This window comes from Lepisosteus oculatus, chromosome 8 (genome assembly GCF_040954835.1).
Source record: "Lepisosteus oculatus isolate fLepOcu1 chromosome 8, fLepOcu1.hap2, whole genome shotgun sequence".
NCBI lineage: Eukaryota > Metazoa > Chordata > Actinopteri > Semionotiformes > Lepisosteidae > Lepisosteus > Lepisosteus oculatus.
Window position 1 is genome coordinate 4,307,861 of NC_090703.1, and position 233,448 is coordinate 4,541,308.

The 233,448-nt window shown below is 40.1% G+C and overlaps 5 protein-coding genes and 2 non-coding genes across 16 annotated transcripts; 1 reads left to right on the plus strand and 6 right to left on the minus strand.

Moving 5' to 3' along the window:
- Positions 1–6,594: 6,594 nt before the first annotated feature.
- On the minus strand, positions 6,595–181,987 carry kiaa0586 (KIAA0586 ortholog). 6 transcript variants are annotated; one of them, XM_069193031.1, is made up of 34 exons: positions 181,919–181,987; positions 181,133–181,463; positions 180,077–180,162; positions 179,012–179,078; positions 177,571–177,640; positions 175,087–175,243; positions 174,400–174,582; positions 172,563–172,737; positions 171,737–171,895; positions 156,921–157,026; positions 98,528–98,633; positions 96,201–96,242; positions 94,984–95,088; positions 92,912–93,138; positions 75,923–75,995; positions 73,826–74,098; positions 71,886–72,045; positions 69,841–70,029; positions 56,456–56,643; positions 56,168–56,248; positions 46,050–46,133; positions 41,998–42,182; positions 41,417–41,535; positions 39,124–39,305; positions 38,491–38,662; positions 37,980–38,196; positions 36,869–37,125; positions 36,410–36,486; positions 35,187–35,321; positions 33,922–34,108; positions 31,069–31,208; positions 29,969–30,056; positions 12,493–12,558; positions 6,595–7,089 (listed from the first exon to the last, which is right to left on the minus strand). In XM_069193031.1, exons 2-34 carry the CDS (start codon positions 181,311–181,313, stop codon positions 6,974–6,976), a joined length of 4,653 nt encoding a protein of 1,550 aa, XP_069049132.1. In that variant the 5' UTR covers positions 181,314–181,463; positions 181,919–181,987; the 3' UTR covers positions 6,595–6,973. The 6 variants fall into 6 exon arrangements, with proteins under 6 accessions (XP_069049132.1, XP_015205600.2, XP_069049129.1 ...); XM_015350114.2 differs by having other exon boundaries at positions 181,556–181,941; XM_069193028.1 differs by having other exon boundaries at positions 181,133–181,941.
- Positions 148,379–151,990, minus strand: irf2bpl (interferon regulatory factor 2 binding protein-like). The gene has a single exon (XM_015350453.2). The coding sequence runs from the start codon at positions 151,079–151,081 to the stop codon at positions 149,072–149,074; it is 2,010 nt and encodes a 669-aa protein (XP_015205939.1). The 5' UTR covers positions 151,082–151,990; the 3' UTR covers positions 148,379–149,071.
- A 576-nt stretch (positions 181,988–182,563) lies between the features above and the next one.
- On the plus strand, positions 182,564–185,138 carry timm9 (translocase of inner mitochondrial membrane 9 homolog). Of its 2 annotated transcripts, none has more exons than XM_006632148.3 (4): positions 182,564–182,767; positions 183,242–183,302; positions 183,938–184,033; positions 184,343–185,138. In XM_006632148.3, the coding sequence occupies exons 2-4, from the start codon at positions 183,264–183,266 to the stop codon at positions 184,475–184,477; spliced, it is 270 nt and encodes an 89-aa protein (XP_006632211.1). In that variant the 5' UTR covers positions 182,564–182,767; positions 183,242–183,263; the 3' UTR covers positions 184,478–185,138. The 2 variants fall into 2 exon arrangements, with proteins under 2 accessions (XP_006632211.1, XP_015205933.1); XM_015350447.2 differs by having other exon boundaries at positions 182,565–182,767; positions 183,239–183,302.
- A 3,481-nt stretch (positions 185,139–188,619) lies between these two features.
- arid4a (AT-rich interactive domain 4A) lies at positions 188,620–214,064 on the minus strand. Of its 4 annotated transcripts, none has more exons than XM_015350445.2 (25): positions 213,965–214,064; positions 212,756–212,819; positions 211,687–211,797; positions 206,482–206,547; positions 205,858–205,948; positions 205,224–205,303; positions 205,025–205,119; positions 204,405–204,537; positions 204,054–204,133; positions 203,234–203,310; positions 202,994–203,151; positions 199,512–199,584; positions 198,848–198,942; positions 197,944–198,041; positions 197,287–197,563; positions 196,453–196,757; positions 195,652–195,840; positions 195,253–195,337; positions 194,957–195,152; positions 194,501–194,566; positions 192,040–193,182; positions 191,418–191,522; positions 191,124–191,333; positions 190,716–190,862; positions 188,620–190,431 (listed from the first exon to the last, which is right to left on the minus strand). In XM_015350445.2, the coding sequence occupies exons 2-25, from the start codon at positions 212,759–212,761 to the stop codon at positions 190,328–190,330; spliced, it is 3,990 nt and encodes a 1,329-aa protein (XP_015205931.2). In that variant the 5' UTR covers positions 212,762–212,819; positions 213,965–214,064; the 3' UTR covers positions 188,620–190,327. The 4 variants fall into 4 exon arrangements, with proteins under 4 accessions (XP_015205931.2, XP_015205928.2, XP_015205930.2 ...); XM_015350442.2 differs by having other exon boundaries at positions 190,716–190,871; XM_015350444.2 differs by having other exon boundaries at positions 190,716–190,871; positions 213,969–213,987.
- Positions 201,384–201,467, minus strand: LOC138241118 (small nucleolar RNA SNORD53/SNORD92). The gene has a single exon (XR_011190311.1). It is a non-coding gene; the product is annotated as a small nucleolar RNA SNORD53/SNORD92 (small nucleolar RNA).
- Positions 203,769–203,853, minus strand: LOC138241119 (small nucleolar RNA SNORD53/SNORD92). Its single transcript, XR_011190312.1, has one exon. It is a non-coding gene; the product is annotated as a small nucleolar RNA SNORD53/SNORD92 (small nucleolar RNA).
- A 12,388-nt stretch (positions 214,065–226,452) lies between the features above and the next one.
- Positions 226,453–232,307, minus strand: psma3 (proteasome 20S subunit alpha 3). Its single transcript, XM_006632149.3, has 11 exons — positions 232,169–232,307; positions 231,082–231,164; positions 230,505–230,628; positions 230,270–230,371; positions 229,744–229,817; positions 228,919–228,991; positions 228,106–228,171; positions 227,649–227,695; positions 227,287–227,354; positions 226,654–226,718; positions 226,453–226,568 (listed from the first exon to the last, which is right to left on the minus strand). Exons 1-11 carry the CDS (start codon positions 232,187–232,189, stop codon positions 226,524–226,526), a joined length of 768 nt encoding a protein of 255 aa, XP_006632212.1. The 5' UTR covers positions 232,190–232,307; the 3' UTR covers positions 226,453–226,523.
- Between the last annotated feature and the right edge of the window lie 1,141 nt (positions 232,308–233,448).

Consider the following 233,448-nt stretch of genomic DNA (forward strand, 5'->3'; position numbering starts at 1 on the left):
TTTCCAGACATTTCAATCTTGAGACTGAAATTTGTGCCTTTTTCAGCCATCTTGCTGAGACTGTCTGTTTCCAGTGAAATCCTGTAAGTATTTTGTGAGCCTGAAAGAACGGCTCTGAGTGCTCTGGATTCATCAGGAGTGGCCTTAGCTGTCTTCCGTGTAGAGAGACAGGTAAATACAGGCCACTGGCTTCTCCCTGGGCACCTGGGAACTGGGAGCAGGCCTGTGGCTGCCTCTCTAACCAGAGCTGCAGTGGGTCTAAAAACGCCTGTGGCTTTCTGGGATACCAGCGCCTGAAACAGCACAGCAGGAGCCTGCGAGGCTGCCCAGGGGGGGACAGGTTTGGGATTTCTTCAATCACCAGTGCCTCTGTTAGAACCGGATAGATTAAGATTTTTTTCCAAGGTATGACAGGGCTTTTATTTCCTGACATCTTTATAAGTCGTCACGAGACCCAGGAATGCTACATTATTGATCATAAGTGCCTCCAGCTCTCTCCTTTTAGAGGTACACTTCACAGATGTCCCTGGAAATCGAATATCATCAACAGTCAAGAAGGAGCGGCTACAATAGGCATGACCTTCATGTACAATGTCTTTTTTCTCGATGCGCGCATGTCATTATCGTCTTTGGGAATTTGTCGGTTTTTGATAGTGCTATTACAATAGAGAATTTTTTTTTATGTACGGTATGTCCATGCCTCGGATAAAATGTGTGCAATTCCCAAGAAAGACCAATCAAGGGAATCGCTCCTGTCTGGTTGTCAGTGCTCTTTGAAAACTTGCCGTCAGCTGATGGCCAGTGGCATGCAGCACACGTCCACAAGTGCCAACTCCAGTGCACACTGGAGGAGCATGACACCTAGCTGTCGGACGGGTTGTTCTGAGTGCCAGTACGCGCACTGTTTGCCAACAACAACTACGCTTCAAAACCACATTATGATACATGAATTGAACTTTTCAGATTTTTCTTTTTACTGTGGTTGTAAACCAATGAATGATTAAAAATTGCATGCAATGAGGGAGAAGATATATTATTAAAATATTTAATATTTGAATATTCCAAATGTTAATACAGAAACAGCCGAACTTTGTCTATATACCGCACAAGAGCCTGTAAAACCCTGCCTATTCCCTGACTCCCCTCCCCCATTCTGTTTCTCTAATGTCTTCATTACCTAGCAGATGGTAACTGGAGAGAAAGATTGTGCAAATAACTCGAGCATTAAAACTAAACAGAGCCAAAAATAACCCCAGAGCAACATATAACACCCGGTGAAGTACAGAGAACGTGTCCAGGTTTCACTTAGCATTATTTTTTGGAAAGCTTAAATAAAATATACATAAACCGTAAAGAAATATATATTACACCTTTCAAGACAGCGAGGACAAAGTTACCATGACTGTATTTTTCTAGTTATTTTATACTGTGTCTAATTCACAGCAGCCCCAAGACACATCAGCCTCTCAGGCTCTTGGAAAAGGCCCTGGAAAATAAAAGGAGCTTTGTGAATCGATAGTCAATGCAATGCATTGTACACAGCTGCTGACAACAGCTGCCTCAGTGGGAGCTGGGCTTATAATGGCTGTTTTTCTTTTTCTTTTGGGCTGAATATTTCCTATTTAATGTCACTTAACTCTGCTCCTCCAGCTGACTTGCTCTCATAGTCTTTCCTCTACTCCAGAATCTTCCAGCTCAGGTGATATACAGTAATTAGGCAGACAATAGTGGAGGAATCTTTTCCAGGAACATCTGGAAACAGCTGTTGTGCCAGACACTAAGCTCAGTTCACTACAGCCAAGGACGGGGAATGAATACACACTGCTGTCCAGGTTTACTCAAATCTTCACAGGGAAAAAAAAGAATAAGATTTTATATCCACAAAGTAAAATGAAATATTAAAATTAAATTATTTAATAATTATAATTCCTTGCATTTACCCAATGCTTTTCATCCTGAAGGATGTCATAGCACTTTATAGATAGGAGAGGCCTGGCTTCATCCACCACTGAAGCCCCCAGTACTGTGTTTCAGCAACCCCTCAACACAGCAAATCAGGCAGAGGAGAGAGAACAAGTCAGGAGGGGAATTTAGTGAGCACACCTCCTCCTGTGAATAGTGCCACGTGATCTTTAATAACCCCAGGTCTCGTATGAAGGACAGCACAGTGTACCCAGTTATCATACTGGGGCACTGGCTTGCTAATTCTAGTCCAGAGGGAAGAAAGCCACTGACTGACTGCAACCTGTTTTTCCTCTAGAGCTATCCCATTCCATGTCCGACCGGGACTGGCATCATTTAGCTTCTGAGATCTGGTGCATTCCGCCTAGAAAGCAGTAGGACTGCTGTCAAGACAATATAAAGGCATACTGTATACTGACAACGTTGTGAATCATTGTAAATCAGTAACACAAAGGGTTGTTGAAGCAAAACTTGTGGAAAGAAAATAACCAATAAGGTCATTGGTCTAATACTCGCAATTATCAGGGAACATAATATAAATATCTGTCCCTGAGTATACATTTTCTGATAAAGTATAATAAATGCACAAGCCTTCACAAAGGCTAAACTGGGGGATTGACACTAGAGGTGCTTTCCTTCAGATAAGACATTACACCAAGGTTACATTTCAACATAATCTGGCCTACTTAAAATTCCACCTTGTTTCAATTGGTGCACCAGTTTCTCACTTTTTGTGTCAGCTCCAATATGTAGTAGGGCTGCATGGGATACGATGAATTCCTGTGAAATCCACTCAGGTGAAGTCTGCAATAATCACTGGCTGCCTCCCCCTCAGAGGCTGATCCGCAGAGCACGCCTGAGCTGTCAAGCCAGTAGGAAACCTCTGCCCCATATCCCTGCGCTGTGACAATCGCTCTTTACCTTTGTATCAATACCTGCCTCTGTCACGGGCCTCCACACAGTCACCACACTGCCGCTCCAGTCTCAGCACCGGCGTCCTGGCAGACGTGTGAAGGCCTCTGCTGATTTGCATGAACTCAGACAGACAAACTCCATCTGTCTGGGAGGTGTGGGTGAGAACTGCATCCTTTCTAATTAATCGCAGCGTGGGGAAGCGTCGCCTTGTATGTACAAGGTGACACAATTCATTTTCTTATTTCCTGGAATAAGAAAAAGACACAGTAACACTTTTTTGTTGCATTAAGTGTAGCGCTTTGGATAACACTCAAGTGCCCTTACTGGTTGTTTTTTTTTTGCATTTTCCCTGGCAAGATCCATTATAATTGCAGGACTCTGTGAGGAAATTATGCCTCCGGATTCCAATTAGCAGGTTTACTGCTCAGAGCAGGCATACCGAATCTGCGAAGATGTAGTCCAAGAACAAAGGAAATAAGAAATGTTCTGTGCACAGCTTAAAGCACCTTCTGAATGAATACTATACTTACGGGACACAGTTTTTATTCCTCAAAATCACCTACAGTTGTCTCGGTTTTAGATATTTACAGCACATTCTTACTTTTATAAAAAAAACCCACACTGATTCTAAAACTTCCCTTATTTGAAGATGTCTAAAAAAGATCATGCACATGCAGTTCAATCTTGAGAAGACACTATGCACATATACTGTAGTATGCAGTAATATCAAAATATTTCTAATTGGCTCAGTTCTCTGGTCTCACAGGGTTAAATGGACAGCAGGTATAAAGATTCAGAAATGTATTTATGAATCTTACATATGAATTATGTAATGGAGCTGCATGTTTGAATGACTAACAAGGCCGCATGCAATTGTTCTGGATTTAATTCCTTTATTAAATCAGCCACACAACATGACAATGAATCCTCTATTTTCTTTCTTCATTTTAGGTTATCTGGATTATAGCACTGTCATCTCTGGAGACTGGCCACTTGTATAATGTGATAATTAAAGGGATTTCAGCTGTAAGAATCACATTTCAACACCAAATGGGGGTTTCTGCAAATGTACAAAAGAATTAAAAGGAAATGTTTTTTATTCAGGGTACAATTTACCTTTCCACTCACAGGCATGCATACTGTACATGCAACTTAAAACTTTCATGATGTGATTGAATATCTTGTTAAGGAAAGCGATAATTTAGTTAAGGAAAGATTACAATTCAGAATCACACTTAATTGAATCTTGTGTTTAACATTGCACGTCTGCTTGTTGCAACTATACATTTAAAAAGGCTTTTAATGAGGAGCAATGCAAGTTAAATCCTTAATACCCTAGTATGTGACATTTGAGCCTTTACATACATTCACTCAAGATACCTGTAGAGTATTGTACAGGTACAAAGATTCATAGCTACAAGGTAATTAAAGTATGGGTTCAATTACTCATTTACAGGGTGGAAATGTGACAACTATTGTTGCACTCATTTTTGCCTGAATTGTTTGAACAGTTTGTGAAAAACAGGACTGTATTCTTTAATACAAAATTAAAACATTAATCTATGATTAGGGCTAAACCATAAGGACATAAATTATATAAACAATATATGTCTGTACAGAATTGTACAGGAAGCTGTCATTTTCCTTAGCGTTTTGCAAAAAGTAATGATTTTATTCAACACTAGCAATGCTTTTTATTGAAATGTTAAGAGTAAATTATTTTGGAAAACACACACAATGCATCTCACCATTAATGAGAAATAAAATCAGCACAGAGCACCGCTGTTGAGATCTAGGGCAGTCCTTTACCTGCGGCAGTATGAGCTGGTCGAACTTCCCCATGTAGCCCTCAAGAGTGTTTCACTGCCTTTTATTGACCTCGTGCTACCTCTTAGAGAAAAACATTCAGAACCTCAGTGTTGTCAAGAGAAGGGCTACTGAGACAGACATGTAGGTATTCCGGGGCACATTATTGGCGTTTTCATTGTGCAGAGTATCTGAAGTCTTCAGGACCACTGCACCGAGTTCTTGCTATTGTTCTAGTACTTGCAGGGGAGAGTGCTCAATGTCATGCTTGACTTCTTTATACTTCCTGCGTTTCACATCTGGAAGCTGTTAACAGCTGGACTGACTCAAGCCCAAAGGGCTCAGAAACACTGACAGATACTACACATGAGCTTACAGCACTCCTCGCGGCGTATGTTTTGAGAAAACAACACATATGCTGATAGACAGCGATTTAAGGCAAGCCTTTGTGTTATATGTCTTAAAAGGCTGTTTAAAACATATTTCTTTAATTAAAGAAAGTACTTTTGCTTTACCATACTATTTCCTGCTAAAGGATACAAAACCCAAAAGCAATAAGAGAATTCCAGAAAATTATCTAATTGGGTTTGGACAACACAGTCAATGGGAAATACCTGAATGCTGAGTGTGAAGGTGCTTGGTATTAACAATGAAAATGGAGACGCAGTGAATCTTGAGACCTGCTGCATGAATTTCCCTTTAAAAGCAGAGCTGCACCAAACCACAGATTGTCATTAGAAATAATTTCCCACATGATGACACTCAGTCACAATCGCAGATTGATCAAGGGGTTGCAAGCAATGAATCCATGGATGCCACCTGGTGATTTCAAAAGCCTTCGATGAGGAAGAAGGAGTTAAAATAAATGCTAAGTTACGTAACACCCTCAGTGCACGATCGTCTGTCAGTGACTAAAGTCCCTCTTTTGAAGGTCCGATTTCCTGACTGACTTGCTAGAATTGGTTTGCTGACAAGCATGTCCGAATGAGTAGCAGACAGCTTTCAGGACAGCCATTTCTCTGCGGGACCATTTCTGGTCATCGGGACAGTGTTGAGGCCTGTGCATCCTGAAGCCTTGCCCCAGTGTATCCCGGTAAGCTTTATCTTTCCATGACCTGCCCACCACCGCCACACACCTCCTTTTCCCAGCGCCTTATCTTCAAGGCCGATCACTCTTTCTCCTGCATTATGCCTCCTGCTGTAGCCATTAAAAACAAAGCCGGGCTCCATGGCATGTTCTAACTGAAGTCAGGCGTCTTTATTTAAAGTGGTAACCCCCTTAGTTTGTTATGCACCATTCGCTGTAATTACAGATTGAATTACAGGGTTGGTTATTGGGAGGCCAGTCTCAGCACACTCTGTTATTTCTGCACATCTTAACAACTTGTCCAGAAATGACTTGTTGGCATTCTTGCAAGTGAAATAACATGTTCACTAGCCAAGCTGCTGGCATCAGATGCTCTCTAACTTGCATCCTATACTGACGTCCAGGAATATTTTAGTAAAAGCTTATGTTAGGGAAGATACATACAGCTCCCAAGACAAATGCAAAGGCATTCTTCTCACCTCTAAACCCTAAAATCCCTAGATCTACGGTAGGTCACACACACCTCTACATAATTAAAGAGCCTATCATGTTAAGTACAGTTTGGTAGTACATGATATTGCCACCTTTAATTCTTGTTTCAACATCTGCCTATAGACAGAGATTAACAGGAATTAAGTCCAAGGTCAGACATACTAATCATCTAATTTTTAACTGGCTTAAACAGTTGATAAACGGATTGACTGAAATGCATCACATGTAATATAAAAATGTAGTAAAATGTTGTTAGTGCACAGTTAAAGTGGAATACTTTTTAAACAAATTTTATTTGTAAAATATTAAAAAATCAATAAAAAGCACATACATGCAATGTATAAACTTTTAAGACACTTTTCATACAAACTTGCAGAATTCTCAACATGAATAAATATGAACTTCAACAATCAATTTGAAGCTCCAGCTATTCTTTATAAAAATATCGTCAATAAAATGGTAACTCATATGTCCATATTTATCTGTAATGATTGGTTCAGGACAAATTCTTTAAACAGAATGAAATCACATTCATTGATTTGCTTCAAACACACCACTGCAATTGTAAAACAAAAGGCAACACAAAACAAATAAGAAAGACAGTACATGAGTGGAATACAGGAGGTGTAAAACCCTGTATAATTTCATCAGTAATGTCAGAAAACAAAGTGCAACAGACAGTCCCGAGGGGAGAAACTGCAGCTCGGGGTGTTAAAACACATCTGTCCCTGATGAGTCTGCGTCCCCCTCCTCGGCGCTCAGGCTGGCAGATGGCTCCTCCTCCACAGGCGCGAGCTGAGGCAGGGAGCAAGGCCCAGCGTCCATTCCTGTGGCGAGATCACAAGCGCAAGGCAGCAGACATCAGGCAGGCTGAGGGCTGTCCAGTGGACTTGTCTGACCTCAAAAACTGGGGCAGATTCTCTCCAATGAGCTGGATCTCAGTAACCCCCACAGCCGATCCACTCACCTCCCGACTCCTTTTAAATGCTTTTCTTTTAAGATTCATAAGTCCTCTTTTGGCCTACCGCTCATCCTGTTTGTTTTTTATAAAATGAGATTCAATGTCGAATGTCAAATCATTTCAAAGAAAACAAATATCACAGAGAAGGTGAGGAAACAAATACTGTGAAGTGCTTCACTTACCCTCTGTAAATTTGGAAATAACAGCATTTTGTAAAACATTTTGAACCCTAAATGAACATATCTGTAGTATGCTATAATCCCAGGACAGTTCTCAATACATAGTGGTCTGAAGGAGACTCCCTCACAGCTCTAGTTAAAAAAGAAGCCTGTGATATTCAGCCTGGGCGTTACTGGTGCAAACCTGCAAGCATGTTCTCACTGTTAAAGATGTCTGAAGCTCCCATGGTTAGGAATGACAGCGGAGAGCCACTCTGCCCATTGCAGGAGAGGCTGATGAAAACGAAGCTCTATTTCGAAAGCCCTATGGCTACCAAACACGGCCGACAGACGTGCGAAAACAGGAGCCGGCCTCTGAAACAGCCTGAAATATGAGAGATGCTCCGGCTAGCACAAGGCTTTGAAGCTGAAACTAAAAGTAAACAACTCTTGGCTGCACATGAAACAGACGAGCTGAATCTCTCCTGCTTGGGCGAAGAACGGAAAAACGGCTTCTCATAAAAATCCCCAAACAAGACCGCTCCTTTATCAGAATAAATAAGAAAAAAAACATGTGATAATACTTTCCAGTGCGGCTGCCTCAGAATGGCAGCGTCCCAACAGCTGCTTTAATTTTAAGCTTGCACAGCCCTTTCTGCTGGCTCCCCTGGGCCCGCCGTGACTGCAAGTGCACTGCCAAGTGTTTGAAGTGCAACTGCAAAGGCAATGAATCCACTCTCAATCTGAGCCTTACACATTTTCACAGCTGTGCTGGATTCCAATATCATTGCCAAAGCAATTGGGGAGATACACATGCATAAACACACTCACACCTTCACATCAAAAGGACACTGTTTCTATACAACACGGTTAATGGCAGTTCAGACAATGTGGACAGAAATATAGCCGTTTCCCTAAAAATATAATCTACACGGAAATCATCCGTTGTCCTTCTTAGTTAGGAATTCCCAAGCGGAACTGTGCCTTATTTTGCACTAATCTGCACACTGGCGGGACTGAAAATAATGAAAAATTCTACGATGTCATGGTCTGACACCGCACACCTCTCTTGTCATCAATGCAATTCCACCATTTTGTTAAACTGGGGAACACAGGACAGTGCTCATGCCTTTCCTGGCCTAAGATAGGTTTCCTGAGGCATACAGTGATTCAGCCCCAGATGATTTCCTCTTACTCACTCGCCATGCGAGCAACCATGTGCTTCTCTGAACCACAAGCCAAGAGAATTAGCTACGCATGAGGTAGAGCAGAGACACACCAGCGTGAACACTGACACATTTACCTGTATAACCATTTGGAGTTTTTCTTCACCCTGCCCCCAGCTGGCAAATTCTCATGCTTGAATTCTGTGTTTTTGGTAGTCCTGAGGCTTATGTGCAGCTGACAAAGCAAAGACTCACAAATCTGTTGCGTTTTTCCCTGTTCACTGGATTTACTGCACAGCCCTCTGTAATCAGCTGAACTCTCTCTCATCCAGAAATGCTTCTCTCTTATCCAAGAGGAGTATTCCTGGATGAGAGTTCACATGTGAATGTGGATAAAAGGCATGCATCAAGACATGCCCTGTACACCAGCACACTCCGTGCCAGGTTCACTGAAGACATGCCCTGGCTTCTTTCAAGAAAAGACTGGATAGGACCCTTGGATCGATTAGCTACAGGAAACCTAACAAGCTAGATGGCGTCTTCTCCTTATATACAAGTATCAAAGAAAATACGTCTCTCCAAAGGCATGCTGTAGTAGGAATTGGAAGAAAAATGAAAATTGAAGCACATAACAGAGATAAAAAAGGAATTGCTCATTTCCTTTAAGCCACCCTCAGCTCCCTACTGACAGAACACCGGAGCCATCTCTTCCCGGGGACCGGAATGGGCAACACTTACTACACTGGAGTGGCCCTCAGACACAGAAGGAAGCTGAGAGTTGTAGTGCTCTCTGACATACGAGAATGTTCTTCAGGTACAAGAAGTTAAGATAAAAACAAATCTCTAAGGCATTATACTACTAATTGTAATAGGAAATATATCATAAGAGATTAGTATTAAAACTGCATGTGTTCTTCATTCAAAGTAACGCATGTATTTGGATTGAACGGTGATGAATGGATGGAAACAGAAGGGGGGAATGCTCAAACTGGGGTGATATCATCATGGGAATACCACATGGATCTGTATAAGGACCCCGAATCTTCCTAATTTAGATCAATTAATAGTGCTATTGTTGATTAATTGTAAACTAACCAAATTCACAGATGATGCCACAGTAAGATTAACAAACACTGTAGAAGCTACAAAGGAAATTAACTTTTTCTTAGACAAAATTCCAAGACTAGACAAACACCTGACCAATCGTTTTTAATGTGGACAAATACAGAATGTTACACAGTATTAAAATCAAGTGAGGATGAGTTAAAATTGTAAGACACACAGATAAGACGTCATTTAAAATATTTTGTACACACTTTTGACAAAAGACTTATAAAGATATTGCTACTCTGTGTTTCATTTCTTGTCCTTTCAGCATGGAATTAACTTTTACCTGTTTCTTTGCAGCCTACACATGCCCATGGAGATATCTAATTAAAGTACAGTTATTGAACTAGATGAAAACTGTAATTAAGCCAAACTGTGCAAGGCCACAGGACACGGGAGCTAACAACCCTCCCCCTCCTACCAGCAGTGCCAGGGGATCACCGAGGGCCAAGCAGTAGGGACCCTGGTTGTCCATCTCACCTGGAGAATGTCTCTTCCAACAGCACAGTGTCTACTGTCACCAGAATGGGGCATTTCTTTGGAAATTCTAGTCCAGTGGGATTAGGATGAGCCACACAACTCATCCACCTACTGTACACCCCTTGCAGGAGAAACCTGGATTTCTTAGAGGTCTCCAAACCCAGCACTAAGCAGGACCAGCCTAGCTCAGCTTCGGACATCGGGTGAGATCAGGCTACAAGTGGCTACACCGCTATCAGATAAACATATGCTTCCTATAAGTAACAGGGAGGACAACAAAGAAGAACTTATCTGTTGCTGACTTTGTTGTGGGCAGAGCTTTATAACCGCCAGAAGCTGCCTGTTTCCTAAGCAGTTAAAATTATCAGCTGTTCCTTGGTGTCTGCTGATATGAAAGGTCCTGACTGAATGTTTTCAAAGGGCAGGTGGGGTGATCCTTGTCCTTGCCTGAGCAGCCCCACCTAACCTCTAAGCCAGATGTTATCTTATTAAGTGTGCATCTGAACTTTTGTTTTCAAAACAATAAAGTACTGAAAGGGAAACACTGAATCATTCTGACTATAAATAGCTAATTTGGGCTGATGTAACACTGATTTTTATTTATTTTTTTTATGTGTGGGTCCTATCTTTAAAACACATGTGTTTTTGAATTCCTTTTCATACCAATGAAGGTTAACTTATTTGTTTATCAATATATTTAATATTGCAATCATATCCCACATATGCACCAGATAAATACAGGATTTGGACTGGAAAATGTAATTCAACATGTTATTCAAGATCTACTGTACAACAAGGGCTCAGATTTTGCTTAACACTACAGTATGTTGTGTAACTGGCGTAGCTCCCCCAGCCTTTACAGGGAGAGAAGACATCCTGATGATTTATTAGTGTGGTCATAACATCTCAGTTTAGTGTGTGAGTAAACAAAGGCTGCAGCCTCCCCTTGTATCAGACACACTAAATGTTATTTACTTTTGATCTCTCATCCAAAAGAATGTGTAAACCAAAGTGTTTCCTTGTCTGTGTGCTCCCTGATGATTATTAACGTAGGTAAACACGTTGTTCCATTTTCTTTCATTTACAGAGTTGAGTTAAAGGAAATAGAGCTATTACCTTTGTAAACAGGACTTAGATTACTGTCTCAAAGCAGTTATCTGGGGAATCATACAGCTATTGTCTTCCTTTCACTTCGCTATCAAGATGATGGAATGACAGCCTACATATCAGCTGTTGTTCTTCAGGAACAAAGGAAGGAGACGCTTCTTTTGCAGAACAGCACATACGAGACAGCCAGGTGCTCCATTGAAACCTGGTCCACTGTGGCACCTCTGCACATTCATTTCAAGATCTTCATCAAAATAAAAAAAACTCCAATCCAAAAAGCTGCCAGACTGCACAACACCTGCGAAAACAAGCTCCCCCATTCCTTTTAGAAAGCGATGACACCATTTTTCCCCAGCACCTGAACTCTAGCTGCTTGGCTTTCCTCACTGACAGCTGTATTGTTTCAGTGCTCTCCAAGACACAGACCACCTCACAAATGGAAATACCCCAATATCATTTCTTCAGACACACCTACACACTCTCCAAGGCTGAATTTTTTTGTGGAGTTTTAAAAACGAGAGCAGGAGGACGGATTCTTCCATACTCCACATGCACTTGTGTGAACGGGGAGATGTGGGGTTGGGACAGTGGCAAACCTGACTTCACTTCCTTTCACAGGAAGCACAAAAGGATTCATTACTGTTTTTTTTTTGCTCTGCCTTTTTTTTAATAAGTAAGAATCTGTTCTAAAAGAAATTTGGGATAACAAAAAAGCAGGAAATTGCCTTTATTAAAATGGCATTGGATCAGCACCATTATGTTGATGATTTCCTAAATGCAAAAAGGCTGTCTGTGATCATGTAGATAGGACTGTTCTGGGCTAATTCTATGTAAAGACAGAGCACACACCTGTGAACATGTTCATATAGGTTAGAAAAAGCAATGCATATCAGATCATGCCGCAAGCGATCTGCTTACTTCCTCTTTGTCATGGCTCTGTAAATTGTTACTCGTGCTTCTTCTATGATTTTCCAGGCACAGATTCCTAAAGAGCTTTTATAAGGGAGCACACAGTAGGAGCAAAGCAGTGTGTCTCAGCACCCCATAGCTCACTCTTGGAAGAGTATTTTAAAACATTAAAAAGGCAAATAAGAAAGGCAGAAAAAGAGTCTTGCACCAATGCAATGACAAGTTTCTTAATGATGACAACTATTCAACGAATACACAGTGATAGAACTATTTAAAATATTGTTAAAATAGTATCATAAGCATCTTTCATAGGAAGGAATATATATATATACTATATATTACCTTGAAATCCAGTCTTGAAATAATCACTGGGATCTACAGTGAGGTGGTCATCATCGTAGTGATCCCCTGCAAAATGTGTACAAAATAGATATATTAAGGTTTGTGACCTTGGAAAATCAGAAAGTGTAACAGTGTTATTATGAGCGGAGCTCCGAGAGACTGAAGCGTCTTAATGGTAGCTAAGCACTGCAAAGGAAAACACAAAAACAGCCCCAGTTGCCAAACTGAGAATATTCACAGCAAGTATGCCTGAAAGATGATAATCCCATTGTCAACCGAACCATCTCAACAACTGGTGGTCAGGCCCGTTTAATTAATAAGTGAGAAAGCATGAAAATTACATCTACAAAAGACATGCAGCAAAGGCTTCAAAAATTCTGGTAAATTAAAATAGAATACATTAAGCAAAAATAAATGGGCAGAGATTTAAATGGAAAATAACATCCTTCCAAGGCTGGAAAAGCAAATCCTTTTTGTCACTGTTGTGCTGCTGTTTTTCTTCAGTGAACCAGAGAAGGATTTTTAATTAACCTCTCTCTAGTTAATGTCACGTCATCAGTTATCCTCCTGCAGTATGGGAGCTGCCAACAAGAAGACAATGGTGTGTACGCTGAATATATGCTGTCAAGATGCTTGTTGTTCTAGAAAGACTTCCTCTGGTCAAGGCTGGTACAGTAACAATATAAAGACAATACATGGCAGGTCAATTTAGATCTCTATAGATGTGCACCGTTAAAATGTCCCCATTTGACTCTCAATTTTAAATTCATTTTAGAATTCATTGCCTCGTTTGTGCTGATCAGATTCAAACTGCTGAGTCAGAGTTAAAAAAGGCTTAGTGGCACCTCATGTACTGCCACTGCAGTGTGTACAAGCTGACTGGTTATCTGACAACAACACCTTCATTTTTCTGAGATTCCTTGACATAAAAATGGTCACAGATTAAGCGTTTTAGGATGCTGTTCAACAGCGGCACGTTAATACAGATAGGAAGCTCTTATGACAGAATTAAAAAAAAGAAGCTTCCTTGAAGATGTCCGTAACAACAACAGCCCTCACATGATGCAGAGCCTTAAGATGTGAAGTAAACCTGTCAAAAAGAATTAATGTGATGTGCTAAAACTGAAAAATGTCTCTAAGATGGCTTCTTACAGAGAGCAGTTAAAGTCTGCGTTTGTTGTTCAGTGTTTTTTTAAACATTTGCCACCTCACTCCATCACATCAGAAAACGGGATTGCAATATTTTATAAAAGCAATTATGTACACTGTTAATCATTTCATTCAACGTCATTCTTTTGCATTGAAGGTGAAACACATTCATTTCTGAGCAACAGTAACACATCCTTTTGTATCTCCCTGTTTTTCAATAGAAAATATAAAGGCAATTTAAGTCACCTCTTTTCTTATTTACTGCCCTATCCAAGTCTTTCTGACCAGATGAGCAGCATGGTACTTTTGGCATGAAGCCAAAGTATTCGTAATGTCAGCATTGAAAGAAAGGAGGCTCATCTATGTATAAAGCTTCCCTAACTTAAGACAGACTTACTAACTCCAAAACATCAATGGCTCTTTTAAATACAATTCCTTTTTTGTTACTTGTTTACAACTCAGACTAGAAACCCTGTATATGTTGTTTATTGAGCCATTGTATTGCAAGACAGAGCCTTCAACTTTTTCAGGAGAAAAACAATGAGGGAAGTACTAATTGAAAAGGGGACACTGGCATTGTCTTTGGTCCCCACACATGGCTTGTTTCAGTGAATGGGGAGCAAGGCAGTGTCATACAGTGCTCTGAGGGAGAGCCCACCGCACTGAGTCTCTCTCTCTGCTGAAAGGAGGACAGCTGTGTCAGTTAAACAGTCAAGCAGCAGGGGTCGGTTGGCTCGCTGGATTTGCAATTGGCCATGAAACCTTTCATCTCTTCCTTGCCAGCTTCATTTCCATTGAGCTTAGGAGAAATTCAATGGCCTTTTCATCCACTGCTTGTTCAGGGGCTGAATGAGATAAAAGAAATTCTGGAATTCTCAGCCCAGTCCGTAGGAGAAAGATGTCCACCTCATCAAACTCCCATCACAACTGTCAGCAACTCAGCACCTTTCCTGGGCAAGTTCTCAAGGAGGTCAAGGACTGGATAAGCATTCCCAGTTAGCCTCTTGAGTAAGCGTGAGCCTGGTCCCTCGGGGACTGGTATAGGTGCTACAGGCCTCTCAGAGGCCCTGACAACGACAGCCTTTTCTGCCTCTGTCAGAGCATTGCAGGTGCTATCACCTTTAAAGTGCCACCTTTTCAATGCACAAAACGAAAGACAAAAACGTTAAAACTTTATTATTCCTTTAAATGTCACAGACAATTAGGCCTGGACTCTGGTGGAGTTTATCATGCGAAACATGATCTCTGTACAAGATCTGTATAAGCAATCTCAAGATGCTGTTGTTTAAGAAAAGGTGGGAAAAAAAGAAACATAAGTATATTTTGTGGGCATGGTATAACAATTTAAAACAGATTTTTTAAAACTTTTTTTACATTTATGCATGTAACAGCCATTAAAATCATAATCTAAGACATTCTGGAGGCATAAGAATATAAAAAGTTTTAAGTTTTGAACATGAAGAAGCTGAAGACTATAACTTGCAAAACAGATTTAAAAAGGCAAGACATTAACGAGAAAAATGACAAGTGAAGGCACGTTAATCAGGATGAAACCATCTCATACTGGTAACACTGCAGAAAGCTGGTTTTGCTTAATGGATCCCACAAGCATTGCAGTGCCATTAAGCTTCAGTATTCAATGTCAGTTAACTTCATAAGGCTGTACAAACGATGTGAAAATAAAAGGGAAGCAGGAATGAAAAATGAGAGCCATAACTTAGAAGGAAACTACAAAGGCATAGAGAAAGAAAATTCCAGACTGGTGGGTATAATTGATGCAGTGACTCAAAAGGGTGTCTTGTGTTTCATGTGAGAGCTGCCAAGCTCTTCAGAGGGCAGGGAAGCACAAAATAGAAAAATTACCAGAAAAATAACTTTGAAAATATGAAAGGACAAAAATAAATAAAATGTGGGCTAATCTTCACAGTGAATGGAAAATGGCTTTCTCAGAAATCTGAAATGCACCATTTTAAAATGCTATAGTGTGACTTTTGGTAGTCCTTCACAGCTAGCTTAATTATCTCACAGCCCACAGATAACAGCGAAAAGTAATTGCATGAGGTTGACAGGTTTACCTTACTTATCCACCTATTCTGTAGGCGCAGGATAAGTCTCATAATGCAGCTTTTGGAACAATACTGTGCCTGATAAAAACATTTTTGAACACAATTGATGCAGTTTTCTATCCACATTTATAACATACTCGATAAGCAATTGAAATGTGTACAGTGAAGAAATGCTTGTGGAAGGGATGCACTGGGGTTGATTCACTACACAGTATGGATTCACCTGTGACACCCATTGCACATTGGTGTGGGTCGCAAGCAGCAGCATGCAGTTCCTGGTGCATCCAGGAGCTTTAACACAGGCCTAGATCAGCCTCTCAGACTGGCAAAGGCACTGCACTTTGTCCATAGTCATGATCCTCCATTCAGTTTCCAAGCATTTTGTGGCACTATCTGATGTTAAAGTACCTCACAAAGATCTGGCACTAAAGGGGAAATTTCATGCTCACGAGCCGACAAGGAGTGCGAAAGAAGTATCAGTTCACAATCTCCTGCAATACAATAAACAAGTCAACATGTTGGCAATGCTTTATTATTGATCTGAAAATGGGCATTTTCTAAAATTCTATGTTCTATAAGATTCTTTGTTCAACATTTACCATGTATTTAGAAGGCCTAGATATTTTCAGTCTCAATAAGAGATTTGCCAGGCTCTTCTTCCTTTTTTCATACCACTGTTCTGCAATATGTGTTTATGGTTTCCCCTGGGGCAAAGTTGACTACACACACTGTGCATAACCTGCCAGAGCTCTGAAACAATGCAAAAGAATAGACTTCCACTATTTACAGTATGTACTTCTGTTAGAGTTCTCACACAAACCTTTAGCAGGTGTTACTACTTGAGTTAGGGATTGGTGTACTAGATGAAGGCATTCCTTGAGAAAATAAACCTCTAAAAACCATAATATGATAACATATAACATCAAATGATTTACATTCTTTCTACAGCATGTGATCCTTTGCCCATGTTATATGAAACTCATCCCCAGTCTCTATACAGAAACTATAGGCCCCTTTATGTTTTGAGCCCCTGAATGTGGATAATTTTGGGAGAGAGGCTTCCCCTCCTGCTGTATGTCCATTATTTATAACAAGAACACGCCTTGCACAGAGACAGGCACAGATCTGGATGGCAGCCCTTCAGTGGGAATCCCAGCATGTCCTTCCTTGCAGTTGGGGGACATGGTTTTTATTGTACTGCACTTCTACTATGGCTGGAGGTACTTTCGTGGGAAATTTAGAAGGCTGGAAAAATTTCGTCTTGTACTTATGTTTGTTCTGAGAACTTAAAATACAGACACATTTGTTCACAAAAAAGAAAGCCCAGATGACACACATTTTCAATTACCTGCCTGACACAATGCAAAAAACAGCTGTGAATGCCAACCATTCAGCCTTCGAACACTTGTATCTGCAAAATGCTGCAGACTCAGTGAGGATCATTAATCTTTCATGATCTTCAGGTTGGTGTTTTGTTAAATACAAATCTTTACCCAGTTCAAAGAATGTCTTTGCTGGTCTTTAGAAGGAAGAATGTCTCCCTGTGGGCCACAATTCCACAAACGTTAAATTCTGTCAGGGGAAAAAGAAACTTCCTTCTTTCATTTCACCGGGTAAGGAGCTCCTCACATCTCCTGTTTGATGTCATGCAGATGAAGGGGAGAGTGCATGGCAGCCCTGGCTTATGAGATGTTGTACCCAGACCTGCATGTGTTTGTGTTGGAGATGGGGGAGCCCCTCAAACTCCTGGTCACAAAGAAGGTGCCAATTATTTCTTTGGGCTGTGAGGACCACTCTTTAATGAAAATGTAAATTAGGGATGAGATGCAAATGACGTGAAGGTTGATAAAAGACAGGATTTGACCTGGAAACGGTGGGCTTCAGGTACTGTTAGAAGTGCCCCCACAGGATGTATAAACTCAAAATTGCAGCAGAGTCTTCGGGAAGGGGTCAGGAGGAGGGCTGTGGGCAAAGTGCCCAATATTCTGGTCATGTGTGCAATGAAAAGATAGCTGAATAATTCTCTAAAATGTCCTTCAGCTGCTCACCCTTTTACTCTATGAGAAATGTGCAGATACATGTTTTATCCTCAAACTTGAAAAATTGCGTTACATGCCCTAATTAGTCACTGCAATAAAGAGAAAGACAGTTTTCAAGGATATAGGAAGTTTAAAATTATTTTGATAAACAGCTTACAATAGATTTCTTTTGCAAGTAATGTTTATACAGGAGCCACAGCTGATAGGACCTGGGTTTATCCTGATTTATCTAGAATTAAGTGAACTAAAGAGCAGACTGTGTGATTCCTTTCCCTGGCTGGGACACTAGTCCATCAAAGAGATTATCCCTAGCAGTGCTGATCCCCACTTACTGTGTACAGCTGGGTAGACTGGAGCAACTGGGGTCAAGCACCATGATCAATGTGTCTGCTGCGACAACTTGAAGCCACAACATGTTAGTCACGAGTCCAGAGGTTTACCCACTATGCTATGTCACCTTTTAGTTTTTCAGGCAGGTGTATTTAAATTGTTGTGACTAAAGCCTGGTATAAATAAAAACTTTGACACACCTGGCACCTGCAAATTACATACTCAGAGCTTTGTGGCAGCCAAATAAAGTACTGCTAAGCACAGTTCTTGTTCTTTGAGTCTAGTGGCCTGGACACAGTTTAATCTCTACTGTTACAATTTCATTGTCTATTAAAGTTTTAAAGCATGCCATAATTCCTTCCCTTAAAACGGCTCCGTATGGGGTGCAACTTGTTTTAGTATTACATGGAAGAACACTGTCAATAACAGTAATAACAGTATTCGATCTTGTGCACTTTTCTGACCTGGTTAGCCCTGCTGCCTCATAGACCTTACTGTATGTCCCGGGTTTGGGTCCATACTGTGGAGACTTCATGCTCCCCTCATGTTTGAGTGGGGTTTAGCTGGGAGTTCCAGCTTCCTCCCACCTTACAAAGACATGTTGGATAGATTGATTATTGCCTCTAAATTGTGAGTTGTGGGGTTTGCTGGTTTGTCAAAGTCAAGAAATGACTGAATGAGATCCCTGGATCAGGTAGCTAACAGCAACCAAGGAGCTAGATGGATTGAACTCTCATTTACAGTGTTGTAGAGTTTCTTATATTTTTATGATGATCTCAAGAGAAATTAATACTTTGGGGGGGTTGTTTTTAGGACAATGTACTAAATGTACTGGCTTTGGGACAGCCGAAGGAAATGAGCTCAATGGATGAAATAGCCTCCTGGCTCTGATGTTGAGACAACCAGCAGCAGTTTATGGGTAGTGCTCAGCAATGGAAATGGCTCACAGGGGAGACAAGTTTTAGACTTAATTTGATTATTTGATAACTGCTCTCAATGACAGGGCTGGAGGCCTTGGCGGCTGTCTTTCAATGCTACTGGTCTGGGCGTATCCTGACTGCATGCTGTAAGATGGCTGTGGTAGTCCAGTCACGGTTCAAGCTGGAAGCTGCTGTGAGCACTCTAATAGATTCAAGGTGCTCCCCTCGGCTCCAGGCAAACAGCACTGCCTCCGCCTGGCTTTCATAGAGAGAGGGAGCCTTTTACTGTCAGCCTGCATGAAAAGCAGCATTGGCTGGCTGTGAAAACAGTCTGATACAAACCAGATGAGTGTCTAACAGGGCCAGCAAGACAAAAGAAAACAATCAGCCCTTTCAAATCAAGTACGTTCGGCGCCCCCATGTTTCCCCCAACACAATAACAGCAACACACCAAGCTGCAGTTCTGTCAAATAAAAAGCAGGCATAAGACTCTGAAGAGTACGAATTTTAGACTAAACCACAGCACTGTACCAAAACAAACACACAGTAATCCACAGTTTCAGGCACTTTAGCAAAATAAGCTTTCCTCAGTCTTTTAACAGGATGTGACCTCTGACCTTTGGTAACTGCTGTGCAGAATTTCTTCAGGTGATCTGGCAAAACGGAGCAAAAAATGTTCCCTGTTTTCACCAGACACTAGAATAGAGCAACAACACCAAAGAACACTAGATTGCATGCTGCTCTCCCATGCTGCCCTAAGATAACAGCGAGAGCAATCTGCCTGTCAGAAACTTCCTGACAAGTACTCATGCCCCCTGCAACCACAGCTGGAGCAATTGAAGAAATCAAAATTACTTGCACTGGATTAAAAGGTGCTGGAAATAATGTCATTAACACAGAAGTTGAAAGCTTTTGGTGTGTTTCTCTTTGTGGCAAAGCCCATGTCACATATTCAGTGACATCTGTCGTGGCACAAGCTGTGAGTCACCAACAGGGGAACGATTGTGTTATTCGCCGATACTACACAGCGAAGCCTTTGGGCATGCACAAGTCTTTCAAAGAAGACCCTTTGTCTTCACCGGCAAAGGCAAAGCCTTCAAAATAAGTATTCGTAAAAGTGGTACAAAAGAATGCTGATATGCTCTATACAGTACATTTAGGCACCATGAGGTACTTGCTTTTTCAAAATCCAAAATCCAATACTACCCACCACTGAAAGTATCATCTTATGACAGGTATATCTACAGAGCCTTTATAAATCCAAACAAAGTCCATTTCTAAAAACAAGCAAGAAGAGAGTTCACTTAGGATTCTGAAAAGGCACAGAAAGCCACAGTTGTCACATAGGGAAGCAGAAAAAAACATTTAAAAAAGGTCTGCATAACAGTTCTATACAAATGTCTTATCCATGCAAATGCTGACATATCATGCAATCTTTTGAATGTGATTTTAAAACATTACAGATGTTTAATAAATATCAATTGAAGGAAAAGGGATTTAGGTAATTGGGAAGAGATCTCCTCAAACTTAACAAACTTAAATCAAAAGCTACTCACTGCTATTAAGATCATTCTCTGGACATCTGATAAATTCATACTTAGTTCACACAACATCAGTTAAGTCAGGCTGATAGTGTAACATAGTCTGTAGTTCATTTTCAGGCAACATGAAAAAAAACCCTGACCCCTTGCAGTGAAGAGAGTGTCTGCTCAAAACATTCCAGATAAAAACAAGAGCTCTGCAGCTGCAGAGAAGGCTGTGCTGTGAACTGATTTTAAACCCTGTTGCCTTACAAGGTAATGTGCAGCTGAGTGTGGTTCTGAGGATTCAGCATCTTGCTATGGGACAGGAGGAAGAACAAAAGCTTAAGATTCTGGCAGGACATCAGACACTGCTGCAGCTCTGGTCTGGCTCAGTGGGCTTGACTCAGGTTCGCCAAGGAAACTCTGAGCACATCCTGTTGGGCTGGAGGAACATTGCCTTTCAGCACCATCAGGGGGAAAAAAATCCATCAGTCCTATCTTCTCGGCTTTCAGTCCTGTCAGCCAAAGACTCAAATCTGTATGGCTGTCAAAGGCACTCCGATAGGTTATAAAAGTCAAATATGGAAGGCTCATATAGCCCGCAGCACTGCTCTGCACACTGCTAGCTGCAGCTCATTTACAAATCCAGTTACTAAAGGCTCTGGAGCACTTCGTACGGCTGTCGAAGGAAGCTTGAGCTGTTTCAACCGCTCTTGGTTTATCAGACTCAGCTGCTCATTCAGCCAATGGGCCCTTTTTTTTAGAAAATAAATGAATGGAGCACGAAAAAAACCCCGGCAGAAGAGACTAAATCTTGGTCTGAGCTCCTTAAATCGGGTTTGCCTGATTTCGTCACGACATGAAGCACGACAAGATGGCCGAGCGGCCGACTCCAGTGTGAAAAGAAGGCCAACTGCTGTTTGGACCCACAGGCCCGAGCACCACGCAGCACAGCTTGCAGCAAGCACCACTCCGCTGTAACAGGAGATCTTTTAATAACAAGCAGTTTCAAAGACATCTCTGGGAAGAGAAGCCGGTGAAATCCGAGAGCCTGCCTTCAAATGCATAGACACCGAGCAAAATCTGAGCTCTGCTGATCAAAGGGAGAAGGCTAGGAAAGATCTACTTATCTAAAGTTGGGTTAAAGGGAACCAGGTGAAAAGGTTATGACTATTGAAGTGAAAACCTACTCAAAACAAAGATTTTAGTTTCATTAATGCTCCAGGATCATCTGCACACAGAATAGAATTTTAGCCCCAACAAAATGTGTTTTTAATGGACCATTCAGACACGTGTGCCATTGTAGAGGTACTGTATGAAAAAAACAAAGACTGTGGTGAATTTTTATCATTGAATATGGATGTTTTTGAAACTGCTCTTGACCTCCATCTGTTTTAGGGAAAGACTCGTGCCTCTATGATTAATTGATTGACTAATGATAAAATAACATACATGTGTGTGAACGTGTTTAATTCCATGTTCAGTGATCTGCTGAAAAAAGACACAGAAAGGGAATAAGTTTCTATTATACAGCCTCATCATACAAATGTGAAACGAACCTTAGAAAAGCAGGGAAAATATGGAACCGAATAAATGTCGTCAGATTAGATCATTTATGCAGAAAACAATATGCCGTAGATAACAGCCCACAGTAAAGTGAAGCATTGTCTTGATATGGCAGTTTGAAGTCATTCTATTCACTCTCTCAGAGCATCCAGCATTGCCTGCTGCTGTCTCATTGCAGAAGTTACAAGACAGCGGTGATATAATGGGAGAGACAGCGCTCTTCACCGAGTCATCTGAAATGTTTGGTGAAAGTACAGTATAACACATGGTGACAAGCTCAGAGCTTGTTTTTATGTCATCCCTGCAGCTTGCACAACCACTGTAAGTCAGGCCTCACAGCTGAAAAAAGTGTAGTGCAAGAGGGAAGGCACCTCCTTTAGATTTTTTAAAGAAAGTTTGATTTTGATTTCAAACTTTAAACTTTATTTTCCTTAGCTTTAAGAGAAGAACTCGCCGGGAATGGAAACTTGTTAGTGGAGGTTATACATGAAAATGCAGACTTTTATTTGAATCTCAGGGATTGTTAGCTACTGTACTGTATGTAATCTACATATTCTACATGGGCGCTGCATTGTACATGTGTGAAATCAGAACTGGACGGCTCTTTCAACAAGAAGTTGTCAAAGGAGAAATGGACGAAGTGACTACACCCAGTGAAGTGTCTGGATATGATGGTGCTGACTTCTTAGTAATAGAGAAGACCAGTCTCTTTCATCAATGCAAGAGTTTTGTAATGTCCCTCAAAGCTAAAAAGAAAAAAGTATTAAAAAGCTATTCTCAAACGTGCTGAAGATCGTATATGCAATAACATCCCTCTAAATGAAGAAATCTTTCAATCTTTCAGTTCTTAAGTGTTTCAGTAGTAATGATCCCTAAAAAGCAACAATAAGAATGAACTGAGGTTAATGTCCAAGTCCTATTTTGCTAGTTTAAGATCTTTTGAAGCAAATGTTAGCGTTCCAAGCTATAACACAGCAGCGTCCCCTGGTCTTGTAATTGGCTGCAATAAATCTGTTAGATTGGCTTTAAGGAAGTCTGCCACTAATGTTTAGTAAATTGCCTTCTTGGCTGAAAAAATAAAATTACATGGTTTGCCCATATTCCAGCAATCCTATCTGAAAAGCACTGATCAGTTCCACCAGAAATAGTAAAAGTACATTCAGACTTTTAGAGTTTGTTTTATTAATGAACACATTTTTTTTACATTTAAAACATCTTTGATTTCCAGCTGAATGAAAGTGATGTAGCTGAGGGTGCTGCAACTGTGCCTGCTTCTTCACCGTTAACCAGACAGGCTGGTACAGTATTTCCTAGGAAGCTTTGAATTGTTGGGACCCCTTGGGCTAATGATGTCTGTGGAGCAGTTTAAAGAATCTTAAAGTAAAGGAACCATGCATGTTTTTTTAGAATCCTTCCTCTCTGGTATAAAAGACTATGTAGGTTTACAAAAGAAAAACAATATCTGGATTTTTTAAATAACTACGTATAAGCTAGAAAAGGGAGCAATTCATAGAATCATACAATCCAAGAATGCTCTTAATTTCAAAATTGTTTACCCTTTGAAGATCCTCAAAGTTGCTATGTGGAAAAGATCTATCAACTCCATGGGGACCCAAAAGACAGTACTGCAGCTATACTGTATATAACCTGCATACATGATAACTAATAAGTGTTATCATCAAATATTGAAAAAAGAATACCAAATCCCCTTCTAGAATTGCAGAGATCTTGATGGATTTAAAAATCTTTTCCACTGCGTTTACTTAGTAAGACTTACTCTGACAATAGAAAAAAATACATATCAGAGGCAATTTTTGAAGTACACGCTTCTGACCTGCGCAGCTGTATGAAAGCTAGGCGCCGGAAGAAGGAAAAATGGCTTAACGGTGACCATAAAAGCGTGCTTGGCCATCATCGCTCCGCTCGCCTGTGTGGGAACTGTGAGAGCAGTGATGGCAGGATGATGTGCAGGCACAGGGCACTTGCGCGTGAAAAGATGCCAAAGCAGCAGGGACTGATTACAGAGGATTACAACCTCTGGGGACCAGGGTGGGAATTCTGAACCGCGCCACACAAAACAAGGGAAACACAACTGGAAAAGAAACCAGAAGCGAGGGCTTGGTAGTGTCAGCAAGAGGATCCTCAAGTGGTGTTCAGAATGCGGAGCATTTTAATCTTCCATCTCATCATTTTTCAATTAAAATGCCAATGAGTTCTGTCTGCATCATATTTTGCCCTCGGTGCTATAATAAAGAGGCTGAAGGATTAGTCCGTGACAAGGAGAGATTTACCTTAGCATTTTCAAAGAAGTCCTGGCAAATCATACACATACAAAACCATACATATATACACACACAAGAACATCCACATACACACACAGACACAGACACTACAGCAGATAAAACAATCACACAGAAGCACATATCCTGGATGAAGTTGTACATGCATATCCTCATGCATAGCCTGAAGTTTACAAGACATTGTTGCTTCTGTACTGAATCATGGCCTGGAGGCAGTTAGTTACCAGTAGACATCCGAGATGGTCACTGGTGTTACCTGTAGCTGAAGTACTGTATTAGAAGTGCAGAAGAAGATCTCAATTTAAGTTTACAAATAGGATACTTGTAGCTGATGTGCTGTAATAGAAATGCAGAAAATGATCTCCACTTAATTTCACATGCAACTCAGAACATAAAAACAGGAAATGGTAGTTCTCAAAGTCCTCAGATTTACATTTATAGTAACAAATGCATTTTTTATTATCTTTCATCTTTATTATCATTTCAGAGCAGTTCACTGGAGTGCTTCCCTTCTTCTTGCGGATACGATTGACTACAGGGCTTATTTTTAATGAAATTCTGTCAACCTTTCTGCCGGGAAGCATTCATTGTGTGAACAGATAGCCAAAGGTTGCAAAGGAAATAATGAATATTCTGCAGAAGATTTTTTTTTTTACTGCTGAAAACAGAGATTTAGTCATGCGCAGTTGTGATAAATAAGACTTTAATATCACATGTGCTGAGAAATTAAATTGAAAACCTATTCCAATACATATTGCCAAGCAAATAACGCTATCATAAACATGCCAAAAACTATGATAGCATTTTTGGAAGCCTTGCAGAACCCTGTTTCATATCACTACCTAACGGTGAAGCTGTAGCTTTGTGGTAAGTACACTTCTTACAGATGCATGGAAGACTCCCACATGCTTGTACAAAAATCACATGAGGCTGCTCTCACTCCTAAAAGGCGCATTTTAAAATACAATGAATTGCAAGGATTACGAATGACCTCATTTTCAAAAAGCAGAATTCTTTGGGTATCAGCCTTCACCCAGTGAGCGTATAGTCTGAAACACTACAAGGACACAGAGTGATTAATAATTTGGAAAGCCTTATTTTGTGTTTCTTGTTTCCAGGGAAACAACAATCCTGCTGGAGGACATTTATTCCTGCCCCAGGTTAACCCTTAAAAACAGAAGAATATTTTGCAAATGACATCCTTAACACAACCGAACAGCTGTGTAATAGCTTGGCAGATTAAACAAAGGCACATAAAATCCCGAGACACGTTCTACCACTGTCTCCATAATGTCTGCTGCAGTGAAAATGCACTATAATTATTAGCAGGAGTTAAAAAAGCGGAAAAAAACAAGTCTGAGAGCTTCAAAACCAGAGAAAAAGGGCCTAAGAAACAGAACTCCTCTCAGGCGTATAATGACCTCCTAGATTAAATAAACAGTGGCAAATTATTGATAACATTTGGAAAAGTATTTGAATATCATCTGGTAGACTACACTAGCTTTTATATTTCTTCAATTGCTATTATACACAGATGTTCCATCCATACGTGACTTTTAGCCATTCACCTGCTAGGCTATTGTTCACTTCTCAGAGGCCACACAGCGCCTCCTGCTGGATGTGGCAGAGATACACCGGGGTAAACAACAAGGAATTTATTTTGGATATCAATGTTACCTGTTACCAGGCTACCCATTTTCTTTCAATAAGTGCGTTTGATCTCTTTGGTAAACTTCTTCTCTCTTCAATATATTTTATTAAGACATGAATACCTTAATAAACTAATCATATTTTATAAATAACTTTTATACCTATAAAAAATAGCAAATATTTTAGGGATTGTTTTCGGAGGGCTTTTGAATTAATATACGTGTAGTGTAGTCAAAGGTTTGTGTAATCTGAATTTTAAGTCGGCACCACAGCTGAGGTCTTCATTGCTAAAATGTGCTGGGTTAAACATTTTCCATACTGAGTGTGGAAAGCTGTGGTGTTTCTTAATTGGTAGTATGGTCAAAAGAGGGTCTTTTGGTAATTTACATCAGCATGTATATGAGCTTGTCACTCAGTTTTGTATGATATGACATACAGATAAAAAAGGTTATGGTCTACTTTGAATCCGCAGATATAAACATTTCTGGCATGCACATTTTTGTGCCATTTTTAGGGAACATGGTAAAAGACAATATTCTCAGGAATGTCAAGTATATTTATTTATGCAGTAGGAAGTTACTGAATTTGGGATATCAGCCAACAAACTGCAGAAATTTGTTTAAAAGAATGCACTTAACTGAAAATAGGGTATAACTGCAGTCCAGCTAAACAAATAATCGATCTGTGCTGATGGTTTAACAGCTCCTCAGTTCAGGCTTTTATTTGTCTTACATTACATACCCTATGTGCTGTTTGTTTGTTTTTTCAGGAAGGAACAGAATCTGACCTTGTAAGCCTTGTGCAGGCCCCAGTAAAAACAGTGGTGCTGCATAAACGTGTGCGTGTAGATCTGTTTGAATGGGTGTATGTGAAGTTTCTAAAGCAACACTACAGACAGGAGCTCATTTATACCACTACACTCACAGTGATGGAGTATCATTTTCCATCACTGGATGATATTAAAAACACACAGAATGTTAGGCTTACTGTGGTTCCAAAGGAAATGATATTTGAACGTGAAATGATTATCAAATGCTGAGAATTTATTTGATGCATCGAGAACAAAAAACAAAAAAAACTCAAAGTTCTGTTCAAAGCCGAATGCTATCTTCCATGAACAGGTGATTATTGAGAGCCGCCACAGAGAGCTGTGTCCTGGTGCTGGAGCACTTTGCGTTGTCACAAGAGTACTGTATCTAGTGAGCAGCTACAAAGCTGCATTACCCTGTAGATAAGCACCTTGAATTCTTTCCTAGTTTCCTCCACTCTGCCCTATGGCAGGCAACACTTGCACTGTTTGGAGTCACAGCTCACCTCTGAGTTGTGACTGTGCCTGTTCACAGGCAGAAGGCTGGGACCCCGTGGCTAAATATACCCATCTAGGTACTGTATGGTGCCAACGCATAAAAGGACACCTTTAACAGAAAGCCCTGTGTGTTCTGTGGACAGTGTTGGGACAGTTTATCTTTCACTGCAGCGCGTACATGTAAGTGGTAATTGAAATGTTATGGAAAAGGGCCAGTGAGTTAATGGGAAGTGTGCCAGAGTGCTCTGCTGCCTTTCTCCTTATAACATGGGCTGTCAGGAGTGGAAATTAAGCACTGCATTTCATGCAGAACAGTGGTGCTCTCAGTGAAGTCCTGTATTTGTTTAAGCTTGAAGGGGGCTGCTTACTGGGGTGGTGTTCCCGGGCAATTTTTCTTTATGTTGTTCATCTTTAAAAAATACCAGTTCCATAGCTGAACACTGGAGCTACTGTTCTGATTCCCACATGCCTGGTGGACAACAGCTGTGTATCCTTAACTTGTCTTTTCATATAAATTGGTTGTCTCTTGCTGAAGAACACCTAATTTGTCAAGCCTTTCTCTAAACATACAAGCACGCTGCAATTAAGTGCACACCCAAATGCATTCACAAAGGCTGCAATTACATGCACACTTTCTTGATTAGCATGCTCACTCTGAACCTAATTAGTATGTCAGAGAGTCTTTGTATTTACGTTGGCATAACGAGTCTGATTTTAAAACACTGTGTTTGGTAGACTTGTGAAATGTAAACCATACGTTTCGGCAGACAAGGATAATTGGCATGTGTATATGCGGAACTCCCTGTGTGTACAACGGCGTTTAAAAAGAACAAAGTCGAAAATAGAAATTAGACACCGTGACAAATAGGAAAGTGCACCTTTAAAAGAAATGCAAGAACAAGACTGGAAAGCTGTTGTGCAGGCTGGCACAGTGTTGAGCTCCTCTGGAGAGAGGATTCTCTCGGTACTGTGGAAGAATTTGCTCCCTGTCTCCAGCAGAGCGACCACTTTGCTGCAGGCAAACAGGGAAGGCTCCTTTCCTTGTATTTAGGGTGTGGCTCCTTCATACACAATATCCAGACTAGCAGGGTTCTATAGTCTGTTGCAAGAGTATGTTTTGAAAAATGATCTACTCAGCACTGTAAGTATTTTGCTACATTTTATACCTTCCAATTGACAAACAGAAATAGGCAAAGTGCAATTCTCTCAGGAACGGTCAAGCAAAAGCCACTGACAAATTCCATTATTATGTTAAAAGGCAATGGAATACCTGGAATACCTTCATTGATCCTTCTACTCATGTTCAGAAAAGGCTCACATGGAATTACTTGTAAAGTTTGTAGGTTCTACAGAAACCGACCTTTATAGTTTATTAATCGATAACAGAGGAGTTTAATGGTTCAGGCAAAGAAGAGATGATGTAGCACATAAAATGTAGCTAACATTAGCTTCCTATGATGTCTTAAGATTTACAGCAAACAGTATTTTTATCTTCATCTTGGAAAGTTTAGTTAAGCATGTGTTTTGCTGGACAGATTGAATAATTGAGAAATCAAAATGTAGTTTGCTGTACAGGGCTGCTTACATATTGTAAGTACTTTAATATTAAAGAATACCAATGAGATCTTAAAACACTTTTTATCGAAAGAAGAGCATGCTGTACAAGTGAGAAATTGTCTAAATATGTGGATAGAAGTGAGTCACAGAAAAAGAGCTGAACATTGCATATTATCATTCTGAATGGTATTCTAGCCTTTTAGAATCACTGTGAGAGCAGCCTGTCACACTGTTGTGCATTACAAAGACAATTCAAGAAGCAATCTTGGATCATTCAGTGACACTTTGTTTCGGTTTCATTGTGGAAGCTGTGTGTATTTCAGGAGAAAGGACAGGGAACAACAAACAAGCTCGCTAGCACTGCAGCTACTGTCAGCCTCTGCCCACCCTGAGCTTAAACTCCCAGCACCTGTGCTTGCTATCCCTTGGCTATACGTTAGACAGTGTATGTGTTCTTTGTATACCCACCCACATTCCCTTGTCTGGGTTAATCTGTCAACTGCAGCTTTGGTTCATCAATGCAAGCCCTTAGGCCACCAGCAGACACATCAAAAGGGCACATTTATAGTCACATGCTTTCCCTCCTTCTGCTTATTTTGAGGTATTCACTGACCTCACTGAAAAAGTGCTTGACACCACACTTAATCACTTATTGACACCTGGCAGTGAAAAGAGCTGAGCCCAACATTTCTAGCATGATGAGTGATGCAACCCAAGGTGCCCTCAGAATGTGGAGAGTGTGCTCACTGCCGGTAGATAAGGCAGAGCTGCTGAACACATGAACTGACCATCTGAAAACCAATATGACTTTGTTGTAAACCATTTACTGTTGAGTGGGCTTGTCCTGCACACAGAAGGACTGCCATCTGGTGGAGGAAATGTATTAATACAGATTAATAAGTTCCTCGTTAGTGTTCAGGGGTTTGTGAAAGTTTCCTGACCACAGCCAGTCAGAGGCACCCTCGCTACTTTTTAAAACCTTTGGGAAAAAACACCCCCCCCCCAACATCCTCCACTCTTTTCAGAGCACTGAATGTGTAAGAACCGCACACAAGTTTATGTAAAAATACCTCTTTCTGCTTCGTCCTCAGTGCTGTGACTGTACTGTCTCACTAGAATTGGAGGTGGTCCTTGCTCAGCTCTTGGTATTTCAGTAGCCTGAAGTAAAAACAATGTAGAGGTGCACATCAGTATTGCATGCACATAGTTGTTTTTAATAAAATGAAAATAAAATTAAAAACTACAGAGTTAATGTCAAAATTTTTGTATTCGTCTCTGTGTGTTTCTACAACATATCCTCTGTATATTATAGAGTCTTACATGCAAGTCTGGCTATTCAAACTAATGATCTCTTGTCAACACATTATTAAGGTGGTGGACCACTGAGCCCCTTAGTTTAAACAACCCGTAAATCACAGAACCAGGCTACCAGTCAAGCTAGAAGAAGCCTAATCTGTATATTGTTATGAATGAGAGAGCACCCAGCAGTGTGATGCTATCACATACAGACAGAGGAGATGAATGGCTCTAATTTTTCAATGTCACCACATACAGATTGGATACAAGTATTCTGGGATTCCTCACAGGAATCCTGGGATTTACATCCTCCTTAAATCCAGTGACTGGGATTCTAGAGGATAGTAACATGGAATGGTAAAGAACAGGGTCAATCACAGTGAAGGCCACAGTCTCTACTTGATCTGCATCTTTTCTGATTGAACTCAAATGCAACATTCTAGTTGGAACTAGTTAGTTAGAGTCTGGCTTTGAGTCTCCTAAAGCACATACAGGAAAATCACATGGTTACCACTGCTTTTTGTAAGGTAGTGTACATAAAGAGAAATCACACTGTTGTAGAAATACAATAGTTCTTACACTTAGAGAGGCACATAATTGTAGATAATAGAGGATTATCCATCTGCATTGCTGATATTGTATTGTGCACCATTGGGGTTAAATAGGCTTTTTTTCATTGCCTTATCTAGGAAACAAATATTTTTGTTAATAGTTATATAATCTTCCATTAGCAATACAAATCCATTCACAATACTTTGTTGGATTTTTTATTTCCATTTATCTATTCCACTTTCTATTGCATTAGCAATTCTTTGCAGGATCCAAAGACCTTAGCAGACTGGGAGAAAATGAGTGAAAGCTGACTGCACCCCACCTGTGGTGCACCGCGGATGTCCACGGGCTGTGATGGTCTGACGGCGACTGGCCGCGTACGAGGAAGAGGCACTGGCTGCTCATCCAGATCCCTGAGGCTCATGGGGCCATAAGTGTCCTGGGAATCTCTCAGAGCGACACCTGGGAGCAGACAACACAGCGCTATACTGTATCCCCACGTTCCTGATAGGAAGCACTCTTGTGTTCTGCAAGAGGTACATCTCACAGAATATTTACAGTATGCAAATTCCAAGGAGTGAATGAATATTACACAATTTGAAAACAAAAAATCTATTTTAAACAAATCATTTCTCTACAAATCCTTATTCCAGTGGCAGAGCAGATGAATAATAATGGTAATTGAGTGACTTACAAGCAGTGTTACTGCAGTGGAACACACATGAAACAAGTGATCTTAATCTTAGAGACACATCAATCAAGTTGGGAAGAGGTTTTACTTTAACTTGAGTACCTGTGGATTAATGAATTGGTGTGTTTGCAGGTTATCATTAAGTATTAATGAAGACTGATTCTGTCTAGCATTCTGGAAAAAAAGCCTCAGGAAATTAACATGGTCCCTAGAGAGTGAGATTATATCTAACCCAGGACACATTGATCTGAGGTACAATAGAAGTAAACTAACAACTTTTAAATTGAATTAAAACCACAGCCATGTAATTCTGCTAGTGTTCATAACAAGCTTTGAGACAAACACAATCCACGTTCCCAAAACATGCAATGCTCTAGCAATGTTTTCTTATGTTTGTGACTGAACGCTCTTCTATATCTTTTAAACATGCTTCAATTCAGCAGGATATTTTTGCAATCCAGTCAGAAAGTCAGAAAACATACTCAAGAAGTATTTTCAATCAACTCTATGGGTCTTATGTGCAGTCTGTCTTCTTACACTTGCTAAAAAAGGCCAATACCCAAGGATGTACCAGACACTTTCACACTCCAGTTTCATTTAATTAAAATTAAACGGAGACATCTAAGCATGAGTCAATGAGTGAATCAGGAAAATTGACTATGCACTAATACGTTGCAGGTAGTTTCTGGATTCTCAAAAAGAATATCTCAAGCCTTTTCCTTGAGTTTCATCATTGATAAGAAAAACAATACAATACAAAGTACAATACATCTTACGAAAACTGGCACATTCAGGATTACTGTTCTCGTCTAGCACTGCCTGCTCACTCTCACTGTCCATGTTCACACATGCCAAATACACTCAAAAATATACTGCATTTTTATACTGTACATACTGGGATTTTATATAATCGAAAGAAAATTATCACTCTATTTATGCATGTACATATTTTGGATACTGCTTAAATGCTTTTGGTGTCATTTTTAATTTTAATTGACGCTGGTGACAAGGCAATTTAACATGTTGAATGTTGAGCCTGAAGAAAATCAAGGAGAAATACAGAATGACAGAATGGGAGAAATATGTCCGACTTATCTAGACAACAATGCCATCATGCCATCGGTCTGCATCATGCGAGCTCACGATGGCCAGCTGTCTGGAGAGGCCACAGCCACCAGGTTCTATCCTAGCAACAGGATTGGCAGTGACAGCCAGGCCACCACTCACAACACCTTGCTAAGATCAATACGACTGCAGGCTCTCTCTCTGGGACCGCCTTGGTCCTGCCAGTTCCACAGCACCCGAAACGCAATCAGTATCAGCAGTTCATCTGTGAGCAGAGGGGTACGGGCATGTCTTACACCAACAGGAGAAAGGAACTGGAACCTTTCAGCTTTGGAGAGATGAACACTACGAGTGGACCTGATACACAAATTCAGAATTCTCAAGGGCATTGACACAAGCAACCCAACGTACTTCTTCAGACTGAACAGTGGTACAGGAACCAGAGGGCACAAGAGGAAACTATGTGGAAGGGCTTTTAAAGCTAAAAACACTTGGCACTTTTTTACCCAAAGGCTTATGGGTATATGGAACGGGCTACCGAGCCATGTTGTTGAAGCCAACATGAAGAAAAGCCTGGATTAATTAGCTACTAACTTCCAGACAGGCTAGACGGGTCAAATGGTGTCCCCTAGGTTGTAAGATTTCTTATCTTTTTATATTCTAAATGGTCATTGTTTGCAGGCCAGACGACCAGAGGGGTTCAGGTCTCCCTAGTGTTCATCTATGCAGCAGAGTAATATGGTGGTCTGTATAATACCTCGTCAATTTACCAGCAGTACTCTTAGCTAAGCCATCATGCACAAACAGAACCGAACAATCTTTTTTTGTTTAGCAGTCAAGCCGAGCTCCCTATCAACACAAGACTGAGTCTTGCACTGGGGAAGTAAAAAAACAATATAAATATATAAAGGAACCCTGTTGGGAAGACTTTCCACTGAGCTCCAGTTTCCAGCCTTACGTGATGAAAACCCAACAGGAAACATTCCCAAGTGATTCCAGAGTTCATTCACAGTGTCACCAGGCTCTGCAGAGTAAACACGTCTATCCCCCTGTGCACAGCAGCAGGGCAGTGGGAAAGAAGGAAACCGGCTTCAGAAAACACCACAAAGGGGGAAATAAGATCTGTGACGCAGAGCAAACAGCAAGCGTTCACAGGGAAATCACTACATTTAGTAAAACTCTTCTCCTCAAGTGGCAAAAGTGCAGTAAAGCATAGTGAAATCATTGTAAGAGCACAGTAACACTTAGACAGGCAAATCAGAACATATTACTAACTCTGGAAAACCGTGACAAAGCACATTCCTCCATCTGTGTCAGATTTACCACAATACACTTGCATAATGGAAGACAGAATTGGTCACTGGGGATGTTAGTCAAAATGACTAACACTTAAAGCCTGGTGCAACATCAGGGTGTTACCTGGCTCGTGATTCTGCTGGCCAGGTGAGAGGGACCTGTCCTCTTGCTCAGGCACTGTCTCAGCATTCAGGCTGCTCTGATCCAGCAGGAGTGAGTGTCCAGTCAGGAGAGTCTCCCCGGCAGCTGGCAGCCTGGGCCTCTGGCCCTCACTCACCTCCCCCATGCTGCTGTCGTCATCAGAGTGGATCTGCACAGAGGAAACACTCAGGGGCTCAGTGCTGCTGCTCAATTTCGTTAACAACACAAGAAATACCAAGCTGGGTGGGTTTCTTTGTCAACGCCCTGTGGACAGGGACCAGAGTTAGACAGCATTCATTACCTCTACTACCATGAGGAGAGATTAGACGAGAAATGCTGTAAATTAGCTACAAGATTTCAGAAAGGTAACCATTCTATTTTGGCATTGACTTTGCTAGGAAATCATATCGAAATACTTCATTGTAAATGTGATAAAACACCAAACGTGGGTACCATGCATTCAGTCCAAATACAAGATTTTTTGCTAAATATTTACAATGTGAGACCTGGGAAGCCTAAATTATCTGCAGGATTACAGAGATGTTTAATATTTATACATTTAATTGTGTATCTTTACAGCATTTTGTATAGTGTACTATTTAACATTAATATTAACATTTTATTCAACCATTAGTGGCGTCAGCTTTTGATGCCAGGATCACTGTGGAAGGACGTCAGAACTGATTTTCCATGTTCTTTGGTGACACCTACTGCTTGAAAGAGGTACTGCCTTAACACTACCTACAGCAGTGTCAGTAACTACATTGAAATCTTTCCTGTTTCTATTTTGTAATTCCACAAATGTATTTACCACAGAGCTCCTATGTTAGTTCTATTAATATAAAAAATACTTCAAATACTTCAAAGTCATTTGTTTCCTCATTATAGTAAAAGGTCCAGAATGCCATTCAAGATAACCCCTTTAATAACCCAATGTTAAAAATGGGTCGTTTTTCTTTATTTCTTCATTCACAGATTAATTCATTCTCATCACAGAGGTGACACATTACAGGCAATTCCTTTTAATGATGCTGCCCTGCTTAATAACATGAGGTACTGTACCTACTGGAGCCCTGCACTAGTTTACATCTGTCATCACATGTAGAACTGAGGGAGTGAAGCTCCGTGTGTTTGTGTGCTGGCAGACGTAGACGTGTGGGATGTAGTCAGCTGGCAGCCCAGCCCGAATCCAGAGGGAGATCCCCTGCCGGCAGGCCGGTTTCTGAAGCGCCAGCGGTGCGATGTACCTGTGGGTGGACATGTCCTTCCTGCAGAGCGGTGAGGCCCTGGTTCATCCTCGCCAGCAAGGACAGGACTGGGTCCCGGTGATGCTGGATATCTGGCCTCCTTATGACCTGCCCCTCGCTAGGGGGATCGTAGTCCTGACAGAAGAAGAATATTAACAGGCTCACTCCTCCAGAAGGCTCCGCATCCCAAACGCTGTGCTTCTTCTCTCTACTTGTCAGCGAGGAACCAACCCTCACCTGTCCCCTTGGAGCTCCTCACTTGAGTCTCAAATTAATATGCCAGAAGTGCAGAACACGTTCTTAAGGATACCGTGACAGCAAAAGAATCATGCTGCATTTAACAGCCTGAAGTCAATAACAATGTGACTTATACAAATTGAGTATGACGTACGCAAGTAAAAAGCATGCTGCCATCACTCTCTGTGATGTCCAGCTCAATTCCATGCAGAAGGTTCCCAGCCAAGCCTGTGTTTAAAAGGTTAGAGGTTCGCTGTCCCACCAAAGTCAGCTGTCAGTAAATTGGTCGCTATTATGGGCCGAGAGAAAGTCAAGCCTGAGATTTGTGTTTTGGAATTTCGTATTCCTTAAAAGTTCAACAGATAGGGCATCATTGTTTAGTCTAGCAAATGCTATAATCAGTACTCTGAATCACAAGACAAGATTGGCACGGAGTGTCTGGAATATTTAGGTTTCATTTCGTAATAGCTTTCAAAGCACGAATTCCAAGGAAGTCAAACAAAAGAGCACATTTCAAAATCAAAAGATTACATTTCCAAATCATTTTACATAAGAGACTAAATAAAGTAGTTCTGGTAGTACTCAAGGTTGTTTATTTCAATATTTATATATTTATATACACTTAGCAAGAAAGAAGGCCGCAAATAAAAGTCGAATTACTTTTTTTCTGCTACTCTCAAGAAAGCAAAGTGGAAAACTGTCTGTAAGTGGTTTTTAGGTTTGAGCTTACATATTCTCCCACCATATAATGTATTAATTTCCCCATGTGTAATTAAACAGTCCCTGTGGATTGTATGGTTTTCATAAAATAAAAGATGAAGAAGGCAAAAACAATATCAGCAGACGAACATTCAGGATTCGGGGACACTCAGTTTGATATTCTGGGCCTTATCATAGCCTGGGCACCAACCAAGCCTTCCAATATTTTATCCTGGTGCCAACCGGGAGCCAGCATTCAGGAGGGACTGCCCGTGAAAGTGCCTCACCATGTCCTGAAATCCATGCAGTGAACTGGACAAGCTGGCGCTGAGGTTTGGGAGAGTCAAACCTCCTTCTGCCAGAGCTGCAAAGGAAAGGCAAAGCAGAAATGAGCTAGATACTAGAGGGGCAACAAAAAATATCTAGAAATCAAATAAAATTCTTCCTGCGCTTTCAGAAACTGAAGGATTAAATCTGTGGTGTTCTGACTGATATTTATATCAGAATGCTAAATAGCAAGGAAAGGAAAGTAGAGACAATTGCCCCAATACATTAATTATTATTAATTTGATAATTGGTCTTAATATTGACTGTATATGTCCACTGTTCTCATGAAGTGAAAATCATGTAGTTTGCATGAAAATGATCCAACTGCGTTTTACTCATTTAGCTGTAACTCGGATGAGGTACAGAGCAGAACCCTCCCAGACACTTCTATTACAGGTGCACTGTGCTGAATGGCGCACCTCTGGCTGCAGCCAACTGCCCGTAGCTGAAGAGCAGCTCCCCTTCGGAGATGTTCCTGCCGGCCGTGTCCGTCTCAGTGACTGACGCGGTAGAGCTGCTGTCCTCGGTGGACGGGGTGGGCGGAGGTGGGGTCTCAGTAGCAGTGGGTGGGGCTTGCAAGGGAGGGGGCGGGGTTGGGGTCGGGGCTTGAGGAGCCACAGGTGGGGAAGGAGTGACCAGCGACACCGTTTCCTCCTCCTGGGCCACCGACATCACCCTGCAGGAAGACCCACATGGCAAAACTGGGGAACTACAACACATTCTATTGACTCTGTGGTCCTATATTTCTTTAGGGTTGGCATTTATCCAGTTTTTCAGGTCTGAATCTGTGTGCACTTATCATTTCTTAGGCACATTTTTAATTGCCATTACGCACCAGACGCTTAATGTAGCCTTAATTTATGCAACATTTCTCTAGGGCTTTGTAAATGTAGTGACAAAAGCAATTACATTTTTAAAACAGCTGTCCGAGGTAATTAATCACTCTTCATGAGATCAACTAATGCATTCGAGTGAACTTTGTTAAGCTCTTTGAAATTCACAATTAGTACACCAGGTGGAGCTGTTGTATTAGAATCTTTTAAACCACTGAAGTATACTGCTGGAAAGGTTTTCCAAACATTTATCGCTTCTATAATAATAATGTTTCTTTTTTATTAGCCCTATACAATTTCTTGCATTAGGAATTCATCTTTTCGCATACCCCAGCTTTTCTCCATGGAGACACAGACACACAGACAGGGAGAGAAGCTTGGGGTCAGAGTGCAGGGTCGGCCATTGTACAGCACCCCTGGAGCAGCTGGGGTTAAGGGCCTTGCTCAGGGGCCCAACAGAGTAGGATTCCTCTGCCGGCCGCAGGATTTGAACCGGCAACCTTCCAGTCACAGGCACAGATCCTGAGCCACAGAGCCACCGCTCCGCCTTTCATTGCTAAACATGATTCTTCGACCATGTTTAGCAATGATTTAACGTTTTCATTTTATTCACCCTGTGTTCAGTTTTATGCTGACGTGTGTGGAGTGTGAATGGCCTAGTAAGGGATTGTCTTGACCAGTGAACTTTGTGACTCACACTGCTCTTTGGGACTGCTGCTCCTCCCTGTCAGGCCTGGGGTCCTCCTCCTCTAGGGGGAGCTGTGCGTCTTCCCAGGAGCTGGGGAGTGGCCTCGCTGGCTCTGGGCTGGGGTTCCTCTCGGGTTCCGGAGGAGAGGGTGTGGCCACAGGGTGGGGAGAGGGGATTGGCGTGGCGGCTGGTGTTATCACCGGGCTTTTGTGCTCCTCCTCGGGTTCTTGAAAGCCAGATAAACAACCAAAAGATACAAGCTCAGTCTGGGGCCTTCTGTGATTTGGAAAGGGTGTTCTAGCAGTTATGCTAAGCCTACAATACATGAAAGACCCTTTTAAAATTGCCGGTGTCCAGTCTTTTCAAATTACAAAGGCAGCTGACTTTTTTACACCTACAGGAGCTTTTCAATCCACTTTTTGTCATTCTGAAGGGACTCTTGGGTAAAAAGTTAAAGACCCCCGACGGCGAAAATCCCAGTTTTTGCTCAGCTGCGCAGCTGTGCCATTTGGAGTTGTACCGGTGTGTACTGGGGCTGAAGGTTCGAGCTCGGCCTCTGAGAACTCCGCTGCCGACTCCCGCTCGGACACGTCGGGGGTGCGCACGGGGGACGGCGCTCGGCCCGAGGGGGGCGGGCTGGGGTGGGGGCTGAGCTGAGGTGTGGGCACTGGTGTTGGCACGACAGGCTCCTTCTGGAAAACAGTGACATACAGAGCGCGAGTCAGATTTCTAACTAGGTACTGGGCAGGCAGATCTGTGGTCTTGGAAGCACCCTTCTGTGAATGCCCCTGCCCCCGACTGCTGCAGTCTGCTCAGCTCTATGAGCCGGGACCCCTCTGATGGACTGGCATCCCGTCCAATAAGGGACTCCTGTTCCCGCTGTCTAAAGAACCACATGGCTCGTCACATGGACTTGCCTTGCCTTACTGGAGAACTTGAGGCTCATTTTCATACTTTAATGACAAAATAACAAGTTAGTTGTTTTCTAAAAGAAGAATCGGTACAAATAAGTGGAAGCATTCTGCGCTGCTCGGTGAGACCAGGCTAGTCAGTCTCTGCCCTGGTGTTCCTCCAGTCAATCGTCTGACTGACTGGGGCCCGAAGCTAACAGTACTGTAGGAACGGTGAGCGAGCAAGCTGAAACGCATCTTACTGGAGGAGCTGGCACTTCCAGAGCCGCGGGGGGAGAGGCTGGCCTCTGCCCTTCTCTCTGGCCCAGCATGATGGCTATGGTTTCTGCCAGCGCATCGTTCACGTACTGGCGAATCAGCTCCGAGTCCACGGGCACCCCAGCCTCCACGAACAGCTGCACACCTCCGCCGCCCGCTGCCTCAACTGCACAGAGCAGAGACAAGGTTCGTGGGCAACAGCCCTGGGTGAAGTTCCCATGGTTCAGGAGTGGAACTAGGGGAATTCTCCAGCTTAAGGTTGGAGATTGTAAAGAAAACAACACACACGCGAGTGGACTGTGTAAAAACAACAGAAAACATATATTAATCACTGTGTGCAACTGTTTACTAGTTAACTTCTCATCCATACATCCATTTCCAGCCTCTTTATCCTCAATGGTTCACAGTAAGCCAGAGCTTAACCCACCAGAACAGCAGCCCGTCACAGGGCTCACACACACCTTTATCACACACACACAGAGGCCAGCTTAACCATGCTAATTCACCTTGAGAGCATACCTTTACACCGATTCATTCATTATTGTTAAAACTGTTTATCACTACATTTCTATGTACTATTGTAAAAAAGCTATTCATTCTTGTTTGGATCGGGTTTTCAAGGTCTTCTCTACAATAGAAAATCCCCAAACAAACTGGAAATCATCTGCCCAAGGTTTTCACCTCTTTGCAGGGCTACCTCGTGAGGAAGCTCTTTTGTAAAAGCTAACTAATTGTGCGTGCCTAGATAACAAAGCCCTGCCAATGCAATTAAATGTTTAAAATATTATGGCACACTTTTCATCTGACTGAGAAGAAGCTCTGAAAGTCACAGGAATGGACCTGTTTCCTATTGAACAGTTTTTTTAAAGCTACATGCAGAAATCTGGTGCTCATCAGCAAAGGAATAAGTGCTGTTAAGATGACCAAGCCAACAGATGACTAGAATCAAATATGCACACTCAAATACAGGCATTCGGACTTTACACACAATGCTTTGTTTATTGGAAACTCTGTCAGAAATTCAAAAGGAATACAGTCCATCATAGCTGTAGTTTACCCCAGTCTCTATCACACATGTTCTCCAAGTGCTTTAAGCTTTCAGGTGAATGACGTGGTACTCCAGACTATTATTTCCTTCTAGAAAAGGGATGTGCTCCAACAGATCATCAAGATCACATCAACAATGAAACAAGAATCTTGCATAACTAGCAACTATGTTTTCTTGTGCTGGTGTTACCATTTGTCTTACAAGCTCATACTTGTATTTTACGGAAACCAAAACCCAAAGCTTTCATTTTAAAGCCACTCGATGTATGACATGCCAAGTAAGCAATGCCAGGGCTATTTCTGTTCTTTTACAACTGGTCACCAGAACCGACCTTTAACAGACTCCACTATGCCAAGCCAACTAACAACTAACTGTGGTGACATGTGTTTCAGGCCACTCCCTTCTGCTTAGCTCATTTCGAAAACATTGTTTAGCTTCTGCATAGTTACTGTTCATTTAACTGTTCTCGTAGTATTCATACACATGGGAACAATATTTGATCTTTAAGTGTTCATAAATGAATTGTTTTCACTAGAAAATAATGTGCAATTCAGTTCAATTTTGGTTTGAACAAGGATTTTCTTTCACACACTCAATGGAAAGATAAAACAGCTGATTAAAGAGAGAAAAACAATATTAAAAAAATTAATTCCTCCATCATATGCAAGTCATAAGGGCAAATTACTGTATGAGCTTTTCAAATTTACTGTCATCTTCTCAATGTTTTTGAAAAAAGTTACCCAATGTCATTTTGGTATTTCAGTACACAATGTTTTGAATCCACTCACTCCCCTTAAACTCAATCAAATGCAGCACCCCAACAAATAAACATAAGATGACAAGTATGTTAAAAGCTTAATAATCGAAATGTATACATTTGTTTTAATTTTATATTCCTTTAGGTTCTTCATATAAATAGCCATCATCATGTATGTATTACATAAATACATGAAAATGATAACAATCCCTGCTCATGGTGTTCCTGAATCCTAGAGAGGAGCAATGAAGGGATACGCTCAGAGCAGAAGAAAGTGTGAAACCTCTGGAATCACACTGAAGAGTTGAGGGGAGATTAAAAAAACGATACGCAGGCAGAAACAAAAAAAGGGCAAACGGTTAAACTTAACTGGGATAGAGGGCACAGAAACATTTTTCAAAATATAAACTGGGCGGTGTGGAAAGCGCTGTACGAGACACAGACAAGCCAGCGGGGTCCGCTCAGCCCTCACCAATGTCAGAGGTGGAGGGTCCGCTGTCCTCCAGCTCCGATGCGCCGCTGTCCTCTGCAGCCTGGACCCGAGGGGGGTACAGCTCGGCTATCACGCGCGCCATCAGCTGCTGCTCCACCCTGCAACACACAGGCCCTCTCCCTTCGTTAGCTGAGCCGCCCCCACACACAGACACTGCACGGGGAAGACAGGCCTTCCTGAGCGTCTACAGAGACCCCTGACATGCAACGGCTTTTCTTAATGGATGTGGATTATGAGCAGCTTATCGCTCAGGCTTGAATAAAAGCCAGTCATATAGAAAATAAATCAACAGCACTGGAGGCCACCAAACAGCAAGAGATAAAGGACCCTGATAAAGCTGAGCCTTTCTCAAGCAAACAATTCAATAAACGTGAAAGGGTGTGCAGAGAAACTGCCCGCTCGTTGCCCCTGGTTGTAATTAATACACGCCCCTGATCACGAGCGCACCACGCTGGTGTCGGGCTCGTGGTGATGGCGGGCGCGCCGTCACTCAGCCGACTGAAATGGCGAAGGCTGAAGGAGAGCAGCAAGCAGGGCGAGGCAGGGAAGGCAGGACTCACCAGTCGACCAGCCTGTTCTCCAGGGTCTCTCTCTGCTGGATTCGGACTTCCACGGCATCGATGGTGGGCCGCGGCTCCGGAGCAGAGGGTGGGAAGGAAGGGCCGTGGTAGGGGGCGAGGGCAGGCCCCACCTGGCCGTTTATTTCGATCGCCGCCTCAGAGAGTCCATCTTCCTCCTCTGAGTCCTTACAGGAAAAAAGGAACGAAAGATAAGAACCCAGTGCAACTCGAGTGAAACAAACAAGTTACTAAAAAAACAGTGAGAAACGTAGTGGAACAGTGGCAGAGAAAAAAGAGCCCACTAAGTTAACCCATTCAACCCTTCACCAGAAACTGGCAGACTGGCACAGCCTCATCTGAGCTGCACCTTGTTGCTAACAGGCCTTTGCTTCCAATACGCTGGAACACGGAGGCCATTGCTGTGCTGCTAAAACCAAAGCACTTGCACATCTCTGTGAGGCTGGACAAATGAACGATTTCATATGTCAGGATACGCTTTGTCCTTCCTGTCCCCGGTGAAGACATGTGTTCAACATGCTTCTGTTCTGATTAGAAGGAGAATTCCTGGTGTCGGCAAACGGAAGTGCACATGAGCGCCTACAAAGTCCCATTGCTTTGATCACCATTCTTTGTGTTCACAGCCTGCCGATTTGCTGCGCGTTTCTCTTCCCCGAGTGAAAACAATTTGTCATTTGAACAGCAACTGGATCTCTGCAGTGAATAATTAAGAGGCTGGCAAAGGCTACAAAATCAAATTACAATGAGGCAGATTAGATCACCTCATAACTTATCAGTCTGACAATTTATTAAATTAAAATCTGGCTGTGTAAAGTTGAAAACCACCATTTCAGAAAAGTACTGTTAGGTGAAAAGTAAACAGCATCTGATATTCTCCCCTCCTACTCCAGTCTATCCACGATCCAGTTGTGCAGCCCTGCTGGCATCCCCTGAGCAGTCGGCAACAGGTTAAAAATGGGCACGGTCATGCACTGGAAATGTAAATCTCTTTGATGTCCGGATACAATACTGTACGCCTCTTAGGATGGAAATAATTAAAGTTCCATACATTATAATTTAAGCACAGGCCTGAGAAAGAGTGTGCTTTATAAATGATACTACACTATTTTCATGCAATATCTACAAAAACTGACCTATGACCTATGGACATGGGCAGCTGATATAAAATTAAAACATACCCATTCCGTACCATTTAATAGTTGATGTTTGCCCCCAGAAAAATAACATTAAAACAAAAATCATGATGTTTGTGATACATCATCGTATTATCTAACCAAACTCCTACCTGTGAAACACTCTCAGGCCGGGACTGCTAAAGCAACTCTTTTATATTTGATTCACAATAAAAAAACAGCGGACATTTACAGCAAAACAATACCCATGCAAAACTAAGAAAGCAGTCTACACACTCAGCTGAAAACATTCGTGACAGTACTCACAGTCCCAGACCCTATCAGGAACAACATCAATCATTGCACATCTTTGGCAAAAGCTGGACTTAAAAATTACTGCTTCAAAAGTACAGTAAATCAGCTACACTATTACATGGTAGACAGGAACGCAGCACGGTGTTACGTTTCTACGCCTAAAAACTGTGAAAAGTGTCAAAGTGAGTATGATTTTAGGTCAATAGTTTGGATTACTAGCAGATTCCTTGGCAAACAGGCTGGAGGAACTCCGTTAAACAGGCTACATTATCCCACTGGTATGGGCAAGCTTCCAGAAACAAAACCAAACACTGTGCAGCCAAATGTGGGGTGTGTTTGAAGTTTTTTTTTTGCTCTCCTTTTCAATAAACATATCACTTTTAGAGCCAAGACTTGGGATTTCTGGACAGGGAGCTCTGAAGTATTTTCATCTGGATTTAAAATGTTTTAAGTACTGTCTTCAATAGGTTTTGCTGATACAGTGTATATACTGTGTATACAGTATATTGTTTCCTGGCTAGAAATATAGTTTGCTGGTGGAAAAACAGAACACGTGCCAAAAGGAAGAATGTAAACCATCCTTTATAGCATAATTAAAGTAAATTGCTCCCCTATTATATTTTATGAAAGAGGCTTCTGGCCTTGACTGTGTTCAGGGATTTCTAACATAATTAAGGCATGTATGCTGCTCTTAATCACCAGTTAAACAATCACAAGAGGCTACTCTGAGGCACACAACAGGTTAAACTGTTACCCAACTTTCATCATGTACCTAGAACAATTAAAAGTAGTATCATCTGACCGTGCCAGTCTCGACACGTACATTTCTTCTACTTTCCTTGGACGAGGAATGCAAGGTGCCATCCTCCAAGAGTGCCATTCAACATGCTTTTTTACTGCCTAACATAGCGGTACCTATTCCTAATCCTGGAGTACTCCTCCATCAGCCCAGTTCTTAATCACAGGCTAATAATGAGGGCTCCCCTCCACCACCACCAATGTGCAGCCCCACCTGGATGATTTATTTGAATGTGTTCGAGTTTTCTGTGTGGGCTTTTTTAATGTGTATCCATCAGGCAACCGTGTTCCTTAGTATGGCAGTTAGCAATCATAGAGCATCACTAAGAACTGATGTAAGAGAGGGCTGTATAGGTTGAGGTTAAGAGCAAAGATGATATTTCAGAAGGTTTATAGCACTGCAAACAACCTATCTCCAATTGGTTGCTATCAAAGCTCATGTTTATACTCCTACAGGAATGATTTATAATTTGAATATGTTCTGAAACATTAGCGTAGATGTTTCAGCAAGAAAAATGTTCCAAAATTTGCAGTTTGAGAACTAATTTTGTACTCGCCAGAAGAGGGCAGTGTGAAATAACACTTTTTTCACCTTCCAGGAGAAAAAGGAGTGATAAAAGAATCGGTATGCAGCAAAGAACACTGTTCTTATATTTTACCTACATAGAACGATATTGACCGCTGTCATATTTACAAATTATCTGATCGTGCTCTTGCATGGACATTTTATTTGCACAAATTGATTCTCAAATCGAATTCTCAAGTTGTTTAAGGACTGCTGCATTAACATGGACTTTTTCAGGCAAACAAAAGAGCTACAAAATCTAACACGACAGAATAGGAATTATAGGGTGTTTTTCTGTAGCTCTGCTGAAAAAGAGTAAAAGTACTTCCCCAAAATTTAGAAGCTCAATACTATTCCTTTACCAATGTCCTGTTGGGCATTCAAAAGGTTTCATCCAACTAAATTTTATATGTAACTACCATCAGCAACAACAAAATAGAAAAAAGTTTTAGTTATAACATGTTAATATTGTAATACACATTGTTAATGATTGATATGCATCTGAAAAATGGTAAATTAAACGTAATTAATTGAAAACAATATTTAATATTGAACTTAATTTTATTTTTTATCTATTTGACACAACTAATAGTATGTAGTAAGTTTGCATATATAGTATGTGATTTTTACCATTTTGTAGAAGTAAATGTATTATTATTTGTCCATTTGACTGCAAATCCCTCTAGAAAGAGATTTGATTTCACAGAAATATCTGGAAATTGTAACCTGATTATAACTGGATTCGCAGCTTTGCATGCCTCAGTACCAGGGGAGAGGAGAGTACAAACAATCTGTTTTTACACTGTGTTTACTAAATATATCATTCTTCATCACTGTTGTAAAAGGTTTCTGCTTGGAAAGTGCAAAATAAAAAGGATCGTGCTTACACGATTACAGAAAAACCCAGGAATGATTCTCACAAAGCCCCACACCAGCAATTTAACTTACTGTACAACACACAGAAGGGTTTTCTCTGTAACCTAACTTTACTTTTTCATTGATCTATATTCACTGATAATCGATTAGTATCTGCAGAAAGTGCATTTCCGTGTATCAACCAGACTTTCAGCAATTATTTAACTGTAACAAGGGAAGATAAGATCTTGTGCACACAGATGAACAATTAAATTAAAAAAGGTCAAAATACAAATGAGTCCTGTTTTTATATCACACTGTACTCCCAGCAGCTGGTGTTGGGAGTTATAATGTAAATAGTGGAGAAGAAAGAAACTTAAAAGAATTACCTGGGCTATGTCAGTGACAGCAACATAATCTGTTCCAGGGAACTCATTACTGTCTTCTTCCTGTGTTTGGGCTTGTTCCACAGTCTAAAACACAACCAAATCATTATGTATTAAATACTAGGTTTTTAAAGACAGGAAACATTTTGACTGAGAACAAGACAATAAATATCTCCTGTGTCCCTAAGAGGGTGGTTGGTTTTGGTGTCCTAGTCTCTTATCACCTGCTTAACAAGCTGCAGCATGTTCAAAACTCAACTGCTCTGATTTTAACCAAAACTAGAACACATTTCAGCACATTTTGCCTGTTTTAGCTTCCTGTGGATTTCAGAACAAAATGTAAAATCTTGCTGCTCACTTTCAAGGGCTAAACACTTTGCTTCCTGATTATACCAGTGAACTGCTAACCAACTGTCCAGTTAAAGACATATGTACTTACTGTACAGTGCCTTTAGTTTGAATATACAATACTCCAGCGTTCTTCCCAACTACACCAAACCTGCCTTTCCACTATCGAACAGTGATTCAAATCCTGATCAAAAAGAAAAGATCTCCTGTAAAATTATTAATGAACTAACAACAATCACATTTATTGTGTTCATATCCAAACAATCATCTTCATAACAAAATTGATAAAAATTAATGCATTTCTTTAACAAATTTAATCAACCAAATTTGGTGGTTTGGTTTAATAAAGGGTTTGAACTATCTTTGTTACATAGTATATTTATAAATACTTTACAGATTATTTCAAAACATAATGACCTTGATGTCTGTATGATGTCTGGACAGCCTTAAACTAACATAACAATGATATACTGTACACTATTTCTTAAGTGAAAAAAACAAATGTTTGTCTTTGGAATTTTCTTTCAGGAACTACAAGCATTGTTACCAGATGGTCTAACAGATAGAAGCCCTGACCTAAAATGACCTTGAACTGCTGTTTCAATCTATTCCAGATTCTGTTCTGGCTTGTACAGTAATAGTGTGTAGGCTGCGACTATGTACTATGGGGCTGATCGTACAATCAGATGTTACTGTTTGAGAATGGGTCTTCATTCCAATGAATCAATCCTGCAAAATCAAATTCAATTGATCAATAGCTCTCTACACCATACAAGACCGGTATCACACAGTATCAAATTCGCCATCACTCTTTCGAACACATATCTAATTTCTCATCTAATCTAGCCAGTAATTTGCTTGGACTTTGTGAGAACTGCAGGAGGTGTTCTGTATTGGCTGAACACTTAAAACAGCACAGGTACTGTAAGATACTGGGAGAAAAGGCATTGGAAGGAGAAATTGAAAAAAAAAACATTCCTTGGTTTGTGTATGCACTGTGGATTTCAGTCAAGTTTGCAATGGTGGCAATTATAGAAATGAAGGACTAGAGTAACCTGATTTGTAATGAATTGTAACTCCAAAATTTATTTGTGCTTTGACAAGAGCATAACTTTGACAGGAACAATTTTATCAAACCTTGTAACAGCAAATAAAACTAGTTCTGACAGAGACCACAGTTCTGCTGGATAGCCAATACCTTCTTTCACCTTTACGCAACACAAACTACTCCATACTATCACTTGTAAATTTGAGAGGCAGCTGATCCTTAATCCACACCTTGTGGATGTTTTCACCTTTATGTCTTAACCGTCGTATTATGCAGTTAATAAGCCTTGTGTTTGTTTCTGCACAGTACAAAACTAATACTGTACATTTACCCCATGAAATTGTTATTGTAACCTCTGAATTATACTGTATATACTGTATTAATACAAGTAATAAAAATCTCCTCTCTCAGTAGTGAATGCAATGGATAGCAGTATTATTACTGAATTTGGTATGTTTGTTCATTTGACCTTTTTTAGAAAGTTGAAGCACAGTGATCTGAATTCGCAACAGCATCATATTTAAAGCATCTTTCCAAAACCCGAGCAGTCTGTAGCAGTAAGCCCCAGCTTGCTGCTTCTCTCTGAAGAAGAAATGAAGCCGGTGCTTGCAACACAAGGAGAACATTAACATTCATCATACAAACCGATGTCAAATGCTTTCCTGACCACTGATGGAGGGCAGAGATATCTGGTGATCACACAGACACTGGTGTCCTTGCGACATTCTGATAACAGGTTTAGAATGCAATCTAAACTCCAGCATGTCTGACTGACAGACACTTTCCTCAAACAAACTCAAACTTGATGCGAAAGGCTTTTTCTGGCACAGACATATAGTTACTCTATGGAGAGTTAAAACACCCAGAAACACAGAGGTAAAAATTATGGGGCATGTTATGCTGATATTATGTTGTGTAATATTAGGGAAACTAATGGGAAAAGGCACCTCCAAGAACAGTAGGATATTCGACGAAGCTTGCCTGATCCTGACAGAAAAATATTAACTGCTGCCGAGTGTTTGGAAATGTTAGAAACACAATCTCATGAGTCAGCAGATTGGCAGCCCAGTATTCAGAGGTTAGTGCAGTAATCCTATGCCTGCCTCACTACCCCTTCCAGATGAGGCCCTCTGTCTGCCAACGAGACCTGCTCCCAGCTCAGGAAACCTGTCTGGAGAACTTCTTGTTTTTTCCCTTTGCTCACAGGACTCAGATTAATGTCTGAAGCAGGCAGAAAGACCACCTCAGGGATTTCTTGAGTTCAGCCAAGACAGAGGAAAAAATACTTTTATTTTGCAGTGTAACAGAAATACCACAACAAATAATAACTTTATACATTTTTAAAAAGTAAAATGCTTTTCCTACTGTAGGCTTTGTTATTAATTGAGTTTCTATGGGCTTCATAGCAGGAGCCTGTGTTTGCTTTGTATCTCTCAAAAAAGCTCAATGTGAAGTGTGGCAAATTGGAGTTACTGTATTTCAGAAATCCAGAGTGAGATGAAACCAGTCATGAAAACAATGTGACATTGATGGTGTGATGATGTCATTACTGAAAAGCTGAAAGCAATTGACCTTTGTTTCTGCTATGAAGTAGCAAAAGGCACATTTGTGCTCTGCTTTTTTATTACCTTTAAATTTGGCCATAGACTTATTAATTAAAAAACACATGGAAATAAAAAAATAAATGTGAATGTTTGTAAAGAGATGCAGTTCTAGTGACTGGTGCATTATGGCTTCAAGATCAATCAGTCTTGTTAGATCATCATTGCTTTCTGTACTAATAATTTCCTAATCAGTAATTTGCAGATACTGTATTTGAATTTAATTTAAAAAGGTGACCTGCACTTGATTTAATTCTAATGATCCAAGGCAACTGAGACAAAAAACAAATACATAAAACACAAAATGAGTATCCATTAATTAAAGCTGGGTAAAAAAAAAACTGCAATTCTTTCTCTTTGCCAACTACAAAGTCAATAACAGTTGCAAATTCCATTAGAGATGCTTATTCGTGTGAAACGCTGTGCAAGAATAATGCTTTAGAGATTTCTTTCAATTAAAAAAGTAAGTACACGGCCTCTCAAGCTTCTGAGTAGATTAGCAATGATGACAACTACAGTATCTTTACCTCTGTAAAAGATATGATACTCTACGTTATGTGCAATTGGTAGCCTCAGCAAAAAGAAGAAGCACTTAATGTGCTATTTTTGTGGAACATACTTTCAAGTGTTGAGTCCTGTCAAACTCCGTATCTGCCTGTAGGAAAATGTACCCTGAGGACACAGAACTATGCTTGCACTAAAAACAGTAAGACGTGCTTTCCCAGTATAATTATGCTTTCCAGCCTTGCTTCAAAAACACCAGAACAGCATAGTGATAGTTTAATCGGACCATTATCAATATGCTGCAGTGCACTGGGAATCATTGCTTTTGAAAGGCTGGCTTGCTCTAAGACATCTATTGTTTGTCTGCCTAAACCTTTCCTTTCGAAGAAATGAAAGGGAGGGGCTGTTTCGGGTGGGTGGGCACTAATCCAAGACTCCCTCAAATTTCAAAGGCTCTGCCCGCTTGAGCTGGCTGGGTAAAATTAGCAAGTAAAAAGCTAGAAAAGAAGACGCTGAACTAAACCGAAACGGTCCACCCCCAAGAAAAGACAGTCTTCCAAAGTGTTCAAAGAGGAAAACATTCGTGTGAGAAAGCAGTGCAGGCACATCAAATAGATCATTTCTATTACCTGCTACAAAGTTATTTCTCAACAGCTTGTGAAGATTATTAATATGTTTGGAGAGGGCAAACTGATCTCAGACACATTTGAAAGGCCTTTGAAGCTGGAAGCGCAGCACAGTTTAGCTTGAATTTTTAAAAGCATTACCCTGCAGTGAGATGACAAACTTACACAGGGTCACTACACAGTACAGCTGATTCCTTTAGAATGTTGTGAAGGAAGTTGAATTATTTCAATTTGAAGTGCCTGAATGTAAACTTAATATGAAGTTATTGCATGCCACTAACAACACATAACATACAGTACAGATGTGGTGAGCAGTAACATAGTCAAACCTTACATATTCTGCAAAAACATCTCCCAGTTGGAATAAAGCTGGAAAGCTGAAATCTTCCTGCTGCTTTTTCCTTGCAAGAAATAAAATGGTGAAATCAAAGTGACTGTTTATTTACGGGCTGAGTGTTGCCAGGGGATAACCTGCACTGAAGAACCAGCCACACACATTAATGACCACAAGGTTAGTCTGAATCTAAGCAACCGCAGAACAAGAGATGTCTGGATTGCCTGGCTGCCTCCCAGAGCCTGAAGTTTGGGGACGATTTGTTCACTCAGCCCCAGTCAGCCGTGTTCCAGGCGTTACCCACAACTCACCGGGAATGCAGTAGCTTTGTCAGGCGGGCTACACTATTAAGATGAATACAAGGGGGAGAAAAACCTCCCTATTTATAACTTGCCCCGCAGCCTGCAGGAAAATGTTAATGGTGTCACCGTTTAAGGTTTGCTGCTCACTTCCTCTGCTAGTTCTTGGTTCTGGTCTATTAGTGTCTCACAAATTGCAGAAATGCGGACAGGCTGTGGCTCATTTACCAGTGACACTGAAAGGCAAATGTTACTGAGATCGTATTAGATAGTCTGTGTTGAGCCGCACTTACCAGAGAACAAAAAGATCATATTTTTATTATACGTTTGTAGATGATTCACTCTAGCCATTACATTCAGTCAAGAGCAATTTTCCTCTTCACATTCACATATTACAGAGTTATTCATGTAGCAAACTACAGTCACATTTCAAAAGTTTTGAAAAATAAAAATGGTGCATGCTTCTTATGAGCAAAACAATTTTTGTTCAATATAAATATATTACATTTTTTATAATTAATAAAGTAAGACTGGGAATCTATGGTACTTTTAGGATACATTCATATCAAATAGTGTCTAGTTAAAAAAGCTTAAAATTGTATTGTGTATTGTTAATAGTGCCATTTTCATGAATAATTTAAGTACACAAAAGTGACACTTTTAGTCACATCTTTAAGAAGCCCTTTAAATAATGTAGAAAGTGTATTGCTTAGAATAAAATGTATGTTACTTAAGTGGCTTAGATCCACCAAGCCTCAACTTATTTTTGTTGTTCTAGGCAGAATACATGATATGGAAATGTACAGTAGTTCTGAAGCAGTTGAAAATTTCTGGCTCGAATGGAAAGACCTTTGGAATAAAAACCAGTCAGAATTACGGCCAGGGGGTCTACTCATATCCTAGTGCAGCCAGGAGCTCCAGCAGCAGCTCCAGGACTTATATTACAGGCCCATCTAACATGGACTACAGGGGAATTAGTCATCTGGCATCAGCATTCCAGACTGCCCGGGGCTGCTCTCCTGACATTCACGAGAGGTATGATCATTTCCACTTGGTGAAATAGTGGCACAATGACTAAGTTGAAATCAAGATTCACATAATATGAAGTCATTTCAATTTCACCACCTGGGCAGATGGGCTAGGCTACAGTCCCTTTTTTTTAAAAGACTGTGAAACCCAAGGCATACAGTATAGTATAGAACACATCAATTAAAATCTGCAAAATATGCTGGTAATTATAAAAAATGAAAATGCCAGTTCTGAAAATGATTTGTCATCTTTCCCATTCACTTTTGGTTTCTAATGAAAAGTGAAAATGTTTTCTAAAATTTTAATTAGTACAAGACAAGACTCTATAATTACCTTCAATTATTCTTTGTGGGACAGCTGTCAATGTCCTAAGCTAGCTGTTGAAGAGGAAGAGGAAGTCTCAAACATGTTCCCACATCCTGGGAAAGAATAGTATTTCATTAATGGCACCTTAATGATCAATTCGGGCAAACATAAAAAATCTAAACCTGTTTGCAAAAACCTGGGCTTAATTTGTTCCACCTATGAGGAAGATTTTGGTTTCCTAAAAACCCTACTCAATCGAATGAAAGAAAAAAAATCATGAAGCAAAACAACAGAAGATTTGCGGGATTTAAAAAGTGGGGGAAAACCTACTCTGCCATATGTTTTTCCACAAACATGCTACGTTTTGCCAGACAGGCAGAAGTGTTGAGATGCAATGTACAGTAACAGACTGCTAAAAACAGCTAGATCAGACTTCAAATGGAAAAGAACTGGCTTAGCATGTACATCTGTCAAACAAGCAAAACACTGTCAGCTATTTATTTCATTTGGTTACTCAAGGCAAGACCTCCTGGAGCTTGCTTTTCTGCAGACAGACATCTGCATTCATCAAAAACTGTATTAATGCTACATGGTATTAAGTGTAGACTTTCTTAGAGGTATACACAAAACTGCAATGCAATGTCAAGTAAACCGATTCCTGGGCTCTCAAAGAATTTCACTGCACAGACTCTGAGGTGACAGTGCCTCAGCAGAACGCAGAAATCTGCTAATACTAATAAGAACAAAATACAGTATTAATTAGCACTATGCACATTTAGAAACATTTGTAGGCTTAACTACATAATAATCCAAAGACCATGGTAAAAAACAATCAACCAAACAAATACTGTATATTTAAACTGATACTTGATCTAGAAAAGTGTATTCAAATTTAAATTCAATTAAAATTTAATTTAGTTTAAAGCTCAGCTTCACTGCTCCACCACAGTAATACAGACTATGTTTGAGCTTTGCTGCAAGTGTTCCACAGCGCTGTAAGCAATAGAAACATCCAGTTGTTTTCTTCTGCAAATTGTCATAAACCTAAACGAGCTGGAACACACGATAACATTAATACCCATGTTTAAAACCGGGGCAAAACACGGTTATTCAAGGCGACGGAAATATGCTTGCCTTAGCGTCTGCAAAATTAATCTGCAAATTCAGGCCAATGCTGTGCTGTCAGAATAATAAATTCCAAGTCCAGGAGCCCTGGCAAAGCTCCAGGTATATTTGTTTCTGTGCCCAGGACTCTGAGAGCCGTGCACTAAGTCAGCTGGCTTGACTACACTGTGTAACCATATGGATCAATACCATACGTGAAATCCCACACCAAGCCTGGCACAGTGCAGGCCACATAGTTTTAACCCTTTAGAATGACGCATATTTTCCAGTCACAAACGCTGTGTTACCCTTACAAACCTAAACAGCAGAAAAAACTAAGTTACGTACAGGAGATGCACACAAGAATATAAACAAGACAAGGTATTACCTGACTGGGTTCTATCTTTCTTAAAATAGACACTAAAATCTAATATTCACATTGACAGGTCAACTGAACATAAATCATCATTTATGATAGTGACCTAGGAAACTCCCACCGAGAAAACAGAAGCATTAGTGAAGCACAACAGTATGTTTAAGACCTGGGATACCTGGGAAGGCAGGTGGGGGCTGAAAAGCTTGACCAGCTAGCCAGACCGAATGGTCCCTCTCATTTGTTAGGTTTATGTTCTTAAGCAAGGAATAATATCCATTTGTTCAATAACGTGTTCAAATAGTTTTAAATGTCACATATTCGGCCTGACCTGCTGAAGGCCAAGGCCGGTGCAGGCTTCAGTCCTGACTGTACACCCCCTGCATTCATCACAAGCAGAACACGGCCCTTCCTCAGAGCACAGCACCGGGCTCTCCTGAAACCTTTTAAAAACACTAACCTGGCCTAGTATGGGGGACAGAAGAGGAGCACAGAACACATTTTAAAGTGCAGAAAAACACATAACAGTAAGTCTAAAACAGTCCAATTGGATACCACGTTTCTAGTAATGTACAGTATATACTGTATACTGTATTTAATCCAGCAGACAATTTTTTTTACATTATTTTATATACCCGTCAAGTTCATATTGTCGACTCCAGTTTGTACAGACCATCTGAATAAATGGACGCAGCAGTTTCTGTTCAAATCATAATTACATTGCTTGTGACCTCTTTTGGATAGCACCAACGAACAGAGCAACAGTACTGAGGCTTCTCCTGTGTTTGTGACTGAATTCCTCCTCAAAGCCCAGGAACTGTGCTCCAACAACAAACATTTATTTCCATCTGCCAACTGATGAGCTCCCGCTTACGAGTCAAAGGGCTGGCACATGAGCCAGGACCCAGCTGGGGCACCATGGACAATTGTTTGACTGACCTTTCCTGGTCTGACGCAAATTCCTTCAACTGGAAATGCATTGTCTGGTATAGTTAAGTTTTGCTTTCAGTTACATTTTGAAGACACATCAAAAAGAAACCTTTTTATGTCAGCCAGCCAACCACAGTGAAAGATATGCCAATCCTCCCGTTTGCTCCGAAAGTGTTAATGCAAAAATTGTCAAACCTTGCCTCATGTTGCTTAGCAACCAGATGTGCCTGGGTATACATGAAAGAAGCAGAGCTGAAGCACTTCAACCAAAGCTCAAATTTCTTGGCCGGCTAGTACTGTGACTGCCTCTGATCTGATTAGAGATCTATGCTCACTTTCTGTTTTTCTGAAGGGAATATGTCCCATTTTCTTCAAAGATGTACTGATATAATGAAAACAAATGGCCCTGAATGCATGGTTTCTTGAAATAACTTTCACATTGCCATTCCTGATGATGATTATAATGTGGATCCTAAAAAGACATCACATCTGAATTCTTAAAAGACCTGTGGTAGGAAGCATATCTGCAACATCCAAAGAGAAGCTCTGAATAAAAATTGATAAATGCTTGATGCTTTTCTCAGAGAACACTGGAATTTGTAGAAATGAACAAAAAAAATCAAAAGAGAAAGACTGACTTTACAGACAGTATATAAAGTAGCTACTACATCATACCTGTCATGATGTTGACAACCAGGTTATCTAAGCTTTTTTTAAACTGTATTGATTAAATGAACACAGATTCTTAATGAAGTGATATTTTTTAAATACTGTAAATTGAAGACTCAATTTGTACTTAATGACTTTGGGGTTCATATGAGTGAAATTCACCATTAATCTGTGCATATGCATTAACAACAACATTTTGTAAAAGGCCTTTAACCGTTTCGATAATTGATCGAATACAGAGACAAGAAAAAGGTTTAGAGAATTACTGAAGCCTTGAGATTTCAGAAGATACATCCCATGCAAGAACAGCTCGATATCCACAATTTACAATACGAAGATTTGTTAGAAACAGTTCAGCTGTGCCCTTCTGATAGTGCAGTCTGAGGTGTTTTATGTGTAAGAAAGCTGATCGAAACTGCGGCTCTACAGCTTTTGTTTGTCCGACATGCGACAGTGTAAAGAGCATCAAGAACACCTGCACTGTGCAGCAGATGAAAGAGCCCCTAAGCATTGCAGCTTTAAAAAGATTCTGTGAAAAAGCATGTCCAAAAAAAGTAATTAATATCCTCTAGAGGGAGCTGTGACCAGCTGGTACAGAAAAATAATTAAGAAAACATCAGCAGTATCACAAATCAAAGCTTTTCTTGCACGTTTAGTCTTCTGCACTGATACAATTATACACAAAAAATCAATAGTACCTCTTTGTGAGCTAATGTGGTCTCAGTAAGGAAAAGCACACCTTCTAGAGTGACACAGAGCACATTTTTCTCTGCACTGTTGGGGTATTAAGGCAGGGGAGAGAGCTACAGGCAGCCTGAAAGGGCTGAACAAGGGCAAGAGCACTCCACTAGATGCATGGTTCCAAACACACTGTTCTTTTAACTTGAATAAAAAAAATACTGCTCTGATCAGGTTTGGTGTATTTAACTTTCTTCTTCCAATGAATTTACCTGAATATTAGGTTGTGCTAGAGGAGTAGATGGAGCAGGGCTTTCACTGGAAACACTGTTGATGTCCACACTTGGCAAAACCTGTATTCAGACACAAACACAAAGGTGATCACACAGGAGTCAGTCTAAAGGTCTAAATCCTACCAAGCACAGTGGACTGCAAACTGCCTGATTAAAAGATCTATTTTAACATGCAGATACGTATTAAGGGTCCCTTTTATACTGAGATCAGATGACATTCGTGGCTGAAGGGTATAGATTAGTATGAAGCGGTGCGTCTCTGAATACCTGCACGGTCAGGGTGGGTGGGTCTTTCTTTTCAGACCTCATCTCCAGCAAGGCGACGTTGGGTTTGCGGGCCCCTGCGGGGGGCTTGGGGGGGCAGGGGGGGACGGAGGTGGTCACGGTGACGGGCTGCCTTTGGACTGTGGTCACACTTGAGGGTTGAGGAGCTGCTCCATCCAGCCGAGGAACACCTGAGCAACAGAGAAGAGAGTGGGCTGCGTGTGAGCAGATGCAACCACCAGGTTACAGCACACCACATCACGCCTATGGGCTCGTGTCTGCAGTCTCCACAAATGTAAGGTACCATGATTTTACAGTACTGAGTAACGAACAATAAAGCTGCAGCAGGCGAATCCCCAACAACTTCAAGCAGGGACAACATCTGACCAATCTAATTATTTTATTCAATGACAGCGATATCTGCAAAGCATTATTTTCTTTATTCCACCCACTCATGAAAAGGGCACAGTTCCATATGGGCTGCCATGACCTCCTCTTCCGCTGGAGGTCTGGAAGCTGTCCAGGGAAGTTTGCAAAAGGCCTGTGACCAGAATGGTTCTGTCTGAGAAATTTCAAGGCAATTACAATTCAAACCTCTACGATTCAAAATGTAACGTCTTAATGGAGTCATATAGTATTAATTGCTTTTTGGATGTCTGTTACTTCAGATGCTTAATACTTACTGAAGTATTTCTTTTTTATACACCACAAAAAGACAAAGACAAAGTGAGAATAATTCATTGAAGCACTAGCCTAAATGCTTTAAGCAACAGAGGCTAAAAAATGTTTAAAACATTTAAATCATCTGATTAGCTGATCAGGTAAATAACACAGCTAGAAGAACATCACAGAAGCTCAAAAAGCATCCTATGATTTCAATAAATGGAGTAGAACTGCAGCCCAATTGAGATAATATGGCAAGAAATAATGTATTTTTAAAAATGTGAATTTAAGACCTTTTCTAAAAAATGTATTACTTACACAGATGCCTGCCACATCGAAAGCAAAAGGCTCCCAACTCTAACTCTGTTCTATAGAGCTGACATGCAAAAAAATGGTAGAGCTCCACGATGTGAACAGTGCATTTCAGAGAGAGGCACAACCACTTACAGAGGGCGAACTGGTGAAAGAGTATTCTCGCTGCTGAAAACAGTTCCGACTCTTAAACGAAACTGGCCTGGAAAGAAGCACTGGAGTCGCGGGAATGAAAACCACATGTATCCTAGTGCAATGCCAGAAGCACCCAAATGCGGGTCAGGCTTGTGGACTGTCAGACAAGCCATGAACACACTGTACACCTACAGTAGCATCCCTTACACACTTGTTCACCACAGACACTGACGTGCAAACATTTACAACATTTTTGTGAAAGAAGAAATGGCCAACTTCTTTTTCAACATGCAGAATGATGCCACAATGTTACCTTATATACAGTATCTATATTAATAGGCTCACATGCACACACAAGTATAGCCACTGTGTCGATGAATTTTATCTGACATGCAGAAGATCCTGATTTAGAATAGCAGCCCTTAGATTTCATTCCTCCATTCCAGACGACAAAGATCACGGCTCTGTTTACCAAAGGGAGCTGTCATGAATTCCAAAGATCAGAGGCGTGCGCCTGGGACTCTGTGATGAAGCAAGCCTCCTTCTCTTCTGTGATTACAGTTGCATGTTATTCACGGATGTAAATCTCATCAAAGACACCTTTGCCAGGACTGCAGATAAGGGTAAAAGTGATATCAGGCTGATTCTACGGTTGTTTTTCCATTCAGACTATTCTGCTAAGTTGCATGATTTTGATGTTGTCGTCAGTACATCACTAGCTGTAGCTAAAACTTTCCAAGAAACATCTCCATTCTGTTTCTTCAAAGGGAAAATACAATTATATTTGATGAATACTCAAAAGGTCAGACAGTTACACGAGCAAGGAAACTGAACAAAATTAGCATGAATGCACCCCAAAAACCGAATGCCAGTTAATCATACTATTTTTTTTTACTATTTTTGTCATCTGAATGTAACCATCTGAAAAACATCACAAAAGTAACTACAACAGTAAACACACAAGAAAATAAGCAACACCTGATGGACACAATCTGAATCAAGTCTTGAATAAACTCATTTTGAGGAACATTGTTTAGCCTCAAATCTGTCACTGATAGCCCATCACATGTTATAAAATACTTTTAGCCTAGTCAGGATTTTTTTGTAGGACAAGCTTTCAAAGTTCAATGTCAATATTCATTTTGATCCTGCTCTAGAATTTTTTCGTTTAAGGTTGCCTGGCAACTAGATATACCACTGAAAACCTTTCAGAAATGAAGCTCATTTCAGAAATGGTTAGAAAATATAGACCTCAGCTAAGGTTTCTGAATGATAAATCCACTGACCTTTTGCCACAACTGATTTTAAAAGACTGGTTTTCAATTAAAAAACCATGTGACAACGTAAGAGAAATTCAAAATGAAGATCAGATGTTTACAGATCTGTTCTGAAACCAGTGAAGCACAAATGCAATCTGTTTTTTTTTTCCCCATTTCCAATAGTATAGCTGAGGAAATGGTAGGCGAATGATGTAAATTAATTTCCATAGTTTAGCTGGGGGCAATCCACACAGCCTCTTTGGTACAAGTTGAACTGAACAATTCAGCACTGACAAAATCTTTTAAACATCAAAATATGGACTCAGTTCAAATAACACTGGTTAAAAAAACTAAATCTAACAGAGCAAAATTAAATCTCTTTAAATAAATGTGGATCTTGCCATTGGATAGCTCATTTAGCAATTAACAAAAGTAATAGGAAAAGAAATTGAATTCAGAAACAAAAAAATAGTCATTTAATCATTAAGTAATCAAATGCATATACCCCCCTCCCCACAACAGGAAAAAAGAAAACATATGCAGGCTTTTGGAGCAGCAGATGAAAACAGATCGAAGAACAAAATTGAATTCATCATTTCCTAAGTCATGAAAAGCCACATCTGACTATTAAGTATGCTCCTTTCTATCACAAACTCTGGCTGTGATAAATCATGTGCTACATAAGCTGAAAGTCAATTCCAATTTTTGTGACTGGAGGGCTTTTGTGAAAGAAGAGTATGGAAACTATTTTCTACTGAGAAAACACAAAAGAAACCAGAGGTACAGTTTTAAATGTAGAGGTGTGGCACATTAACCTGTTTTCAGGTTTTTCAGTAAAACAAATTTTAAAAACTTCCAAAATAATACATTTGAAAAATAAACTAAAGTTCCATGTAGGACCCACTAATTCAAACGATGACCTACTGTATATCAGCAATCGCTTCTCTAACTCTTCTTCTTCATAACATGCCAAAACATCAATGTTCATAGAGCACAACAGTGTTGCAGAAGATGTATATATATTTGGAACAAATGTTGTCACATAACTTTCACTAAATGATCACTTAATGTGAAACGTTCTCTTTCATAAATGATGGCTGGATCTACCTGGCTTGCTAATAACACCTTTGGTTTGCATCTGTATTATTGTATTGTTAATTAACAGGGCCTTAATAAGATGTACTAAGCTCTTTGATGAGATTTCAAGAATTGTAAAGAAGTCTTCCCAAGAAAGGCTTTATTCCAACAGAGAGCATTTTATTAAATTTGTAGTATTGCTTCAAGTAACCCTTGATAACAAATTCAGCCATTCATTTATGCAGCCTCACACTAGAAGATTTATTTACATGACATTTACTGTGCTGTTGGTGAAGGACATTTATAATGTCACGATAATGGTCTGAGCTGGACAATAAACTATACTCTTTCCTTCACTTCACACAGGTGTAAACTTCTGTTGAATTTCTTTACTGTATTCAAGATGCACAAAGGCTAAAGTGTTAAGTGTCAGAATACAAAGCAGAGCAATGTATTGTTTAAATGAAAACACAAACATCAATTCGCGCTACAGTTACTTGGAAGAGATTCTGTTCCATTTCTGCATAAATCATTCTGTGAGGCGCCTTAAAACGATTTTGAGGTAATGCTATAAAAGGGCTGTTACAGCTGTATTCCATCGCTGAAACTCAATTCAGCATCACTAACTGATATCTTTGGTTTGGTGATGGTTTAATACTTGACCAGAAATTGCTTTTATTTCAGGTTATTTGCTTAGAAGGCTGTCGTGGTCACTGTAATCATTTTCTGATGATGTTGCTCCAATTGGACTTCATCTTCCTCCTTTCCTGGGTGTTGGGTGATTCGCATGTTGTTGGTTTTTTTTTGTCAAAGACATGACTTCTGTTAAATTAGCTCTTTCCCCTCTATGACAGGCTTGTAGAAATGAAGCCATAGACTGACAGCAATAGACTGATTCTTCCACGGTGCGACAGGGAGCGCTACAGGAGGTCATTCTTGACTTCTGCCATAAGACTGTACAACGCATCCACCTTGCATCTGGGCAGAGGCAACATCGACAGTGACCTGTTTCTGGACTGAACACATCTACACATCTACTGCTACATCTGTTCTCTTTCTTTTCTTTTCCCGTTTACAACCGTTTTTTGTGCAATATATGCCAGGGACCCGTGAAATACATTTATATTTATATCTACAGTATATCTTTATTTATATTCATATGCGTGATACAATTTTTCTGCGTACAGTTCTGTTCTAGTTTGTTCTTTGTGTGTCCGGACTGTGAGTAACTCTTTTAGTGCTCGCCTCACTGTACTGATTGTATTGTATGTGTTGTACTATTATTATTATTGTATCATTCGTCACACTGTGGCTGTGTTGTCTGTGTAAAGCTGCTGTTGCACTGCAATTTCCCTCACGGGACCAATAAAGTATCTATCTTTCATGCACAATTCTTTATATTTTTAAACTTGTAGCATTTTACGGATAAACATAGTTAATGATCTCATATAATTCATTAATGTAATGACTGTGTCTGTGGAGATTAAATTGAAATGTGCTGCAAACATAGAACAAACAGAAAAAGGAGAATTATGTATTAATTAATTAGTATTATGCTATTGAGTAGAAGAAACCGCCCCAGAGCATTTCATATAATGATTTCTGCTAGATCCAGGGTGCTCAACTACACCTTCAATGTTTTCTAATTCAATGAGTTCAATTAGGTAATTAAGGACTCATGTGCTAAGAAAACCACAAATAAATATCCTGGCCCTCCAGGACTGGAGTTGTGCTCTCCTGTGTTAGAAACTTTTTGCTTGCTGTGTATTGTTTATATCACTGAGCCCAGAGAGCCACAGGAAAGGGAGCTCAAACTCCCCCAGTGACTAAATACTTGGAAATAGTTGCAATTTAGACCGATTCAGACAATAATTGGTTCAATTAATCCATTACGTGCTGAGGTGAATTTAAAAACAGAAAGTTCAAGTGTTTCCAGCCATTAACACATAAAAACATGGGTTTGTACCATGTGTTTTTAGAGTTCAAAAGCCTGCTATCGATGATAGTGTAATCCAAGCTACAGAAACCTACTGTATTAATTTCCACAAAGTACACAACAGCTGTTTTCTGGGTTATGGAATTGTGTACTAAATCTAGAAAAGAAAAAATAAAGCTTAATGCATAATGCATAATGCCACAAAATAACAATTTAATAATCTGCATCTTGAAATATTTCCATTATTTACAGTATATAAAGATTTTATTCCACTCATGAAAGAAGAAAGCAACAGATGCTCAAAGTCTGCTTTACGGTTGATCTTCAAATGTTGCCTAACCTAGATCATTAAAATATGACCTGCTGAGTCATGTTTTCCATTACACATGAGGTATTGCACATTTAAAAAATCTGCCTGCATAGCTAGAAGACCTGAAAAAGAATATCCATTGATTTTCTAACCGTTTTTTTCCAATAAAAGTTGCTGGGGAGCTGGAACCTATCCTGACAAGCACAAGGCAGAGTACAGCCCGGATGGCACACCAGAGCACACAGACACACAGGATACACACAGACAAACATGCACACACTCACACCAGGGTCCGTTAACCTAATATGTTTTTGGAATGAGGGAGGAAACCGGAGTTCCCGAAGGAAACCTACACAAAGACGGGGAGAACAAACAAGTATAGCACCCCAGGAATCGAACCCAGGGCCCCAGTGCTGTGGGGCTACAAACAGGGATTCCACTATATTTGACAATGCCTCCAAATCATGAGAGGTTTCTGAATGATAATGATCTGAGTGAAAGGAATCGACACTTCTGCAAACAACTGAGTTTTTTTAAAGCACATTAGAAAGACAACGACAGGATATCCACTCATCTACATGCTAGCGAACATTTACACAATGCATTTTTAATGAAAAGGAATGTGGTAATCCCATGAATGTAATTGAGCATCGAACATTTTAAGCACCACTGATTACTGGTTAGGCCACCAAGTCAAAGCAAATTCCACAAAGCATACAAGAGCAGAACTAAGCCATCAGCAGATCATCTCAACAGCTTAACTGCAGTGCAGTTCTGTTACTCATGGCAACTGAAGCCAGAAACATTTATATTCCTCCTCTTCATTCAACCATCATGCAATGTGAGTGTTACACTGTGGTCGTGGATACTGTATTGTGCTAGACAGAAATTCCATTTGAGAAAAAAAAAATTGAAATACAAAATAGTCACACAAGATGGTTTGCATCCTAATGCGAACTGATTTTCAATTGGTCTGTTCTTTTCATTTTGACTTTAAATAAAGATGGAGATTTCAGAATGTTATGCGTGATGAATGGACAATTTATAAAATTACGAAATAAAGAAAAAAAGTGCCCCAGTTCCCCTTAAAATATATACTGTATATATAGCAATACATTTACATGTATACAGAAAACATTTACTAATCCATCTGTTATCTGAAGGTCATTTATTTAGAAGAATAGAGTAGAGAGAGATCATATTTTTGGACACACCACAGGGAGTAACACAGGGAAAATGTAGAGACTTCAATTAATACAGCCTTAATGTTTTTTAAGTGTGGGAGGAAATCAAGAGCCCCAAAAGCCCACATTAATAGGGAAACTACACAAAATACACACATGTTATATCATACTCTAAAATCAAACCCGGGACCTAAGAGCAGAGAGCCAACAGCTCTAACCAGCATGCCTTTGTGGCAGCCATAATTGGAACCTGTAGTCCCTTTATTTTCTTCATTGTTCAAAGAGGGAAATTTCTCTAAGGATACAAAAACGGAAAACCACTTGTTTTATTTTCTTCTAATGAAGTGAAAAAGGATTTGTTTTCAAATACAAGTAATCACTTACAGAACAGTATGTCTTTAGGTCCTTCAGATCAAGCGTCAATAGCTAGTGGCTAACAAAGAACGAAAAATAAATCAATATATGCCTTTTAATCTTCTTTTCATCCTTGGAGATGCAGCTGTGAAAAGCCTTTTCAAAAGCAAAACAAAACATTTTACTTCAGCTCTACTTTAACAATGTAGCAACTTAACAGATTCCTGAGGGAGAAACTGCAATATTCTATCGTGCGCGTCAAGGACGGGATAATGTGGAAAACATTCTGCGATTGAGTAATCACTTTTAAAGTCCCTAACAAGGGTAGTGAACATGTCCTGGTCCTGGAGGATCACAAAGCATCAGGTTTTATAAGTCAAATCTATATCATCAATATGGAAAGTCAAGGAACACATGCACTTTTATTATTATTATTTTATTACTCAATTCAATAGGTTAATTGGTTCAGTTTAGTTAGAAATGGACAGCTGTGGTCCTTAAGGCACTGGCATTTTCATTTCAAATGATCTTCTAAAATCTCTGCTTAACTCAACACCTCACCTGCTTCAGTGGGCAGATAAAGACTGCACCAGCTGTTTAAACTTTGATTATTTCTTGGTGACTGTGGTTCTCCATGGGCTAGGCTGGCCTTTGGTTAGAAACTCAACTTGTTTTTTTTCCCCAAGGGTGCTTTTTCCTTATATGTCTTTATATGGCTTCATTTTGGCTTCATTACTCTGCTCTCCTCCCCACTGATAGCTGGTGTGTGATGAGCGTTCTGGCACACTATGGCTGCTGTCGCATCATCCAGGTGGGGCTGCACTATGGTGATTATGGAGGGGATCCCCATTACCTGTAAAGCGCTTTGAGTAGAGTGTCTAGAAAAGTGCTATATAAGTGTAAACAATTATTATTATTATTATTATTATTATTATTATTATTATTATCGATGATACAAGTCCACCAGGTTACAATTATGTCACATTTCTTTCAATAACATCAAGGAGACAATGTGATATACCATTCAGCAATATTTAGATGTGATGGGATCGCAAAATAAGTCAATTAATGTAACATACTGTCTTCTTCAGTGTTGCTTTTTGCAGGCATCAATACACCTCAGGTTCTCTCCAAAAAGCACAGCTTAGAATGAAACCAGAAAATGGAAATTAGATTTTAAAATTTCAGCCAGATATGTGCTGTTGTTTTATTTTTAAGGTCAGCCTGCAAAGTCGAGATGCTGGAACTGCTACAACATAATGACAATATTGAAAGGTTTTGGCCACAACTGCAATAGGAAATAGTTATTCAGTAATAATATGCGTCACTTGTAGGTGAAATGGGTATTATTACAAAGTTCAGATCAAAACAGCAACCACTATAACTATTATGTGATAAAAGGCTTTTTTTCTCAATGTTTATCTTCCAACAAAGCTTTATAATTTTGTGGGTATGGATCTTCTTGCAGTTGCTTAAATAATCTCAGAATTTTGATTACGGCATCTGTCCCTCTAAACATTCCCAACCTTTAGAAGTATTTCACTTTCCAGAACTCAGAATCTACTGATACCTGTGCCAACCGCATATCAGAATATGTGCATCTCTCTTCTATTGACATATTGAAATGGATTGTGCTAGTTCTAAGGAAACTTCATTGCATTTTGAAATTTAAAATTCAAGTGCAGTTTTGAGCCAAGGGACCATTTCCTCCCACTTGTCGTACAAGGATGTTAGAAGAGTGTTTGAAATTTTTATGCTTAAAGAGCTCCTTTGAAATGAAATGCACTTTCCAATCAGATTGTGTCCTATGAAAGAAATGCTCAGCATAACCCTTCATGAGCACCAATATACCATGATACCATGTTGAACCCGCATTTGGAGTAATTATTCCTTACAAAAGTGATTCTGGTTAAAGACTGCTATTAATGATTCAAGTGCAATTTCTATTTTCAGACTAATTTTTGCAATATTTACAGTACATGCTGTATTCTACTAGCATACGGTTAATAAACAACAGGAAAACATTGAACAAGCTAGACTGCTCTTTCAAATTATATTCAGTTAATAGCCGTGTTGCACGGAAAACAAGAACTGAATATGCACAGAGCACACATACACTTTCTCCTGACATGTTTTAGTTTGTGGTGGCCCAAAATTATCAAGATTTCCCAAGAATTACATAAACTGATTTATTCCGACTGCCAAGCTTGAGGAGATACAAATGTTCAGAGAGGATCTGTTTCCCATCTTTGGTTACTATTCTGCATTCGAATCCGCTGCAGATGAAAGAGATTTGCTAGCCACTTGGGTCTCTACCATATCCAAAGTTTACCCAGGGGATCCTTGAGGAGGAAAATTAGGGCACCTTTAATCTATGCATTCTGATGCGACACATGAAGATCGTTTGCTCAAAAGGCCTGCTTAAATGGGTTTATACTAACTTATTAATGAGTCCATAAAACCCTCATATAACTTTAAAGTTTAGAATGTTGACCAAAACTCTTACAAAACTACCAAGATTGTCAGACTTGTGCTAATGTCAGTTCTTTGATGTTTCTTTTTTAAATTCAGTGCTGACTATTGTAATTCCTTGCCAGCTTTATAATGAAAAACTTACAAATAGTTACACCCCACAATATAAAATGCTGATGGTACCTGAGAAATATTATGACACAATGTTCACTGCTTGATCTTTGTTTGTTTTATACATATATAGAGAGAGTTACTGTATATAGCTGATCCTTTTATCCCAAGTAACTTATATGTGTCCACTATTTATAAAGCCGGGTATTTTACTGGAGCAATTTGGATGAAGCGCCTTGCTCAGGGGTACAACAGCAGCACCTTACCTGGGACTTTTACCCATAACCTTCCAATTATGGGTCCAGAATCCTGACCACTGCTTCACACTGCATTTCAAAAGCTCTCCTGTGTTACAGTAGAGTAACATCCTTAGTCAGAAATTAAGCAACTGCCCTATAGGGAATGATGAGGCAGACAAAGCTTCAGAGTCATTAACTTGGTACAACATAAAGAAACCTCTGCTCTCGATTTGAAGGCTACAGGGATTGAAGAGGGCAGGCCGCCTTTTTAAAACATGCCAGCTGTCTCACCTGCAGGGTCCATTCTTTGGCTCTCTCTTCTTTCAGATCCCTGCACCCTTTTCCTCACTCCCTCACACCTGAGGAAAGCTCAAGAGCTGAACTGAAAGCTTTTCTGAGCTTTTCTTCTCCCTACTTTCCAGTGTAGAATTAACCTCCGAGCTTCCCTCTGCACCCCACGCTGCATGTTCATGGCATACCTGACACAGCTAAACTCGTCACAATTTCTCTTTTAGTAAACATCCTGTACAAGCGTACAAGATATAAGCCAAAGAGGAAAAAAGGGGGGAAACAATTGTGAATTACTTTGCAAAATGAAAAAGTAAAGAAATAAACCTCTAACATCTTGAAATTGTTCCTAGTACAGTAAGCAAGAGACCGTAAATGGACTGTTTTATTATGCCAGGAGATGCCTGCCTGAGGCCGTCAAATACCATTAACCACACAACTATCAACAGTGACACTGTGGCAACTGCAGACTAGTGATCTGCCAGCTGCATTGCAGATATAATTACAGCCTGGCTGCAGCAGCTCTGCACGGAATTGAAGATGGCAAGAACTCTCCTTTTCTTGCTCAGAACTTGTCTGCATCAATTTCATGTAACTCTACATCTTGTACAGGCCCACAAGCTGTAATGTTGATGCTATTTTTCCTCTTTTGTACTAACATTTAACCTCACGTCTGTTGACAGCTTCTGCTAAAAATGCATATTATTCTTGGGCTTGCTAGCCTCCACCAACATCTTTTTCCCTGTTCTAATATGTCTCTGTCACCTGCTTAAGTCCTGTTTCTGTAAAAAAATGAACAATGGTACATTCAAAATAAATTGCATTTATTTAGCACACGTCATCCCAAAGGCGTGTGCGAACAGGAAAGGACCCGCTCCATCCAGCACTGAAGCGCAGCCCCCACCTGGACGACATACTGTAGCAGCCTTTCTGCACCAGCTGCCCCACTGTACAGCAGACCAGATCAGAACGAGCCAGGAACTACTATAGCCATACACTGCGTGGTTGAAACTAAGCTTCATTAGAACGCAAGCCACTTTTTGGCTCTTAAAAAAGTGTCCTTGTGCCAATTAAAGTCCGACAAGCAAACTCAATATGAATTTCCAAGGGAAGTTTAATTAGACTGTGGTAGATTTTTGTGCGACGTCCTCCATGAAGTTCTCCTTAAAACGCACCCGGCTAAGACATGTTCTGTCAGCACTGGCGTCCAGCCATTGCTTGCTGCATTCAGGAGGAAAAGGGGAAAATAGCACAAGCCTCCATTTCCTGGGTGGATTAAAAGCTGACCAATTTTAGTTGCACAGCTCTCTGAGAGCTGTCATATCACACAGCGGCAGGAGTTCTCTCCCATCTTTCAGTTCTTCGATATAGGTGCCAGACCGCTCCCATTTATCAATAACTAATTAAATGATACAAGAAACTTATTTCACATAAAATGTCATTATGAGGATAAGGGGAAAAACGCATTTAGAGCAGGGCACAGAAGTCTTTTTTTTTCCTTCCAAAATGTGATTAAAATAGAAGCAGTACTTAGTGGTTTTAAATTAGAAATGTAACACTGTTATAATTAAGGTTCAAACTTACAGAGCTAAAATATTACCCTAATATGTTTTTTTTAATCACTGCACTTTCAATGCCATTTTAATAGAAAGTGAGGAGTCTTGAAGCAGAATTCAACATGACTTCAATCACACTCAGCAGCAGGGGAGCTCAGTGACCTTCAGTGGCACAGCATTAGCCGGAACCTGCAGTCGTTCACAGACACTTCTAATGAGGTCAACATCCCAACAGGGTATCCTTTATATACAGTATGGGATACGGCTCAACTCCAAGCATTAGTTGCAGATTGTTGCATATAACATAAGCAGTACACAAAGATGGCAGGAGTATCTACTGCAGAAATGTATTGTGGAAAAACAGGTTATATTTTATACTGATCATAAAAAAACAGTTACAACTGCAACAAAATTCACATGTTCTCATTTTTAGGAAATGATAAGATTGTTTGTAGGAGGCACACTGACTTTTTTGTTGAACCAACATGACACAGGTATATTCCCCATGTTGACTGGCTTCTCTCCTCAGCAGGGCTGGGTGCCAGGGAGTCCACTGTGAAAGTCACAAGACAACAGCTTGTGTGGCCCCTGCCGGATGCCACTAAAGATCCATGCCACATGCTTGGCACAGGCCTGCAGAGGCTGTCTTGGGGGATTCGGTTTCAATCCTCATGATTCTGTTCATGAGGATGCCTGCTCCATGGCATCACTGTCACCAAAAACCTCACAAGAAAGCCAGTGGTGCACTGGCAGCCTGAGGACGTGTGCTGTCCTGCTGGAATGCTGTCACGTCAGGAAGAGTCCGCAGGAAGGACATTTGAGTGAGGTTCCAGGACACGTCAATGCAGTGACTAAACACTCTGAACACCTCTCCTGGCCCTCCCCAGCAATCTCAGTGTCCTTTTCTGAAGTCACACAGATCAAGGCCTAACATTGACTATTTCTATACAGGTGCTGTTCTCTTGATAAGTGGGACATATTGATTTCTTTCAGCATTTTGCTTTCTTAATTTTCAACAAGCTTGACATTCAAAAGGCTAAAAGACCTTGTCAGCTGTGCCTGATCAGCTCTCTCACTACTGATGTGATTTAGTGCTTATGCAACTGTCAAATTCATTTAGGTATATAATAGGTTAGAATGATCGGTTAATGAAAATGGTGCCAAGAATTGTATATTTCTATTAATTACGTCTATTTGTATAGAAAGCAGTACATTTCATTTTCTAAATGATCAGCATGAATAATCACTTTAGGTTCACTTTAGGCATGAATCAGATGGATTGATATTTTGAAAGAGTATACAAGGCCACGTCGTCAGAATGGAATCAGGTTAAAAAAGAAACATAAAAGCTGCACATCACATTTTGACTTTTGTTAACAACGTCTTTATAATATCAAGATAGTTTTCAATGTTTTTCCATTGAGGAATAAAAAGATCTATATGGGAATTGGTGTTATTCCCCAGGAACACAAACAGGGTTAAACAGCCTTACCCAGAGGGATGGCCACCGGGATGAGGAGCCCTTCCAGTGGGGCTGACCTGATTCCTGTGCTGGGCACATCTCTGGAAGGGCTGAACACATAGTCAAGCTCATGAGAGAAGGGCTGTCCTGCGGGTCTGCTGTCTGTCTTCTTCGGAGGGAAAAGCCCAGTTTGTGTTCTTGCAGATTTCACCTTGATCCCTAGAGAACACAGTAAAGTCATTCTGATTTTCACATGACTACCACTGGTTTGCACCACCACAGATTCTGCTTATCAGGAATTGGACTCCAAAGCACATTGCTGGTGTGCTTTGGAGTTACTGCCGTGCCTGCACCAGAACAGCAGCCTGACTCCAAAACAGCTAGGCTCAACAGACTTAACAGAATGAGTCTAGCACTGAAACACTGTTTACAGTGCAAACTAAAGCACAAGAAATAAAATTCCCTTCTACTGCAAAATCTAATTGGAGTAAACACCTTCTGATTTAAAATTATTTACATAACACTCAATAAGAGAGAAATACTGTTTTTTGCAGTCTAAACACAAAACAATCTCCACACAAAACAAAATTTGGACTAGATCATACTGCATGTCTGAAAGATTTAGTTTTTTGACTTGGTAGAAAAAAAGGCACAATAGTCCCACAGGGCTTTTTAGAAGAACATACATTGACAGACCATTATTACTGTGAGTTTAGAGCATTTCTGTATTGGGCAAATACTTTGTACTATAATACCTTCAAAATAAAACTGCAGCAAAGCTATCAAAGAAGCTTCGTCTCATGAGTTCTGCATAGCGCTAATGCTTGGGTTGCTTTTGATCAGAAAAAAGACCAATGAAAAATCAAACAAAAAAAAAAGAATGCAAATGGAGGGACATTGAGACAAAGCAATTTGTGCATCACTGGGAAACTGAGGCAGCCCATAAAATATCTGTTTATGACCCCTTTGTGTGAGAAGACAGCCTCAGTTACTGGGTTGCTTTAATTGAAGAGATGAAGAACATAGTGCTTGTGCTCAGGAGTTTATGACGAATCCCATCTTTGCACATCAACCTTTTTTAATTGAAATTCACAGCCAAGAACTGGGGCAGAGAGATTTTCATGTTTAATAAAAGCAAATTGCTGGCACTGACACAAAGAATAAATACAGTATTTGATAAAAATGATCTTTCTACCAAATCCACTCAATTGTTAGCAAGAAAATGAGAGTTTGACATTAAACAAAACAAACCGAACCAAACCTAATTTTCAAGGCTGCACGGTATTTCTTGATTTCTTGTTCACTTATGAAACATTCAGACCATAAAGAGTTAATCAGTGTTATTTGAAGTTTAAAATCAGGTGGGACTAGTTATGACCAACTTATGAACAGTTAATTAATATTAAAGATTTCATGATACAGAAGCTAATCACACAGAGAAGATCAGAACAAGGCAGCAGTTAAACAGGTAAGTATTTACTAAATGGGAGTAACCTATAACTGTAAATACTTCGAGATAGCTATGGTTGAGGATCCCACATCATATTCACACTGTTTCTATTTTGACACATACTGTTTAGCCCAAAATATACCAGCGCCAGTTGTGACAAACAGCTGTTTATCATCAAAGATGCACTTTAGGCTGCTAGGCAACTAGTCTTCTCATCAAAGAAAATAAAGAATGCATTAAAGAAATAAAACCCAGAGGCCCAGCTAATCAGCATATATTATTACTCATCATTTTCCTTCTCTTCTGCATTCATATTCCAGAGGATTTTAATAAATATATAAGCATACAGAATATTTGTTTAACCATTCGTCTAAGAATTTCTCAAACATTTTGCAGCCATAATCTAAAGACCACATGGAGTTCCTTAACCTAAATTATTTATTTTTCAGCATGGCACCAGGTGGTCATTTTAAGTATATGCAATGCTTGGGTTAATTCTCCTTTGTCTGAGACATACTGATAACTTATTGAGGACAATGTAGCACTGCCATGTTTTCATGTGTTATAAAAGGATTCAAAGCATAAGACCCCTGTGAGAAGACCCCGAGTACTGATGGTCACTCACCTTTGACACTCTCCACCACCCTTGGCCGCTGGGGCTTGGACTTTGGAGAAGGAGAGTTGATCCTGAGATAAGGAGCTCTTTTCAGAGTGCTGCGGTGGCCCTGGTACACAGCCCTCCCATAAACCCTCTGTAGATACTCTTCATCTTCTAGCTCTTGACCCTGAGGTCCATGACACACAAAATCACAAGTCAGCGAGGACTATGTGCCGCAAGAAAGAACAGCAAACAGGCACACGAACAAGGGACTCCCGGAAAAGTAGTTTCCGACCTCTCCCACAGTGGGCCCCAGCTGGACACTTCCCACGAGCTCCAGTATATTTCACAACAGCATTTGGGAATCATTTTTAAATGCACAAACTGTAAAGCATATAAATATATCTAGAAAACAAAGCATTTCTATAACAAAATAACTCATTTTTTTTATATTTAGCCATTAGAGATAAGTGAATTGAATGCAGTGTGTCAGTCCTTTAAGAGTAAATGTTCCTTAAATGAAGGTCAGACATGCTCCACTACTTTCCATCTTTTGACTGAAAACGTAAGCATTTCTAATTGTATTACTCCTATTTTGTTGTTTTTTTAATTCACTTCATGCCATGTCACCTATCAAGGTATGTCTTCCCAACTGAGAGGACATTAACAGAATTAGAGCTGGAAATGTGCACAGGAAAGCACCTGTACAAAAACCCATACTTATGACAACTAGGAGTGTGTTACAACACGTATAACAAAAGTGAAACTAAACTTCATACAATGACATCAAGACTTTATAAGAAATACAAGTTTGTTGTGTTGATAATAAGAAATATCAGTGAGTTAGTAGTTTGCCGGAAAAGAGTCTCAAAGAGTATATTGTTAGGCCAAATAAAAGATGTCCTGAGATAAACTATTACTGTTTAAAGGCAGCAGGATCTTAATTGGTTTGTCCTTATTTCAGACACTAACTCATAAGTAAGGTTATTTTGAATTCCATTTCCAGAAATAGTAGTATATTAAACATTTTTAGCCATGGAAAACAGTTTGTCAGATTGCCATCTGAAGTTAAGTTAGAAAGCTTTTTCACTTTGCTTTCTCTCTAAGAAGAGGTCTATCAACAACCATATATGACTATACACTGTGCTTGAAATCCTCTGGAGACCGCTGAATCGGTACAGACATCACATCAGTCGAGAGAATTACCTCTGCAAAGTTAAGTAGCAGAATATCGTAAAACAATCTAGATGGTTTCAGAGCAACACGGGCGCCACAGCCGACTGCATGCACAGAAACTCATTAGAGCTGAGAGCCTTACATGGCAGAGCCTACACTGGTTGCTAGGTTGTGTGTGTTTCCTCCCAATCCACAGTGACAGCTCCTGCCATTAAGTAACACAGGCATGTTATAATGAGAGAAAAGCTGGTCTGCCTTTTGTCCTAGAGACCAACCTCTCTTATTTATAGCAAATCTGTCCATCAGCCAGCCTACAGTTCATTTTACACCTCATTTGGTTACAGAGAACACAAAAACATCTCCTGAGAAATGATGTTTACATTCAGATAGCCAGATAAACAGGAGGAGATGTTCATGGTATAACACTAGTTATGACAACTGTTTCAGTGTCACCAAACTGATAAGCTGGCAGAAATCATACAATACATAAATACACAAAGAAAGATTTAAAGATTTCTTAAAGAGGCACACATCTATTATTGCCTTGCCGAGAAGCATCATTTAATTAACAATCTTTTTTGCAAATCAAACATGACAATTCAGTCACCGAATTTATCATGTTTATAGTGGGAAGCTTTGCCTACCCTGGTGAACAGCATTCTACCTTAAAACAACACTCATTATTGGGGAACATTTTAAAGTATTTGTTACAGGCGTTGATAGCCGTAATGTTGTCTGTGTTTTTCAGTAAATGGTAATTTACAGCACACACGCCTCAATAACTGACTGACCTTTAATATAGGTTCTTTCTTCTGCAGAAAGTGTGAGAAGGACTTGCTTTGCACATTGGGCTTTTCAACATGTCCTTCAGCTGCCTTTCGGAATGGCTTCGAAGTGTTCAGAGGTTTTCTTGCTGCTGTTATTAGCTTGCTTTGAGCAGCATTTTTCACATCTCTCTGCTGTCGTATGCCCTTGGCACCTTGACCTTTCTGCGATGAGACAGTAGCAGCTTCTTTGTCTTTTCCTTTCATTTGAGAAACAAAGTCCTTTCTTGCAATTTCAGCCTGTCATAGAAAGGAACAATGTGTTTTAGACATGAAACCAATACCATAGGACCAAGTTGGGTATTGAGCTGTCCACTCAAAACTTTTCAACTTTTTTATCTGCAGATTGGTCTGTTAAAATTGACACTAAGCACACTTGTATAAGGCAATCTAGTCCATAGCTATTGCCTGACAGCTGTCAGTAACACGTTAACAGCAGTCTAAAGGTGCTTTTAATAAAATGTCATTGCCATGCAGCACAAAAAACAATAAAATTAAAAGTTAATTTGAGACCCCCAAGATTAATTAATTCAAGGACCTGAATTCTATCTGGAATACAATCACTGGATGTTATACAGTTTTAAGTCTGTTTATCCTGTCATTCAAAATTTTGTCAGAAGCACCAAGTCAAACACTGAGTGAAGCACATTATCAGGGGTTGTTCTCACAAAGAAATTATTATACAGTAATACTATTATAGTGGTTAATGCTGCCATATACCAAAGGTTTCTGTGAAAACAGAATTTAAAGCACCAATTCATTATGATACAAAAAAAAACATTTCTACTGTTTTAGAAAAACTACTGTTTTCTACTGTTTAAGGTGAAACACTCTTCCAATTTCCATGTCTGGCTTTCCTAATATTGTAGAACTGTTTTAAACCTCTGAAGCACTCGAGATTGCTAGGAAAGTGCTCTGTCCATCTGCTGAAAATGCTCACAGATTTAAGTGAAACATCACTTCAGCTGATCAGAGGAAATAACACAACAATCCTCTAACGACCGCAAAGTCTTCAAAAGCTTTCATTTTCCCTTCCAGGCACAATGAATTGAAAACAAGAAAGACACCATTTCCTATATTCAGAAGCATTTGAAGATGGAACTATTGGATACTGAGACCCATTTTGTTAGGTTAAAACTCACCAGTTATAAGTTGCTGGATACAAACTTGTCGTCTGTGTGATACAAGCTAATCAGCGATTTCAGAATGGCAAAGTGAACCCTTTAAAATGTATTAAAATTATGAAAATAACCTTGGATGAAAAAGTCAGCATAGTAATACAAAAAAAAGCAATCAGTACAGACCATGAGATTCTGAATCGTGACTTGTTTAAGACCACCTTTTCACTCCATCACTCAAAAAGATGTATGAAGGGTTTTTTTTATACGTGGGTTTTAAGTGGCTTTCAGTATCTCTGCCACATACGAAATCCCACGATACTGTACAGAACGAAGGACTCTGCAGCTCCTGTAGCTCCGCAGCGAGCCAGACGCACTGTTGGCCAGAGTGACCAGGCTGGCAGGAGCCAGCTGTCCCAGGCTGGCGGGCTGGCAGGCCAAGTGTGTCTCGTGCAGAGCAGAAGGCACTTTGGAACGCACTGCCCTACTGGAGAAGGGTGTTTTGGCTGCCTGACAGAGGCTTGTACACCACTAGGATGAACAAAGCTGCTCTTTCAAACTGATAAAGTTTACCTGTCCAGCTACAGCTTTTTTGTTTCAGTCACACATCTGTTCGGCTTTAGTATAACTAACACATCACTGAGAGAGGGTTCATGTACCGTCTTGGATCATTTCTCATTTTGAACCCATTTCTCTTTTTTTTCAGTTGTTCGACTCCAGGCTATGATTTCAACTGCTTTTAATGGTTGCTATGAAAACCTCAGTAACGGCACTCATCCATTAAAAAAAACATCTCTTTTATTTTGAAAGTTTCAGTCTCACACCACAGTTCTATTTATTAAGGAAACATTGCCCCCCCCCCGGCATTTCGTTCACAGCAACAGCTGCACAGAGGATAAACTGCTTAGTGTGTTGTTTATACCGATCTGCTTCCACATATGCTCACCTGAATGTCCTTGCTGATGGTGCCAATCCATTCATCCACTGTCTTTTTGATTCTTATCTCTCCGGAGGCATCCCTAAAAATACGGGGAAAACAAAGCAGAAAAAGGTCAAGTGGACACAGTTCATTTCACAGCTCTACAGCTGTTATCTCAACGTGGAATGATGAACTGCAAATCACATCTCACGATCTTCAATATGATCTGTGTCTTTTTGGATTTTCTCCTGTGTCTGACAACATGAGCAGCGATTCTAGATTTTACGCCAACTCTATATTCAAACAGGCTAAAGGTGAAATTACAAGCTTGGCATGATTTTAGAAAAAAAACCAATATGCTTTAAAAAATATTGTAGGTTTCTATCCCAAAAATAAGATATTTTATACAATCCAGAAAATAGAACGTTTTCTTTATGTGACTATAAGAAGACATTAACTTTGACAAATAGTGTAATGTGTTCATCACTGCTAATTAATTAGTATTAAAGTAATAAAATATTGGTCTGTAGTTGTGTGATACCCCCAAGGCTTTATTTGATGAAAGAAGCAAACAGAAAGACCATTTCTGCTTTGCTGCTTTCATTAACTGTGCATTAAGGATCTTCGCATTTAGAAATGTATGACTCTACATTAGCTAGTGTAAATAGCAAATATATTGAGTACTTTTACATTTTCAAACAAAATATATGATAAACAAGTTGTTCAGCATCACAATTATAGCTTCCTGGAATCAGTTACTATCAAGGACAAACTGGAGTGGTTGTGTGGTGATCAAAACAATGGACTGACAAGGAGGGCTTCTGATTAAACTGAAACTGCGGCACTCATGCTTTGGCAATGATTAGGGAAGATAACTGAGAAAGAAAAACGGCCATGAAAATTAAGCAATTTATCTCGAATACAGAGGACTTCAAAACCAGAACTATTGGTGTATCAGCTAAAAGCTGATATTGTCCTACAGCACTCCAATGCAAATCAGAAACAGCTTTCTGCATTCTGCAGCAAATCTCAAAAAGACAGATTTCTGAAAATTCAGACCAAGTTTAGCCAGCTGCCCTCACTACACAGCACTGGAGTAAATGCCCTTTTTCAAAGCAGTCTGCACCACACTGTTCTGGACCTGTATTTGTCTCATTCATGCTGGTGGAACTTGTGCTCCCAGAGTTGCCATGAAGCTCATTCCAACACTTTAAAAGGTAAATTAAAAATTTATGACTGAAGGGGATATTAAGAGTCAGCTGTGTATTCACTCCACTTTAACCTTGCTAATAGAATAAGTATCATACAGCTATGTATTTATCATGGAGTAGGAAAAGACAAGTAATAAAATCCATGGTGGAACAGGAAAACACATGTGCAGATGTGCCCTACACCATTACACAGTTAAGGGATGTACAGTATGCTTGTAGTCCATGGCAGTGATTCTTTCATATACCCTCAGGAAACACATAGCACACAGCACTGGATCCTGATGCTGCCAGCACAGCCTGCTTTGTTTTTCACAGTAGTCCCTGTTGTGAGGATAGCAGCTGGTTCTAACGCAAGATGGAGACTTTAATTCGGCCATCACTACTCATTTCCCTGCAGGACCTGTGATTCTCCGATGAAAGCTCGGATTGGAAGCCCACTTCGCTTGTACAATCAGCATCCTTTGTGACTCCTTGTGTCTAAGAGGAGTTACTATTCACTTCAACTGTCTGCAAAATGAAACGCTAGCAGTTCTAGATATGCCAAGTGTAGGTTTACAGTACAAAGTATGCAGACATCTTTCCTCAGTATTTATTTAGCTGTAATCTTATTTTCTTTAGAGTTGTCCACTGATTCCACCAAAGAAAAAAGCACTCTACATTGCTGTACTCTTTGATTGATATTGAGAGACGAAAACAAGTATGTGTTTCATTTAAAGATTGGATTCTGAAAGTTTTCAAAGCCATGTTAAAATGATTTGGTTTTACAATATATCTTATATTCAAACACAATTGTGACTAAAAATTGCTACAAGCATTACTTTGTCTGGATTTTTTTAAGGTTTGTTCTTTAGTAAGGATATTTTAATACATCCAACTACATAAATTGACTGTGCTTATTTATGGTGTTTATTAAATGAATAAGCAGGATTACTGCATGATTTCATTACTCATGAGTTTATTCCTCATTCATTAGAGACTGTTTATCTTTGCTTTGTACTGTACTACCTTTTTAAATCCCAGTGTAGTTGAATTACACTTTGATAACTGCATTCTGTGTGCACTTGTGACAATATGCCAGCAGTCGTAATGAGATCATAAAATCAAGATTAAGTCTGGCTGAATTTGACTTTCACACTGCAGAACACACTGCAAAAGCTGTTATTCTTACTTTATTTCTTCTGTTTAGTGTTTTATCATTTAGCTTGTGTTGCATCTATATATTGCATTTACCTCTATTAATCATTTTTTAAGGAATCAAATTACAACTGGATCTCCAAAGACAGAAAAACGATCACAAAGGATCAACCGGCACTCTAATCTGAAAGCAATCTTTGGAGAGCTCATTTGCACAGGAGGAACACAAGGACTACGATGTGCCAAGCACATTTAATCAATATGTCGCCTTCCTCCAGTTGCTATGAATGGGAAGAGTGGGAAACTGACTCTTTTTCTAACAGTGTCATGCTGTGTGTAAAAATCAGCAATGTTCCAGCATGCTGGCCAAAAGTAATTGCACAAGGGGAAAAGACACAAACTGTTTTCTGCAGAAACAATGTGGTAGAACAATCAAGTCCAATACGCATCTGGACACCATCCAAATCAGACACTAATAACACTGCCCGGACTCCCTGATTGATAATTTTATCAGGCCAAATCACTTCCAGATGTAGTCACATAAACAGAAAAGGCCTGGCTGGACAAAGTGACTTTGACAATGCTTGGTGAACAAGCAGAGTCATGCTGTGAAGTTCATGCACACAGCACAATGCAGTGCAACGTTTAAAGGAGACTGTGGCTTCTAATTAAACCACCATCAATCATATCTGCTTATAATTCACAGAATTTCAGCCGTAAGATCATTTAGCATTTAGTATACTTAAGGATATTTACTGTGGAAATAAACACATTTGTTATCTTTTGGGTGACAGTGTCGTACACATAAAGCTTATATACTAAAACAATAAATATTAACAATTTTCTCCAAAAAACATTAAATCCATATCTAAACACACAAATCATAAAAGTATTTCACATACATGTTTCATTTAATATCCAAATGTAACAAAATGATCACAACAATGAATAAAATACAACTTTATACAAAGTATAAAACTATCCAAAATTTTTTAGAGTAAAAGTTTCCAGATTTGCCTGATTAAGAGAAACCAAAAACACTGTCTGCTGGGCTTTATCTGTTTTTAATTTAAAAACAAATTCTTCATTTTGTAAGTAAAGACAAATTTTGTCCTACAGCATGTTGCTACAATTGCCAATAAAACAACGAGAGGAATGCATAACAGGAAAATCCAAGCTCCCCTATTATTTAGTTTTCACCAAAGGAGGCAAAGAAAAGGATGTGGATCATTTTCTATATACTGTGTGCAATCCTCCAGACTGTTTTCCAACTGTGAAAAATAAAGGTATTGTACAGAGAAGGAAACACCATCTGAAACCATGTTCATAAGACATCATCTGTCACTTTAGATAGCAATGCACAGTAACGTAATTTGAACAGTTCTTAATTTCTCAATGTATCTACTATAACCTCCTTAAAGACACTGGAGTAATGCAAAGAAGAGGACCGTCCTTTTAGTTTTGAGACACCTAGTTAAAATCAACCTTAAAGTCTTAATGCGAGCCACTTATCCATCAGTTATAACTATATAACATCAAGCAATACAAAATAACCACACATCATAAACATAAGAGCAAGACTTCATTAGTGGGAGTATATTACAAATGTGCACAAATTATATACATTTTTTATTTGAAATGTGCAGGGCTGATCATTCATGATTTCCATTCAAAGCACATTCTGCTTTATTTATATAAAGAGAAATACAGGTTCTTTTCTATAATGGAAAAGAATATCGCTTAGGAAGACAGAAAATGAATATCTTTTTTATTTTTTAAACAGAAAATAGGACATGGAATATTTTTTGCATTTGCTAAAGTAAACATGAATTTATTAGTGTGATAATACGCACTTGAAGCTCATGTACAAATGTTGTTTAGTTTCATGTGATGTTGTTGTAATGCACAGATAAAAATTCACATTCAGAAAATCCTCAAACTGTTCATAAACTGAACATCAATCATTACAGTACGTTCATACAGTATATGTGTACTGTTAGCGTAACATACTAAATGCAGACAAATAATTTCAAACTTAAAAACTGCTGTTAAGGAATATGCATAAAATGACAATAGACCCAAGACACCAGGTTTTACAGTAACAGATTTAAAAATAAATGTAAATTGTATCACGAAAGACAGCTTTCCAGCCACTGCTCTTAACCAGCTTCTCCTGAACCATAAACCTGCATAAGTCTAATTGTACCTAGGGAATTAAAGCACAGCTCTCAGAAAGAGAAGATAAGACCCTCTCAAGCTATAGACTTGCTAAAAACATGTGATGTGCATTTCAATGAGATGAAGGGACTTAGCAAAGTGTAGGGCTGAGTCTTCACTCACTTTGGAAAGCAGCTTCAGGGGTTTTCAAAAGATCTGTCGCAAATCCTTAGCAAAGTACACAGTGGGACAAATGTAAAATTAGGAAAGTAAATTTAAAAAGACAAAATTGCATGTATGAATGCAGGTAGTGACTCCCTTCAGACAGAAGAGGTATATACGGCAGGTTATTTCCAAATTAAAAACATTAAATAGGCGAAGAACCTGTCTGAGAACATTTCCTTCGACCTTTCCAAATTCTTATTAGTCATGTTATAGAAACCTTAAGCTACATAACTGTTTTACATAACATTTTAGATATTCTTGTAATTTACCTAACATAGCTGGGAAAAACCAACCAAATTGATTCCAAAAGCAACGTGCAAACATTTTGAATCTCCTCTCGTTCAAATCTGAGAATCTCACAAACAAGTGACATCTGCCACATTTGAAGCCTGTAACCTTTACACGGAGGAGGGATCAAAGCTATCAAAGGATGAAAGGGCAGCAGTGTCAATCACTAAGTTCATGTTTACGTGTTATGGAATTAGGAAACTGCTAATCTCTTGTGCCATTTTGAAACTGATTAGCATCCGGACCAGCATTTGGCTCAGAGGTGTGGTTAAACATGACTCCCCCCCATCACAACCTGTAGCTAACAAGACCCTGTGTCCTAATTAACTGGCTTAAGCTTCAGGAGCAGATTCAGCTGTTTCACACCCTATGCTAGAGAAGGGAGAATTTACTGTTGTGAGCAATTCCACATATACCTGTGGTTTCTCCATTGCCAAGGGCTCTTGTGGAAAGGTTGCACTGAACTATAAAAATGAAGGTGAAGTTCTCATTTCTGGCATTTGCTAGAGACATGCCAGACATTTGGCTAACAAGAAAGAGATGTACAGAAGGCACTGTATTGCTTTTACCTTCTGCAGACATTAAGGAGCTATTAGCACTTGATTCTCATATGTTTACACTGGATTTTTGTGGTACCAAACATAAAATTAACTGCTTAATTCCCCCAATCTCTTACAGCTATTGCATGTCCATGGATGACAGCCGTGGGGTTGTTGCACTTTTCTAAACGTGAACACGTTCTGACACAGACAACTACAGTTCAGCTACAGTAGATGTTTATGCATCTGTTTATATCATTCCTTTTTTTCCAAATAATTCTTTTACAGCATTTCATTTCACGTAAATTCTTAAACACGCCAGTTCTAAGAGAACCCTACTGTCATCTCCAGAGTGAAAGGTTGAGGGAGAAAGGGATATCTGCCTGAACTATCATGACTGCCTATCTGTTCAAAGAAACTCTTCAATCAGTCTCCTCCTTGGAATCCAGACCCTCAGAATTCTGATGGAGCAGTACTTCTGTATACCACCACATGCTCGGGCCCCACCACATGTCACAACAAAAGAGGAAACCTGATCTGAATTACTGACAGGCATGCTTTTTTTCTCATGCTAAGCCTTTTTGCCAACTGTAACAGTTACATGAAAGATTTTTTTCACCAGAAAAAGGCCAGCATTCCAATGGCAAATCAAAGAAACAAAAACTGCTGCACACAAATACTTTGGTCTTACTCTTCAGCAAATTATAATTATTTATAATTCAGGCAAATAAGCATGAATTACATGTAAGTCAGACTGATAAGCCTGAGCATTAGGTTTTCAGTTCAAATTTTTATGGCACTAGTCATACAGTACAGTACACATGTACTTTAATCATTTTTCAACGATTAAAGAGCTACCCAAACACTAAAAAAGTATTTCAATTTAATTTAGAGAATTGATTAATGAATAAGTCATGGATGTCCATGTATCAGGTCCAGCTTGGCTTCCGCAGGTAGCTCAATGTCTGTATAAACAGATGAAAGACTGCAACAAAGCTCGTCCCTGAAATACAATTCGCCCCTGGCTTAAGGATGCCTGATCATGGAATGGTTCAAATGTTTGGCACATTTTACAGAAAAACTCCTTCTCCTGCGCGGCCATATGTTGCGCAGGTTTGGAAGATTCGGATGTTTAGAGGGAGCAGATGAAAAGACTGCGAGCTCCGCTTGCCTCTCCAGCCTGGTTCGGCAGCACAGCTGTTCCTGGGCAGCCATGCCTGCTTAATGCCGCAAAGCCCCTGACCCAGCCATCCTCCCCAGCCCAGACAACCCAGTCTTCTCGATTTCACTCTGTAAAAAACATTGTTCCCGCTACTACACTGCCACTTGGACTCGTTTCCAATCGCGGTTTATAGCCCAGGGTACAGCACAGGCTGCAATACTTTTCATCGTGAAGGGTTCCTCTTTTTTTTCCCCTCATTTAATGGCACAGTGAAATGAGAAAACATGGTGAGACTAACCGGGGCCTGCTTGGTTTTTCTTCCATCCTGCTGCCTTCCCTCCTCAAATGCGGTGTGAAATTAACTTACCCTCTGGACGTTTTAGCCAATTTCAAAAAGATTATCCTTATTCTGAAATATTGGCCAGGCTAGATAAACGGCACAGTTCTCTCTTTCCCCTTTGCCTTCTGAATTAGGGGACCTTCTCATTTAAATTTCCAGACCTCCATCCTGTTAAAATTTCCACCTCGTCACCTATGTATGTTTAATTAAGTTTCAAGCTGTGCATCATAAATGACATGGGATTGCTATTAGTGCTAGCAGGAATAACATCATTTGTATTCCATGAGATGAAAAAATTCTAAATATCTAAAAAAAAGTCCTGAGGAATATGAGGAGTGTCAGTATTACAGAACAATCAGAATCCTCTTCCTTTCAACATTTTAAGTTATGGACACTAGCCATGACAAAACTTTCAACATATTTTACTTGTTGAAAACTAATTGTATCATTTACCCTGTGGATGGATTTGAAATCAACAAGAAAGTATTTTATACTATTTTTGTTTAGCTATACAGTCTATGATTATTAACGTGAATTAAAAAAAGGAAACTTTCAACAGTCTACAAAAAATGCTAAAAAAACTGTCATAAGAACTATATGAACAATAGTGTTTTATTTGTTGTGTTTTTTTTTAAAAGATTAGTAAACTTGTATTTAGCAGAAAATAATTATTTGGAGCCTCTGGGAAACTACATTCACAATAAAAATGTAACAGCACAAAAGCTCTAGTATTCACAGGTGTTATTAAGACAGAATTTCCCATTAAAAACATCAGTTTTCGCTTCCACGAGATATCAAAGAGATATCACAGTTTCAAGCTGCTGGCTGTTTTACAGACCTGTTGTAAGTCATTAATTGCTCTCTGACATATGCGCTGTCAGAAAGTCAACGCTGTGCCCTGCAATCTGGTGGCTTAGGAAGAATAAGATGTGGTTACAAGGATGTCTTAATTAGGCACTGCTGGTTGCCCTGTGCTAGTACCACTCTGCAGAACAACTGCAGCCTCTCCTAAGAATAAAACAATATCTAATAAAATAATCGATTGGTCCTTTTCAGCTTCTCTTTGACTTCCAGTGCATTCTGTTCAAGAGCAATCTTTGCAGAACACAATGTAAGCTGCATCCTACAGTAAATACGTATGAAAACCGCCAATACTCCCATCAAAATGGGGTTACAACAAATCTAAGGTAATGTATTGCATATTAATAAAACTGACTTCATTTTTGCTGATTTCCAGTATGGTGGTTTAAATCATAAGAGGGCTACAGAGAATGCAAGTAGTACAGAATTTAAAAAATCCATACTGCACTGAAGGAACACATACATCTTTTGCTGTAACTTAATTCACAGCCTTAATTATATATTTTCTCCTCAACCCCTTTATCACATTAAATAACAGAATTGCTTGAACATTTCAGATGAAGCGGTTATATAATCAAACCCAATTGAGAGGTCTATTAGGTTGCTAAGGAGAGACCAGAATTAAGAAAAGAAACTTGAAATTAAACTGCAGTACTTCAACATCAGAAAGAAAGCTAATTAACTGTGTTAAATTAAACTGTAAAATTACATAAAGGACAAAGTGGAAAGTAGAAATGCATATTCAATCAATACAAAGTAAACCTAAAGCAAAAGAGTGCAGATGGTTTTGAGCTCTTTTTTTGGTCCCATTGCGCTTGGTGATTTGGTCAATTTCTTTGTATTTTAATTGTTCACTGACAATCTTGTGTGGCAGTCAGACAATAAGCTGAATGATTTGTGACCCCAGACACTTTTTCATGTGCCACCACCCACTGGAGCTCCCCTACCTTTACCAAGCTCGGGGGGTATCTGAACTGCAAACTGGGCCAGAGAGAGCAGCCCTGAACAATCAACACACACCCTTTTCCAACGCAAAACACTCCCATAGGAAGAAAAAGCCTCACAGGCCCGCAGTCGGTGAGCAATGGCTCTTGTCCCAGTCGAAGTGCCGGCCTCCATTTCTGTCAACTGCAAGGGGGCAGTGTGATCTGATCGGCCCCGCGAAGGAGAATCCACATCGAGACGCACCTTGGACGAATGTAACCTTGGAGGAGGAGCTAAGCACAAGGCAGGAAGTGTAAGGCCGAAGTGAGTCTGGCCAGTCTGAAAGAGCGAGGCCCGGTGCGGGACTTGATGGAGCATATTCTCATCACTGGGGTGCTTCCCACCAGGCCTGAGCCACGCTGGGCCTGCTCTCTGCGCACACTCTCGCTCTCGCACTCAGACAGTTTTTGCCGCGGAACTGGAGAGAATATTATGCACTGATTTGTTTAGCCGGCTCCTTTCGCTGAAGTAACGTTAAATCCAGTCACCCCCCAGGAGGACTTGAGCAAACAATTCGGATAAATCCTTTTTCTGGTTCAGTCGCAGAGTGTAATTGGCCTTAAAGGCTGTGTGTTTGTGAAGTTCCTGATCAACATATCCCTGAGTCTTATAATTCTCTTCACATAGAAATGCAATATATTTAAATGGAAAGTTGGGTTAGGATCGTCCAAACCAACCCTATGCTACCCTTTTTATCTCAAAACCTGCTTTTGAGAGAGTGCAATGTGAGTTCTATGAGAGCTCAGGGTTGCATTAGAGAAATGTACCAGTTTTAAAGAGTCGATTATTTTCATTACTGTATTACTACTACAGCTCCTGTCTTTCTCCATCGCCTGCTTCAGTCTGGGGAAGAGGAAGTGCCTGATCATCCAGCTCTGGTGGAAACTGTCTGCTGATTGGCTTGGTGCTGCTGTTGCCAGAAGAGGACTAATCTAATCCCTCACAGCTTGGAGGGCAGGCAAGAGCTGCCTTCTGATAAGTGCAACCTCATACATCACACTTCTATGAATTAGTACAAATGTTCAAAGAAGTGATTTAAGACCCTTATGTCTCATGCTAGATTGTTTTCATTCCTAGAAATTCAAGAAACTAACTCTAGTAAAAAATAAAACAAGTTGACTGCTAGCTCTTTGCTAGCTCTACTTTTCTTATGAAACTACAGAGAGGAGGCATCAATGTAGGTGCAGTCTTTGGGCACTTTTACAGTATCCCACAGTTTATCATAATGCTCCAGTTATCACTGAATGCCAGGAAGCCTCAGCGTGTTTGAAAGGGTCCGGCATCCAGCCCGAGCAAAGCAAACTTACCGCAGAGCAGCTGTGCACTGAAATGAATCAACATGCACAAGGAAACCCTTGGAGAACATGAAGTCAGCCATAATTCACAATTCTTTCCACACTGCTCTGCCTACCACTGTCTCGGGGAGTGTTTTTATCTGGCAGCTCTCGCCTTTCATTTCCCGAAAGGACGACTGCAAATCAATGTTGCCTTGATAAGACTGCAATGGAAGAGTGAATTTTATCACAAACGGCTTTCCATCTCAGACTGATAAATACATATGAAAGCAATCTTAAAACCAAAGATAGAACCCATAATCTGTTTTAATGAAATTATTTTCACTCTTGTTTAGGATATCTTTTTTGCTGTTAACTCAGTAATGCACAAGGTAGTGTTTAAGACCAATCTTGAACCTATTTGCAATATTTCTGATATTTTCCTACAAGAGCTGCCAGCCCTGACACATTTCACCTATCAGCAATTAGCTGTTAACAATACTGAATTCAAGTACTAGATTTTCACCCATTTGGACTAACCCAGTTATGGTAAAATAATAATGTTGTTATGAATATGAAATACTTTTCTACTGTTTGAATATAGACTATGTTTTCTTATAATAATTATTAATTTTGACTCTATGAAATTTCTGTGTGTACAGATACAGCAAAAAGCGCCTCACACTGCAGTCACCCAGATTTGATATGCTACAGCCCTGTACGTTCTGGAGCACAGTGGGTGGCAGTACATTGCCTGAACCCAGACTGATCATGCCCCTGAAGACTGGGCATTATTTGTATGTGGTTTTGTCAGTTCTGCACTGCTGTTTGTATTCTGTACATGAAACATGGATTGAAAATGCAGAATCGCTGAGACTGCTGTCCCTGTACCTGTTGCAAGGGCTGAAGCACTGATTCAGGTTGAAAGGTTCTTGGCTGCTCTAAACTGAGAAGTCTACAATAAAGGTGGGTGGTGGAAATTTCTAAATATAAGTCAAAAGGAATTGAATACAGTCTTGAAGAGTGCCACAGGTTATTTTATGAATTATGTTAACTAGCAACCAAGCAAGCAGGATGGGTCAAATTACCTTATCTGGTTTCTAAAGTTTCCTAGATGTTAAATATACAACATTCCAGTCGAGGGACTGATCACGAGTTTGTGACAGAACCTGAGACACATTTTGCTGAAATCCAACAGGACCTGACCCGGCTCCACTCTGGAGCTGAACACCTGCTACGTGAAGCTTCTGTTCTCCAGCAATCCATCAGAGAGATTTTTTTCAGTGGTGCAGACTTAAAAAGTATTTCCTGTGAAATGCCAGGAATAGTTTTTTATGTTTTTCCAGCTATTAGATGTGGGGAAATATGCTGGTGTCTGCCCTGAGGCTTTACAAGGAACTGTTAGCCAGTTTTTGAATTAGTGGAAGTTCTAAATTTAAAAAATACCAAGGGGCTTACTTGCGCTGAATTATCACAATGAAAACTCCACGTTTGTCTGAAAAAACTTGTGACATGTACCATGCAGAAAATTAAAACAAAGGTAAAGACCCGTTATTGACCCAGATATCAATACAGACCTCTGTAAGAACAAATGATGTCTTTTGTAATGCAGTATTACAAAAGTAATAACGATTAAAGGCTGAATGCTTTGGGTAACAGAAACATTTGCAACTGTTTAACATCTCACACTTTTCAGCGCAAACAAAACCTCTGTCAAGAACATTATTGTTCATTTTGTATTAACCTGTAGATTGTAGGAATTGTGCTCCTTCTAAGGGTTTATCTTCTATTTGGTCTTTTTCAGACAAAAAAGCAATACTAGCAGAATGACCAAGAATAGGGAGAATTAGAGTAGCCCTTGTAAGAGCCAAGAACAGAATCCTGAAGAGCCTCAAGAGAGAAAATTGCTTTCTAGAGACCACATAATATGGAGTAAGTGATATCACTGTAGGTTTGGACTGTCATCTGAAAGCACATTCCTACAGAATTAGGTTGCCATCAACAGCTGACTCATGCACAAAGGGCAAGCAGCCCACTTGAACCTCCTTCTAATAAAAGACTGAAGCACTGATGAACAGGCGGTCTGTTTAACCCTAGTGTTGGAACTAATTTAACCCCCATGTGGTCTGTGTTAGTCAAGAGTGACATCTGTAAGATGAAAGCAAAGTAAAGGCTATGCAGCTGGCAAAATCAAATACAGAGAAGTGATTGTTGCAAGGCACTAGAAAAAAATGTCATACTGTGATATTACCTGGATATTGGCTATGAATCGATTTGACGCTGATAAAATATAGCAGCACTGAGAATTTCAAGGGGAATCGATATTTGTGTTTTAACAGTTTATGTTAATTTTCTTTGGAGACTATAAAAATAAATTAATTTCAAATGCACTGATGAGAAGTAGTTTGCAAGAAATCCTCCCAGAATGTTAAATAATATATAGAAAGGACAATGATTGCTGTATCAAATAATACAAATAAAATGACACTTTACACATCTGACCACTTAGTGACCACTTCTTCACTAAGTTGCAGTAACACCAATCTAGTCAGATATAAAGATATCTGAACAGCATAATGAGCGAGGCCTCCTGTCAAACCCAGGAAAGGGTCAGAAATGAGTGATCTATTCTTTCAGAGCAGAGCACAAAACACAATTTAGGATAATAAACATGCTAAAGTGCTGGGGACACTGGACAGCAAGCATTTCTATAAAAGCACAATCTGAATTTCCTTATTATGTTCTTAATCATTATTATTATTAACACTTTATTAATGTCCTATTAATCTGTTACTGGTTATGAGGCATTTATTCAGAAACGTGCAACTTGCAAGATACCCAACATATCCATCCTTGCAATGGAAATGGAAAGAAGAAGAAAGCTACCACTGTGTTTGATAGATAGGTGCTGCTATGCAGTGGAGAGACTGATAAATTTGAAGGGCTGATAAAGAGACACCAAGATTAACAGGCTGACAAAGCCCAACCGGCAGAGACAGATGAACAGGTGGATTAGATAGATTAAGTTGATTAGATATATAATACAGTAGTTGGAAAGTCACTTGACCTAGTCACAGATAAAAAAAGCCAAGGTAAGGCCGCAGAGCTGTTGTTCTGGCAAGGACTGCTGTGCTGCAAATGTCAGCTCCAGATACAGATTTGGCGCAATGACCCAATCTTGCGCAATAGCTTGACACAATAATTGCACAACTGTTGTTGTTAAATGTCTCTGTATACTCGTTTGAGAAATTAATTTGAGCCAAATAAACAGTACCACCTTGACATATACTGTAGCACTATGCTTTTTGGAAAAATGACACATAATTCTTTATTGCAAGGGAAAAAAAATGGCCACATGCATGCAACATAGAATGGCAGCAAAATCCAGAACAAGATCCTTATGAGTTTAAAATAATAGGAAGTCACTTCTCATAAAAAAAATGACTGGTACTAGATTCATCACCAAGGCTCATTTATTCTTCCAGCAATGCAAGGCTCAAAATGGTTCATCCATTTTCAAAATGTACCTGGCACAGATCATTCAATCCTACACACTCTGTCCAACTTGACATCATGAATTAAATTTGATTCAGCTATAACCTGGCTGCAATCAGGTGAACTCTCCCTTGACACCTGCCAATCAACATGACTGTTTTGTTTGTCTTTGCCAGCTGCAGCTTGGAGGGTGCTCTAAGGGCAGCTGTCAGTCAAACCCTCCAATAGGTCTTGACATTAACCACTCTGCCAGATAATTTTATGTAGCTGCAATACACTTCAGCATTCAGAAAAGAGACATTCCTATTTTCCTCCTCTTACATCTAGTAATATTACCTGGAACCGATGCTGAAAGCAGCCAATAATATCACTCAGTATGACAATGTTTAGTGAAGACCTTGTAATTTCAGAATTGGATTCCAATTAAGATGAAAAAAGGGATGCTCTGCTTCACATTCTATCAAACATGACAAGTAGCACCTTCATTCCTATTCTGGCAAACAACAAAAAAGTCCACAAAGAAAGTCTTAAAAGTAAGAATTGAAAAGAATTAAACATGGCACTTAATGAAAAATGACTGTCAAGAAATTGTCATCCCCGTGCTGCATAATAACAGCTTACAAATGTAGTAATTATTTTCTGACAAAGGACTCTGTTGTATGTTGAACAGCGAGTAGCTTCATTTTCCTAAGCTATTCTCATCAAAACGCACCGTGGATGCACTCATTCTGTACGCAAAGCTGTCAGCATTGGAGCCTTGTACTGTCTTGCTAGATCTGGGAAGATAAACAAGACCAGACCTTGAACTGATGTTATCCAAGGCAAGTCAGGTGAAGTGTTTTTCCCCAATGGCACCAAGGTCCATCAATGCCATAACTCTTTGAATGCAATGTCCTGTAGGATGTGCCAACCTGCCAAAAGCTCTCAGCACCCTGAATGCAAACTTAGTGGGACCTTTTAAAAATAAAAAGCCTTGACAAACTTCAGAAGGTCCAAATTCACACCCGGTCTCATCCTTGAATATCGATCGCATTTCCTTTTGCTTTTAAAGACACACATTAAAACACCTGACAGACTAATGTAAGAGAAATATGTACTGTAGGTATAAATGGCAGCAGTCCATCTCCCTTGTTTTTCAACATATTCAGACAAAAAACCAAGGGGAACACAATGTAGATGAAATAAAGGATCATAATCATAGAAGATTAAATCATTTATATGTACAAATTCTGATACAAAAAAATATTCAAAATGCTTGTAAAGGAATAAGATCTCAATTTATTTAAGAATTTATCATGCCTTGACTACTGGATTTTCAAACATCGATGATAAATTGTTTTTTGTCCTTAGTGCCACCTTATTGAAAGAATCGGCTCAGAGAAGCAGTAGCACTGTAATCAAAGCTGTTTCCATGTGCTAAACATTTTTCAGCATTTGCTTTTGCAAATTACATGCTATAGCAGCACATGAGAGAAAGAAACATCTCCCTTCCTCTGTTCTGTAATCCCACCATTTTAGGTCCCCTTAAATTCTCAATCCTGCAGCCTCCCTGCTCACAAAAATAATTTAAATAGGCTTAAGAGGAGATTATTGTCACTCATGCAGTGGAAAGGGGTTGAAACGGCCTTATCGATTTCCCAGACAAATGCCCTGTCATTTACAAGTTATAAACAGAGTTCTTTGTTTCATGTTGTTTCCAGTAATGGTGCTGTCCACAATGGCTTTAACATTTGTGAACAGATATACTTTCACTTTGTGTTCAATGTGTGCATTCATACAGGATGCTTTTACTTAAATGCTCTACAGCTGGTCAAATCAGTGAGGGACAGTTTCTTTAAACTGTAAAGTAACAATACCCATTTGTTACGGATTTAAGGCACAGTATAGATGTCCTCTTTAAAGAGGCAAATGTTCACTGTAAGAGGAAAAACTGCAAAGGGATCCACTACAAGAGAATAAACAAGAAAGCAACATTTTTAGAATTGATTCGCAGTGATAGTTTACGCTTTAAAGAGTCATTTCTGTGTATGTGTGAATTTTCTCTGCTTTAGAAGAATTTCTTATGCATGTTCTATGTGCTGCATTTTTTAATTCTAGCACTATTTTGAAACAAAGTAACTGGTTCATTAATGCAACTAATAAACTAAAAAATGTCATTTATTTAGAAAAATCTCACATTCTATCTGAATCCATTTAATTGGCTAAAACAAATATATTTGTGCAGAATTAGGACATTTTCCTAAATCTATGAAAGTGAAAGTAAATCAATGTAACACCTACTGTAGCTCTGGGTGTAAAACCATGCTTCTCAGCTCATGCAAAGACAGTGATAGGCCTATATCATTCCAGTATTCCAAGGGCAAAGCACTTTCTGGTCATATAAACAGAGAAGAACAAAGGCTAAAGACTAGAATTACTGGTGTATCTTCCTTGTAACATTTACACCAAGCTGGTGTTAAAACGATGCACGAATCAGTGAACAGCTAACCTTTAAAAACATACGCTGGAAAACTGACTATCGAGGGAGCTTTTACAGATAATTAATTGATTTGTCACAATAGCATGGAAGACGCCTCAAAAGAGTTCCTAAACAGTTCAAAGCCAGGGGAAAACTAAAGAAAACTGACACACTCATGTTATAACGGTCCCTGGGGCTGGGAAGCAAGCAACTGAATAAACCACAAAGACAAGTGCGAAGACAAGGACATAAGATCTTCCCAGTTCCACTGACATTTCATAGAGTACAAAAATAATTACAGAACACTGAAGAAACACCATCCACAACAACAGAGTTCTAGTTACACTTCTATTCAAACAAAGCAGATTCACAATCTTCCCAGAGTGCTCCTCTTCTGACCCATGTAAAGATATACCGTAAATGTAAAAAAAATCCACTCCAACATACTGTACACGTTTCTGAAATGAGAGCAACAAATCTAGAATAATAAAATGTCTTGCTTCTCTGGGACACTAACATCAGACAGAACTTAAAATGTTCCGTTTGCATATATATACAGTATAATAATATGGAATATTTCAATGAAGCTTATACAGTGGAGTGGAACCGGTCGAATATAAAACCCACTTCTCTAAGCAGCCATGAGCATGGCCCAGAGGAGTGTCAAATCCAGCCTTCCAAAAGCAAGGCTTGGAAGAGGGCATTTATGAACACTTTTCAGAGGTTTAAGAAGTTTAAACACCACAAAACGCATCACAAATAGTATAAATCGGATGGCCGTCATAAAAGAGGATATCAGATGTCAGCAGTAAAAGAGAACAGTCAAGCCATAGGCACGTTTCCACCTGCAGTCTTCGGAATCAAGTGTGCTATCTAGTTATGTCTTACCTGTTGGAGGACAAAGCCTCAATCTGAGAGTGCAGCACAGCTCCATCATTTGCTCGTAAAATGGCCTCCAGGTTCTCTTCCAGGACTTTCTTGTGCTGCTTAACTTGTCGCAATACCTTTTCAGCATCTTCAAACATGGATTTTGGAGCCTTGGTTTTTTGAAGGACCATGGGGTCAGATGACTGGGGTAGGGATGCTGACTTTAAGGGATGAAGCGAACCTTCCAGCTGAAATAAAGAAACTCAGTTGTCAAAAAGAAACATTTATAATGTCGGTGGCTTCTAAACTGTCAGCTGTAAAGTCTCTTCTTCCGAACATCAGTTTTCTAAAATGGTTAATCTCTACAAAAATGAATATTTTAAAATAGTTCTAAACTATGACCCTTAAGACATAAAAGGGTTTGGACTGGGCTGCAGTGTGTTAGGGTTCTCGATTTGCAACTAGAAGGTCATAGGTTCAAAGCTCAGGTGAGACACTGCTGTTGCATTCTTGAGCAATGTCCTTCACTCTGAATGCTCTAGTATATAACCAGCTGCAACTGCGGATGCATATGTAACCAGTATGTCTTTGGGCTTTGCGAGGATTCCCACAAGAATCCAGGGAGAACACACGAGCTGCGCGCACACAACACCCCAGGAACTGAGCCCAGGGCCCCAGCGCTGCAAGGCAGCAATGCTCACCACTGCGTCACTGCGCTGCCCATGCATTACAAGACTCCTGCTTTAAATAAGAGCTGACATCAGTAATAAATAGCTCATACAAATACAACTTAAACTTCCAGATATACACCTGCATTTATTAAATTCGTTTGTCTATTTCTGCAGAAGACCAGTTCACTTCAAACAGGAAAAAGAAAAGGTACTGACAGTTCCTTCTCCGTACAACTTTGATCTGCGTTACTAAATAATATGAATAACAAATTGGAATCCCACTCAGACTGTCACTATGGGCCAGTGCTATGCCTGAGCAGCATTCAGGCAATCCATCTTGTATCTATCGTCTCCAATTTGCTATTTTTAGAGTGATTAAAATGACATTACGACATCCTTAAAGAGTCTGCTAGGCTTGGTGCAATTTATCTCAATACAGCCCTTCCTCGCATTCTGTCGACCGTCTCATTATGAATCGCGAAGCAGGTTGAAGCCCGCCAGCCTTGCACCCTTGCGGGTCCTTGGATGGGTTTTTCTTTTTGCGCGGTAATCTTTCAGAGCGCAGAAGAAAACACATTAGCAGCAGACACTGCCTCAAAGAGCCACACCCCCATTTACATCTGCCATACAAAAACGTTCTATGCAGTGACTTGGCTATTGTGGAGCTATTTACAGCACCTTATTTTAAATAACCTTGTAAACAAATCAAAGAAAGAGGCCTTAATACTTGAGCATTATAAAAAGATAATTGATGTCACCCTTTCAATCATCTCTTGTGTTTTGCTTTATGAAGACTTTCCCATTAACTGTGCTCCGTGAAGACCTCTTGCTACCGAAGGTGATCGATGTGAGCAAGCTATTTCTGCAGAGAAAGGGAGTGCAGTTTCCTATCCGACACGAGAGTGCACATTAAAGCTTGTTGATTTCTAACTGATTTTTAAACAATTTGTGCTGGGACTCAATTATTAAGCAAATCTAGACTTTAGACAACACAGCAGAAAGCCAAATATACACATAGTACACGCAAATTGTATGTGTCCTAACACAGACAATATTCATTCAAGACAATATTTTGTCTAGAAAAACAAAACATCAAGAAAGAAATGCCTGTGTGCATGAGGTCCTCTATGCACTTGTTTCAAAACAAATGTATGCTTTACTTTTAAATGTATTCTTCTTGCTTTGCAAACATTATTCACATTAATTAAAGTGCATTTATCCTAAAAAAGAAATGATATTGAAATCAGGCACTCTTCCCCTGAAGGGTACTGTGCCTTTCAGTCTTTCGGCCAGCGTGCACCCTGGAACATGAGCTCTCGATGCACGAGGAAGCACCAAGAGCTCCTCAGCGCCTGTCGGCACACGCAGCAGACACCGAGGAGAGGGCGGGCTGGCAGGATGCTGGTTGCCATGGGAACTCACCGGGGCGGGCGGGGGAGGCGGCGGCGGCGGTGGCGGATCGCTGGCGGCTGGGCCGCGGTTCGGCCTGGCCTGTCGGCTCCGCTCCAGGGGAAACACTTCAGGAACCTGGACCAGTAAATTCAAGAGAAACCCTCAATGTGCATCTGCAAACTGTAAAATAAATGATCTTACTGAAAAAATATTTTATTTACTGATAATATACAATATTGACCACTTCCACGTATATTCTGTATCTGCATTTTTGTAGAAATATGCTCCTGCAGGGACAGCTCGACACAGATGAATCATTAAAGGACACACAAGCAAGATGTTTGAAAGCAAGATGCATGACAGCAAAAAGTACTTAAGTTCCTCACAACTTATATTCCTTAAAAATGAAATCATAACTCTGCATTATTGGTATTTGAGCTCCAATGGAAAACCTGTCTTCTGTCCCAGTTATTAAACAGCAAGGACTGAAAACAAATGGGTCAGAATAAGAGATTTTCCTCATATGGGGAGGTTTGCTTACAGCAGCATCCTTTCGTGTTACAAGGGATAACTGGGGGGAAAAATGTCCTTACAGTAGGAAAAGTTCAATCACATAAAAATGTACGGTATGAGAAATATATGTCCTTAACACAGAGAAAAAGAAATATGTTTCTAATCTGCTAATTTCCTACAAAAATTACTTGAATATATTGAACACTAGCTAATGTACGTTCGATAAAACAGTGTTCCATGTATCTGAATGAATGTTACTGTTTTCTTTTAATTCATTCTTCTATACACATATACATGCATTTTTCTGATGCTTTAAAAAAAATCTTTTAGCAGAATCTTTCATCTAGAAGAGTCATTATGCATCATTATGAATCCATCAAATTGCCAACATACAGCTACATTTACTTAAAAACAATAGTGAACACCGATTTCTCAACTTTTCTTTTAAGGAATAATTCCCATTTTCCACAAAAGAAGAATACCACAAACAAAAACGATGTCAGCCTCACAGCAAAATCCATATAAGCCTGCTGCTTTAGACCACCTATAATAAGCTAATACAATCCATTAAGCCTCACTCGCACTGCAGGAACCCAATTTCAGAGTGTGAATTTTATTATTAGTGTTGGAGGCGGTCAAAACATTGCTGCTTTCAAAATAATTTTTACATCTGGGGTAGGCTACAAGCGAAATGTATCATTAGACATATAAATGACTGAGCTTAAGAGACCAACCTTGGACTGCTGTTCCAGGTTAGATCGCCACTCTTTCCCTTCCTGAAATAAATAACATTGGTTCAATATTTATAGAATATATAAGGCTGATAACATTATTAATGTTCTCAGATTATTTTAATAGCTCTCTTAATAACTGTGATATCTGCAAATATGAGACTATCAGAATAGTTTCCTTAGCTCTTAACCTGAGCTGTGTCTAGACCTACAATGCTCCTGTAGTTAGGTTACAGTCATGAATCTGGTAGAAATTATTTTTCGAAACTGTGTATGAAATAAAAAATAAAGGCTCGGTAATATGACATGCCAATGGGAGCTAATTACGTGTTAAAAATATTATTTTTACGCTGCTAACAAAGTATATGTTTATAGTACAGTATATTGTATATACTGTATACATTGTAGGTTCACAGTGCATTTCTTTCCCATACTGTACAGTATATGAGTAGACGTCTGCATATATTGGTGACATTTGGAAGACATATTAATGGTGCTGAACATCTACAGTATGATTTTGCAGATTTTATGTTTTCAGTTTTATTTATCTGCCGACAACGGCTTTTAGAAAATAGGAATCTTTCACAGGTGTGTACCCTACTTTATTTCAGGGTGTTTAATATCGACACAATTTATTTTCATTAAACACATACCCAAATTAGCTCTCTTAATCTGAATTTTAAGTGAAAAAATCAGGGGTGCAACACACCAATAGCTGATAACTTATGAAAACCTAATTATTTTAACAGTGTTTCATGCTGGTCTATCCAGTCCAACAGATACCACAGTCTTCCAGGACCTGGAGTGGACAGCCCTGACTGAATAATACTAAGCACAGCAACATTTCTTTTGTTAAGAGAGAAAGATTCTTTTTGAACACACTTGCTATTGTCTGATCAATTTATATGCATATCGATTCTATGTGTAACAAATAGAAGTTTTATTTATATACACATACATAGACTAAACTCCATTATCGTGTTTTTTTTTATTTTCTTTGTTCTCTGTTTTCTGTAAAATTACTCATACCGGGGGCATTAGCAGAAAAAAAGCGCAGCTAACCTACGTTTTCTCTGAAAGGTACATGTTCATTATGAAAATCCTAGATAGAAATGAAAGAAAAAGAAAAAATAAATAGAGCATTATACTGAAGCACAGGCTACATTTAATAAACCTCATTGTCAGTACTAGCTAGGATAAGCTCAGATCTGCATCCAGAGTGCACACAGACAGGAACCATAACTATTCAAATTTCTGTATTAACAATTATATGCTAATGTGTCATTTGGCTTGTGTTTTATTATTCCAGAATGATGGAATTTTAAGCAGCGATGCCGTGCTCTGAAAACGAATGTGCCTTAGTGTTTCTCTGATTAAAATAGATGAAAACAAGCTGCATAACATTCAGCAAGCAAAAAAAGAGGCATTTTAATGTATGAGAAAAAAAACTGGGAACTGCTGTATGGTCATTGAAATACAATCCAGGATTGTGTTTTGGCTTGATTTCATCAGGGGTATGGTCCAATTAGATTCCCTTTTCCTTGAGCTGAATACTGATATTGACATTGGCCCACTAAGGAAAACAAGAGTCAAACTCATCAGCATCTGTGTGGGGTGTAATTTACAATGCCTGCAGTAATGGTGGAAAGGATCTCATTTTTGGAAGAGCCCCAATCAACTCAGCATCTCTGAGTCTACATTGCATGAACTAATCCCAGAAACACAATAGATGTTATTAGAGCAGGTAAATGCACGAGAAAGCCGTGGAGGCAGCTAATGAAGCAAAAGACATACAGTATGTATGATGGAGAATGAGCTTGAGATTCGTTTTTTTGCACAAATGGACCAAGGGTGCCGCACAAAAAACAGCAACATTTTCTCTGGGAAAAGTCAGTTGGGAATTTAAAACTTCATGGAAGTGTATCAGGCAACCGTTTCAATTGTACACATTGTGGTTCTCAGAATCATGCCAAAGGCATCCACAACCATTGTGCAGAGACATGTTTCTCATGGTCACTTTTTTGTTTCAGCAGGTGCTTGATCGACAATCTGGTCCTTCAATATCACGCTTACAGTGATTTTAAACACATTTTACTCTAGATTCAAATTACCATGAGACTGCGGCTCATGAGAAATAAATTAAGGTAACAGACAGCAGAAGGCAGAAGGTGATTGATCTTAACTGATTGTGAACTTGCACAGGTACATACTGTACAGGGATCGAGGTTATTGTTATTGATACCATGACTGCAATAACATGGCCACTAAAAATTGGAAGAAGAGGGTTGCAGAACTCCAGCACCGGCTTCTCCGTTCCGTCCAGCACTCACCTGCAGCAGGCTCTGCATCTCCGTCTTGAGCTGGCCAAGGTCACGCAGCACATCGCTGGCTTTCTTTACAGCAGCGCTGGCTGCCTCTTCGGCCTTTCTCGAACAGCTGGAGGGGGAGGTGAGAGCGGGAAAGGGTTCAGTCAGCAGGCTGCCAGGGCTGGAATGACATTCAGCATCTAAAAGATGACAGCACCTGAATACTGATGCCGTGCTGCAGTCATTCATTCAGCAGTGCGCCCCAGCCGTGCCTTTTAAAGCTCTTTGTTACATGCCACCTCATGCAACACACCTAGCTAACTATCAGCAGCAAACTGTTGATGTCACCTTCGCTTTAATCCTTCTTGGAACAAAGCACTTCAACAGTTCCATTAGCTAAATAGCTCTATTTAATATCTAAACATGAATACAGTATTCACTTTTCATTTCATTCTCTGTCCTGGCATTTTTCATTGAAATACTGCAAAGATTAATTCTGAACCTGAAAATCAACAAATACGAAACATTTATATACATATTTTACATGTACCACAAGCATTAATATACAAATCACTTATCAAGAAAATATTTCAATCTTAATTGAACAATGAAAAGAGATAAACTGTCCACTCTTTCCTATTGTACCATTCTTTTTGCTTGTTTTTTTAACCCTTTTATATAATTTCAGACTGTATTTTGTCAATTATTAATTTGAGAGCATTGCTATGCACTCATGAAATGATAAACTTGCACAATTGCCCACTGATTTGGTGAAATGCAGACCAGCATGAGATGCATCCCTCAAAGATAACACAGACTCAAAATCACCCTGTATTAATTTATATTTCCTTGAATTCTTACATTAATGTCCCCTTGAACACCTGATCATCAGACAGTACAGCTGTGTGCGCGTGCTATATCTGAATTTCTTAATTTCCCTCTTCTCAGCTCCGAGCTACTTTGACAGGCAAAAATGTTGTTTTTTTTCTAAATTGTTGGTGGGAAATCTCATTTGAAATGTGCATTGAAAATGTAGCCAAGAGAAAAGTATGTTAGTGTGGGAGGATTTCTAGTTATTGAGATGGTTCTCTTCAGGCGCTGAGAGTCACACGCTGTGACACTTTCCACAGTTCCATCCTGCTAAGGAGATGAATACCTGGCTGGTATTGTAGTATTGCAGCAGGCAGCCTAAGGGTCATATAAAGGGCACGGCACACTGTGCCATGGATTGGCCCCAACATTGGCACTTATTTGACAATTTGTTTATCCATCATTTTCATTTTATTCGATTATGCAAAAACTCGAATTATAAGTAAAAGAAATACAACAAATGATTGACAGCTATGTGGCAGGCGACACGAAAGCATAAAAAACGTAGTCAACCTCAGATTTGATACAAATTATACAAATAATTCAGGTGACAGAACAGTGGAAGCCACAGATATGCCCAGTTTCACACGTATACCTGAACACAACAGTTCATGCTTTCGTTTGTCTCTAATGCCTAAAGCCATTGAGAGAGAAAGACTGCTACCCCTCAGGCTGGGGAGGCCACAGCAGAGGTAGAACTTAGTGTCAGAGTCTAAGGGAACTGCAACATTCACCCCAGCAGAAACACCCAACCACACTGTTCGCACAATATGAATAACTTCATTCATTGGTTTTCTTCAATACAGTAGTTCTTCAGCTATAACACCGATATCAGAATCATGCAAAATGAGAACAAAAACACAACCAGAAGAATCAAGATTTTCGACAACAACAATAATAAATAATAATAAAATAATAATGGGCACCCCCCTCCATCCTCCATCTCCACAAGTGTGCAGTCTCACCTAGATGATGCAACGACATCCATAGTGCACAAGTACACTCACCACACACCAGCTCTCAGTGGCGAGGAGAACAGAGTGATGAAGGTAATCCATAGATGAGGATTATTAGGAGGCCATGACGTGAAAGGCCAATGGGAAATTTGGCCAGGACACTGGGGTAACACCCCCACTCTTTTCAAGACATGCATTTTTAATGACCACAGAGAGTCAGGACCTCGGTTTTATGTCTCATCCAAAGGACGGCGCCTGTTTACAGTATAGTGTCCCCGTCACTATACTGGGGCATTAGGACCCACACAGACCGCAGGGTGAGCGCCCCCTGCTGGCCCCACTAACACCTCTTCCAGCAGCAACCTTAGTTTTTCCCAGGAGGTCTCCCATCCAGGTACTGACCAGGCTCACACCTGCTGGGCTTCACTGGGTTGCCAGTTGTGAGTTGCTGGGTGATCAAGCTGCTGGCTATAAAAATGAAAACTTGACAATTTTTACATTGGGCACAACCTCCCTGAGTATTAAGATGGTTCTGGCAGTGCTGATGTGTAGACCTGACCAGCCTCTGGACAGAATGCTGTGGGATGTTCTGCCAGTGCCTGGTAGCTGCGGCCAGCTGGTGAAGGTCAGCCATTGGCATTGGCACGTTGGTCCCACAGATGGTCTACTGGCTTCAGATCAAGAGAAAAAGCAGGCCTTGGTAAGTGCTCAACACTTGTTTCCTGAAGTTGAGCCAGTGCGACCTTTTCACAGGACGTCACTGATTTTCCTGCTGGAAAATCTGGCCCAGTTGGCTTGCAGCAACAGAAAAGCTGTTGGCTCAAATGCTTTGGAAGTGTACTGCTGAGCAGTATGTTTGCACCAAAGACATTCTTAGATTAGAGGAGTCTCCTCCCCACATCACCACACTTCCGTTATTCAACACACATCCACCATCAGGTCAGGATTCTGGATGCATCACTAGAGGCTGTGGATCCTAATTTTACACAAGATGCTGCTGTTGTACCCTTGAGCGAGGTACTTCACCCAAAATGTTCCAGTAAAACACCCGGCAGCAGAAATGGGCACAAATGGAAGATGCTTTAGATAGAAGCATCAGCCAAATTAGTTAACAATAAGGTCTGCCAAAGGCAAGGGGGCATTCAGCAGTGAGTAAAACACTGTACCAATCGCTCTGCCACAACTTTAGGCACTCACTGGCCCACAGAAATGGACAATTTTGTTTCTCAGCTACCAACATTTCCCCACTATCAATTTCACGTCTATGGTGAGCTTGGTCATACAGCTAACATGCAGACTGGAATTACTCATAGTGTTGCCAGCACGCTGCCCGTCAGTCTTCAGGAAGGACCTGTCCTCTACACAGTTCCCTGGTTTCTCTGAACTATTTCATTCTCCAGACAGCTTCTCTCACAGGCAGACTGACTTCAATCATGCCAATAGCAATCAGGCCATCTTCACTACTCAAGCATGGGCTTTGAGATAATTAAAATCATTTCTATTTGAACTGATACTTATTCAGATTCTTAATCAAGTCATTTCAGCAGCTTTAACTCGACTAAAATATCAAACATTGCACATCTAGAGTTTTTATGAAATCACATGAAGTGAGCTCAGCATTTTATTCTAAAGAAAATGACTACTCAAACAATTAACAAACCTATCTTTTTGCTCTTTAACATGTAAATAATGTGAGTGCACCCTCAGAGCAATTAATATTAAATGCAAGACTGCTGTGTTTTCTTTGCATTAAGATATTTTACAGACTGAACAAATCAGGAAATAGAAGCCTTTTCTTATAATTGTTTGAGAGAATGGCACAAATATATGAAGAACAACGGGTAAATCAGCCCTCACAGCAAACACCCAGAACACACAATGATGGAAGAGCCCTGGGGAAATACACTCAAACAGTTTATTACAAAAGGTCTTATGTTAACGTTTGATAGGGAGAATTTCCTTAAAATAATCTGTACTTAAACTAATGAGTTAGAGAATATCTGTAAAATATGAAAAAGGTGCCTAAAAGTCTTACAAAAACAGATATCAGAGGAATAATTCCATACTTTGGACGCTTTAGACCTTTATCGGTGTGGGATTACTGAAGCTGTGTTGCTCTTATTTACTAGCTCCAGATCTGGCCTTTTTGAAATGTAATATTGTGCTATTGATCACATGGAGACTTTCCGTTTTGATAGATAAAAGTAATTTTAGAAATTAATTAACAGCTCTACTTTGGAGAAGCTAGAAGCTGTTTTTTTTATTCCCGACAGAAAATTCATGACAGGAATCTATCTGAATTAAATTGCTAAAACTGTCATTCAAAGATTAAAGTGCTAATTGCGTCAGAAACATGACATGTTTTTACAAAAGTAGCTTTCTTTTAAGCCAATTTCTGGGCAATTGTGTGCTTTAACACTTCTGTATTATACATACTGCTTACATAACATCTGTTTCTATCTAGCTCCTAAGTGCTGCTCACATATTGGGAAGCAAAACTAGACTGGTATGTGAGGGGGGGGTGAAAGAAACATTTTTGACAGTTTAGTTGAAAAAAGTTTTTTTCTCCACAGCCTCTGTCAGCCTGGCTTCAGAGAAGGAGAGGGGGAGAGTGACCTGGATTTTTCACACTGAGCTGTGCCCAGAATGCAAAGGTCAGGCTTCAAAAGCACAATGAATCCTCTGGTGCTGAATTGAAATGGAGCCGTAGCAGACAAAGTCTGGTGAGCATGCCAGTCACCTCCCAGAGCTGCTACAGCACAAGCCACGCTGATTGGAATATTTTAAACGCAAGTATGCCAAGAACTTAACCCCTCAGCCACCAGCCTGCCTTCTGTGTTCATTCCTGCTCGGCCCAAAGTTAATATCCACTGCAGCAAGAGTTATGGTTAAGCCAGTAATGGAATGGAATCACATAAATTGCACAGGCGTCAGAAGCTGGCAATGGTACAAAATTGCAAATCACTGTCTAAGAGGTACCAGCCTTTTAGAGTGCTTGAAATATTTATAGCATATTCTATGTACTGAGAGGAAAGAAAGCTGAAATCAGCACTTTGGCAGACTTATTATATTACTAGGAAACGTAATTATTTTCTTCCTGTCCAATGTCTTAAACGCACAATATGATACGATAGGTGAAAGGTGATATGAATGAGTTCCTAGAAGAAACAGTCCATTGGTCCAATCTCTGGGAAACAAAAAGGTGCTTCTGGAGCATGGAGTACGTTCTGTGCAAAGGAAAGCACTCTTATCAGGAAAGACTAATTTTAAATGTGCTTTAAGGTTTTTCTTTTATTGTTTTTAAGTCCTACAAAACAGTTGGTACTATATGATATTTGTTTCTTAGAAATACAGATGCATTATTCATTTTCTGTGGAATAAAATATTTCTCATTATTTGCTCAGAATGAAGAAAGTATTTTGTCTAAGTCTGGTGTGTGTGTTTACTTCTTAGAACCTGTTGTGCAGATGAGATTCTAAACCCCCGAAACATAAGCAAATGAGAAATTAGACTGAAACTGAGAAGTTCTTAAATTAGTTCTGCAAGCCTGTAAGTATACAGTATGAACATACCTTCACTCTCAACTGATTCCAGAGCAGCAATAACTTGTGTATCATGGTGACCAAAACTGCACACATTATTCCATATGTGGCCTTACTATTGTATGGTACAACTTTTAATACAATATGTCTTGATTTAAATGTTATTATACATAAATTATATATACCAACATTCTGTATGCATTTTTATTTTTTCCCCACAGAACACAAACAATTATATATATATAATATTATAAAATATAATATTATTATAATATTATAGTCTTTTTCCAAGCAGCTTTTTGAAGTTGATTATTAAATGCTTTATACAGTATATAAGAGTTCTTTTTTTTTGTTATTTGTGAGCAACACTCTGCACTTAACAAAAAAAAACCTGTATCCCAGTGGACAGTTATTGATTGAAGTTTACACCGATAGTCATGAAAACAGAGACTGTAGCAAAAGCACATCTGTTATGTGCCCTCTGTTCATAACCAAATTTCAGAGAAACAGAAGGTCTGTCTGTCTTGTAATCAGAAGAAAGGCTTATGTGATCTGATTAAATTTATTCCTTTGTTGAGTGGAAAAGGCCATCAAGCTTACACGGACAATTTATTTCTGTAGCCCACGCCAAACGCCACAATGTGTAATAATTCTAAATGTGCAATCGATAGCAACAGGAGAAGCTGCATCTGGTCTGGCTGGGGGTGGTAATGACCATTTAATGCGGGGTTTGTGGAAGCCATCTTATCCAGCAATTTTAAGATGGGGAGAACATAAATCTAATGACACAAATGAAATAAAACAATGTGAAATAATAAATATAGAAGAACACACAACAAGGGATGTTATGTTAATACTGTATAAGGCTTCAGTAAGACCTCATTTAGTATAGCACCTTACAATTTTGGTCACCACAATACAAAAAAGTCACAAAACAGTCACGCAATCATGTTGTTTAAGTTGGTCCCAAGCTTCTTATAGGAAATGACAATATTCCTCGGATGGATTCTGTACTCCAATTCGATTGAGCTAGATGAGCCAAATGTTTTAATGTAAATAAAGCATTTTAAAAAGTTTAAGCCCACATACACAACAATAAAACTTGAATCAGCTAAAATTCTAGACAACTAGAGTTCTACACTCTAGTGTGAAAATCAGGAAGCACATAAGACTTTACTTCACCTTTGGGTATACTTGAGGTATCTCTTAAAAAAGACAGGGAAGTGTTCAAAATAATATCCTGGCTTAAATGTAGATTTCATTTACAGTCCATATGGTGCTGCTTACCTGTCTCTGTCTGAGTTAATTTATTTTCACAGCCCTCCGCTCTGGAAACCTGACAAAACTGGTAATGATATGCAGGTCTTTGACTTGACAGAATCACAACAGTGTCACAAAGATCACTGCCAATGAGTCTGCTCATGAAAAAAAACAGACAGGGACAATATCCTGTTCTAAGGCATTGCTCCGATGTTGGATCTATGGAGTTTATGTGAAAACTTTCAAAATTAAAAAAATGGGTGTCAAAGACTGGCAGACACAGAACAATACATTTGTTTTCTATTAGTATCTGCATTAGTCTTGGTGTCTGGAGTGTGTGTGTATGAATATAGAAATACATATACTGTATATAATTAATTGGTAGTCATCAACACCTGTAGAACTGCACATTTAGTTTTAGTAATTTTTAATTGATGAAACAGTCAAAACACATCATGAAGGTGAACTAGTCAAATTTTGGATTATTCTTAAAAACATAGATATCCCTAATTTCATTATTTGTAACAACTTTGAATTACAACAGCTGGAGCTGGAAATAGCTGGAAAACTGAGTGAGGACTATAGGACCTGTTCATGACGACAGAGGAGACTAAAGTAATAGGAACTCTTCCCTCAATGCCACTGGTGTGTCAACAAAAATCATTTTAAACAACTGAACCTCTGCATCTAAAAGAAAGCTGAGTACCTCAAAAGGATCAGAGAAGGGGAACCTTCTGTTCATACAATATAAAAGAACTGCATTCTCAACAATCCAATAGTTGAAAATATAAGACCAGACCTGGAGAATCAAAATCACCTCTAAATTCCAAGGTAAACAGATTTTTCTTTGTTGGCTTTCTAAAAAGTAAACATAAAATAAAATGTCACACTGTGGCTCCTACTGTGATGATCCATTCAACCCAGTAAGACATGGTATCTTCAATCGGTTTTAAGATATTACAAATCTCAAAGTTTCAATCTATTTCAAGAGGGACTGTGAAGTTCTTTATATGTGCCTTGATTGATTCTAGTTCTTCTGAACTGCGTCAAATTGATTTCCATGTAGATACAGGATGTAGAGGAGAATGACTTTATAGAGGTCACAGTATGCTAATAGTGTATTCTAAGTAAGTGTAGAATTGTTTAAATCTTTTAGATATTTTAATTCAAATGTCCACAAAGACATCAGTTTTTGATGTATAGGTCATAATTAATTATCAGATCCTTAAGAATTATTTTGGTTTCACATTCTTTTTTTGTTTTTTTTTAAGACCCTCTTATTATCACCATTTCAGAGCAAAAGCAATCAGTTCTACAATCCCAAGAGAGGGTTGGCATTTGAAACAAAGGTGAGAATCAAATCATAGTGGTCAATTCAGCAGAAGTTACCAAAACCTCTTCTGCAGGATCTGCAGCCTGTGCCTCTGCTTCTGTCTCTCAAAAGAGTAAAAAACCCAAAGCTTAACTGTTATATCTTATTACACATAATCTGTTTTAATGTACAGAATAAGTTTAAACCAGCCAATGTTTTGCTGTGATTATAATGCTTCTACTCATATATTTACAAAACACTATTGTCAAAGTCACACATAGTTGTAAACAACCTATTATTTTGCCAATCAACTGGCAGGTGTATTCACAAACATTTTCAACATGTCTCTGGCCCAAGCTGTAGTCCCCATCTGCTTCAAGACAACCACCATCATCCCAACACCGAAGAAAACCACAGTAACATGACATAATGACTACTGCCCGGTAGCACTAAGCCCTGTTATCATGAAGTGCTTTGCGTGGCTGGTCATGGGGCACACTAAGGACACCATTCCAGATACACTGGACCCGTACCAGTTCGCCTACTAGACCAACAGATCCACAGATGATGCAATCTCCATTCCTATACACACTGCACTATCCCATCTGGATAAAAAGAACACATACACAAGACTACTATACATCGACTTCAGCTCAGCTTTTAACACCATCATTCCAGAGAAACTAGTCAAGAAACTCTGTACTGGGTCTCGAAACCGCCCTCTGCAACTGGATTCTGGACTTCCTGACAGGCAGAGCCCAGGATGTCAGGCTTGGAAACAACACCTCCAGGATAATACTAACTCTGAACATTGGGGTCCCCCAGGGTTGAGTGCTTAGTCCAAAGCTTTACTCCCTCTACACCCACGACCACAAAGCCCTACAGCGGGTGGTGAAAACTGCCCAGTCCATCACTGGGGTTGCCCTCCCATCCATCCAGGACATTTATGACAGACGGTGCTTGAGGAAACTCTAAGCATCATCAAAGACTCTACACACCCCAGCTACAGACTGTTTGACCCCCTACCATCTGGAAAACGGTACCGGAGCATTCGGGCCCGGATTACCAGACTCAGAGACAGTTTTTACCCCCGCACTGTCAAACTATTAAACTCCCAGCCTCTCTCACCTACAATCCAAACCCTTACAGTGCCTTCTCACTTTATCAAAACTTAAACACACATTGGAATCTACATCTACCTCATGTCAAGAAGTTCACTCCCCATAATTATGTAAGCTTTACTTCATTCTGTTGATATGATTTTGCACAACTGATGTTCTTTTGCACATTACCTATTACCTGTTGCTGTTTTGCACATTATTTGTTGTTGTTTTGCACATTGCCTGTTGTTGTTGTGCACATTGCCTGTGCAACATTGCCTGTTGTCTCTTTCTTTCTTTTCTTTTACAATTGTATTGATGTATTTTTTACTACTTACTGTACCATCTGAGTGCTAGCTAAATAGCATTTCGTTACAACATATACAGTACCTGTGTATGAGTATAATGACAATAAACTTGAACTTGAACTTATTTGAAAGGTCAAACATCAAATAAATTAAAGGTGTGGTGAGGTCAGGGGGAACCTTTGACTTTCTTCCTACTGCTCAAAGAAAATCACCGTGTTATGAATTGCAATAGAGATCAGAGATGCACTCTGGGCAACACAAGGTCAGGTCACCACTGTATAACCTTGATTTACTTTCAACAGAGCAGGTCTGCTTTGCTTTCAGAGGAGTTGCGGCCGGAAACATCCTACCTGTAAAGTCAATTCTACTGAGTCTCCGGGCGGTAGGGATCTGAATTGCCATAAGCAGTACTTGATTAGCACTCCAGTATAACAAGAATATAAGGCAGGTTATAAATAAGAGGAGGTCTTTCACCCTCATTTGGTGACCAGTAAGCAAGTGATCTGAGAATCGTATCAAGCCTTTTTTTAAAGAAGTAAGGGTATCAGCTTTAACAACGTGGCTGCATCGATTTCTCCAGATCCCCACAACCCTTTGTGTAAAAAACTATCTTCTGTTCTCAGTTTTAAGTGCACTTCCACATTAACTAGCTCCCATTTGTGTCCTCTGTTTTGTGTTTCAACGTGATCCTCAAAGTCCATGGGGTAGTCAATAGTCTAGAGAGCAATGAGTACTTTATATCAGGTCCCTTCAAATACTTTTCAGTTTAAGAGTATAAAGATTCAGTTCTTTTACTGTAGTTTATCAATGTAGAATATTTCTTTGAGCCCAGAGATGTATTTAATTACTCTTCTCAGGATCCTGAAGTGGTAACAAAAATTGTACACAATGCAAAATGATCAATATGAAGTTTCACTGGGGCATTGTAGAATTTTAACATATCATCCCTCGGTTTAAATTTTGCACTAATCCAATAATCAATATATATTCTAATATGTTGTTTGCATCGTTTCTCTGCATTGTCAAAAAAGTTTCTATATACAGTCTTCACATTCTGTTTCCTTCTATACTATCATTATACACTTTACGTTTCTGCTATCAATTATAGTTTTGTTCCTGTCAATAATAAATGTCATCTGTTTTCGTTAGTAATACCATATTTCGAATTGCCCATTGTGTATTTTTCACATGTCAACCTGACCTCAAACCCAGGATCATAGAGCTCAACCTGTGCTCAGCTGAGGGTCCCTGGGATTTGAACCCGGTACCTTCCAGTCAGGAGCTAGACGCCCCTGCTTTCTGAGCTACCTCAGTTCCCCTCCGAATGTCAACCACTTTTAAATTAAGAATTAATCATTTATGAGAAGGTTTTATCAAACGACTCCTGAAAATTAAATGTATCATGTTTTCTACCTTGTTTGTATCAATTACTGCGAATAGTTGTTCAAAAAACTCAAACAATTGAGTTAAGCAAGATTGACCTTTTCTAAATCCATGTTGACTGCAGATCCACTAGAATCCTATTACCACACAGATAGTCGTCTAGTTTAGTTCTCATTATCTTTTCCATAACCTCACAAGTAAGATATTTCTACAATTACTCGGTTAAATGTCTTCACCATTACAGATAGGTGTCACATTTGCAATTTTCCAGTCAATGGATTCTACCCCTGTCTTCAGTAACTGTTGAGTTTAGGTAACAGTCTATTAATAATCTGTCGTTTCCTTATAATGGGCAGAATACCGTAAGGCCCTGTAGATTTTCTTAAGTGCTTCAAATAATTGTAACATTTTTGCTTCTTCTATGCAAATACAATGTGATATAGACATTTGTCGTTGCTCAGCCTGAGCCATGTGATGTATTATTTTCTCGGCAACACCTGAATAAAATATTAAATTAATTAGCTCTTTCTCTTTCATCATCTACAAGTTACCCATTACCTCTGAGACACTTCACTTGTTTTACTCTAGAAAAAAACGTTTTCTTTAGAAAAAAACTTTTACTTTATTTAAAAAACGTTATTATTTATTTTAATCTTCACTGCAGTGTTCTTCATGGCACTTTCAAATACACAACACAGAGAAAAACTTTGTGAAAGCCGAGGTTGGTGTGAAGCCTTGTATATTTTAGACCTAAAATATAATTCGATCTTTGTGATAGTGTTAAAGAAAGATAAGAAGATAGCATGATTAAATTATATTATTTTGCATTGTTTATCTTGCTATGATATAATGTCTTTATATAATTACTTATATTATGTAGATATATTTGGATTATTTAAATAACAAAATTAATCCAACAGTAAACACCCTCATGTGAATACGTATGTGAAGCCTCACTCAGAAACTATTGGCACCACTGTGAGCAGCAATGACTTAAACCAGATGTTTCCTGTAACTGTTTAACAGTCGCTCACATCGGCTTTTATTAATTTTGGCCCACTCTTCCTTACAGAATCTCTTTGAGTCAATAATACTTGAGAGTTGTCTTACATGAACAGCTCGTTTCACCATAACACTAGAAATGCATGCCAATCCAAGACGTGCAATTGCTTCTTCTTCTACAAGATCTATCTTGTAGATCTGCTTGTAGGGTTAGGATCATTGTCTTGCTGCATGACCCTTTTCTGCCCATCACATCTGATGAATGGACAGCCTGGCTTCTCCAGACTTTTCCTGATACAACACCGAATTCTTGGTTCCATCAATGATGGTGAACCATCCAGATCCTGAGGCAGCAAAGTAGCCCCAAACCTTGATGCATCCACCATCACGTTTGATGGTCAGGTTGTTTTGTTGTAGTGCAGGGTTTGATTTTCGCCACACAAAAACATTCTCATGCTCTTTTGAAATTTAATTGAGAATAGCACACCACGTGCACAAAGTTTTTGACCATGATGCAGTCCTTGTTTAGTTGTTACCCACCTTGAAATCACCTGATTCTAATTACTTTTTCAGTTGTTCTAGGTAAACAAGACATTCAATTATTATTCCACATACAATAATTTTGTTATCTATCATGTAACTTGAAATTGTAATTGAGTGTATTGGAGTTTGACAAACTTTTTCTCTGCACTATACACTAGATTTTTTTACTTGTTCTAGCAATTAATTCTGGATAAGTTTGGATGCTGTTTTTTTAATTATTTTTTGCTCCTTATTTTTCTATGTTAGTTGAATAAACCATTCGATCTCTTGTATCTGTCTTAGTCTTGGAATAAATCTGTTCTTTAAACTGTTGTCTGATTCCATACCTATCCTGTCCCATTCTACTGCTTTTACCTGTACAATTTAAAAACCTGTACTTTGTACTCTCCCTGTACAATTTTAAAATATATTTCAAAGAACAGCAAATTCTGATCACAGTTGCCAAACAGTTCTTTCACTTCTTTTTCTTAATCTGTCTTGATTTTTGAACAGACTGGATGAAAGCAGTCACTGGCCATGTCTCCTATTGAAGAAAGGGTCTCAACTCCTTGAGATTCATATCCCCTTCTATTCTTGTCGAAAGGTGCAGAAATAATGACCCCTCTGAGGTTTGGAATAAAACCATGTCCAGTTCCCTGAAGTATTCATGTTTTGTTTGTCTTCATTTCATGTTATTTGCATTTTCAATGTTGAAGTGCAAACGTTTTCCAATCAGTGGAAAACAACAAAACAACACCTGCTGCTACTAGCAACAAAAAGAACGTCTGTGCTTTGCTTTGTTTATTGATTTGTGTTTAATTATTGGATTAAATGATTTGTTTTACTTTATGTGAGTGTAAATTCCATAGTCTTTTTGTACTGTTAGATATTTACAGTTATTTAATGTCCTCATTGTACTTTTTTCCTATAAATGTGTCATATGAATAAAGAAACATTATTATTAATATTGTTTTACAACTACTGTGTGTGCAAACGATAAAAAGAACATGAGATATGGACAGGTGTGGCACCTGTTTGCCTTAACATAAAAGGAAAAACATTCCAATTTTTCTGAAGGCAGATGATCAATGCAATTCTAAATACATTATTTTAGTATAGGAAGTGACATAAAAAAGAAAAGTTTAACCCACCCAGACATTAACATAACAATTGTGTATCCATTGATCTTTTTGCATCTACTATCTCCTTTAATTCATATTCAAGGGAACAAGAGAACTGTTAAGGAATATCTTTGGAGGATATGAAGGGCGGTTTTGCATAACGAATATCATAAAGTGGCAATCGGTCTTACTCTGACAGGGCATAGACTTCAAGATGATTTCTTAGCTCTATTTATATGTTTCCCCAAAAGACTTCACTGAAATACAATTGCAGAGGCACAGAAAGGCTTCAAATAAACATGCTCCAGTTTTCAGATACACAACCAGCTGAAATCTGAATCACCAACTAGGGAACAAAATGTCAGGGCTATGTATTTATAGTTGTACTGTACAGCACTGTGCACAGATAACGCTAACCAAACAAACAAATATGAACCCCCCTCTTTAAAAGTTTGCAGTGGCATCAAAAAATAAGAATGAATGAAAAATTATTGGCTGGATCTCTAGATTTGATAACAAACTTCCCCAAAAAAACAACAGCTTTACCAAAAGACACAGGCAGAAATAATGTGTTTTAGCTCATCTTGGTCTAGTTTTCATATTTTCCTCAGAATTGTATGTGAAAAGGCATATTTGTCTAAGACTGCTGGGTTTGTCCTTAACATTTTTATGTAAAGAACACACACATTAAACAAAGAGTTGCGGATTCCTTTGTGCAAACATTCCTGCTGGCACATTCATTAATCTGAGTAAATTCTTAACACTTGAACAACCTCCCTGCGGCTGTGGACTAACAGCCTTTACCAGTGACTCACTAGACACAGTACCCCATATACATTTACAGATTCTGTGCTTTCTACACCATTCGTGTAGCAGCACACCCTGTTTCAGTGACACAAATAAAATGAAAGAAAAACTGATAATCCACCAGCCGCTCCCTTCCTGCCAAAGCCCTGATGATGTATGCCGTTCAGTTCCACACTTGAAGCTCCGATGATCAGAATGAAAATTTCCTGTTGGTGTGGTTTACCTTCTTAAGCCTCGAGCTTAACGTTGACCTCAGAAGTCCCTTCTTAAATTTATCACATTGCTGTAAAAAGTCCATTTGCATCAGTGGCTGTTCTGGCAGGGTATCTGGTTACAGTTTACATAACAGTGATAAAAACGCACTCTTGGGTTGGACCTAACCTTTGAACCCCAGCCTTACAGACACTCAGCTGCTGGTTTTAAGTCGAACCCCACTACTAGAGAGCTCATTTTACAACTGCAATGATGAGAAGCTCACTCACTGCCAGGAGCCAGGCTGCCTTTTCTTTCCACAGCTTGAAAGCCAAGTGGTCTTCACTGACATAGTCATTTACTATGGGAGTCTGTTGCGTGTTTCATATTTCTGCAATACAATAGATAGGAAAGAAAGTAGTCTTTCTTTGCAGAGCATGCTTGTCAGTGTGATAGGTATATAAACGGAGACCACAGCAGTTGCTGGTTACATTTTGTATTTTTTGACTTTCCGTCTATGAGCCATTGGACACAAAATATATAAAATTCATTTGTTAAGCTATTTCTTGCACAGTTGACTTAAACATTCTACAATTCAGCTAAAGAAGAACATTGCAAAAGAATGGACACAGTATATTAAAACATATGTATTAACCAACAGTTATCCTACTTTAACCCTATAGCTCCAGGCTGATTTAAATTGGATATTCCAAATGGATATTCATTTATGCGCCTATACTGATAAAGAGAGGGTTTATAGGAGCTTCCCTATAAATCTAATTTAACAGCATTTCTGCTCACTCTGGCTGAAAATGGCAGAGTGCTGGCCCTAGGGGGGCTTTTCAACAGGCTACAACTGCTTCCAATAGCTCTCCTCCCTGCTGCTTGCCAGTATACAATTTACTCATGTTGTGTGGAAGACGCCTTTCCAAGCTATGGCATACTGTATATATTATATAATACATATCAAGACTAAAGATTAGTTTATACTTCAGGGTTATGCGAATGGTTACATTTATAAGATGTCACAGAGCTGATCTTAATGATCAACCTGATGGAACTGGAGCCTAATGACCAGGTTCCGAGAAATGATTGTGGAAGTTTTTTTGGCCTTAATCTCAAATGCTGTAAAAGAGGTCCTGTGAAAATCTAAACATGACACTTTAATGCCGGCGTCACGCTACACAACTTTTCCTCGTCGTAGGGGTGGGCAGTGAGCCGGATGTGTACTTGTGAGATAATGTGCCCATTATATTACACGTTATAGCGCAATACTAATTTGTTTACAATATTGTATACAATATAGGTGTTTTATATTCTTAACTGTGCTTTATTTTTGCAAATTTGTTCTATATTTACAAAGAAGAATTATATTTTTGAAGTGAAGATGTTTATTAGTGGAAATCAATGCCTGTGTTACATTTTTCAAGATGTTTATGTGGTTGTTCTCCATGTTGTTTGTTTACTTTCGTGCGGAGCTCCACGGTGATTATCTGCCAAAACGTGGCGACCTCGCGGTACCTTTGCGGCGCAATACGAGATTTGGAACCGTGATGAAAAGTGAGGGAATCGTGTACTCACCCCCTGCGATTCCCAGTCACATAATTTGTCACCCTCTAGGACAGAAAAGGCAGCGAAAATCATCAAATGCAGTCATTAAATTTGACATGCTCTCCGGTTAGAGTCGAGTCCTGTAGTGTGACGCCGGCTTAAATCAACACCAACAGCCTTTTTGCATAGATCAGTGCTTTTTTCCCTTCCCTCACCTAGGGGCTGAACTGTCATTTGATTACAGTAATATCTGTAACAGTTGCTTTTAAGAGTATGGGATGGTGGTAGAAATCAGAATGTTCTTCAGAAGCACAAGACAAAGGAGAATTTCAAGGGATCAAGAAGGTGATGTGTAAAAATCTCTTTTCGGGCAACTACTGCTCATATCTGCAATTTGTAAGAATACTTAATCAAAATGAAGACAATGTGAAAATTCAATGCATAAAGTTTAATTGTCCATTCAACATAATAAGGTCAGCAACAGAAAAAACAGTATTGAAATAAAACCGTTGGTAAACTGCAAATCCAATTATCACGTAAGCAAGAGTCTAATTTCAGAATGGCATTCTAAAAAAACAATACACGTTGTTTAGATTGGGCCACTGCAAGGCTGGTATACTAAAAGGACAACTGAAATTGAATTGGGGGTGGGGGAATTAAAAAGCATTATACTAATAGCAAGCAAATTGAAATTGAAATAGGATGTTTTGATCCAAAGGAATAAATCTGTAAGGTTCCACCCACTGCTCTACTGCGGATTTCTCCGTCTTTGCCATTAAGGCACCAAGTGTGGTAACGTCCCCCCACCGGGGATGTGCCATTCTGACGCTGGCTCTCCCAGGCTTCCACAGCCCAGCAGAACAATGAGTATCGGAGCTGCTCAGCCGTGTGCTCCTGAACAAAGAACGTGACTGTGTGATTTCTAAAATAGAACAGGCAAAACCACTGTTCCTGTGTTACTGTGTGAGAACAGACTGTGAATATTTCCTAGAATTAAAAGGATGACTAGGGGTACCAAAAAGATGGAGCAATCTTAAATACTAAACACTTTAAGATGATCAGCAGGCTCTGTTGTGCTTGTTGTTCCCCTAGCAAGGGGAAAAGGTGAAAGCAGTGTGCTGCAGCAGGTCACACACTGACGGCACGGTGCAGGGCTGTTTTTCAGCAAGCAGCATGATTGGTATTCTCCTCAGCACACTGGACACAATCCACTCATCCAGCCCGAACACCGGCTGAGCTGCACACGTCAATTATTAAAGTGTATCAGTACTCTGTGCAGGGAGAGGGCGCAATACAATTACTTATTAATATTTATTAGCATTAATACAAAGCTCATACATTTTTAGATTAATATAAATGCCTTTTCTAATAATGCTGGCATGCAGATGGCTATAAATATTTATGTTTACTGCATTTCAGGGTAGAGTTTATACAAATGCCAGCACTTTTACATGATCCCTGTCATTCCTCCGGAGTCCCATCCTGCTTCCACAGTGGGATAAATGCATTATTTTCTCTTGTTGAGACTGAAATGATACACATAACGTAGCATTCAGCACAGAATAAAAGAAGCCAGATTTATTTAAGCTAAGAAAAAGGCCCTCCCCAGAGAGTGCATTTAAATAGTGCCTAGCCATGAGCAAAAACTAAATTATATCTATAGAGAATCCATAAACAGTTTCTGTAATGTCCACTAAAAATCGGATTTTTGAACACTATGATTTTTATGAACCTCTTCCATTCAATATACTACTATTTCTACTTTGAATTACAAGTTATTTTCTGCAAAAAGATTAACCAAACGTATTTTCTCATAATCCTTCAGGTGCCAATATCAGGTCAGCTAACTCCAGGTCATTTTATAACACGTTATTTGATGTACTACAGATCAGTAGGTAATATGTCAAGAATACTACTTTAATTATATATAAAATCCAAATATTCCATAATATACGGAATGACACATCTCAAGAAAAAATATTCTCATCATATATTTTACATTTATGATGACAGCTGTGTAACAACTGAGAGAACCTAGCAGAACCTCGGAGGTGATGATGGACAGCCATGCTCAGTCTTATGGAGGCACGTATTTGCAAACAATGTCTCTAATTTTCAAATCACGATAAAAATGAGCATTGGCATTTGTGTTGCATTTCAATGCCTCTTAGAAAGTTTATTGAGCTGAAACGGCTGCTGAGCAATTCCGCAATATCTGGGAGTGAAAGCACCTCATCACACTACTACCACACCCTGGCTTCCTCGTCCTCCATGAACAAAACGAGCCGAGCTGCAGTGCTGCTACCTCTCTGGCTTGAGACACATGCGGCACTCAGAATACAAGGCGTGACAAATTCTTAAGAAAACAGCTTCTCCCACTAAATCAGCGTGCAAGTGATAATTCTTCCAGCTGTAAGAAATATTTTCCACTTAAATCAGAAAATATCTGCAGCAGCCTCCTCACCTCGAAGACACGCACTGCTGTGTACATGACAAAGCCAGCCATCAGAAGCATTCCATGCACAAGTAGGCAGCTTCACACCACTCCAGTTATTCAACAGATGGCCAGAGTGTAAGGAAAGTAATAAGGAAGGACAGTCCAACAGGGGACATGTACTGACTTAAAAGCAAGAGCATTTCATTTGGAGAAATACCAGAGACAAATATAACTAATGAAATACCTCAGCAGGAGGTAGACTTAAGAAAAACATATTTTTTTTCAGAAAGAACTGCTTGTCTTTGACTTTCTTTCAACGGGTACAGCTTATTCTTCCTTGAGAGGTGGACTGGAGAAATTCTGGACCGGTGGGTCTGATGTAGTCCCTCCAGACTACAACTACAACACAGCTGAAGCCCAGCTGCACGAGGCAGTTCTCACGTTTACAGCACTCCACATTCCTCCAGTCTGCAGGACCCCAGCTCTCTGATGCCTTCCGGTCAGGTATAATTGACTTTGGCGTACGTTAGAAATCCACACGTGCCATCCAACTGAAATAACAATCAAATTTGCAATGATCCTACTTTTTGGCAACTCTGTGGAGTTGCAGAGCAGAGCAGGACGAGTTTATTCTCTCTGGAGGGCTTTATTAGAATATATTGTTTTAATGAAGACATGGTAGGTATTGCAGAATCATTTAATCATAAAAACATCCGGTAATGATCAGGGGAAAACTGATACTAAAACAGGCTAGGGGCTGCCACTAGCACTAGCAGCTCCAAAACCAAATCACTCCTGGAGACCTACTTAATACCACACATCTGGAACTGGGCCCCCTCTGCAGTCTGAAAGGCATTTAAATTCTCCTGACTCCTTTGCACCCAGGCCAGTCTTAATGGCTGCTTATGTGCAGTCTGCTCACAAATTTGAGATTAATGAAAGCACTGACATGCATCCTTAATGCCCTGCTTACTCAAAGTCAATGGGGAGCATGAAAGGAAGATAAAAAATGTTCCAGCATAACCCACAATATGCTTAAAATATTCCTTTTGTAATTCTGACCTTCTTTTACATAAAGTCAACATGTTTTTCAGCAGTCATGTTTGAGTAAAGAACACAGCAGATCAAAGGCAGCGTGTCGGAAATACAAATCCACATAATTGATGGCTGGCCTCATTAATGCAAACTAGCCTTTGCCTCTTTTGTTGCATTGCATCAATAAAAAGGCAGGGGCTTGCTCCCATCCAGCTAGCATTTTACTGCAAGATCGTAGAGCACACTGCAATCAATATAAATGCCCGAGCATGTTGCATTCAAGGGAAGGTTGACTCATAAAAAAATGAGTCAAGTCTTTAAGATGATCAATTTCCATAAGAAAACGTCTGCTGACTTCCGTGATCACATTAATATTCAGTTAACGGGCTGAAATTTCTAAACACTCACAAAACAATTATTTGCAATCCCTAAGCTGCGGAAAAGAAAATAAAAAAATAAAATCTCGCAGCGAATCCAAGAACATTCAAATTAATTGACCTTCATATAATCTTGCCAAATATTACATAAGAGGAAAAAATTTAGATATTGCTGATGTAGACAATCGCATTTGTTCTCAAGTGTGAGTATAGCAGAAATGCTGCTGCTGTATGTAATCTTTTTTTCCTGCCCTATAAATGTTTCCTTACAGTACAGGTCTAAGCATTATAAATTATGTCAGCCCCCAGAGATTCTGCAACACAACATTGCTCATCTGCAACATAACATTGCTCATTTTCTCGCTTACTTTCAAGGACTGCGTTTGCGCTAATCATTGGTTTCTTTTGCAAATGCTACTTGCTCTGTTTAGATGTCATGTTTATTGAAAAAGATTGCATTTTACTGTATGTGCAACCTATGGAGGAGCGTTAGTTGAACAGAAGGGTAGACTCCAAAGGGAGCCAAGAGCTTCCCTAAAACCCATTCTCCACATCGCATCATCGAGAGCAAATAAACGGAAATTCTTCCTGGGCCACCAAAGCAGAAGTGAATGAAATGAAAGTGCATTCACTGGAAATTAAAATTCTGCACTGCTCAACAGTGCCAAATGCTGGAGGGAATGGGAACGGCAGAAGATTTTAAAATCAACACCCCTTGTTTTTCTCATATCCCAATACTCCCACACTCTACTGTGTGTTTTTAAAGACACTCAGTTGCACAGTTCTGTTAAATCTCTGTGAATAAAAAGGTCGTTCAGTCATGCGATCAAAGAAGCAGTGACACAAGAGTAGAGAAGGGATGTGGATGGCTGATAGTTCCCAGTCTGAAAGAAACCTGCTGGCTCTAAATCTCGACATTTCAGAGATGAAAGTGAACCACCAAAGAGCACAATGCATTATTTACAGTGATGTCAATGCAAAACAGAATAAAGGTGTTAAAAATACAATTCACAAGTTATTTATAACGGTGTATTCTTCTCAAAAACAGACTTTATTCCTGTAGGCTATATTAAAAGTTCAATTTCAAGGACAAAGCATGTGAATGCATGTGTGTTAGTGGGTGTGTTTTACAATATATGCAGCTAAGGAGAATTTAATAGAAAAACCTGGAACCTGCTTCACCACTGATAGTATGTTTGTCTCCAAACCGACGATGAAGCTCAAGCAGCAAATCAAGAGATGCAACTGCCCAGTCTAGAATAATATAAAGACATCTATAGAAATCAACATGTACAACTCTATAATGTAAATGAGAAAGCAATTAAATTAATCTCCATAAAAACCGCACCAGGAGGATACAGCCAGGAGAACTGCATGCATTATAACAGGTATGAGGTGTCTTGTTCAGCATTTAGTGCAACACTACGTCGCAGGTGAACTGTTGAAAAAAGAACCTGTTGAGAAGGCAGTATGGAACAAGGTACCCAGCCAGGTGGTTGAATGGGAATAAAAAACATTATTATTATTAGTACATTATAGATCAATCAGACCTTATAGTTATATTAAGGACGCTGTTAGAAGAATGTGATAGAGACTTAGTTTTAATAGTCTGCTCAATAGATGTCAGTTATTTCTAAAAGTAAAATTATTAACACATCCACTATTCAAAGATTATGTGGCTTCTTTCATGTTCCGGTGGCTGTGGAGAAAAAAAAAACGTCACTACCTAAAAAAAACAAATATGTATCAAATAAAACTATAGACACAAAACATTAAAATGAGTGTTTATAACTACTATAGACAGATTGGAGTACATTCATCCAACCTATCCTGCTAGATAACACAGCCCAAACTAATGAACTGAGAAGGCATGATTGACTGCCTTCATAAAATATATAATCCCTCACAGACAAGCCTGGCCCACTCCACAGGAGGATTTACAAAGGGAATCTTCAGGAGTATCACAAATATCAAAAACACAGCTCCTAGCTATAACTCGAATTGGCTTGGGTTCATCGAGAGGAATCCAGGGGAGAAGGTGAGTTGTAAAGCGGTAACCTGTTTCCTCCTCTTGCCGTTTTCAGCTATAAGCTCTTGTTATATGCTTCAGCTCTCTATTTACTTTGGATCTTTTCTTTTTAACGCGGCATAGAAGCTGCAGGTCACCATCTATAACTCCAGCCTCATACAGCAGGAAGGGAAACAGCAGCCGGATAACTTATGGAGGCATCTGGTCTTCACTTAATTGGGGTCTGCTTAACTAATTAGATAACCCTTCAGCTTTTCAAACCCCCCTTTATCTACAGATTTCACTCTACCTGTGCCTGGGATGGGGGAGGTTCTTTCTAAGATAAGGGGGTGTAGGCAATATGAAGACCCTGTGGTCCACAACACTTCAGATGTACCCTAAGAATGAACTTAGCAGACGGGTTGATTGGAGGAGCAATAAATCAAGAGTAGGAAGAACTTTGTTTGGAAATACAGTTCATTTCCTTGGCTTATCCTGCCCTGCACAATAAGTGCAGCCAAACCTAACCCAGAAAGGAACAAACTACACAAGCACAGCTATGAAAACATTCTACAATGTACAGGCTTTCTGAAAGACACATACTGTACATACACAACCAAATTATGATTTAAAACATCTAAAACCCTAACACTGAGAAACTTAAGACCTTATTAAAAGGTAGGGCCTTCGTATGAACTACCATTAAGAAATATTTTACGTAACTCAGCATTAAAACAGGCCCTTATACTGGTACAGTAAACCCTTTACGTGTAAAGCTTCTCATTTCTTGTTCTATCATTTATATCTACCGCGTGGCAGCTGATTATATTTGGTGGGTTATTATTAACTGGCAGGTTCCTGAGGTGTTCAGTACAATATGTGGAAATGTACTTGAAGTTATAAAAGCACTAGTACAGCATATGTGGCAATCATGGTATTATCATAAGCAAGTTTGTCTATTAGAAAGATCAAACTACAATTCTACTGTACGTTGCAATGAAATAAATTATATACTGCCATAATAAATTTGAAGAACTGTGAAGAATTTGTTTGAAGAGATTAGAAAGCACCACGTGTCTTGACTGATACTTATTTCATAGATACTGGAGTACACAAAATAAGAAAAAGTACACAAAATTCTCGGTCTATACATCAATCAGTAAAGAGACTGGATTTTGGAATGTGAACAGTGATTACACATACTCATGTGTAAGGTTTATGTACACAAACTTGTGCTGATCTTGTTTTTTATGTTTTTGATAGTTAAAACATTTGCAATTTGCCATTATCCACTCATAAATCCTAAACTGTATTTATTTTAACTTGTGCTTTTGTAACTACTTCCAGATTTTAATATGGGATACCATATGTTTCAAAGAAGGAATGCAGTCCAAAGTAATTTAATAGCTATCAGATGATGCATTAAAAGGAGAGTGTTTGCCTGCAGCAACCACACCTTCCAATCAGTAGCTGGAAAGCAGTTTATTAAGACTGTTAAAGAGGGGAACTCAATTTAGCTGAGAGCTAGCTTGTTGAGAGGCCCAGCTGTCATAAGGCAACACTAAACATCCCATCAGGAGAAGGCTCAGTAAAGTCAGATCAAACACTTCAGAACTATAATGAATGACGAAACTTAAAAGAGCAAACGCTTCATATATCATCTGCAAAACATTTCTTAACTTTATAACATTGTTAACTTTGTTACAACGCAGGAGAGTTAGCATGGAGCTGGTTTAGTGTGTCTGTTTTGAAATATTTCTACGGGTTTAGCTTTGCTATGTTTGCAAACAAACAAAATAAACAAAATGCAAATTCTTATATTAATAGCTCAGCAGCACAAAGCAGCACAAAGACACAATATGCAATGAAAAACTGCATTTCTTGCTGGTTTCAGAATTGAACAGTGTCAAAGTGCAATATGCAAAACAAACATAAAAACAGTTGTAAAAACTGTAATAGTCAGAACATGCAGCCTTCTTTCAATTTTGCACATTCAGAATCTGAACACATCATTTTAAAATAAACTTCTGTAGATCACATAAAAGGGACTCATTCCTCTCAAAGGGTTTCAAGCGCAAGAACAATACGATACTCTCTGTATGAACTGCAAATTGATATACTGTGTCACAGGCAGGTTGAGAAAGAGAAAAGAGCAGTTTCAGAACCCTACTGTGACTCAATTTTTACTGTCGCATAAAAGATTCTGACCCCACAAACCATAATACTGGCACTAAGCAATCCTGATGAATATCTTTTAAGGCAAACAGAAACCTGTGTTCCACAAGGCTGACCCGAAGACAGCGAGCACCAAAAGAACAACACGATGAACTCTCTCTCATGCTTTGAAAAGAAAGGACAAATCCCTTCATTTCTCCTAACACCAAAAGGTGAGTGTCATGAATTCAAACTCTGGATTCTGTTTAAATGTCCTATCACAACTAAAGCTAGAAGCAGTGCTTGGATTTTATTCTTCATTTACATTCACAAAACGCTGACAATTTCTATTGAAAGATGAAGTGTTGCTGTATTACAATGTTCTCTTCTAGCTGTTGACAGTAAGCTCTGTTTAAAAAATACAAAGTTAATAGCAGCCACAACATTAGTAGGGAATTGTTCAATCCGAGGAAGGCCAAATATAAAGTGCATGAATATGCTTACGTTTTTATTACGTTTAGTTATGTGAACCCTAATCTCTGTGGTACACGTTGGAGAACACATGACATTGGCCATGCCTGTGTAATTCAGGGAAGAGATCACTAACTCCTCTTCCACCAGCCTCTATGTTTTCTCACTCACTGCAGTGGCCTGGAGGTCAAACAGAGGCTGTGGGGGAGGACAGGGAGCCCCGGCAGGAGAAGTGAATAATTGTGTCTTCTCAGGCCGAGTTAATGTGCCGTTGGTAACGTCTGAAGTGCAAACAGAAGGAGGCTAAAATGCACACAGCCTCTTTGCTATTATCACTCGTGAAAATAAAAAAATAAAAGCTTTAGGAAAAAGCCTGCAGATTTATTTTAGCATGATATATATATTACATATTTAACATTCCCAAATCATTTAGATAAGCTGTAATCTGCTTCACACTGTACATATACATCAAGATATCACAACTTAAGGCTGCCATCTGCCAGCTAATCATATGTAGTACTCGCTGCAAAAGGGTGCATTCTTTGCTCGAAGCTGGAAAAAAGCGAAATCTCCCGTTGATGACTTTCAGACAGGAGCGAGTACAGTAAATATGTAAATGCCGCAGAGATAATCATTACGTAATGGAAAAGAATGCAATTTATCTAATTTAATGGCATGCCATTTCTCTCGCTGCAAGAGCAATCTGACCCCATTTCAGCTGTAATTCCTAATGGCTGGGTGCGCCGAGTGTGGACAGCAGCACCGCGCGGTGCTCCCATGCAGACCGCTCAGGGACAGGTGGGCGGGTGGAAGGCTCTGAAACGGATAACCCAGTGACAGTGGCATTTGCTTCATGGGCAATGACTCATCCCACATCTCTGCCCGTTGCGAGTTGATGAGAATAATAAAGACAACCCAAGGGGGTGCAGTTTGCTATTTTAACTCCCTAATCTTCTGCCATTTAAAAAAGTGCCAGAAATATATTTGAAAGGAGGCCATTTTTCTCACTTAGGAATGCTACAGGATCCCATTAACATTGTAGGGCAAGATCCCCGTGGGGCCGAGGAGCTAATCGAATGGAGCTGTCGCCTAGCAACCTCGGCCCTTGTGACTCGAACGAGCACAAACAGCTGAGGTTGTTCAAAGCCACAGCTCGCGGAAAGCAGGAGAGAGAGCAAGGGTGTTTCTGGCCTGTCATTCCTGCTCCCCTCATCAGACTGGCATCCCGTCCTTCTGCAAGACTCACCATTGACCCAGTAGCCACCAGACCATGACCAATGGCCAGAGTCCCCATAGACACAGTCCACGAGGGTTACTTCAGAGGTAATGGAAGCCTTGGAATTTTGGGAAGGCGGGAAGGGCGTTGCACGTCCATATATCCTGATTAGGTGTAGTCAGGTTTTGCCTGGCGTGCTACTCGGTTACACTGGCCAGAGACGACAGTGTGAATACTAATACTCAGTGAAAGCTTGCGCAGGCACAGGAAAAGAGGTCCACAGAGACCCACACAGAGTTTAAATATTTAAATATTTTCATTTCGGGCATAGGATGTTACCGCTGGTATCAACACGCCAATGTTCATGAAAGAAATAAGTCAGAGCGGATCTGTGCGTGTGATGTCGTGAATGTACATACTGAACTGACATTTTCCGAGGTTTAAAAAGCAGAATACGAGAAGAAATGACAGGGCATGTGATCAGTAATGGCCAACGCAATATGAGTGCAAAACTCTATATGTTCTTGGCTGTAAAGAACGCCCTCTGCCTCTGGTGAAACTCCTAGCTGCATGACAAACTTGCCCACTAAATCTAAAGTACATTTGTAAAACAGCCTTGAAATATTTGCTACACAAATTCCGACACAGTAGTTCTCAATTAATAAAACGTTTTTGTAAAAACACAAAACGTAACACTTACTCTATTCATATCCTCGGGCCATGCCTTACCCTAAACACATGCCTGACTCCTAAATCTAAATGTAACTCTAACCACATCCCCAAGTCACAATTTTATCCTAGCCTCACCCTGTCTCAAACCCTAACCAGTAACTCTAAAAACAGCTCTTATATTATACCTAGCCCATCCCTACCCAGAGCCCAGTCTTAATACATTTAACAGCACCCCCAATCAAAAACCTACCCTATAAAACTACCCTTATATCCCAGCTTTAACTCATATCCCAGACAATTATAATGCAATCCATGACCACACTCCCAATCATCTTTGTGCTTTTACAAAGATTTCACTTCCATAGGAAAAACAAAACAATTTTAAAACACAACTATCGAAAAATGCAATTCTAAAAAATTCTACAACTGAAATGTTTGAAAAACTAATTATAGAAACTGTTATTAGGTAGTTAAGTTCTACATATACGGCTTATGATTCAATTCACATGTGGTGAAATTTCAAGCTGATCTAGACAGGAGGCAATGGTATGTGGTCTGAAATAACACAAAGCCAAATACTAACTGATCTGAGTGTGCAGTAAGCTCTCCGTCTGCCTTCATCCACTAGACTGCAACAGTGAAATTAGGGTAAAATTAGCACGAGCCCAGATAAGACTGCCAAGGAGACATGTGTCACTCGACAGACATATTTCGTTTTGGAGATGACAGTAAGATAAAACGGCGTGATTATTCACAGTGGGCTACTAAACTCTAAGCTCACGGGAAAGGGGGTTTGCAGGAGGGCATGCATACCACAGGGTTCCTCTCAAAGATAAATAAACCAAGGCTGTGCATTCTGTAAATAACCCAAGGCCAGCTGGAGCTGATCTCAGATTGTCCCAACACAGCTGGTAAGCAAGACAGTCTGAGGACAAATGGATGTCATGCAAAACTGTCAGCCCTTGTGATCTGTCATGAAAGTAATAGTTATAGTGTGAAAAACGTTCATTAGTTTTATAATTACAGGGCATATGGAATGCAGCAAACAAAAGGTTTTGAAACAATGGACCCGTGCAATGCTATTTGTCTGTCTTAGATGTCTGCCGCAGTGTAATGTTGTTATTATTTGGCTGATGCTCTCATCCAATTAGACATTTCTACTCATTTTATTGGACTGATGTAGGTGAAGTACACTGGAACAACAGCAGCAGCCCAGCTGGAATATGAACCCACAACCTTCTAATTACAAATGCAGAACCCTACCCACTGCTCCATCAAAAACTGAAATGAATAAATCAATGGAATATTTAAAAAACTTCATTCAGAACTTCATTTTAGCACGGTGAAAACTAATCAAGTTATTTTTCTCAAATGCGGGTTAAACATCAAGTTATGCAACGTGGATATTGGACACGCATGTAATAAAGGGAGCGCTGAGCCAATCTGTGGATGTGAAAAGTCTTCAGTCACTGAAGGAGAGAGAGGTGTAACACGCCCATCACCTGAAACACGAAGCTGTGAGGGAGCAGGCAGCAGGCGACTCTGGAAGCTGTGTCACAGAAGAGAAAACACTCTACCTCACCTGCTGGGTGCCTCCAGCTCCACAACAGGTGTTGCTGATTGCAGTAATTGCACTCATTCAAAATAGCCAGACTGATTAGCCTATCACCCACACCTGCCTAAGGGGTAATGGGGCACAGGGGGGCTTCATTCCATCAGCTTGAAACCATCCCCGACATCATTGGTCATAAATTCAAGCTACTCACATTCAAAGAGTAGCAGCCAATTGGCTATAGTAAGTGTGTTCAAAAAGAGATACTGTATGTCTTGGAATTTTAATTCTTAGTAAAGCTCATTATGATAGCAAAGAGAAATCGACAAAGCTTAACAAGAGGTATACCTCCCATTGAAGCATACTGGTTAATCACCTTTAAGGCACAGTACAGTAGTTAACATACCGTACGGAAATGAGCATTATAGCAAGAGCAAGCACATATAGTGACACACTTTCTGCCTGTAAAGAATGGCTGCGTGATTTCTCCTCATTTTTAAATCTTTATTAAATGCTGGTGTGTGATGCCTGATGGACTGCTGTTCATACTTGAGGCAGGCCTAGAGAGAAAATTAAGGCTGATCGCCCTACCAGAAGACTAGTTTACTTTCGTCAAACTGTGCCGGTGTTATTTTACTCCTACCAGGCCTGCCACTTGTATCTGGGATTCCACCCAAGGTACTGCAGACTTCAATACACTCAGAGAGCACAATAACAGAGAGTGAGACGGCCAGGAAGCACAGAGAACACAGAGAGATTGTCCAGGAGTCAGGCCAGTATCACAGCCAAGAAAAATGAAGTGTTTTTAAAACAATTCTTTCTTAAGAACAGGTCTAGAATTAAAGAATAAACACTTCTGCAGTAGTACAAGTACCTTAGGTCTGTCATAAATCACATTATTGTTAAATTATGCTCCATCATCTATGTTTAAACTTTATGTAAGCATTCCACCTGACATGTATAAAAAGGGGGAAAAATAAATCTAGGGTATTGTTGTACTGTTTTTTTTTACTTCTTGTAAAAGTAGTTTACCCTCCTTTAAAGTTTGCCCTTTTAAAACATCTGCCCTTGCTATCTGGGAAAAAGACCCATTCCGAACAGCACAAGATGATCTGCTGTTTACCGTGTTACTCATTTTCATAATTACATTAAGGCCAGATGAGCACAGAAGATGGATTAAGCTGCCATGCATGCTTGGCCTCAGCACTTCAATAAAAAATGGGCTGGGATTTTGAATGCAAACTTCCAGCAACTAAATAAAAAAGAAGAAAGACATGGTAGCAGAATACCAATTCGAAAAGACTGTAATACATTTGATTTGAACTTCCAAATAAGCAACAAAACAGAAGAAACATAAAATGTTGATCTGGTGCAAAAAGCAATATCTCTCATTTTCCTAACAAGTTTAAATGAGTCTTAAAAATTGCTGACTCGAGATGTACAGTGAAGATTTATCTTCTGCCTGCACATTTTCCTGCAGGTCTACATCATCCTTTATGAGAGGGTCTGCAGTCGAGGAAGAATGCAGCACAGAACATACAGATTGAGCTGCTGGCACATGGGACTATACACTTTCAGCTGTCAAGCACATGGGCCTCTTGCCAAAAGTCACAGCCTGCCTTTCAAAGGCAAAAATATTTTGTTCAATCTGTTTTCCAAGAACCCCACCAACCATTCAAAGCACCAAATGGAAGGTTTTATAGCAATTTAATAAATAAAAAAAATAAAACAATACTAAGTTGCCATCGAGGTGTTCAAAGTGCTTAATCCAGAAAAGACAGTGAAACAATAATCATTCTGCAGATGGAAAAACTGCTCTCTGTTCAAGGGTACAGATTTCACATTAGGCTCTCCTGTTAGGGTAATCAGAAAACAAAGTTTTGGATGAAGCAGGGCTTTCCTTAATCGCTAGGAGCAGTTGTATTATACATCATGTAGACATGACTCCAAAAACAGGGCAATGATTTATCATTTTCTAAACAATCTGTCATTTTCCTTTTGTTGCATTTTTATTTTCTTCAGCTTTATTTGATAATTTCTTCAAGTTCCACAAACAGGCAGAAGAGGAGGAAAAAAAGTCAATTTTTTTATAAAATTCTCATTTTGCACACAAGAAAACCGAATCAATTTATTTTTCAAAATTACTGCAGAAGTAGTTTTAGAAGAAAGGATCTAAAATCTAAAAACAGTTTCTGTCAGCACTGAACATATTATCCTAGACCCGTTTTCTAAAAAAACAAACTCTTCCCTAGATAATAATGCATCTTTCACTTTAAATTTGCATCTATGTAGCTACACCGTCCTAAAGCCTGCTTGCTGTCAGTATTTGAAGTTAAAGTGTAGTTAAAAACACATCACATAATTCACCTCTGCAAGACAAAGCAAATGAAAAAATGCCTTCAGTCCCTGACACAGTTGAAATACACGATCCAATGAGAATCCCTCCCTGGCAGTTTCACCATGGCAACAAGCACCAGTAGTTATTATAGTGTATTTCTCTTGCGGTTATTGCTTCCCTCCCATCTAGCTCCTACAGCTACGAGAAACACGAAATCCCGTGGTGCCACCAGTGACAGAGATTGCATCAGATCTCTTCCCTGTCTGAAGCGAGGTAAACTCATTACAGGAGAGAGATGAGTCAGCCTTTGGAATTATTAGAGCCCAGAACGAAAGGCCTGCAGTAGCTCAGTTCAAACAATGTTCCACATTCATCCGTCAGTCGGGGGTGATATTCTTAACGTGGTAATTAAAGCGATACCCTCCTTTCTTCCTCGTTCTCCAGGAAAGGTATGCCGTGGCTCAGTTTTACACATACAACATACTGTCGTTTCCTGACACGATGGATTTGGGCAGAGTGCAGACTGAGGGCGACATGGTGTGTTCATTTCGTCAAGGATGATTAACGAGTGCACACAGCAACCCAGACTAACTCCTGATTCTATTTGAATATGCCCCGGGCTATTAAAACGTCCTTTTTACTGCCTAGATACAATGCTAGCTCATGGTTCAAGCCTTTGCTAAAAAAATATATATAAAATGGTTTGGTTATGCCCTTTGGAGAAATTATATTCATACTAGACAAATTACAGGCTTACATTATCTGCAAAGCAAAAATCTTCTCATATGCATTGGCACCAAGAAATCTTTAGAGATAATACTGTGCTTGTGGGAGCAGGGCTGGGCTACAACTAAAATTAAAATATTTACAGAACAGAATTAATTCTACACCTTTGCAAAGAATTGTGGAAAATTAGTTGTTAAAAAGTTGTTTGAAATTTTAATTCAGCGCGTATCGATGGATTGGCAACCCTTCTAGAGTTAATACTGCCCTACACCCATTGCTAGTTGGGATAGACTCCGGTTTCCCCATGACCCTGAACTGGAGAAAGCAGGAAGAAATGGGTGAATGGATGGCTGGCTTGTCATGAGTACACATTGCAGCTTGGGCATTTGAACAAGATGTTCAACAAACGTAATACTTTAAATTATTTGGCTTCAGACCAGGAAGCTTGTTTTGATACCACAGAAAGCTGAAACGGTTCAATATATTACGGTAATGGATTTTTAAAAAATCAAATAAGCATAATGGAAATGGAAACATCAACCATCATGATATAAAAGTAAACAGTTTTAAATCCAGTTTAATCTTCCTTACCCATTTGGGACAATGTGAAAAATCACTTTAGACCTAATCCATTAAAAACTCCTGGCCACAGTTATTCCACATGATACCAGCAAGAATAAAGAAAAATATATGTTCTTCATAAATATATAGGATGTACATATAAAATGCATGTGCACGGAAAACAGGTATGTGACTTGGATTCCCATCCTATTCAAATGTTGTCCACAGTCCTGCACTGCACTTAATTCTGCAACATCTTGTATTGTTTTAAAAAAGCCTGTTTGGATGTTATTCATGGAAAAATCAGAATGTCAATGGGAGTGTCTATTCGAGTATCAATGCCTTTATCACATATTTAACAAACTGAAGTCTCATCTGGTTTCAGTTTTCCAATCGTATTGAACTGGCTTAAGAATGTGTGGCAACTAGGGCTTGAAAGATCCTCTTTGATTTTAAGTGGAGAATAGCGTACCATGCTCATCGTTTCCCCTCGCATCAGTGCCCTGCTGCAGATGACATCCTGCAGACACTGGACTTGAAGAGTCCTTTTAAGTCAAGCGTTGGAGAGGCTAATTAAAGATCTGCTCACCCGTGCTTTGTGACACACATTTTTCAAGTATTTTTTGCCTAGATCAAAGTGTTACACAAAAACGGGAAGCTAAACGTAAAAATGTAACAAAATTTTAGCTTGTGCCCAGTGTTTGTGTCAAATGAGATTTTTTATGATAAGATGGATGGTTTATAGCTTTTTTATTTGCAATGAAAACTACCGATAGAAACAAAAAAGAGAAACATGTATAGGCTCTTTGCCTGCCATTACTACAAGGCTTGAGACATTTTCTCAGTCTCTTCTCAAGCTCCCCTGTTTTGTCAGACGAATACCAGTACCATAAATATGCAACGCTGCTGAGGTCAGATCTCTGCAGGAACCTAAGAGATACTAGAAAATTCTACCAGTTTTACTCATCGCCAGGATGTGTATGATTTACTCAATGGAGATGATTTAGAAGACAATATCTCAATATCACAATATCATGTGAACTAGTAAACATGGTGGAGACATACCGCTTGAACCACATGGAGGTGGGAACGATATGACCACACAGACATGTAATCAGTAATAATTTGTTTGGATGATACCTGTATTGCCATTCTAGAATTAAGGGTAAACTTTACCTATACATTAATCCGGTCATATCAATAAGCCTAGATTTACTAATATAAGAACAGGTCGGTGTAGGACATGTTTCTTTAACCAGTTTGATAAAACCAGCCAGTTGCTGACCAAAGAAAGGAAGTGATTGTGAAGATAATAATAATAAATAATCGTGACAGCATGCAAAAACAAGATCAGATTTCATATTTTCTGGTAACACCTAAAATAAAGTTCAACAAAAGTGTTCTACCTAAGGGAGGTACAGCATGCTGAGGACCAAGACATTCAAGATAAATGAATCCCCAAAGCTGGAAAAAAAGCAACATTAATGAACAGCCAGAGTGGCTGTACAGATAAATAAAAAATGAATTTAATTAAAAAGAAGCAGCTATATCAGATACACCATGTAAAAAATCCTATAAGAAATAAAGCTGCAGAATAAAATGTAATGCAGTGTAACTAAGGAAATCAGAAATGTTAAAAACAGCACCAAAACATATAATGAGAGTACTACAAAAAACAACTAATTTTTCCATTAATATTTTAGCCATATGAGAATAAGTCAGTTAATACAAAAAGTACCTGCCATGATAAAAGTATTTCGAGGTAAAGATTATTATTGAAGATGATTATTTTACATTATGTAGATAATGATATGTGTTATACATTAGTTATTCATTAGTGTTAAACTGGGCTGACTTGATCTATGTAAAACAGATTACTGAAACAACCAAGATAAGTTGTGAAAACAAACGGATCTTCAAGCACCTAATCATATCTACTCAGCAGTCAGGAGAAATGTGAACATATACAATAGGGTTTCCAAAGTTACATCTCACCTGTCTGCAAAAACAGACAACTTGCAAGACATTATAGCATCTGAAAGATGTTAAAACAAGCAGAATAGATGTAAAAGGAAATTACAGACCAATTAACTACATCTATCATTTGATGAATCATTAATTCAGTTCTAAAGAACATAAATGAGAAATACATGTATGTAGTTTATAGTCATAACTATCTAAAATGTGGTGGTGTAAAACTAGAAAAGGCCTACGGGAAAATGACTGAAGACTGTGACCATCTCAGTGTCAGTGTCTAGATCCAGCTGATACAAAGGCAAACGGTGTGTTTGTATACACATCAAGTAATAGAGAATACATTACCTAGCATGACAAAATATCTCGTTTTAGGCCCTGGCTAGCCACCGAGATGGATGTTTGCATTAGACTTTGGCAAGACTGCTATAAAAATGGATATGGATGTCTAGGTAAGATGCAGAGTAGTGTGCCTGGGGCTGAAAAATACTTTGTTTTTCCACAAAGTGCACTCAGAAGTATAATAAGGAAACAGCTAATTGCTCAGGTCAGGTTAATGTTTGGAATTATATGCTCTGTGGTCTCATTGACACGGTTACATAGGAATCAGACAAGAACATTCTTCAATGGGGTCATGCAGACTACAAGGTGACCTTTTCTCCTTCAAAATTACTCATGTGTTCTCAAAATGTATGCTTCCAATTAGCTTCATGTAACCACTATGGACAAAGTGCGTGCATAAGGAACATTCAGGTATGTTCTGTACCACACTGTAATGTCTACACCAGCATTTCCCAGCATCTGCCCTTATCTCATCAGATCTCAGAACCTAAATAAGATGGTCCGGGCCACTACTGGGATGGAAGACATGCAAGCAGAACTAGTTTGCTGCTGTAAGTGGTACTGGTGGACCAGTAAGTGGCAATTTGGACCACACCTTAGTGTTCATCAATATTGTGCTGTAAAATATTCCATCCTTCAACTACAATGGTAAACTGAGGTCCTGACTTGTTTGTCATTAGAAACTTTGGCACTGGTCACAAAGGAGGAGTAATCTGAGCTTCTACAATCTGGCCTCTCTAAAATCCCCCTTTAGTTGGGGATGCAATTTCTCTCACCTTTTCACCCGATCTGCTGTTGGGGCAGAATGGCTGCCACACGTGACCAGTGTCAGGGACGCACTTCAGTGGTGGAAATGAAAATCGCTACATAAATGCAATCGATCGTATTACCAGTTAGAGACTCTATTCCTCCATAAAGAAGCTATGTTTAAAAAAAACATGTTAAATAGAAAATCATTTGTTCTTCTAACAATAAAATACACATAGCTGGCTTATAAGAGCTCAAGGCTGAAATGTTTTCAGATCTGTCGAAATCCTGATTGATGTTCCTGAAGTATGTGCTGAAGCAGGTTTTCTCCATATGCTGTTTCCTTGGAGAGACCATCATGTAAATCTCTGAACAGTTCACACTTGGAAAAGTCTCCATTGCCCTAGGCTGCAGTTTTTCTTCAAAGAAGTTTATAATCGCTATTGTGTAACTCAGCTTCGTGCGTTTGTCAGCCAAGATTGCATTTTAAAAATGAGAAAAAAACACATACTGTACGAAACTGAAACTCTGTTTTGTTCCACTGCATTCTTAATGTATAATGTTTTAATGTATACTCAGATAAGCTTTGAAGGAGCTCCAGCACAAAGCAGTAAAAATCCTAAATGTTTTGTTTTTTAGACATTCACTGCTATACGTAGTTAGCTGCAGATCTGACTGGCACATTAATTCCACCAGTGAGCAACAGCACGTACCACATTTTAGGTAACATCTCTAGGGACAAGAAGACCTATCCACAGCAGGGAGATGACTTCTGATAAACCAGGTTCATTTTTTTAACTTCCCTCAGGATGGCAGCAAAATCCATAGAGCTTTGCTCTATCTAACCTAGATTTCTTAGTAGTTAACTCACTGGGCCTTTGATGTATACTACCATATAAGAGCTCTTCAAGAAAAACAGAAGACATAAACCACTGGCCAAAACTGAGCAAACCCATGAGGCTAGAGACCACCACAGGCATTTTAAAAAGGGTGAGAGAACAACACATTTTACTTCCTGAAATCTGAAAGCATCAGCTGAATTCTTTTTCTGCCATTGCGATTCTATCGAGTGATTTATTTCATTTCCGTCTACATTACATTAAATATATTCATGAAACAGTTTAGTTAAACAATTTGTGAGGTGTATTTTTCTTGAGGTCACCTGCTCAGGAATCAGAAACTAGACTCCCCATATTTCTCCCCGAATTCAATCAGTAAAGTAATTTCCAACCTCTCCACCTGATCCACTGTGCAGTAGAGCAGTGCAGCAGACCGAGGCAGTAAAACACCAAATTAAAAGCTCTAGTCTCATTAAGACAGAACTTAAACTGAGGTTTAAAAATCTAGTCCGTCGGTCATTGATAGATGTGGGTAGCGACTTCCACAAATGTTGATGCCGCCCATAAGGAGGCTCTCTTACTCACTGTGGGGAGCCTGGTCTTCAGCAGACCAAGACATTCTGAATCAGCAGATCTCAGATTAAAAACTCAACTGTTCCCATGCAATAAATCTTTCAAATAACCTGGAGCGAGAACACTCAGTGCCTCGCATGTGAGCGGGAGAACCTTGGAATGTCCACTTGGAATTTCACAGGGAGTCGGTACTTACAGGCGATATGTACTGTATGTGCTGATGCAGCGTCTGTTTAGAAAGCACACAAGAACTCCAGACACCTGGACATACTGAAACCTCTTCAGGACCTTAGATGATACCCCCAGTTAGTAAGGCACTTCAGTACTGAATTCTTCATCAAATCGAGATATATCAACATTTCAGCATCAGGCAGGCAGAGAAAGGGTCTTCCCCAAGCACTGTTCTACACATGTGAAAGAAAGATACCCTTGTAACATTTCTATCATGTTTCAAAAAGCAACACATTGTCAAAAGTAATACTAAGGTTTATAACCTCCAACAAGGAGTTGATTTCAGTACTGCCATCAAAATCACTGAAGTCACCACGTTGCAAAGCTGCTGAGTGGAGCCTATCCTTAGTCCTGTTAGCTTGAGAAAGTTCTGCTGTATCCATTTCTCGCAGATTAATCAAAAGCTCAGTAACCACAGTTGTAGTATGTAAGCAACTGTTGTTATTATTATTATTAATGTAGTCAAACTACTGCTAGGTGCTGTACTCAGAAAGTCGAAGCGTTTTGAACTCGCTCTCAATGTCAATGGAAACAGGCTTGAGCAATGGATATAACTAAGACTTTAAATGTCTTCCTGTCTTTTACAGTATTTCCAGCTACAGCTTATATAGTGGCCATCTAGGACTGCTGCTATTCCCAGGAACCCTTTAGAAATGACACCTATCTGGAGAGGTATATTATTCACTAAAACTGGAAACAACCTGTGGATGTGCAACCAGAGCATATAAGCAAACTCTGGAGAAAACAGTGTATGGGAATTTACCTTCTCCATATATTGCTAGTCATTGTCCCATAGTGGACCTCTACCATGGGTTTCAAGATAAGCTGGCTACATGTTTCACCAGAGTGGCCTAAACTATTTTCTCTCCTTTTCCCTTGTCACTCTGATAAGAAATAAACGTTGGCTGTGAAACCTGAGTCGAAGAGATGAGCATTCACAGGTAAAGATAGTACTTCTCCAAATATCTTGGGAACTCTGCAGTTTCAATAACACAAGTGGTTTCTTCCATCTTGTAAAAAGTATGAAAATGTGTAATGCAGTACATAAATAGTACTTTTTCCTTAAGGTCAGTTGTCTCCTAGATAGCTGAATGATTGATTGACTGAATGAATGACAGATATATAGACAAGCAAGCAAAAGGACAAAAACAGAAATTTGGCTTATAGAAGAGATCAAGCAAAAAAGGACACAACATATAATAATGTGACTCATAGCTGTTCAGAGACACAAAAATCCATCAAATAGATACCAAAAAACATTATTCACATCCATAACACAAATATTGTCCTTGTTTGATGGGAATGTCTCTCCTTTTGATGGAGGCTAGCTGAAAAGTACATTAGAAAACTGCAGGGATGTCACCCCATGCGTGTGCGTTCAGGCTACAGGTCCTATCTGGAGGATATGCACAGTGACCTGCAACTTTGTTTTTGTCCAGCCATTCCACATAAGGAATATATGCTTTATTTTTGTGTCTTCTTTGAAATTCAAAATATAAAATAACAAAGTAGCTGCACACTGACAGCAAACCTACAGTGCTCTAATGTTGCTAATACAGACGAACAGAAAGAGGGTGAGAGATCACTTCAGTTTCTCCCCACTGCTTTCCATTAACCTCTTGGCTCATCTAGACATGGCTCCAATAATATATCTATACAGTACATATTCAACTTCTGACAAAGAATGTTGTTCATCTGAAAAGAGTGTCATACTATTCTGTGTCCTGAATATCACGCTCTGGAGCATGATGCTGCAAGACACATCAACTGTATTTTGCAGACTGTTACTGTGTGAATTGGGTCCATTCTAGGATTACAGGGTCCAAGAACTCCTATAGAGACAAGTGTTGCGGCACAAAGGCTTCTGGCACTTTGTCCAGCAGGCCATGAGCGTGGTCCTCGGACCACATAGGACGACAGTAACCAAAACTCAAGGAGTAAAATCAATTATTCCCTTTTCTGTGAACCAAATAGCAGATGTAGATGGTATGAAACCTCTACTAAATTAAAATAATTTATCAGTTCTATTTTATGTGTAAACTTTTGAACCACCAAAATTAGGAACATGCATGTACAATATCTGTCCATTTAACTAGGAAGTTATCCTAATAGCTCTTCCATTCTGATGCCACTGTGAGGTATTTTAATTAATCATGTGCTAAACGTACACTATATACTGGACAAGCTAAAGGCGGTGCAGTATATCCTGTTCAGTGCACACTCCAAAATAAAAGCCTGCATTTATAAAACTTACATTCATATATAAATTTATGCAAAACAGAGAAAAATAATGCTTTGATTTTACTGACCACTTGGCATGAGCAACCATGAAAAGCAATAAAAACAATTAAAACTGAATGTATTATGTATAGCTTAACTTGCTGCCTTTTACTCTATCGAACCATCTTCCATACATTCATAAGATACAGTGCTGAATCCTAAGACAATAAAGCGAAATCCTATCTGTTCCATCCATAAAGAGGAAACTGTGGGATGTGAGGAGAAAGAGTTAATTAAAATGAGTCGTGCAGCATAATTACATTTCCATGCAGAAGCACTCTTGGAAATCACAGTTTGAAATTGCCACTTCATCCCTTAAAATAATGTTGGGAATTCTCGAATAAATTTTGGAAGTAAAGCTAAACGAGACAAAGGAATCCCCCCCCACTCCTCAAAGAACAAAGGAGTCGGAGGAAATGCTATTCTGTTAATTCTGTAGCGAAGAATTCCAACTTTAAATGTTTACTGAAATCCAGCACCAAACAGTGAGAAAGCGCGTCTGAGAGGTGTGGAAAGTCCTAGGTGCCAGCCAGGGAGCAGTCAGGAGAAACAGCTCAGCGTCCTTGGGAATGCTAATTTGAAAGCACTTGAAAAGTCAAACCAAGCTGTTTCCTCTTTCCTACCATTGCACACATAATGGGAGATTCATACAGCCTCCCCCCATTAATGACATGAAGGCAGGTCAGAGTCATCCCTACACTCATTTGTCAAGCAACGATGACTCAGCGTTTCATTCTTGCTGGAAAGAGTGGAGAGGGAGATTGTCTGTCAAAAAAGAAACACAGTGGCTGTTACGCTAACGATTTTTGCCTAGCGTGTGTGTAATGCTGAGCTGGGCTCCAGTCCAGGGCACAGACAAAGAATGCCCCGATATTGACTTAGCCTTTAGTTATTCTTACTTCCCGTCACATGCGGTTTCCTCATCAAAGATTAATTGGCTCAGAGAGGCAGAGATGGAGTCCTGGAAGGGGGGCCTGGGGTGGCGGTGTAGCCCAATTTTTAATTAAGAAAAAAAAATGTAAAAAAGGAACAAACGGAAAAATGAGAGAAGTGCAGACTTTAATTCCATCTTGCCTCGAGAAAGAGAGGCAGCTGGGGGCTGGTGGGGACAGGGAGCAGAAAGCCAGAAGTCAGCCCTTCCGAGCACAGCTCCTGTGGAAACCCCAGCGCCAAAGCCGGCTCTCGGCTCTCGGCTCCATCGCCGGGGACGCGGCTGCAGCGCTTCGGTCCAAAATGGCTGCCAGCAGTTCATGTAAACAACTCCAAGAATGAAAGGGCTACATTCCTCCCCTGCACTGGCCAAGCACTGCGGAGCTCAACATTAACTCTGTATTCCCTGGAATCCCTCTCATAATAGAGGACCTTTTTAAAACGAGTTTTTGACCCCACTAGTTCCGTTTGTTCCAAATTATTTGTTCCACACTATTTCTGGGGTACGACACGGATATACAAAGCTGCCGATCCCGCAATACTTGACGCATTGGGCAGAAATACGTTGCAGTTGCAATCCTTTCCTTAGTTACTGAAACGAATACCGTGTTACTTTTTATTTTCAGTTAAATGAGAGTGCCTATAAAATAAACCCAACAGTTAGCTCCCCAAAGACCTGATTCTGATCATTTTAGAAGCTTTGCCCTTTTCGACTGACTGGAAAGAATGATGGCCAACTGTAAAAATAAACCAAGCTCTACAGGAGGTGCACTGGTTGGCTACAGGAGCATATTCTCGAGTCACTTACAGTATACGGTTTATAAATGACACAGCATGGTGTAAGCCTGTCCTAACCAGATAGATGTATCATGTCTCACTTTAGGTCTCACAGCTACAGTATATCTCAACAGGTGTGATGTCCTATTTAGGTTCTCTAAACCCACACAAGAAAATGTTTCAGTCTAGAAATACTTAAATATACTGATAAGAGCACCTAAATATCTTCATTTCACACCACATGAGAGAAAATCGCCTTGATGGGAACTCCAGGCAAGTCTTAGCAGTACAGCTATACGGTATCGAGCTCAATGTCTCTTTGGAAGCATAAACGGCGCCTGCACAATATCCAAGTGGTTGAACCACAAACATTAGCTTTTATTTAGGTTGTTCCGTGATAAGTAAAGAGCCCAAACAAGGAAAAACAACTGGAAAAAGAAGGCTTATCTTCTTTCTACTATATCTACTTTATTTTACTAACAATACATTCAAATCCTTAACAAGCCACACAGATGTATTAGTACTTTTTTTCAAGGGTACTCCGTCTCCTCTCATTGTAAAGTCCATCTGCTATCAGCAAGTGTAAAGTCACGTCCAAAGAAGAGAGAGAGGGCAGACAATGTCACAGCTACAATGACATAATCTAACTTCACACTTTAAGAAGGGAGAAAAGTAACCAATTTGCTGTCATAAAAAGATGGAAAGTCAACCCAGGCACACAATAGTGCAGCCCTCAATGGGAATGTCTGTGGCTGCACACAGTCAAAAGCAGGATAAACAGTCTTCAGCACAACAGCCCTGCTGTGTTCCTTTTGCTATCAATTCTGCATCGCTCAGTGTTGTCCCACTGCATTTTCTTAAATCTCCTTAAAAAGAGCCACTGCCTTGCTTCTTAAAGCCTAGGCTCTTCAGTTCCAACCTTAACAACTTTCCACAGAATAATAGCCCTGGATTTCTATAGGAAAAGACTCAAAGCTTAGAATAGCAGCTTTCTCCACAGGCTGTCTGTACTGGAATGCAAAGCAGATTCCTGACCCCAATTAAGGCAGTGGTTCTCGTTATAGCTAAAAGAGAAGTGCATTAAAGGTAACTACCAATTAAAATACATAAATGCATTACATATATAATTTCCTTGTGTCAAAGGTTTTTTATTTGTTCAGTAAAGTAGAAATTCTAAAGAGATTAAAAAATTTCACTTACCATGGATACAACACCACCTATTGGAGATAACTCACCTAAAAGATGCCTGTTCTCACATGCTGAAATACATCTTAAGGAAAATAAAAATTGAGCTCTAAAATTTTAGATTTTATGATTTAAAAAGAATAACCAAAGCAGCTGATCTGGGAAAATATTTCATAAATATTTTGTGAATAATAAATATTTCTCAGATCTTTCATGAACACAAAAACTAGAGACATATTTATATTGTAGATTAATTCTCTGAGACAATCATTTCGGTTATAGCAATAATACATTTTACCAAACAGAGGGGAGTGTCTGTAGCAAATGAATATATGAATTGAACAGTATTACTGTGAATCCATTAAGATGCATTCAGAATTTTTTGTATTAAGAAAACATTCTAATAAAAATTGACTACATTATTTTCAGTACAGTTACAATCTATGTGGTGATTCCCAGTTGTCTAAATATATTTGTTTGAAAGTATTCATTTTTGTACATTTTTAATCCAGATTCATTTGGTTTTATTCCACCCACAATAATGAAATTGTGGTGACTATGTGTTAGACCATGAAAAATCCTACTGCTACCAACAAAACATGGTTTTGCCCTGATATAAATTGATGGTATAATAAGCAAATAATAATGAATTATAAAAAATGTAATCCCATCATATTACTTTTAGGAGTTCTAAATTTACAAACAGCAAAAATAGTTTGTTGTTTTAGCAACTATCTACTGTACACCATTTATAGAACTGCAGAGATAAGCATAAGTCAGTTGAAAAAGTCTAAAATATCGTCAGTTTATATAAGCAAAAGCACACAGAAAAATGGGAATAAATCATTCCTAGCACTGCTCTCCGTTAGCTGCATTCTTTAAAATGTCATTTAAAAAATGTTTAAAATGAATAAACGTCTGGTAAGGACTGAGTACAAAAAAAAATGTTCCAACCCTTTCCTGTTTAAGTTTTTGGGAACGGGGGGAGGGGGGAAAGAACAGAAAGATTTTTTTTTAAATCCATTTTCTTAGTGTTTTTTCTGCAGAAAGGCCAGGAAGTACACGCCTGAAGGCCTGAGCAGCTTATTTGCCAGAAAGGAATGTTTTAGATTGCATACATTATCAGTCAAGGGGCCGCAGGCAATGAAAGATACTGCTGACATCATTGTCTGTAAATGGCTCTGCTTTGAGCAGGAGCGAGTGAAAACAAAATGGAATAACCCTTTCCTTCCTCAACGAGCACTGCAGCAGCATGTCACAGACGGCAGATCCGCTTTCTGTTAGGAGGCTTTTATTACAGAACCAAAAGTCTGACCCAGATGAAGAACAAACAGCAAAGATAATAACACCCGCTCATCACAAGAGGATTTACAAAACGCTATTGTGTAGCCAAAATCGAATAAGCAAACCCTATGGAATTTTCAGCATGTCTCAAAAGACAGAGAGAAACTAATACCATTTTTAAGCTTGGGAGGAACATGACACCTAACTCATCTGAAAATAAGATATTAAAATATATTTATGTAAAAAATGCATGGAAAAAAATGGTTTTTAGCCCACTCCAACCATTAAGTTTGTAAAAAAACGAAAACCAGACAAAAACTTTTTGCCATCACTTGCCTTACATTCAGGCAATTCTATATCTAAGAGGAAGTGAAAAAGTGAACTTGAAATACAGAGAATATACAAACCTTTAAAAGAATCAATTTACATTCCTTTTCCTTCTAATTTAAATTTATACTTTATATTATGTAGAGCCAATTAATATCTAGGCAGATGCTCTCCCAAGACTTCTGCATTTAAGTTTAAAAAATATATTAATGCCAACTCAATCTCAGCAACGATTCTGACATCACCCTTAAGAAAGGGAACTTTCACTAAGCCAAATAACTGTATAACTGTTCTTTATATGTGACAGAAAGGAATAAAGCATCCTTTTAGAAACAAGGTTAATTCCATGTTGAAAACTCCATTGAATGTCTACTTCAGATGGAGTATCCTCCCATAACTCCTTTTGTTTTAAACTTAATTTTAACATTCTTTAATTAATTCACTTTCAGCTTTATTGTTTTACAAGGTAACATTTCTGGAACCGAAGCAAAAGCAGATTCTGTCATTCAAAAGCGCAGTGCTGAAAAAAACAGAGCACTGAAGGAGTTAATCCTCCACTGCCTTTTTGTAAGCTCTTGTATCCTCGCATTCCTGAATAAATGGTGTTTTGTGAGAGCCTGGTTACCAATAGCAACAGTGAGAAGTAGTACTGCAGTGTAACCTTTGGAGTCGCAGGATTTATAGCCTGTATTTTTATCCGATGGAAAACTTCTCCGTTCATTCTCTCCTGAGGCAGGGGGTGAGGGTGGCTTAATGGCATTCACAGTGAGATAGGTCCTGGAACCAGTCTTTGCTGAGATTCTGGTTAGAAAATCGGCCATATCAGATAACTTAAATACAGATCGCAAACAGAATCTGCCCATTTGTTATATCATTCGGAAAAGGGGAACAATTAAAACTATCAATACGATAACTATTGTATTCTCCACTGTAACTTTACATGTTCCCATTTTTGCCAAGGTAAGAAACATTGCATGCTCTGGAATGTTTCATTTTTAAATATAAGCATGAATGTAAAACTGAATTAAAGTAGGTGCAAAAATGTTTTCTTTTAGCAAATCACCCCACAAAAGTCACTTGAAGGTCAAAAGCTAAAATTATTTTGGGGTTAGCTCCTTTTTATCAAGATCTGCCCCATTTTGTTCCACAGAACAGCGAGTGATTTTAGCAGATGGTCATCAAACGAAACCCCATTCTCATCCTCAAGGAGGTTTGTGACCCTTTTAGAAAGCAAGATTAATTGTACACCGGCAGAGAGACCTTCTTACATGTGGGTAAACCTGGAAGCCATCTGAATCAGCAGATATGGCTGCAGTTAATATTTTTTTTAAGTTTCCCCGGTTTTGGAAACAAAGCAGAGCTGAAGTAATTTGCTCTGAAACAAGTCCTATTTCCCATACAGGACTCCTTAGGGAACAGGTCACTCCTTCCTAGATTAGATTCCCCCCGATGGTATATGATACAGCAGAAAATGCCTTGTATTTTAACTGGCTTGAAGCGTTCCAAGCAGTATAGAGAACACCCAGCCCCAGATGACACAATGTGCATTTTCCTACAGCACTTACACCGCAGCCATGTAAGATAACATTCACACCATTGTATTAGCATGGATGGAAAATTTTCCATCAACACATCCAGACAGTTTTGCTGCCCACAGTTATTATGGCTAGAGCATTTCCAAAGCATAATAGATTTGCACACCCTCACAGACATCTCTCAGTTTTATCATAATTAGCTTTGCTGAATTCCACAATGTTTCGTAAGCACTGGGTATATGTAAAAATCAAATGAATGCAATTTCCCAATGCCGTTAGTTCACCCTTTACTTATTTTCCTTTTCGTTGACAGCGGACTTTACAGCACACACTCAGACTAAATTCCAACTTGTCAATATAAACCAATACGTTATTCAGAAAACGATGCCAACAGTGCTAGCAAAGAAAACTCATCTTTGATGTGAGATGAACTAGATAAATTACTATATCTGAAGGAACAGAAATGGCAGCTCTTCAGGTATAACATTTTAATAAAATGTATTTGATTATGGCATATTGACTGTCTCAGGTTGCAGTCTTTTCACTACTTCTGTTTCTTAACAGTGGCAGATTGTTTTACCATGCAAAACCAGTATTCCCCAATAAACAGTGAGCACTCCAACATAATGCTGGTACAGTGCATGCTCTTTTATTATTCCAGAGCTTCTGCTCGTCTCTTTCTCTTTTGTATTCAGTCTGCAGCCTCTGTCTGTATCTCTATAACCTAAGTGATTGTTTTGACAGTCAAGGGCACCTTCACTAATACATACATTTGAAAGATAAATTAAGCCACCTCTAATCAAAGCAGCCACAAAAGACCATGCTACCAGTAAGTAAAGCAGTTATTTTGTACTTTAACAATATCATTTCAGACATTTTCACGTCCAAAACATTGTTCAAATAAAAATGTAGCTCATTTTGTGTATTGATTTATTCAGAATTAAAAACATTACAAAAATATTTTTTAACTTACACATTAGAAATGATTTTGTCAGTGGCAATTAAACGCTCTCCCCCTTCACCTAAAGGAATGTGAAATTCTTTAATCAGACACCTTGATGCAGCGGTTCTGTATTTATTTTCTTTAGATTCCATGATTTGACGGGTCACCGTGTTCATTTTCTGAAGAAGGAAATATAAATAAGCAAGACCCTGGAAGCTCAGATATGCTCTAAGCAGCAAAAACAGAAAATGAAGCCGGCCTCTCAATACAGCGCAGCATGCCCTCCTTATATAGAGCACTTCAGAAAACGCAAAATAGCTTGGGAGTGTCAGTCATTTCATCTATGTGCCAATTTAGCAGAGCCCATCTCTGAAATCCAACACTCGGCCACCCTGGCCACCGTTACTTCCCCCACCTCATTCTTGCCGCATAATCAATTTCTTTGACTGCATAGTATTCCGCTCACATCCCAACGGCTACGAAAGCCTACTTTAAATCAGGGACAGGGCAGCTGCCAGAATCTGGAGCAGCTAAAAATAAAGTCACAGCAGAATCAGTCTTCCTCAGCCTGAAGCCTCCGAGGATAAGGCTTTCTCTGTCTCCGCGATAATCACGCAGACACCTCCAGCCTCAGCAGCACCCATTATCACAGTGTTATTTTCACACGGCAGTAATATAACTTTCCGGCACACAAAGTGTCTTCCCTTTTATCTTAAATAAGCTGATGCTGTGACCCAGAGGCATGCCTAAGGAGGTAAGGGCTGTGATTCGTACCTCTGTGTATTACCGTGATCCCCCAATGGGGGTAATTAGGGTTAGGGTAAAGCCTAGACAGTATGTAAAAGCACAGTTCTTATTTTAGATGTTCTTCCCCTCAATGTCTATCATAAAAACTGAGGAACTAGGGAGCATGGTCGTGTAGCCTCCTTGGGGAAAATGTCAATTTCTCAATGTCCTCAAAATTTTCCTCAAAGTTTTAACTTCTGTTTACCTTCACACACAAAAAGATCGAGCTTCACTGTAATTTCACTGTACGTGCATTAGAAAGAGCAAAACAAATATTTAAATCTCACTGAAGGGCAGAAGCACATAACTTCTGATAACAGAACCCTCTGTCCTTATTTTATATTCCCTGGGGGGGGGGGGAACTCTCAATATAAAAATATAATTCTTTGCCTGTAAAGTTGTAAAATGTTGTTTTGCTAAACCGAGTCTGGAAGGAAACTGAAGTGCTGCACTTGTAAGCTGGCAGGAACAACCTGTCATTTTCCTACCAGTCCGGATCACCAATAGTCTCTTACTGTGCAGCACTAACTCACTTGCCTTTAAAACCAGACATTTTTTTTCTCTCCAGGAGGTGTACATTTACCTTTGTCTTAACCGCCTTTTAAGATTCACACATGGCTAATTCTGAATCAGCCACCTTATGTCTATCGGTAACTCCTGACTTCATAGCCTCAAGCAACAAATCCGTTTCCCATGCACACTGCTATGCAAATACACTTGGCAATTACTCGAACAAAGCAGAAATTGTATGCAGCCATTCATCTTTCAGGCCCTGCAGGAGCTTGATGACAGTACAGGATTGTTGGTGTGACTTACAGCAACAGCCATGTTACATGTGCCAATCACAATCTCCTCTGTGAGGCAGCCAGTAGAAAGGAGGCTGTGTCACATGACTGTCTAGTCGAGTAATCAGTCAACTGCAGTTAATTCCATCTACGTCCACATGCTAGGAAAGTCCCTAAGCTGTCCCATCATGCTTTTCCTGGCTGTGCTTTCAGAAGTAAGCTCAAGCTGTACACGAAGATCAAGGCATGGGAGGGGATAAAAAACATTCAGCTTGAAATGAAACTTCATTCAACTCAGGGTGCAAATGCTAACATCACATAATCACAGATTTATTAAACTCCTATATGATTACGGAACGATTAAGATAGAACAGGCAACCAAGAACGGAAAAAGGATACAATACAAAAGATTCAGAGTACAAGGCAAATGTTTTGTTCACAATGTCTCTTGCACCCTAGAGTTATTCTTGCTGTCCACTGTGAGGTCAAAACTCAGTGGCTTTTGCCTAACCTTATATGCATGTTATGCATAGTGCTGCATTTTAAAATTTCTATGACTTTTTGATGGCTACATTATAGTTGTTCAGAATGTATATTTCACACACAAAATGAATCGGAACGTTGACATTTGTCACTGTTTTGAAGACTCCCGGCGAGCGCGAAAACCATTTAAGAGACCTTAAAAAAGTAATATAGTGTGAAGACTAAGCAAATCCCTATTTATTAAATCCTCATTTAATTAATAGACCAAATAAAATGTATCTAAGACCTGAAAGTATTTTGATGCCACCTTTCTTTCCTCCTGTAAGTCAGACACTATTCCCTGTGACAGCAGAAGGAGCAGCTCAGAAAAACACTGCTAAACATCCTTCCTTTCAAAAACGTTTCCTAGTTTGTTTTCCATACTAAATAATCTGACAATCTGCATTAAAACATTAAAACAGACATAGCTGAACTTTTAGCAGTAAAGATCTATAGTACAAGTTCAATGATCTAGCTGGTAAGAATTGTGAAAAGGAAGGATATTGTTTCACTCCTAAACTGTTTGGAACATTAAAATTGATACCACCATGAAACAGAAAGAAAAAACTATTTCAATTAGTCTCTCCTAATCAATATACCACCAGATACATATTGATTAAGATGTGTATACCCATACCAGCATTAAGGGCTTGTAATTAAGTAACTATGTTTATCCTAAGTAAGGATCAACCTAAACTGGTAAAAAAAAAGACATAATGACAGCCAAAAGCATTACAAATCTTTAAAAGACTAGAAGAATACAGTGTACATATTTTCCCAACTGAAATGAAATTATATTTATATTTGATAACATTGTTTAAATGTTTTGTATATTTAAATAGAAGGCAGACATTGACAACATTAAAGTTTTACATAATATTTAACAGTATATAAAATGGCTTTTAAACTATTTTCATAGCTTATATCCATTGGAAGCAATTTTCCACTTGCCTTCCTGCAGAAACTGAGTTTATCTCTCAAGTTAAACATTATGCTTTTCCATGTAAACAAATGTCAACGGAAATAGTTTTCTGTTTAGAGCAAAGTTGCCTAAGAGCTTTCAGTTGAACTCAGTGAACTGTGACAGGCAGGTGACTTTTGAAACAACTTTTGGCATTTTAGAAAGTTCCATTTCTGATCTTGCATTTAAAGCCACAGATTAAACATTTAAAAAGACATACAGGTGCCATTTTCTTCAAGAACACCCCTTCCACATAATAAAAAATTGAGGATCGTTAATAATTCTGTCATCTTTAAAACTTTTCCTATCTCCAGCGTTCACCTTGGGCAGCGACTACGGGTAAAAAGATAAAAAACTCAGCTGTATGAAATGTTGCCATTAAACTGTTTACAATATAGTGGTAATAACATTACTATGTCTATTTGTTTTCACAAGTAATAACACCACAGAGGAGAATCAGGAAAATTCTAATTAGCCACTAAAAGGGTAATGATCAGCTATACATGCAGAACATATCACTCGATAATGATAAGTCTGAAAGGAATCAGCTTGTGTCACCAGCCTGATTACTTAACACCTATCACTGCAGGTGTTTGCACTGATCCACAACAACCTACTGTTACACTTTATCTTTAATTTATCTAAAATGGCCATCTTATAAAACTTTTATAGATTAAAAATATCACAGAATTGACTGAAAAGCAAGTCACACCTTCACTCTCAATCTATTTATTTTAGTAGTCTCTTTGTTATCTAAAAACATCTACATGTGCTAACTAAACAAAATCAAGATTCTGCACTAAAAAGTTTAAACCTCCTGAGTTACATTACTAGCTTATACAAAAAGTGTTAGTGTTGACTTTAAAGTTGCCCAAATAGCTTAAGAACCACTCTCTCACTGGACTGGTTCTGTCTTTAATATTCTGCCCTGTCCAGAAGAATTCACATCTCAACACCTCACCTTGAGAAAACACAGACCTGCTTACAGAGAATGAAAATAAAAAAGAACAGTCTGGAGTCTGATTATGTGGAAAATACAGATGTATTTCAAATAGATACAATCACTAGGACAGGACTGGATTCCTTCCCTGGCATGTTTTGGGCTACTGAAAATGTAGATCTTCATCTGGGCTTCGTAAACACCAGGCGTTTTAGTTATTTCTTTAACTTTAAATGAACTTAATGGCAAGATTGTTAGCATAGGTGAGTGGGAAGAAAAGCCCATAACAGTAACTCCTTAATACTGACTGTGCATTCAGGCTTTTTGCCAAGACTTTTGACACAATTCTGTTAACATGCTATCCACTGTGCTGAACACTGCTTACCTGGTGCACCACATTAGGTAATGCACGTGCTGAACAAACCAACCACTCACCAAGTGTTAATATCAATTGAATTTATTACAATTTACTCAGCTCCAAGGCACGTTACAGTCTTCTGTTACTACAGAAATGGATAAACAAACAGAGCATGTTCATGTACAGCATTTTGCTCTACTTTTAAGCATCCGTGCATCGATAAAGCAAAAGAGGAGCGAAAACAAGAAAAATATGAAAATCAAAACAGGTAGTTTAAAAAAAAAAACACAAGGTAAAAATGAGACATTGCCCTAGTAAATATTACAAAACAAAAAAGAAGGAACAAAAATCAAAATACCCCCTTACCTCTGCAAACAACAAAGTGAGACTGAGACCAGGGCTTCATAAACATATTTCAACAATTCGTTTGCACTTTGTAAGTGTAGACACTGGCCTTGGTAATCTAGAGAAGTGCATGATTTTACAAAACAAACAAAAAAAATTAAAAACTAAAACGTTAGCAGCAGTAATTGCCAAGTGCTTTAACTCTGGACCTAGCCAACGCACTGCCACCGAAATAAAAACAGTTATGCAGTAACCAGTCAATAACTTCTGTTTAACAAAACAGCTTCATCCTTCAAATGAAGTGTACATACCTTCTGTTTCAAAATATAGAAACATACGACGAAAATAATGTCTGTACATAAGACTAATTTTGTCCGTTTGCAATATTCACAACGTGTATATATATATATCTCATTTCTTCTTCAGAATTTCTAAGGGTCTCTCTCTTTTTTCACTTTGACGTCCCCAGCCAAGATGGTTGCTATCTCCCCTTGCATAAACGCCCAAGGCACGTTTGAACCCACCAGGGGACACTTCTCTCCGCTCGGGCAATACACCTCGCCCGTTGCCCCCTGTGCCTTGATGCTTTCCCGAGAGCAGGGGAAGCAGAACTTGTGGTTAGGGACCGAGGGGCACTGGACGAAGTGCGTATCTTCCAATCGTTCGTGACAAATGGTGCAGCACAGCGGGCCGCTGTTGGCCATGGGCGAGTCCGGAATGTTTTGAGGGTGGACTTGATCCATGCCAGGGTGGCTGCTGGGGGGTGGGGGCGCCCCGGCAAGGTTCATGTCCCCATTGCGCGACGCCAGGCGCCGCTGGCCGGGTATGGAGGCTGGAGAGACCGGGCTGCTGCTGTTGTGCCTGGCGGACGTCGTGGAGTGGACCGAGCTCCCGTCCTTCGGAGAGTGGGCATTGCCCAGGGTGTCCGCCACCGACATCAGCGCCGCCATCGGCGACTGCCCGTTCTGGGGGGCGCTCTCGGGGGGGGTGGTCCGGTTGGAATGCGCGGGGTGGCCGGGTCCCAGGGGCGGGGGTCCCCCGTGCGCGGCGCCGAACCCCCCGGCCGTCATGGTCAGCTTCAGCGCCTCGCTCTGGCTCGCCATCCACTGCTGCCGCTGCTGCTCCTCCGACAGCTTGAGCGCCCCGTCGGCGGAGTCGGGCTCCGGGGACGCCTTCCTCTTGCGCATGCCGGCCCGGGGCGCGCTGGCGGCCGGCCCGGAGCGCTGCAGGCTGACCAGGGCCGTGGGCAGCAGGGGGCAGCTGGCGTCGATGTAGGGCTGCGGCAGCATCTCGGAGCCCAGCGCCTCCTTGAAGAAGCGGACCGACTCCGGCAGCAGGTCGCCCAGAAGCCGCCAGTCCCCCGAGCCGTGTTTCTTCTCGTACTCCAGGTACTTGAAGCCGGAAGAAAGTCCCCGACCAAAATCTTTCATGCAGTCCTGGTACATCTGTTTAGCCACTCCCGACGCGCTGGAAAACACGTTACCAGATCCACTGGGGTACTCGATGAATATTTTCAACTCGTAGTCCATTCCTGGCTTGGAAACGGCGTCAAAAGCGAACACCCTACCTACCAGCGAGTGGTCCTTCTTGAACCTCACGTCGAAGGGGGTGCAGTTCGACAGCGTGATTAAAGTCTCCCTCACGATCTTGGGCTTGTTCGCCCAGTCCTCGGACCGATTCCTCAAGCTCTCGCTGAGCTCCGCCAGGGCTTCTGCGCTCCGCTGCTTCTCCTTCAGGTCCCTCTCCTGGTCCGTGCTGGACACGGAGCCCGGTCTCTTCCCCACGTCGGACATGGACTGGGTGGCCATGGCCAGGGCAGGTCCCAGGCTGGTGGGAGGCGGCGGCGGTCGGCTCGCCAGCCCATGCGGGGCGATGGCCGCAGCCGCAGATGGGCCATTCAGCAGGGTCTGGGGGAGAAGATTGGGAGGCACGTTCATCTGGCCGGGGACGGCCACCATTCCGTGATTCCTGCGAGAGTTGGGGCTCTGCCTGTTGAGCTCCGGGGGACCATCGTCCGGTTTCGGGAAGCCGTTTGGACCGCTCAGGCCGTTCGGGAGCCTGCCAGCGTGGGCGCCAATGGCCGGATAGTCAAAACGGGGTCTCTCGGCGTTCAGCGAGTAGCGATCCAGCCCTGCTTGCGGCTGTTTAGACGAGCCGTCCACATGGTTCAGCTGCACCGTCTCCTTGGACGACAGAGCCGCCTGGGCTTTCACGGTCGGCGGCGGCGGCGGTCCGGGGGATCTCCCGTCCTGGAAGCCATGAGCGCGCTTCAGCTGGCGGGCGGTCTCGATCACAAACTCGATCCGATCGGCGCCTTCGTAGTTCACGCATCCCCTGCAGACTGGCTCGGTAAAATCCCAAATCATAGCCCACGGCATGCGGGGCAAATCGCAGAGGTAGCACGACTGTCTCCTGGAAGATGAGACTTGTGCAGAAGACATGTTGATTGCCCGTTTCGCTCCCCTTTTTTTTTTTGTTGTTGTTGTTGCTGCCGCTGCTGCTGCAAGTCTCAGTCCGTGTTGCTTTCTCGGGAAATCCTCCTTTTCGGCCCCGCTGTGTGCACACAACCGCTCTTCCCTCTCTTGATCTCCGGTACCGTGTGAAATGTGTGTGACTGGGGTTCTGAGCTTGCAGGTTTCACATTTACAACACGCGCGCCTCACATTCTGACTCGAAATTCTGATTTTGAATTCTGATTGTGACTCTACGCTCTCTCTCCACTTGGAATGCCACCTGGCTGGGGCCGTGACGTCAGCACCACGCTCCGCAGTTCCTCTCACAAACTGACATGCCACTTGTTGCTCTCCGACGGCGCATGCTCCAACCCCTCCCCTCCGCGTTGTAAATGGCTTTACTGCACAGAAATCGATCAGGTTTAAAAACGGGGCACTGCTGACAGTCTGCTATGTGCAGCATTGCCCTCTCTTAATTCCCGGCAAGCTCCCAGAGAAAGGCATTAATATCGCATTGTAGCTTCAAAATGTTACCGTTCTCCTGAATGGTAGAGTGGCATTCGCAATAAGGCGTGCACAAAGAAATACAAGTTCTATTTTGCTTACATCAGCAATATTACTGTACTACTACGGGCTCCGGAAAAAGGGAAGGTGAACTTTTATCATTTACTTTCTTTTGCGAGGCCGGCATCGTTGTCTGAATGTGCTGTTTCTCTCGACCTACACGCATATGTGTTTGCATGCTCGCCGTATGTAGGGCTGGTGTACACCTCCACGAGCAAGCAGGTTAGAATAAAAACAGCCCGTTTTGTCGTTCGTCCCCCTCGATCTTGTTCTTAGAGCCCGCTGTAGCCAAAGCAGATGTTCCCCGGGCAAAAGCAATCTGTCTAGCTGCTAGACGCTGACGTCACCGAGATTGTATTTCAGATCTCTTTGGAATAAACAGAGCCGCCTGCATGTTGCACAGAAGCACGACTGGACTGTGCTGAATGATTTTTCCATGCATCGCTACCGACGTCCTTTGAAAAACATATTACCTATATATAACACAGCGGTTTATACGAAAGCTTTATTAATGACCTTAATCTTAAATGCAAACAGACGTCCACATGTATAGGCTTTTAGGAATGCATGCTTAGCGAGATCTGCGCTCAGCAGTATCTGACCTGTGTAACACTTCCTAAATGAAATCGTATACGACTATTGTCGAAAAATAACAGACTGCATATTGCATAAATCCACACACCTTTATTATGGTATAGGAACGCTATAACATGCGTTCTAGGTATGAAGATTTCTGAGAAAATAACCTGGTAAAAAGAGGTGTCTTGTTACTAATAAATGTACTATAACAAGTTAAGTGATTGCAAGTTTACGTCGATGTTGATCCATAAATCAAAGTGAGAACGTTTAAGCAAATGCACTGTAGCTGCAAGCACTGCAGCAGAATATTAACACATTCATCCAAACCCTTCACACGTACTGTGAAATGAGAGTTTTGCATGCGCTGTAGCACCTCGAGGTGCCTCGGCTGCTATAAAGCGGATTTTAAAAAAACCTCGCACCAAGTACGGTCTCGGTTCACGTTTAGTTTAAGAAGGGATAGGCAAACTCTTGTACCAGTATACAGCAAACAGATTAACCAAAGTTTTAATTCAAGTTCAGACTCCCGAGAGGTTTAGAGGGAAAGCGAGACTGGTGACGAAGGCTCCCACGTTTGACTTCTTTGGCATCGAGAGTGCGCATTTCCAAGAAGTCGGGTATTGGCAATAACAATGTACCGTGGCCGGAGGACAGGCCGTCACCCGCGGGTCGGGCTCTGTTCTCGGCCGGACAGCTGTCTGCTAAATCCGGACACATTCTGTCACACGTCCGCGCTGTGTCGAGAAAAGTGCTCTCGGACGAAAAACAAGAAACGAATAAATGTTACGCGTTGTTTGATACCCCTAAACCGGTTCACTGGCTCGTGTAAAACGTGTTCAAAAACTCAATCATCCACAACACAAAACGATGTTTCGAAAGCAATTAGCTTCGCAGGCCTACATTATAACGGGAGAGACGAAACTGGTTAACGAACACTTCTACTCGAGCTCAGCTGAACAACACATTTTAGAAAACCTTCTGTGTGCTTCAAGCAAAGAGGCACGTCAACCCTGTTCTTCAAAGCGTTTCACCTAGGAGCCTGTGGACAGAATCGACTTTTTTATCTACAGAGAAAAATGAAAGCAGCAGTACAGTTCAATGATTCATTACAATTCGGGCAAAAGGAATGAGATTTAACCCAGTGAAAAGCCCTTATTTTGCAGCTGTTCAGAAAAGTTCCAACACATTTGTTTCGACCAGCATCTTTGCTCTCAGTGACGTGCATGCTTTATATATTTTTTCAAGCGTCAATTGTAGTAAACAAGCTTTTTATTATGAACACAGCCTCCCTCTCTTCCTGCATCCTCACAGAAGAAATGGATCTGTCCCACGGGCTGTCTCCATGTGTTTTCGTGACTGCAGACGCTAGCTTAAAATCTGCCAAACATTAGGTTCGTTCAGACATGCTGGATTCCCTGACTCACTGACTGTTTACCTAAATGCACAGCCAAGAGTAGCCCCTTCTCCTGGCCTCTGCCACTGATGAATAACACTTGGGAAATGGAACAAAACTTTCCCCTGTTATACAACTGTAAGGGAGAGGTGGAAAAAAACTAAAGGACAGGACAAAGAGAAAGGAAGATTATTTATTGCACTTACTGCATACCACATAAACAGAGTGTATGCTGCTGAAGCAAAAGAAACCAAGTATGGCTAGAGATCTTTTCAACAAAAGCCTTTTGCCTTTTTTCCCCTCTGCTCTGCGCACAGAAACTGTGAAGAGAAGCACGCTACTATGGCATTGCTCATCATATCTTTTAGTGTTAATGAATCTTTAGGAGATTTAGTAAAACGTGTTACACGAGTTCCCAAAGAACACAGGGGACATATAAACTAAACTTCTAATTAAAACTAGACATAAAACTTCACTAAAAGACGTTATACATCATTTGAAGGTGTTCCACAATCTCCATGTAAGGTCATTTAAGGCTTTTTATTATTTATTCATCACTTGCTTTGCTAAAACATACGTAAAAGCAGACTTACAGTATGTTAATGCCTTTCATTATTTATTTTATACATCACCTCACAGCCCAACATGATAGCTGATGGCTTACAAGTAAAAATGTAAGTGTTCATTCACTGCACAAATGTGATATCCAACACTTCCAATTTAAATTTCAAAAGGCCTTCCACACAAGGTTAGATAAAGACAAGAAAAGGGCCTTAAACTTGCTCCAGACGTCAAAATGTAACAATGAAATTTGAGAGCAAGGGACAAAGATTAGTAAAAAATATTGAGCGTGTGGTACAGTTAAGAAAGGAAGAAAATCTCATATCAACAGTTCTGGCTTGAAAACACATCCTTTCTTTGGAATTAGTGCCAGACAGCTTTCCTGAGCTTGTTCCAGCTGCTGGAGCTGCAGACAATTTTCAGTCTATTTGTACTTGAAGCTTGTGACTAGTCCGGGAAAATGAAGCAGACGCCCTTGATCTCAGTACAGATTGAAAAAAAAAATATATGTTTGTGCCAATTATCCTAACACTAATAATAGATCCCTCTATTCACTGGCTAAGCAGCTATTTCACATAAAAACAATAAATAATAAGTCTAAATACAAATCTCATTAAAATCTTTAGGTCACTGAGACAGCAAGGGATCTTTGCAAACTCAGCCTTTGTTAAGCCTCTTATGATAATAAAACATTCCCCATTTCAAATACAGGAATAAGAATAGTACAAAAATCAATCACTGTGTATTGTTTTGCATCTGTACTACATATACCCTATACTGTATAAAATGCTACATGGACACTCGCAATAGTAACTGCTGTTTGACACTGGGAAGGGTTCATATATACATGTACTTCAGCTCAGAAAGCTGAACGGAATTCTCCTTTCTCTTTATAACCTGGCTACACAAACAAAGAAAGCCCAATCACGCTGCCTCCATCTAACCAAGCCATGGGAAAATGTGAATGTTTTTTTTATTCTCTGACTCGATGCCCCCACCCTGTCCCATTCCCATTGTGTTGCCTCTTCCCCCTGCTCGTTTGTGACACTATCCATGTGGAAAATTTTCAGCTCGCCGCAGTCAATCGCAGGGGTTAATTTTTAGCTTCCGCTAAGCACTTGGGCGACTGCCAAGCGAATGCATTCTGGGAAATGAAAAGCCTGCCAAGTACAAACTGGCAGCATTAAGCAGTCCTGACAGTTCTGCTCCTTCTAAACTTGGCAGCGGTTCAAAGTGCTCTTTCATTTGAAATGTTGGATCCCTGCCATGTGCATGCAGATTTACTTTACCTACTCTCATAAGGAACTGATAAATGCCGTTGCAGTTGCCATGGAGATAAGAGGCTATCAGAATGGCCTTGTGATCTAGCCTCTCCGTTCTGATCTTTCTTTTTTTTTTTTCCCTTTTTGACAGCGGAATAAAAAGTTCTGAAAACCTTAACCCTTTGTGGCAAAGTTTTCAGGAAAAACTTAGCTAAAAAAAACAAACATGTCAGATTGCTGTTTGAAAAATAGGAACAGCTTTAACCTATATTTAACCTAAGACTGAAATGAAGCGTGAACCTAATAGTGGGTCACACATAATTCCTTTTAAACTGATGTCCAAAGTACTGTTATTATTAGTAAGGTCAACAAAAAGCCAAAGACTATATTCTTTATGTCACACTGCCAAAGTGGGCTGCAGTATGAGCCGTTTTCCGCTACCCATTTTAAGTTTCTCTTCAAGACGTTCAGGGTACTGCTAGATGAGATTCTCACAGCTCGTGTTTTTGATAAGCCTTCACACAAACACTGGGCAAGTACGCAAGTAGTATTAGAAACAGGGTGTTTAGGTCTGACCTGCTGAAGTTCATCAGCACAGCTGCAGTCTGCTCACGGCTGTTTCAGCAGGGAGAGCAGAGGGAGACAATTAAAAATGCACAAAGCAGTCCCATGGAAGTCGCATTTCTGCTCTTAGTAAGGCACATATGGTTTTATATCTTTGAAAATGGAATCCCCACGTTCACATTTTCCTAAAAAGTTTTCCGAATTATTTAGATTGCAGGGCTGAAAGCTTACATCATGAAATCCAAAAAGTCTTCCCAGACTGGTTCATGTCCGCTGACAGCCTCTAGTGTCTGTCTAATTAAAGCTAAGCTTATTATGTAACCAGCACAGGGAGAGACATAGCTCAAACAACATAAAAAATAACCATCCGTCCTGGACGCAACCTATTTTCCTCTGTGCTGCAACGTCCTTTATTAATAGACTTTGATCCAATGAGCTCCCTCAATGCTAAAGTCAAAGACACCAACTGAGCAAAATAATTAAAAAAAACAAAACAAAAAAGGCATAGCCAATGACCAGTAAATCAGGACCCCTTAATCTTAGACAAGAATACTGTGAGCTGGTGTCTTTGGTGAGCTGGTCAAAGCATGGAGGGTGAAGAGCAGATTCTGGTTGTGGTCCCAGAAATCCGCAGGGACAGACTGACCGAACAGGATGTTGGGTTACTGCAGTTTATGTCTTCCAGATATTGTAGACAGCAAGACCCAGAATAAAAAATAAATAAACAGCGAAGAGACTGGTGATACACTTCAGAGAACTTCACCGTTTCTGATTCACATTCAGCATTCTGGAAGTTTTTAACTCTTCCTCCATGATAGAATAAACAACCATATCACCAAGCAATAAAAAATCAGAAATCCCAATATCCCGTCAGTCCCAACCCGTGATATGAACATTTTTTTACCTGTTTCTCTCTGTATAGCTGCCTCCTGTTGCCATGGTAACACTCCTTCCCCGTGCAGATTGTAATCCCTGGGTATTCAGTATCTCCTCCAAAAGCCTCCCACTTCCTGTAGTGGCAGAGAGATTTACAATGAGGTTCAGACATTTGCTACAGTAAACATTTATAGCTGGGTGTATGAAAATGTAGATCAAATAAGTCACTGTTTACTTTTGTGTCCATACTATTTCAGAGCTGAATGACTTCTGTCTGGGGAACTAAACTTTCAGTCCCTTAGACTGTAAATATTCTGAAATAAAAAGTACACTCTACACATGTAGATCATAAAAAAACTTTTACAGGTCACCTTCCAAACAGAAACATGACTACTGTATAATCTGAGGAAACATACACTTGAAATATAAACATCGCATTTGTGCCCTTGTACATTTTCCCCTGGCAAATATTTTTCAAGTAAATCAGTGATCAAAAGGAATCTTCCATTCTGCTGCAGTATTGCTATGATTCATTCATGCAAAATATTAATTCATCTGCAGAGCCATCACTTATTCACTATTTGGAAAACACCAAACATCTTGTAAGAAGATCAACACTTTCTAGCAGGAGTTTTTTTCTTAACTCATCGGGAACCAGGGATGAAAATATCATGACTCTCTATTTTAATAAAGGATAAAAATACTTCCACTTCAGGTAAAAATGACACATGAATAATAATAAACGTCTAAGATAATCACTGGAAAATATTGATGCGTTAAGCAGTAATGCTGTGATTTGTAACACCCCCTAACCTAGCATTAGGATCAAAACTAGTATTATATGAAAGAGGCTTAGAATGAAGCTGTGCATCTCTAATATACCCACCATACAAATATGGTTACTGTGTCCTAATCAGAAAGAAAACTGATGTTGTAGCTTGCAAGCGAATTTTAACAGTGGAACAATGTATCAATGTAATGAGTTTTAAAAGCAAACTTTATCTTCCTAAAAATCCGTTTGCATCTTGGATGCGTAATTAAAAGAATCATAAGCAAATGCTTGTACAAAAGGTCAGATGGAATTCTTAATTTTGTGGGGTTTTTTTTCTTAACTATGTTTAATTATATTTGTCCTGGAAGTTCCGGAAAAAAACATATATTTTTATTTGGCTTTTAATAGCTATTTGGATTTCGTGTTAATAACCAGTTATGTGCCAATGAGGAATACCAAAACACATTTCAGAGAGTTCCAAGGCGTGTTCATTTTAACCTGGCACAGTTCTAACTCACAGAGAGCAGTGGATAATTACTACAGTCTCCCAGAATACATTACAGGAAATACAGTGCAAAGAATGTAAAGTGCCTCAAGCAATATTTCTAACGGTGAAAAGGGCATAGCTGTTAAAACATTAATTCAACGGGGCACAGTCCAGAAATCCCTTCCCAGCTTCCAAATCAATACAGAAAATGTGCAAGGATCCAAAACAAATGTCATTTCATTCCAAAGAGGAATAAATTCAGAGCTGTACAGAGGACTACACGGACTTCAGCAACATCTACAACAATAAGGCAAAAGAAACAAAAAGTAGAATTTTATTCTCGTTGAAGGCCCATCCAAAAACAACAGTCTGCCAGCGCCAAACAGATAGTGTACTCTAACCCAACATCATAATTTCCTCAGGTCACAGAACCACAGCATCCTGTCAGGGGGCCCTCCTCCCACTGAAACAACACATGCCCAGAGAATGGAGGCTAAGCCAGGCTGGATCATTATCATCTCCGACAGCCCTTTTCCAGTTGAGCTGCAGAACGTGCAGTGCAAATGAATGTTTTCTTTTTCTTCATGAAAGGCAAGCTTTTTGCAGCCATTGCTTAAAATGAATGCCTAAGTTCTCCTACTTTCTGTCAGACACAACCTCCCAAGCTTTACATCTACCTGATACAGGGCCAGCTTAGCACCACATGATGAGGGCAGACACCACTATACCTCTCAGTACCACAGCTCATATTTAAGACTAAAATTAGTGGGGCATGGTGAAACACCCAGGTACTGTACATGCCTGGACTAGGAGGTACTCCACATTCAAAAGACATCAAAAGCATCTTCCAAAAGCTCATTTTACACACTTATACAAATATGCTTTGTTGACAGATCTTGGGAAGATTAATAGTTCATGTATTCATGTTACAGAGTTGACACAATGATGTATCAGGGAGAGAAATGAAATGGAAGCTTGCTATGCTAGACTAAAAAAAGAAAACCTGCTAATTAAATAGTTACACAAGAGCTGTAATCTTCCCCAGGTAATTATTTTCAGTGCTTCAGAAGGAGTGTGTCATACAAATCTTAGGAAATAACGCTAAAAATGCTACCGCTACTTGGCAAGCCTAAGCCATAAATTATCTGCTGTATTGCTTTATTTTACAATTGTGTAGTCTTTAGATAACAGCAAAACACAGATCACATATACATCTATTGTAAACAAAACCTCTCATTATTCTGCTTCAGCTCTTCAGAGCAAGAGCAACACTTCGACCGCTTACTTTCCACCTGACTCAGACTGCTGTTATTGGAAGACTTGAACAGAAAGTCTTTGCCAGGTATCCTGCTGTTTGTTTGCTTGGCTCTGTTTTCCTGCTGATGCTTTGCATTGTTTTCTTGCAAATTCAAATTGCCTTTTTCATACAGTGAGCAGCAAGAAGCAAACAGGATCCCAAGTTCATGGCTAAACACAGTGAAATTACTGCTTTTTTTAAATACTGCTTTAAAAAGTTCCTATGAACAAACAACAGCACTATACATAGGAGGCACAAAAGGCATTTTTACAGAACTCATATGTTCCCAAAGTTTCAATTAAAGAATAATTCTACTTTATGTAGAAACAAATATTAAACACATCGTCTTCCTTATAAATTGTTATTGGTGACCGGAGATCTTGTTCCTCTGGAATTGTATTATTCTGTGCTGTATCCAGAAAATTCATTATACAGTAGATAGAAATGTGAAAATGGATATAATGGACATGCTAAAAATAAATGGAGATACTGTATTTCATAGGTTTGACATTACGTTGGATTTCAAGGCAGCTGCTGCTAATGCTGCACTCAGTCTGAAAGTTCAGAGGTGTTAAACTAGGCTTTGTGGGATATAATGGGGTACTAACACAAGGTGGTTTTAAAATCACTGGAGTAGTATTAATCAGAAGCAGAGGAAGACCATTAGTGAATGAGTAATGAACCATGGTCAGCATACACTTGAGTCAGCATTCAATATTCTCAATGTGTAGGATATTGAACAAGGGAGCACTGTTCACTGCTGCAGTGGCTCCAAATCATTTAATTAAAAACCCTGTGATCAGCTCTGCCCATTACAGTCTCTCTAGAAGTGCCATTTAATGGAAACACCATAGGAGACATATGGAAATAAAAAAGCAAATTACAGAGGACACCTTTCCATTGGAAATATGGATGACATGGAATTAATTAAACCTTAAATTCATACTTGCAACTCATTTACAAGTCGTTAGTTCCAAGTGGCCTTAAAGCTGTCTTGCACTTTGCAGTGTGGCACTATTGTTAAAACTGCTGTATGTTCTTAATCTTTCTATTTCTTTTATGTCGCTTTATACAGCCACATCTACTGTCCTGAATTAATAAAACCAAAAAATCAGACCAGGAAATACTTGATCGTAAGGTTTGCTTTCTTACACAAAATTATAATCTATAATCTTAAATGGTATGCACCTCTTTGACTCATTGTTAACAGATGCATAGTGTAGCAGGGGAAGACAACAGACAAGTTTATATGCCTTGCAGTGTAACAGAGAGCAATAAGCTGGTTCTGCACCTGGCAAATCCAAAAACTTGCCGTTTCAATACTGGGTGGTGTTCCAGCACAGACCCTTTTTCGTCCAACAATACGTACACACAAACTAAAGAATGTGCATGAAGAAGTGTGAAGAGATTCTTCTGTATTACTGGCTGCGTGTTCGATGCTGCATTGGTGTCGCTATGCCTCAAAGCCCATTCAGGAATGGGTTTTCCATTCTCTAGGCACCCTTGATCCACACTGGCTGCCTAAGTGTTTTTCAAACATGGCACCGCAACTGGCACGCACTGCTTCTACAGCAGCCTCTGGAGTGGAACTTTCCACCTGTGCACCGCTGAGCAGTCCCACCCCCTGCTAATGAATGTACTTTATGTTATAATTCTTGGGAAACCAGCCAGCGCTGAAACGCTGGACTCGGTGATGCCCTGGTTTTGTACCACAGGTGGAAAGCAAACCATCTGACCGGCGCTCAACATTACAAAGGCGAAAAGAGAGGCAACCATGCCTAGTGTCTGCTCTTTTTGACCTGATTCACTTGTTCCCTCCACTCAGTTCCACTTCTGTTCACCTTTGGGATTCTCAGCACACTTGTGCTCGTTGTTTCCTGCCTCGCATCAGCTCCGGCTGTACAGATTTCTAGGAAACCACCAGCCAAAGCTTCTGCTTCCTGCCCATCGAGCTGAGGCTGTGCTGTCTTTGGCTTCAGCCTTTAAAACGCAGAATAATCCTTGTGTTGCAGGCTCCATAAGGAATAAGAGAGAACACCAGCCAAAAATGTAAATTCATTTCCTCCTGCATTACTTAAAAAAAAGCCAAACAAGATAAAAACACATTTGTTCTCTCTGCTTGCATGTAACGGGAAATCTTATGTACAGAATTAGTTTCAGTGTAAAAACAAGTCATCAGACAAAGTACGATTAGTGGGACAGATGTTCATGTCCATTTTTTATCTTGTAGTTTATATATACACTTACATCTGATTTTTATAAAGTATGTGAACATGATTTTTAGGTTTGTAAAATTACATTAATTATACTACATGAAGTACATTCCAAATTTATAATAGTAACCTCAAAAGCTGATAATACAATTTCAAGGTCCCTTAAGGTAATAAGTTAGTATTTCTAAAATAATTGTGACATTTTATAACTTTGTCAACATAAAATGGCAAGAGACTCCAAGAGAAAGCTGGACATATCTTCAAAACATCTGACAAGAGGAGAAAAGGCAATTATACACTTGACACATGCGAAATGGACAAAAATAAACTATTAGCACTAATCTTGGACCAGGTAGTGTTATTTCAGGCAAACCAGGCTAGGAGTATAGCTAATCTTGGAGTTGAAACCATCCCAATATATTTATTAGATATAAAACACATTCATAATACATGAAACTTGGATATAAGAAGTGCAAGTGCTTGTAAGTGGGGGAAAAAAGAAAAGGTTTCTAACAATGTCATCAGAAACTGTTTAAAGCCTTTTAACCTGATATGGAACGCATTGCTGAATGCCTTCTATACCGAGAAATGTCAGCAAGATTATCAAAGTCCTTGGCAAGTAATCACCCAGTCTAATAATAAAGCTTGCCATTTATTTTTAAAGGGCATCACTGCTGGTCATAGAAGAGCCTTGGAGAGCTTCCCTGGCATCAACAAGACTGTGCTGCAGCTGAAAGAGAATTACTGTAGGAAGTAATAAAATTGCAAAATGGATGCTGGGCATCCCAAGAGTGGAACAGCACTTGAATTACCGCATAAAAGGATAACAGGAGACACGAGAGCTGCCCTGCATTACAGATCGAGCAGGACAGAGGTACAGCAGTGCTCTCTAAAGCATGAATCAACAGTTGCCAGTTGCTTTAATGAAAGCCCAATGAGGTCATTCTTGGCTCCAGCAGTTTTTTTCTGTTGCTTTTTTATATGTGTATACTAATCTAAAAAGCAATTACGTCATTCTATCTGATTAAATGGAAACTGGAATCCGCAGAAACTAACTCATCTAAAAATAAACCCTCTCTGAATGAACAGATTTTACTGTGTGATATGAGAATGTTTAGCATTCAGAGTTCTTGCTGAGTTTTAAAGGTTTCATAGCCAGCAGCCATATCACTCTACAACTCACAACTCGCAACCCACTGAAGCTCAGCAGGTGTGAGCCTGGCCAGTACCTGGATGGGAGACCTCCTGGGAAAAACTAGACTGCTGCTGGAAGGTGTTACTGGGGCCAGCAGGGGGCGCTCACCCTGTGGTCCATCTGGGTCGTAATGCTCCAGTATAGTGACGGGAACACTATACTGTAAACGGGCGCCGTCCTTCGGATAAGACATAAAAACCGAGGTCCTGTCTCTCTGTGGTCATTAAAAATCTCAGGGCGTTCCTCGAAATGATAAGGGGTGTAACCCCGGCGTCCTGGCCAAATTTCCCATTGGCCCTTACCAATCATGGCCTCCTAATAATCCCCATCTCTGAACTGGCTTCATTACTCTGCTCTCCTCCCCACTGAGAGCTGGTGTGTGGTGAGTGTTCTGGCGCACTATGGCTGCTGTCACATCATCAAGGTGGGGCTGCACACTGGTGGTGGTGGAGGGGATCCCTATTGCCTGTAAAGCGCTTTGAGTGGAGTGTCCAGAAAAGCGCTATATAAGTGTAAGCAATTATTATTATAATTATTAAAGGTTAGTACTGATTGTTGTGTACAGGAATACAATGTTGGAGCGTTTATCTATTTTTTCCTTCAGATTTAAACTTCTATTAGTAGCCATTAGTTTTCACTTGTGACCCATTAAACTTCTTTGATACAAATGATGTCATTCTAATAGTGTTACATTACATTGACTGAAAACACTGGAAATGGGGTAAAACTGCATTTTAGTGAATTTTATAGTAGATTGTTCAATAAAACTGGAAACAGAAATGGGGATAGTTTTTTTTTCCTAATGTGTTCAGCCAATCTAGCAATGAAACAGTCCTTGATCATGCAGAAACCACGGATAGTTGATGTTATGGTCTACATTGCACACCTGAAGGGTCCTATACTTCCTGTGATATTGATTGGGACTTACACCCCAAAAACAATAACAGCCCCATCCGTCCTGTGTCCCATTTTCCCAAGGAGAAACAAACCAAACAAAGTCTGATTGGGAAGCAATAATTCCCTAAGTGTTGACCCTTTTGTAATAAAGTGTCACTATGAAATGCATATAGTAGACCACGCATTTCAATACTTATTTTGTCTTCTGCCTTGCCATTTCTTATTTGCATTGTGCAGACACATCACACACAGCCCTTTATAGTTTCCACCCCTGGGAGGAGGGTTAAAAGTATTTGTTACCTCAGCAACCAGGTCTAAAAAAGGGAGCAGCGCCATTAAACACAGCTCTCGCTGGGCATCCTGGCAACAAAACAAAGGCAGTTCCATCACCTGGAGACACACTGGAGCTGTTGTCATGTGCTACTGGCGTACAACAGTAACAGCACTGTGTTCATAACAGAACCCAAATGATTAGTGTATGTTTAGCTAATTAATAATGTTTCAGAAAATTTCTCAGGGGAAGACATTTTACTTAAAATAATGTGAAAGGGAACAAATAGCTTACATTTCCTTAATCATTGTGTTAGCATGGTGTATGTGTGTATTAACAGGTTGGAAGAAGCATATGGATTCAAGTTCTCACTCACCTTTTCTGCTCGTACCTCCCTCTCCTGTACCAGCTGGATTTCCAGCACATAAGAGAATGAATATGAAGGAAGGGCTTCAAGATACGGGCTATAAGGTATCATCAGTCGTGGAGAGTAGAGCTGGTTAATCCTGTTAAACCAAGATCTTAATGACGGTTGTCGTTTGCATCTTGTATCTTTCAGAGTCTCTTGTATAAAGTCTAAACACTCTGTTGACCCAACACAGTAAAGGTACAGGGGTACAGGTACTGCTGGTACGCATTTGTCTGACTTTGCAAAGAAAATCAAAATCTTTGCACCCAAGGTGAAAGTTTTAGTACTTTTTAGTTATAGAACAGATCATGATTCTTTTTTTAGGTTCTAGTCACTGAACATGAACTGTCTAGTACACACCTAGTTTTTACAGAAACAAAAGTCCAACTACATCATCACCTGCAATAAAAAATTCAGTTCAAGCTTTATATACAAATGCACATCCACCATAAAGCTGAACATGTGGATAATCAACAGATCTTACTTTCCTACCAAACTTCAAGAACAAAATTCATTGCAGTACTAACATAATCATTCTTTACGTGCAACCTGAGTCTATCATACAAAACCTATACTTCTTCCAAGGACTTCTTAATTGAAGAAAAGAAAATTAATGCAGCAGAAAACTCCAGCCCTGATCTCTGCCTCATAAAGTTCTTAATAAATAATAAAGGAGAAAATGTTTTATATCTCTCCAGGCACCCTACCAAATCACAAACGGGGGAGTACAGACAGGCCTATAATTAGAAGCAGGTACAACGGGAGACATTTTTCTCTGTCTGTTAAGTTAGTTAATCAGGAAAGTGAAAAGAAAAAAAGTTGCAGTATCATTAATTGGCTTTGTGAACTGCAGTCTCTCAGTTCAGCCCATTACACCACACTTCGTATTCAAGGGCAAAAAATATGTCAATCAAAAACATAAACCAGTCCATCCTTTTAATAAATATTTACGCCAAGTGCAAGTCATATATTTGCTCCTCTCCTAGTACCCGTTACACTTGCTTAGATTAAATCAAAAGGCTGACCTACTCACTAAATTCAAAACCCAATACTTAATGGCAGGTTTCCATTGGAAAGGAGCCACAGGCCTCTGGCAAACAACAAGCTCCCATAAAGTACTGGGTTTGTAATTTGCACTTGTTGGGCAGCTTGAAATTTTGATTTTATCCAGAACATCTACCACTTACTGCAATTTATTTACATTAAAGACTTCACAGAAAGAGGCCCTGAGCATTCTGGGTGGATGATCCTCTCTTTGCGAGATCACAAGGTTTATGGCCATGGTATTGTGTAAGCTTCTCTTACTAGGCAGTTTCCCTTCAGTTTTATTGCTCGGTTTGTCAAAGGACTAAGCACCCACAATGGGTCAATTTTCAGGCTTAACAGATGCCACATGCTGGAAGTTATTCCAAAGTACCAAGAAAGTTGCTGATTGCTAATGGAAACACTTTCAACAGGTTCTTTTGCTTCTGCTTGTCAAGGCCGAAAATTAATTGCTTTACTGTGAAAAGGCCCAGAACTAAGAAAATAAATGACTCCCTGTCGTCACCAGCTATCGTCTTACAGTCCGGCAGCAGATCACAAACTCACAGCCCTCAAAACAGCTTGTCTCCAGAAGGCTAGTCTCCACAAAATCCTCTCCAACTAGGATGCACACAGCTCAACAATATGTGAGCTGCTACTAACTAGTCTGGATGCAGATATTTTGTTTTTGCTGCTACAGTGTCTCCATGCCTCCCTTAATTTATTTCAGTTTCTTAGTGAATCTCTCCTGCCTGCTGTGCTGACAACATAGAAATCCCATTGACTCACAACACAATAAACCCAAGGCACTTAGCTTAGGAGGTTCTGGATACTTAATCCCTATTAAACACTAAATATATAGCATACAGTGTCTTCATGGTATAAAGCAATGATTTCATCGAGGAACTTGTGACATGATATAATAAGAAGTATCAATGTACAGTTCAAAACCAATTTGTCTTTTTTAAAAGTTGTTAATATACAAAAAGTGAAGGAAATCGGCCAAAGGATACGGAAATAAATATTTCAGCCACCCCTTTCTCCTCTGACATAACATCCCCCAATCAGGAAGGCAGGAATCAAACTGGTGCAAGTTAAGAAAAGGCCTACGCCAAACTGCTGCCCCCCCTTCAAAATGCTAGCAGTCATTGGACACAAAAACAGGGATCGTCTTGCCCCACGTCAATGCCCTGCGTCGACAATACAGCGCAGTGACCCATCACATTTGTTATTGAACTTAATATTAAATGTTGAACAACCTTTTTGTTGACCTGCAGCTGTTCATAATAATATATCACATATGCACTTCACGTTCAACAGCTGACAGAGAAAGAAAATTAACATAAGTAAGGCATTTCACTGTTTTACCTGACAGTTGCAATGTGAATTAGTTTGTGAACTATTATGCATTATTACACGTCTATTGCATTGCATTTAAATGTAAAATAACCCATCGAACCATTTTCATTCATTTTTAAACTTGTGTTGTGTAATTTGATGTGTATTCGTATTTGATAGAAATACACAGGTTGGTATTCTCAAACTTATCTTGCACCTTTTTTGATGAACTTTTCAAGATTCATTTAGACTTGGATCTAGGATCATGCACCAGAGCTTTACCACATGTTCTTAAAAGTAAGCTACTGAACTGTTCCCGAGCAGGTTGGGGAAATTGAATGAACCAGTTCCAACTTTTTTCAGTAGAGATGTGAGCAAGATCTGAAACAAATGAACTTCTGACTCCGTGGACTTTCTGGAGCAGGTACAGAATAAAGCACAAGGCCACCCTTTCATAAAGGGTACGTGCATGAAAGTTAAAAAAAGTGTGGCTTTGATAACATACTCAACAGCAGTAACCTTGGGCTGGTTATTTTTGCTTCTTTGTTTTTCCAGCTTTTTTTTTTTAAATTTGTGCTTGAAGCCCTTGATGTGATTTTCCAGCTGATCTAACAGCATTAATTCAAGAAACCACCACATGCCAAGAAAGACAAACAGTTTCTATATTTGAATAGTATTCTGCATAAACAAGAGGGATATAAACAATAATTAGTGGTAAATCTACTGGCATGTAACCATAGTTTAAAATGCCGTGCCAGTGTGGTTTGAAACGAACTTTACTTGCATGGGAAAGTAGGAAATCTCTGAAAAAATAATGTATTTATAATACATTATTTAGTCCAGAGATTAAATGCCATCGTTTCTCACAAATGTCTTCCCCAGCATTTGGTCTTTGAGCGTAATACTCCACACACTTGTCTTTGAATTTAAAGAGAGGCAGTTTCTAGTGGTTATTGGGGGATTGCTAAGAAATGAAGAAAAAAAAATCTAGACTAAAAATAACCTGCTTTCATTGAGTAAAATACAGTCTGCGAGGTACAGTGGAACCGCAGATAGATATAATGTTCTAGCTCCTCACGGGGACTCTTGGCTGCCATGGCAACCACAATATACCACCACCAGGAAATCAAAGAGAAGGGATTAAAGACATCTTAGGCTTTACCTTTTACTTCTCTCTGCACACAGCTTACAAACAAGTGATGGCAATTTAAAAATACAGGATGGCTTTTAGCACAAAGATGCAAGAATTTTGGCATTCAATACGGTGTTTTGTATTTCAAAGCTGAATAGGTTACTACTTAAAATTCCACCAGCTCTGCTGTGTAATGTTTTTTTTTTAAATACAATCTATCAGAGGTTTTCCTTTGATCATCATAATGGCATAGTGTTCCACATGTCATCTCTTTCTTCATTAAGGCACTGAGTAAAATTGCTTTCCAGCACAAAAATCAGAACAATAAAAAATGGCTCCGAACAGATTCTGACTTTGATCCTGTTAAGTGGAAAAAAAATCTCTCTTAAAATATCTGATATTGTAATGCTCTAACATCCCTCATTGCAGCTTTTAAACCACTGTAGCACAAGAGTCCAGGTGTTACAACACTCCTGCCAGTAATAAATGAAGTGCTTGGATTCTTAATTTTGTGCTGCGTGTGATGTAAAAGGTAATTAATAATCTCCTCCTAGTACGTCACAACTTATAAAACGTAGGCTCAAGATCAACATCAAAACTCAACATCAAAAGAAGCCAGATGACATTCTTAATTATGACATATATAATTTTTAAAGTAAATACAAACATCAATAATAAAAAGATCAGCTAAGATGCAGTTTGATAAATATCAATGGTGTATCCCTGAATGCAAAGTGCTTTTTCTAATGGTGCAAGGACACTTATTTTCCTTATTGTGATTTTCCTTCAGATCACTCGATATAAACTCAACGGCAAGGTATTATCAGAGCACCTTCAAAGTGCAGGGTAAAGAACAGGTCAGCAATGTCTAAAAAAGGGAAATCTCAGTGGGACCTTTCTGGTTTCAGCAAAGATTATGGACAGTAACTGAATGCTGCGTCTTTATCTCATGTACTTGACTCCTTCCACCAACTAGCTTGAAGTGACTGGTAAACAATAAATAGCTCTGGCTAAAATGCATGGGAACAGATGTGAAAGCAGAGGTTGTCTCAGGCTCGCTGTAAATCTGCAAGAGAAGCGCTGTGCCCCTGCTGGAAAGAGGGAAGGAAAAAAACAGATGGCCCTTCACCGAGGCCAGTCTGATGAAATTCTGACTAAATCATAAATTCTACACTCTGTGAACACCGAGAGTTGTAATGACTCACTAGAAAGAACAGAAGGAGGCAAAAAGTCCATCCGCGCCTTTAAGGATCATCTGTGTGGTGGCGCACTATCATGTTATTAAAGCCCTGGATAATGGGTGCCATTGTATTTGATCCCGATTCTGTTTTTTAAGGAGTTGTAACTGTAAGTCCACCCCCCCCCCTTCTCCTCACCCTTATAAATGCTACATTCTTTGCCATAATTAACTCTGTGCTCACAAACGCACATCTATCATCCAGAGACCAGCTCCAATTCCGGGAAACCAATTCCAAGTACTGAAGATTGGCAGTTACTTGCAAGCTGGAGCTACTCCAGTCGACAGATTAAATTGTATGAGAAAATTGTTACAGCCTTCAGACGGCATATAAGAGAGCCCAGAGCTGACCTTTCCAAGGAGCAGGGAACTCACTCCATAATTACCACTGTTCTGTGAAGAGCATAAATGTTGGTCTCTCTGTCCTGTAGTGGCCAACCATGCTGAATTATTTTAAAAGCTAATGTGTACATAGCAACCATCCTGGCTAAAAACACATATTGTTATGGTTCACAACATAAAATGGCTGTCTAAACTCTGAAAGACACTGGTGTGTGATGTCTCAATTTCTAAAAATGTTTACCTCACCATTCAGTCTTAATACTGAGAGCAAAAGCATTCATATTCATGCAAATTCAGAGAAAAAATAGCTCCTTCTTACCAAAATGATATATTACTGTCTCTCATTCTGAAATATTGTATTTTTTTATCTTTTACTCCAATGCTTACCGTAAATTGTTGAAAAAGATCACTAAGGATGTCATTAAATGTTTATTGAAAGGCAGGCTTTTGTTTCTAAAAATGGAAAGGAAATCCATGTGTTGGCTTTATTTTGGTGAATAACATAACTAACAATTTCTACTCCAAAGATTGTGGTTTTGCAAAAAGGGCAGCCTGCCATTATAATCATTCAGATCTCTCTATTCTTCCCTAAAAAAGCCTAGGGAGGATGCCATCACAGCAATCAAGTAAGATGGCACCACTTAAGGGTTAAATTAATCTCTCTCTCTGAGAAAAATATGTGGCTTGGAGGGACAAATTTTACTTCTACCAGAGGCCTGTTCCCAGTAAATGGATCAGTGAACGTATAAACATTCCAAACCAAAATAACTATGCTGCATGCCTCATATAAGATTTGCACACTTTACTGCCTGAAGCTCTATTCCCTAACATGGAGAAAGTAATTTGTGTTGAAGGCTAAAAAATGCAAAAAGCCAAGAGACAATTACATTTGTGGATCTGGATATCAAGAGCTACTCTGTTGATAGCCAATTTATTTATTTTCTGGTAGTTTTGCTTTATTATGATTAACCTTTCTAATGGTCTGTAGCATGAATAAACATATATGCATATATAGAAAGAAAAAGAAATTAACATCGTTGTCTATTGTTTTTGTTTTCTAAGCTTCCAGTCTTTTTTATAAGGCTCAATGCTGAATGAAGTAAAACTGTGAGAGACTACTACTGCCCTCAAGTGGAAGACACTGAATTGCTTGCCTGTATTATTTCACAACCTCCAGCTAAATAGCACGGCACCTACAGTAATTACTGTATTCGTGTGCAATCAATATGAAAAGAAAGTCCGTGCTATGCGATGGGCACAATTCCTGAGCATACTACTACAAACAAGTACATTTTAAACACACCTGTCATGGCGCACAGATTATTTTACTTTACAGAAAAGATCTTAATGAATTTTCATTAAAAAAAAACAGTCTAGACTGGATCAAGGTCATAAAACATATAAGCACATTTACTTCATCGAGTCATGTTCTGAAAACTGAAAAATAATGCACAATAATAAGTCGAAACCTAAAACACATCTCAGAGAGCGGTGAAGGGGCAGTTTCTCACTTAGCTGGACTGGTTTAAATCATGGAAAGATTTTTTTTTCCACGTACAAAGAATATGAGAACAGTTGAGAACATAAACACATCCCTTTTTTTTGGCTCAAAACAGCATGGCATGCAGAACTATGGCTTTGCTTTCCATGCCATTCCTGAAGCGCAGCGTGATAGCGAGACACTGCCGAGAGCAGCACGAGGAGCTTGTCCTTGAAAGTCTTTCCTCGGTGCTATGCTGAGCAAGTTGGTTGCCATGGGAACGGAAGCAGTAATATGCCCAGAACCTAAGAAATCACACCTGGTGGTTGTCATGGGGTGGCTGAAAGGATACAGCTGGTTCTCTTGGAGGGTTTGTTTAAAAAAATGGAAATTACTCACAATCCGTCGCTTGCAGGCTTAACATGCAGGTCTGCTAGCATGACGTATAGCCAGTTCAGGGAAAATGATGTGATGGTAATAGAAATACTTTGTGAAAAGCTGCACAAATATATTTTTATTGTGAAGGAGAGGTATATCCAAAACAAATACAAGTTCTCGGTTTTAAAGACTATGTAGCCCAAGTCTTAGCAGCCTCCTAATGTGTGTGAAAGCTCTGCTTTTTCAGCCGGAAAATGTCGGGTTCAAACAACATCAGCCCTCGAGATGCCCCAGTCTGCCCCAGTCTCTCTCCTCACAGTGGTGAGGTCATGAACTAGACCAGTAAAGATGAGAAGGCTCCTGTGACACTCACCGAGCCTGCCTGAAGCCACTTTGCTTTTCTCCACCGCAGGCTTCTCCTGGCTGCGCCGAGCTGCGGCGTCTCTCGACATCGGCACAGGCACAAACCTGCGCGGAGCTGGGGTCTCCAGAGGGGACGTCTCTGCAGCGGGGACTCGGGGGGGAGGGCAGCCTACAAACACACAGGCACAAGCCAAATAATGCTCAGTGCACACTTACCGCTCAGTGTCTTATGGCCTTCAATTACAGGAAATGTTTGAATGCAAACACCTGCTGATCACTGTACCAAAATACTGTCAACTTGTTGATATTGCAAAACAAAGGCACATGTAGGGTGTGCTGTCAAGATGTCATGAGATGCTCCAGGCCATACTTTGCTCAGGTAGGAAAGAATAAAATGCTTTTAAGAGCTGTTTATGGAGATCCTATAAATCTAAACAGCACTCTCAATTTACAGTAACACAAAAGCTCATATAAAACAGAAACGGAGAAACACTCACATACAACTCACTACTGAAAAAATGCACAGAGGGAATCCTGTTGCAATTTACAATTTACAATGTTGTCCTTCAACACCACACATATTTTTATAGTGCCATTTACATACAGTCTGAATGACAATGAAAACAAGCACGAGGCTTTTCTACAGAACATCTACACAGATCCATAACTACACGTGGCTCAAACCCATATGTCTGCGAGAATAAATACTTCCGCAAAGGTACAAGACCGAAACCAGCTAGGAAGCCAGCAAGGAGAGGTGACAGCCACGGGACGGTCGGAGTGAATGTAAGGAAACGGCAGGACTCGAGGACGGCTGAGCTCTGGGATTGCCACACCTGCTGCTGCAGTGGAGGTGGAAGCCGGAGCTCCAGCGGGTGACTCATCACGGCTGGCGTTGCCTGGCAACCGCTGCAGGCCGGGCTGTGCAGGGGCAGCAAGGTGAGAAGACACTGGGGGCGCTGGGGCCGAGCTCCCACTCACAGCACTCAAAGCACCGCCCAGCAGACGCGTCTGAGGAAAGGGGCAAGGGCAGAGAAAATTACTGAAAAAGCTTATTGAAAGCGTTTAATAATATGGCAATCTTGGGCATGTTTCAGAAATAACGGCTTGCTTTTGACCTGAGACAGCGAGGTACAGCGATCACCTTCCATGACTGTACCGTGATAACCTGTGGATCACTCAGAAATACTCTGCATAATAAACAAGAGCCTTCTGCAAGAAAACTTATGCAGAAAATTATGAAATGTTAACATGTCTATTCTGATAAAGGTTTAGGTTCTACTTTATAAATTAAAATTTAAACATTTTTATGAATGAAGCTTAATTTCCCATATAAACTGCATTTACAGTTCAGCTTTAAAATAAAATTAGTTTGTAGAAATATTTTAGCACCAATGTAATTTAATTGAGAGAAAGCTGACCGATACAAAAATATTTACAATAAAGTTCCTGAAACCTCTAATTTTGGATTAGTAACTTCCAGTTGACAAGATTAGTGCAAATACTTTTGGGTAAATTGAGCCTTATAACTTGCATTCTCTGCAGCAGAGAGAGGTGTCCTCCTACACTTAATCACTGCCAAACAAATTCCCTTTGCTAAGAGTATTAGAGTTGAATTGCAAAAAATGATCACACCAGCCAATCATTCTCTGTTCTTGTAAAAATGTGTTCAATTCACGTCAGTTTATAATCCTGTTGAATATCCTGCAGTATCTGTTATCCACCAGGTTTCATATTAAAGGGCAGAAGAGGATATATGAATGCATGCCATGTAATCAAACAGTTGTAATGTATAATTTAAAAAAAAGTTAGTGATAACAAAATTGCTCCTTTAGCTGTTACTGTTACTTACTTAAAAGGAAATAAGGTTACAAATGCAAAACTGAGGAAGAGAGTAACATGTAAAATTGTCTGTTAGAATACAAAATGTGGTCTTTGATTGGAAAGAGCTTTTTTCAGCAGAATTAATTTGGATGGATCTTGACAAAGACTGGAACACCGAGGGAGCTAACTAATGCTGACTTGTTACGGCAGTGCATTCAAGATGTGTGAAATGAGTTGTCAGCTGAATGTTAACAAAAAACATCCTTGTACTGATGCCACACAGCTGTCAGAGTGCGATCAAAGTCTAGAATGACTATTTTGACAAAAGCAACACTTAATGTAAGATGAGCCCAACACATGACAAGATTGGTGCTGAACACCTCATAACAAACAAGTTGCAGCAACCTTTCTGCACACAAAGCACATTATTTTGTGGCCTTTTCTTCTTTTTTTTTCAGGTCTTCTTTCTCAAGGGCTGACCACACACAGTTCCACTGTGACTAAAGGTGATCAAAAGATCACTGCCCTTCCCAAGAACAGAAACAATTGTAGCCTGAAAATGAATCACTTTTTTCCTCATTAAATATATTTTGACTTAAGCTAACTGCAAAACAAAATCACAAGAATTACGAAATTGTAAATTTCCAAAGTGTCTGAAACATTTTATTTTGGAATCATGGAATACGGCCTATCTGATCTAATATACCATCATAGGCAGCTTTTCTTACATGCTCTAGTATAGGCTAAAACAGCTCATCTAAATTAAATTAGACAGGCAGTGCAAAAAGCAGAGAGAGCAGGAAAAGACTTCGTATAACCCAACCGTCATCCCCCAGCCTGCTTCAGTACCTGCAGCTCCAGCTGCTGCTGCTGTATCTGCTCCAGGTGCTGAAGCCGCTGGTGGGTGAGAGCTGCCAGCTGTTTCTCCAGCTCTGCCACCCTCTCCTCCTGGCAGGGCTGCCTCTCGACATGCTGGAGCTTCTTCAGGAGCTCCGACACGGAGGAGATCTTGGTGTCCAAGTCATGCTGGGCCTGAGGAGAGACAGGTGTTTGCCGGCTTTGTGTGCACGGAATCAACTGTAAGCTACAAAACAGCACTGGGACAAACGTCTGATGCACACAATAAAAAAAACAGTCTGAAATCAGACTTTTCTATTTTGTACATTGTGTATTTCTTTTTTTGCATGGACTAATAAACTTCCCCAGACTGATCCTCTTCTATTCCTGCTCTGTTGACTTGGCAGCACTAGCTGGGATGCAGTTCCACAACTGCCTTCCTGTCGAACATTCGCACGCCATGTGCTTGCTGCCCTGAGGCTCCTAGACTGGCCCCAACACTGGGAGTAGTCCACACTGCAGGGCCCAGCAGCTGACGAGCCAAGGCAATGAAAGAAATTAAGCAGCTCTAATTTCTCTGAAAACGGCTTCTGTTCCAGAGAAGTCTCTAGATTTGGAACGAGATCCCGACGAGAGAGAATTGTTGAGAGAAGTATCTGAGCATCTTCAAGGGCGTAATAAACCCAGCCCGGCGCCCACCTTCAGCAGGGGTGCGGTAGCGGCAATGGCAGCGGCGGTCACCACGGCGACCGTGTCGGCTGTGCAGGGCTGGGGGGGCGGGGGCCCGGCCGGGGGGGGCTCCTGCGGCTCCAGCAGCTGCACCTTCACCGCCTTCCGAACCGGAGCGCTCCGACACCTGCAGCGGTCCACACGTGAGCAAACACAGGGCTCTGGCTCGGGAAGGCTCATGGGTACGCATGTTTCGTCAAGGACCGGTTGAATTCCTAACCAGCAGCAGGTTAACACGGCGTTTGTAACGACTAGTTAGTTATGATACACTGTGAGGGGTCAACAAGAGGTCTTTCCACCCTCAGCCACATAGCCAAACTTACAGTTAGTCTGCACTGCGTGACAGACCACCACATTACGTTCTGACAACATATTAACGATAAGAATCTAAATGGCAGCGGAAAAACTTTTCCGGATTGGAGGCAGCTGACACTTCAAAACAAATCTTTCTGAAAGCACTGGAATGAAACATTTACCTATAATCAAATTAGAAAAACAGGAGCATTTGATTGTTTCTGGGCAAATTCTCAAAGACTGTTTGCAAACATTTCTGAATGGTACTCCGTTTGTAGCGAGAAAGAAAAGTCAACAACATGTCAGTCAGTAAACAAATAATGCAAACAAAACAAGCACTTCAGGAGATGTTGTAGTACTACGCTGGCTCTAGGAGAGAAGTCTCCAAGGAGCATCTGACCCTTCACACGCAGAGAACAACTGCTTCTGAAGTCAATGTCAGTCTGCTTTTAAGCTTTATACGATTCTTGAAATTTGTGGATTCCTTCCTTTATTGGCAGATTTATCTCAACTGCAAAAGCACTTTTTTTTCCCCACAATGTTCCTAAACCCGAAGCAATGTGTTCAAATGATCATTTTATGATTATGTTATTTATCATGTTTTTAGCTGTGCTTTCACTCATCAATCCATACTGATGAGTATAATAAATTCCCTGCATCCACAAAGTTAATAGCAATAAATACTGCCACAGTTCCCACTTAATGTCTTCCATTAACCCTAGTGGGATTCAAGTAATAATAAACTCACTCACTCCTGCCCTGTGACGTGCACAGTTGTTATGTTCAGCTATTTTTGGGACCAGTATTTCACAAAAAACGATGAGGCAACACTGGGAATTTTAGATCTTTTTCTCCTTAATAAAATACATAATGTTTTTAATATATCTCAAAATATATTCATAATATTAATATTCAAAAGAAGGTCAAAGGTACCTAGCCAGCTCTCAATTTAAGGTGAAAGACTCTCACAGATGCAGATAAGCACCTAGTATTGTAAACACATTTTTGGAGCCAAAATCTGTTTTCTGCAATGAATGGATTTAGGGATTTTGACATTACAAAACCATGCTAACACCAGCTGTCTCAATAGTAATAAATCTCACTATTACACAACAGCTGGTATAGTGTAAACAAGGAAAGTCACAGCTGCGAATGCTGAAACAACTGCTTTCTGAACGTTAAAGATGGAGGTGGCACAGTAATGTTATCAGAACATAGCAGTGGCTCTGGATTAACTTGTGTCTTAACCACCGGTTACTTACCCTGGTCCTGTGGAACCACTTTGTCTGCAAGTCTCTAAATCTCTAGTACTAATTAATGCCTTTAATTGATGTGCTTCCTGTTTAGTCTTACAAGTTTCTGCATTTAGTCCTGAGTTTCAAAAACACCCCATTTCAAGAGTACTGTTTCTAACAGGTTCAGCATTCAAAACTTAAGACATTACTCCTCAAATGGCTTAGATACTTTTTTCTGTCTAAATGGCACTTACAGATGGAAACGACACCACTGTATATCAGTCACACCTAGAATTAGTGCTTTTTTTCCCCTACAGAGGTTCACTTGGTTACATTTCGGGCAATGCACCTTAAAGAGTGGAGTTCTGAAAATCAGGGATTGGTAAAAGGTTGATATCAATTACAGATCCCGTTTTGACTTTGTAAGAGCTAAAAGCCTGTTCAGAATCATGTTACCCATGAAAAGGTGAAATCAATTAGCTTGTGACTAAACATAAAAACTTGAAAACACTGAAAAAAGTCAGTGATCTCCCCCAGGATCTAGGGTTTGGAATCGCTGACCTGCGCAACTGGTTCCATAACATCAAAAACATGATGCATCTCACAAAAAACAATCTGAAGATAAACAGCTAAACAGGCATCAGAGCACAAAGAATCAATTTCAAACACTCTTGTTCCTAAAGCCTGAACAGATAATTAAACATGGCATGAAAGACACTATTTTCTTCATGTAAATGCACCATTACCACTACAGTAAATGTGTAAGATGAACCTAATGATATTTTTTTTTCCATAAAGATGTGAAATGTTGTGCTGTGTTTAAGGGGGTATAACTGTCATTCAATTAACAAATGTTGCTTCAGTCAGTGCTGTGCTCACTGCAAAGTGAAATGGCACTAGCCTGTGAGAGGCACCATGCCCTTACCTTTCTTTGAAGACAGCCCTGACAGCTTCTTTTCCACCGACAGAGTACTGGGATATCACTATGTCATGTCCTGCAGGCAAAAGACACGCTCATTGTAATTGCTCAGCCCTTGAAACATCATATCAAATAACTTAAATAATTGCAAAATAATCTACAAATTACTGACTCTCAATGTAAGTGAGTTCTATGATCTGCTAGGGAATTCTCTTAGCAGTGTATAAAATGCCCAACAGTAACTGGCACAAAAAATGAAACATTAGTACTTTTCTCTACTACAGCCATGACAGGAGCTTTTCTATTCCACATTCCATTGGTATTTCCATAAATATTGATTTATACTGGCCCCTGTGTTACCATTTTGGATATAACATACAACTCACATTGTTTTTATATGGTTTCTGGCGTGATTTAAAATCTCATATCAACCACTGCAATAATGAAGACCTTGGACGTTCACTCATTTCAAAATTACTCTTGCTTTAACCTCCCACTCTGTCCATAAGGACAGTGCTGTTTTGTTTTCCTCGTGACTGACAGTTCTGGTTAACAGAGACAGCAATTAAACAGACTGAACTGCAGGGTTGGGATAAAGGAGAATCTGTGTGCCACCTGTGTACAAGACAGCTCTGCAGAGGCTGTCGCCGTCATGAGGGGGTGTCTGTAAAGGAACACTCCCCAGTTACACAGCATGGTTTAAGGCCATGTGGCTCTCTGATCTCTGAGATACACTTCTTGCAATGCTAGCTTCTGGATGTCCTAATGCCTCCCCAGATGTTTCCAATTTGTGGTTTTCTATAACAATCAGTGGCCCTTACTCATACATGGAATGGATTAGAAAAAAATGCTTCCCTCGTACAACTAGCATTTTTTTTTCAGACCCCTGCGGCTACTAACCCTGTTGTTTTATGATTTGGTTTAAAGAATCAGCCACAGTGTACAGAGTTCGAACACAGCGAAAATCAAGTTGTCTGATTGTGCACGGCTGCAGTGTTGTTCCCCAGCAGCTCAACTCATTAAAACACCCTCATGGGCGAGACATGTGCTCTACAGAGCATGCTGCATTGAATGCTAATTCAGAAATCCAGGGTTCAGCTAGGAACCTGCAATTTCTCGCTAAAAGACTGAAGGAGCTAATGTCGCTTCCGTAATTTATATAGCACTATAATACCATATAAAGAAAATATTCCACATTCCAGAACCTTTGTTTTGGAAAGGTATTCCTAATAATTTTAGTAATGGTCATACTACATTGTACTATTAATATATAACTACTTATTTTACTATAATTGTTTTCTAGAAATACATGTTCCAACCTGAAGTTTCCTTTGGAGTAAAAAGGTCTTTGATAAAGCTAACAGTAGCTATGCTTAGGTGGTATTTTAGAATCATTTTATTTGCCAAGTACCTTATGGGTACAAGGAAGTACCTGTATAAAATGTACCTTTGTTTCTACTGCCCTCTGGTGGACCAGTAGAGACATTCAGTTTCCTTCCGTCTTTACAAGACCACTGTTAAAGTAAGAAGTTTAGTTTTAGTTTAGGTTATTTCACAGAGACAGCACACAGCTCTTTAGCTGCACCAGAGTTTAATAACAAATTAATATACATCTGTAGTACCTGGGCAGGACACAACCAACAAAATACAAGACATGGGCTTATTTAAAAAGACATATCAAGTAATACAGTATTAAGCAGTGTGATAAAAAATAGACATTACAAAAGATTGGTAAAATGCACAAAAATAATTGCATGTTAAATTAATTAATTATCAAAGATTGCAAGAGTCACATAAGAAGACAATCACTTATCAAGTTCAATGACATGATGTTAGTCATTAAAAGAGACATCAGAAGACTAATGATCACATGACAGATGCTTTAAGCTGCAATAAAACATTTAGTTTTAAATGTTATAATCTTAATACATTCAGTACTGGGTAGTGTTGTATTCTAATTGAAAATGCTGACTTTCCAAATTCAGTGGCTCTATATTGCAGCAATCACCTTTAGCAGAGGGGCTCTGGATTTCTAATATTGTTAAGGCAGAGTGACTTCAATCAATTCATGTAAAAATCCAACAGATACATTTCTAACTCAGTGCTAACAGTACATACTGCAAGGGGTAATTACTCAATTGCAATAACACCTTTACCACTTTTGTTTTGTTTTATATTACTAAGCGTTTTATCAGTTTGATTCCCGATTCCTGTATAAGGCAGTCTTTTTTTTAAGAATAAAAATTCCTCAAGGATACAAATTCCCATTCAAATTGCATGTTTGTTGCCATTATGGGTATAACGATGATGGTTTCATTATGAAAATCCCTCAGAATTAACAGCTGAAGCACTTAAAAAACAACAGGATAGTGTCTCTCAAATCATAATTCAATCAGTCTTTTACTTGCTATAACACTCAGACAACAGACAATCAAACATGGAGTATGAATCCCAGTCTATGAAGAAGGTCGCGGTGGTACATGGGCCTCACGGGTATCTATCGGCCACTCACCGAGCGGCGTGTCTGCTGCTCCTGGCTGTGTCCAGCTGCCCGCGGCCTCAGCAGAGCAGCTGCGCTCTGTCCACAGGTACCCCTGTCTGTCACGAGCACAGTGCAGCTCTGAGCATCACTCATCAACATCACTGTGAACTTTGTTAGAACTAAGCAACATTAAACATTTGCAATAACAAATAACTACCTACCTAAATAGTAATAACAATAATATGTGTGTGCGTATCAGAGGATGCTAAACTAAAATGCATCCATAAAAGATTGAAAAAATGTGTTTAGAAGATCAACATTATTTGGAACAGGTAATAGGTTTATTCCAGGCTGAAAAGAGAAGAAAGGAAACAACATTTTGGCTGTGGAGCCTTCTTCAGGTGTCTCCCAACGTTGTTTCCTTTCTTCTTCTCAGTGTGGATTAAACCTTTTACTTGTTCCTTTGCAGCCCAAGCATGCTAATGCAGCTCCCCACCTGAACATATTATTTGGAATATTACTATAATACAGCAAACTGCTAAAAAAAAAAGTTAAAAATGCTAGAAAATTAACATATTCTACTTTTCTTTCACATGTAACTACTTTTCTTAGCGGTCTACTGTCGAATAGTAATATGAAATTGTTTTATCCACACACCTGGAAATGGAGTTTTATCCCGAACTCCCTTGCACACTTGGTTTAAAATCATTTAAACCAAGTGTGCAAAACAAAAAAGTTTTTGCAGAACTTCGGGCAAACTTCCAAACGGTTACTGTCTGATTGAGACTGCGAGAGGCGCTGATGTTTTGGCCGACAGGGGGCTCACGACGAGCCTTTCGTTAGAGAGAAACTGCCGTTCGGTTTTACGCCTTAGGACTTTTACCCCTAGTTACAATTTAAGGATTCAAGCTGACAGCCGGGTTAACACAAGCTCATCCTTTCAGTATGAATCCCTACAGCAACTAATTACCCGTTTGGTGAAGAGATATGTTCTCGTTGACTGTGACAGAATAATTCAAAAACAAAATATCAGGAAACAAATGCTCCGCGTCTGTATTCGATTCAAAATACCACGTAATGACTCACCATCTGTTGAATCCCTCCTACTCCCGGTATTTGATGCAGCGGGCTTGTTAGCTGGTAATGCGGGAGGAATGAACGCCTTGTCATGCTTCCTCGCCTCATCGGTGGAGAGAGGCGACAGAGTTTCGCGGAGCTTCTTCACGGTGATTTTAACACTTTCCCCGCAGCTCAGTCCGTTGGACATAACGCTCTTGTCCCGCTTTCCGCAGCTGCGATTGCTAGCCTGAACGCTAGTTGATCTCACTAAAACATCCCCGGCGCTGGAGCTTAAACTGGAACTGTTTAGACTTTCTTGCGCCCCTTCAGTAATAATGGACGTCAGGGACTCGTCTACCTGCGAAAGACCGTGATCCATCACTCATCGAGTTCATCTACATTCACCCTTGAACTCGGCACCTCAGACTAAAACACATTTGCAACACGAACCTGAGTAGTTCACGCAGAGTAAAGACAGAAGCCGCGGCGTAAATAATTTCACTCTCGCTCAAAAAAACGCTTTATCAGTCATCCATGAGTTCAGAAAAATATTCTCGAAGTTCTCATTCATTTGTCACATTAAATCGCTAAACAACAAAAGCTGCCCGAAACTAGCCTGTGGACTTCCAGAGCCATACAAATACAAATATCCCGCGAATTCAAAGATTCCCTCTCCTACTTGCCGATATTAAAATGTCGATATGAAACCCACTGACCTATATAAAAAATAACACAAGTAAAGCAATTGCAAACTTAATATGTTACTGTTTTCTGATAGCTTTTTGTAAATCGACTCTCCGAACCATATCTTACTGGAAAGTTTCAGTTGGAAACGGTCAACGTCACTGCACATCTGCGTTTGTTTATAGTCCCCGAGGAAACACGGGCAGATACAAAGTGGCCTCATCAGAATTAAATATATAATATTCACCAACATAATTTACGTAATGACATTTTATAGCTTCAGTAATCAAATAAACATTTGTGAGATGGTATAGTGTTAACAGACGTATTATTTATAAAACAAAAAAGTTGCCCATCTTCATGTAACATCTTTTTTAATGAACTACAGAAACACAAATGAGCAGTTAACATTTTACAATAATGCCTGAATTGTAGCAGACATTGTACCAATATGTTCGTGCACATTTCTAAGTCGAAATACAACCACGACGGGGAAAAAAGCGTTAGGTATATGAAAACTTAATGTATATAAATTACACCACTAGTTGCTGCATCGGATTGTATATAAAGTAACACACCTGGTGCTACGTAACAGCAAGTAAATTCACCTGAGAACAACTGCCGAACGTTTCAACGATCAAGATTATTTTCAATAAAAATATAATTTTAATCTTCCTGATTTTTTACTTATATATAAATTATTATTTTACTTTTTACTCTTTCTATATATATCGCGATACATCTAAGATATTAAAGATTGTGTAGAAAGTGCTGTGGGGTTATCGGACATACTGCCGTAGTAAAACTCACATGTCCTCTGTTGAATGGTGAATGACTAGACTAGCTCGTATTTTCCGTAGGAAGGTGACAGGCATCAATCCGTGTGTTTTTCCAAGATTAGAATTTAAATTTAAAGAAGTTAGGGTATTTTCACAGTCTTACCAAACGCGATATCTACAGATTTTGGATCGGAGATTTGTACGTATATTGTTTATTTTTTTCCCAGTGCAGATAGGCCCTTTGACATTCAGAGCCGGTGCTTGTATTGATTATTGTATGCATTTGCTATTAAAAAAACCTGAGTTGTTGATGTTTTGAATCCGCTTTAGTAAGCGATTGCTGTTTGTGAGTTAATGCGTAGGAGGTTCGCAATAAAGTAGCTCTTAAAGTCTATTAAGTCCCACGAGCTTTTTGATAACTGAATTTTAGTGTTAATTGCAGACTTTAACAACATCGAGCAAACAAATGCAAATGTAATCGCCAAGTATAAATTATGTTATTAATATCTTTAGCACATTTTAAAGCAGGCCTATTCTTTTTAACGAAACTGTCTTGAACCTGGGAAGGTCTTGCTTTGTACAATATGGTGTGTTTTCAGACTGACCGTTCTGGCAGTTTTGCACTTTCGTGACTTCACGTGCTCTTTTTTTTTGCTTCTTGCTCCAAAAGCAGCACCTCTGTGGATCGCGAGGAAATGGCTGGCCAGATCACCGAAACCGACCAGATAAAACAGGTGACGTTTCCGCCCGTCTTCCCTTCAGAAGAAACTAACCAGAGGTGCCCGACGAGAAGAGACCATTGAGACCATCTTGCCCCTTTTGGTAGTTAGAAGCTAAGCGATCCAAGGCTCTTATCCACCAGTTTCACTGAAGAAGCCAGGGTACCGGCGTCAATAACATGGCCCTGCAGCCCACAACACCCCATCACAGTGAAGTCAGGCCAACATTGGACAGAACTGCTGTCCTGGGATACTCTGTGTAGCCTTGTTCCCATGCGCCCCACTTGTCCCCCTACTACTGCAGATCTAGGCGATTAAAACACATAGCAGCTCGACTTATATTGAGCTTTATTCAATTTCTATTACATCTATTATTATGTAACCTTATTTTCGTAACCTCAATTTTGTGATTCTTGTGATTTTTGTGAGCTCGCAGAAAAGACATTTCATTGCCAGCACCTACTGCTGCCCGCTGTATTGTTGTGCATTTGATAAATAACCTTTGATTTGATTTGATAACACCGCATGTTGCTTTTCAAGTGTAATGGCCAATGTAGTGTTGTGAGAAAGGGAACATATGAGAGGCTGTTCGGTCCAATTTACTGCTTTGGATGTCCATATTCTAACGCTTTGCAATTTTCTTTTACCAGTTCAAAGAATTTCTGGGAACCTACAACAAGCTCACAGAAAAGTGCTTCATGGACTGTGTAAAAGACTTCACTACCAGAGAAGTGAAACAAGAAGAGGTACCCAAAAAAAATGCATTTTATACATTGAGTTATATTTTGACATTAAGACATCATTCACAGGAATTAATATTATAATGTAAAGGAAATGCGGAGTGCTTCTCTCCCTAGTAAGATCAAATCCGATATTTTCTTTAGAAGATGCATGTGTGCCTATAACATTTATCCCCTTATTAACAATTTAATCAGCTCACACGGTATTTGAGGTGACATCAGGAACGTCTGAAAAGGGTCTGTATTGCGCACGGAGCAATGTGAGATAAACCGCTGCCCGGATTTGAGCAGATTGAGCAGTCGCTGTTTTTCCAGATCGCCTGCTCTGAAAGCTGCCTGCAGAAGTACCTAAAGATGACTCAGCGGATATCCATGAGGTTCCAGGAGTACCACATACAGCAGAACGAGGCCCTAGCTGCCAAAGCGGGCCTGCTGGGCCAGCCCCGATAGAGCCCGGCTGCACCCGGGGGTCACACGTGTCACTGCCGACACGGGCGCGTAGACCAGGCCTGGCCCAGCGCCTGCGGGGAGAGCCAGCCGAGAGCGATCTCGCATCAGCCCTGCCGGTGACTGGGGGACTCGTGAGCCCTGATGGCTTCTGGGTATCGCACTGTGACACTGATGAATCATGTTGACTCTAGAACGCAAAAATCATAGATTTGTTTCCTTTTGTGGACTTTTTTTGGGGTTTGTGAAAGTAAAAAAGAAATCCCAGCTCCTGGCTACTGCATACATTTAACTAACGCTTTTTAATGAAAAGGGTGTTTTTTACAACTTTGCAGTAGAAACTCGTTCTCCATTTGACTTACAGTAAGTGACGGAGAGAATGTGGCTCTGAAAGCATTCCAGCGAGAAAAGATTTGGTGGGTTGAAAACCATGTTAAAAAGATTAGAAGAGCAAGTGCTGCCATTTTCTCCCAGGCCGCTCTGTTATGGGGAACTGAAACATGTTAACTGAACAAAGCAAATGATGAATGGAACCGAGACTCGTAATTACTGTAACAGTCTGAAAATATCTCGTGTGTAGCTCAAATGGAAGAGTAATGTGCAAGATAAAAGTTAGCGTCGGGTGCTTTATTTCTAATAAAAATAAAATTCCAGAATGAGAAAATACTTTTATTTTCCATTGTTTACAGAAGTGGTGCCAGTAAAATGTGTCGGCAACAGTTAAAGCAGCATGCCGATTTCTTGACTTCCTGTAAGTGACAGTAATTCAAAGCATATAAAATGTGCTAAAATGAGAATATTATTCACGTAGACATTTCTGAAATGTGGCTCATTTTCTAGCAAAAGGCTGGGAGACTTTAATTAAAAATGATCGCTGTAATAGATGACCTGCAGAAAAGTCGAATGAAATGCTTTTGAGGTAGCTTTTTCCATCGGTTTTATACACCATTATAAAAAAAGACAGTCTTTCACGAACCATTTTGCCATTTAGTCCATTTGACCCCGTCATCAAGGCAATGCTAACCGTTGCACGTTTCTGAGAATCAGGATTGCGAGACCTGTTTTGTCTTTGACTACACCGGAGATGGGCAGACGTGTCTGCAGGCTTCTTAGCTGGCAACACATAATAATGATGAGCTGATCTGAGTTTAGGAAGAGCAGAGTTGGAATGAAAACCTCTAAACACGTCGGCTCTCTTGGAGTGGCATCGGACAGCCACGTCAGAAGCCATTCTGTTGCGTCGTGTTGAAAACCCCACGTCCTGCAGAGCTACAGTCTAGCAGCCTTTATCCATCGCCCCCAACCCGTTGGACTGCAAACACCTGGAACAACTCCAGGCTGCTGGTGTTGCGGTGAAGCAGTAAGAATTATGCCCTTCCCCTGGCGAAGTCCTGGTCACAATCGGCTACCGAGAAGGGCTCAGACTCAACTCAACCTGCAGTTTACAGGTTAGCCCACTCATTTCCAAAATTTAAGCTGTTGATTTGTTTAAAGGAGTGATTTACTGTATAGAGCGCTTAAAATGAAAATGCCAACGCAGTATAACTCTCAATGACTTAACTCCTGAAACCTCGCAAGTCATTCCAATTTTAAAATTAAAGGAAGACCTGCAGGATTGTGGCCGCACCTAATCTAAATAATAACCTTTGAACTCCAGTTTCATACAGTTTATTTAACTGGGAAATTGGTCTATGGTTTAGTGAAACCAACTCTTAACAGGTTTTTTAAAAATCAATTTGTCAAGTACAAACATCAGTCTACAAACTCAGAGCTGCTCAAGGTTGAAGTTAAAAAACGTACCTGCTCAAAACCTGGAGAAATGCTTTAACTCTCAGTTGGTAGTTACGTAAGCTTTTAAATAGCCAGAAAAGCAGAAGAATCTAGCCCCAGTGGGGACCTGCACCAGCCATCACTGTTGCAGAGTAAAGCACAGCTCCTGCAGCCTGGAGACTAGACAGAATTCAGGATACTCGCTCCAGAGACAGCGGGGGAGACAGGTTTGCAGTGCACCACCAGGAATTAAGCACAAGGTAGAGTGAGCTAGACACTGATGCTACAAGCCTTACTGGGAACTCCTATCTGCCCTCTGGCCAGTCTGTCAGAGTAAACCCACCTCATTGATTTCTGAGTGCAGGTCCATGTTCCAGTTCTTACAAATCTGTAGTGAGGCTAAATATTTACCCCACCCAACCGAAAGAAAACGCCTTTTCTTATTGAGGCTTATCATCATCACAGCCTGCATCTCATTTCAGCACTAACAATCATTAGGGAGCTTGTATGAAAGTTTTACAGTGAAGGAATGTATTGACCACACACATGATGAACAGCAGCCTAAAGTTTAACATCAGTAGCTTGTTGGAGTCACACAGATTGATACTTTAATTCTCAACAGGGAGCACATAGATTTGTGGATGAAGAAGCACTGGTCTTTGAGATAAGACACCTTTTGATACTCAGGTCATACCTTTTCATTAAAAAAACACTAGATACTGAATGTTAGACATTCCAATTCCATTTTCAATTCCAGTTACAACTGCCAATTTAGACTTCAAATTCATATGAATACGCAATCAAAATGTCAAAAGACAAAACAAGAAAAAAGACGCACAAGACCCGCTTTAGTAGTAAAGTAGTAAAGACTGGTTGTGATTGTCAGGACTGATGCCTTTCTGAGAGTAATGCTGCCCAAAAACATAGTCAATGTGCTTTAGGAATCTGTTGACTTGTCAGGAAGAAACTGGGAAACCAGCTCTGAAGGACATAGGATCACATAGGACCAATCTGTGATCTAACTGCAGTAACTCTTTTCAGACCTGCAGTGGCAGCAGCATCAGAAATGTATCAGGAGAACTACAGTTCATGGTCGGCATTAAAGTGATTTGCATGCTTAGAAGCCAGTCAAGTTAACATTAACAGCTGAAAAATTACTTCTTGGCCACAAAATATGTGAAGTGGAGGCAGAGTAGTGGAGGTTTTTAGTCACCGGTGAATGCAGTGCTAACCTTGACAGACCTGGTGGAAGGTAAGCACCAACACTCATCACCTGCACACAGGGTGGTGCGACACTGCTGCAGGCCAGAGCCAGATCAGGTCCAAGCACCAGTGCTGCCTGGATTATATTCATGCTCAGAGAGGTCCTATCCAGTGTTACTTGTATGGGTGTCAGTGTCATGTTCCATATGGAAAAAACATTTTCTCTCTGTTTTTGTTCATGTTCCGTGCACCTGTTTTGCTTAAAAGATGTAATTAAATCTATTAGACCAGGGTGTAAAATTACTTGTAAGTTTCTATATAGAAACTAATTTAAAAAAAGTAGTGACATTTATAATTTTAGCTGTTGAAGGAAATTAAATGGAACCAAGGCCTTTACAACAAGTTTACCAAACTTAACATTTCCAAAAATGAGATTTGCTTTCTGTGAAACATCACTGACTGAACACCTCGATTTTATTGTTTAAATATGGAATCTCTTGAATGATTTCTGTTCTCTGAATGGGTGTTAACTTTAATTCACAGTTGTGATTTGACCACAAAAGAGCATCCTCAGAAGTTCCATCTCAAAACCACGCAAGTGTGTTTTTAGCATTGAAGTCTATGTATTCCACGTAAAGCAGGAGTCCCGGAAAATTGCTAGTTCTTTCGTTTCCGTTCCAATGTGTGTAGTCAGTTATTTATTATTTCTTAAACCAAACATGAGGATTGTGCTTAAGGTCTTTTACAGTTGAGAGCACAAAACATTTACTCCATTAAAGGTACTTATCCACAGAACCCCCAGGATTCTGGTTAAAAGTACTGCATATGAAGAAGACTAAATACGTAACGGAGCTGAAGTGAGTTCAAGAGCTCTGAATGAAAGGATCGTCAGTCTGAAATGGAAGCATAATTTAAACCACTGAATCCTGTAGATTACTCCTGCACTAATATGAGAGGGGTCACAAAGACAAAAAAATTAGTATTGGTTAAGTTACCACCTGTTCTGATTATTTCAGAAATCCATTCCATTTGAGAAGCATATTAGTCATTCAAAACAGAAGATTTAATAAGCACTGAGTTCATGTACCGATGTTTTGAATCACTTAGTGAAGAACAAGTGTCTACCTACATTGAGAACTGACCAAAGCATCTTAGCAATTATAAAAAGAAAATAAAATCATACATGAAATCTTTATTAAAACTGAATGTAGTTCTTATTTTACATAAAGATACAATGGCTTTTCTTAGGAAATCTGACTTCTTTTTTTTCCTTCACCACCCAGAAATTTAAAAAGACTATCTTTGAAAGAAGTAAGTCTTCACAATGTTGATGAAATAAAAAGTTTATAAAACATAAAAATGTACAATATATTTAGTATTTCTACGTAACACTAGGTTTGGTTCAGGCCCACTGCTGTGTAGAGCCAAGAGTTCTGTATATACAGTCTAAATTATCTGCACTAGGTCTCTACAGAATATTAACATTTAGATACAAAGGGCCACAAAGCTGTTTTAAATATACAAAGATGAATAAAAAAATCATAAAATAATTCATTTTTTACAGTTTGTGTAAAATGTATTTTTCAAATACATGTTTTTGGAAGATCTATGTACAAAATATGCAATGAAGATTACACCTACAGGTTAATTCCTAGGTTGGACAGTCGTGTATGTTCCTGTAGCAATACTTCCTGTTATTCCAATGGACAAAATTAAAAAAAGGCATAAATTAAAAAGAAAAAAAATAGTACCAGGCAATCGGTATAAAAGTTGAAACAAACAAACGAAAAAAAACTTAGGCCACCCCAGACATGGTGTGCTCCTTTAAAATATATAAATATACTCTGCGCAGAGATCGTGTCTCAAAGGTGTAAAGCAAATACACAGGTTAAAAAATGATTTTACACGTAAGCTTATGGTATGGTGAATTCCAAATTAAAAATAATTTTTCCATAAAGTAAAAATTGAGCTTGGGAGGATCCAATTATTTTATTTATTTTTTTAAAAAATACATTAAAAAAATGTTATGTCCACTGTCTGAATAAATATATTTAACAAGTCACAACATAATACCTTTATTTTACACAAAATGTCATGTCTAGAAATCTTTCATTAAATAACTTCACTGCTGTGATATATACTTATTTGAAATTTTCCATAACAAAATAAACTCTGCAATTACATATAAAAAGACAAAATAAAACTGCCAAGGGAATTAGTCTACTGAAAACATTTTCCAATTCCACTGTAAACATTTAGTTCGAAAAAGTTTGCATAATTTTCTGTGCTAAAATACTAGAAAAGTGGAAGACATAATTGTAGTTTTCAGTAAACTATATTCTCTTTCGCACTTTATTTTGTCCCACTTTTCAAAATAGGGCACTCGGCTGAACACTTGTACTTTGGCAGTTCTGCTTAGCAAGCGCATCTTTTAATGACCTTCGACCTAACCAACTCCGGCCTGACAGTGAGCTGGTCAGTAGTGACCATTCCTCAAATTAAAGACCACACGGGTTGCCTGGTATTGGCGTAGCACTGATACTAAAGGAACACATAACTGATTCACAGCGTCTATGCTGGCCTCTGACTGGAACCAGGAAAAAAGGTTTTTGCTGAAAAAAGTGCTTTATACTGTAAAAAAAATGAAGAATAATTTGCCATGAGTAAGGCTTCACCAATCTCCAGTTTACATTCAACTCCTCTTCCCATTCCTGAAGTGTAATTGGAAATTGGAAGCAAACAAGGGCCGGGAAAGTGCACAGAGATTGGACTGGCATGGTCAATCCAGTTGAGTGCTTTCAATGCTTGCTTGTGTCAGAGTCTCAGTACTTGTGTCCATGGAGGCAGCTGATTGCTGGGAAGGCAGAGGGGAGCGTTTCATCACCTGCACTCCACTGCAACTGTGTTCTGGGTGGGAGAGGCCGAGGACGGGCTCATTCCTGTATCGGAGGAACCGGACGATGTGGACGCCGTCGTGTGAGAAACTGCCAACAGCAAAATCAGTTAAATTACAACCTAAACTGGAAGATCAGTGATCGCTTTCTTTTTCACGATAGTCCTTCAATAAAGCACACTAGGCACTGTCTTCAATTAACAAAAGACAGGCGCATCAGCAGAGCTTTCGAGACGCAACAGGCCTTCAGAGTGCAGGTTCCTCAAGGCAGTTTGAGAATTAAAGCAAAGAACATATCAGACTTAACTGTGAAGTATTATTTATAGATATGCGTTTGGTTCATGCTAGCTCAAGTGGAATAAAGAGCAATCTTACCTTCTCTTTCTTTCTTTTTTAATCTTTTTCGTCTCCTGTCAATGGAAGCCACCTCTGACTTGAGTGACATATAGTACTTCCTTATTTCCTGCAGTTTGTCTTGCAGGAAGGTGATCCTTTCTGTACTTGTCATACTGTCCAGTTCCGCTGTACCAACAAAAGTTTTGAGAGATTCTTATTCTATGGCTTAGACATACTATAACAATCAACATTACACAATGCAGTGTGTTTTCTTTTATCTTCAGTATACACGAATGAAAAAAAGTAAATTTTTGAAAAAAATAAAATCACTATGCTATTGTACTGACAAATGTACCTGCTCTGTTACAAACATTTTCAATTTATTTGAACAGAATGGACAGTCAAATTAAGTTAAGTAACAAAGTCTCCCCCCAAAAAAGTACTCACTGAGCTGGAAGGTCCACTTGTATGTTCTCGGGGAAGGAAAAGCATGCTTCTCCCTGTGTTTCTCCTTGTCCGCGTCTTTGCTGCTCGGAGACGTCACCCTGGCTGGAGACCGGGCCAGCTTGTTGGCCTTGGACACGCCGGAGTGCTTCACCGGAGTGCACTTGCTGGGGTTCTCAATGGCAGGAAGGTCTTCACTGTCGCTGCTGTGCCCTGCATTACAAGAACATGTGTTCAATTACACCACATCATTTCAGCACATGTGGGGCAAACAGACTGAAAAAAAGAGAAACTCACCTGCTCCATTCTTCTCATTTTTAGATGCTACACTGGTGCGTTTCTGGTTACGCTTCTGCTTCTTAGCGGACAAGCTGTTATTACAATCCATTGACCTCTTCTGACCTAAATTAAAAGGTAGGAAAAAACAATTTTCAATAACATCATTAAAACCATCAGATATTAAACATTTAAACTGGACTATTTGATCATAAACAGTACTTCAGTATGGCCAAAAGTTATGCTCCTTTTCCAAATAAAACACAATGTGCAATTCAGACAACATATTTGTCCAGATCGGGTGTGTCTAGACCTGGTCCTGGGAAGCTCATATCTAGCAGGAAAGAAATCTCTATAAAGACCTGAAACTATTTCCCATTGATCAGTTAAATTTACCAAATTAGTTCATTTACTGATCCTCAAGAAAACAAAATCAAAATACCCTTCAACCTTCAAGAAGCAGAGCTCCCCTCCACAGAACAAATTTGTTTAATCAATAACATAAAAGTATTCATAGTCTTTAGAGAAAGAGGATTGGGGGTATCCCAAAACACTCATAAGTGGACTAGGGTACGGAGACCCTGATCTAGATAAATCAGCTCACACATGGCCAGATAGCAGACAGAAGTGGTGTCAGACTCACCCCTGTCTTTGCTGTCCCTTTCCTGGAGGGATAAACTGCAGTTGCTGGAGCTGGTGCTGGCATCAAACCCATTGGCAGACTCACTCTCACACAGGCCTTCCTGAGACTCTCCCGCGACACTGTCCACCTCGATCGTTGTGTCACTCTCGCTCTTGGTGCTGTGCGACTCGTCGGGGCTGGGAGCGGCAGCTGGAGAGGCCACTGGGAAGCCCTGCTGCGACCCGGCGGCCACATCCGCCAAGCTCAGAGCCCGAGACTTGTCGTCTACCGTCTCTTCGCTTGGGGGCTTCTCCTTCTCGTCCAGGTCATCGAGGTCAACCTCGTGACACATCAGGGCTTCAAGGCCAATCTGTGGCATGAGCTCTTCCTCCTCTTTCAGCTCACTTTCATCTGCAGGCTTTTCGGGACCGACTTCAGTCCCGTCTTTGACGGGTGGTACAACCTCCGGGGTGAGGGAAGGCATCTCCATTTTATTTACAATGTCATCCGGCAAACTGTCTTCACAGCCCCCCCTGAAGATGCCATCGACTTCCATTTTCTTTTCAGGAGAGACAGTCTTCTGCTCCTCCCTCTTCTCCAAGCGTACCTTCTTGTCGGCCACCTGCTGCTCTCCAGCCTTCCTTTTCACCGGCCTTTTGTCCTCCTTGCAGACATCCTCACTGGCCGAGTCCGTGTCGGAGTCCTTCAGCTCCTGCTCAGCATCTTCCAAGGCTTCTGCGATTTCTGCCGGCTCTGCCTTCTCGGGCGTTAGAAGGCAGGTGTCTGTGCTCTCCGTGTGGTTGGTCGTGGGGGGCTTGCTCATTTCTGAACTGGGTTCCTTGGACCTGCTCCGCCTCCCCCTGGGTTTTGGGGATTTCTCTGTCTCCTTTCTGCCCGTCTCCTCCTCTTTCTGCTGCTCTATTGGTTTATCTTGCTCCAAGACCACATACTCCTCTGCCTGCTCTTCCTCCTCGGACAGCATAGGCGGCTCTCGCCTTTGTTCCTGGGGGCTTCTGGGACATTCCTGCTCCAGTTCGCGCTCCTCAGCGCTGCTTTTGTCATCCTCTGCCTCACCACCCTGTGTGGCGTCGGGGATATCTGCCCGGTCTGCTTTCTTTCCTGGAGTGTCCTCAGCTTCACTTTCTTCTGACGAATTACCAGAATCTTATAGGGAGAAATATTAGGATCAGTATCACAGCAAAAAGACAGCAACAGCAAAAAAAATAGTTTTCCTTCTATGGTAACACTGAATTAAAGATATATTGTAACCTAGTTCTTTTACTTCATTACTTATTCGCTTAATATAGTAAAAACAATGTACTAAGACAATTTTTGACCAATCGAACAAGTCAGACAACCCTGAAAACGATATTAAAAATTAAAGTTGATGCTCAAGTTTTGCAAGTGATAATTATGCCCAGTGCTTGATGTTGACTATTTTTAAAAAGGAAAGCAGAAAATAAGCCCTCTCAAATATATTTCTGAAATCCTTTGATTCTTTGATACTTAAATACTAAGAAATCACCCAATTAAAAGTTGTCGATAGCAGCACAAGAATGAAGCTTTATTTTTACATTCAGGTTTAAGATCCAAAAAGACAATGAACCATGCTACTGAAACTATACACTTACTCTTCACAATGCTTAATAAGGAAAATAAGCCAAACGCTTTAATACTATTTGTGCTACATATCACATTACAGTATACTGTAGGTATAATATCTAACTGATGGTCAACTTTTGTACACATTGTATAACTGTTTCCTAAAGGAATAATACTTCTCAAAGCTGTACCATTATAAATATCAGGAACTGTCGATTTATTTTTTTTTCCATAAATTGTCACAACTAACATATGAAATAAACACTTTCAACATGACCACAAGATAAATGTCATAAACAGTGACTTATTCATACCATTAATGACAGTATCATTAACACTGAAAAGGGATATGAACGGAAACAAGCTGAAACAGGAACAGTCAACTACTTCTAAAATATCGTTTTAATTAATATCTATCTGCAAATGTTTTAAGAGAGAACGTCCAGAACAGCAAACTGACAATTACTGAAAGGAAAAGGTTTTGGTTTTGAAGCCTGACTGTATCTTGCAGAATATCAGGCAACTTGTTGAAAGCATCGTGCACCTTCTCTCAGGCTGCCGCCAGCTCTCTCTCCTACTGGGAAGTGTCAGCAGAATAACGATCAAAAACACCACCGACCACAACTGGGCTGATTTCTCCCCTTTTCAATACTAGGCTGATATCTGCATACCTCCACCGATTTAGAGAACACTAATATTCTCAAAAATAAATGTAGAGTAATTGCCCTTTCAGGAAATGTGCTTAGCCCAAATGTCTACTGCCCTGTGTTTCTAGAGTAAAAGAGGTCCTCTGCACCCTAGAAATATTCATCTGCATACAAACATGGTATTCCTGTGCTACTGAAGTATGAACCCGATGTTACGGCGAACAAGACCTTACCGTTGGATCCTCTATCAGAATCACAAGTCATTCCAGACGTCCGCCTTGTCCGCCTTCTAGGTGTTCCTATAAAAGAAAACGCATTTTGTGAATCCCACTCAGAGCTTTAGCAATTCTGAACCCAATTCCTTTAAGACCCTTAAGCAGGGAAAACAAAACATTTCTTCAAAAACATACTTCTATTTTGTTATAAAACCAGCTCATTATAATTCTAGACTGTAAAATCATGAAGCTAACCAAACCAGAAAATTAAGCTGCTTGTTTCAGGTTTAAATTTAAAAGCTTACTCTGTTGAAAACCAAGATTCCTACCTATAAACATGTGCTAAAACAACTCCAAACGCACGTCTTGGCGAACAGAGAGGCGGCCTTGCGACCCATTCAGGAACAACCGCGAACTAGAAAAATCAACACCCTTTCCGAACAGCGGAAAGCGCAAGCTAGAAAGCAGGAATACCTTCGACGCCATTGGGCAGCGCAGACGCATCGGAGAGGCGTGCGCTCTTGCAGCTGGCTCTGCCATCACTGCTGGGCGTTTTGGAGACACTCCGAGAGGAATTGGGAGGGGTGGACTTGAGGGGGGGCCGACCCCGTTTGGACTTGCTCTGTTTTTCCTCCTCTTTCTTTTCTTCCTTCTCACCCTCATCTTTATTCTAAGAAGCAAAAAACAACAATTATTTTGGAGAGGTGCAAAGGATTTTCGAGCTGACGGTTCCTTTAAAAGCATTCGCCGACGTCTGCACACCACCTCACCTTGACTCTCTTCTTCTGCTTCCTTTTTGTCCCACTTTTGTCCACCGGCCAGATAATTCTGTCAGCTTTCACCCACTCATCATACCTACACAACAAACATGGAAACAGCACTATGAAAGCCATTCATTCCAATAACATTACAAAGTCCCAAGGCTAGCAGCTAGCAACCAACTCCAAATCTCACTGCATGATGCCAGGAACATCAGAAGCATCAGTGTGCTTCTTGAGAAGAGCTTTACAAAGCGCTGTGAAAAGCAGACATACTAATACTAGGCCTTTTAACAAAGATCTACATCACTCTCCAGAAATGACAAGAACACAAATATATCTAACGCACAGCTTTGCTATTCAAGTGCCACTTGAATTAATGCTGAAAGAAACACCCAGCTTTATGCTTACCTCACATTCCATCCATAATAGTGCACTAAGTACAGAACCTCTCCATCATCCATTTCAGTGTTCTTAATGTTGGCTTCATAGATTTTCTGAGTTTTCCCCCGGCCATATTTTACTTTTACTTTAGTCCCAGTGAGGCAATGATCCTCCTCCCCATCCTCTTCAGCCTCCTCTTTGTTCTCTCTCTCACCCCTGGATAAAGAAAAGTGAGACTGATGAATGGATGCAGGGGCCTGTGTGCTAATTCTGCCTGGAAAGGTGACTTTTCCCTCTGTTCTGCTGCTAAACTCGCACCTCCACACAGCATTTTAATGCTCATTTACACGCCTGTCTCACTTCTTACACCATTCTTTGTAGCATATTGCTGTCACAAAGGGAATGGCCAACAAAAACACTTTATCCACTTTCTCGGTCCTAATGCGTAGAAAGAACAGGTACATAAATGTTTCGTCGAGAGAATAGGCTACCTACGGAAGACTGAACATTTTCTGCCATTTAAAAATGTGCCTTTTTATTCAGATTGGGTTAAAATCCCAAATCGCACTAGATAGCACAACCTCAATGGCTACAACTGTTAAACTGCATCATCATTCAATAATCCAATTGGATGAAGTAGTTCTACTGCAAGTCACAGAAATCTTAAGTGACTTAAATAAAAAGCACTGAAATCGGTGATGAAGAAATCCAGACTGCGGTGCCAATTAATACATTTTTTCTGCTTTTTCCACACCGGAACATTAAATAAACCTGCTGTGTGCATGCCCTTTATTTTCTCAACAGAGAAAAGTGAAGTAGTGCAGTGACCTCTCTATCGGCTTTCCTCTCTCCTCCTCCTCCTCCTCCTCCTCTTCTTCTTCCTCTTCATCCTCCTCCTGCTGCTGCTCGTCTTGCTCCTCCTCCTCGGACTCCCTGTCCGACTCCTCCAGCCTCCTGCTCCTCCGCTCTGCCTTGGCTCTCGGCGGCCCTCTCTTCCCGGGAATCTCGCTCTCCTGCCGGTCCTTCTTCCCGTCTCCCACCTCGTCCGCTTGCTCACTTTCCTTCACTCGCTCCAGTTTGATGGCATCTTTTCCTTCAGATCTGACAGGGGTCACCGTGCACCTCCTCCTCCCCTGCAGAAGGAGAAACTTGCACATGAATGACTGTCAAATTCATCACGGCATCTGTAGCAGCTACAGTGAAATGTGACCATTTAAATGTGCACAGAAAGCATTTCACAAGGCACAGAAAGCATTTCAACATTTGTCTTACAGTCTCAAAAGCATTCTATAATATCTGTACGCAATTATGCAAATATTATTCATGCGATGTGATTATTTTTATCTATGAACGAAGTAGTACAGACTCCTGCACAGATTCACCGCTACCCTCAGTCTTTTTGATTCAACTTGCAATATTACTTGAAGTCAAAGCACGGTAAAAAGTCAAACCTCTTAAAATGAAAAATACATGTGCTGTTCGAACTTACGTTTCACTGCCTCCTAATTTAACACCGGGGTAAAGATACCATAACGCTTACAGACTATGGAAATTAAAAAACAAAACAAAAACAACAATCCCAAAAGTAGCCTGAAATGGTTTAACACCGACTACAGCATCAAGTATTTTCTTGTTCTCTGGAAACAAGAAAAACCTCCTGACCCTGGGGTAGCGGATTTCCTTCTGCTCCTCTTTTTCACTCTCGCTGCTGGAGTCGGACTCTTCTGCCAGGGGCTTCTCTTCTCCTCCAGTCAAGGCCTCTTCTCCCACCGCCTCTTCCTGGTCTTCGGACACCTCCTCCTCCTCCTCCAGATCCTTCTCTACTTCCGTCACATCAGCCTTTTTCTCCACTTTGACTGCGGGCTTGGGATCATTGTGATGGATGGTCCTGAACTCTATACACGCTGATCGGCAGTACTCCTCAAACCCATAGAGGTACCTGCGTGGCAAAAGAGGATTGTACACCATGAAACTGCAGGACAGAAGAACGGAAACGTACTTCATCGCAACAAGAGCTCAACAACTGCAAGAAGCAAACTTAACATCAGAAAGAAATGAGAATAGACAAGATATACTCGATTTGAAGGGCCTGGGAACAAGTATTCTGCTATTATGCAGAATTTCGATAGTTCGTTATGATTTAGTTATTGGAAAAACACCAGGATGGAAAAGGCATCTATACACAGGCAGATTCAGATTTTCTTTCGCATTATATATATAGATAGGCATTCGCAATTAGTAATTCACTAACTACTTGAAATATGAGTGGTAAGAGTCTACATTTACAACAAATTAAAATGTATTACGAATTCGACTTACTTCCTGTAGGCAGTCTTCACATTGTAAGAGGCGGCAGAGTTCAGAATAGGAATCCCAAGGTCCATATAGATTTGTTTCCACACTGCACCACTTTCAATCTGCAATTATCCATCAAACAAGTTGTAAACTAGCTGTAAAAGTAAACTAATGACATGTAATACTTATGTTTAGACATTAAAAGCATTTACACATTCCAAAAACCTAGCATTTTCAGCTGCAACAATTTCATGACCGAGAAAAGTGATGATCTTATGCAGCAGGTGCACTGACATTTTATTGAACAAACAACTTCGGTAAATTCATTACACTGATTAACATCAGTCATCAATGAGATGTCTACTGTGACACTGTGGCATGTGTGATCATTACAGCAAAAGGGACAACATCAGTGAATCATGCTTTGCACCAGGTTGTAGTCTTAAGGGATTCTGCTCCATTCCTCTCATAGATTATGTACAAGCAGGAGCATGTTCACTAGTCTAGGAGCAGTAGTTGTCTCACATCCTAGCTCAACCCACAAATGTCCAATGGCAAGCAGGGCATCGATAGCTTAACTCTCACATAACTGTCACAGGCTCTACTGTCTTGATAAGTGGCGCATATTGGTTCCTTTATTTTTCTCACCAAGCTTGACATTTGGAAGATTAAATCCCTTTCGCCTGTTCCCAAGCAACTCTCTCACTACTGTGGTGATTTGGCATGCAACAGTTGTAAGACACCAAGGAGTATCACAGTCAGTAATGAATAATCAATTGATGAAAATGATACCATGAACATGTAATCAATACACAACCTGCATGATTTAGTTTTCACAAAGCACACATGTATAGAGTGAGAGTTTCATTAAATGTTCAGTATGCAAAAATCTAGTCAATCAAGTTGCACAAATGCACATTTCACTCACATTGTCACATCCTCCTTGATGATACACCAGCCTGAAAAGCTTGAAGAGGTTCAGATCCTTGTAGCCAAGAACAGGGGGCTTATTAATTGGAGTCCCTGTGAACCACAAACATTGGACATTGCTTTACCTAACATTTATATTACATGAGCAGGGGCCACAGGCCAACAGTGGCCCAGAATCCAATTCATGCCAAGTGACAAAGCTGTGGGAAAAATCATTGCTGATTCATGTTAAATGTGTGCTTTGAAAAACTGTGGAAAAATAGCACTGAGCCATCTTCACAACAAGCATTTTGTAGGTAAAAAACGCCAAGAAAATTGCTTGGCAGCATTTTGTAACCTACGGTTTACGTCGATATGCTGTCGATGAAGTCAGGAATTTAATTTCAGGGATTTCAGAAATTTTACCTTTCAACACTTGATATTTTGTTAGGGGGCTGTAGAAAGTGCCATGCACTGCAAAGAATTCGAGGTGGCAACCTATTCATCTTTCATCGTGCTGCCATAACGACCCACAATCAAGTGAAATGACATTCTTAAGCCTGCAGTATCTAATTACGAGAGCCCAAGTAAAGCATTAACCTCAACCCAGCGAGTCAAACCCAAGCCAGCTGATCTGGCCGTCAGTGGCTTGCAAGAGTCAGGAAGTCCCGAGCAGACCTTACCTCTGTCCTCCATGAACTTGTAGAGCTGCTGCAGGAAGTGGTCTCTTTCCTCAGGGTCAGGCTCCTCTTCTGGCTGTAAACAAACAAGCACACAAGTCACACCCGCCTGCCATCATCCTCATCATCAGCTTCATCCTCACTTGCACTCAAGAACTGTACTTCTGCCAGAGTCTCAGCACAAGTACACTTAGAAAAGCAGGCAGGCAGAAGGCCCTTTCTCTCAGTAAAATGCACGATCCTGCTAAAAGGTGTATTCTGCATTTTGTACAAATCCTTTCACAACAGCACTGGAAAGGAAAACAGGTTTTACTTACTTTAAAGAGACAAGAAGGTTACAGAGTCAAACAGTTGCTGACAATAGTGAGCAAGCTCTCCAATGAGATAAAAATGGCTGCAATTACCTGAAATACTGAACTCATCTTGCAAATTAATCACAATCAGGGATGTTTTCCCCCTTTCATCTGTATAATACACTTAGTCTAAATAATTCAGCGACAGTACTAATGTGTTACAGCTATTTTATAGCCAACACATAACAGTTTTTTCAAAAGCATTTTAAGGAATATTAACATATTAGAGGTCTGTAAAAATGACTTTGCTTTAGAGCCAGAGAAAGTTATCCAGTTCCTTCTAAGGCAGTATTCCATATACATTGTAAGCTGACTAAAGTGCTTTCCTTTAAAGCCTGAAGATTCAGAAGACATGTGCGGAGTGAATTTATAATGAAGAGAGTATCATGACAAATCAGAATACAATTCAAAGATGAATAATGCATTACAAAATAAAAGGCAGACAGCTACACTTTTGGTCTAAAAATACCAACTGCATAAATAACGTCGTTAAAGTCTGTCAGCACAGTAAAACACTGTGCTTACAATGGTTTCCCAAAGGACGGGGATATTAGCATAACACACTTCCACCTTCTTTACAAAGGCCCCTTGCTTTGTTGTGGGTTTCTTTGTGTGAAATATGTCTCATACTCCACAGACCAAGGTCAATATCACAACACCCAAGAGGAAACTTCACACAAGCCCCACAGTGACTCAACGCTCAGGACTTGTCAGGACACTTTGCTTCCTCACTAACCTATTTGTTCAGGTGGGACAGAAATCCACAGGTCACCGAACGGTGGGCAGGGTGCACTAAGACCTTTGGCTTGTAGCTGTGTGATAAGCGCCCTCTAGAAAGCTGCTCCTTGTTTTGCTGCCTATTCCACATGCTCACCAGGACTGCTGCAAAACTCAGTCCACACCACCGCTATGATCCACCCACACTCACTCTGTACTTCGCAACGAAGGCACAGGAACTCCTAAGCCCTACGATAAAAAGAGGGCTCCCGAAAGGCGTGACCAGGTAGTGTGCTCCCTGCACTACGCCCCTGTCTGACAGCCACTGGGACTGCCCCAGCAGCTGGGGAGAGGGCTGGGGGCGACCCGCCTCTTGTGACGACGCCAGTGACTGACGCGCCCCTCTTCCGGCGACTGCTCAGCAGCCTGTTATGTCCCTGCAGAGCTCGTAAGGAAGGGGGGCCAGAGGAGCACTTCCTTGGTCCCTGGGTGGACACCAGTGTCACTGTCGGGAGCCCAGACTCACACACCTGGCAGCTCCAAACCAGGTGGGTGCTAACAAAACCAGCACTTCTACACTAGGAAAAAAAAGCATGAAGAGTTACTTTTATTGTTCAGACTAGAAGCTACAGGGAATTTGTTTTTGTATAATTTAGTGAATACAATAGCTAGAATTAATATACAGATTGTCTTAACTGTTCAAACGTTGCTCAGCATGTTTCAAATCAAATATTTTAGGGGAAAAAGAAAAAAAAATACAATTTTACGAAAAATTGTTAAGGCTTTACAGCACCCGAGAAGAGAGCTGATCAGATAGCCAAGAGAAATGAGACATCAGACTGACTTCAGCACAATCTGCGAAACCATTCTCAAAATATCATCATGTCAGCTCTTGTTCTGCAAGACTAGGTAATACTGTAAACAACATCTCATAACATTAGATTCAGTTTTGAACATATAGAATGCATTACTTGATTTGCTAAAACACAAACCCAAAATTTTCAGCTGCAGTAATTTTGCACCTCAGGTCTGTTCTAAAGAACTCAAAATGTTTTGTAACACATTGAGTTCTGCTGCACCTCCAAAACTTCTACAAAGCCTCTTCAGACCCACAACACCTTAAATACACAATAGGGCATTAAAAACCAACAATCCAACCCTACTATATAGCCGTGAACCTTGAGTGAAACATTTTTCTACTATTGACTAAACACAAACCTCACAAACATGAATACATAAAGGCAAAATTAGTATTAATTGAGAAAAAATACCTTTTTACAATGGCAATTCTGCTAGTGAAGTACATTTCTTTGAAATACGTGCCAAGTACTTTGAGCATACACCAATGCAAACACCAAAGACAGAAAAAACTCTTTCCAACAATGGAAACAAAACCTGTTCCAATTATGTTGTAAATAATTAACACACAAAGACGACAGTTTTGGTTTCAAATCCTTCACAGTAATGTGGGGTCAAAACTTACTTCTGTGAGCAGGAAAACCAAATTGAGCCTCCCAATTTTAAACACAGTGCTACATGGCTACACTTCTCGTTTCTGAAGCTGCACGTCTGCAGCAAATTAAACATCAAGTGAGGAAAGCAAGTCTGACTGCCTCGTTTAAAGGCAGCTGGCAAACACCCACAGGCAGGAAGCCAAGCTTCAGCTAAGCTCTCCTATCTTTAGAGCATGCTCTCAATGAAAGCCAGCAGTGTGTTGCCATGGAAACGCTGTCGGAAGCCATGTGTACAACCATTCTGCCTGGCTCGGAGAACAGGAAGAATAAGCTCTATTGTTGTTTTCTGTAGCTCAAACATTTTCACAGACTACAGCAATTCGGGAAACTAGAGTACGGGTATTTGACCAAGACATCAATTTCTGCGTTTTAGAAAAGCAGACCCAAACATTGTGTTAAAGGAAAAAAGAAACTTCTATTGAGAAGACAATGCAAAAACATTTTTTAGCAAACCCACTTCTAAAAACACCTAAACTCATACATGATACAGTTCACCCACTGAAAATTATCCAACACTTATCTAAAACCTTGTAACACAGCTAAGTTCATTTGCAGCCTTTCATCATTTGTGGCTCTCGTTCAGCAACTAGAAATAAACCAAATAGAAAGTAAAAAGTAGAGGAATCCAAATACGCCAGCTAGATACCAATACCACTCATTTTTATTTCTATAAAGAAGTGCAAAAACATTTAGGCCGCTTTCACAAGTACCCCAATACCCAGTAATTCTTGATTTCCCTTTTTGACACCTCACCAGCATCCCTCGTTAGCCAAACTCGCAGAACGTGTTGTTACTGCGACACCTCATCAAGCTTCAACGCGCTATACAGCAAGCACAGATGAGTCAATATAAAAAGGGGGGTCTTGAGATTCAGGACACTCAGCACATTTTAAAATCCTACCTCTTCCACTTCTACTTCCTTCTCTTCATCATCCTCACTGTCCCTTCGTCCCCCATCTTCTTCATCGCTACTTGAGGACTCCAGGATCTCACTCATATCCATCTTCCAGCTTTCAGGGACAGTTCGAGCCTTCAAGAAGAGCTGTGCTTCTTCATGCCCTAGAACGAAGGCAGAACATCACTGAACTGGTCCTTCAAGTTACACAACCACACCAAAGCCACCAGTAATGCTGTACTCTACCTCTCTTAGTGGAATACTCTGGCTTGGATATGCTGTTAGCATCCAGCTCATGGACGTCTTTTCTTGCCACTGTGTAACTGAAAGAAAAAGAAACAGGAGAGTAGATTTATGCTGGTGATGCTGTTGAACACAAAGACTGGAAAAGAAAACTGAAGAACTCAGGACACCAGTATAACAACCATTCAATCCCACTTACTGCAGAAGAGCTTACTTCACCTTGTTTGCTTTTCAATAGTACAGACTGAAGACAAATTAATATTATGCATTCACAGAGATTCTCGGTCTCACAAAGATTGTTAATACTTCATTGAGGATTATGGTGTAAAACCATTCAAAAAGGATTTATCTATGGTAGCAACACAATGAGTCAACTTTTTAATTTAATTACAGAAACGGCTATTCTTAATTAATACCAGCTTAGTTGCTTTTCTAAAGCAAAAGTTGGTATTGTTTATACATCACACCTCCAGAAAAAGCTATTGGGAGTTTTTTTTGTAGTTTTAGACACAAAGTGTAATCCAACTGCAAACGAGGACTGATCAGATAGCCAAGAGAAACATAACATCAGAAAGAATTCAGCATAGTCATGCGAAACCACTCTGGAGATATCATCATGTAAGCCCTTGATTTGCAGAACTAGGTAATACCGTAAACATGACACTTCAGATATCACATCACAGCTCATTCCAATTTCGATTTCACTACTCACTTATACAGAAGATACTAAATGCAGTAAAATTACCAGGTTCAGTTTTTGTTTAGCGTTTCTTTTATAAAGAGTGGCAAAAACACTCCAGTTCTACACACGGTCGAAACTTACAATTTGGAATCTGCAAAAGATCGCACTAGGCATTGGTCCTTTTTGATAGCCAAGTCATCACTGCAGCTGGGCGATATAACCTGAGTAAAAATGTAAAACAAAAAACTGTCAGTAGCACACTAACACACTGATAAGCATGAGGCACATGACCAACATCAGAGCAACAACAACAAAAAAAAAAAGATATCAAATGTCTTTTCAATAAATGTAATAACATTAATGACAGCAATTTTTAAAGGCAGGTTAAAAATGTCCCTTGTAAAAGCCAGGCAAAACATGCATGCCAGCTCTAAAAGACTTAATTGAACAGCTAACACTAACACGTTAGCGATTTAAATTTACAGCACTCACCAAAGCTATGTAAGAGGCGGTTTTATCGGAGCTGCTCTGGACGCAGGAGATTTTCCCCAGCAGCTCATCATTAAGGCGCCTCTTGTCATCATCTTCCTCTTCGCTGGATTCTTCCTCTTTCTCATCCTCAGCACTGAGAGACGAAAGAATGGAACCTTTGTTTAAGTCATCAGGACAAGAATCTGCTGATCTTCATACAGAAGGACACAAAGACACTCTTGAGTGGCGACTTGTCTTGGCATAACTTAAGAGCTAGCCAAAGGCATCAATCCCCAGGATGTTTCTTTAACAATCAAAACCTCAGGCACAGGTAAAGCTGCAGCATAGTTTAAAAAATGAACTAGAATAGAATTAAGGGAGGACAGATGTAATGAGTCCTAGCCTTGGCAGATGTATCACATCATGTCACAGCATAAAATACAGCCTTAATAAATTTAACACTCTATGAGCCATTCAAACCTTAAGAGCCCTGGAGAATGTACACTAGGAACAAGCAGAAATCCTTGCTCCCCTTGAAAAGTATACACTGGCGGGGGCAGGAGTTGAGCCTTGTGTTCTGGCAGAAGCAGGAGCGTTTCCGTTTCAGACTGAAGCCCTAACCGCTGACACAGCGCACTCACACAGGCAGGGAAGAACGCCTTCCTCGGTTTGTCTTCTTCCCTATGACTGGCGTGCCGAAGTGCTCAGGGTTTGTTAATGGCAGTTGGTCCAAAGTCTGCAACAAAAAAAGGGGGGGAGAATGGGGTCATTTCATGTTTTTGTTTTTTACATTTAACATAACTTGCTAACAATGGAGATGTCAAGCTAGATGGTTTTTACCTCACTCTCTGCAAAGTGTCTTTCGCCTTTCAGGCACAGTGAGGTTCTCCTCAGTGTCCTCTCGTCACCATCGTCAAACACTGCAGCCCAAACAAATACAACAATTTTAAATATAACCCTCGCCAATTGTTTGAAGAGTTATATAAGCTTAAATTAAATAAGTTTCTCGCACTCATCGGACACAAACATTTCAACCTCCCTAGGCCATGAATCTGTCAACGCTATTATCCAACATAACTAATCTCAGGTTTACATAAATATCCAGCTGTAAAAAGGCTCAAACAGAAGCAACAAAGAAACTGAATTTAAAACATTTTAGAACAAGCACACATTTTCATTTAAGCCTGGGGTGATGTGCAGTTTAATCTCTGAGCAAGTACATTATGCAAGCAAGCACAAGGCTTGGAACAAAGGTCTCTTCTGCTACTTGCGCATATTTACGTCACAAAGTATGGCTACAAGTTAACCTAAAATTCTGGTGATCGGAGACAAGGCAATGTCTGCTTAAGCTGAAACAGGGCAGTCTTGAGCCAAGATCTTTAATCACTCAGGACATCCTTGCTTGAAAGAAATTTAGAAAACCAGATTCATTGTGCCAAGAGTAAGAAGACCAAAAGGACAGCAAGCAACTTACCTACTGTATACCAGCTGGCATCTGTGAGTTTGCTGATGACGCCTTCATGAAACAGCCCATCAGGACTCTTCACCTCCACTGTGGATCCCACCTTCAAGTCACACAGCAACAGAGAAGTGAGCGTGCAGCAGTGAGGAAAAGGGAGAAGTGTTTTCTGCTGGTACGCAAGCTGGCTCAGAACAAGCACACTAAGTCAGGGTTTGTGAGTGGGCCCGAACTTTAATCCTGGCTGTTATTATGTGCAACTGAACTTATCTTTCACCAAAGACTCCTGTAATCAAAAGTTCATTTAAACACCAAATAAAACCATTGACAGTCTGACAAAACTAAACATTTCCGCATTGTTTTTCGTAATACAATATAAAGAGGAAATGGACTGAACTCTTTCTATTCAGAAAAAAATAGTTAAAACACAAACCACTTCCTGTTTCACAAAGTAGTTAATAATTGCAGGGCAATTCTATTGAAGAACAATAGATTTCCTGAAGTTCACTAAATGCCTGAACAAAGAATGTCAAATCAATGATAGAAAATCACTTTTTAATTTTTAAACCTTCCCCTTTAAGTTAACCAAGGCCGATGAGTCTGTAAGATGCGAACTGAAAGGAAACAAACAACACTCACCCTCAGAGGCCCCTTGACCTGATCATCCTGAACAACTTGTGAAGTATTATCACCCTTCAGGAGCACCTAAGAAAGAGTCAACATGCAGGGTTTATCAGACTTGGAATAATGAGGCTGTTTAACAGACACACTTTGGAGTCACTGATCAGCAGCCAAGTGGGATTTTGAGTGAATCCACTTCTACTTTGACACATATGACATCCTATACTGCAAAAGCACACTGGCCTGCAGAATGAAAGCAGTCCTAATTTCTGGCCTTGGACATGTTGGAAAATTGAAAATCTGGAATTTCTTCCCATTGCCTCTCCTATGTGTCTGCCTCCCCGACCCCCAGCCACCTTCCAAACATTCAAATGTTTGCGGTAAGAATAATTCTGACGGTTTTCATTTTTAACAAAAAAGCTAACGTGGTCATTAACGTTTCAGAAACCTGACAGCTGTGGATAAAAGTAGTGAGCTGTATTTATTCTGGATTGCTGTCAAGATTTTTTTTATATAAACAAAGTCAGATTGATATTATTCAAAAGGGGGAGATAAGAAATAAAAATACCCAACCCTATCCACCTTCTGCAGCGTGCTGAAAGGATAAACTTTTTGCCAAAAGCATGTGCTAGTTCTGAGCAAGCTCGAGTCTCGGCAGAGAGGACATTTTTCCCTCGTCTTCAGAACTGCTGGCTCACAGTGAAGTTTTGCTGTGACCTGAGCCCAAGTGCTGGGCTTGCCCCCAACACACTTAAAACCAGGGTTTTCAGTCATGCTAGTGGCTCACAATCTACTCAAAAGCCAAACTGCAGAAGCTGGAAAATAATCTTCAGAACTAATCAAGGAACCCTTTTTCTGTTTTAGTGAAAACTGCATGACAGTTTCAATATAGCCACTTAATAAGATTTTTTAGATTTTCTAAGAAACATTTTTAAAACCACTCACCATCGACAACAACAACATTGCTACACTCCAACAAAGACAAGGGTTCATACATTTAACGGCCAGCCTGCCCTTTATCCATCTCAACAATGAATTGCTGTTTGGGGAAAAAACAGGAACCCACCAAAGACTTAGCACCACTCTCAATGATTTAAATACCCATTGTTATCAATAACAAAACAATAAACATAACACTTGCTAGTATATTATTTCTTTGCATCTATAGTTGATCTAACTTCAAACAGTGACACATCTATAGACCTCAAAAGCCTCACACTCTCCAATAACTGTGAAACGTAAAACAAAACCTCAGCAGGCCTTGCACAACACAGAAATCAAACCTGTGCAATTACTTATCAAAAATGTAATTGTGGGCTATTCTGAGCTCGTTATGAACTTCCCAGGTCAAGTCTACAATCTTTTCTTGTTAAAACAAACATGTTCCTATTCTGCACTCCTGGATTTCTTTTTACATCAGGGGACCAAAGCTGTTGAAATGGCTGAACGATCTCATGTAAAATACAGCCACTCCAGAACAGCCAGAAAGCCAACCAGCTAGGCAATTCAACAACAACCCTTGGTCTGCGCTTGTGTGGTGTCTGTCTTTCAAGAAACATCTTGCCCTGGTGAACTGGGCTGCTTCCAGGGCATGTTCTTACTTGAGCAGTGTCACAAACACAAACAGTACGAGTGGCTTTTATTGGAATTTCATATAATTTTACTGCAATTCTCACCTGAAATTTGTCCAGAAATATCAAAAGATAAAGCACCACTTTATCCTAAATAGAGAGTATTTTCTACTGTAAACTATAACGGTACTTCTCAAAGCAGAGTAATTTTCTTTAAGAACAGTTTGCAAATAGTGATCATTAAAACTAGTCCTAAATCTTTCCTTCACTTGTCAATAAACAGAGATCTTAACAAACACAAACTTTTCTTACAATTAAAAAAATAAACGTGGAGAAAGCCTCGTATGTCCTTTCCTTCTGAGACACTGTGTTTCTTCTGCTTTTCAGCATAGAATTCACCTCTACGTGGTCCTCTGCAGCTCACAAGCTGACACGCCTCCCCATTTGATCATATAAAAATGATAAGCTGAGCCCATGCAATGTTCTTCAGAACTCATAAAAAAGGAACCACTCCAGAACTTATGCACTGTATTTTGCTAATATAAATATGCATCTGATTTGCGATAATACTGCAGGTATTTGTAACATTGTAGTTCAAAATAATTTTTAAAAAAAGGAAATAAAAGTGGAAGAAAAAAAAACATTAGAAAATGGTCACCTACTCTTACGGACTTTCAAAATAAACCTGTCCAGGGACACTAAACTGCTCAGCAGCTATGAATCTGATATGCTTAACCTGAAAAAAACTTGGCTTGTAATATTTCTCAAGATCAAAAATACTTCGCTGCTTTGCATAGCACTCATAGATGCCAAATTGTTCAGTATGCTTGCTGTTTCACACATGGATTTGATCTGTTGTAATACTTTATACTTTATGTTTAGTTCAAGGATCAACCAGTCTCTCTTTAAAGCCATTCATACTACCCACCACCAGTTAAATAACCAACACTAGTGTGATTATACCAACATACAGGAGGCAAAGAATTGTACTTGGACAAATCTTATATTTTTGAGTAAGCAGGGCAAAAATGACTGCAATTTCAGCAAAGATTTTTAGTGGTCCTCTGATATCTTGACATCTTACTTATTTAAAAAAAACTAGCTGTTTGCCAGCTGTATCTATGTAAAAAAAAGGCTCATTAGTAACTTCAAAATACTAGAAGTAACAAGCTTATCAATCCAAGCCACCTCCAACAGGCTGCAGAAGAGTGGTCAGGACTCTGGATTTGTCACTGGGCTGTTGTGGATTCAATCTCATGAGGGTCATGTACCATATTGATCTATTTTTTGACAGACACATGACCATCATCTAGCCTGATCTCAGAAGCTTTGCAAGGCTATGTCTGCTCATGCTTTGGATGGGAGACCTTAAAGGAAATTATGTATGATGAACAAGGAGCATTGTATCCTAGAAAGTGCCAGCCAACTTGGTCATTAAACTGGCACTGTTCAGAGAGCAGGGCCTTAAACCCCAGTGTCTTGCCTAAACTCCACTCTGGGCTTGCACAACCTGGCCTCCCTAAAGATGCCTTTTAAGTCAGTTTTTGAAGCAATGTCCCACTTCTCCACCTGATCTGCGGTGCAGTGGGGCTGCAGGTGCAGAATGGCTGCTCACTTCACCCAGGTGAGTGCTGCACTTCAGCGGATGAAGGGAGTCCTTTGGGATCCTTCGGGAAATATATAAATAAATGGAAGGCATTATTATTCATTGCAAAATGCTACGTCTCTGGAAGTAAAAAGTGGAAGCTAAGCGCATATTTAAAAGAGTTTTAGTTTTCTCGACAACAGTACTGGAATGCCAGTCTATGATTTAGATATAGACCAAAGGATTACACTCTTTTGCGAGTTGACATACAGTCCAAATAGAAAATCATCATCCATCCCCTAACTGTTCAATCCAATACAGGGAGGTGGAGGAGTCGGACCCTCTCCTGGCACACAATAGGCACCAAGCGGGATACACCCAGTGCATCTCGGGGCACAGACAGACAAAAAATTACCAACCTCAGTAAATACCTTGAAACAAAAGTATTTCACAAAACTCACATGCATTTCCATTTGCTTTTTTGTGCTTTCTTCAGAACACAGCTACAGCACAGCACAGCTTTAACCACAATGTTTCACAGGACTTTTTTTAGCAAATAAAATACTGAAGCAATTATCACCTGCTCTGTGGACAGATATAGTCTTGATCATCACATAACACAGGGAAGATTCTTTGGAATGGCAAAAGCAACTGAGCAGTGGAGCCTAAAAACCTAACACCCTTTCAGCATCTGACTTCTCTTTGGCAGTTAGTTCACCTTTAAGAGCCTAAGTTGAATTTTACAGCTTACATTGCTAACAAGCAGCATTCAGGTTCCTTTGTGCTGGCACATTTTTTTATCTAATGTGCTGATTCTGTATAGGATGGGATTTGGAGGCAAACGCATATTACGTAAAACGCAACACATGACAGAAAACATTCTCTAGCAGATTACGGTGATAAAAAGCTTTATCACTGACAATGATATATTCTATTTAAAACATATGAACGGTTACAAAAGAGGAGGCCTCTCAGCCCAACCACTTCATGTTGTTTTTTAGTATCTTAGTGACCCAATCATTTCACCCGGCCGTTCTTGAAAGAAACCAGGTTATCGACTTCAATAACATAGCTGAGCTGCTTGCGCAAAGAAGCACAAAAGTCTTTTATGAAGCTAAGATCTTTTCTGAGACTTTTCTTTCAAGGCCCAAAAGTGACCCCATATCAATAGTACGGGATACAATACTAGCTGGTTTCCAGGTCTTGCTGCATTTCGCAGACTTACACCCGCTCTTGGGTTCAATTGCAAAGAATGGATAAATATTAAACTACGTCGGTCTCAGGTTTCGACACTGTGTGACGTCTGCTGACTCAGAAAGCATCACTTCTGCTCGTCAGCACTGCTTCAGGGAATACCATGGTAGACAGTCTGCTCTAGGGTATTGGCTCACTGATGATGCAAACCACACCAGAAATACAGGAAGCCTTCCAAGCAAACAAGCACCCCTCAGTCATGACACAGCTCTCTGTAGTCCTTAAGAGATACCCGTGAATACTTAAAAGAATTAAAACTGCAACTTGGGGCCTAACAGTTTGCCAAATCAACACAGAACGTGAGAAAAATACCCTGACATACATATTAACAATCAGATTTTTTTGGGACAGCCATTTGACCTCAAAGAGTGTCAAGTGCAGTGTTTATTTTGTGACAACACATATAGAGCCATGAACGGAGTGTCATCTACAACCTAAAAAAAAATATTGGGGCAGTTATATTAATATTCAAATATTATTTTGTTGAACTGTTCTAGACAATGAGATCCAGTCTTGAAACTGAGTGTATTTTGTAAATGTTACAATACGCAAACTACACGTTCAGCTTTAATCCTTTAAATACTACAACCCATTAGCTTAAGAAAAGAGGATGCCTGAAACAACACTTTTTTAACCTTCAGAAAACATCTGAATTAAAAGGTAAACTCCCAAACAAACATAAGCTGGGTGTGCAATTAATGGACACATCATTGTTAAAGGATGGGTGATCCTCTGCTGTTTAACTTGCAGCAGTTATGAAGCACTAAGAATCAAGTGGTCTCTCAGGCAGAGCAGTTGGTTGAAGTCTCTTACCTTAACCTTTACAAGTCTCTTGACGGTTTTAATTTTTGCCTCACAGAAGGCACCGCGGTACTTGGCGCTAACATCAGTCCCCACTGTTAGATAGGCAGGCTCATCCGCTGCCTGCAAAGAAAGGAACACGGATATTTCTTTTTCATTAAATTGTTCCCCTCAGTTATTTCATGAAACAAGATGTCCCTTCTTAACTTTCGGATTCACAGCAGATTTCAATATCATAAATTATCTTGTCATCTCTGCAAATACTTTGCGACATGCTTCTCTATTGTAGCTTCTGTTAAGGCACAGCGGTTTAATGAAAGGATTTAACCAAGGGTGGAAACTTGCAGTTGGGGTGTTAGGCACTAAAAGATGCAGAAACAAGCTTACTAGGTCAGTGCGTGAGCATTGCCTTATTACTATTAAAGCACAGCATCCATGAACTTTGCCAGTCATATAAAACTTAACAATGAAATACCTTTTACTACGGTCCAGATTATGTTCCATACTTTTATATCACTTCCAATAGGGTCATCAAAAGGCCTGAACTTAGAAAACTTAAGATGCCAGTGTCTTAAGCACAATCATCAAGAAGTGCTCAAATTTGAGATTTTCCAACTTCTCCTTTGCTAGATCAACTAACACGCACGGGCTGGAAAAGGGGGAGGTTTAAAGCCAGTGTATACCGTCTAATACTGAACATTGTTTCCTTGAAAACCCAAAACCCTGGTCCAGAGCCCTCCAACAAGAAAAACGTGCTCAAATGTGAACTTTACACGTGAAAAAGTCCCAATGTCACTGGCAAACAAAAAAAATGTTTTTTTTTCCCCTTTTAAAAAATTAAGCCCACTTGCCTCAAGATGAATCATCAATCTTAAAAAGTACACTTCGAAATAAGCCATCTGGTTTTACACAGATTGCTCCCAAGCAACGTATATTACCACACACACACACAAAAAACCCCGACTGAAACGGGAAGCATTTGCAACATTTAATTTGTCACTCTTCTGTGCCACGACAAAAGGTACAGCCTTGAGATAAAGGCGTCGGCTACGGGTTCGCCGTGAAAAGAAGGCGACCTTACCTTCATCGTAAAGGGCTATTTGAGGGAGTCCAGCTCGAGGGTCTCCGATCGCTCTGAAAGAAAACTGTGAAACAAGTCGGTGAGGCCGACCGTCAGGCTGCACGAAACGTAAACACCGGAGGACGTCCGGGGAGGGGGTGGGGGGAAAGAGACAGGGTCAGAGTTACTTTTCATTCATTGCATTGAACTCTTGCTCTTAAATTAACCCCCCCCCAAAAAAAAAACTTATCAGAACCCAATATTTGACGAAACCAAGGCATTCCCTTCTGCGGCTTCCCTGCGAACCGCCCGGCGTGTTAAGGGGAACAGACACAACCCCCAACCACCCCCCCCCAGTCACACACCACCACCACCCCCCCGGGCTTCACCGGGACCGCGAACCCGAGCTCGGTTCGTGGGGATCGGGACACGGGGCCGGCCGTGGGCTGCCCCAGTACCAATGCACGCACACACGCACACACACACAGACACACAATCACAAGTGTGTGCGTGTTCCCGCTTTGCTCCATTCCGACTGTGTCACGTCGCCATTGCTCTCGGTGCTGCACTCTTGTCAGCGCACAGGCAACAACACACCAGCTCCGGCGGCTCTGTGCTCCGAGCAATTATGGAGGTGTGCCACACGATGGGGTTTTTTTTTTTTAATTTTTCCTCCCCACTCAAAAGTTAACTCCGGCAGCCACTACCGCTTTTCCCTTCTGCAGACGGAGAAAAGGCTTGCCTTCGACGTGGGGGTGGGAAACGCAACGTCTAAGCGTGATTTTTTTCAGCCCCCAAAAAAAAGGGGAGATATACATGTTCACAGACGAGAGACAGTTTCTCAAATGGCGATTTAAACCGCCTAGTTCTGCGAAAGGGGAAAGCCTCAAGTCAGGCTTTTCCGTGTGGTCCCCTCCTAACAAGTAAAGGGGCAAAGGCGATTTCAAACAGCACCAGGCCGCCTGCAAATCGGAGTACGACACAAACCGGAGGATTTATTTATTTAAATCAATCCACAAAAGGCGCAATTCACCGCAAAAACAAGCCGACTGGTCCTGCCATTCAATTTCTTAACCCACCTTTTCCTTTTCGCTAAAAAACTAATACAAATTCTACTTATCAACGCCCCATAAAACAAAAAACACAAAGTTGACACTATACACATGCAATTTCGCTACAAAAATCTGCTTCTATATAACCTTTGGGTGAGATATTAAGACCCATACTTACATACTCTGATCTGACTGTTCACCACTCAGCAGGATTGCCAAAGCAATAAACGAAATAACAAGCTGTTGAGCCCAGGCAGTGCTTCTCGAAACCCGATTGGCTACAAATTCAGTAGTGGTAGCCTTAAAGCAATGTGATTGGCTCCTCGATACTCAAAATCCTATAGGACATCGCGCTTTTCCCGAGCTGATTGGTTGATCCGAAAGCGGCGCTCGTACATACGGCTCCCCATTGGTTGGTGCTTTCTCGCGTCGTGATTGGATTCCTGTTCGTTAATGGTAGAGCCGTTTGCGGAGGCGATTGGCTACGTTTCATCCGGAGTTTGCCTCCCCGTGGCACCGATTGGCTGAAGAGACGCAGGGAACGCCCCTCTTAATTAGCCATTGGCGGCTTTGTCACACTGAAACGGAACTGGATTAGACCTTCCGCCGTCTGCGCAGGCGCGGTGGTGCACTAAGGGGAAATAACTAAAATACTGTACTGTGGCTCGTTTTGATGTGTTTTTGAGGAGAGTTCAATAAAACCTCTCCTGGCAATTGTGAAACAGCACAACGAATTAAAAAAAGCAACAAGCACAAATGTCACTCCTGGTTCGTATGTTTCCTGCTGGATGGTCTTGCAGTGCGTATCACGTTGAGGCAGCATTACTCTTAGAAATTAGCCTTATCTTGCCTCTCCGCCTTTTGTGTGCAATTCCATTTATCCTCACTCATTTCTTCACTTCGGGGGGTGTGCACAGAGCTGCAATATGTTCTCTGCAAGTTTAAAGTCAATAAAAAATAAAAAAAAACTCCAAATGCTTCCTGCGCATGTCTTGCAGAGGATCCCCTGCGCCATTTTGTACTTGGTTTCTTTTCCATTTCGGGCGAGATACGGGGAGAGCGGAGGGCGGATCGGAAGAGGTGGGTTTTGCAATATTTAATGCGTTTGCTTCCTTACTTAGGGTCCTAAGTGCAGTTATTCGGTACACGCAGGAGCGGGGAAAGCCACTGGGCGCGTCTTCCCCTCGCTGTCTCGAAAGGAAAGGATCTTTTCCGAAATGTTTTTTTAAAAAAGGTCAAATGAAGGCTGTCTGCGAGCAATGGCGTCTTTTCTATTGCTCGGTGACGTCAGCGCAGCGCCACCGGAAGCGGGAGGAGGGGGGAGGGACGTGTAAAGTAAACAGGCGTCTCGTGAGCGGAGTGTGGACGCACGCTGGGGAGGAAACTTGCGGGATTGTCGCATCCGACGGAGAAGAGGGATTTCTCTCTCGTTGCAGAACATTATCCGGCTGTGTGCTTCGCAGTAAACGTTGTTTTGCATTACATTGCATCTGCAGTCCCGTTCAAGCCAAGCTAGAGCTGTGTTCCCCTTGTGTCGTGCCGACCGGTAGAGTATTTGGAAAGGCTGCTGCGTCACAGAGGTTTTTGGAAGGACACCGATTATCGTAATTTCATACTAAAATATGAATTAAAAGTGTCGATGTTAGGGGAATGCATTTTCCTTGTGCAGATCTCCGCCAACAAACGGGATAGCCAGCCAATGGTATCCAAGTGGCTGACTTCTGTTTGACAAATGAAACTAACTGCAGCTTTTTTTTTTTAAGTTCCAACTTTTTTCGTTTTGTGTAATAACTTTCCCGTATTCTTGCTACTACAGCTGTGGCTAAACCTTTGCAACTCCGCAAGATAATAATTATGTAGATTGTCTTATATTATTCAATGTCACGTGGGTTCAATGTCACAAGGTGTGGTATTCTGCCAAGTAGCTTGTCAGATAGGTTGCCAACTTCAAAAGATTAAGAAGCGTTAGGATTTCGACATTTTGAAATGCAGTATGCCTTTTCGAAAAATTTCAGTAATGAAATGTGTGCTGCATAATTGGAAGTTTTCAAAAGCTGACAGAAGTCATAATTGGTAGAGGTGTCTTGAGTCAGACTGATGTACCCTGATAAGTCTTTTATCCTCTGCTTCTGGAATCAAAGTTCTTTTTAGAGTTAAAAACCAGCAAGGAGAAAAATGGAAAGCAAAGGGCATGATTAAGTATCCTTGAAGTCCTGTGATTTTTTCCAGTGGAGGGAGGACTCCTTTACCCATTGGGCAAAGAAAGAACAAAGATTAGTATCTGAAAACTCTCGGACATGCAGCTCAGCCCTAGAGCTCAGCCCTTTTTTGTGGTGTGGATTCTGCTTGCAGAATAATAATAATAATAATAATTGCTTACACTTATATAGCGCTTTTCTGGACACTCCACTCAAAGCGCTTTACAGGTAATGGGGACTCCCCTCCACCACCACCAATGTGCAGCATCCACCTGGATGATGCGACGGCAGCCATAGTGCGCCAGAACGCTCACCACACATCAGCTATCAGTGGGGAGGAGATAGCTGATGCTGATAGCTGATTCCAGCCAATTCATAGAGGGGGATTATTAGGAGGCCATGATGGGGTAAAGGCCAGGGGGGAAATTTGGCCAGGACACCGGGGTTACACCCCTACTCTTTGCGAGAAGAGCCCTGGGATTTTTAATGACCGCAGAGAGTCAGGACCTCGGTTTTACGTCTCATCCGAAGGACGGCGCCTGTTTACAGTATAGTGTCCCCGTCACTATACTGGGGCATTAGGACCCACATGGACCGCAGGGTGAGCGCCCCCTGCTGGCCCCACTAACACCTCTTCCAGCAGCAACCTTAGTTTTTCCCAGGAGGTCTCCCATCCAGGTACTGACCAGGCTCACACCTGCTTAGCTTCAGTGGGTTGCCAGTTGTGAGTTGCAGGGTGATATGGCTGCTGTACAAGCTGTACAAGAATGACAGAGCTTCTTGTGGTTGAGCCTCACAGGTGAAGGAGTGCTTAAGAAGATAAAGGGCGTTGTTGCTTCGGTCTTGGCCTAGGCACTTGCTGAAACTCGAGCCTTTTGAAAAGTCACTGTCAGGCTAGGAAGTTAGGAAAAGTTCATCTGTAGGAACTACAGTGGCGCAAAGGCCTCTTGGAAGAATCTGAAGGATTTTTAAGGAGACCTGTAGTCACTGGGAGTTGAGAGTGGGGAAGTCCTGAAAACCCTTACCTCAGCGAACACTATGAAGTATTATGTTTCCTGTTAAGCGTGTCCAACTATTTTTTGTTGTTTAAGTGATGTTACAGGTAGTGGACAAAACATGGAAACACCAATGTTCAGTTACTGAACGGGGCGTTGGGTCGCTGTGTGCAGCCAGTGGAGTTCTATAGGAGGGACGCAGCACGTCTCCTGCAAAGACGTCAGTCAGATCAAGGCTGGTTGGTGGAGGAGGAATCTACTGCCTCAGGCTTTGTTCCAGAGTATCCCATACAGTAAAGGCTCATTGGGTTTGGATTTGGTCCTGAAAACGCCATGACGTCTAACATCAGTGTCCAGCCCATCAAACCACTGGGTAGTCACACATGCTCAGAGGATGCCACATGCTTAAATAATCGTGTGCAATCGTTCTTATATTGTATTTGGATCTTTTTGCATCTTGTCTTAAGCCTCAGGTTAACCTTTATTGAGCTGGATAAGTCCATCAAGGGCATATTCTCATTTATAATGACAACCTGGAGTATTCCTATTTAAACAACACGGGATTTACTGGAGCAATCTAAATGTTAAACCCTGCCATAGGACCAGTAGCAGCCTGTGGTTATTTACACAGCTTCTCTGAGTTTGCATACCTGGGTTACTTAGATAGACACATTATTTCTGATTGTCGGTGTACCTCAGTTCTACCAAATGTAATAATAGAGTATCTTTTATTTATAAAACACCTTTCCTTAACCAAGTACGCTGTGCATAATGATTAGTATAATAAAAAAGAAAAAATAGCATACAACAAGAGCATACAGTTTTATACAGATAGAACCTAATACAATCAGACATAGGCCCTGGTAAAAAGGTGAGTTTTGAGTTTAGAGTTGAAGAGAGTCCATAAATTTGTCTCGTGTAGGGTCTGAGGAAGGGCATTCTATTACAACAGAGCAGTCACAGCAATAATAATAATAAAAATAATATTAATTGCTTACACTTATATAGAGCTTTACGGGTAATGGGGACTCCCCTCCACCACCACCAATGTGCAGCATCCACCTGGCATGATGGCATGATTACCTAAAGTCCGAGATTTAGTCCTAGGTATGGAGAGCACTTGAACTGTTCAAATGTACAACTAAATGTCACGTTCGACTCGGAAGTACAGAGATCCTCCTCACAGTGGTATTGGGCGTTGACACTCGTTTTGGGAAGGACTGCAGTGGGATACATTTCAGCAGTCGATTGTCATCACGTGTGGAGAGAATGAGATGACAGCTGTTCGGGAAGCACTGACACAGCCGGAGTGAATGTTTCCCACACTGTTGAGGAATGTAGGCCCCTTTGTTTCACTCTGAACAGGCAGCAGGAGGACAGCAGGCAGACAGTTCTGGTAACTGACATGTCTAACTCTGCATTTCAAGGGAAGTGTGAGAAGGGAGTGAAGGCTCCACACAGGAAGGTGTGTCTGTGTGTGTGTCAGACCACACTCCTTCAGAGTACTGGCACCATCCCTAGTTGTGAAGCAGCTCCATTGCGCTCTGTGGGTCAACAGCAAGTAACCTGTGCCCCACAGGATGATCTGATCTGCGTTCTTTCACTGGGAATAGTGTTGAACTGCTGAGTTTTCTTTTCACATTATTGTTTCAGCAGGTTGTGTAGACCATCAAATCGTGATATTGGTGTAGCTGTCTGGTAGCTGTTGTATTGTATTTTATAATTAATATAGTCATGTCTGCGGTCAGGCAAGGTGCACGTCTTAAAACTTACCTGAATTAAAGTATACTTGACCTTAACGTAGGTCTTGTGTAAGTTGCTGACCATTATAGACTTTGTGACTTTTTCCACAGTTACTTACATGTGTTCTTCATGTCTTTTTGCTGCTAATGAAATCAAAGAAGTGTACCCTGTACAGCTGTGTGTTACTCTTACACAGGAACTGCCTTAATGAGGCCCATCATAAGTATGAGCTAGGGATTTAAAGGACAAATGCGTAAGAGATTGCGTAAGAAGAAGTAAAGCAGCACAAACTGATAAGAAGTTGTGACCTAATGGTACTGTGAAATTCAGTGTCTGTGTGCCTTACAAATCTGTCACTTTGAAGAAAAGCCAGGCAGTTTTCCACAGTCTAATTTATATGACACACCCCTGTTGGTTCTATAATGATTGAGTCACATTAGCTTTCTCTTCATGACAAAGTGGACACAAAGTCATGCTGGTATTTAAAAGAAGGAGTTAAGACCCTTACAAAAACGATGCTTTATGTTCCTAAATCTACCGGTACTGTAAAAGATGAGGGATGTCAGGAAGGAAATACAGTGCATCTCAGGTCTCGAACTGCAGTCAGAGTAAGGAAGTACAGTGAAATTACCATCAACGTCAACATGCAGACTCCCAGACTCCTAAAATTAGCGTTAATGACTCACCTGTTCTATTAACCTGTGGCCAACAAAATCAAGTCCTCTTCCTACACAGATCTTCCCAATGCCAAACCATTCACTGTTTTTCCTTAGAGCCGGCTGTCATCCATGATGGTGCTCAAAGCGCAGCCGTGTATCTTGGCAATGTCGAAATGAGTATTGTAGGGGCGGGCACCTCGAGCCCAGTTGTGTTGGCAGTATTAGTTGTGGCTTTGCTTACATGATGCCTGGTCATCCTGTCACTGGGTTATTCAGTGCAGTTGAGTATTCTGGCATCCATTCAAGGCTGTAGCAGCGCTGGAACCTGATGGTGGATTGAAGGGCCTGGAATGAACATGGCATAAGAAATCGGGAATGCGTTCAACCCAGCTGGCTTGTTTGGCTGCTAGTAGCTCATTAACCTGAAGACCTTGTCCAGCGGCTTCTTGACAGAAGCCAGAGCATCCACATTAACGGCATGGCTGGGAATGTCCTGTCCAGTTGGATTGCAACATTCCCAAAGGATGTAACTACACCCACTGAGCTGTAGCATCCTAAAAGTGTGATTAAGCTACCAAGTCTGTTGGCCCAGTGAACATGGAGTCATCGCTGTTGCACCTGCAGACTCGAAGGCACACGTTTCTTACCGTGTTCTGCCCTCTGCCGTTTCTTATTTAAGTGGCAGGTGGCAAGGAGAGCGAAGAGGGGATGTGAGCATTGACTGAGCTCTCGGGTAGATCACACCTTCACAATCTTAAATTCAAGCAGGTTAAGTGGTTACAATTGCAGAAATACTGTGTGTGAAAGTATTCGGTTTTTGAAGTGTTTCATGTGTGCACATTTAGTGTGTGCGGACATAAATATGTGTATAAAGAGTCTTTGTCCGGAGTCCATTGCAGATCCCTGCAGTAGTTTTGTTGGTCCAATTCCTGTCCAAAGGAGCCCAAGGAATGCAGCCGAGAAGCTCAGAGGAGATGAGTATCTCGCTGTTCTAGAAAGCTGAGCCTTGCAGCGCTAGCCCCGCTGAGCGAGGGGACACGAGTTGGCGATTGGAAAGGACATGGACATTTATTGTCCTTCCACACACAGATGTCATCCTCTGAGCTGCCGTGCTGTGGTGTGTCAGTGACGTAGTCTGGAAAACAAGGGGAAGGTGCAAGAAGGCAAAAGAATGTGAATGTAAAAGGTCGGAAGGTAAAAATGAATGAGATATTTTATATAAAATGTAGAAATCGCTCCATTTCAACATTAGAACTTTGTTTTAAAATTGGGAGCGACATTACAAATGAAGCAGAAAGTGTGTCTGTTAGTTTTTTCAACCAGAAAAGTGTTTCCATGTAAGATTTTGTCATTGGAGAGCCTGCTTTACAGCACATTAGGAAATGTCACGTCTTGTTTCTGTCTTTCTGCTGGACTGCTTTTAGTTTGAAGGATGACAGGCCTGCGGGTTTAAATGCGTAAAAAACAAAAGGAGAGAAAATGTGGTCGGTGTCAGCTGCTTAACGACTGCAAGGGTGTGATTTGTGAGCAATTTGCAGCCTGCTGTCTAACCATTCATTCAGCCAGGACAGGGGGTTGGAACTAAGACATGATGTTTTCTCAATTCCCAGCCAGCTCAGACATAACTGGGATGGAATATGAAGGTCAGCCGCCTAGTGAAATCTGTGAAAAGGAAGGATTTTAATTCCTAGTGCAGGTTTGTTACTTGTTTACTGCAAGTAGCACTACATTCATTGTAGTGCTTTGTCATTCTTATCACTGTAACATACTTGCCCAGAGATAAAGGAGGGTTGTCTAATGACTCAGTAAACATTGTAGTGTCAGCTGCTGAGTACTTTCCTGCAAGACTTTGCAACAAACAGTTGACCCAGTTTGTGATCACGTTTCAAATCAGAAGTCAGGAGGTGGCAAGGAGTCCTGCAGCTGCTGGAGAGCTGCGTGACTCCTGGGTTTAGGTGAGCGAAGATCAGAGAAAGTTGCTTTTGCCCCCTATCAAAGGAAGCAAGCTTTCAGCTCTGCCATTAAGTTAAAAGCTGCAGGTTCGGTTTAAAAGAGCTGTGGTGCTAACCCACAGTGGGCAGCAGTGTGGAGTAGTGGTTAACATTCTGGACTCAGAACTGGAAGACTTTACAAAATCTTGATTGTTGCAGTTGAGTACTCACTGTGAATTAGGTTTTAACCATTATAATTTCTTTTGAGTTTGATAAGTACAGTAATACTGCTGTTGAACCTCTTGTACAGATTCAGTTTGCTGTTGCACAGAAGCAAATGACTGTGCATATTCAGACTGACAGCTCTACAGTTTAAAGAACTTGCCATTTTCTCATGCAGTAATCAAAAGGCTTAATTTTGGGCTGCAACCAGTCCTTTAGTGTTTTCTTGTTGCCATTCTTAACATTGACATGGAATGTAATTTTGTTTTAGTATTTAAGGAACTTCAAAGATTGTAGACATCCCTTCACTGGGTTAAAGATACACGATCTCACCATTTCTAATGCAGCTGTTGTCAGATGCTGTAGTTAGTACACATAACCAGATTAGTCCTAGTGCACGTTGGTGGACACTGGATGGAGTGATCGTTAATCTTGTAGTTACGTAAGAGAGAACAGCTTATGCATTGAGTGGAGAAGCTCTGACCTTAGGCCACGTGCAAGAAAAAAGATGCATTTTTGTTTAAACTGAAAAAATAGATATTAAATTAGAAATGGCAGCCAACTGAACCTGTTACTTGAGGACATTGGGGAATTGTTTGTTCTAGAAGTAAATTTCTCCTATTGAACCCAGCTGTGTCCATTAGCTAGGAAATTCTGCACAAATTACTCTGTATGCACATAGGAATTCATCCATCCATTTTCTAAGCATAAGCATGGCATATTTTCATAGTAAGTTGGGTGTAGTATTGTCCTGGCAGTGGCGGGCATGTGGAAGTAGGTTAAGAAAACCAAACTCCGTCTTTCTGAGAGTAACAGCAGTAAGGCTGCTGGAGTGATATTCAGTGTTGTGGGCTGGGCAACACTCTTCCTTGCTTCCTGCACTGACCTCCTACTCCACCCACAGGCACAGAGCATGAAGATATTCCTAATACATTAAACATTAGGTCTAAAATATATCGAAGAGTAACACACATAGGTGTGAGTTAAGTGTACTGTAGACATTTTTTAAAACTGAACATTTTTCCTTCCAAGCTGATCTGAGTATATAATTCTATGCCCTCCTTAGTTAACATAGAGTCATGAAAATTGATGATTTTCATTTTATGTACTGCAAGCGTCTTGTGGTGTGCTACACTGGTGGTTGGCACTTCTGCTTGTGCAGTTCAAGGTTCAAGTCCTTGCAGTGTAATGTTTCTGTACTAAGACTGCAGCTGTACATTTAATGGAATCTTACTTTCAAAACGTGACTAAGCATTCTAGTTCCTCACTAAATAACCTTGTTTAGCTGCAAGCATGCATTTTCTAAAGGTTTTCAGAATCTGGCCCGGCTTCTTGTATTGTGCTGAAACCAGAGTGTTGCTTAGAATTAAAAAAACTATTTTCTTTTGCTTAATCCATTTTCCATTTGAGCAAAGACTGCTTCTTATCTGTCTTAATTGTCAGGTTCAGTTTCCTTACACTGGGTGCTCATAACTAAAATGCTATTAAAAAGATTTATACCAACATTTATCAGTGTAATTTTAAGAAACTCTAAATTGATCTTTAATTTAATTTTGTCTTTAATTTGAGCCCATGTAATCTCCACACTGCTGTTTATCTTATAAATATCTCTTTAGCCAAATTTCACTGAAATGGGATTATTTTGCTTGCGTAGCTAGACAATTTTCAACAGACCATTATTCTCATTAATGGTCAAGTATGAAATCAATAACACCCTTTTGGATGCCTTTAGTGCTGTTTTCCATTCTTTTAGGTCAGGGGTGGGCAAACGTTTTTGGCACAAGGGCCACATAAAATTTTAAAACTGAATAGAGGGCCACTTCAGGCTGCTGTTACAGATAGCCTATGCCCTATATAAGTAGTTCAGGTGGGTAGCTGCATCAGCATGCGTAGTCTGTAAAGGAACAAGTAACAGGTTTATTCCATGCTGAAAAGAGGAGAGAGAAAACAACTTTTTGGCTGTGAATCCTTCTTCAGTTGAGCCTTCTTCAGGCTCACACCTGGAGAAGTCTTCACAGCCAAAACGTTGTTTTCTCTCTTCTCCTTTCAACATGGAATAAACCTGTTACTTGTTCCTATGCCCTATATAAGCTTAAAATCCAACATAGGCTTATTAGTTCAAGGTTAATGATAACCAGAGAGAAAAAAATATTTAAAACATTTTAAATATTAAAAAAACTGAATGAAACTTGATATTCAACCCACAAGCCAAGTCTTCACTTGAAGACGTACCTCGACCCAATGGGTCACTGTTCTGTGTGATAAACTTACTTTCTCAAATTTGCTCTTGCTCTCTGGACGAAGAAAATCTGCGGTTTCTATCATACATTCCTACAAAAGCTCCCCTTTAGAGAACGGCTTGCTTTGTTAAGCAATTTTAGATGCAGGCAGGTAGCTTGCCTTTGTGCTGGCCTCTTGGATAGTAGAAGGGCGGAAAAATACATTTTGCTGAGCCTGTAAACTAACACCCCGTTTGGAAGCTCTATTAGTCCACTCCTCACATGACAGATTGCTAGCATAGTTCACGTTTGGTATAAAAATGCCAACTGAGATTGTATTCTTTGAACACTGCGACACTTTCCTTACAAATTTAACGTATAGCCTTTGTTCCAACCTCTGTGAAGTATTTTGCAGTCCATTCTTTGTTGAACGCTCTGCATTCACTGTCAACTTTCTGCTTCTTCAATCCCCTCATGTTGGCGCAGGTTCCCTCACAGTGCGATGGGTCCACTCTGACTGGTGAATCAAACTGGTAAAGCAGGGGTTCCCAAACGGCTTGGGTCCATGCCTCCCTTGACCTGTCAAATTTTCCACATTATGCAATTTTTATTTTTAATCATTTTCAAATCCAAATATTTTGGTTAATGATGACTTTTTAGAAAGTCAACATCTTTGCAAAATGCAAATAAAATGACTTGGAGAAAGTAAAAATTTAACGAATGTTTTTACAAAAGGGGGAAAAAATACAATGTCTTTTTGTTTGTGCCTCTTAATGGGTAGGTGGGCTTGTTTAATAAATTAACATAATTCAATAAAAATACTGGGTAGTATTTTTTAAATGGCAACACACATCTCCTTCTCAGTATTGACTCTTGATCTGTACTTGGATTTGATAACTGCAAGTGCTGAAACCCCAGCCTCACAAAGGCAGGAAATTGCAAAGGGAAGCAGAGTTCGCACAGCTCTGTTGCTTATTCCTTGGTACTCCAGTAGTATGAGGGTTTTTGCATTATGCTACTCGGTACACAACTTTGTATGATGAAAGAAGAACTTTGCTGGGGACTGTAGTTTGGTTAGAAAAAGCAGCTTTCTGTTCATTAATTTAACTTGCACGAAAAATACTCACGAGACTTATCTAACTACTGTGAACAGTTTCCAAATGACATTTCAATTTACTGGGGAGCATGCTCTCAGCAGCCAACACTTGAAGGCAGACAACACACTGAGGACATTCTTCAGTGTCCACGATTGTGCACGCGAAACAGAAATTCAAGAAGCTGCCGTCATACTTTCTGTATTTGGTTTCCATTTCTCTTTAGAACTAAGCTCTATGTCCTTCACATTTTTTACTCACGTTTGAAAACCTCTCCATTGCGATCGTGTAACAGAAAACTCACAAAATGACCACTCATAGAAACACGAAACACCGAAGCCGCGGTCAACTGGTACGCTGCTTACAGACTGCCAAGTCTTGCCTAGGGTCGTGTGACACAATCTAGCTAGGTAGCGCGCGACTCCAACATTGTGTGCAGAAACAGCGGGTTTTGCTTGTAATAAACCTTCTTTGACTGGCGATACCTGCAACACCCCTGACCGACAATGGCACCTCCCCAAGGCGGCGCGATGCACAGTTTGGAGCCACCGTGGTAAAGTGTTCGTGCGCCCTCTAACGCAAGAATAATGAAATGTAAGAAAAAAACAGCACCAAACAAGGTGGAATATGGCAAATATTGACTCTTATTTTTTACTTCAAGGGCTGGTTTAAACTGGCTGGCGAGCCGTAGTTAGCCCACAGGTGTTTAGGTAAATCTCTGCCCAGAATTTTCTTAAACAACAGCACCACCTAAGGGAGCCACATACAAATTTGTGAAAGCAATCATATTCCAGTGGTCATTAGGAAAAGGCTAAAGGTTAACTAGAAATGTATAAAAGAAAGTACTATTGCCTGCATGTTCTATACACCACATGGTTACTTAAAGTAAGAGCTAAATCTTCTGTTCTTTGACATGTGGAATATTAATGCCTTCACATTTAATAAGTTTTCTGTAATTCTGACAACATTTTCCAATTAAATTACCAATTGACAGTTAAAGACAAACTCAAATCAAGTTTTAGAAAACACATGGCAGATGAAATGGAATGTAGACAATTGAAAAGTATTGCAGGTATTCTCAATAAGATAGACAGCTTCTTTAGACTTGGTGTGTCCCCTATGAAAAAGTTAACGTTGGCATTTCCTTCTACAATTCTGGAAAGCAACGATAAAAGGGCAAACAAAAAGTTCTACAGTAAATTTTACAATGTCACCTAATATAGATAATCTGTATCATGGTATTATAAAAAAATATATCATTAGAGTATGTTAAGAGAAGAGTGATCAGTTACATTCCCAAACTCTAATGGATGTCCTACTCTGACAGACTAAAAGAACTAAATCCTTAAAGTATTCACAAAGTCATGGTCTATTTCAGAGTCAGCTATGCAACACAAAATAGAAAACTGATCACAAGATACAAGCTACCCTGTCATGCTGTAGCTACAAAGCCAATATCTTGGCTTTAGGAAACAGCTGGATGAGATCCTTGGTTCACTTTACTAGCGACTAAACAAGCTTCATCTTGTTCGTATCCTTTGATTGCTTAAAAACTGGTAAAATACAGAATGATGTCAGTAAAAAATAAACGGAATGTAGAAAAAATCAATTGCAACAGTTTTATTTAAGATAGTTTTTTTTATGAAAACATTAAAGAAAATGCTGAACAGAGTGCTTTACATATTATCATCATCAGATTCATCCTCCTCTTCTAGAGATTCCTGCAAAGAAAGGACCATGTGTTAGAAATGCGAAGTGAATAGCTCAATACCTTCAATATGTGTTTATCTTTCTTGGCATGCTTACTTTAGCGTATTTCTCGGCTTCCTCTTTGATGTCTTTCGGTACCAGTTCATGTCTGCCCTTTGTTACTGGAAAAATACAGAAAAGAATCACATGAAACTTTTAGCCATAGGTAGTAAACCGCACCCAATAACCATGGTTATAAAGTTTAATTGATTACATCTTCAGATCATCTTCACAAGTCTCTGCAAACATCAGCCTTACTAAACGACACCTAACACCCAAGGACTGCGTGATTTGATAAGTGGTTCTTTGAGGACTGCAAGACCGATACAAAGGTACAGTGTTTTTTACCACACACACACAATACAGCTGCTTCAACATTCCAATTTTCAATCCATCCATAATCTTACACAATAATTTGAAAGTGTTATATCTGTAAACTGTACACCTGATCCTCAAATATCATAAAACAAAAATTAGCTCAGCAGCATGACAACACTTACAGGCAGTTAGAGAACGCTCATTATTTTTGCAATGTTTATAGCCTGGCAGCACTGTCTTTTTCAGCACAATTGTATGCCGCAAAAACATATAACCAATTGTTCTCTAAATTTACAAAGACGAGCTGTTGGAAGGCCATTATAATAACAATATAAAAGTGTAAAGACAAATAAAGGATCAAAATTAAACTACCTTCTCCAACCCAGCTGAGTTCCAGTTCAAAGGCTTTATCTTTTACTTCATCATGGACAATGTAGATTCTGAAATTAAAGAGAAAACCACTATAGTAAATATTTTCTGAACCCCCCACTACTATATAAAAATAGCTAAATAGCACTCTTTCAGACCATAAGAACAAAATATTTTTGGTGTCAAGTTGAAGATTTACAGGCAAACGACTTCCACCTTGCTAATCTCACTGTTCTTTTAATCAGATTTGGCATGTTCTAATTACAATACCACTCATTTGGTTATATTGGTTTTATACATATTTGACTGGATGACTTTACAAAAAGCTTGTATCAAGACATTTGGGGGGAAAAAAAAGGACTTACATTCTAGCCACTTCTTTTACCAGTTCCCTGCAGGTCAGTTCTTTCATCTGCAATAAGGAATAACACTGTGCCAGCCAGAGTATAACAGGATGTCTTGTTTCATTAGTAAACCTAAAAACACCCGAGGCTCAGGAAGCGAAGGATCTCACTCGGGGATCAGCCTGCGAGTCCTGTGTTCCTGCCCAGATCGCGTGACTGGATCTCCGCAAGCGCCGGTGTACAGTTAGGAATCAGAAGCCAGGGCTCTCGTGGCTTTCCAGGTGCCCACATGGTGGCAGAGATCACCGAGACCTGACCAGACTGGCAGGTGGAGTGGATCACTCGGCTCTCACAAGATTACAAAAAGCCCCAATTGCAAATATATTTTGTCACATATATAGTTATATTAAAGCGTAATTAAATACAAATGGGGCATGGGTATAAAGTCAAAATGTCTGTTAATAAAAATGTACAGTACCTGGAGTTTTTCAATCTCTGTCTTTGCAGCTTGTCTTGCCTTTCCAATAGCACATCCCCAGTAACCCTGATTTTAAAACAAAAGTGTGCATTTCCTTAACCATCCAACAATGGACATTTATTTTTTAATACAAGAAGCATGCAGAACCTTTACAGCAAGATGACAAATGATGGGCATTTCTAACAGCAGTGTTCTTGTCCAATCAGCAAGTATCATGTATCGTGCCCAGTGCAGTTACTCCCCAGGGTAATTTATGTCCATGTCAGTGCCAAAGGAGGAAAGTGGAGTTTACTCCTTCAGGGACATGTCTTCACATGTGAGCCCTTAGCTGTGCATCACAGTCAAACGCCAAACTGTCATCTGAAAAACTCCCAAGAGGGACACAGAGGGAGGCCAGCCATCTGCTGCAATCTTGACAAATCTCAGTCTCTCTTACCTCCCTTTCAAGTTTATATAACTTATTTTGGATGCAGGCTTTTAATTTCAAGGTACAAAAAATGTTTTAAAACAAACAGAAGTACAAAAAGCTTACTTGAAAGCAAAAATGAGAAAAGTGCAATAATGTCTCATGAAAGTTACACTAAAATGGACACTTTTGTCAATATTGTCTTTAGAAACTCAACATCACTAACAGGAACAAGTAATAGGTTTATTCCATGCTGAAAAAAGAAGAAAGAAAACACGTTTCGGCTGTGGAGCCTTCTTTGGCGACAATGGAAAACTATTAAGATTACAAGATAACGGAATAAGACATTAAAATCTGTCCAGACCTTCAGTGTTCCACTTATCTGGCATAACAAAGGACCTGCTTACGTAAGAAACTCCTGAAGGGTCCACCATATACAGCTGGGGACCATCGTCTTCGTCATACGACCCCAGCATGAAGCTGAACAAGCAAGGAGAGTTACAGTCAGAGTGGTCTACTGTAATGCCTTATTCACCAGGGTATCTTCTAAAGTACTACACTGGCTTCCTGTACAAGGAATGAAGACATGCTAATGAGAAGTACTCCGCATCGGTACATAACTCCTGCCCTGTGTAAGTTACACTGTTTCCCTGTTAAATTACAGTAGACTTCAGGCTTGTCCTGCTCACCCAGAAAGTACTGAATGGTCTAGCTCCAAGTTATCTTAAAGACCGACTGCATGATTATAATCGAGCCCTTTATTCGATATCTGCTGATTCAGGCTGTTTTACTCTGCTGATTCAGGCTCCACACACAGAACAGCAGAGCCTTTACGTGTGCAGCAGCACCACAACTGTGGAACTCACTGACAAATCTACAAGAGACTGTGTGAGATAGAAAAACATAAGACTATAATTACAGAAAGACCAAGCATTTCACTAAAGTATTTAATGCCAATTTTCATTTAATTTTAGTTTACTAGGGCCGATTGCTGGACTTAAACAGAACTATAAGGCTTCTTTATTATAGCAGCCATGTCTCTCTTTTCACAATATTCTAACTGTACATCACAGCCCCAGATACTGTATTTTACTAGATTTGCCTACAGCTGAAACTACAATACACATGGAAATTCAGTTCAACTTTGTCATTTACTTACACAGGCACATAGTACAGTGTATTTTAAAGTAGTTATTCGCCACTGTTAATAAACAAAGATTGAATCCCATTACCTGCACCCGAAGGGCCTGACCGCACTGTACAGGGTGTACGCGTGCACGTACATGGCCACTCTGTCAGCAAGGTGCTGCAAGAATAAGACAGAAGTTGTAATCAGACTATCACTCCATGCTACTACCCCAGAATAAGCCGACCATACACGGAATCTCTTTAAAATTGTAAAAATAAACAGTGCAGAAGTTACATAATACAGTTCAGTTGCTGTTTTTACCAAATGTTGCCTTCCTTGTGTGAAGGCATCTGTGAAATAAATACATCTTCTACATGAAATCTTGCCTCTTGTCAAAGCAATATCAGAAAAAAACACCATTTTCTTTCAAGAAGGTATTTCCTCCTAGTAAATGTGATCTGTCACTGTGCGTACTGGTAACTTCTGTCAGTTTCTACTTCTCTTTCGAATGAAGAGGTCAAGGACTAAACATCTTTCGTCAGAAGTTACACGAAAATGAACCATTCTTTTTAATGGGATGATAATGGTGGCTTAGGGACTATTTTATGGTTGTTAAAAAAATCTCCTACCTTCAAGGGAATGTCATGACCATAATTGGACCTGAAGTTGGAAGCCTCCTCTCGCGCAATTTCCGAAAGAGATCGCGCATCTGCCAAGAGTCCTGCCACCGCCTGTGGGGCAAAACGAAAGGCATCTTTATGCTCCTTTACCATCTTTTCTAATGGGTATTTTACATCTAAAAGTGTGAAAGAATGCCAACTCGCAGCCTAGCCTTTTTTGGTGAAATGCTGAAACAGACATTACCATTCCCACATGCCGGTCGATGTTGAAGATGCGTTTGTTTGAACCCTCTTCATACAGCTTGGAGAGGACAAGCTTTTCAACTCCAAACACCACCCCATCTTTGCACCTGATCCCAATGGCTGTGCTACAGAACGGAAACAAAAACCATTTTAGTAGCAGCAATGAGAGCAAATTCTGGCTGGGAGAATCCAAAGAGTATGAACAGACCAGGTGTTTAGTCCCTTCTTAAAAACCAATGGACTGAAGCAAACAATCAAAAAATATTCTGAGCTTCTGATGGGACTAATATAGTACACTGCACACACACACTTCTCTATCTTTGTACCCACTGAATCAATATTTCCTGGAGCCATGACATCACTTTAGTTTTACCGCTGAAATGCCAGTGGAAACTAGTCTTCAAAGTCATTGCCATGCAGCAGCTCACGACAATCACATGTGTTTTGCGCAGCACTAAGTATCTAACAGGCACATCAGCAGCAAAGGTGTACAAAACGTTAAGCATGCCTTTGCAATTTTCTTCACAACACCAACTCCTTTCTGCATTCACAGTTCAGAAAGAGGAGACAAGACTCACCTGCTGTTTTCTACTGCTTTCATGGCGTATTCAACTTGAAAAACTCTCCCGTCTGGGGAGAATGTAGATGCAGACAAATCATACTGAAATCAGAGGTGTACAACCACAATCAGACGGGAGGATTGAGCTCTGTGAAACCACTTCTTTCAGAGTTCATACATCACATCAGTGTAGCTCACATGGGTGCCATCTGTGCTATTCAGCCATAATTCGAAACAAATTGGTAAATTATTCTGAGATGTGTCTGTGACAATCACATTAATTCACGTCAAGTCTTTGTCATTTTGCTTTACGAATGAAAAAAAACAACAAATGGTAAACGTGGCATCCCCGTGCCCCAATCTAGGTATTAGACAAAAATATAGTACTCTTCTGTGCAGAGTTGTTTTAACGAGCTTAAATAGAGAAGCCTCTGATTGCACCCGGTGAATTACAATTATAATATCGAATTACACGTTAAAATATAACAATTCAAAGCACATCTTTTCCATTTCTGCCTTGTGTTCCACCTTGTGTTGAATATTGTTTATCATTTCTACTCTTTCAAAATGGAAAAACAACAATACAGGCAACGGTAACATGACTTAAAACCCAATCATTCCCACAGACCCCCCCCCGCCCAAAGTCATGCTTGCCTTCCTATAATTAAATAATGTATAAAATAGGAAGGAAATAAAATATAAATATAATAGGAAGGAATGGGTAGTACTGACTCTATGATGAGTTGCTAACAAATTGCTACAAGTACCAATCGCTTTCACTTTCACCATCGCCGACCGAGCTAGTGACTCAGCAAGCATACAAGTCCGCACAGTCCTCCGGACAATCGTTATCAGCGCCTTGCAGCGTATCTCACAGAGCAAAAAAAAAAATAAAAAACAAAGTACAAGAGAGACAACCTCTCCGTGACAGACACGTTCATGACTGAAAGCACAACAAGAAGCCACCGAAATTCAGCGGACCTCACCGCTCACGTACGGCTAGCTAAAAAGGCCGGAAAACGCTTAGTTCTAAAAATGCCCAACTTTGCTAAGATACAGTAATTTATCCGCCATAATGGCAGACATTTCAAAGACTCGTCGCTTACCCCGGTGCCAATTGAACTCATTTTGGGCTACAACGTCAAGAATATATGTATTGTTGCCCCTACAAGCTGTTCTTTCTCGCTGGCTAGGTTTGTCAATTTCCCGACTTGCCACACTCTCCCACCGGCTAACAACGCACAAGCCGATTGGCTGAAATCTCGCCCCACTGGGATGAGCGGCGCTGCCGGGACTGTCCTCGGCTCTTCGGACAGCGCCGCCTGCTGGTGGAAAGGACAAAACGGCCTGTTTCCCCTTTGGAAAGCCGTCACGTTGTACGGGGTTGTGGCTCATCAAACTTCTTGCGATTCTGCTTCACGCAGAGTGGAGAGTCCGTTTGTACCACGCGTACCTTCTCGAAAAATACAGCAGAAATTCCGAAGCAATGATTTCATATATGTATACACTGTTTATGATTTGTGATGCGTTATAAATGTTACATGTTGTTATGTGTTATACTGTGCATGTGCAATAGAGTGATGTGCATTGTTTTTCTTATTTTTTGTAATAGAAGAATGTGCAATGTTTTTCTTTTCTTCTTTTTTTTGGTGTTTGCATTCTATTTAAATGTACGGGAGTGCGTGGTGTCCATAAAAAAATTCCCTCAGGGGACAATAAAATCTTATACTAGTTCTGTCTTTTTCAATTAAAAATGCTTTTCTCATACAGATGGTTGGAAATGTATACAATACCAGATTTGAAATATATATGTATATATACTTTAACATATTATTTGTGTCATACTTAATTGAATAAGTCATTTTCGACATCCAGGCTTGTAGTTTTGTTTATGTGCGATTGTTCCGTATACTCAGGTCGCTACAATAACAGGTGGGTGCTATCAGCTTCCCCATATCTACCACACATAATAAAAATAATTAGAAATAATAGAGAAACTCAGGAGCAATGCATTTCAAAACAAAAAAATGATGAACAATAGTTTTGGACAAGAATAACTATGAGTAATGTTAAACTACTTTAAACTACTTACATTTGTATAGCACGTTTTAACCCAAGGTGCAATGTAAGTTCATGTAAATGTGTAAAGTATTGTGAATGTTCCTAAGCAAATTAAAAGCTAGTTCTAGTGTGACAGATTCAAGATAATTATTCAAAGGAAAAGCTCAGATCTACTGATGGACCAAATCCCCCATAATGTTAACATTAAGGTGGATTAAGAAGGAGATACGCCTCATTTCTTACTACTGTACTTTTTTAAAAATACGTTTTTTAAATACGTTTCAATAAGTTTTGAAATAAGTATTTTCAATAAGTTTTTATTGAA

Coding starts and splice junctions, on each gene's coding strand:
- timm9 (XM_006632148.3), top strand. CDS start 183,264: ATGGCTGGCCAGATCACCGAAACCGACCAGATAAAACAG. Junction 183,303..183,937: donor AAACCGACCAGATAAAACAG/GTGACGTTTCCG, acceptor TTCTTTTACCAG/TTCAAAGAATTTCTGGGAAC. Junction 184,034..184,342: donor GAGAAGTGAAACAAGAAGAG/GTACCCAAAAAA, acceptor CTGTTTTTCCAG/ATCGCCTGCTCTGAAAGCTG.
- psma3 (XM_006632149.3), bottom strand. CDS start 232,189: ATGAGTTCAATTGGCACCGGG. Junction 230,372..230,504: donor TCGACCGGCATGTGGGAATG/GTAATGTCTGTT, acceptor TTTGCCCCACAG/GCGGTGGCAGGACTCTTGGC. Junction 229,818..230,269: donor GTCATGACATTCCCTTGAAG/GTAGGAGATTTT, acceptor TTATTCTTGCAG/CACCTTGCTGACAGAGTGGC.
- kiaa0586 (XM_069193028.1), bottom strand. CDS start 181,484: ATGGATCACGGTCTTTCGCAGGTAGACGAGTCCCTGACGTCCATTATT. Junction 39,306..41,416: donor ACCCTCCACCTCTGACATTG/GTGAGGGCTGAG, acceptor TGCTCTGTGCAG/TTGAGGCAGCGGGCGGCGGA. Junction 38,197..38,490: donor TTCAGCCCCAGTACACACCG/GTACAACTCCAA, acceptor CTGGCTTTCAAG/AACCCGAGGAGGAGCACAAA.
- irf2bpl (XM_015350453.2), bottom strand. CDS start 151,081: ATGTCTTCTGCACAAGTCTCATCTTCCAGGAGACAGTCGTGCTACCTC.
- arid4a (XM_015350442.2), bottom strand. Junction 205,304..205,857: donor TGCCAGCTGGTATACAGTAG/GTAAGTTGCTTG, acceptor TTTGGGCTGCAG/TGTTTGACGATGGTGACGAG. Junction 198,943..199,511: donor CAAGTTCATGGAGGACAGAG/GTAAGGTCTGCT, acceptor TGTGGTTCACAG/GGACTCCAATTAATAAGCCC.